Genomic DNA, 286,863 nt, shown 5'->3' on the forward strand with positions numbered 1-286,863 from the left:
CCGGGCTCAGGTCCGGTAACCTGGTTCGCCAGTTTACCGGCTGAAAATCTGCCGTTACCATCTTTTAGTCAAAACGGTGTAAAGCTAATCCCTGTGGCGCTGGTCCCTGTAGGAGATGGAGTAATTAAAATAAAAAACTCTCGATTGATCCAGGAGCAGCTGAAGGCAGCCACCAGCCACTATCTTGAGATTTCGGAGGTGCGACCATTTGGCAAGAGAGGAATTCTATGCAAATCGGCTCACTTGGATTGCGTTGCTGATTTGCTGCAGTGCACCTCTTTCGCCTCACTACCGGTGAAGGTATTCATTCCAGAGCAGCTAGCCTGCGTAAAAGGAATTATACGCGGTGTGGATCCTTCCGCTACACCAGGGGAAATTCTTGCAGACTTTCATGACGCCGGTGTTGGCATCCTTTCAGTTTACCGCTGCAGCAGAGAGGCTGGAGGCTCTCGAACACCAACGGAGTCGGTTATTGCCACATTTGCAGGGTACTCTTGTCCGTCCGAGATCAAAGTTTGGCCTATTGTGTACCGTGTAGACCCACTGCAGCCCCGTCCTTTACAGTGTAAGAATTGCTGGCGGTTCGGTCACAGTGCCAAATCTTGCAAGTCCGCAACGCGCTGTCGCGTTTGTGGCGGTGATCATGCACACGATATTTGCACTTCTGAGTCGCTTAGCTGCTGTCTTTGCCACTCTGATCACACAGCTGACGACCCCACCTGCCCCAAGCGTGCCGATGAGCAGAACGTCTTGGACATTATTCAGCGTGACAGGTGCTCGCGCGCTGATGCATACGCCCGCCTTGACAGACGGCAGTGCTCATACGCAAGTATTGCCCGCACGTCCACTGCTGATGTGGAGGCAGCCTTAACTAAGTCCGTTGTTGCTGCGGTGGAGAAGGCTGTTGCTGGCGTACTTGACCGCATGATCAGTACGTTCAGTGACGCCTTGTCCCAGGTCATTTCCGCGCAGGCTGCTTCATCGGCTTTAAGTAACCTCAACTCGTCTACCTGTCCTTCCTCCTCTGCCACTGCTGCTATTCAGCCCACCACCCCTTCTACCTCCACGTCCGTGGATGTAAATGACTTTGACCACGTCCCCCTCTCTAACGCTTGTGAGTCAGATGTTGAAATGACTACTCCATCTCAGAAGCGTCGTGCTTCCTCTTCTCCATCGAAATCTGACCATCATGGTAAGACTAAGAAAAGTTCGCCTGGAATTTCAAAGAAAACAGATGTGTTGAAAGAGGCTGTTGCGGCTACGTTTTTAAAGCAATAATCATGGCGGGAATATCTGTTCTGCAGTGGAATTGTCGCTCTATATCATCTTCTTTCCCCGATTTACAGCAGCTTATACTAAAACATAGTCCAGACATTATTTTAATACAGGAGTCGTGGCTCAATCCTAATCGCCCATTTGCAATTAAAAATTTCTCCGTTTTTAGAAATGATCGCCCAAACGGCAGGGGTGGGGGCTTACTAACATTGATTTCAACGAAACTGTATCATCGAGCTAAAGTGTCTCACAAAATTATGAGACCTGATTGTGAGATACTTGCCGTTGAAATCATTATTCCGCAGTGCGCCCCTGTTACGGTGGCAAATATCTACTTCCCCGCAGGAGTCCGTAGGACGGATGAGCTCGATGCGTTACTGCGCATCAGCAGACGAGTAGTTCTAGCTGGGGACTTCAATTCTCATCATGTAATTTGGGGTTTCAGATCAGACTTTAGCGGGAAATTACTTTGGTCTTGGATGTCAGCAAACGGCGTGTGCTGTTACAATAGTCGCGCCATAACTTACATGAGGGCTAATTCTCGATCAGCTATTGATTTAACGCTAGCAGTTAATGGTACAGCGGTATCTTCGTGGTGTACAGTTGACTGCGGTACGTCCAGTGACCACGCCCCAATCACTTTCACTATTGCGTGCAGTCCAGTCAGGGCGACTGGTTCGCCACAAAAATTTATAAATACTTCACTGTTCAAGAACCTCCTAGGTGAGGCCCTCTCGTCTGTTTCCCCCTCCGATAAATCTGACGGGGGCCCTCTGGTATTAAATTCAGTGTTAGACGCCTCTCGGCGAGCAGTCTTTACAGTCCGGTCAGGCGTTGTAAATAAGACTCCTTCCAGTTGGTGGAATGACGACTGCGAAAAAGCCTATCGACGAAGGAAAGCTGCATGGAAGAGTCTAACGCACAACCAGTGCCCAAAGAACTGGATAAATTACAAATTCTTTGCAGCCTCTTTTAAAAGAACAATATCTAAGGCTAAGGATGAGTACAATGCCAGCCTGAACACCTATCTGTCTAATCCTGTCAACCGGAAGTCTCTTTATAGGTTCATGGAACGTACTCATGTGCTGCCTTCTTCTCACATCTCTCAGTCCACAGTATTGCCACCTCGGGACGAAAAAGATATACTAGAGTCCATAGCTCAAGGCCTTGCTGTGCGTTTTCGAGCTCGCACTACCTTTCCATCATCTCCGTTTCACTTGGGTGGAGACTTCACTAAGGTTACTGTATCGGATTTAGCGTCCGTAGTTAATTGCCTGCAATCTGCTGCCCCTGGGATTGACGGAGTAACTGTTGGCATGCTTAAAATCCTAATGCAAGATTTTGCCCCGTACCTCTTGCAGATTGTGAACTGGTCTTTGGAAAAAGCCTGGATTCCACAAAATTGGAAAACAGCGAAAATTATTCTACTGCTGAAAGAGCAGGGGAAGGGTTTTGATCTCGACAATATTCGGCCGATTGCTCTCACATCAAATTTGGTTAAGCTTGTAGAGCGGGTAGTCTTCAGCCGCCTCACGAGTCATATTCTGAGTCTTCAAGGTTTTAGCGAGGCTCAGATTGGCTTTCGCCGGGGGTGTTCGATTTGGACCGCGCACATAGACTTGGAGAGTCGTATTAAGGTTGCTATGAGGCAAAATGAGGTATCAGCTCTGGTTACTTTAGATATTGCAAAGGCTTACGACAGCGTTGAACACAGCATTTTGCTTCATAAACTGGCTAATGTACAACCTCCTTTGTACCTATTTGCGTGGATAGGAGAGTTCTTAAAGAATAGAGCGTTCTTTTGTTCTAAGGGTACGTTAACTTCTACAACATACGCCCAGTCTAGAGGTGTCCCACAAGGCTCCGTTCTTTCACCGTTATTGTTTAACATACTAATGCGTGATATCCCTATTCACCCTGCCGTCAAAGTTTATGTGTATGCGGATGATATTGCTTTTTTCGCTTCTGCCAAAGACATTCATATCCTGTACCAATTACTGCAAGAGTATTTAAATGCTCTGGAAGTTTGGCTAGACAGCATAAAGTTAACTTTAAATGTGAACAAGTGTGCCGTCCTTGTTTTCCCACAAGCAACCCCTCTTTACATCTCTCTGTCGTATCACTCTATCCTCATCCCGCAAGTTGATTCAACAAAATACTTGGGTATAATATATGACCCGCATTTAGACTGGCGGCCACACATTTGAAGCATTGCGCTTAAGGGTGAGCGAGCCCTCGGCCGGTTGGTGAGGATCAGCAACAAAAAATTCGGTATGCGACGAGACACTCTCCTACTTCTTTATAAGACCTATGTACGGCCAATCCTTGAATTCGGCTCCGTTCTCTTTTCTGGGTGCCCAAAGTACAAGCGTGAACCCCTGTTTGTTATGGAGCGACGCGCTCTGCGCCTTTGCTTAGGTCTGCCTAAATCAGTAGCTAATGCTGTGTTGTACTTGGAGGCGCGGATACCTGATCTCAATTCCCGGTTTGAGCTTATCACTGTGCGGACATTTTTAAGGTCTTTGGAGCCTGTTCCTGGATTGGCTAACCCTATATTTACAACGAACCCAACTCTCTTCTTTGGTACTCCCTGGCCTCGGTATAAGCTCCCTCAGGTGGTGTTCACTAACTCCCTGCTGTCAAATATTTCTGTATCAGTGAGATCTTTAGTACTGGTCAACCACAGGCGGGCTGACACGGCGGTCTTCTTTGACAACACCCTCCCAAGGAATGCTAAGAACCTGCCCGCCAATATGTTAAATGGGCTCATAGAGGAGTACCTAGACAATTTTCCTAACCATATTGCCGTCTATACAGATGCCTCCCAGCAAAATGAAAAGGCCGCTATTGGTATTTACTCAAGGGCTCTTGATTGGAGCTACTCATTTCGGGCCCCTGACTATACCCCTATTTTTGTAGCTGAGTTTCTGGCCATTGAGTTGGCCTTAATAAGGATTCCCTGCAGTATCACTCGGGTTATTATACTCTCAGACAACCTTTCTGTTTTGGCAGCGCTCGAAACCTCGAGTGATACTCCTATGAGCCGTTCCCTTCAATTTTTTATTCCTCCACATGTTTCAGAAGTTCGCTTTCACTGGGTCCCTGGGCACTGTGGCATTGTTTCTAATGAGAGGGCTGATTTTTTAGCAAAGTCTGCCCTTGATGGTCCTATTGTCCCTTTCGTCCCAAATACTATTTTCTTGACTCTAGCACGCTTTCAGCGATTCCAGCGTTTCCACACCTTGCGCCATGAGCCTCTCCTCGCTGCAGCGGATTTTCAACACCTGGCATTTCCTTGGAGTGTGCGGATGTGCAGTTCGAGGCAATGTGAGGTGTCCATGACCCTTTTGCGCTGCAGGATACCGCGGCTAAATCTTTAATTATGCCGGTCGGGGCTTTCGATATCCAACCTTTGTGAGGCTTGTGGCGAAATTGAGTCTATAGAACATTTTTTCCTCTCCTGCCGGCGGCTCGCTGCTCTCCGTAGAATTTGCTTGGAGATCCCCCTCGCTCGGCTTGGGCTTCCTCTATCTATTCCGATTCTCTTATCCTTCGGGGCAAGCGCCAAGGGATATGCCCTGAAACCAGTGTTCGATTCTATTCACAATTACATAATTTCATCTGGTAGATTCCTCTGCTAGAATGTTCACAACTTTTCTTTCTCAGTATTTTTTGTATTGTACAAATTCTAGCTCTGTGTCCCAAATTTTAGATTTAATTATACTCCATTCCCTGTACATGAGTGCGTTTGTATCCGCTATGCACCCTGGCCAATCCCCCGCCGTGGGTATGTGCCATTCAGCCCGAGGACATCATCATCATCATCATCATCATCAATTACGCTGTGTGTACTATCGCGATGGAAAGAAACACGAACAACGCGACGCCTACGCTCTACGAGGTTCGAATTTCTTTCATGGCGCTTTTACCTGGGTGGTAAGAAAAAGACCTTAGAGGTCTCCTAGAATGCATCACGGAAGAATCTAGCGTATTTCTGCTACCACCGCATTTATTTCCATTGTCCCTGCACAATACAAGAGATTGACATAACGTGCTCGAAAAGCTGCCCTTACATGGCAATGCACAGCAAAAAACGATCTTTCATCGCGCGGACAGAGCGCTCAATCATGTCCTGCGGAATGCTTGTCAAGGCCAATGTAATTCTATGCTTCAGGTCATCAAGGTTTCCAGAAATTTATTTATTTCCAGAAATTCTGGCGGCTGCCTGGACTAAAAGCTGTAGGTATACAGCTTGACGAGGGCTGCATCGTATAAACCTTTTTTCTCCACGTATCCCCATAGAAAAAACGTCCAGGGGAGACAAGTCTGGTGGCCACGGAGGCCAAGCAGTCGGTCCAACGCGTCCTTGAATTATCCCGCACCATACATTTGCGGACCACCGAACCTGATATCTTTGTCCTCGTACCCAGTGTGGGTTGGCGGCCGACCAATAATGGCCGTTGTGCAGATTTACCGTGGAATCTCTAAAGAAATGCGCTTCATCGGTCCACATCACGTTGTCTAAAAATTCAGGGCTCTCCTCGCATTAGGCACCAGTTACAGAAATCGAGCCGGCGCTGAAAATCAGACCCTCCCAGTGCTTGGTGCAGGCATACCTTGTACGGATACATGTTATGCTTTTTGAGAACTCTCCAAACAGAAGAGAAACTGCATCCGAATGCATCACCGATTTCTCTCACGCTGGCCTATTGGTTGACGTCCACATAGGCCAAGACGCCAGTTTAAAACTCTTCGCTCAAAACTGAGCCACTTCTTTGACGTTGAGGGTGCACCGACCCTGTTCTCGCAAAACGACTGAAGACTCTTGTGAAAGTGCAGCGAGAGGGCACACGGCAACTGGGATGCGCATCTTCGTACAACCGTGCCGCTAAAGTCGCATTCTTCTGCGCGCGCACGTACGCGGTAGCAATGCCAGCCATTTCAGTGGTCGAAAAGTGGCCTTCAACAGTTGCGGCCCTGTCAGCGCTCAACTGACGCGAAACAGTCTGCTTACAAGGTGACCACTCCAAGACATTCCTAAGCTGTCTTCGCTGCTTTCATTCCTGTTTTATCTGAATACTTGGCATCGCTTTATGCTGCGCTGCCTGTGCTGTCGGCGTTTCTAGGTTATCACTCTCGCCATGCATCAGCAAAGCATATGCTCGCCGCGGGTGCCGTCGGAACACCTTATCACTTTACATCGGCGCAGCGACAACAGACGCACGCATTGTCACGGTGTTCCAGCCTGGGCGGGACAATGCAGACCACGTGACAAAGTGACGCGTTTTGACTGACGTTTGGCCCTGCCGCCGGCGCGCGGTTTTCGAATGGTGCCAGAAATGGCCCAAAAAAGGTGAGCCACAGCGGCGAGGGTAATCGCGTTTTCGAAATACTAGAAGCCATACAGTTATTCCGAACGGCCGGCTACAAATTACTAATTGCAAACGGGCGCCTATCAGCAACAGTTAAACAGTTATCAGAATTTAATTCAAAATTTTACTAGTTAACATGATTAGACTGTTTTTCGACGCCCGCCAACAGTGATATTACTATGCCGCAAAAAACTTCCCTTTACCTCAAAACCCTATTTTTTTTTTTTAAATTACTGATCACCTTTCATGAAACACCTGGTATATGCATCTCCAATAAGGCATCCACATCAAACTTACCTGGCTAACGCCCTTGAAGTTTTTCTAAATCGCGTTGTAAGATTTGTTCCCCCTGACTACTCTTTCAATACCTGTGTAACAGCATTGAAATTTCAGTCCGAACTTATGAACCCTAGCCTTTTCTTGTTTCATAAGGTATTTCACAGCTCGCTCAATCATCCCTCATACATAGCAAAGTCCTCACGCATATCCTACAGCACTGCGCGTACATTTCATATTGCGCGACCACTCACTAGAACCGCTACGTTTTGCTGGGTCATTTTTCCCCCGAACAGCTATCGACTGAAACGGCCCTCCTCACGTTATTGATGCCATCACATGCCCATCAACGTTTGCAACGACCTGACCTCTCATTTTCAGAAATTGTAATCATCACCTATAATATGTATAATCCCACCCCGTAATACCCTGAAAGGGGTCTTTATTGTAATGAAACGAAACGATTAGTGCGGTTCGCGTCAGCCGGAGCGTAAAAGCAGCAACACCGGTCATGAGCTGGTTCCCGGATTCGAACTCGGCTGCGGCGTCCACGTTTCGATGGAGAACAAAGGGAAGGGAAAGCTTTATTTTACTCTAGTGCTTTTTCCTGCGGTTTGGGGGCATCTTCAGAGACGTTCTCTCCTTGGTTCTATACCCAGGAGCCTTCTCTGTCGAAGTCGTCCACTTCTAATCAATGGTCGGTTGCCCTTAGTTCAGGGCTCCGCTGGTCACCGCCGCCCGTTGAGCTCGCTGTACCAGACCTAGTTGGTCTTCACAGCGGTCTTCTCCATTGCTCCGCACTCGGGTTCTGTATTTTGGGGACCACGTCCATGCTTTGGCAGGCCCATGTGATGTGATACAGAGTGGGTTTTTCGTCGCACAAGGGACATTTGTCCGCGTATATCGAGGGTGTATTTTGTTTAGTATATGCAAGTTTGGATAAGAGCCTCTCTGTAATTGTCTCCTAGCGACAGCTTTCTCTGCTGAGAGATTTGTGCGGCGGGGGATATCGCATTCTTCTGCCTCAATAGTTTCTAGTATGGCCGACTATTCCTTGAGTGCTGGCGCGAGTTCCGCGGTCTCGTCGGATGCTCGGAGAGTAATGTTTATTGAGGTTTAACGTCCCAAAGCGGCTCAGGCTATGAGGGACGCCGTAGAGAAGGGCTCCGGAAATTTCGACCGCCAGGGGTTCTGTAACGTGCACTGACATCGCACAGTACACGGGCCTCTAGAATTTCGCCTCCAAAGAAATTCGACCTCCGCGGCCGGGATCGAACCCGCGTCTTTCGCGTCAGCGGAGAGTAATGTATCCTAGAGCTATCCTGTCGGCCTCTTGGTTCCCTGCCACCCCCGTGTGCCCTGGTACCCACACAATTTGGAGTGTGGTCTAGCCGTTTTCTTTCTCGTGGTTTTTAATTCTGTCGCTCGCTTCGAGGGGTATATGGAGCGCGTGACGGCCTATCCTGCCATTCATGTGATTTTGGCAGGCTATTTGAGAGTCCGTGAGTATTGTTAGCGACCGCCCGGTTCTATAGCCCTCCGCCACCGCTAGAGCAATAGCTACTTCCTCGGCCTCTGCTGCTGTGCAGTCTTTTCGCGTAGAGACGAATCGCCCACAGCCGCCACTGCGATTTTGGTGTCTCCTCCTCTCCAAGACACGTCTGCATACACGGCAGTGTCTTGCAGAGCATATGTCTTTTCAATGAATTCGGCCCTCGCTTCTCTTCTGCCTCGGTGGAGGTTGGGGTCCATGTTCCTTGGTATTGGCGCTAACTTGGGGGACTTTGCAAATCTCGTCGGTGATCGTTTCCGTCCTTGTCATTCCTAGCATCTGCTCGCGGTATCCAAGCCTCTGTAGGAGCGCTCTTTCAGCCGTCTGCAACAGCCTGAGTTTTTGCGAGTCAAGCTGCACCTCTCGTAGCTCCTCAAAGGTGTTATGCAATCCCAGAGCCATGAGTTTTTCAGTAGACGCGTTGCACGGTAGTCGGAGCGCTGTCTTACCGTATTTACTCGCATAATGCTCGCACTCGCGTAATGCTCGCACCCCCCACATTGGCTATCAAAAATTGGGAAAAATTTTTTCCCCGCATAATCATCGCACCCCCAAAATTACTGCCGCGAGCCGTCTGCTTCTCGTAGCGGTCGCCATCTATTGACCGCGGCTACAACTACCGTATTCACTCGATTTTAAGCACCCCCTTTTTTTCACGATCGCGATGCCCGAAGTGAGAGGGGTTGCTTAGATTCGAAAAATCTAAACTAACCTCCCCAACCCGGGCCCCTTTTTTCGCGGCGAAATCTCGATGAAACGGGCGCTAGAAAAAACATTTTATTTAGGAAACATTCAAAAGAAAAATAGCTGCAGACAGTTCTGTGCCCCCATCTGTCTTGTAGTGTCGGAACGCAGCAACACAAAAAGCGCCGTGGACGCCGCTGTCCTCGCTTCGGCGAGCGCGGCCTCGCCCGCTTATCTCGCCCGCATTTGTTGCTGCTACGCGCGTCTTATCTTTTCTCTTTATCTTTCCTCTGATCTCTTAACTCTCCTCTATCTGCACTTGGCAGTGGTGGTGGCTCGGCTCGAGCCAGTAGGCAGGCCCGTGCAATTTCCTTTTCATCCTTCTCTCAGTCACAACAACGCGCAGGCCGCGCCTCCTCGGGACTCCGACTGCACAGGCTCGACGAAAAAGAGAGCAAGTGCACTTGGCGGCCTCGGCAACGCTCTCTTCCGCGCAAAAAAGCGGGTGCTTAGATTCGCATGCAGTTTTTTTTTCTTTCAGGAATTTTTTCCCGAAAATAGGGGGGGTGCTTAGATTCGGGGGGGGGGGGGGGGGGGGGGGGGGCTTAGAATCGCGAAAATACGAAAATACCATGGTTGGGTGCGTTTGCTACTAGGCGGCGGTACTGTGCTATCATTAAAGCCCCTCGATAATTTGAAAGTAGCGTCTTTCTGTGAACTATGCCGCCGCGCCGCGCACCCTCGCCGATCCTCCTCTCTCACCTCTCCCATCGGCGCTTTTCTCAACGGTGATTGGCTCCGCGGGCGTTCTCCGGGAGAAGCGCGCGGAAAGTTCGCTCTTTTTGTGTTTTCATTTTTCGTCGGCGCCATTTTTTGGCCAGCCGCCGCTGCTACGACGCAATGCAAGCGCATTGCGCGCTTGCACTTCGCGTTATTCGCGCTCTTTTAGTGCAGCGCTACGCCGAGTTGCTGCGCATTTCAGTGCACAAGCCGGCGTGAAAAAGCCTTTGTTCTTTCCGCGATTCCGAGCGGCAAGAAAGACAGCATTAGAAGAAAAAAGCGGCTGCACAACATCGCCCGCAAGAACTTTACCCCGACGAAGACTGCCCACCCCTGCGAGCAACTGTGCATTTCTTCCAAGCGACTGTGTATACTGAAACTGCATGCATGCGCATCACAAAGCCAACAACCTCACTTAATTCACTGATCATTTTGCGTTGTTATGCGTGTTATTGTTGTCACTTCATGGTTCCGCTCAACGTGTTATAATAAGCAAAAGTGTTGGTATGCGTGCAGCGGTATCCGCGGTGCGGTAAATTTTTCGAACCTCTGGTAATGGTGCACATTGCAGTAATGCGGCGCATGTCCCGAGCGAGATTTAACCTAGATTTTTTTTTTTATGAATGCAACTTGTCTAACGATCTACGCTTATTTGTTGTTTTGCTGAACCGTTACGCTTCTACCAGGTGAGATTATCAATGCCACATTCTCGGAAAAGACCTCATATTGCATTCACATAAATAATTCATTTTTTAATAATTTCAGCACTTTCCATTGTTGCCTGAATGTACTCAAGTATTGTAAATATCCAATGCATGCCATTCTTGTATATTCATTGCTACAGTTTGTGATCATTTGCTTTAGTTGAGCACGGTCGCGTAGCCTTTTGTTGAATTCATCATCCGCTCAAAAACTATAGGCCTACATCTGAGCTGTTTCATTTCCCTAAGTATGTTTTTGTTTTCTGTGTTTTGTTTTGAGGACTGCATCCAACGGGTGACAGATGTCCACAGCTGGCTTATTCGTGTTCTTTAGGTATATTTTTGGCGTAAAACTACACGACTCATCTGTAATAAACATTGCATCTGAAAAGCTGTGTGTCATATTGTGACTGTATTTATACTCACGACTTATATTAGTCAGGCACGACCCCATAACTTTCTCTTGGGTTTTGTCACGGTCGTTGCTATCAGTTTTTTTCTTTCCTAACGTAACATCTCTTTAAGCGGATTTAAAAAGGAATAGAATGTGGGCGGAAAATGCCCAAGTGTGCTAAACTTTGGGAGTGGTCTACCTAAATTTGGAAGCCAACACTGAGTTTCCCATAGTCAAATTAGGTTGGACCCCAATGTTGGTCATGGACGACGTCAAATTTATGGGTTCTGGAGAGACAAATTTTGGGGTTAGCCCACCTAATTTTGGAGCTCACCATTGAATTGGTCATATTAAAATTAGGCTTGACACCAATTTTGATGAAATTCGGACAATGTCAAATTTCGGTGGTTGAGAGGGCCAAATTTTGGGGTGCGGACACTTTCCTTGGATGACGGAAAATCGGTGCGCGGATATTTGGCTCTCGGCTTCGGCTCGACATCACTTCAAGGTCGCCGACAGCGGGAGATGAAGGCTTTCATGCTTAATAGAAAAAAGTTCATATTCGTTTTTAAGCCACCGCGAAAATTCTCTACTACAAAAACGATTAAAGGCTCATTCACACTTGCGAGTCGCAAAGGGCGTGCGACTCGCAGTCGCTTGCGACCAAGCAGCAGCAAGACAGCACCGTTGTTCACACTTGCAAGCGCGACCAGCGGGTCGCTTTCTCGTTAGATTCTCGTTTGAAGCGAAAACTCTCGGGAATGACGTTGTTCGCGCGCTTTCGAGAGTTTCGTCTGCTGTGGCCGCGCCTCCTGTACTCGCGCTCGATAGTCTAAACTGCTATTCGCAATGTAATACAACTACCCGAGCGAAGATTAGGTTGTCGTGACGGTTTTGATGTGCACCGAGGTCGTACAAGCGTCACGATGACAGAGGCGCGCTTCTCTGTAGGGCCGGCCTACCAGCCTGCAGTATGCCGGCCGCCGCGGCGTCACAAAAATGCGCCAATATTGCTTGTTCGCGTTCATACCAAGCCCTTGGGTACAGGAATGTAAGAAATGAATCATTTTTGAAGATCGCTGGCCAGTACCGAGTTGCTGGTAGAAGGGATAACAGCGACAAAAGCAAATTTCTTCCCAGAGCCGCTTTGCTGCTGCTGCTCTATGCGGCTCGACTGTTGTCTGCTAGCTCCGCTGCTGAAGGCGTCGCGGAAGTCGAGCATGTCTTGATATTATTATGATACAAGGTCCACAATAAAGTGGTGACGAAAGCAGCATCTTAATTACTAGCGCTGGCCAGGATCCGAAGCGCCCTCAGATGCGACATCGATATGAAACCGGCTAGGCTTAGCGACGACTACGGCAGCCCGCTGGGAGCAGCGCAGGTCGTCGCCCGGCGCGCCAGCGAGCGGTGTCGTTGCCGGAAGCTTGGCTCGCTCGCTGATTGGTTCAGAGGTTTGCGACTCGCAGTCGCGAGGCTGAAAAATCGAGCACCGAGCGACTGGCCCGCGACTGTCGCTTTTCGACCAGGGCGACCGTTTGCGACTGTCGCTTTTCGACCAAAACAGTCGCGCGACCTCTGCGACTCGCAAGTGTGAACGGGCCTTAAGCCGTTGCATGTGCACTGCCCGGTGCCAAACTCAGACTGAACCTTAATCAAACATTTTAGGACGGCCATAGAAGCAAATGCCACAGCTTGTTCCCAGCAACCATCCCACTTCTGAAACTCCACTCGTGAACAACTTCATAAACTGTACTTACGCGATAATTAGTTCGAAGTGAATCTACATTTAACTAAACATTGGTATGCTGAAAATATTCAGGAATGTTCAAATATATTGTAAATATTATGCTTCATATACTATGCCGTGTTGAGACAGACGGTATTGAAAAGTAAAAAAAAGGATGTGAGATGTATGCAGCAAGTGGTTTTGTTCGTGCCGCAAGCGCTCGTAATTGGCACTTTCATGGCGCGTACGAGACGCTAATTTATGTGGCTCGTGGTAGTCACGCGTGTCGCATGTCTTTCTCGCGTTTTTATTTAATAACAGAGCGTGGAAAAAGCGCGAACTTAAGAGCGCGCGCATGTGTCAGCCAACTGCCCGGACGGCGAGCGAGCGATGGCCAAAAAAGCGTGCCGTGTGCAGCGCGCGCAGCCGGCGGGCGAGGATATTCGAGGAGGAAAACGCCGGAGTGGAGGAGAGTGTCGCTACTTTCAAATTATCGAGGGGCTTTAATCATCCGCTGCCACCGCCGCTACCGCACTCACCACCGCTACGCCGTTTTGCGAAGGTGTCTCCAGCTCTCCTGTGTCTCGTAGGCCTCGTTTGCCATGTTTGCGTGTGGCACCGTGCTCTTTGTGCCGCTTCGCCATGGGACGCTACGGAAGCTACACAGCTGCTTTTAAGCTAAAAGCTATTGAGTATGCGTTGGAACATGGCAACCGCGCCGCCAGCAGAGTGACGGGAGGTTGCGCGCGGCAAATAAAGTGCTTTAGCAGCTTGAGCTTACGTTCACCTTGTACTTTCATAACGAAGGTAAGTTCCGCTTGAAAGTAATGTTTTAGTTATATTTACAATAGCGGACCTGACAATCCCGATCTCGCACCCATTCATCTTTTCATTTAACACTCCGAAACATTTGCTTGAAAATTTTCCCCGCATAATTATCGCACCCCCAAACTTCGCGTTGATTTTCAGGGAAAAAAAGTGCGAGGATTACGCGAGTAAATACGGTATACGCTGTGCATATCAGGGCATCCGCTTGTAGTATTTCGCTTTTGTTGAGGCAATGGTAGGGTAGGCTGCAGGTGATTCGGCTAACTACCAAGTTTCTGACTAGTTTTACTGTGTCCTCTTTGCCATGTCGGGTGATCATGCGTGCGACTTGTAGCGTTGTTGCTTTGAGCAGGGTGAAAGAGTACTACGCTGGTTGGATTGAACCCAGCTTCTTATTGTTGTCCTTTCAGGTATGGGCGTCCCTTCCGGATAGACCTCGAGTTTCAGGTCCTCGTTGGTTGGGACGGTCCGGTTTTGAATGCCTCTCCAGACTCGCAGCTGTTCCGATTTCTAGGTCGAGCATGCGAGTCCTCTTTCTCCGAGGTATTGCTCTACACAGGAGGCCGCTTCCTGTAGCCTTTCTTCCTTCTCTCCGAGGCAGCCCGTGACCGTCACCCTGCCACTCTATGCTGCAAGACATGTTTCCAACTGCCAACATCACCACATTCCTGCTGTGCACCAGCCATTACTAAATGTCGTGTTAAATTGCTGTAACCTAAAATCTCAAACCAGTAGCACCTAAATAATACAGAACTGGCTGTACAGTTCAGGAACGAACAAAGGTTTGACAGTTGGCAACATTTTCTGGACATTGCAAGATGAGACAGAACAGGTATATCATTTTGTGCCTTCATAAAAATCGTGCATACTGGCAATAATGTGGACATCAGGTCTGTGCACCCTGCATGTCAAAGAAGCTGTTGCATCACTTGTATATCATACCGAAATATCTGCTGAAGCCTAGAGAACTGAGTAGCTGACCTAGCTACCACATGCCAAAACCCTTTGTCTTCAGGCTACCTCCGTCCATTTACTCTAAAGAAAATTGCCTCACTCACCCAATGACGCAACTAGCCTGGCATCAAGAAGAAAAGAAAGGAATCAAAGTTCTGTACATCCTCGGCATAAGCAAAATCTTGTTGCGCACATTTCAATCATTCAACGTGGATGTTGCACATTTCTACCCACAAGCTGAGATAAGCCAAATGTGGAAGACACGACATCAAAGGAGAAGCTTCCAGATGTCATATACAGTATCTCATGCACATACTGTGTGCACATTTAGATTGGTGCAGCATGCAATTAGGTAAGTTTGAAGCAGCACTGGAATGATGTCATCAAACAACTCAAGAATCTTGGTGAAGGATTGGACTTGCATGCCTCACCATACAGTAAGTGCATAATCATCTACAATTGTGTGAAAAAAATGCAGAATAGTTTGCTGAAGTACAAGTACATAGTATTTTATAAATACTTTTGGCATACACTAAAAAAAAAGTCAACCATATAGGCAATCTCCCACTGTATTTACATTTCTAAACGTGTGACGTGCATAGAAACAAAACCATGTAAAAATGGATGCACAAATACTATTACAGAATTCTACACTTGATATGACTATAGAAATTGTGTTTGTATGCAAACAAGAGTATACATATTGCAATAAAAATGTGAAGCTACATATCAGTATTGACTTTGAGCAAACAAAAATCGCACAAAAATGTCTAAGGAGAACACAAGTGTCAAATCAGCAAGTAATCAAATCAGAAAAAATTGAAAACCAGTACGAAATGGAAAATTTTATATAACTTTGCAGCGAAAAGTGCCCATGAGACTGACGGAAAACTGAAAATAGAAAAGCAAAGAATTAGTAAAAGAGGAAATGTGATTACATTAAATGTATGCACAAAGCATGTTCAATATGCCCAATTTTTTTTTTCCTTCTCAACAGAGTCATCCAATGTGCTGGACTGTTCAAAAGGTCTTCCTAAGCTTCATCCATTACTTGAAAGCTGTCATTATCATCATCGAAAGCATCTTCTGGCAGCTCAGGCACAAAAGCGGTCTCATCAGTCAAGACCTGGATGATGGTGGCAAGCAATTCTTGTTGGCTCTTAGATACGGTCCCTGCCTTAAGACCAGGGGCAGCAATCTTCTTTTCGAGGATGCGGTCAAACTCTTGTCTCAAATCCTGCGCATTTAAACGAAGGAGAAAAAAAAAACGGAAGAAAAAGTAAAAAAAGCAAGTAAGTGATACCATAGTGAAACATGGCAGCATTAACATTAGAAAGCATAAGGTGTACAAGTTTAGCGTAAAAAATATTCAGTAGCAATAAGAAGTAAGTAGGCCTGGATTAGTGTAACACAAAAGAAAGGTATGCCTTTCCCTGGGATTAAAATATTACGGTCGCTGCGGGGTGCTGCGGGGTGTCGTGGTCATTTATCTTGTTTTCTGATGTTTGTCGTGAATACCCCCTGACAAAGCAAATGCACTGAAGCTAGCCAGCTTGAAACTGTAAAATTTATTTTTGCGAACTGCTCATTCACGTCCTTATATGAGACCTGGACTAGGACATCACCATTACAATAGAAGCGACTATAATGAGACTAGCTGGCGTGGCGACATCAGAAAGAAATACTGCCTGGCATCACCTCAAAGACAAGAAAATATAAGACAGCCGTACAAGTAATAGCAAGCAAGCCATGCACGGCTATGGATTTCAAGATTTGTATGTTCATCCAAACACCATGTGCCCTTTTATTTCACAATATTAGTTCCGGAGTTTACTTTCGGCAAGTCATGGCTTCCTAAGAATATCCCAGATCATCATTAAGACAAACTATCACTTTAAAGACAATGAACTTGGTGTTCAAGCAATGAATTATAACCTCTGTTGATAAGACCTGATTAGGAACACCAAGCATGAAAGCATCTAACCCAACAGAATGAAAGGAACTGGTCGAGCTACCAAAGTGGTCAGGAGGAAACTAGGCATAGGCAAAAATCAGATGTATGCACTAAGAAGCAATCAGGGCAATGTCTTTACCAATGCAGATAAGATAGTTAATATGGCCGAGAAGTTCTACACAGATCTATGCAGTAGCTGAAGTAATCAGGGCGATACAAAGAAAAGCAGTAGTACAGATAAATTAGCTATTTCAAGTGTAGCAAAGCCTTACAGGCAAAGAGGGAAAGCAGCTGGTGAGTATAAGGTAACTGCAGATCCGTTAAGGATGGTAGAAAAATTATGCTAGAAAAACTGGCCACTACGTATATGCAATGCCTCATGACCTTCAGAGTACTGGTATCTTGGAAGAATGCTAACACTATCTTAATCCATAAAGAAAGAAAAGTCAAGGACCTGAAAAATTGCAGACCAATCAACTCTCTGTTCATTGCCTAAAAAATGTTTTCCAGGGAGACTCTCAGTTATACTTTGTTATGCAACTGCCTACAAAGACAGCCTCGTGCATAATGTAACAAACTAACATATTGCAAAGTGAATGCCCCTAAATCTTAGAACACACCTGAATGAGTTCTGCCAGATTGTCATCACAGTGGAAGGTGATCCAATTGTCAAGCGTGATGGTGTCTCCACTATGCCTGAAAAAGCCTCCAAACAGCAGCAAGGCAATGGGGTAGATGGGGGTGACGTCGTGCAGGAATGTCTGTGGAAGAGGGGAAAAAAAAAAAAACGGCAGCAGTAATTACACCTGGGGTTCTCGGTTTTTGCTACCTTTCTGACTTTGAGTCTCCTGCAGTGCCAACTGATGCACTGAATCATGGAAAAGAAAATAAGCATCAAAAGCCTCAACGTTGTACGAATTCTTCGCACCTGCGAGGCTGTTTCTGCTCGATGTTGTATTGCAGTATCCTAGCAAAACTAATGCAAAATTTTTAACAAGAATCATGACTGAAAAAGGAAATAATTGTTACATTGTGAATATGGCTAAATTTAGGGCTGTTGTGATGATGTTCAACTGTTTTTACACATCAATACATACTTAACAGTTTAGTTAGTTTATGGGGGTTTAACGTCCCAAAGCAACTCAGGCTATGAGGGACGCCGTAGTGAAGGGCAGTAAAACCTGCAGAATGACCAGAACTTATTAGAGTTCATACACAGCAAAAACGTCATTGACTCAGATTTTAAGGGGGTGGAAAAAAACTGAAAATTATCTGAATGTCGAATTTTTAAACGGTACCCCCAAAATACTGCCAGAAACCATTTGTCACACCACAGAAAATTTATCTGGTTAAAAAAGTAGGCTGTCTTTGAGATAAGAACTGCAAGACAACAAAGGTTTTTTGCGGTCCGCTCAAATGAAACATTTACTGCGTGCGAACTACCAGGAGTGTCAAAGCAGAACTGCGCTATAGTGCCTCCTCCATAGTGCGATGCTTTAGCGGTGTGGATGTGAGAAGGCTCCACGGCACAAACAGCACGTGACCAGCATGCAATTTCAGCGCACTGGGAGCCTGAAAGCATCGTGTAGACGGAAGTGAGGGAAATGTGCATCGGTGTGGGATGGCGAAATGTCATTTAAGAAGAAAGTTTGGTTTGGTTTATGGGGTTTAACGTCCCAAAGCGACTAAGGCTATGAGAGACGCCGTAGTGGAGGGCTCCGGAAATTTCGACCACCTAGATCAGCGAAGAGCCAGTTAGCATCCGAAATGGGCCGCAGGCTCAAGTGGTTGGCTTACGCAAGATTGATGGCTGCCAGTGTGCACAAAGCTCCAAAAAGCGAAACTGAAACTATGTGGCTGGACTAGTTTACTGTCAAGTGACAGCAGCCCTCAATCACCGTCGTACCTGCCGTTGCATACACATCACAAAGGAGCAGCGGGCAACAATTAAACTTGAAATTCAGGCTTCAGAAGAGATATATGAATGAATAAACTGGTGCAAGCCCAGCACCCCCTAAACTAAAGCGTCTAAAGAAATAGGCTAATATGGGAGTTGGCCAGGAGCACACTGGCAGTCCGAATTGTCTAAATTTCTAAATTAAACGAAGGCAAATTAATAAGGTTTTAGTGTACTGAAAAAAAAAAATCAAATAGAGCCTTTCCGCAAAGTGTACATACACGATAAAAGACACTTAACTTCACTTCACTTTATTACCTTAAAGACCCCACTTTGGGAGTATTACATATTACATTACATATTACATTACATATTACATTATTACATATTACATTATTGGGGGTATTACACTTTGGGAGTATTACACAACAAAACACTTTTTTTCAAAAACCTGCTAACACAAGGTACACAGCAGCAGCACATCATGAGTAGCATCAAGGTTTTCTTACCTTTGTAGACCGAATTTTTGTGTAATAAGCAAACCACTGGGTGTCAAAGTTTGATCCAAAGATATTTACAGACTTTGGATGCAAGTCTGCCCTTTTGTCAGTCTTTGTAGAGCACCTCACAAGCCTGCAAAAAAGATCAAACGACGAAAACAATCAAGCTGCAGATTCCAATTAGAGTAGGTTAGTGCAAGTTTGTGAAAGGATGGGTAACTGCACATACAGCTCATGAGGCTTGCTGTCTTCAAGTAGGTACAATCAGCAGAAAATGGCTCAAAGCTACTTTGTCTTAACTATGAGAGGTGTGAAACTAAATTGAACCAGAAGACATGAACTTCAATTTGATGCCTTACAGCATGGCCTGCTTATGAAATGAAATAGAAACTTGTAGAGATGATGGAGCAACAGTGGCTGCCAAAGGCTACCTGGCAAGAATTAAAACACACAAAAAGTTTCTGCAAGGGTCTGCTAGGAACCCTTAAAGATCAGCTCAAGCCAAAATCTCAATGGTCACAATACAGTAGCTATCAATGTCGTCTCCACTTGAACGCTGCATTAAAAAACAGTTTGCGGTTTCGTTCTGGACAAGTGAACAATCTACAATGGGACAACTGCAGCTCAAGAAAAACAGTACAACATATTCTGTTTGAATGCCCAGCGTATGCCGATCAGCGTGCATATCATGAACACTGTATTGTTAGCTGCTCACCCAAGTGCCTCTAAGCGTCAGGTCCCTTAGCCTGCTTTGCGTAGCAAAGATGTGCAATCAACTTTTTATTTGTCTATTTAGACGACGCTGGTCTACTTGACAAACAATAATATTTACATAAATCTCATCATACTGCAATCCTCATGCATTGAACTTTGTCATCCCCTTTTTAGGACACTGCACATCACTATTTAATATGTTGCAGCAGTACTTGCAGATTGCACCTCAGCCCAAATTCAATGCCATTTTAGTTTTGTTTTCGCTTCTTTTACTTTTTTTGCGCCTATCTCATTCAGACTTTCTACCCCCAATTGCCTTCCCCATGCAGAGTACCATGTCAACAAATTTTTCATGCTGGATAAAATCTCTTCTTTTCAATAAAGGGTCTCTCTCTCTCAAAGGAAAAATACAAAGTGGAGAAAAAGGGGGTAAAGAAGTTAGGCTACCTTGTGCTTCTCGTAAAGTGGCCCTTGGCCACATTTGGGTAAAGGCCAGCGCAGATGACAGCCTGCAGAACTCTCCGGTTATCTGCACAAACACAAGAGCAGAATCCTCAGTCTCTACTGACACCCCACCTGTATAAAAAAACAAGCGAAGCAATTATCAAACCTGAGTTGCGGTTCAGCTTTTGGGCCTTGATGTTCTGCGTATCTGTGAAGTTCAGCTCCTCCAGGTATTGGGCAAACTGTTGCCGCATGTTAGCAAGCATCTGGAAGAAGACTCGTTCTGATCAGTCTGTGGCGACTCAAATGTACACGCACACACACACAAAAAGAATTAGCAGATGCACTCAAAGAAGCTAATTTTGAACCACTCACAGCCTGCGCACCCAGTCCTATACACACCTGATTTCCCAAAAGTGATCAATGACTGACGGATTTTTTCTCGCCAGCACAACAATGCAGCTCACGAAGGATGTCATAGTGAAGGGCGCCAGATCAATTTTAAACACCTGGGCTTGCTTGCACGAAGCAAATAAGACTAGTTCCCAGTATAATCACATTCACGGTCTAAGCCCTCTCTTGGTTTTGAGGAAAAGAAAGGGGCATATTTGCTCACTTTGTCTGTGGCCACCTTAACCCCAGAGTGAAAAAAAAACAAACACAAATGCTAGCTGAACACTGAAGCTTCTAATCCCCAGTCCCTTTTTTTTTTTGTCCATTTTTTTTCTCACAGTTAAGTGGAGGGGTCCACCCACAAAGGGGGTCCACCCACAAAGTGAACCAATTATGCACCTTTCCTCAAAACAAAGAGAGGGTTTAGACCCCAAACAAGATTACACTGGGAACTAAAAAGTCTTATTTGCTTCATGCAAGCGGGCCCTGGTGTTCGTTAACATTCCCAGAAACCTGAGAATATGGCCGCCTTTGCATCTCGTTTTCAGTGAAGGAGAGTTGCTACAGCCGCGATTTAAGCCAATGGTCTTGGCCTCATCATCTGAACACCAGTCATGCCTTGGTAATACATGGACACTTTGGTTCTCACACAAAACTGTCCATAAAGTGAGCTTTGTACTAACAACAAATTGCCCAGAAAACTAATAAAACGCTCAGAAAAACACTATCATTAAAGCCGGCTTTTATGCGTAGTGGTGAGCAGTGAATTGGAAAAGCAGAGCCTTTGGAACTAGAGCACAATCATTTTCCATGATCTTTAAAATAGTTTGGTGCAGTAGTGGTCCATGAGACATGTGATGTGCGATGGCGTCTTATGGTGTGACTACACGTCCCCTGCTACAGCTGTTCACGTCCCACGATACGTTATTATACACATCTGTATTCAGTCAGCTCACAGCTTCTGAATGTGGTTTTCAATGAAGCTCAAGCTGCAGAGGGTTTTATTTGCAGCCATTCAAGCAATACAACAAATCGCAAAAAGCGTCAACCAGGCACCTTGGAACTGTAAAGCATGAATCCATGGAACAAAAAGGTTAGCACTCAGGCAATTGCACTTTCGCACTCCCCTTCACTGGCAGCATGAACTGAAAATACAAGGAAGGTAATACATGGTTGGGGCACTCTATAGTTCATTCGCTTTGCTGTCCATATTAGCAAGACAAAAATACATAGGCCCCAAGGGCTCCATGCCTTTGGACCCTGACCGTTGTCCAGAGGATAATGAGTTGTAAACTCACTGCCAAAGTTTGATCCCAGAAAAACTCTCTAAAATTAAAATTAACCATCTTAATGGGGGTCGTATTAACGAGGCACGAATCTACAGCTGCCAAGTACCACAGCAGGTCTCTTAAAAGCTCCGGATGGAAAAAGAAGGATGGCCCCGAGTACGAGCGCAGTGACAAGTGGGTTAAAATTAGAGCCTTCATTAGCCTACATGCGAACAACATGTATTTACATTCAGTGTACTCCTCGAGAGGAAGTTTTCATAGCAGAAGTCATTGCCCTGGTGTACTGCGACTGCATCCTCCCATTCCTGCAATGAAAAAAGGATAGGAAAAATGAATACACATACTCACAGCCCAATTACACACAACAATACTCATGCATGGGTAAGTACGGACTGTCACTGAAGCAAAGCGATATCCTTACCGCAAAAACATTGGCCAGCATCATGTGGTCACTCTTGGTGTCTCCAGCAAATTTCTTCTTCACTTCATCTACCAGCCTCTCTTTTCCCTGGAAAAGTGAGGTGGGTAAGGAAAAGACAAAGAAAGTAAAAATGGCAGTGATGCAAATGAGAGAGAATGTCCCATGAAGTGTTCCCTGCAGCCACTTAGTGTAGTACTAATTTCTGATGATGAATTTTTGATGGCACAAATGCATCTGAGGCCAAAGAGCGCCATGACACAAGGCGTTTTCGTCTACTCAAAGTGGAGTCAAAGACTCATTTCCCAAGCAATTCACCCTAAAGAAGCCAAGCTCCAGACCAGGGGAAAGCTGATTCTTGTTGCATCACCGGTGGGTACCTCACAGCGCTGGGAATCGAACCCCGCACCTCTCACATGAAAGGTACATACTCAAACCACTAGGCCACCACTATGGTGTTTGTGTAGCATTTTCTATTGTAGCAAACAGTGCAGTATACATCCCAACCTTGTAGGAAGCCTTTCCAAGCCGTGTTATGCAGTTTGCCAAAAGCTTATCACCAAGTAGAAATGACACAGTGCAATTAGCATGCTAATTAAGTCAGTGTCAAGAGAACTCCGCAGACTGAAGAACAGAAAGAAGCACCACAACATGTGACAGATGACAAGGTGACCTGAACACGTGAAAAATAAACCGATGCTGCTAACCTCCAGAGAGCTGTAAAAATTGCACACCACACTAATGGGATAATGTGAGTGCCGTAATGACTTCAGTGTAATGCAATGACAATGCCACTCTACCTCACAGCACGCTTTAAAGTTCATGACCTTTATACAAATGCTCGTTTTAAGCAAGCTCTGGCACACTACACAGACTCTTGCTTTTTGTTTGCGAAGGCCCACAATGCACCATGTTCGCATCTACCACATTTACTCGTGTAATGAACCCACTTTTTTTCCAGAGAAGTTGGCATCAATTTGTGCAGAGGGTTCATTACTCAGGGGGAAAAAAAGTTGAGTTTTTTGTAAGAGTCCAAATTTTATATTAAACCAAGAAGAGTGTGGTGAGGGGCCATTTGGTATGACATTATAAAAAACAATAACTGTGCAAAAAGGACGGGACAAGAGAGAAGAGGCACACCGGACGAGAGCTCGTCCCAAGGCGAGGCTCATCAGCTCAAAAATAGTACTACCGAGGAGCGTAATTGTCTGCTAATTTTTTTACCGAGAGGTTAAAAAAGTAAATTCTCAACGATAAAAATACATGACAGTAAATACGGTACTATAATGCCGCTAACAAATGACTAATAGTTACCCACTTTTAAGCAGACGTTATTTGATTTCCCCTGCTGCAGAAGCTTGCAAGAGAGTTTCTGCACAGTGCTCAATTTGCTCAAGCTTGTGGGGACGCACTCGCACCTCCGTGGTTCGCTTTCCCGCAATGTACCCCAGCTGTGCCCCGCAGCGCACTCTTCTCAGTTGTGTTTAACTAACAGGGGAGGGCGCTCGCGTTGCAGCGACACCAGCGCCACGGATGGCGTTTTGCTGCACGCGCGTGGGGGAAAATCTGCTCTCTTCTCCTTGGGACCGGGAAGCGAGCGGACGTGTCGCTCGCAGCTTCGCTCTTCGGCGGCGGGCGACCTCGTGTGGAAACATCTTCCCCTCAGCTCGTCCCGTCCGGTCTCGGAGCTTCCCTTTGCCCTAGCGTGGGCAAACGTTCGCTCGTAGCCGTGCTGGTGAGTCGGACATCCTCGATTCCTCAGTGTATTTTGTTGCTAGCTGGCGTTATTGTTGTTATAGCAATAAATGCCTTGTTTGTGTCAGCCAGTGTGTCGTTCCTTTGTTCCCGCAGAGCAAGGCCCGCCGTGGTCGGCGTGTGCTCGGTAGCGCTCGCAACCACGGGGTGGGGTCCGCGCGGTTTTGAACTATGTCAGCCACGGTTAAAAGGGGAGAACATATTTATCTCCCCCAATTTCAACCCCACAAGCTACTATAAGAATTGAATATTATATTAACTTCCTCCAGCAAGTTCCCATCCCCACTGGACCCTAATGACGGGCAGCAACTACTAATATTACACAGTAAGCAGGAACAATTGGTAACATAAAACTGACTTGCTAATAGGAATGCATACAACGGTACTTCTTCAGAAAGATGGAAATTTTATGTCAGTTAAATGACTGTGGTGATAGGTCGAGCAATGCCTTTCTCAGTTTACATTTTTTCGTTGGACAGCAAGTCAGCGAGCAGAAACTTGAACTGACCAGTGGCACCATGAAGGCATCCTTGAAGCTCAGACTTGCAGCCACTGTGAGGATGGGGTCAAGGCAGGAGAAGATGGATGCCATTATTATCATCTTGCCCGTCTGGGGCTCCAAGGGAAGCTTGGCCAGGTGGTAGCCCAAGGGAGTGAGGGTCTCATCCTCATTCAGAGCTTTCTGGAAAGGAGACATCAGTCATTAGTGATGCATGCACTCAATGGCCGTAGACACATGGGACTTTGTACTGATAAAATTAACAATTTTCTATGGTCGACCCTCTTTCTAGTCATATTTACAGAGTCTGGCATGAATGTCAGACCCAGCTCACTAGCAGACATTGCTGCTTACCATAGCATCTTTAAAGGGACACTGAGGAGAAATTGAAGTTGGCTTGTATCGACTGAATACCAGCTCCTGATTACAAAAACACCACTCATACTGACAACAAAGCTCTTGTAACGTAGAAAAGAGCAAGAACCAAAATACAGGTATCGCCGCCTCAGGCCAAACTCGCAAGTACAAGCGTGATGACGTCATAGGACAAAGCAGTGTTGCTAGAACCAATGGTTCTAGCAACTCTAGGACTCGAGAAGCCACAAATCACTGAGGCACAGACAACGCATGAGCAAATCTCCTTGACGTCGCCAGATGGCGCCACGTGTCCGGCAGCTACGTGTGCCTGAAGCATCGGGACCAATCAGCGTCTTCACCGGCTCCCGGTATTCCGCTAGCGGTAACAAGGTACACGGTATTCTAAAGGTGTCTATTTGCGAGAACTTCGTTGACGACTTCGAGAACGAGATCCATCGTAACGCTGGCAAAACGGCAGTGCAAACGTATGCGAAGCGACTGTAGCGACGACCGCAATAGCCGATAGATGCCTTCAACGTGCGGCCGGCGGTAGCTTTCTTTTCGGCTGCTGCTAGGCCGCACTGCTGGCCGCCAGAAATCACGGAGTCTGCGTCACGTCATGTTCACGTCATGTTTCACGTCACTTAGTCCTGTGTCGTCATAGGAGAATCCCAAGTTTGAATTAGAGCGGCGGGAAAAACTTTTTCAACTTCGAATCCAAATTTCTTAGAAATAAATGCATCTTTCGCAGCCGGCCAAGTGACAACAAAGCCATGACATGCCGAACTATCGGATTTTGCTATTAAAAAAAAATATTAATAGTGCTCTCCTCACTGTCCCTTTAAGGCACCTGTTTTAGGAGAGGTGCTGAATGCTACCTTCGTTGAGAAAGCAATAACTAAATACAGAAGACAGAATTCTGATGAAAAACTTGCAAATATTGTGATGGCCACTCTGTAATAGCTTCCTGCAAAATGTGTGTTAGTTCAAATCTGTTTACGAATTTCTTGTAACGCTGCATCACTTACCTTTCTTCTAGCTTCTAGCTCTTTTCCCAGTGCACTTGCTTAAGAATAGTACTAACCTTAACACTTGGTTTCCTCACATTTAACCAAACCAAACCATTATTTCTACTCGCATGACCTCATTTTACATGTTGCTACCATCATGGCAAAAAAAAACTGAAGACAAGCAAGCATGTGTACTTGCCAGAGAAATTAAAAACTGGAGAGAAAGATGCAAGGCCTCTGATGATGGTGGATTAATTGCCTTTTGAAGAAAAGCTTCAGCACTGCCCAGCTTCAATATCTGGAAAATAATGAAAAGGCAGGCAGAACTTCAATCATCACTGCATTTTTCTCTGGTATTACACAAACAGAGGACCTAAATTTTTAAATATATAACCAAAATGCAAGTGTGAATCTGTACCTATGCTTATGTTTCTGAGTAACGTGAAGATTGAATAAAAAGCAAAAAGCAAAAGCAAAGCTAGAATATTCTCTAAAGAATCTTTTTTCTACACCCAAATGTGTAGAATATAAACAAGAAAAGACACAGGTAAAATTTCAAAAGGTTCACATGACTTAAATCTGTCCTTTATTCGTCCATAGTGAATATGTGTGCACCTCGTACAGAATTGCTAACCACTTCAACTTTTTTCATAAAATTGGGGCATCAAGCAGCTCTCTGTGCCCGACACGTGGTGTACACGAAGGCCTTGAACACTTGGTTTGCTGCCGCCAGAGTTTCATTACCCACCACAAGGCTTTGCCAAGTACTTTGAGACTCCGCCAGGACGGTGCCTTGTGTCTGGAGCATATCCTTCAACTCTGGTGTGATGTGGCTTTGGCTGAGCATGGGACAAAGGCCCTACTAACTTTTCTTAGGGACATGGGTTTGATAGACACCCTCTGAAGATGCTGTGTGTTCGTTAGTATGCGAGTGTTGTACATACTTGATTTCACTTTTTTTTTCCTTCCCTTTTCCCTCTTCTTTCACCCTCATCTGGAATAGCATGCCAGGTTAATTACCAGGCGCACCTCTCCTGTAACCAGTAAAATGTCTCTCTCTCAGCTGAGCAGGTCTCCTGTATACATACAAGCATTTTTATTGTGGTCACTGAGCCTTACACAAAATAGCTTGCGGCACTTTGCTCCCAAAAAAATGTAGCACCGATCAGGCTTTCATTCGAATGGTAATTTATATCAAAAACAGACCACTGCCTTAAGTCAAAACAAAGCTCAAGTCTTGATGTACCTATTGAACTCTCCAGCTACCCACCATGGTCACAGATGTTTCCCGGTACGAAACAGTCAAGAACTTATCCCAATTATCTTTCTCTGTACCTTCAGACAAAATCTACGCCAATGAAGCTGGCTATCGGTTACAGTATGTACTACACTGGGCAGAAGTGGCGTCGTTTCCTTATGCAAATGCACTTGTCCAATCCAGAAATTTTAGACAAGCACCGAAATAACACCTCATTAGGACAGACTGTTCCCCTTCAGTCTTGCAATGGAAACCGCTTCGAAACAAGCGGCGCTCGATTAATGCTTTTTCACAAATTTCGCGGTTCACGCCATAGCCTCCGAGGTCCGATGAGAAATACGCTTACGCATTTAACACCACTGGGCCTTTTCGATTATTCCGCCTCTGGCTGCCAGAGCGCGGCGCCAGGCACTCGATTTTCTCTGGCTGCTCCGCGCACTTCCGGTGGCTGCCCAGAACGCGTTCGTTTTTCTCTGACTGGACGGTTTCAGGCTGCCAGCGGGCAGCCAGACTTGCCGGGACGATTTCGGGCTGGCAACATCGTCTGCTAGTTGCCACGGCTCTCCACTGTGGCAGCTAGCAGATGACAAAATGGAGGGAGGCGCATTCGCGACAGCTCAGGAGTGGTGCTAACAGTGCGCATGGGGAGCCTGCGCTGCCCAGGTGGCACTGCAGTTATTCCACTATTCGACTAAAAACTGCTGCCGTCAGTCGCTTGGGCCGCTACGAACGCGAGGGCACATTCTGAACGATTGGAAGCTCGCGTTTGGTTGATAACAGTTTGCCTCGCTTCTGTAGGCATAACCCAGATAACTGACACGCACCAAGTGTGGCTTCGACAGAGCGCAGAAGCTCGCGCCAATAAGCTCAGGAAGGTGGCGTGGAATAGCGCTACGAGTGCCCCAAAAACTGCTTGCTCCTCTCGCTATGCTGTGTGTTACGGCGCTGCAATCGACACTGCAAACTTCAGCGCAGGTTCCCCATAAGCGGCGTTCGCGTTCGTATCTCTGCTGTTTCCTAACATTTGCATGTCACGTGGTGTCCCGAATCGTGGGTCGCAAATCCTTGTTTCGAAAGGTTATACATATCTCATTTAGAATTACACTCCAATATGTGTATAGTTTAAATAATCCTAATGCTTCATCTTTCCATATATTCTACAACCATGTAATAAGATCTTGGTGTTTCATTGAATATACATTACGATTACTTGTAGAGCGCAACTGTCTAAAATTTCTCTATCGCACACCCTCCTTCCAGCAGTTTAGCCACTGCCTCTTGTTATTTACTGTTCAGGGGACAGAATGCAGGCATATATGAAGGCAAAATTGAAAGGCAACTTTGCATGATTTGCCCGCAAAAATTTATTTCATGAACATCACACATATGGACATCATTTTGTGTGCCCATGTTATTTGCAACATTAAGCAGACTGTACAGCTGACAGGCAGCAGCAAAAGTTCTCAGTAGGCGCCAGCAGATCCCACTTCAGAACCAGAATTTCCCAGAAGGGACAAAAGATGGGCCCACCACAAAATCAGTTGATGCCCTACTAGGACCATATACACACTAAAAGAAAACCTATTCCTTCTGGGACAAATAAAGCGGCAGAAACCAGCAAATTCCCATTAGCAAATCAACACCTGAGATATTGTGATGAGGTAAAACCATATCCAATTTGATATGAAGTAAGAAACGATGGACACAATTATTGTTTAATTAAAGTGCTGTTATAATTAACAATACATCATTCTTCACTGCATCGTCTATCTGCAATGTGCATAATAAATATTTTATAGTAAAAAAACTGAGAAATTGCAAATAGAAAAGTACAGAAATGAAAAGGACAATAAAAACTCTTGGCAGAAAACATAAGACCACTCCACTGTATTTAAAGAAAAGATAGAAAGGCCACAAGTCACTCGTTATGCCAACTGAGTTGCTTCAGTTATAGTCCCAACAGACAACATATAACATAATTGTTGGAACATGAAAACAAACAATTTAATTTCTTTGCTTTCATTATACATCGTACGTACCAACGATTTCAGTATCTTTCTGTAATTAAGACTATAAATTTTGAAGCAATGCATGGGCATGATGAATGACTTGCAGCCTCAATTCTATCTTTAAATGTACTGGAGTGACGGAAGCTCAAACTGCATAAAACTCAAGCAACGAAAAAATAAATGAAGACAGGTGGGAGACTGCACGGTTAAAGGCTCTGAACCACGCTGACGCGCAAAGTTGCAGCCAAAACAGCACTCTCTTCCTCGTCGTCGGCAGGCTCGGTTGGCGACACGTTGGTTCCGCTGTCCACCTCTTCAAGGATTTCCATAGCGTCGCCGCACCTCCTCGTTTTGTTGTGCAGCAAGCTGCCAGCACGATGTGCACTGCCTGGCTTATCCTGGCGACGTCGATGAACAGGAGCCGTTGAAATCGCACCTTCAGCAGACCGAAAGTTTTCCTCCACAACAACCCGCTGCCGACTGTGTGCATTATTGAATGCCTTCATCCAAGGCTTTCGATTACAATAACTTTCTTCCGACTCAAGAGGGTCGAGCAAAGCGGACGTGGCATCAATCGATCGCCCCGATGACGTTCAGCAGCCCTCGTCCGCGACGGTCGAGCTGGCACAAGGCTGTCTTGTTGCGCTGTCGCTCGTCTGTATCCAGCCACCATATTTCTCTCACTTATTGAAAACAATAAATCCAGGATCCGACAGATTGCAGCGTGCACCCTCGACTCGCTCACATTGAATTTGTCGGCAATCTGGTACATCGTCATTTGCGTTCCGATTTTCTTCTGGGTAGATATCTGGCGCCGCCTTCGACATCCTTCCGGACAGAAAGCCGACGCCTCACATTATCCATTCAAGTCTGCGCACAACTTTCTTGAAATGCAAAACAGTTTCCTGAATTCGAATTCCAGGTATGTGGCCATGCCTTGCTTCCACATAGAGTGGAACCCTGTCACGGGCCGCCAGGAGAAGCACGACAAAGTCGTCATCTTCGCTGTCAACGAGCTCACTCCGGCCAACAGCATTGGTTGGTGAGCGCGGCAAGCGCAGCTACCTCTCCGCTAGACATGATGAAAGTGATCAGGTGTGGACGCGCGAGCCGGCTCCTCAAACTCAAATCCTATCTCGCGGTTTCCGGTGGCTGCCAGTTCACGTGACCATGACGCGACTTCCTGCGAGCGCGGTAAATCGTAGAGGCCTACTATTTAACATTACGGGTCTGGTTCTCCTTTTCTTACGCATTCATTCATACAAATGAAATGCATAACAACAGTTTGCTTGGAAACCTTAACGCAACAGTACACTGCGAGCTCGCATAATAATGATGATGATCATGACCAAACGCTGGCGCCACCGAGCGGGTGCTGCAGGCAAGCTCGACATTCCAAAATGGCTCCTCCGGTGAAAGGCGAACTCTCCGACGCCGAGAAAGAACTCTACAAGGCGATCCAGGCCGGCGATGTGTCCGAGGCCCGAACCCTACTTAACCGCGTGCGTATCGACTGCCTGGACGAGCACGGGATGACGCCCCTGCAGCACGCTGCCTACCGCGGCAACTACGACCTCTGCAAGCTGTTCCTCGAGTGCGGCGCCGATGTCAACTCGCACTACCACGACTCCGGCTACACGGCGCTCATGTTCGCCGGCCTTGCCGGCCGCGCCGACGTCGTGAGCCTGCTGCTCGAACACGGCGCCTCGACCACCACCATCAACTCAGTGGGTCGCACAGCGGCGCAGATGGCCGCGTTCGTGAGCAACCACGACGTGGTGGCCATCATCAATAACTTTCTGCCGCGCGAGGAGCTGGAATACTACGCCCGGCCCCAGGGACTCGACAAGGAGCCCAAGCTGCCGGCGTCGCTGGTGTCCCCGCTCTACCAGCTCATCGTGCGCACCAACATCCACCCGGTGTACGTCGCCCTGTACCTGCAGGAGAAGCGCGAGTTGCTCGACCAGTCGGCTAAGGTGGAGCGCGTGCTGAACCTGCTCTGCGAGAAGCAGATGAAGGCTCCGGAGCCCAACGAGATGCTGGCGCTCAAGTTCCACCACCTGGCCTTCCTCCTGAGGACCTGCTGCAAGTTCCTGCGCGACCGCGCGGCCCCCGCGACCAGCGGCAGCGACTCCGCGGAGGGCAAGGCTGCCAAGAAGACCTCGGGCCTGCTCGAGCCTCTCGTCAAGACGTGGCTGCGCGGCCGCGACGAGGACGACTTCCCCGTGCTGTTGGAGAAACTGCTGCGCCAGTCCGTGCGCGAGTTCCCCTATCACGAGTGCACCATCCTTCAGCAGCTGGTGCACACGCTGTCCGGCGTAGAGGTGTGTGCGCGATTAGATCATTCGTCGCAAAAGCCCGTCTGCGTTGCTCGCGTGGCGTTACGGTAGCGCTGTTTTGACGCCGTATTTTTTTCTGGGCCGCTCCTGAAACTAGGCTCGCGATTCTACCAGCACACTCATAGTGCATCGCTTTCAATTGGTCAGCTTTTTGTGAGCAGTGCCAACATTGCTGCTATCTTTTCCGATATTCATGAGACTGACGAGTCTCCACAGTTTTTCTTTTCTCAGTGATTCCCTGAAGGCACTTACACAAAACAGCAGCAGCAAGCTTTCTATCAAATGCCTTAAGTTTATTGTACCATGGGTGCTGCACTGCGAAAGGTGTGTCATTAGGTGTTTGCTAATGGCTGACGCATGTGCACAGCACCTCCAAAGCACAGCGTAGTTCTGTGTGCTAAGTAATGTGGTCCCCTCTCCCTTGCACACTTTGTCGCAGGTTGGCAACGAGCCCAGCGCCATCTCCATCCTAGACGAGGCTGTGCGCGGCCAGAAGGGCTATGACCAGGGGGCCTCGTGCACCACCTGTGGCGAGCCCCAGGCCGACAAGCGCTGCTCAGCCTGCAAGTCTGTGCAGTACTGCGGAGCCGCCTGCCAAAAGCTGCACTGGTTCACACACAAGCGTCACTGCGCCCGCCTGGCCGCCGAACACCAGAGAGCCCTCGAAGAAAAGGCAGCCCAGGAGGAATGCGAACGGCGTGCAAAGGAAGAAGAGGCGACGACCACAACAGAACAGGCAACTGAGGAATCGTCGAAAGAGCCAGCCGGCAATGGCTCAGCCGAAACCCAGCCAGCCAGCAATTGTGCCAGTGCTGTGCCCATAAAGACTACTTGAGCAGTCAATGACAGTACGGGCATGGATGTTTTCATGTCTTTTTTTTTTCTTGAAAATGAGAAAGAGCAGTCCTGCTATGGTATGCAGTGTGGTCCACGAAGGCACCCTCGAAATGCATTTGCTTGTAGTAGGCTTGTTAAGCACATCATGTTCAGCCTGTACGCTGTGTACCATTGTGTTCACCTCATTCAAGAATGCTATATAGCAAACAAGTGTGACAAATCACCAAGTCAGCAGTAGCTCCTGCATACAAATGCTGCGCACAGATTATGCTGTGATGTATACACTGAGCTTCTAACCTCCCCTCAGACGTGCAAGAGACAGAGATTAGTTGCAAGCAGTGTGTTTTTCTATGCCACCACCAGCACTGAGGACTTTCTAAGATGCCCTGGTCAAGCCCTGCTACATTTCGGAGTTTAAAGACACTACTTAAGTCCTTATACACAACATATGCTATTCTGCACAATGTACACACGCATGCACAGCGCTGAATTCCTGGTAAAGATGTGCAAGACAAATGCGCAGGAAAGTAAGGCTGATCAATTCAGTTAAGACCAGTTCTAGTCATATGTTTCAAACTCTGTCAAGGTCAACACTCACAATGTACACATTTTCAAACTTTCAGAATGCACCAGTTGTCTATGGAGAGTCCCAGAAAATCAGTACGGTTTGGTGCGTGTGCACAGCAGGCCCAAGTTCTGGACCTGTGCAGTGGTTGCACACCATACCACTTATGTATTCTTGGTCTTGTATAAGCGTGACATTGTATCTCCATTATTACCCATCCCCACTTGAGGGGGGGTGGGGGCAATGTTTTCAGTGTGCAAGTTAATGTTATTTAAACTAAAGTTGATAAAAATGCTCGCTTAAATAAAGCCATTTGAGGTGTTGCTTGAGTACTGAGCTTGAGATGCTCACAACATGTCTATGTTCATAGCCCACGACGGTGGCACAGACAAGTATGAAGCTTCAGTGGGCACTGGAGCTGCACTACACCCGCCATCCCTTAAACAGCAGTGGAATGGGAAAAGCAGCGGCGCTCTGACAAAGGGAAAGAGAGCCGTGCGTCAGAAATGCACATCTTTTGCAACAGTTCTTGCTGTATGAAGCCATTCTGTACAGAAAGCCTTCAGCAGGTACAACTGCCCCCTTGACAAGTGAAACATCAGGCCTCACCTTGATCTTAAGAATAAGTGTCTCCAGTCTAGTCCGCAGCATCTCTGGCAGCTGGTATGCATCCAGCTGAGAATCCCTCCAAGAAGTGTACAGGCGGTAGCAAACACCTGGTTGCACTCTGGTAAGGCGAATCATGAAACGATTGTTCACCTAACACAATCTCCATAGGTCCCGAATAAGAAAGACTGAAATGTGGGTATGTGTACAACTAAATCACCATCTTTAAAAAATTATGAAACACCCTATTTCTACAAACAAAAAATACATATGCGAGATTTCCTTTTCTGTTGCTGCTATGTAGTACAACCTCAATGCACATGTGAACAGGATTGTATGGTAGCTTTAAACTGAAGGACTGAAAGGTTGACATGATAGGTGTACTGCATTGGTATTCCTATGCCTACTTTCTGAACCCTGCATCACTCCATACCCTTGGTACAGCCCTAATAACAGGCCTACCCACAGTACCTACTGAGCACAAAAGTTCTTAGGTTCAAACCCAGCTGTGCTGGCCACAATTAACAGTGAAGGCAAAATGCCTGTGTGCTCACATTTCAGTGCATGTTAAAGGTGCACTGAAGAGGAATCTGAACTCGTCTTTTTGCCGCGGGAACTCAATCTGCACGTTCCGAGCATTCTTAGAAACTTCGATTTATTGCCCTGTGTGGCTGATTTTCCTAATTAAATCGAATTAACGTCCGGCTCCCGCCTTTTCTTTTTAATTCTTCCTCGTACAGTGGGCGGAGTCGACCAACGCGCGGAGTGCCTTTCAGCCAGTCCCGTGGCGGCTTGCCGCTCTGCCATCGGCGTAGTAATACGTAGTAGTCCGTAGAAGCAAATAGTCTGCGTGTATTTTTATTTCTGTGGGCTTATTTAGCGGCTATATTATCTGCAAATGAAACTATTTATTCATGGAAACCTAAAAAACAAAACAAAGCGAAAGCAAAGCCTCCACGGAGCTGGCTGCAAGGCACTCCACGCGTTGGTCGACTCCGCCCACCGAACGCGGGAGAATTAAAAAAAAAAAGGTGGGAGCCGGACGTTAATTCGATTTAATTAGGAAAATCAGCCACACAGGGCAATAAATCGAAGTTTCTAAGAATGCAAGGAACGTGTAGATCGAGTTCCCGCGGCAAAAAGACGAGTTCAGATTCCTCTTCAGTGCACCTTTAAAGAACCTCGTGTGGTTCTGAAGCCTTCAGCTAAAGCAGCATGCCTCAGGGGGATTGGGCACAGAATTGCTTTAGCATATAAAAATCTATCGACCGAAATCAAATCAAACAACTGTGCAGAATGGATCAGCATGGGTGCACACCTTCCTGCTCTTCCCTTGCGTTGCTGAGCATTTGCCTTGGACACCCACTCGGCATCCAGGGTGGCCAGGTTGCTTTCCACATCAAAGTTGGACATCTTGATCTTGCCACAGTCAATCACATACACGACATCGTTGATGGTTATACTGGAATGGCAGATGTGGGCAAGGCATCACAGACACAGCCATTTGTGTGCTTTCCAAAGACGACGTGGTAAATAAGGTTCAGACAAACAATGGCAATGCAACAAGATTGAGAGATTGTGCTATATTAATTTCCGTAGTTTAAGATAAAGTGAAACACGCAACATACATGCAAGAAAGATCCCACTGTTGTACTCTTGCAACACACTTGAGGAAAAAATTGATCACATTACCGTTAAATAATGGAATACGCAGCATGCAAAGAGGAACAGTTGATGCATTACACAGAAAAGAAAAAATTGCTGCCGATCATGCACGAAATCACACAAGCAATTTGTTCAATGCAGTAAATAATTTACACCAGCAACAAAGCAAGAGAAGGTTCAGCTGGTAGTCCTGTTTTTGTTTGCCCTGTCTATTTTAGTATTAGGTTCATCCTGAGTAACACAGCGACAGCAGCGTAATAACCCTATATACTTCACAACAGCATTACCTTGTCTCAGCAATGTTCGTAGCCAGGACTATTTTGCGGATCCCGGGAGGAGGTTTGTTGAACACCTGTCTCTGGTTGACGGTTGGCATCATGGAGTGCAAGGGTATGATCAGTGATGAACCTGATAAAAGAGGCATGTGTTACATCACCTGCAAAGAATGCCACACGGAAGTCCTTCACCTTTCAGACTTGTATCGGAAGTCAAACGCTTGTTCAGTTCACTGATCTGCTCCCAGCCAGGAAGGAAAACTAGTATGGCGCCTTCCTGAAGGAAAGATAAAAAAAAAAGTAATTCACTACCGCTAGCGAGTCAGATATGAAAGCACAGTGGCCACAAGTACACAACGGTTGTTAAAAGGAAGCTTCACATGAAAATCCTAAAAGTTCATTTAGCGAGGCAGAGCACCACAGGAAACAAATTATACGCCCAAATGGAACAATGTAAATGGCATTGAAAGCATAAAAGGATTCTAACTTCTTGGAGTTAAATAACATCATAAGTTTTCATTTACAAAGAGCTGTCTATGCACATATCAGATAAAATGTATTCATCAAAACGTCTCATTTCGTGCATCCTCATTATTTTAGTGCCCTGCGTCACAGTTCTTCAAAGTTGCCTAGAGGGAAAAGTGACGCCACCATGTATGCAAGTTTAGAGGCAACAAATTTTTTTTAGCGTATTTCTACTTTGGAATAACACGCAGACATTAGTAAACATGAATCACTGCATGAAATTCACCTACGCTCAGTAAGTAAGTTACATTACTGAATTTCTTCTCCCATGCGGTTTCAGTTTCAGTAGCTGAACGATGGTTGCAACTTCACAAGCAAGTATGAGATCACATGAGGCCCGCAAAAAACAGCAATACAATAGCGGGTGTCATTCCAGATTGTGCAGCAGTTTAGTGTAAGAGTTTGTGTGAATTAAAATGACAAAGCAGCGATTATATTGGAGCTTTTGTAGGTCTCGCACTCCACAGATATGTCGGTGCCGCATGTAGGCTGGCTCCCCCAGTTTCCAATGGCCATTTTTGCAGAAAGTTGACACAGCTTCAGTGAGTGCGACAAAGCTTCAATGCATTCTCTCATTTTTTCATGCTATGGTCTAGGGCAGGGGTTCTCAAACTGGGTTCCACGGAACACAGGGGTTCCGCAGGCTGTCTTCTTGTGTTCCGCGAGAACCCTCACCGGCCCTGACCCGGCAGCTGATATGAGACTGGCTCTGAGTACCACCCATCACATTAGTATTTGTATTAATCTGTGCAATAAACATTTAACCTTTCCAAAAATGCACTCGACAACATTGCTGGTAAGTGAAAGCGGGGGGGGGGGGGGGGGGGGGGGTTTCTGGAACTTATTGAAGGCTTTTGGGGCTCTTGAGAACCCCTGATCTAGAGTGTTCAAAAAATACATGATTATAAAAATGCATATGGTGCCATTCAACATTTTTTATGTGCTAGAAGTATTCAAAATATTTGCTTCGAAATTATTTGAAGAAATCACTATTCGCTTTGAGCCAAGAAACCACTAGTCGCACATGCCTCCATTTTTTTTTTCATATTTAACAAATTTAGCATGAGTAAATGTTTGATACTCGGCATGTATAAAAATTAGAAAAACATTCCTTTGAGATCTGCCTCAGAAAAAGTTGCACTGTTACAACTGATTCCGTGCTTTCAGCCCAACATTAGCCAAGCCAAATAAGAAACCTCATCTTCCCAGCATGCTCTTGGTGGACGAAGTGCAGCACTGCCAGTTTACTCTCTAGGTATGCATGAAAAACTATGCCCTGTACCAATAACACTGAAGCACTGCATTGCGGTTGTGGGCCTCTTGATGTATTCTTATGAGACAGCTTTGATTAGCAGTGGCACTGTTCTGAAAACAAATTTCAAGCTTCCCAACATGCAGTGTAATTGCACGCAGATGTATCCTCTGCTCACTGCACCAAGCCTGCAGGCATCCAAAAATAGTGCACAGCAATTTACCACAGTTCGAAACCTCGCTACTTCACTTCACATATAGGTGCCCGTAACACTGGTGCCATTTTATTTGGTTTCAGAATGGTCAGCACTATCCTCAGTGAAGAGTTGGAAGTCATCCAAGCCTTTTCACAGAATATGTGGACACCAGAATAGTGGAAAGAAACGAGTAAAAAATTATTATTGTAATGCCCAGTTAACGGTGACTGCCTCGTTGCACATATGCAGTTTTGTACAGTTTACACCTTGGAAACTGATGCGCACTGAACGTAGTAAATTTTGGTCCAGAAACTTGACGTTGAGAGTTATGCTACCAAGAGCAGAGTGGCCCAAGACATGCATGCTACCAAAGTGGTTTCTCCAGCAGAGCAAAATGGCGCTCAGATTGAGAAATACACGATCTAATAATATTAATGCAACTATGCTATCAAAAAATACTGAGCATAAAATGAATATACAGAACGATTCATGATTCATGAGCACACTGCACACATATGTACAATATACTACGTCAACACAAATGCGAAAAAAATTATCTGCCCAGAAGACTCTAAAGCTTTCCAGGCCCCTGCACAGAAATTTTTTAAAAAAGAAACACACCGACAACACGGACGTGTGGTGTACTTACCGGTTTTGTTGCGCAGATGTGTGCAATGAGTGCGTGCACTAAATCCAAGTCTATACGCAGCTCATTCCACTCAGCCAAAGTATCCAAGGTCATGCTGGAGTACCTGAGAAAGGAAGGAAAAGAAGACAGTGGCAAAAAAGCATGGTAAAGGACTCTCCATATAAATACCAAAAAAGTGTCACCTTGAGGATACAAAATTTGGTAAAGTGGACGACAGCCTCCGCAAGGAGCTGATACAGAAAGTTATTGCAAGAGGGTGCACATGAACACCTTGGCCACTGTTACACAAATGGTGCATTCACCACTCCTTTATCATTTTTTTTTTTAAATTGTCTGCTCTAGCAAAGTTACGCAAATCATCCAATAGCCTCCAAGTGATGATACAAACGATTTCAGTACACTCACACACAGAGCAAACATCAAAGCTCTTGCACTGGTTCCACAGGAAAAGTAATGAAACAAGAACGGTGTGTTTGGCACCTAAGCAATAATTTTCTCCTCTGTCTCTTACAGTCCTGTGTTGATCCTGAGATCCACATTGGCTACCACTACAGTCGAATGCAGCTTAAAAATGTACCACAGATGCTCCTCAAAGGACGCCTTCCAGCCAATGGCGATGACAGATTTTCATGACACTGCAGTTAATCCGATTAAGCCGTGGTTAATCCCCTTCCATCTGCCACCCCCTGCGATTGCATGCTAGCAGGTCCAAGGGGATTAACCGTGATGTAATGAGAATCAGTTGACGCTATTGGCTGGAGGGCATCCTTTGAGGGGTATTAGTCGCTTCATTCTTGACCTGTATCCAGCAATTTTGTTGCACTGAAAACTTACTGTCAGCGAAAGAGGTGGAGCCGACAGCATAAGACAAAGGGTATTTGACCCTCCTTCCCGGCTCCTTGAAGGTGTGAGAGGCAGAACACAAACACAGGTAACAAATCACAAAAGAAGAAAAAGCACTGCGAGCAAATCATTAAATGGCTCCCATTTACAAAAGACAGAAGAGCACTGGACACAGGGATCCCCGCCAGGACTGCACACTCACTTTCCTTCAAGACTGCGTACAAACGGCAAGCTGTCTCCAACCATGTACAGAACATCTCTCCTGTCTTTCCTTCGAATCCCGCTGCTAAAGGCGCTGTTTCCTTGGTACCTGCCAGTGTGGTAAAAACATGATTCAGCATAGCGCTTTTTTTTTTATCGCCAAACTACAACAAACCACCCTTCACGTTTTGTGTGAAACAATTTGTACTTTTCACTTCGGGGATCATTTACCTCATTCTCATGCAAGGGTGGCTTCAATCACAAGACCAGCGTGCCATTCCTATGCGCTAAAACATGCCTGCAGACTACCTGAAGGAAATGCGGTCAAGGTCCACACCTACACATAAAAGTCCCAGGGCAGTCACAAAAATATCTGTGTCAGGCAATACACATGCACCAACTAGCCCGCCAAACCTTTCTAGTGAGACAATCACATCTAGGTAAGCTGCCTAATTGAAATTATCCATACCTGCAAGTGAGACTGCCAAAAATTAAAAAGAACTCGCTACAGGTAAATTGCATTAAATAGAAATTGTATTTTATTCCAACTTACAGTACGTTTTAACTGACACTTAGGAACTGTCAATGTCGCAGGTATTAGGAGAGCACCAATCAGATTGCTGCGTACATTTTAAAAAATTCTCAGACCCCCTCGAACTCAAATTATCAAGGCGCTCCACTGTACACACAGCAAGACCACTTGATCATACTAGCAACTTTATTGGGTCTACTGATGAAACAGGAAGCAGTGTTGTCTTTCACATTCATTATTTATGGCTTATGATAATGATTTTATTTTGGTGGTATAACGGCAACTTGGCCAAAGAGCACTGTGGCACGTGATGTTTTCACCTATTCAAGGTGAAGTCAAAGACCCAGTCTCCAAGCATTTCGCCCGTGAGAAGCCAAGCTTCAGGCCATGGGAGAACTTGTACCCACTGGAAACCAGGAGCACTGGGGACTGAACCCCACACCTCCCGCATATGAGGCAGGTTCTCAAGCTACAAGGTCACTGCTGCAGCGAGCTATGTTTTTGATAACAGTAGCATGTACTATCGGGGACAGAAGCCTCCAGGACGCCTAGTGGTAACTGAAGGTAACAACTGGAGTCAACAATGGTCGAGGTGAAAGTTGGACCCGTGTGCTGTCATGTGCGGTACTCATTTGAAGTAATCACTGCCCTAAACCCAAACGCGCCTAGTATGCTACATGTAGGAAACCTCTTTTATATGCTGCACCAGTACAAATTTATTCTGTAATAGCTTGAGCCCACTGGCTTGAGCCCACTAGCTTGAACCCACTAGCTTGAACCCACTAGCTTGAACCCACTAGAATAGATAGGTTCATGAGGCTCTAACATTTTCCTGTGCAAGGGTTGTGTTGTGTGCATTCAGGTTTGTGCACTGCAGGTTCAGAAAGATCTGCCAGTCTTCTCAAGATGCCATTTTCAGATTCGACCCCATCGACTGCATTACGCTTCTGCAAGAAAATTGTAATAAATTGTAATAAATAATAAAATAAGTAATTTTTCCGCACTGTCATTAGAAAGCAACCGCTCGTGGTCAGGAACGTGATTTTAAAGTGAACGCAGTAAAACCTTGATAATACGAACTTGGATAATTCGAAATCCCAGATAATTCAAAGGATTTCTGCAGTCCCATCATTTTTAATATAATTTGATTGGATAGTAATTCAAAGCAGCGGCGTATACCAGTCCGGTTAATCATTGGCCGCAAACCGATGGAACGACAGCCTCACGAGGCACCGCTACAGAACGATGCCAATTAGTAATGCCAATGCTCAATAGGCGAACCGCCTCAGCCCCAATACTCTCAGCGCAAAAACTAATGTCGTACGGCTTGCAGACTTCTGATGCATGCTGAAATCATTAAATGACGTACCTTGTCTGTTCAAGAACATCCTCAAGATAGTGCACTTCTACAGGAAAAGCAATGCCTGGTATTTCTAACCGTGGGCAGTCACCTAGAGACACAGAACAGACAGCAGATGTGACGCACGCAGAAGAAAAATGAACAAGCAACAAGACACAAAAGTTCCCTAATACTATTAAAGCATGAAAAAATTAATGCAGCGGAAAAATATGGCAGCACAACATGCTCTGTTTTAAACACAGTGCTTTCATAATAAAAAAACCGGATTACCACAGGAGCTGCACTTCACTTTGATGAAAAATGTGTTTACAAAGAGCACACAAAAACGCACTATCGCACTTTTAATAAAGCTCACCTCCAAGCTCACACAAGCTTCTATTCACAAGAGGCGTGCGCCCTGCTATTTAAGTCAGCGAAATGAATCCTACCTATCATGACTACTGCACTCATCATTTGTGTTCTCTACATTGATGCTGTCCACCACTGAAATAACCCACACACAAAAGCGGTCCCTTCCCCAATTCCTCAAAGTTTTACAAATCAATGTTTTTTTTTATCTAGAAAACAAAACCTAAAATAAAAGTGTGTATGTGTGTACGTGTAAATAGGGGGGGCGTTGTGTAGAGACAAAAGAACAAAGAAGCTGACCATCCTTCCACCCAGAGGGCAGCAAAAAGGTAATAGCGAGCACACCTGTGTTCACACATGACCCACCCACGTCACCTGTAGGCCTGAGCACCAAAGCAACAATGCCATTAACTAACAAGTGCAGATAAGGCACTATGGCTAAGGATGCCCAGGAAAGAAAACCATGGCACGCAAGCTGAAAAGCCCAACTTGACTTATGACTGGTAATAGCAGCAATGAGGTTTTTCAAATCTTATAGAATTACACTTTGGAAATAAAGGAAATAGTCCTTGTTCACATAAGCTATAATTTTTAAAACCGTTTTTTTCACTGGTCTCAGCAACCTATGAAAAGCCCATTGGAGCACAATAATTAAGTGATAAAGTGTCAGAGAGCCCCTGTAAAACAGGCTTGGTGCAGTGGTGCAGTAAGAAACAAAGTTCATAGAGGGTTCTGATGCCTGTTTTGGTGAAAATTTCATTGTCAAGCTCAAAGACCGCCCAATGTGAAAGCTAAAAGCATTTAAAAATCAAAATCGGAAACAAAGAAAGATGCAGCTACTTACCAAAGTAACTAGTGAAGAGCTCTGCATTGATTGTGGCACTCATGAGTATCACATGAAGGTCAGGCCTGACAGCCAGCAGGTCCTTCAGGATGACGGTGAGAAAGTCGGTCTGCAGGTCTCGTTCGTGAACCTCGTCCAGAATCACGTGAGAGGCACTGAGAATGTACCTGGGCAGGGGTTTCACCAAGTTGAAGCTACAGCGCTCTACGATAGCCAATGACTGAAGCACTGTTAGATGTCGTGACTCACGGATCACTCTGAAGCTGCTGCAACAGGATTCCTGTGGTACAGAAGAGAATGGAGCCACGGTCTCGAGGTGCTCTGCTAAAGAAGAGAAAGAGAACAGAACACACATGTTAAAAAAGCATGCAATCAGCTACAAATGCCAGTGACAACTTCTACTCCGTCTACTCCTACCATATCTTCTCTTGTATTCACTAGGTCCATATATCAATCCACTACCACAATGATCTCAGTACAACGATGCCGCAGTAAAACCTCATTATTATGACTACTGTAAATTTGCAAATTTGAATAACTGAGACTGTTGCCCAAGTCCTAAGTCTATGTAAGTCTATGAAATTATAAGCTCTGTTATTCGAACACCCTGGGGCACTTGGGAAACTTCGCAATATTGAGGAATTCGCTATATGGAAGCTTATTACATCCAGGTTTAACTATTAGTTTAGTGCCACTGAATGTTGTTCTCACAGGTATTTGTCCAATACCAAGGGGCTTCAAAAAGCTCCATTGTGAATGAGCCCACAGAAGCCAGCATTAACCGTAAATAATAACAACAAGATGTTCCCCCAGTTATCTCCTTCCCTGGGCGAAGGCAACGCATTAGGAAGCCTATTGGGATTTGCGTGTTCAGTCTGCTATATATACTCACAAAAATTCTGTGGATTTTAGTGGTAGGTGCATGGTTAATTGCGTCATTCACCACTGACATCACAGTGAGGCTGGTTTAAGCGACCAGCTGGCAGAATGTTCGAGAGTTGCCGAGTAATTTTCGTTTACACGATTAGTACTCCATAGCTATGGCTGCAAAAATGCAGCAACAGACATTTCAGAAGACAAAACGACAGCCATGTCAGGGCAAAGCTGCTCAAGATTACCATTCCAGGCGGATGTGATAACCGGCCGACTGTCCACATCGCTCCCCTCGTTCGGCTGCCACCCGTTCCGCCACCTCAGATCAGAAAATTTGCAGCCATTACAAAAGCAGACAATAAAAAATGAGAGGAACTGCGACTATACCTTGCAATAATAAGAGTCTAACCAAAAGCTTAAAGGTCATCAAATAGCTAGTGTCCGTCCCTTACATACTCGCACAACTTGTGAATCATGTGCACAGTTATCACGCTTATAAACAGGGCATTTGCAAAACATATTTGATGGAATCAAAATACCCCAAATGATCACACAGTGTCTGTACATTGGTAAAAAGAACAAATCAAAGGTGCCTGTCAGTGATGCAATGTTCCACAAGTGCTTCATCAGCGAGTATGTGCAGCATTCACTCGTGGTTAATTGAAATGAGATGAATTGCCAAAAAAAAAATGATTTTCTTTAAAAGGGTAGTTTTTTTTCTAAATGGAATTAATCAATCACGTGCAAAGAAGAGTTTATGGTGAAGCGGGACGCACTGCTTGTAAGGAGAATTTCGTGTGGTGATCCAGGTTTACTAATATCACAAGCATCATACCAAAGTAAAAACACTACAATACATTTGGCGTCCCTACCCACATAACTACAGATATGCTATTATATGATGCTGTAAATTAATTATGCAGAATTAAAACAAGAATGTTTAGAAGATTTACAATTATTACGGAAACAAAGAACGATTAGTACAAATTGTTTTTAAATATTAAATTGTTTGAATATTCAGAACAAAATAGTGCTGCCGCTGGTCACCTGACGCAAGAAACACTTCTTGCTCCATTTAAAAGCATTTCTGTCCCTATTCATTGAGCTCTTTTTTATAACCTGTGCAATATGCAGCTTAAAATTTTGATTTAAATGTTGCACATCAAATAAACCATGAAGTCTGCATTTTTTAAAATGTAACCTCTCTGCCATGAAAATCATGCAATAAAAGCTAAATTCAAGCAATCTGGCATAAGCATCTGATTTAAAGGTCTCAAGTTTGGTGGCGTCTTCAGGCAGCGGTCGTCATATAAGTGCATTAAGGTGACATAGCTACAATCACCCACTTGTACATTCCAAGGCTTTATTAAGGAAGCAATTACATTAATTACTGGACGAATATTTCAAACAGTTAAGACTAATGCCACAACACTGCCATAGTTCAATCCATATAAATTGCCCATTTTTATCATACTGGCTCCACTTAGGCAGAAAAACACAACAGTGTGTATATTTAGAAGCTCCTTCATGTGACCAGCTAAGAAGCATTAATAAGATGTGCTTGTAAAATTATACTGAAAACGAAGGCTTCTGCTACTCACAGATATTGCGCTAATTCGGCGAGGCTGAGTGCAAATCACTTTGCAGAGAGAACCTTTGCCACTCTCAATGTAGGAGTCCAATATGAATTGTGGGACCTTGACAAACAACAAGACAATTATGAGTAAACAACAGGCTCAACATCAACACTGTACAATAAGCTACCAGAAGGGAAAAATATATGAAAATACAAAAGCACTGCAAGCCATACAAACACAGTGAACAAATTTACTTGAAGAGGGATGCCTCTTTTGTCTAAGCAAGGGAGTTTAGTTCAATGTTTGCAAACAAATTTTGCAGAATTATAAGAAAACTTTAAAAGACTGGCGACCCTGAATTTCACTCATTCTCATAATGCTAAGCCTGGACACAGGAAATCAAAAAACAAAGCAACTTACCTGAGTAGTTTTACCAGATCCAGTTTCCCCACTGATCACCACAACCTGGTTCCTTTCGATAAGTTCAACTATTTGCTAAAAGCCAAAACAGAAGAAATATAAAACAAAACGAGTCAGTTAAAGCGGTCATATTGTGTGAATACTAGTACGTTTTGCCAAGACAGTACACTTAAATTTAATGAAGCAAGAAAACAGTACTGCTGTCCAAGTAACATATACTAGAGAGAATTTATGGAAAAAATGAAAGAAGCTTCATACAAAATGATGACATGCAGCAAACATCAACCACAAGTGTGTTACATTAGTCAAATTAACTACCACCAGCAGCACAGCAGCATGTCTGATGCCTTACTCAAGTTCTACTACATTTACAACACAACTAAACAGCGAAAACAAGTATGTACATTGAGCAAATGGGCATATTCATGCTCTTCAGTGGCAATGCAGCAAATAAAGAGGATTATTAAAGTATGACTTCATCACTAAAAAAATGCCTGAGGCACAAACTCCTCACGAAAATCTAAGATTAGGTACAGGGGGTGAGTACTCCCAACAAATGAGAAGTTTTCAAAGGGAAAACTATATTGGCCAGCATTTCATTATAAACATTCATGACACACAATGTGCAAATAAGACCCTACCCCAGAGGCCTCCCCAAGACCCATACAACTGGACCTATTACTTGTGGCATACACCCTCAAAAGTAGAACACGTTGTGCTAACCGGATCTGTTGCAGCATAATCAACTGCAGCTATCGAAACAAGAATCCTGAACACATGAACAATTTCATGCCACCACTGTGCAAATCTAACTAACATAGCTGTCTGCCTTTACGTGTGTTTGAGCCGCCGCAGTGGATCAGTGGTTATGGTGCTCGGCTGCTGACTTGAAGGACGTGGGTTCAATCCCGGGCACGGCGGTCGCATTTTGATGGAGGTGAAATGCTAGAGACCCATGTACTATGCGATATCAGTGCACGTTAAAGAACCACAGGTGGTCAAAATTTCCGAAGTCCTCCACTACACCATCTCTCATAACCTGAGTCGCTTTGACACAAAACCCCGTAAACCAACCAACCTTTATGTGTGTTTGGATAAAGGCAGGTGTTTGTTCATGCATTAAATAACTTTACATTTCCTGCTTGAGTCATCTCCATATTTCAGGGAGACCGGCTCAGCACAGTTTGGTTAGTCGACCAAACAGCAAGCAGGACACAGTCATAAAATAACTGCAGCAAGACTAACTGACCATCAACTTGGCACCACCTGGGAGTCTTCAAAAGAGGATTCTACACGAGTTTTCACCTCTGGTTTCAAGCCAAATGTTTGAGGAAGAATCCAACAACAAAGTCTAAATGCATTTCATACCTAAGCATTCAGTGGCGCTGAGAATTCCATGCTTAATTGCACCTTCTCTAAATTCCAGACACATACCTGTCTCATTGTGTAGGCAGGCAGCTGCTTTCTAAACTCTAGCATCCTTTGGTATTCTTCGGACTGTGCCATCTCTTTGAGACCTTGACAGAGGCTGTCATCTATTGAAGCATTGCGAACAAATCTCTGTGTTGAGCCAGCACCGCTCCGGTTTGAGGATGTTGATTGAGAGGTACTTGAAAGGTAGTCCACCACAACTGCATTGATTGAATCCAGGCGTTCATGGCTCGAGCCTTCTTCTGATCGAATCTTGCTTATGATACGCTGCAGAGCTTGTTGGCTTCGTGGATCAATTGAAATGGCAACTTTCTGCAACATTACAAAACATATGCACTTATGCAACATGTGCATATCAATCCTCCAAATGCCACTCATATCTACCTTTCTCAACAATACATAACTTAATGCTACAAGAGCATTACTGCTGGGAAAGATAGAAAACTCTATAAGACTGGGGTGCTGTACAACACCTTTGCGTATACTGTCATCGTGAGATAAATTGAAGTGCCCTCCCATCGACACAAAGCTGTTCCTATGTCACGGCCATGCTGTCGAGCTCAAATGTAAATAGGTGCATACTCAATGTGCATGGGAGCTACTTCTTCGCAATCATAGTATGCAATGCTTCATGTTACAGGTTGCAAATTTACCATGCAAGCTGTCAACACAACCAACAAAACTATGAAATACATGTAGAAAAATTCACAAAGTGTTAACGGGACATTTTAGTGTCCTGTGTTGCCTTGAATGCAGAACAAGGTGCGAAATAAAGATGCCTCTCTCTCGTTCATCTGTTCCCAATGGGTGGTTTAGGCTTTAAGCTCTGACGTACAGAGGTGAGCCCACTTGTTGAGCACTCGAGCAGAGTGTAAATGCTGCTTTAAATATGCATGACAGAGTTTCAACACTTCCTTATTTCATGGAGCTGTAGTTTTTAGTGGGACGAAGTGTGAAAACAAATTTGCCCATTTACCTGGTGAGCATCAGCCCACTCCCTTCGTGCACGGTTTTTACGTGCATAGTAAAGACCAATTTCCTTCCCCCGCAGACCTGGTGGAGGGCCTGAGCCCCTGCGTCCACCCCGTCCACCTCGACCATGTCCACCTGGATAAAAAGACAAAAGACAAGGTGCATTCGAGATACAATGCTGAGTGTCAGGTGCAGACAGGTACAGGCACCTCCCAGAAGTGCTTCAGTAGCTTAATTACCTCTGTCCCAGCCATCTGATCCTCTGCCCCATCCTCGGCCACCGCCTCGGCGTCCTCTGTGCCTTTCGTTCGAATACATGTAGGAACTGCAAAAAAGGAACAGCCAAACCGCGTCAGACAGGCAATGCTTTAAGTAGGTATGTGTAGGTGAACATGGTCAACTGGTGCATGGTGAACTGCAATTTCTGCGGAAATGCGAACGCTGATTAGAAAGAAGGATAGCTGCAGCGCTGCTGGAGATTGTGGGTGTTTAAAACGCTCCCTGGTAATTAATAGGGCTCCGAGATCAGTAGAAGCATTAAGGAAAGAAATGTCAGGGCAGCGTCAGCAAAGCACTAGGGGTACTTTTTTTTTTTTTTCACAGTAAGCTTTAGACTATCACTTTCAGCTGCATAGGGAAGAAGGGGGCAATCTTTGAGGGCAGAACAGTAACTGCAGAATGGAGTTTGGTCACCTTAACGAATGGGAACTTTACTTTGAGTTCAAGCAGCAATTGAAGTGCTTCCATTATTTTTTCGCTTGCACGGGAAGTGACGATATCTCGTACTGCATACGAAAGTTCTGCAGTGACAACACGGGAAAAGAGGGTACCCGGCAGTGATTACGAAAAGTTCTGCACTGAGGATCTTTTTAAAGCCAGAAAATTACTAGGAGCGTTCGTTCTTAAAGTACACGAGTCTGCACAAAGCCCTCGGCGTGTGCATTACCATCCCTTGTTCTCAGAAAAGCGGCTCACAGTTTAGCACGAGTTTTTCGCTAACAGGACTTCGAAAAACGCTGTATTCAGCAAAGTTCGCGATGCGAACAACTCAAGGAGCAGCACTATCGACTGCGGCTGCACAGAGTTCTGGCTTTGGTACGCACTCTGTGGAATTTTGCTCACCTCAGAGAAGTGCTGAGGTAAATTTTCAATGCAACGTTCTTGCCGACGCTCCCATAGTTCCGGCAGTTCGTAAACAAAATGAGCACGACGCTTGTGAACGAATTTGTATGAATGAACGCTGGCAGTGAAACAAAAACCAGCGCATGCAGGCGGGAAGAGTGAAAGGCCATGCCGTATATTCGTAGCTCACCGGCAACATTTCAATTTACCGTACAACTTTGTAATTGCAAATATTTTATCGTACAAATATAATTATAATGGACTTATATTTGACAATTTTAAGTTTGGTGTTTGCAAATAAGCGTTTTAGTATCCATAAAAGCTTTAGTAGTTGCACTGAATTTAGCGACAAGAGGAAAGGTTAAAGCGGGTACACTGGTTAACCTTCAATGCTTTTGGACTTTTGGTTTTGTTTTCCTCTGTCATTGTTTATGTCTGTAGCCCAATGAGCCGAGAAAGCATGTTCGGAACGCGCTGATGCCACTGACGCGAGTTCGATCGAAGCAATGAACGCCGATCTGCTTACGCCTTACGGCCGCCCCATAACGTCGTAAATATCTTTCGTATGTTCTGATGTATACCTTCGCTTCTTGCGTGCTGCGAAGCAGTGAAACCTGCGCTTCTTTCAATGTAACCCGAAGCAAAATCAGCTGATCGTTTCGAGCCGGTCGACAGTTTTAACTCGCCGGGTTGCGATGCAGGTGTTTAATGGTAGTGGCATTCGTTTTCGCATTTTTTTTTTGTTGTTGTTTCTAATGCAGCGCGATTATTTTTCGCACTTTCATTCTACTATGTAGGCGATTTTCTATGAATAGTTTTTACCAGCCAGCTTTGCTTTTCATATAAAGTTAAACTGTATTTTAAGTTTCTCCTCATTCTGAATGCCTTCTCATTTAGTGAAGATAACACCGAATCTCTCTGCTCAAAAGAGATCGAAAAGTGTTTATATTAGGAGTTCAGATAAGGGAACAAAAGCATTAGTTCGGATAAAGCGGAGGTTCGAATTAAGCGATCTCGAATTAACAAGACAGGAAGTATTCACGAGAAGCCAAAAAAAAATGTTCATGGCTTTAAAAAATATATATTGAACTTTGCATCTTTATTGCTAGTCTTTATATATGCTGTTCTGTTTCATGTTGTAAAACAGAACAGCTAGGCTGTCTAATGGGCCCTTTTGTTGTATTTTTCATCATATCTCTCGGAGTAGCACTTCTTTGTGCTTTTAGCAAGTCAAGTCCCAATCAGCAGGTTCGTCATCTTCAAGAAAGGGAAAAAAGCTAGCCACTAAATTACATGTCTCAGTAGGGAATGAGGAGCTGTGAGCTTATATTCACTTTTATTATATTCATTTTTCCTGGCCTCATCACGCTTACATACCTGGTGGATTTCATGACACCTTTTCTATTTAGAGAATATAAGGTTCTTTGCTCCTAGAAATCTGGCAGAATTGGACATCATTTCTTTTGTCTGTCAGGTCATGAACTACCAGAAACCAGCAGCTTGGCCCTATAGGGCCAATAAATTGGTTAATGTGAGGACAGGCTAGGAGAGTTTCACGCATGTTTAAATTTACACTGTGGGGAATTAAAATTCTCTGAAATTTTAACGATTACATAGGGGAAGCCCTTTTGCAAAAAAAGGTAATGAAGCAGAACTTTTTGCAGGTCTAGTTGGTCCATTCTGACATAAGTGAAACAGCGCAAAAGAAGAAGCCCAAAGGCGAAACGAAGAAGGAACAGGAAAGAGCGCTGACAGGAAAGAGAAGGGACAGGAAAGAGAAGCCCTTCGGGCTTCTTCTTTCGCGCTGTTTCACTTATGTTTATTATGCAAGTGTGATTGTTACACATTCAAATAAATGGTGTAGGTATTCCTGATATTTGTTGGGTTTCTTCATACCCAAAAGACCTGCCTCAGAGCTTTCTTCGCAATAAGCGCTGTTTTTTTTTTTTTTATGGTAAAGAAAGCGTTCAGTTACTTTGGACCCCCTCCAAATAACTAAAACTTTTTTTTTTCACTTCAGGAAATAGAATCATGAAATGTAAGATTGTTGCTGGCCATTCCAGAGCGCCAACAGCTAATCTCAGTGACTCAGTGGGTGTACAGAGACTTTGCCAATTCTCAAGGCTGCTTACTGTTAGACTGTATGCCTTGTGTAAGTGTCTGGTGTGAAATTTCGAAAGCTGATTGCTCATGGGAACAGCTTTCAATTGCTAGTTCATGAGGGCTGATAAATTTGTGAATAGTTTTTCTATTCAATGGCATTGTGCACTTGAGCTGTGTTTAATTGCATTGATGTCCCAAGGTATATTTCGTCAAAGGTTATCGCGTCAATTATTGCTTTGACTTGTTTCTGCCCCTTTTGCTGCTGTACTGAATCGGAAAATGTGCACTTTTTTCTAGCACAAATCATTGCGTATCATTTAGGGCAGATGCAAGACACTAAGAGGAATGAGTCTGAACTAAAATGAGGACATGGCCTAATACGCCACCATGACTGGTGTTACGGATACACCGACATCTCAAACGGAGGTATCAGATGCGGCTGATAGAAGCAGAAGCACCTCCGACAACTCATCTAGGTAGGTCTGCACATATTTAGGTGCCAGTTTTCCTTTGCAGGCAGGCAGGCAAGCAAGAAGATAGCATATCGGATAATTCTCATGTATATGTGGATTCCATGTTTTCATTCCATGGCATTATGGTTTACCCTAGTAATGTCTTCTCTTCAGTGCACTTTAATGTTTTTCAGCAAATCAGGGATGTTGTGCCAGTGTTTTTTTTTTATCTTGCAGCTTTGCTGAGACAGGCGCTAAGTTTATAAAAAATCAAATAATCTGTATGAGCTTGGTTATGGCAGTTTCCTGATGATACTAATATTATAAGGCAAGAGAGTAGTACAGAACAAAAACAAAAAGAGTAGACCTGCGAATAATGCATTTGCACCCAGTTTCCCTGTGCTTTTTTTTCCATGTTGCCTTGATTATGCTTTCCTGATCAGTCCTGGGGCCAAGGGTTCTTCACCTCTGGTGTCAGATTCTGTGTATCCGCGTATCACTTCAATCAGTGTTACATTTCTTGAGATGAACATACATTCTACAGAAACGTGACACTTCTTGCTGTATTGTGACATTTCTTCACGTCTTGCGACTTCTTTCGTGGAAACAAAGATATCTAGCTGCGCATCAACTTACATATGCATCAGTGACTCCAACATGGCTCTGACCACCTGGATTTGATTTCACCTAGAGAGTCGCTTTTGTTACGGATGTCTGTATCTGACCACTCTGAAGCCTTGCTTATGGCGACAGTGCAGGCATGTCCATGCGTAAAAGATATTTTTCTGTAGTGCCTAAGGCACTGTTTTCCTCCCGTAAAATATGTTTATTCCAGTTGCAGTGCTCTGTTCCATTTGTTTTTTTTAACCTGCTTTGCAGGAGCAGTGTATTTAAAGAAGAGTGCCAGAATGAATACAACGAAGTCCAAAGGTCTGAAGTGTCTGACCCTTACAATGACCTTGAGTCATCTGACCCCGAAGATGTTCAGGCCCCGATGACACGGGAGTCCCCTTCCCCTTGCTCGCAGGGAAGGAAACGGTGTTCAGGTTGGCATTGATGCATTGTTTGCATGCGCTTTATGTCTTTTTCTCTTTGCAATTGCTGTGCTGAATTCACACCTAGCGGTGGGCAGTTTTTTTATGCCAGAGATTTGTACTTTGCTGCCTCGGCTTTGTTGTTGCAGCTTTCAGCAATTAACGGGACTTTGGTACTTTCCAGCTAAGCAAAGGAAAAGTAGGAGTCGACACAAGAAACGTTTTGCTCCGTCAGTGATGGAGCCCTGTCACGAGCCATCGTCCCCACGTAGGTTAACTTTGTAACTTTACAACATGCTAATGGGTGCTTAATTAAGCGTAACTTTATGTTTGAGCTTGTGTGATAAGAAGGCAATCAATGTTCTTTTCTTTCTCTTCTTTTTTTTCTTTTTGAGTAATAGTGCATCCATGTGAAGTACCTGTAGCCATAAGGTCTCCAAAAGGTAAGAGGCCAGTGTTTAAAACGCAGTGTGAAGCGCAGGAAAAAGTAACAATGCAGCAGACGCAGCATGCATTGACCTTAACCTGAATGCCTGTAAAAAAAAAAAAACTGAATAAACGTGTTATTAATAGCAGTAAAACCACCAGCAAGGAACCGTAAAGCTAAATGTACAGACAGAAAATATGATTACTTTGAAGCTGGTGAGGCCTGGCTAACATGCATTTGCATGGCTGTAATGGAAGGCAAAACCTGCTGTCCGCTGTGTATATGTTGAGCAAAACCTGCTCAAACCTGAACTGTTGGGCATCATGGTGAGAAAGGGAATAAAATTCAGCTGGGAAGTTGTAGAGAGAAAAAAAAAAGCAGAACTTGCAGAAATGTGGATGCATACCTCCACATTTGAATCATCCTTGGGCAGAGCAAGCTGGCGGGCTGGTCGGTTTTGCATTGATTTTGAGCAGCTCTGCAGTGTACAGGTTATGATTGAGCCACACCTCCAGTTTAGCAGATTAGAGCACGGGGGTCAAAACTGCAGTCTCTGGAGCCTAATGCATCAAGCGTCCACAGACTGAAGATGATTCTCTAAGGGTTTACACGTGCCTAGCCTTTTCTAAGCAAATATGTAAGCCTAGGCATGGTTTTGTTCGGCTTCAGGAGGCTTTAAGAGTCCCTGAACAACTTTCTGTAACAGCTGGTTGAGAGCAGGTAGGCAGATGGTTTTTTGACACTCAAAAAGTGAACAAGAACAAGAACAAGTGAACAAGTGTTGAAGCATTGACAAGCACCCTGGGGCTTTCCCCTACCCTGTTTTCAATAATAGCTGTCATTTGTCACCAAGGCTTTCCCCTTCCGTTTTACTCATGCCTTGGAAGCTAGAAGGGTTTGCCTATTGATGCTAATAGTATTTTGCTGAGCACTATGTGGCTGCACTCTGACAATAATATTTGAATGTTGCATGAAATAATGCTGCACTTGGCTTTTTAAACAGTTGTGTTGAACTTGTCTGCCACGATTGTCACAACACATTTCTTGTAGTAGTAGTGTGACGGAGCAAAAATGTGCACGTAGGAACTGTGAAGCTGCAAGTTTCATACACATGGGTTGGCCATTCTCTGTCTGTCTCTCTCTGTAGCTTATGTACGGCCGCTCATCACTGCAGCAATGCCTACAGCACCCATGGACTCTCCTTCGGAAAAATGGCTTTTGCACTACAAGAGGCTCAAGAAAGCAAACTTCACTTGTACTTTGCTTCTAGGACACAACGATACTGTGCGCTCTGTAGCAGTGGACCAGAACCTCGTCGTGTCTGCAAGGTGAAGCTCTTGCGTGTCCTTATCTGATTAAGTCACATTTTTTTCTGTAAAGTCTGAGTGCACTTTCTTTTTTCTTATCCTTCTTGTACTTTGAATGTCATACAAGTTTATATCACATTGCAGTAGCAGTACCTCATAGATTTATTACTGGAAAACTTGTCTTTGCTTGTTTAAGAAATTGCAGTGCACAACACATACTATTTGGGTAAAAAAAAAAAGAGCGCATCATTGCAGTACACGTACTCTGCCCTTCGCTTATATTGAGCAACATCTGAGACCAAGGGAATAGTAGATTTGGGTTCTGCGAATGGACAATATAAAGATGAAAGGCTGTGTAAATGTGGTGCTTCAGATTTAAAGGGATACTTTAAAGGGATACTGGAAACAAGTCAACGTTGGCCTGTATCGATAATTACCGCATTTAATGACAAAGGTGCTACTTTCACTGAAAGCCGAGCTTTTTCTAGACAAAACAGTTCCTAAAATAAAATCCTGGTGTCACTAACAAACTGTGGTGCATCAAGGTATTTTTTTTGTGCATGGATTACTGAGGCTAGTTTACAGTGTCATTCACTTTGAAACGGTGATCATGAAGTCTTTTGGGGTTTTGTCGTCATGAGTTTAAATCAAGTGGCAGAAAAATTTGTAAATACAGTTTTCTCAACAATAAATGCATATTTTGCTGCCAGCCAAAAGCCAGGATAACCGGAAAGAGCCGTGGATCTTTAGTGAGTACAAAGATTTTATGGAGTCGTCCTCAATATCCCTTTAAAATCTTGGCAGCATTACATGAACATCCAACTAGTGTTGCCATTCTGACAATCACCTGATGTAAAAACCTCACTGTCAAGTTACATAATAGCATATAAAACTTACCCCCCCCCCCCCCCCCCAAAAAAAAAAAACAGCGCACGAAGTGCACAAAGAGCCAACAGACTGAGTAGCTAATGAAAACTGCACGTCATATTTAGCGATTGTTGTCTACATGCTTGTTTCACATAATTTTTGGTTCTGTTAACTGACAGGACCGTTTTGTTCTAGTAAACTAGAGCACCTCTCCATTCAAACCTCGCTTTCTTGTGTGTTAGGCAGAGAGCTTACAGTGGCTACCCCTTTCAGTGATGACACCACACTGCGAGTGTGGAGCGTGCAGGCTGGTAGAGAGCTGTGCAGTCTACGTGGCCACATCTCGTCCGTCAATGCCGTCCTGCTGCTGTCCTCGGAACAGACAGAGGCAGTGTGCTTTCGCATGGGGTGTACCTCGACATACCGGCTTGCTGTCAGCGGTTCCTCTGATGCCTGCCTCAATGTCTGGCTTGCTCTCGAAGGTACGTTTTCGCAAGGTGCCCACAGCTTGAGGATTTCAGAAATCCAAATGATTATGAAATCCTTCTTCACTAAATAGGAGTATATTATAACTATACTGCAAATATTGATGTTGGCCCTGAGCTTCACAACACACAGTTAACAAAAGCATTATGTAGAGAGCACCGGGCTTGTCCTGAAATGCACCTGTTATGCTGTGGAAGATAGAAAGTTATACATTTCACTTTAGCTGCTGGGTTTCAGAAACAGCACCTGTTTGCGAGTGTAGCCGCATGAAGTTAGTAGTTGCACAGGTATGAGCTTTGTATCTTGAATCCAGCAGCTGATGCATTATGTGCACATATCTTTTCTGGTCAGATGTACCTACTAACACCAACTTAGAAAAAATGGTCATGTGGTATCATTGTATAGGCTGGTAAAAAGCATGAAGTTCACTCATGCCCTTAACCTTTAAATAGATAGCACTTAATTTACACTTCAGTTTTAATATTTTGGACAAAGATGGTACAAGTGAGAGCACTGTGCAAAGCACAGTTCACCCTCCAGAATTGAATTTATTTTTACCTTTGCATCGAACTAAAAGTACAGTAAAGTTTTGCATTTCGCCTTGCTTTGGTCTGTACCTAGTTAATTGTAATGAAATAATGGCAGTTTCTAGTTCTGTAGGGACATGAAACAGACACAGATCAACACTTCTGTATGGTTATATGCATACTTGTGGCAGTGGTACACGTTTGATAAACGTGCACATTTTTACACCAAGTTTGTTCAGTGATTTCAGTGCATTTATTTATTGGTTTTACAGGGAGGCTACTGAGGTCTATGTACACCTACAATGCTATTACAGCTCTCGGAGCAATTACCGAAGACTGCCACATCATAGTTGGCACTGGTTAGTGACATATCACCCCCCCCCCCCTTGCCTTATGTTTCTGTTTCTCTCAATTTCGAAATTTTAATCTTTGTGGTCTATTTATGAGGATTGAATGAGCTCTTTTTGTTTTCTAGAAGGAGGCAAACTCGAAGTATGGGACTTGGCAAAAGGAGCTCCACTCAGCTCTGTCATTGGTCACGATGGTGTGATTGTGTCCATATGGGTGCGTACTGCGTGCATGTGAGGGGTCTGGAAAAAGAGACATGAGCCAACCTGTTTGCAGCAAAGCTGCCAGAAACAAAAATTGAACATGCAAGACCGCAATTTTATAGTGTTGGGCCAGCCAGCATTTATAATATTGGAACAAGTTACAATGCATGGACTGGGAAGGCCTCTAGAATTTCGCCTCCACCGAAATGCAACCGCCGCAGCCAGGATCGAACCCTCGTCTTTTGGGTCAGCAGCCGAGCACCGTAACCACTAAACCACCGTGGCGGGCTGAAGCCCTGCTATAGTAGAATTGAAAAACTGAGTAGAGATGATTGAAAATACTGGTCGGAAAAATGGCATTAAAAGAACAATGAGGACAACTCCATTAAATTATTTTTCTTAGTAAAAACTGATTCTCTGGCTCTTCCTGGGTAGGTTAATGTTCAACTGGCAGCAAAAAACTCATTTATAGGTGAGAGAATTGAATTTTAAAATTTCCCTCTAACTCAATTTAAACTCGTGACATTCACACCGAGAAGGGCTGGTTGTCTTCATTTTAAAGTGAATGGTGCTGTAGCATAGCCTCTGTGATCCGCAAGAAAATGCTTTGTCAATGCATCTTAGATTACTTGCAGAATAGCCCAGGGATGGTGGCGGCCCTTGTGTTTAATTTTTTTTAATTCTTCTACCTTATAAAAGCTCCATTTCTGATGAGAGTGGCCTCAATGTCGTTAGAATTATGCAGTCTGTCGATGCTGACCAACTTCAATCTGTCCTCAGTGTTCCTTTATAGGGCGATGGGGGAGGGAATCATCGGGTCCAAAAAATCATGAAAAATTGGGTTTTTTGGAAACAATATTATAAAAATCTATAGCCCATCTTCTACCTACCTATAAAATTCATTTGTCAGATCAAATTTTAGCTGCAGTTCCAACTTATAATTCCAGTTTATAATTCCAATTCGTACCTCATCTCTGTTCATTTTCCCTCATTTTCTCAAAACACAAATTTTTTTACTGTTTGCAAGATTACAAGGAGGATATCTTGGCACCTACAACAAATAGAGCAATAATTTTTGTTGCAACATGCTGCTAAATGAATAAAGCAGGCAATGTTTGGAGCCAGGGACTCTGGAACAGGTGGGGGGCAGTCCCCCCCCACCCCAACATTTCCCTAGGGGGAGATGCCCCCCCCCCCCCCACCATGTAAGTTTCAATGAACCCAACCTGTACTTGTACAGAAGCTAGTATTTTTGTGTTCTTTTGTTTTTTCAGGTTTCAGTTATCGTGTTCACGTTTCATTTGATGCTGATGATAAACTTATAAAGTTGCTCATTTCATTTTAAGTTTTATATGCATTAAACAAATATACCTTTAAACAGTGTGCAATAAAAAATTAACAAAGAAAGATTGAATAAAAATTTTAAATAAAAAGGTTCAATTAAAGAATAAATAACAAAATAAACATGAGGTCTTGCCTGCCTCTCCACTCAAAAAAATGTTTTGAGATGTCTGTTTGGAGGAGATTTCTGTTTACGGTCACAAATTCTTTTGTGCTCTTTGATTGAGACAGCTTTTTAACAATTCCTATGAACACTGAACTTCAACACAATGTAAAATAACTACTGTTGGCTTAATATGAAAAGTGTTTCCAACATTGTATTCCTTGTGCCTTATTTTATCAAGCAGCTTCAGAAGCCTGCAGCATGACTCCTGTTCAATTTAGGACATATATCTGTAGGCAGATGTCTGATCAGTGGCCTCCTTGGGTTGTATGTGCCCTGATAAGAATCCATCGGAAGAGTGCATGACGCAGGCTCCGTGCTATTTCATTTGCACAAGACTTTTAATTGTTCGTGGTGTTGCAATGTTTGATCTTGCTTACCAGGTTGACAGGACTGACACTGTGTTCACATCCTCCTCCGACGGTAGCTTGAAGGTGTGGCAGTGGCTCTCGAACGAGCTTTGTGCTGTGCAAGTGCATGACGCCCTCACACAAGAGGGCTGTCAGCTCAACTGTCTGGCAGTGGATGGCTCCAAGATTTTTGTGGGCCGGGACAGCGCATACGTCAAAGTCATCGACTGGGCAACAGGTAGGTGCACTGCTGGCACTTTCGCCTCATCAATAAACATTGTACTCTTTTACAATATATACTAGCCAGTAGATTTTGGAAAGTTGCTCTTCTTTGCTTGCTATGTAATGCTGCCCGAAATGACCTGAAAGGGAAGAATTGCCATTGCAGGTCTTTATAAAAACAAAATATTAGGCACAGAGTTCTCTCAGTCTGAAGAGAAAATTTAAAGGAACTAATATGAACTTTTCAGCAATTCTCCAAATGTATGAATACTCCAGTCCATCGGAATTGTGTTGAAAATGCACCGTGATGTGGCTTCAGACATGCAAACCATGAATTATTTAATGTGCATTCTATCATTACTAAAAATAAGCTCAGGAATCATATGGACTGCATAGGAATGCCGGCACTGGTTTAAGCCATGGTCTGCATACAGTGATGTATCACATTTTCTGCACCGTCAGGAAGGATTGACTACCTCAAGAACCACCCGCACGACCTTGGGTCAACCAAAGCAGTCTTTGTCAAGGACAGCCTCCTGCTCTCGTCGTCCTTTGATAAATACACTGGCAACAGTATGGTGAACAGTAAGCAACCTTCGAGTTTTGTATATACGTTACTAAAGTATTCTGTGCCATAACCTGTTATAGTTTTGGTTGATGAGCACATCAGTATCAAAACTCTTAAACTATTCATGCAAGATTTTCTTGTTGCTACATTCACCTATGCTGAAGTAAGGCATGATGTTGGGCTAGTCGGTTAATAGCGATTGCCAAAAAAACTGCGCGAAGACGACGAGACAAGAAGGTGCACAAGGACTCACACACAAAGCGCAGAACTTCCAACTGACTATTTTGTGAAAACAAGGCGCTTATGAAGGCTATCAACATGACAATCAAGGTACACACGCAAAAACAAAACACAAAAACGCGCAGGGCACCTACAGTATCAATAGTTTCACAGAGTGATTAGGACTGATGGAGTGCTTAGGAATGTGCCCATCTAAGAATTCGATCTCTTTCCTTGATAGAGATAAGGAAGGCGAGCTGAAACAGTTTTCACCCTTTTTGGAGATGAAGTAAGGAAGCCTCAATAACTTCTCTTTCGGTTTTTGTTTTTGCCTTCTGAAGAAATTGTTTTCTCCAGTTTTTTGTTTTTTGCCTGTGTATCTTGATTGTCATGTTGATAGCCTTTATAAGTGCCCTGTTTTCACAAAATAAAGTCAGTTGGAAGTTTTGCGCTTTGTGTGCGCATCTTTGTGCCCCTTCTTGTCACGTCGTCTTTGCGCAGTTTTTTTGGCAATCACCTCTGCTGACTTCGTGGGTTATATTATGCAAACTTCTTTTTTCTGCTTTTTGAGATGCCTACAGCAAGCTTACCCACACAGCTTGTGAGCTGAAGGCAAAAGTCAACTTCTCGACAGCCTTGGGCCATTGGGGTGTGTGGGATTGTGCATTGAGCAGCGCCATATAGATCATTGAGCAACTGTGCGAGCATTGTGTTAAACTTGTGGCATTCTTCAAGTGAAATAAGACTACCAAGCACTAACTGATGCTGGATTGCAACAGCCATTGTTGATATAAATGAAGTTACATTGGAAGCATACTAGGCGTGTTTCAGAATAAACTGATATGTATGTAAATTGCCAAAAACGATAAAGTGAACGTTTATTATACTGTGTGTCGGCAGGAGGACCAGCCTTTTTCAAGTGAAAAAGGCCAGTCCTTCAGCCAAAATGTGGTGCAATAAACGTTGTGTTTTTCATTTTTGGGTGATTTATTTGTATACTTAATAACCGGCTGCCAAGAAAGCATCTTTGATATATCTATGCTTGATATTATAATATAACTCATAAAGATGAAATGAACTTGCTAGAGCCCATGAATTTTGTAAAGTGCATACACCTGGACACAAAAGTTTCTATGTCATGAAAATAAGTAATAAATTAATCTCTCTGCAGCCTGAAATTCTCTGTGGCATGCACGCACGCACACACATCTCTCTCTCTCTCTCTCTTAGTCCAAAAGTTTGGGTTCAAAACATATTTACCTCCTTGTGGCACCAATAGTCTGGAACCTTTCGCATCTGGGTGTACAATAGCATATGCGCTTTATGACTTGATGTGTGGTGCTTTAATGACATTGTTTCTTGACCTCCCCTTTCTCCTGGTGAGCAGTGCGAACCCTTCCCGGTGGTGCCTATGTTGGAACGCTGAAGTGCAGTGGGCAGGGCAGGGTGAACGCCCTGGCATCGGACATCGTGGAGCAGAATGTTCTCAGAATCGTCACAGGAGGGGCAGGTCTCGCTGTGTGGGACTGGGCTCCTCAGGAGAACCACGGGCAAGTACAAGAAATGCTCCAGCACCCATTGCTGCACGCCATTTCTTCGCTGCTTTTTTTTTTGTTAGGGGCTAGATTCTGTACATCTTGCACACTATTTCTTTGTGCAGACGAGCTTTTATCTATAGGACAAAAACACCTTGACACAGTGCTGCTTGTTGCCACTGCACTGGCAGAGTGACATAATCACCAGGCTAAGAAATATATCAACGACAAATCCTGCCTTTTTAATACATTTGCTACTGCATCACATCAAACTCAAGTGGGCTCGTGGAACTTTCTCCACTCAGCTGCTATGCTCCAAAAGGTCCCTCAAGTGTTGCCAATACTAAAGCAAAAAGACCTACAGAAATTAACAAATGCAAATGAAAGTCACTGCGCTTGCATAGTTCAGAATGCTTGTTGCGAAAACGTAGGATATCATCAAGTGACAGAATTAACCACTGCTGATAAATAACGAAGTGCCTTTCGTATAAGCTGCAGAAATTTAGTATGTCATGGTTTCCAAGGAAGTGCTGTCCGCAGCCCATACCACAGCCATGTTTTTTGGTTGTGGTGGTGTTCAGACGCTTGGGTATTTGCAGTGTGTGGCTCCTAATTATTTAACAAGACCATGCATGCACTTGTATAGCTTTGTTTTCTCACTTCCCAACAGTTCCATCCCCTTTTCTTCATTTGTTTCATTGTTTTTTTGTTTGTTTTTTTCTTTCATTTTCTCTTGTCTGTGCCTGAACGCTGGCGCAGTGCCCTTGTGAAGCAAGCATTTCTTTTCATTAATTCTGCCTTCGATTAAAGATGCTTCCATTCCCACAGCATCCACACTTCCCTCGTGCTGCACATCTTTTCATTGTTCCCACTTTTTATTCCACTGTGTTACACTTTCCGACAGCAGATGCAACACGTGATCTTCAGATAATGGCAAGCACAAGCAGAAAGCTTGGACTCCTGCTCACTTTAAGCTTGTCATGGCACACCTTCAACAGTGCAGCATTAATTAGGGTGGTAATCAGTGAGCCGTTCTTGAAAAGGAGTGCAGAGCACAGCTTGTGCCTGAAAAGACAACTCTGTGCACTGAGTGAACACCACTAACGAAAGCATTTGTGTGTTACTCTCTTGCAGTGAAAACCCGGTGTTGTTCCTCGAGACTCTGGCCGAATGTGCTCAGGGGGATGTAGATGAACAGAACAAAGGCAGCAGCCCCGAGAAACAACTACAGCTCTATCAAGAGAACAATGCCAGTGCTGAGGAAGCAGCGAGCTGGTGCACACTAATGTGATCTTTATCTTAGCTTCAACCACAGAGCTCACCGTTGCGCACTTGTTATAGGTCTACTCCCTATTTGCACAGCACAGGTGCTGAAACCAAATTAGTTGTATGCACAAGTGCTCAGCAGATTTTGTGTGCATTTTGCAAGTGGGCTGTAGATCTGTAGTGCAACCTTTTGGCTCAACTTTTCCTGCCAGATCAAAGAGCAGCATTTATAGAATCACCTGCCGAGTGATCAAGTCATTAGGCTCTCTTTAATCTCATCCCGGATGCATTTTTACACCCATTTTTACCCTATGTTTTCATTCGTGCAGCTGCATGTACATGGCATTTTTGAAAATTAAATGCAACTAAGCACACTGTCACTTCCTGGATTCTTTCATTTTAACACTTCTCTGTCCTCTTGCATCTAATGTAACATGGAATTCTTTTTGCGCCAAAACTAAATATACTGCAATTCTTCTTCGCTTACAGCGAACGTGTCTTACCAACTTCTTGATCTGTACAAGTACATCCAATTCAGCACATGGGATCGCAGCAGTGAAAGAAATTTTAAGTTGCAAAAAAAAAAGTGTTTTGCTTCGTTGTTTTCCTATACCCCTCCCTTCCCTATTATCAAGAGTTTTTGTTCAGCAAAACTTAATGTAACTCAACGCAACAGCCACGGATATCGTGTCAAGTAGCAAGGTAAAGAGTGCCTGCCATCCTGGTTGACTTGCACACTACGTGTGCCTCTGCCTTTTCCCAAATGACCATGCCTAACTTAGGCCCTCTCAGCTGTCGATTCAATTTCTCCAACTGTGGTCCTCTGGAGGCGCGTGATGCAGAGGACTGCCTGCAAGAATCTTTCATCTTTGATGTCTTAACGTGATAAAAAACAAAAGTTGGTTATAAATTCCCTACAGCTGCAGCCTACAGAAACTGTCATGCAAGGACAAAAAGAATAACGCCAAGCAAGGTGCAGTGCGTTTGCTTTTCTCATGTGTACAATGTGGCAGAAAGTCAAAAGATCGTTGTTTCCATGCTTTATCAGTACCACTCATGGCCACAAAATTTCCTAAAGAACACACATGAACAGAATCATAACAGTCGGACTGTGCTCCATTTATTTTCTCTGAAAGAAAGTGTGCAAATTTTATCAAAAGTAAGCAGGGAACACTGCTTGCTTCTGCCGTATAGTGGAGCTCTTATGACCACTCTAAATACCAAAAGCTCTCGAAAATTGAGGACAAGGGTTCTCCCTACCTTATGCAGATTTGAAGCTTAAGGGTTTCCACAAGTGCTCCTCTACACGGCGAAGAAGCAAATCCTGTTGCCTGGTAACTTTAGGCAAGGACAGTACATGCAGAAATGACAGTTTGTAATTGCATTCGTATTTGCCCCCATGTAACACGACCATGATTGCAATGAGAAGGCAGACTTTGTCGGCATGAAAAAAGGAAAACGCACACAAAGGCAACGCGAGGAATGAGGCCTCAGTATACTGAAAATTAAGTAAACTTTACGAGCAAAAGTACCCCAAAACAATCTTTCCTGTATGGCAGTTTCTACCACCATTACTGTGCGAGGGCTTCATGTGCCCCTTTTTTTCATGCGAGCCGTGCAACAGATTCTCAGATCAGACCAATACGAAGATAAGCTCAGTCCCTCTGCATCCTCACCGTGTCAATATATGCGCTAATGTCAAAACGAAGTTTTTCCCACATGAACTGTATGGTAAGCCACCTCTTCCGAACATTGGTGATCATTCTTGACACCACTTAAATGGGCTGTCGAAAAATAGCGACAGCACACGACATCAGTGTCGCCAGAAAGTGAGTCTGACACTTTACTTAAGAAAGCAGCGAGCGCCTTTTTGCTTGCAACCGCAATGGAAAGGTTTCTGTGCACCCGGAGCAAAATTAGTGAGCTACACCAGCGGTATTGCAAACTTTGAGGGCGTCTGTCGAACTTCATTAGAACAAAGCAAATGCCTTTACGTCTCTCGTGTTCTATCGCACTTTCGTCGTGACAAAGGTGCATCAATTACGGTAAGAAGGTTCTCGCTGTGCTGCCGCCCCTCCGATATGTAACATGCAGTGCCGGTCACCTTAGTTGAATACTAGCGGCGCGGTGCTTAGCTGGTCAACCTGACAGACACTGCAGCTTTTTTTCTCTTTTCCAGTTTGCTGAATTTAGGAGCCAACCTATACAACGCACCAATCAATATGAGAGTAAAGGCATACAGCCATAAGGCACAGTGCATCTTTGTCTCTGCAAAATATTGAATTATCGAACAAAGGGTGGCTTTTCACTTCTGTTTTCGGTAACGAAAACACTCGTTACATTAGTATAAATATGGCAGTTCTGTATTCCTAGCATGCTAACATACTGGGATTAACTTTGCTCGTACACAGGGCATGAGGGAAGCATAAGTGTGCAGGCAGAGTAGCATATAAATGCAATGTCAGCGACAACAGATTAAGGGATAGAGTCATGAGTAAGGTATACTCCATTATCACATTTTTGGCCATAGCTCAAAGTGATCTCCAAATTTTTTTTATTTTACAGTTTATACAGTGTTGTTGGGAAAGCCTTTGGTGAACTTCTCTTGGCCACTTCTCCATCTATAATAAAAAAGATGGGAAGTGACAATGCATAAGTCACTTCATTCAACCTAGACAGTATGCAAGCAAAAATGAAGCTTCGCAGTTTCATGCAAAAGGTATCTTTGCTATTTTCCCACACCATAAGCAAGCTAAAAATTACTAATTCCAACACTAAATTTGCAAAGAAAAAACATTTTACATTGCATACTCTATGCATGCTTTGGTTCTGCATGGCAACAGCTCGACTACTACTAGGAAATGCAATGTATGAACATGATACCACTGAATGTCAGTGACAAACACTTTTCTGCAGAACACTGAAACCATTTGAAAAAAAGAACCTCACCTGTTTCAAGTCAAGCAGGTCAGTCTTTAAAGCCCAGGCGTTTTCGCAGCCACTCTCATCTTCTACTCTGATGGGGTACCCTGGGCAAGGCAGCAGAAATGACTGACAGGTTCCTTAGTTCCCGCTTTCATGAGAAGCTAGCATGAATGTACACATGTATACACACTACTCTTAGTTTAATTGCTAGCATGTGTGCACACTAATTCTGTGCATAGGTGGCATTCTGTCATGGGTTAAAATTTAATATTATGGTGCTATTACATATTATAGATACTCTGATATTACTGTAGTTTGTAAAAGCCTCCACACTCTGTGCACAATTTCCAACACTCCATGCTATGGAGAACCACACTGAAAAGCCATATAAACATCCTAACTGGCCACTTTCATTAGGAAGCAAGCCAAATTCGAGAAACCAAGTCACTGGCTTCAGGCACGTTTCAGTTAATTTGGCTAAAAAAATCACTATACACAGTCATGCAAAGGGGCTCGTGTTGATTCACTACAAACAAAATGCCAAGAGATATTAGATTTCTCTCAGTTTTAGTTACGAGAGAAAGAACAGGCACTGTAGGACACTCAGTTATTGCTGTGCACAGCATGGAAAACAGGAAAAGCATTGAAATGGCTGCTGGATGACACCACTCGCCCAAATGCAGCATGGTGATAAGACTGGGTGGATTCGGACAACTCCTACGCTAAGTAAGAGACATTTTAATTTTTCAGCTCATATTATCCAGTATCCTTCAACTGAACACATTCGTAACATGAATAAAGTGCCAGAAACACAAGAATAAACTGATATCATAGAGAAAGAGCTAAATTTTGATTCTGTTTTGTCAACCAGATTCTGTGTGTCAGCACCCAATGGTGCCACAAACAAAATTTGCTTTAAGCCTTGCTAGAGGAACTGTTAGCTAAAAATTTTCTGTGTGCCTCCGCTCCTCTCGTGCTGAGTGGGTCTACGTAAGCGGAATGGACCAATGAAACATTCTGCTAAAACTGTCTTATGAAGCTGCACTTGCAGCAGAAAGTCTTTTTGAGCTGCACAATTCTGAAGTCAAGGTTCATGTGCTTCAGCACATCAAATGACTTCACAGGTTCTTAAAAACACTCGATCCAAAAGAGATGGCCAGATCCCGGCCGCGGCGGCCATATTTTGATGCAGGCAAAATACAAAAACGCCTGTGTGCTATGCAATGTCAGCGAACATTTAAGAACCAAAGGTTGTCTAAACTAATACAGATCCCTGCAACACGGCGTCCATCATGGCCCAGGTGTCAAGTTTAGGAAGTTAAACCCCACAATTCACAATTAAATTTTCTTGGCATATTAGGTATTTATGTAAAAAATTCCACATTAAAAGGCAGCAATAATCGCATGATCAATGGCAAGGCATGTAGTAAATTTTTGTATTCTGAGCATACTGCCCTCTAGCACATGGGTATGTGCCGTTGAAAGTGAAGATACAGTGCAGGTTGCACCAAAGTATCACAAGGGACTATTAACGAATGTGCACCACCAGCGACAAACGAAACCTAGCCAGAAAAGTTAGATAGGAGAACAAGCGCAAAAATATTACCGTATATTGTCGCGCATAAGTCTAAGTTTTTTTTTTTAAATGTCCTTCCAAAGTTGGGGGGTAGACTTATAAGCGGAGTCTACGTATATGCGGAATTCCCTCCAAAAGTCATCGTGCGGGTGAGAAAGGATTTTTTAATGATGAAATGGTCCTCGAATGGTATCGTCTCGTGTGGTGCAGGCATTCAGGGGTACTGCTGAAGCCCCGTAGCATGCTCATTCTGGACTCTTTCCGCGGCCACATAACCGACCGTGTGAAAAAAGCGGTAGTGGATGCGGGATGCGACCTGGTCATCATTCCGGGCGAATTGACACCTATTCTTCAGCTACTGGATGTGGCGCTGAACAAGCCATTCAAAAACCGCATTGGTGCATTCTACAAGCGGCTCCAGCAAGAAAACCGAAAGGGCGGCTGAAGCGAGCTTCTTTGGGCGAAGTGGCGAAATGGGTCCACGATGCCTGGTACGGACTACCAACAGACATAGTCTCTGCGGCTTTTTCCATGTGCGGCATCTCGGTACCGCTTCCAACGACCAGCGGCAGCAGTGGCTCATAAGATGATGATCGCGACTGTGTCCTCACAAGCGACGACGCGTCAGAGATGTCTCATGAACGAATAAATGTTTCTTTATGACTCGGCCTTCTGAAAAACTTTTTCGGCGAGCTAGGACCACAGGCTGTGGCAGCATCGACCTAAATTCGGAGTCTAACTTTCTTTTCCCCAAAGAGGGTCGCGAGTTGGGGGGTCGACTTATAATTGGCAATATACGGTAGTTCCTAGAGAGGAAATACAGGCAGGGTTCGCTGATCCTTTCAGAGAGCAGTCACCACATCTTCGCAATAAAAATCAGCTGCGCAAGTATTCAGTCCCTCTCAACTGAGACCTTCTCATTTTGATGTTTGCGTTTCCGTTGTCTTGCTTGCGTTTGATGCTGACAGTACACAGTACGACAAATTCATGCAAGCAGTAACAGAAGGTAAACTGAGAGTAATGGATTAAGCAGAATAAACTGCCTGCATGCACCACAGAACAATCGAGACAGTGGCCACAAGCCCCAGCAATGTGACACGCACAGTTTGCCCTTGGACGCCTTCTTGCCTGGCTTGTCCATGTGGCTCTCATCTCGACCATCAGCGCCCATCTGGTCATCCACGTCTTGTGACTGCACCTTCAGGTTCTTCTTTATGTTCGCCACCTAAATAATAATTCGAGCGAGACATCAGCTTGCTTCGTGTCATGCGGCACACAAGAAATAATAAAACAATGATACAAGGCAGTTTGCCATGATAGACTATGCAGCTGTTAGTAAAAACAGAAAGGTGGAAATAAAGCATTCCCGCAGGGTGTTCACATATTCTACAAGCTACCCAGAAGGGTTCTTCAAGTGTCAGCTTGAACTGCTCGGAGCATGTGGATACAAATGAAGGCCGTTCAAGGGAACAGTAAACGCCTACAGTGGAAGGCAATGTGCCATATAGGGGCCAGCTTACAGAAAGTTGAGATACTCCTTCAAATGTGCTAGTTAGATGCAAAAATTGTGTAGTACTTCATTTGCCAAGCTGTAAATCAAATCCTGCGATATTGCCAACTGCATACATACAGTACAATGCACAACAGTGCTACAGTAAACTTTGTAAAGCTAAACTCCCATAAAGGCAAAGAGTTTAGGGACCACTGTTCAGCTCCGTGCTCGCACAATGCCAGAAAAAAAAAAGCCTATCTGGTGCATGACGGCTATGAAAGAGTCATTACCAAACTTTAGGCATATTTCTTGAGTGAAAAAAAGGACTCCCAACGACAACGAAATTGCCAACAGAATGTATGACCACACATGCTGTGTAAGATCTGCGAGATTATTTTTCCTCCAGAAAACTCAACAGACATTGCCTTATGCAGTCCTCTTCAAATACACTTGTTTCATTCTAAATTTACTAAAAAGTGGCTGTATACTCCTGTCCTTTTCTTTTAATCTGAACTTTTGGAAGGCTGAATGGATACACACAATCCAGTCATGCCTCTGTTCTGCATTTGTAAGGACACCACTCAACATATTGCTACATACCTGTCCACACATCCCTTTAAACCTCAAATAATCTTAAAAATGCCCTATAGTTAGAAATGCTTAGAAACAAGACAGACTGCATCCTTTAATTGAAAAAATCTCTACTTTCAACATGACTACAAATAACCGGGACTGAGATGAGAAAATGTCAAAAGCTCACTGAATTTATTTTTTATGATGTTAGCAACGATATAAAAAAAAAAAGTAATGCAATAAGAAAGAGCATGCACAGAACACGTCACCTCATTGTCTATGTGCTGCTTCATTTTCATGTGTGAATCCTTCATGGCATTAGCACGGGCAATCTGGCACTCAATGCTGTTGAGTACCGTCTCACAACTTGTGCACCTGAAGCGACAACAAAGCAAACACATCAAAGAATACATCAGAAAATCATGACAAAATTTCCGATCTCACGAGCATTCACTGCAGAGTAGACAGTTCATAATCTAAATTTCCCAGGGCTGCAGGTTTTGTGCACGCCGGAAAGCCATGCAGAAATGAAACTCTAACCCTCACAAGCTTGCTTCTCATTAATAAAAAAACACTTAGATGCACCTCATGATGAAATCAATGCCAGTCCACTGTTCTGAATACAGTGTTTTCCTCAAATCATACGCAACGTTGTCTTATAACAGTGAGTTTACCTCTTCAAGGGGTGAGCTTGTACTATTGTCACGAAAAGTAGATGGACCCCAGAAGCAGATTCAAAATTATTTCTAAGCATGGTAGACCACGCTTGTTGTTCTCAGCATCTCTTGCACAGCTGTCTAGCGTACAGCTCTCCTCAAATAAAAAGTGGAAGCGCCTTTCATAGTTCATTTACTTTTCAGGCCAACAGCATTTCTACTAAACCACGGCTGTCAGAGGTAAGGAAAGGAAGCAATTGAACAGTATATGCTGGCAAAATGTTGCTAGCCACCACCTGGCAATGACTTGTCTTGAATAGTCATGATTTGCCCCATGTTTCAGTGGTACTCTTCATGCTGAAGTGTCAAGTGTGTCAAGTATAACCACATTATTATCTAGCAGGCCATGAATGTTCATACTAATTAATACCTAGCGCCACTTCGCTGCGCTGGCACTTCCGCTGAATACTGTACGGCTGCCAAAAGTTCAACCTGACCAAAACTGCAGACAGAATCAAGTACTATCTTCCAAACATATAGAACACAGAGATCTTCAAAAATTTTAAAATTTGCTTTAATTTCACAGCTATCCTTAATGATCCTCACTCTGAAGGAGAGCAAAATGCTTAAGAGTTTTCATTTTCTTTTTTTTTTTTTAAGGGGGGACACTGGTCCTTGAGACCAAAAAATGACCAAAAAATCGATTTTCAAAAAATGAGATTTGTGGAATCTGCAGCTATTATTTTCCAACCGTACCCATTTTTTCCCTTAAGAAACCAGCATTTTGACCATAATATTAAATTCAGATCATCGTGTGGGCTGAATTTATGCTGGAGCAGACAATTTAATGGCATGAAAATTTTGGACATCTGGCTGTCTTAGTATGTCAATATCTCAACATCTAGGACAGATAGACATGTCATATTGTTTGCTAAGGGAAGCTGAAGGCACAGTGTATGCAATAATCGAAGCAGATTTGTTAAATCACACTTCAAAAATTTATAATTTCGCAAAGTTTATCGATGCATTACATTCACACCTTGAACGTTGATATTCCAAGTGCTGTAAAATTACTAATGAGGGTAATAAGTAAAAATGGTTTTGGTTATTGCACTCTTTAATCACCATACTATGTAGCCATGGATTAAAAATAATTTTTTATTGAGCAGTTTTTTTTGCACCGAGGTACTAATTAATGGCTAATTAAAATTAATTATCTTGCGAACCGACTAATTTATGTGAAAGGTAATTTCATTGCTAAAATCAGTATAAAAAATTAAGCAAGGTGGTACAGTTTCATTAGGATTGGACTAAAAGTAAGGAAAATAGGTCTAAGACCAGTGTCCCCCCTTAAGATAGCACATGAAGTACTGCTTCAAAGGGCAGTTTCCAGAAACAGTGACAGCAATACGTGCAAATTGCCAAAACTACAGGTGATGGTTATGCCAGATCCTACAGGTGAATGCCATGGTGTCAGCTGCAATGCGCGCAGACCTTGCAAAGAAAAACCAAGAACGACACTCAAGACTGGCTCTCAGGAATAAAATAGACAAGCAATAGTTTTTAAAAGAACACCAAAAAGCTACTGACACCCAACGGCTGCAGTTTGGTCTAGATGACAAAGCGCATTTAGAGGTTTACAGCGCGAGAGAAACGACAAATGGGAGTGAGGAACAAAGGAAAGTGCTTGCCCATGTTTCTCATTCTTATTGGTTGTTTCTACCGTGCTGTGGTGCAGCTCTATGAAGCGACGTCAAAGCAAAGGCAAATGCGTGAAGTACTGTGTCAGGATCCCTCACCATTCCTGGAGCACCTTGATTATGGTGCTGATGTCTTCCGGACGGATGTCCCGGCCAATGGTGTAGTCTACTTCCAGCTGATTGTTCTTCTGGTCCAACTTCCCTCGCACCACATCAGCGTATATCACCTCAATGATCAGATCTTCCAATTCTCGTAGGTTCTTCATGTCAAGCTCTTTTAGCAAGGTAGAGTATGGAATGCACTAGATGGCAGGAAAACAGGGAAAAAAAAGGAAAGAAATATTGGATGCACAAGGATTTTTTTTTTTTTGACATGACACCACTTTTGGCACAGTGCTACAAACGCATTCCTAGGTGGCTGTAGTCGAAATTTTTGGAAGCCACGTGAAGAAAAAGATGCATTTTGCACATTTTTAACAAGCACAGCATACACACTGTCAGAAGGAACGATACAGACATTACATTAAGACTTTACCACACATACTACCGATGGAGCTTTTCCGTATTAAAAAAAGGCCTTTTAGAGTGCAGATCTTCAACCCACACCTGCGTTCTCCATGTTATTCGGCATCGGTGGCTACCCAGCCTGAGACAGGTGCCACCTGCCACAACAGCGAGAGAGGAGGAATGGACAACCGGGAGGTAGCTGCCACGGGAAGATCCCGGAGGGCGGCTAGCAGTGTAACACGGCCCCTACCATCAGTGGCAGCTGCTGTGTGAAGAGGTGTGCTCAAATTTCACTTTACTATCGTAATCGTCTGTCAATTGTCTTCTCAAAGGATTGCCAACAGAAGTGATGAAACCAGGCACCACTATGGTTTTATTTATATGTGCATGTACGTACTTCCCACAAATTGCCAATAGCGAATCCATCTAAGGACAGTTTTCAGGCTGATTAAACGGCAGGCAATTTGCTCAAAAGTGCAACACTTTTCAAACAGGGTTACCTGATACACCGGATGACATCTACCAACTTCCATGGCAATTGGGGATAAACGACAAGCTCGGAGATCGACCAGTTCCTGTCACTGACACTAGGAAGTCAATAGCACATCAAAGGCCTGTGAGCTTGCATGATAAGCCACTCTGTTTGCCTGGCTGCCCATGGGCACCACAAAGTATTCATTGCCCTTCGCAATCAACACTGCCTCGAGCTTCTGCTGCATTACTGTAGCAAAACTGCCGTCACATATGCCCCCACATTATCTGCCGCGAGTCGGGCGCTGAAATGCAGTAGAAAATACAGCTTACCTTTGTTTTTGTTGCTAACGAAACAATGGTGAGATGCCTCAATTTCGTAATCATAGCTGGTGTTAGTGGTGGGAATTGAGCCTTGTTTTCTGCGTGAAGGAAACAAATAGCTTACTTGCATAAAAAAAGCACAGGACACTGGAAAGCTACAGGCACACAAAAAAATATGAAAAAGCAAAAATTCAAAACTTGGTTTTAAAGGAAAAAAAAATGGGGGTCGGGCACTAAAGGTGTAGCCTACCGGCTATGGAAAACAAGCTACTGCTATGCATAAGCACACAGGTCCTGAATACAATGTCTTTTCACAACAGCCACACAAGAAAGACAAGTTTTACTACATCTACTCTCGCTCTGTCTCTGACAAGTGACTGCAGACATGAGATAGCAACACACCAAAAAGACTAACTGCCTCAACATTACAGTCCACAGGCTACAGTGACTACTAGGCTTTGGTTGAACTTTATTCATTCAGCAAACCTGCACTCCTTCATATAATTTTGTTGTTTTTGTGTCCTGAAGAAATATTCAATGTATTAAACAAAGCCCAAAGCCCCTCAGCTCAATAGACCAACATAATTTTCAGCCATAAGGGCCAGTCACCATTTTGGTGATGACCAGTGTTGTCGGTAACGCGTTACAAGGAACGGCGTTACCGGTAACGCGTTACTTTTTGCGGTAACTTAGTAACGTACTCGTTACCATTTCGGAACTGTAACGGGTAACATACTTACGTTAACATTTTTCGGTAACGTGAGGTGTCACGTTACTAGTTACTTTTTATTTCAATTGTTCCCCTCCGCCTCTTTTTCAAAAAAATAAACGCCGAAAATGATGTTGCAAATAAACAAAATCTACCGGTGTTCTCGACGACCCTTGTTGCGGCTCGCATGCATGCCAAAAAGCAGCAGCTCTTGACGACGCACTCAACTAAAAAAAAAAGCACGAACACGCACTGACACGCTTATCTTCACCCCCAAACCACTCACACACACAACTCTCTAAAGAGTGGACGCATGCCGAGCCACCAATGGATCATTTGTAGAAATATGTAAGTCAGTTTCTGCGTAAGCTTGTTTTCCAACCAAAACGTCTCGTCTCCAGGCGACACTCTCGCATTCTTTGTGGAAGCAGTTCCCTATTCTGAGTAAACTCAGGAATGTCGCCAGTTTACTTCAAGATGGCCCCAAGAGAGTCGTCGAAAGAGTACAATGGTACAGCACAGAAAAGGGGATTGCAGTCAACCGGCTTTTTCTATCTGCAACTGCGGCTACGTTTCCGGTTATTGAGTTCCTAAGCGAGCAAAGCTGAACTTGAACACCTTGACGTAAACACTCGCATTTTTGCGATAAATATGCAGGTTGAAGTAAAAAAAATTGTTTATGTGCGCAAATATATTTTTTCCGGAACTATGACATTTAAGCATTTCTTTATTGCTACACAATTTCTGCGTAATTTCGTAAGCAGAAGCACACTAGAATTGCTGTAAATTTGTTGAGTTCAGCTTTGTTTTCTTTGTGAAGTTTGAATTATATGAATTATGAGCTTGATAAAATTATTATCTTGAGTTCTTACAGCGAAGGCGCACTGATTAAAATTTATGGCCATGGAGTAATGGCAAAGTAACGTGCGATACTTTTTTTCGGTAACGGTAACGCTAGCACGTTACCTTTGTTTGTAGGTAACGTAGGGCGGTAACGCGTTTTTTTTTTTGTAGTGTAACGAGTAACATATTTAGTTACTTTTTTTCGGTAACGCCTACAACATTGGTGATGACACATATGGAACTACCACCTGGAACCGCTGTCAGTTCCCGATTCTTAACAAAGCAAGAGAACAGGCGCAGCTAAACTGATCTCACGCCAAACAATCCTGTGTACAATTCCTGTACTAGGTAGCAGCACTGAGCAGAACAAGCAATGCAGCGCCAGACCAAACTATTCTGAAAAGGCCGCATGCATTTGTTCCGAATGAAACATGAAAATAAGTAGTCAACAGCTGAAAGAAAAGGAAGGCTTTCTCTCACCATGGTATGTTGCATAGGTCCCGAATGCAAACAAGTTGAGAAGGTTTAGGTAGCTGCTGTGGGGACCATTTGCCAGCTGAAAAGAACATGGAAACAGTTCTTAACATGAAGCCTACTTGCTAATGTGAGAAGAAAGAACACCCACTGCATGGCCCACATGGATAACACTGCCAATGGCCAACAGAAGAGTATGGTAGTTTTTTGGTTACAACAGACTGTATATACACGAAAGGGTTAGTTAAGGCTATGAAGTTTCAGGTGTATCATAAGTATGAGCTGAACCAACACTTTCTGCAAAGTACATGAGACCCACCCAAATTTAAAAGAGAAAATGCCAACGACAGGGAAGTTCCTGAGATTTGCTTTACCATGTGGCTCCACCTGTCAGGCAAAGGAGGAGCCGACACAAACAGCACATGACTCAGTGGCTGCGCAAGTTGCATGTTGATGCCAGCAGGTGGCGCCACATTCAAAACTCTCCACTTGGTTCCTTTTACACATGGGAGTTGCAGTATACAGCAGTTTCTGAATGATTCCACACAATCCAGACAGCTGCAGGTGTTAAATTGCTTCTCAAGCAAAACAGACCAAGATATGTTATTTCGTGCCCAATATCTGAGCAAATAGGGAGCAAATGTGCACAGAAGAATTTTTGAAAATCTTCCAGCCAAAGCTGAAAGACCCTGTATGTGCACAGAAATCGTGATGGCATCAGTGCAGAGTGCTGGCTCTAACGTTAGCTGAAGATAACCATGAAAGGAGGGGTTTGTGAAGGCAGTGATGCAGCATATGACAAGACTCACAGATTAATGACAACATAAATGCAAGGTTCCACTGTTTTGGAAGATGTACTTAACGTAAGATATTGGTATTCCATGCTTCTCGGCATTCTTCCTCTTTATCTTACTCTTTTGTGCGTAACACTGCACAGCAGGGCAACAAAACAAAACACATTACCTAAATAACAACAATCTCATGTTTGCCATGTTTGCCATTATGTGCAAGCACATATTCCAAATGCTGTGCGACACGTGTGCAAAGCATCTACAGGTATGAGTAAGACAGCGGGTATTAATTTAGATTTCTGGATGCTTCTAGAGATTTAAAAGTTCAAATATTTCAGCCCCGTCATTCATCTTTTGCAATACTGTTCAGGTCACTGCATTTATTCACCCAAGGACTGCCACAAGCAGCAAAAGGATGGAGATTTTTCCCCTGAATGGGAAATGTGTGCTTACACATCACAGCAATACATGAACGCAGATGGCAGAAACCTCATCATTCGGCTCACCTCCTGAATGTTTGGCATGTCGAGTAGCTCGCCAAACACATGAACGCCAGGGGCTTCTGTGACCTGCTTGATAAGTTCGGCGGCTGCGGCACCTTTCGCCGTCTTGGCCAAGAGAAGGTACTGCTCCAGCTGAGAGGACTGCATCACCGTGGTGGCTGTCTTGTTCTCAGCCATGGTTACCAGATCTCACTACCCTGCGGGGTGCAATCAAGCCGCTTCGTGTCGAACAGAAACATAGCTTGCAGGCTTCTCAGTAACGTGCGCCGTCACCGCACACCATGTTTAGTAAAGCAGCACAACATAACTTGCCAGCAAAGTTCAGTACTGCCGGCACACAGAGGCTCGAACACGTGGAAAGTTCGGAAGGTCTGATCTGTCACATGCCGCCAGTGCATCATCGAAGGATTGGACCGACAAGACGGATACCTCAACCCGGTCCCGATATTTCTCAGCAAAAGGAACCGACATGCACAACTACGCAAGCACAAAAAGCAAAGCCGCCACGAGAACTGGGAACGAAAAATTGAAAACCTCATGCCACGGTCCTTCTCCAGAACCACAAACACAAACCTGCTGAGCACAAGTTCCTCGCGAACGGACTTAAACAAGACAGTTTGCACATGCTCCGCGAGCTTCCTCAAGGTGAATACGGGTTACAATTTATCTAACGTAATCAAATCACTTGTAAACAAAGTAAAATAAACGAAAAATGCCTATCTAATTGCGACAAATTGGTAAATTTTCTGGAGAGTGCTCGACACGGTACGAACACGCATTGGGACAGCCACGATGGCGCAGGCATACCCCCAATAAGAGCACTTGCAAAGAACAAGTATACTTACAATAAATATGTTTCAATAAGAAAAGTTAGCGCTGCAAAAACAGCTTAAAAAGACTCAATGCACTCTTCAAGTACACTGCTTCTAGTCTATTCAACCCAGAAAAACAGAACGAACGGAACCGGCCACCGAAAGTCAATCCTAACGAGTTTCGTAATTCGAAAATAAATATTTGTGAAATAAAACGAGTATTTAGTCTAAAATAAGCTACGAGGTATTAAGTTAAAAATTTATAAAGCAATTTTGAGTTTTTAGATACACAAGTAACATGACTTTTACGATATGATGCTGCTACTGCACTGCGTCGATACGAGGCCGTACTCAGAAACGTTTCTTCCGTAGCTATGGAAACGTAAAATGGCAGCGCTAGGTGTCGGGCGCGCCTTGCCTGGAAGATAATTGGTCTAATTAATTGCAACAGCTGAGCGGAAGAGCGTAGCCTGTTCGCAGTACCCGCGGAAATTCGCGTTACGTGCTGAGATTGATGCGTCGTATGCGACCTGACACGATGCCAGTGACCGGCTTCGTCGCTTGATAATATGAACCTGAGGACGAAACGCCGGATAACTCTCTGTACAGCGTGCTGCTTTTTTCTCATCGCTGGCATTGAATACGGTGAGTGGACAGATACGGACTCTGCCGTCGCCTCCTTTGGCACAACGCAAGCGACTGTTCGTTTGTCATTTACTTTTCGCAGCTCTGTTATTTCCTTCACTATGCAAGTATGTCACGCATCGCTTCAAGCCACCCGACTACGTGATCGCGGTGGTGATCTCAGCCTGCAGCCTCACGGGGCTCTTCGTCAGCCCTTTCGTCGGCTTGTGGGCAGATGCAACGCGCAATGTACGCTCGGTTCTACTGGTTGCCAATTTGGGAGAGATCGCCGGAAACCTGCTATACTTTACTGGCATCTCTCCGTGGCTTCTCCTGGTTGCCCGGCTGCTATCAGGTGGGGACTCTCGGCCAGTGTACGCACTGATGCGCGCATCGGAATGTGCAAACAAACAGATGCGTGCGAAAATTTAAACGCCCCAGTGAGTCATATATAATCAAGCTGAAAGGCGACTCAAAGAGCGTGCATCACGCTCCGGTTGGGAAACCAGCGCGCGTTCGCTAAGGTGCTCTTCGTGACGACAAGGAAATGCCAAGCCCGTGTCTTTATTTAGAAACACCGCGCGCGAACGCTTTGCGGAAGCTGACGCGCTATCGCCGGTTTTAAAATCGCTTCGCCGATTTTTGATAGCGCTTCCTAGACGTACGACATCTCCTTTTGTTTGTCTGGATGCTCCGTCCGGGAAGGAAGTCAGTTGCGCGGAGTAGAAGCCACCGCTTTGGCATGTACTAAATTAGCGTAACTACAGGAGCAAAAAACGGCATGCATCATTGCTACTTTCAACTGATTTATTTTTAACCACTGTGTCTGTCTGCGGTTGCGCTATCTTATTGACAAACCAAGCAGTACCAGTTAGCCCACCAACTAGTTTTGCTGATGCAGCTGCACTTTGTTTAGAGCGTTATTGTTTGGGCTCAAAAGAATACAACCATTTCATCGACTGCATCGAAGCGTCTGTTGTCAATGTAAACTTTGATTGAAACTGTTGTAATGTTTTCCGGCATTTTACCAAGCGTTTAAAGAGGGCTGCGTGCTTTTACTGCAAAGAACTCTAGCCTGGGCCAGTTGGTTTAGCATATGCTTCTAACTAAACTAGCATGATAACAGTACAGAGGAAGCACACATATACATAGCAGGAATAATGTTTGAATGGGTAGCTGCTGAACCCTTGTTTCTTCACGCTGATTAAGTTCAATGCACACTTTCAATTGTCTGTGGTGCCTGTGTTTTGTGTAAATATATTCAGTTGTGGAGAGGTTTGATGAACATTTGGATTTAATGGCTAAGCCATCACCTGCAGTGCTTTTCGGTATTTTTTGTTTGAGAAAAATCAGTTTAGGTTTTGCTTTCTTTATGTGATCATAGTTTCACTACCTCTGAGCTTTAGTGAAAATGAACAATTTTAGCTACCTACTGGCTTTGTTTAAGAAGTGCAGACACATAGAAAAATGGCTTTAAAATGCTTTTCATACAGCACTGAAACATTGCCATGAAGTAACTGACAATCAACAACTTAATTAGTCATAGGTAGAGTGATTTTCGTCAATCATAGAATTAGGGGAAACCTTACATCACATCCTTCATGCATGCCTTGTTGTGGAGAATGCTAGAGATATAAATTTATGTGGATAGTCTCCAGAGACTATACAGTTTAAAATTTTAATTTTAGTGTTCAGTGGTGTATTTACTTCATGTCTATCATCTCCTTTTAGTTTGTACATGAAATGCTCATTTGAATATGTACAGCTATATTAGTATGCTACATATTTCTTTAATTTGTCTACTCGTAGTTTTTATTATTTTTTGATGTCGGCTGTACAACACTAATTTTTAAGCTTTTACGTTCTGTGTTTACTATCTTTTGTTCATTTTCTTCTCGCTTTCTCTTAAAGGTCTTGGCACAGGAACTGCCGCTGTCATACTAGCTGATGTAGCCCGCTCGTCAGTTGAGAAAGACCGGACGGCAATGTTTGCATTGCTAGCAGGTTTCCGCGAACTTGGCATTGTTGTCGGGTCATCATTCAATGTTACCTTGCGAAAAATGGATCTCAGCGCTGCTCCAAAAGTTGGAGAACACCCACTGGACGGCTACTCCTTTTCCACAGTATGTGTCCTCTGTGCAGGTTTTTTCTTCGAATTTGCACAAATAACTACCGTGTCTTTTGTTATTGTTGCTGATAACAATAATTAAATAAAAACACTAGTAGAGTGCATGAGAACATGTGTGAAGCATAATTATTGGGGAATCGAAGGTAGAACCAAATGACCACAGCAAAGAACGCTACAGACAATGCATGGGAGATACATGCAAAAAACAGTATACAGAAAGCTGAGACTACACGACATAAGTGCAGTGTTGAGAAAATGATAAGTAAACAATAAAGGAAACGACAGAAGAGGCACAATCAATGAAGATAACATAATGGGACATGCAAAGTAAAAATACTGCTTCACAGTGTTATCACCATGCTTGATAATTGTGCACAATGCTGGTAGAGCAATTATAAATATACCCGCACAAGTGGAGTACAGATTAGGTGCTATCTATTTGCAACATTGGACAGTGACTGTTGCAAAAAGGCACTTGTTGCAAAGAGCATTTGTGGCCCTTCTTTTAGACTGCAGCAATAGCCTTGTGGTTGAGCATCTGCCTTGCGTGCTGGAGGTTCTGGGTTCAATCCCCACTGCCTCCAGGTACCCACTGGTTTTTCAATGGGTACAATCTATTCCTCCAGCCTGGTGCTCGGCTTTTTAGGGGTAAAATGCTTGGGAAAATGGCCAGTAGACCACTTCACTTCACCTTGATGGATCATTGATCCTCGAGTGACTGAAATCTTTATCCAACATGCTTTCAGCTGCTTGTACAGCAGCCAAGTTACAGTGCCAGGCAGGGAAATTGAATAATGCCTGAACTCATTAAGTATATGTTATAAAAAACTGTGCAAATTAAAATAGATGGGAAGTGGAAAACAAAGTAATCAGGACAGAATCTGTACCTGCCAGGTGGGCTAGAGTAAACAGAATGCAATTGTGTGGTCTGTCCATGCTGGTATCCAGGGTTCAGAAACTTTGGGTGTTAAGCGTCACAAAAATGTGGCGGTGAAGCGTTTTAGCACAGCCACAGTATGCTCCTCTTTAAATTTCCCAAGCTCAAGAACAAGTGCACTTTGATCTTGGGCCCATGTTTTATTACTTCTAACATCACTCATACAATCAAAAGTGAATGTTAGTATGCATGCATATGAACTATTTATTTCTTCCAGTGTAAAGCTAAAACCTAATTACCATTTAGCAACCAACAGCATTGCTTTAACGTAAATTACATATGGCACCCGTAATGTATGTGACTGTACACGTAATATGCCACAGTGGTGGCTCACTGGTCATGGCGCTCGGCTGCAGACCCAAAAGACGTGGGTTCAGTCCCAGCCGTGGCAGTTGAATTTCAATGGAGGCGAAATTTTAGAGGCCTGTGTACTGTGCTATGTCAGTGCACGTTAAAGAACCCCAGGTGGTCGAAATTTCCGGAGCCCTTCACTACGGCGTCCCTCATAACCTGAGTTGCTTTGGGACATTAAACCCTCTATAAACCCTATACCCATAATACATAGTATGTGTGAGAATACCTTGGCTCTTAGAACAAGTTTACTCGGAGAATGACCTGGTCATTTCAGTTAGACTTGCGTGAAAAATATTCAGTGGCTGTTTAGTGGTAAACATGTTATGTTTGTTTACATTGTTATATTGTTTTTTAGCTAACTCATTTATAATTACTTAATTGGGTTCAGGTTCAGTGGTTTCTAGTGTATTTTTTATGATGTTTATGTGAATAGTGTTGGAAAAAACAGTCGTGACTCCATGAGTGAAATTTCCATAAACAGTAGTTAGTGCTACCTCCCAGGCCACTTCCGATTGACACGAAGGGTTTTAGCATGAAAAGTTGACACTCCTCTTACACAAGGTTAGAGCCTAACGAGAACTTTAGAGGCGGCTCTATCATTTTTGTTTCATGATGTTTTTGTTTCAAGCATCATGCCTTGCTCATGAGTGACGTAACCTAAAACGTGGATTTTGCACTGTCGAATGTTGTTCAAGTTTGTCTCTTGTATTGTTCTCTAACTCTATGACTGCCGGGAGTTGCAGCTAGTGCAATTTTGTGCTTTGTCAAGATGGCCCATAATGCCATCTTTTGAACTCCTTACAGCTTCTTATGGCTTCCCTCTGGCTGGCGATGGAGGCCGGATTCTTTTGGGCATACTTCAATTTGGCCGAGCTTTGCCATCAGCAAAGGCTCGAAGACACTCTGCAATGCAGCTACCTGGAAGCCAGCATGGGCAACGTCTCAGAGTGCGCTCCACCACCCAGCCCCCTTCCACCACGATCTGACCAAGTCGACAGCATCAGCTATGCAGGAGAGGTGACAGCGCCGCACCGCCACACGCACCCCATGCTGCAGGTAGGCACCATTCTTGTTTATCACAGTGCCACGTACAGTGAAAAAAAAAAAAAACAGCTCGCGAAACGGACGCAAGAGCAGCAACTTGAGCTGCAATGCAGACGCTACCATCCCATCCACGCTCCCTCCCAACGCTCGAGTGCAAAGTGCCAGAATTATGTCACCGGAAACTCTGTGTTTACAAAAACACGTACCCTGTTTAGCCCTCGCCTGTAGGTGTCACCGGACTTCAAGCCCTCTGGTGGGCCCAAACGCTGTCACAAACCGAACGCGCGAAAACGAAACCACGCTGTTAGATTCTCCAGCGCACCAGCTGCACTGTAAGCGGTGCAGTCGTGCAGGCTGGCTTGATACCGATGTTTTTGTCGTAAGCTTTTTAACGCGAGAGTGTTAAGGAGCTTGTGAGGTGGAAAAGCCGGCGTCGTCGTCGGCGTCGCCAAGGCTTCCGCGGCTCCGTCGTGTCGTTCGTCCCTGAAAAATCCCAGGTGCACCAGCAGTTGAGACATTGTGCAGCAGCTCCGTCAACGCGCGGAGCCGGCACCCCCACACCCCCTCCCCGCATGCGGCTGCCAATAGTGGCTGCCTATAAGCGGAGAACCGGTACCTCCTCTCCCACTCCTCGCGCACGGTTGCCGATAAGCGGCGGGCAGCCCGAAAACGCTATCGCGTTATACTCTTAAGGGTGGAACTTAAAGGTGCACTGAAGAGGAATCTGAACTTGTCTTTTTGCCGCGGGAACTCGATCTACACGTTCCGAGCTTTCTTAGGAACTTCGATTTATTGCCCTGTGTGGCCGATTTCCGTAATTAAATCGAATTAACGTCCGGCTCCCGCCTTTTTTTAATTCTCCTGCGTACGGTGGGCGGAGTCGACCAACGCGTGGAGCGCCTTTCACCCAGTCCCGTGGCAGCTTGCCACTCTGCCATCGGCGGAGTAATACGTAGTAGTCCGTAGTAGCAAATAGTCCGTGCATATTTTTATTTCTGCGGGCTTATTTTGCAGCTATATTATATGCTAATGAAACTATTTATTCATGGAAACCTAAAAAACAAAATAAAGCGAAAGCAAAGCCTCCACGGAGCTGGCTGAAAGGCACTTCACGCATTGGTCGACTCCGCCCACCGTACGCGTATAATTCAAAAAGTAAAGGCGGGAGCCGGACGTTAATTCGATTTAATTAGGGAAATCGGCCACAGAGGGCAATAAGTTGCAGTTTCTAAGAATGCTAGGAACGTGTAGATCGAGTTCCCGCGGCAAAAAGACAAGTTCAGAATTCTCTTCAGTGCACCTTTAAGTGTCCTCCATGTTTTTTTATCCGGCCCTCCGTGGCCTAAAATTCGCAGTTCCTAGATTCTAGTTGGCGAAAATGGAAAACAATGAAGGTGTTCGCGCAAATATCCGCGGCAGCCCATGCGGGCCGCAACTTTGCCCGTTCCGCTATCCTCCACAAGTCGGCTGCTTCCATGCACGGCGCATCTATTATCGTAGCTCTGTCTAAAACGAGAGGATTGCTGCCAGTCAGGTTCATAGCTAGCTGTCGACTGGCACGATGCAGTGACATGCCACGTGGTGCTGCACTTACTTTCCGACCCGTGTCCCTAAACCAGCTTGCTGGTAGCAAGGGTATCAGCAAGGAGCTTGTGTCTGCACTGGAGAGCTTGGAAAGCACTGTAATAGGGTCTAGCTTAAATAAGCACACGCGCTTAAAGGACTTACACTGTCTGACTTTGCATTTTCGACTGTAACACTGAAAGTCTACTTACTTCGAACCTCGGATACAACAGACTCAATCCTCGTGACCATCATAAATGGGCTCAACTGTATATATTTTTCATATGAGATGCACTTGGGAAGTTCTATGCTTATATGTAAACATCCTTCGAAGCATTCCTCTTATACAGTGTTTTCATATTACAGCCCCCTCTCATGGGCTCTTTGAACAGCGACCTGGCGAAGATGCACCGCAGCCCCTTGAACTTGTCCATGGACGAGGGTGATCTGTTCAGTGATGTCATGATCGAAACTGCCGAGAGGTTCATCCTGAGTTCAGAGTCGGCTCACCCAAATGCTGTTTTGAGGGGAGCCTTCAATGCCCCTCCCAGCATCAGCGACTTTGAGCAGTCTGCCACTCATTCGGCCTCTGAGAATGCCCGGTCAGAATCTGTTGTGCCTGAGACGCAAGTTCTGCACAGGTACTGCTCAGGTGCGTTGCAGTGACGTTGCTTATGACATTTGTTGCTATTGTTGAGCTGGCTGTTGAACTGGATCGTTGATTTTGAATGCAACTGACATTTGATCAGTCATGCTTTTATAAGGTTATGAAGGCTAGCTCATTTTTCATTAAATAGGTGCTGATTTGTTGAACATAAGATGTGATGGTTGTGCACACGTTTCACTTTATCTCCTCTTAGGTATTGTCTGAGCAGGATATTAGGCAAGCTGCATGCAGCTTTTGTGGTTATGGAAAAAAGAGTATACCTAACAATATATTAATTAAAGGGAATTCTTTGTTTTTGTTTTAAAAGGAAAGTGGAACAGTGTAAACAAGTTACCGTCTTGTCTTCTTTCTTCCTCTCTCTACTTTTCCCCTAGAGTATATCAGAGAAGACACAGTTGTGTTGTTGGCCATAGCCTTTCTAGTAACCTACAGTCAAACAGCCCTGCAGGTAACAAATGCTACTCTTATTCAAATTCAGTGCTGTTGTGTCAGAGTATTGCTTGGGTTTATCTCTTGTGGAACGCTGTAGTGTAGGCCTTCTTAGTACGTCCTTTGTGGATATACCCTGCTATGAAATTTGTAGATTCAATTTCGCCTTCTTTTCAGTTCGCCCTTTATCCTATTGCAAATCATGTGTACGGCTACACGGAGGATAAAAGCATTGCCATCTCCATTGTATGTGGTGTTGAGGTAAGTGAGCAGTTTGTACTGCTGTATGCTATGAAATAATGTTCCGTACTAATTAGAATTAACCCTTTGAAGGTTTTTGCCGTATATGTACGGCGGCGGTTTTCTGTCCCGCAAGGTCTTTGCCGTACGGGTACGGTTTCGATCTTCCATTTGAAATTTTGCGCCAAAAGAACAATGCGTGCTCACTGGGGGGTGCTGCCACCTCTTAGGACTTACAAGAAGTGTTTGAATTTTGTGCTGCCTTCTTACGGAGATAAGCAGGACTTATGTCTAGCTTAAGCGCGGCGGCACAGACTGCAGCAACACCCCTTTTGTAGTTTTGGTTTCGCCGCGTGATCGCAACGGAGTCGCGCGAAATTTGAGTTTTCTTTTTGTCAGCACTTTCTTGCAGGGGCTGCCGAAGTTGATTTTTATCTTTATTGGCGCTGCTCTTAGCTTGCTTATCACCGTTGCTCGCGAGGTATTCTCGCCCTCTGTGGCAACGCGCCTGCGCGGTTTCAATTCCGCCGCGGGATCGCAACGGAGTCGCGCGAAACGTGTTTTCTCTTTGTGGGCACTGTTTTGCAGAGGCGGCGAAAGTTGATTTCTATCTTTATTGGTGCTGCTCTTAGCTTGCTTATCACCGTTGCTATTCTATTCTATTAAACATTTTCCAGTTGTGAGTGATGCTGTCACCAAAGTACTGTTCCTAATTTTTTTTTACTATTTATTCTTGATTATATACATTTTGTAGATTCAAGATCCGCAATAAAGTAATTTGACCACCTGGGAAAGTTTTCTTCAAAATAATTCGACCCTCAAAGGGTTAATCAAGCAGTAGCTGTAGTGAAGCTAGTGAAGGTTATCAGGCTGAAAAGCCTAGCTTACAGATTTTTGCCTTGAGGCTTGACGATTAGGTTTTGTCAAGCTTAGGAGGGCAGAAATTTTGTGCTAGGAAGCAGGTAAGCATTCACAAAAAGTCGCAGCCTGTTTTGTATAATGTCTCTCTATTTTGCTGACATGGTCACAGATGCTCACCATAATTATTATTTGAAGTTCAAGGAAGTGTTAGCTGATCATTGCTATTGACGCATGACACTAATTTTTCCTCTTGCTATGTTACTTGGCCTTACTTTTCTCTCCCTTTCTTGCAGGTCCTCCTGGTGCTTGCTGGAGTGCACTTCCTGAGCAGACAGCTCTCGGACCGATTGCTGCTCTTAGTTGGTCTAGTCTTCACCTGCGCGGGGACTTTCCTTTGGCTTGGTTTTAGTTTTATCCCCAAGTCAGGTGAGCCATGCCCTCTCTGTTCTTAGCAAATTTTTGCTTATTGGCATAGCATTAGACAAAAAGTGGTGGAAATAATTGTTTCTGTCTGAAAAAGGCTTGCAGCAGGTTAAGTCTGTCTCCTCATACTGCCAGGTTGTAAGCGTACCACTTGCGCTAAGCTGTGAAGTATTACCTTTACATATGCGTCGGGCAAAACCGAACTTGAGGTAGTGCTGTGATCTAATTTTGTGCCATACTTGCATGAATGTACCGCAAATATTTTCCCCGGATTATCTGCTTGAGAACACACCCCATGTTATGTTCAGAACCAAGGTATGAATGCAGCACGAAATTTTTATTTTTTTTTTGCTACTATTCAAGGAAGCCCAACTATACTAGGATTGGGAACTGCGAAGAGAAGCCAGCTTTCAATGACCTTTGACCATTGAGAAGGGAAGGCTCTTAAAGAGTGATATCTGGTGATATGTAGCAGAGAAGACTGCACAGAACAGCAGCTGGAACAGGAAGAAGTGGAGCTGTGGCTTCACTGCGATGACAGGGTCCCTCACTGTGGGGGAGGGCATGTGCATTAACCTGTGGGAGGCTTTGACATGCTAGATAGTCTCACGCATGCTTCTTGAGTGTTGCCCTTCAGACAACGTTCAAGACAGCACCATGTTCGGGCACACAGAGCTTGGCTTTGATTGCCCTGAACAGTTTGAGCTTGCATTATAACCGTAACATGTTTTTTTTTTTTTTTTTTCCTATAGGTTAACATCTCCCTTGTGTTGTACTTATAGTCGCCTTTCTTCCTTTCTTCTCTCACTCCCTCCTTTATTCCTTCCCTTATGGTGTGTTTCGGATGTCCACTGAGATGTGAGACAGTTACAGTGCCATTTCCTTTCCTCGAAAACCAATTTCCAAAGAGGAGCCAAGTCAAGGGGTTCCCTGAGGCTAAAAAATTATAGATCAATGCGACTGATGTGGCAAAGTATGCAAGTATGCTTTAGTATTAGTGTTCCCCCAGACGGAGCAGCCGCTGCCACTGACAGGTTCGACCATGAGAGCAGGTGGCATGGTCCGGACCGCCAATCACAGTGGGGGTACAGCGTGTGACATGTTGTACCCTCACTCTGCCCTCCTGATCCACTCCAGCAATCACAGTGTAACACGCCGTACCCCTCTCCACACGTCACCTCCAACCCTTTCTAAGTCGTCCCTCTCTCCACTTTGCCACCTGCCTAGCCGAAGCTTCAGACAGATTTTTCCGACATGGGGGTTCTAATGCAAAAGCATTGAAGGCTGCAGTCTGCTGTACATCATTTTATGTGGCACAGTCATGAACCTACCACAAGTGGCCGCGAGCATTTCTGCTTTATGTAACAGCACTTCCACTTTGCACTATTGCTACATGGTAGTTGTCTGTGCAACCAAGGGCTTTTAACAGGAACCAAAGATACAGGTTTTATATTGCAGCCAGCCCTCATTGCAAGCCATAGCACAATTCTGATTACTTTCAGTGAGACGAAATCCTCCTTGCTGTCCTCTTTACAGTGGAGTCCAATTCACTGCCTTTATTTGTGCTTGGAACTGCTGTCGCCCTGTTCGGGATGCCGATGTTGACAGTGTGCACAAGTTCTCTCATATCTAAGGTCACCAACAGCAAGCATCAAGGTTAGCATATCCACTTTACCCTTGTTTCTTTCTTTTGCTTCTGGCTATTGAAATATTTTGTATTTTTGCTGTTGCATCATAGAAAATGGCTATATAGAGCTGCTATACATGAAGGTAAGTATGTACTGCGATTTCTTTAGACTTGAGATGAAAATACCTGATTAACAGAAGCCACTGTGTTTATGTAAGGAATGAGAAGATATGGTTGTCGAAATCGCTACTTTTTTTTTTATGCTGAGCATGCTACGTCTCATCAAGAGCTTGCTTGTTTCAAAGCCCATGCTCTGTTTTCAGACGTTGCGGAAGGAATGCGAAAAGATGTGAGCGGTGCCACCATACATCATAACCAAAGTTGCTGCTTGTTGTGTGGTTCATGAGCTGCCCTTGCCTGCCTGGTATCCTACATACTTGCACTGCAGATAGGGTTGTTGCTCTTTGTCAGTTCTGTGTGTCACATTGTTGCATTCTGCACCCCCCCCCCCCCCCCCCCCCCATGCTTTCTCAGGAATGCAGCTCTTTCCATTCTCACAACTTAATCATGAAATTGCATGGATTTATGGCACTCTTGTGTCAGATATCAAATAGAGTCGGGTAGTGAACTGTGAGAAACCATCAACAGTAGAATTTCAGTGGTACAAATCACAGAGGGTTGCGAAAAACACTTGTACCATCCGGAATTCCTGTCATCCATAATGAATTAAATTTCACACGTAGAAGCACAGGAAATGCTATCACGCAGATCTGTTTATGGCTGACGGAATTTATTTTTCGGCCATGTGCCACTGCTCACTACTTGCAGTGGCCAGTCATGTGGTATGCGCCATGAGTAAAGAGCTGCAGTGCACGGTCTGCAGACTGGTGAACCTGTAGCCATGCTATATACAACACTGTAATATCTTCATGCTACTATATTGTTTCATTCCGGAATGATTGTTTTTCAGAAATGTCACTGAGTGTTTGAGCAACAAGCGAGTTTCTCAACTGCACAAGTCTCAGTTTCTTTCCTTTTTTGAAAGGGTGAAAGGGGGCATGGTTTATTTATAGATTTTGACATAAGGCTAAAAAGTCATGGCTGATGTTATATCTGCTGCATAACACAGTGCTCATATGCCATTGTTTTGTGCTGCATTGCATACAATCCTCTATATCCCCCCTCCCCCCTTTTTTTTTCTCTCTTTTTTGCAGCTGTAATGCTGTCACTCTACATGGGTGTGATGCAGCTGGGCTCCACGTTAGGACCCCTGTGGGCTGAGGGTTCCCTGGAGCACAGGAGCTTGCTCTTTGGTGTTCCCTGTGGGCTGTCAATCCTGTTTACGGTACGTGCGTCCACTGCCAGTCTTATGCACATTGACGACGGTCATACTTATATTGACGTATAGCAAAATTAATTACAAGTGCCACTAAGATTGAACACTGTTTAGAAAACTGCCGCACATTGGAGCATCCATCTCGTATGCAAGGTGGATGCTCCAACCTCGTAGGTGTTAAAAAAAATATACTATGGTGCAAACTCAGTGCAGAACTTAAGATGAACTTCTGTGGCATGTTGACAAATTTCGTGATGAATTTCATGCCATTTTACAAAAAGCAGATGAAGCACATTTATTAGGCAGAAGGCCGAACAAGCTATATATAAGGCAGGTACGTCCCAACAACTGTGGCCGACAAATAACATTTAGGAGCAACCTTCCCCGAGAGGTTATCTGCAGTATAAATGATGGACACTGCTTCCACCTTACAATATGCCACAAGTGCACACTTTTTGTCTTATCTTCTTAGACTTACCCGTTGCCTGTGCATGCATTTGGGCTGGAGTTTTGTTTGCTGAGTAAAGTGAAGTGTAGCTTTATGTGGTAGCAGAGCTGCCAGTACCTCGCTACACTTTTATAACTTTCATGTCTTTCTGCCTGCACCGCCATACACAACTAGTAACATCATCAGGCTGTGAGTTATTTGCTGTTCTATCAAACAAATAATGTACCAGACTACAAAATTTAAAAAGTATGCGCTAGGGACAAAGGTAAAAGCATTAGTGCTTGTTGTGATTTAGCTTGGATGGAAACGAAGCAAGAACAACTGTTAAGCATTCTGGCCCAATGGCTAGAAAGATAGAGTGAAGTGTAGAACTGCATTATATATGTCATCCCTTGCGCCGCGGTGGCTCAGCGGTTATGGTGCTCGGCTGCTGACCCAAAAGACGCGGGTTCGATCCCGGCCGCGGCGGCTAGAATTTCTTTAGAGGAGAAATTCTAGAGGCCCGTGTACTGTGCGATGTCAGTGCACGTTAAAGAACCCCAGGTGGTCGAAATTTCCAGAGCCCTCCACTACGGCGTCTCTCATAGCCTTAGTCGCTTTGGGACGTTAAACCCCATAAACCAAAAACCTAAACCAAAGCATTGAGACGCTAAAATATGCTTCTGTAGTACCTTTGTCTTCTTCTCAGTGCTAAAATTAGAACATTGTCAGTGGGCTCTTGAAGCCACCTTTGGCATGTCTTGTGTGTTTCCTGAATCCGGTAGCGTTAGTGGCTGTTAACGAGGAGCACATTTCAGATGTCAGCTTTACGTTAGTAAGATCCTCTTTAGGTGACCAGTCTGCAGTTAAGCTAGCACATGGTTGGATGGCAGGATTGCGAGTGGTTTGTGTTGCTAATGGGAATAAATTGCAACTTGTGGACAAGTGTGTGAACATGATGAGTGTGATGCAGCGTGTGAGCCAGTTTGTGTTAGGTTTGTTGTGTTTTTTTTTTCTACGTCGGATTTGGAGTATCGTGTCTCTTCATTCACAGGTACTGTTCCTTGCATCGTTTCCGCAACTCGGTCGGCAGTGCACAACGAACGAGAATGGCGCAGAAGTGGAAGAGGTAGATGGCTCATCAGAAACTGGACTAACCACTGCTGCCAGTGATGCCCACTAACACCCGCTCGTTGGCTACTGCTCTCTATGTGTGCTACACAAGCTGAACTCACATGCTTGAACCTGCGTGCAGATCTGTGCCAATTATTTTTTTCATGTTCTGTTTTTTTTACAGGACAATGAACAGATACCTCTTTTGAGGCAAAGACGCTAAAGGCTTTCATGGTTTTTTAACTAGCATGGTCGTCACAGAATCTTTATATATATATATATATATAAATATACACACACATATTTTTCGAAATAAATTTATACACTGATTCTACTTGGAGCATGTCTGACTTTAGCCAATGCCTCCTTGACATCAGTGCCAGCCAAATCAGCCGGTTCCAGCAAATCAGTCCCCCCTCCCCACTGCCTTTTTTTCCCCTCTCCCATTCACTAGCCTTCATGTCTGCTTGGCATGTGTAGTGAAAGGAGAGAGCACCCTAAACTAGCTATGCACCATGGGAAACAAGTGAACATATTTTGCTGTCTCTCTCTTCGCAAGACGTGAGCACTTTATAGAGGAGCATTCAGCATACATACCAGTGGCTCACACTGTGGTGTAAGCTACTGCTCCACATAAGTGCCGCCGCACTGTGATGAGGTAACGAAATTGGGCATCCAAATGTGTCCTGTTGCAAAGCGAGTGATGTGGCTGGCATCGAAATAGAAGAGGCGTTACTTCAGCATTTTGGTATAGCTGACAGAGAATTGAGAGCACAAGCTCGTGTTTGTCATACAGATGCCAAAGTCTAGTGACCTTGGTACTTACAGTGTAAATACGAAGTTCTGTACTGGCTGCCTGTTATAAAGTAACTGAAGGAGGTGCTATTTTGCATGGTGAAACATATTAGGGCATGCAGTGTGTGTGTGTGTGTAATGCAGTGTGTTCATTCGTCTAACATTGTGCTTGCATTCCTGAAACAATAGCTACCACTCTTGTGTCCTGGTATACACTACCATTGGGGCTGTGTCTTGACCAAGAAGCGTAGAGAGCATCATGAATACTTTAGAGTGTTTAATGTCATGGACCTCGGGTAATGTATCGATGCTCCTTGTAGCTTCTTAATGTTTACATAAAATAGTTTCTGACATTAGGTGCTTATGCGTGTGCTCAAGATGTGAACCTTGTGTCTTATGCATTAGAATATGTGTATAGCAACGTTGTGAAGGCACCATAAGCTACTTATGTCCAACCACTGAAGTAACCATGCTTTCAAAGGCCATGGCACTGGGTTCATGCTACACAGTAGAGTCTAGAGTCTAGTCTTAACTCCCACGTGCTTGCTTTGAAGGAACTGTAGATAAGTATTCCAGTAAATAAGCAATGACCACTAGCAGGCCGATGGTTGAGGTTATTACTTTGCTGACATCTATTAACTTGTACACAATAACTCATAGTTCTAATTGATAATCCAAGCTCATAATTGGTCCTGTCAAAATGGGCAAGAAATCTTATTACTTTGAATGCTTCAAGGTGTAAAATAGTTTATGCACATAAGACTGGGCACCTGAAAACTGTCTCAGTGCATTATTAGCTGCCATGTAATAATGCCAGGCGAGCGGATCCAGGACATGACCAAACAAAAATTGCAGCATATAAAGTGCGCAGATCATGCACTCATCAGTTGTCAAATGTGATTAGGCCTACCATGGGGCAGCGCGCACAGTTAGACTAATTCCAAACACACTGCAGCTGGGAGCATGCTAGGAATGCTGCATGCAGTACTCAAAACAAGAAGACAGTCATGTGAAAGACTGAAGGGGGCACCAGTCAACATGCACTAGAGGAAAGTGCTCCATCAATGTCGGCCTTTGTCTTCAAGCTGTGGTGTTGAGAGAGAACCAGTCTTGAAGATGGTGATACTTGGTAAGCTCTGAAAAAGTTAAACTCCAGTTATCAGTACTGGCTTCACAATGAAGAAGTCAGGGCTAGGAAGCATTTCATTGCAAGCATGCATTCGCTGCTCTGAAACGGAGCACGATTTTTCTTTGCCCAGTCTTGCTTTCTGTGTGTTTTGCTGTCAAGAGATTTCCACCTGCTCTTACAATAATACATGCATGTAAGCTTCCATGAGAGGTGGGTATGTGGCTACTACTACCTTGAGCCGCCAAAAAGCAGGAAATATCAGTCCTGTCAAGTTAGGTTTGGTTTAACGTCCCGAAGCGACTCAGGCTATGAGGGACGCCATAGTGGCGAGCTCCAGATAATTTCGACCACCTGGGGTTCTTTAACCTGAACTGACATTGCACAGTATTCGGGCCTCAAGCATTTCACTTCCATTGAAATGCGACCGCCACGGCCGAGATACAACCCACATCTTCCGGGTCAGCAGCCGAGCACTATAACCACTGAGCCACCACAGCGTCTTCCTGTCAAGTTAAAATAGAGCTTCAATTATTGAAATGAACTGGCATTCAAATCAGCCGGCTTCCATGGACATGACCACTCTTTTAGTCCATTGTCTTCATCTTGTCATGCACAGTTGGACATGCTGGCGTGAACGGAGAGGATGCAAGAACAAGGGACAACTCTTTGGTGTGCCTGCACAGTCAGCTTTGAGCTTTATTTGTGAACTCAAAGAGGGGTGAAATGGCTGCCTTGAATGCAACGAATCACAGTATTTGTCACCGTTTTGTTTCAAGTCAATGGCCAACAACATTTTCAGGTTTACAGATGAAAAGCAAGAACATAGATAATCCAAATCAACACACCGGTGGCAGCATTTTGCTCTTCTGTCACAGTACCATTCGTCTGTGCAGCTATCTGCACATTGCAAGCTGGAGCTGCTTGCATTTGACGTTTCAAAGATGAGAAATGCCAGTTGCCTGCAATAGGCAACTGAAGATGTTTTGTTTTACAGCTCTCTGTTCTTTTTCTGTGCACCAGTACCACAAATTAAGATTGTTGCATAAGAATGCACAGACAAGACTGAACCTGAAAACAGGTGTACAGACATTTACATATAGTAACCATCATGTCCAACATGTTGCCACCCCCAGATACGAAAACAAAGACACACCATGAGAAGTTTTCAGAAGAAGGGAGGATCACACATCACTGAGTGAAAATGTCTTTGAAGCTATGTGCGTTCTTCTTTTCTTGCATTTCTGGCATTCATTGTCTTGTGGTGCGTGGTTTCAATGACTGCGTTAACACCGACTAGCACAAGCTGCCACATGAGTCAAAGAACACAGCCATGAGCGGAGACTGAAACAATGCCCGCAATACACTGTGCCCCGCTAGGAACATTGCTAACTACAATGGCATTCTGTTTTCATTTCGAGAAGGCAACAAGGAAAAAGAAGTCGCGCTTACTTAATGCTCATCAAGCAATAGCAGTTTTGGGTGGCTAAAGGCATGCTTGGCTCAGACTTTGCACGGCATGCTCTTGCTTTTTTAAGACACAATTGAAAAAATACAATTGAAGAAGTACTATAGATGCCAAATTCTGGTGGCATGTTTTTTTTTTCTTTGCAATGATGCTGAAGACACTACTTTGCATGAATCATCACGTGGTATTCATCTATGACCACTAAATAATTTACAATCACAATTTTCTGTCTGTTTCGGTTTCAGCTGCTAAACGATGACTGATGTGAAAGTGTGCTTATAGGTCATATGAGGCATGAAAAAATCGCAATGTAATCACTGCTTCCACATTAGTTGTCATTCCAGCTCTTGAGGCGGGCTGGCTTTAGCATTGTAGTGAATTAAAACGATGAAGCAGTGATTATGTCAGTTTTTTTTTTTTCATGTCTTGCGTGACCTATGTTGAAACCGAAACAGCACAAGGAAGAAATTTGATGATAAATTATTTAGCAGTCATAAGACAATACCATATGGTTATCCATGTATAATAATGTCTTACGCATCATTTACAAAGAAGAAAACACACTAAAACGTTAGGTGTCTATACTCCTTTAAGAATATTTGTAGGGGTCCTTCAATGCAGATCTTCAACCTTCTCAATGCGAAAACAAGAATACATTGGAAGGTATGTCTCGGGGCAACCTTCAGCTGGAAACAAGCCGGTACCTATCAACTAAAAGCACGATTCATTAACATAAAAAATGTGCAGTGCTGTGGAAAATATTTTACAAAAACTATACAAACATGTGCAAGTGTATAAAGGACACAATGAGCGGCCTCGCTAGATGAAACAAGCTAGAACTGTAGGCTGCTTTTTGCCACTACTTTTACAGGATCTGGACAATAAACAGACTTACTACAGTACTGAGCCACTCATTTCTAGCAGTTCACTCAAATTTTTTGACATTACTAACTCACACAGGTGCAGTGATACCACTGTAGACAGCTCTGTACAAGGCAATGTTTAGAGGAAGCACTGTGCTAAAAGATGGCCACACATTCCTGCTAAAGAAAAAATTGCTGTGTGCGCCTTGTGGCACTAAGTGAACTTCCTTTTGACATGGTTTATAATTTAGCTGGATAGTTTTTGTTGTCTCAAAGAGTAAACAAGAGTTTAAACACAGCATCAGTTGTTACATAGTGAAGTTCCCACAGACTTTGACCTTAGTACAATTTGTCAAAAAGTAAACCCCGAGCAAATGAGCCTTATTAAGCATAAAAAACCAGAAAAATTGTGCAAGTTTTTAAAAAAGACATGTAAAAGAAAAATGACTAGCTGCAATATACAGGTAATGCGCCCATAGTAACAGCAATGGTAGAAATGATCATTTCCAGCTGGGCTGAACATTTGAACTTTTGTATTTCCAAAAGCTGACAACCTTAAGCCAGAAACCTCTTTCTAATTACCATGCTCACAGCAGACAGGCTAGTATGCCTGTATGAGCGTAGAAACGTAAGCACACACAAAAAAAAAAGGTTTAGTCATTGAACAAATGACCCTTGGTCAGACTACTCAAAACTAAAGAGAGTCGGAGTATATAAAGCCAAAAATTGTGCAAGCTATGCAAAACGGCAGGCACTTCCCCAAATATGTGCACTGCAGAGTTCCATGCTTTTTTTTTTCCAATTCCTCCAGAGTACAGTACTATAATGTTGTGGCACTTTGTGCTCTGCAAGCAGTGTTCATAGCATTAGTCCACATTTAAGGCTGCATATCTGCTTGAAGAGAAACGGAATGTCCTTAAACTTAAGCTCATTTGTAGGCAGCTTATATTGAAAGCATTTTATGCAGCTTCAACAGCATGTTGTGTGGCCCAAGAAGTAGCCTTCATTATAGTAACTTACGGCAACATTGTGACAAAAGCCCACTAAATACAAGAACAGAATTTTCGACTAACGCCAAAGAAAAATAGGGATTTGTCTTTCAGAATGCTTTTGATTCTGTGTCTCAGTTTGAACGCATTTTTGAGCTAATAAAATATAGCTAATGGTACTATTCTATATTCTAGTTATGCCACTGTGCCTTTCTCTCCTATCACACCATTCACAAGAACCTCAGCCACTCATAGAGCTGGGAAGTACTGGCCTATTATCAATTATAAAAAACATCTCTGCAGGCAATAACTGTAGGCTTATATAACTCAGTGTGGGTTTCCCTGCACTAAAACTTCCCGTACTATCATTAGTTTAAGGCAGCAGTAGGCGTACTTACCAATCACACCAGTGGAAATGTCCTTCTATTAATACGTGCCTTTCACGCTTATTTAGATCAGTTCCACAAGGAAAAACAATCCCTACTCCTATAAATGAAGCAGTTGCACACCTCAAGCTGTCACTTGCACAGCTTGTTGCTTATAGATATTTAAATAAAAGGATAAATTTCACTCCATTCCTAAAGGAATATTATTCATTACCTAGTGTTTTTGATTTGAAATATTCTTAAGAGCTGCTAAGCAGTCACATGTGGTGGCAGCAGTGCTGATGACCTGCCATTGTGAAACCATCAGACACTCTTTTTTGGGAGCAAGTTTACAGTAGAATTGCTGCACAAATGCAGCAGCATTATGCACATGGCATGCACATACTACATGAATGTTTTGTGGCCACAGCTTTCGACATGTGCTCCATGATGCTTTCACGTGAACGGGGTGACTACTCACCACCTCTCTCTTTCTTCTCTAACAATATCTCAATTCCTTTCCTTTCTCTAACAATATCTCAATGTTTAGCCTAGCGCATGCTCATCATAGTTGCATGTCAAAGAACAACTGCATGTCTGGAAACCCTGCCACACAAATGAGTGTTGTTTCAGCCAAATAGGAGTTGGTATCCTATGCATCAAGTGCTGCCACCTATACGCCACCCAACCCTATTGCCACAAGTCTTCTCTTGCGCCCAAGGTATATCTAGAAATTTCCTTCAAAACGCACAATGGTCTTGCTGCGGTTTGCACGATGGCAAAAAAAATTGGGCACTCGAGTCTTGCTCACTTATAAAGTGGTTTATCCGTTTGTGTTTGCATCCCATAATGCAGCCTGCAACTTAGTATACTTCCGTCTGGGCTTATAAAGTCCGGCACCTATACAATTCTCAGGGCACTGCATGTTTTTCTCACCACTTTTGATGCTCGATGCAGGCTAGGCATCACATCACATTTAAGCACTGTTTCAAGTCTATGCGGAAGAAGCTCCTTAAAGAGTCGTAGTTCTCTGAAAGAAAGCGTGCAGAAGGAGAAAGTGGAATTTCATGGTCATTGTCATCAATGAAATCGTTCACATGTCCCAGTTCTTGGGTTTCACTCCTCTGCAGGTTCTTTTCCTTGCAACAGGAAATATTTTTCAGTTTGTCTCTCCGCTTTCATCTTTGCTGTGCAGAAGCTACCACAAGTCAATTGAGATTATGTTAAGCTAAGCCGGTTGCACACTTTAAATGTTTGGATTTGTTAAACTAAAATATATCGTTTTTTTTTTCCATATTGTATAAGGTGAGGCAAATTTCAAAGTGCCAAAGCATTCACAAGTGCACTGTACACTCACTAAAAGAAGCAATAAAGATAAAGAAAAGTTAATTAACGCACATAACAGCTGCACATAACAGCAGCTGCTTAGCTATGCTAAACTGCAGGTCAGTGCATTACTCTGCATATCTCAAATCTATCATTTAGCCGGCAAGCCTTAATAGAAGAAAAACCCTGAACATGATCAGCACACCGAGTTCACAACAGGCTGTGCTCTCCACAAGAGGAGTGACAAGATAGTGCATGTGTATAACTATATAATAGCATTGATTCGAAACCACTGCTTAAGCGACAGTGTGAGAGAAACAACCAGTAGGACACCAAGGGCCAGAGTGTGTCATGCTACAGTCTGTAGTAGTAGTACACGGATAACAAAAAAGCGTATCGTATATACACATAACACATTTACATACAGACAAAAAATAGGTTATGTACACTGAACAGTATACACGAGTGATCCATGCTGGAGCAAAAACAGCAATAAGAGATAAGCTGCAGCATGGCTGATGGAGAAAAAAAAGAGACAAGAGGAAAGAAAGTGCTTTCCAAAGCGCAAGAGCTGCTTTAAATACACGTCTCTCTCTAAACATGCTTTCCTCACACACCGTCAAGTACACCTGCGCTTCGATTGCACGCCTGCTTACAACGCCCGGAAACTGGAAAGATTTTTCTCACTTGATGAAGTAATTTCTGCACTTAACAGTTCCTGTGTAGCGACAACTGGCCACAGCGCTCATAGAAGCACTCGTACAAGCGAAGCACACTTGCATAGACACCTCTCTCACATACCTGTTTCATGAAGCTGCAGACTTCACATTTACATAGGTCTTCCAAGCACATGAACGACACAGAGAGAGAGAGAGAGAGAAATAAAAAAAGAAGGAACCAGTGATACTACGCTTCTGGTCAGTCTTGACACTGGGCCATGAATAAGTTGCGCAGAAAGGAGACGGGAAAACGTGCGCCGTTACACATATGTACAGAAAGCTCTGAAGCTAATAATCATCACAGCGTGCCTTTCTTGTCTCCTTTTTTTTTCCTTCATAAGTCGATTTTGTGTAGAAAACTCGTCAAACCCGATAGCCCTTGCTTCAATCATTATAACTACATACACTAAAGCTACATCAGCCAGCCAGCTTTTACAAAGTGGCCACCTTTTCTCTACAATAAAAACACTTCAAAGAGTGTGAACAATTCATGTAAATAAACCTCGCAGGGCAGCATGCCTCATTCTTTAAACAGGGGTAAAATAGTCATTTTATACATTCATATAAATAGTAGAACTATATGATATGGAAAACTCAGATCCCTATAAATATATCTATGTAGTACACAGGAATGAAAGAGTGCAACATAAAAATAACAGCAACAGAAATAACAATCTTTTTCTTCACACACCTGTCCTATGTATACAAAACAGAGCACCACAAGGAACCTACTTAAATGAACATCAGTAAATACATGCTCCTAAAGCAGGCACGTGTTTCACAACACTGCACCTCACGTGCAGTTACTCCTGCGTAACTAAGGGCCCCTCCAAGACGACACTCTCAGGGGTTCAAGCAGTAAGCACTTCTCGGGGAGCTAGTGAAACACTATTCTTTCACTAGTTAGTCCAACCGGAAGGCTTTCACGAGTAATTTTGCTTCACCAAGTTGAGTTTACGAGCAGCTGCAACGTAAAAGCTGTTTTTCTGCATGTGCACCCTAAGCATCAACAGAGCTAGTATTTTCCCAAAGCAAAATGCTGCAAGCACAGACTTTACTGAGGTTCATTTAAGTGAAGCACCGTTGTAGTCCACACAACCTTTTTTTTTTTTTTTGCTCCATTCTCATCACACCTTTGGTAAGTGTGTCGCCAAACTTAAAAACACCATATCAAGAGGATAAAATGAGCAATAAAAGATAGGAAACAGAGGCAAAATAAATGAGCAGTAGACAGGGAAGTGTGTAGTGCTCATGCCAAAGCCACTAGAAACCAAGAGGGGGGCACTGTGCGTGCTTCAAGAACTAAGGTGCACTCTCTCTCTCGGCTCCCCCCGATTATTGCAAGCTGTCATGTGAGCTCCTCTCGAGAGAAACCGAGAGCCACTGCTGCTGCTAGCAAGGGCAGGCAGGCGCTCGATCGCTTCTTACAGGCCGAGGTCTACATTCTGTTTTCGCGCCAATTTTGATCTGAAGAAGAAAAAGAGAAGGGGGAAAGGAAAAAAAACAAAACATAAAATGAGACTTTAGTTTTCTATGCGCTCTTTTTTTTCTGATTCACTTGACAAGTGCACTCGCTTCACAAATGGTGCACATAACCTTGCATGGTTTCCTTTTGTTTCTTCTTTTTCTCAGTCATGCAGAAGCATGATGCCATGCTTCCATGCTTATAAGAAGGTAAACTGCAAGCGCCAAGATGCACCGAAATATTTTAAACTGCACTGATTGTTCTTTTCTCTTGGAACACGTGATACGGGTTTCAGTCTGCTTGACAAGTTGTACACTCTAATGCTTCCAGAGGTGCCTACGAGAACGGCACAATGTTTTCAGAAACCATGCCGCATAGCTTCTCAATTAGGAAAAAGAATGAAGTAGCACACACAACAGCTAAAGCGAGAAGCCACAACCGGAAAATAGATATTTAGTAGAGGCCTCTGTCTGATCTTACAACAATACGCTCCTTTATTGCTATTAACTATACCTGATTTTCAGTGGCTCCACATAGTGCTAAAGCACACAAGACTGAATATTTATTTCATACCACGAACAGTTCAGCAAAGCACAAGATACTGAGGTTTATGCTAGGAACTGGAAAAAAACCATTGCAAACAAAGTAATTAATTAGTAACATGCTGCACAATGCCTCAGCTATGGCCTCAGACTCCATATTTGAGTATTAACTTCCCTGAACGGTACTGGCACAACTGTCTTATTAACAGCCAACACAAAGTGTACCATTGCCATGTGGCATGTTCATGCTTTCTAAAGCAAGGTCGCCACTTTTTTTTTGCAGCAGAGGTACATGTAATATGTCTGCAGGCTTCAAAGGTCCTAGAGGAGCAGATGAGCGGTGCTGTTCCTCGAGCACATCATTCTCTCAAAAAGAGCAAAGATCACACTCTGGCACGCAGCGCTTAGTGGTAACATCTCACGAACAGCTGTCCACACACGACGACCACATTGGGTGTGCCGGAAGCGGTGCATACCTGATCTGCCCTGCTAGTAGAGGGTTGATAGCGTACAACCACTCGTGAATCTCTTTCTCCCCCAGTGTCTGCAGCAAGAAACCACGGCTTTTGGTCACCACAGAAAATGTGTTGGGAACCTGCAATTCAAGAGGCATCTGTGTCAAAGGTCGTGTGACTGCCAACTATTATGACAATGCAGAAAGGTCGAGATAAATGTGAAACGCTTATAGACAGCTCCCTAATGGCCTTGAGAATCGAATTGCAAAAGGCAGAAACAAATTTTACAATGGAGCACAAAAAATTTGTCTAATCCCAGCGTGATCCTTCTACAGAACATTCCGAGTGGTAGAGCTAAACAAACAAGTAGCTTCTGTGTAAGATACTCAGCCCAGTCACACAGAAATGCAGGTGCAGGACCTCTAACAGGAACGTACCAATGACATCATTATTGTGCAGCTAAGTTTATTTTTTGTAGTGTCACTACATTACCCCCTGTGAGAATTTTCTGAACTCTGTCAGATGGCACTAAGCTGCTAACCACAAACAATGTACCATTTGGTTCAACTCTCCACTAGACGGAAAAGCATTTGTTTGCACTGTCCATAGCTGTAGTCACCACGCTGCATTGGTATGGGCAGCGAAGATGTAAAGCATATGTACCACTATATCAGACAGCTGCAATGCTAGATTCCTCACTTGGAAGAAAAGACACTGAGCCGCATACCTTCAGCATGGCCTGCTGTTCCTCGTTGTATTCCACCTGGGCTGTGGCCAGGTTGATGAGCTCCCTCTCAATATAGTCCTTCTCATCCCGGTAGATGAAGACGTAGGGGCGACGGATGACCTAAAGAAATGAAAACATTGTGAAACTCTTGGTAAACACTGCAGCGATACAGCAGGGATGGGTAGGTTCACCTCATCAGCAGCTGCTCATATGACGGTGCTATTACCTGAAATTGGAAGCAATACTGCACAGCAAAGCAGGCGAACATTTTTTGTCCTCATGTGTAATGGCCGATTAGTGCAGCCCAAAACTTGTCTACAAATTTGGGGCCTTGTTATGCAAAGACGTAAGTAAATAATACAAACATTCGAGATCACTAGGGTAACCCGCATTGGAGTAATGCAAAAAAGCATTGACGCCTCCTCGGCACTCTCGCCTCTCTTTGATTCTCTTTGCCCCTCACCGCCTCTCTTTGCTTTTCCTTGCCCCTCTTTGCCTCTCTTACACTTTTCTATAATCATTAATTATTGATTGGATTTCGATTAACTGCGCATTTTCCCTCATTGCATCTCAGTATTCATTTCGGGTTTTTCAAATTTACTGTCACATGTTGGCTCCGCCCACACTTCCAGTCACGAGGTCCCACACTTCGGGCGTTTTCAAATTTAGTGCCAGGCGTTGCCCTAGCTCCGCCCACTTTTTGGACATTTTTGGCTCTAATTAATTAACTACTCATCCAATTTCGAAAATTCTTTTTTGTGCAGCATCCTCATATCATCCTCTTTCAATTACAACACTTGTTTGACGCTACTCTCTTCTGAGTTCCTTACAACTGCTGCCGGCACATTTTGCGGTCACGACCCCGCGAACATAGCCTAGTTATGCTTTCACATTAATAAGCGGACCTGAATGATGAAGCCACAAGAGGTGATTGTGCACACAACATAGAAACTACATAAGGGTGCAGTGAAATTGAGAGTAATAAGGTGCGTAGTGCTAATGTATTGAAAAAAATTTACAGGGCAATGGCACCACAGTTTTGCATTGCTTTTTTTTTTTTAGGAACCAGTGGTGGGGAAAGGCTAGTACATCCTCTCTCATGCTAGCAACACTTATTGACGAGTCAGTAAATGACACACTGCACAGAGTGTACAAGCACATTACTCAATCATTCGGAACAATCCAAGAGTTTGCTTTTGAAGCAACCTCTCCGCTGCAAAACGTTTTCACATATGACAGAGATGAAAAAACAGGAGGCTTGTTTTCCTAAGCAGGAAGCTAAAGGAATAAAATAAAAGGCAACACACTAAGTTCTTTAGCCACCTTGAGTGTGTGAGTAAAGATGTTGAATTGTGTGGCGGTATCTTAAGTCTTCGGACACCAAAAAAAAAAAGGCCAGTCCTTCACGGATCTGAATGATAGCAGGGGCTCCGCAGCACAGCACAAGGCTTTTCAAATCATGGGCAAAGTAATTTCGAAGCGTTTAAGGGCACTTTACATAATCTGCAGTAGCAAATTCAAGAAACAGTGTGCTCTTGAGTCTTGGCAACTGAAACCTAGAACTAGCATACTACTTTGAACGAAATGAACATTTTTTTTGAGACAATGGCCACAACCACAAGGATTGAGAGGATGCAAGAGCCTCGCGGAGTAAGCTTACCAGCCATCGCTTGACCCAGTTCCCAGAGCGGTCGTCCAGGAGGTTGAGGTAGCCCTTACGGGACACGATGGGGCTGGCACGAACCTCTTCCACTTCAGCCACGAAGCAGGGGTTGCCCCCAGCGAAGCTTGGTGGATGCGAGGCAGGCTTCAGGCCCGCTGGTGGTGCCAGGCTGCTTGGCAGGCCTCGCGCTTCCGCCGTTTCGGGCACAGATGCACAGGGCTTCTCTGGTGAGAGCAGGCTGCAAGCACAAGGAATGTTTTGCTATGGTACACAGATGTGGCTGGCAAGACACCACCACAGTGTATCCATCCTCCAACAGAAACATGTTTGCAGAAGTTTAGGTTGCTTACACTAAACATCAGAACAGAATCTATGATTGCTAAGACTGTCTCATTTAGATCTGTCTCAAAACTGTTTTTCTGCTGTCTGTCACAGGTAAGGTGCATTTTTTTATTTACAGGGTCAGAGTGAACCAAGGAAGCAAAGAATGAATGAACAGATTCAAGACTCCTCTTTCTTAAACGGTGAGTTAGGTGTCCCACCTAGATTTTAATCCTGCGTGGTGTAAAATTTACTTCAGGAGAGCACGCTGCCGAGCTAATTGGTGCTGCATGATGTGAATAAGACAGCGCGAAAACCAGACGAGGGACGAACGAGAAGACACATAAGACATTCACTAGCGCTGGCAAAAGTCTTATGCGTTTTCTCTTCCGTCCCTCATCTAGTTTTTTCACTGACTTCTTCACATCATGAAAAATTAATGCTACTCATGAAGTGGCACAAAGAGACTAACGTGGCACAAAAAAACAGACAACCAAACACAAAGAAGTGAGTATGTCATGCTAGCAAAGTACATGCAAATGTGCTTTGCTTGATGCATCTGTTTTGTGTATGAACTTTATAACAGGTTGTATATTACACTTGTATGGCTGCCCAGTTAAAGTCCTAGCCCAACATGCTCGCTAATCACTTAGCACAAGCTGCTTTCTTTTTCCATGAAAAACAACATCCTTCTGTCAACATTTAATTAACAATATTAGCACTATAATGAGAGCTGTATGAACTGCCACTGAACTTACTCCTGTGAAGAGCTGGATGTCATGCTTGAACTCAGTGATGATGCATCTCCCTCTTCAACAGGTGTCATCGCTGTGTTCTGCTGCTTCCGTTCCAATGGCAGCACAAGCAGGGAAAAGTAAATAGACATTGTTAGGTCCTCTGTATTTTAATAAACCACAAGGGTGGTTTTTTTTTAGTAGCCTGAAGAAAATAAAGGCACGAAAAGTTTTGCAAATGCACACTCCTCCAAGTCTTTGCTCCAATCACACAATATACCTATCTCAGAAGAAATCAATGGTCAAGACACACCCATGCACGGCTGCGCCAGGGGTACTACAATACCTGAATTTGTCAGGCCTCCCAAATTTTGTTGATCAGTACATGAGTAGCTAAATTTCTGCAGCATGCAGCATTTACAGAAGAGCATTCATTTAGGCCACTTGGTACATAAATACTGGACTTGAACATCAGCCGACAAAAAACACATACAAGAGAGAGAGAAGGAGCAAAGGAAGAAGTCTAGACTTACAACTGCGTTGGACTTAAACTTAATTGTAAGTCCAGCCTTCAATCATGCTATCCAAACTAGCATTCCTTATCATGGAGTAAGTCCAGCCTTCAATCATGCTATCCAAACTAGCATTCCTTATCATGGACTCACTCTCACAAAGTGGAGATGTATCAGGTATCCAGTAACAGCCAACGTGGCCAAGTTCGAACAAGCATGGTTTCAGATGCACAGAAGGTACAGCTCAAACTTTGGCAGCATACCTTGGTAGAGCCTGGGCCCGTGGGCGGTGGCTTGCTGGGTATGTGGCTCAAGATGAGGCCAACGGTGCGAGTGGCCAGCTCGCGCTCGTGAGGCGTCATCTCCCAGGGTGCATACACACTCTCGTCCACCACCGCACCACGAGTCGGAGTCGCAGCTATCGAGGCCACTGCCGTGGGCGAGGTCAGCTGTGGGGCACTGGCGGCGGCAGCCACGGCGGCCGCAGCCTGCTGGGTGCTGGTGTTGGGTCCCCTGGCGGCGGCACGGGCCACCAGGTTGCATGCCTCTTTCTCCCACTTGCAGATGTCCTGGTGCTGGGGCGGCCCGCCGCCCGAGTCGAGACCCAGCTTCTCTCTGAGCAGCAACAGGTGGCGCACCTTCTCCACCTGCAGTTGAGAAGACATTTGCAATGTTTCTGCCTTCTGTGCACATCCACAGCTTTGCCCACCACCAAGCCTCAAATCAACTTCCTCTTTCCTGTAGTTCAGCAGCGAAAGACCGAACGGGTGATGCTAAAGATGGCTTCTCTTAAATTATTTCACTCATAACTAGACCATGGTTACAGTGTCTCTCTGGGTTTGACTGAGTTAATAATATTAGGCTTACAAAGCAGACATGTTGCAGGTAGCTTTGTGCGCAGCTTTGCATTCATCAGTGCTTAACCTGGCATATCAAACCTGCATCATCAAAGTGTTGAGATAGCGGACAGCACTGTGTTTTTGAGCTCTCTGCTGTAAGCACCAAGCTTGCTTTGCCATGTCTCATATGACGTGGCTCATCTGCCACCTCCTTGGTTGTTTGAGCAACTTGACGTGCTAGCTCGGCCTACCAGTTCTTCTGTACAGCTTCCCCCTGTTTTGCTAACTGGTATTTTATATACATCATGGCACTTGCGGATTTTTACACATGGGCATATGTATACATACACGCACATATGCTTGCATGCACTGCAAAATGGGCACGCATTTACTGAATCGATGGAAATATATAACAGAGATCAGAGATGTCTAAAACCAGAAATTAAGAAAGTCCCAGACCAGTACTGATCGCATGCAGACCAAGTCCCCAAACAACTGAGCGAAAGACTCCTCCAGAATGACTGACCTCTTCGAGACGTGTGAGCTTCTCCAGTTCCCACTGGTGGTCAAATATGAGAGAGTCCCCACGCGGCTGCCAGCCATGCAGGTTCTCTTCTCCTCGCACGTACGTTGATGACGTGTCCAGCACCCGGCGCTGCCGACGCTGCACCCCTGCAGTCACAGAGGAAGCAGGCACAACAGAGACTGTCAGGCCAGTCATTTCATCAGGACAAAAAAAAAACAACAGCACTGCATCATGTTTCATTCATAAAAAGCCATGCAGTCCTCACACTTGTTAACAACAAACAGGAAGAGTATGTTTCAAGCAGTATCTGCCATGCACTCTCCTGCCAATCACCAGGGTTATCGGCAACACTATAAGCATGTTCTTCAAGTTCTGGGAACATTTCATTTGGAATTTAGAGGAAAATGCACTTCGTGTTGCACCAGTTAAATCATTTCCCCTTGGTGACTATCAAATAAAGGACTGCTAACATTTTCTCCTTTACGCGAATGTTCTATGCACACGTAGGGGTGCCCTGCAGGCCAGTATTTTGCAGGTGTAAAAAAAATCAGCAAGCCAAAATAAACTCGCCAAAGCAGAAGCAACACTGTGTTTTGTGGCAACAAACGAGCAATTCAAATGTTCGTGCACTACTTTGCTTCAGCTTTACAGTCGCTTTGGTTCCGCACAAATTTCTAATCTAACCTGTACTCGAACCACAACCACACCTCCGCAGGCATTTTTGGAATTCCAAAGCATTTCAATCTTTACCATAGCACAGGACCAACATAACATTCCAATAATACATGCGACAGTATGATTGGCATGCATGCCCTGCACTGTGTGGCAGCAGGACGAGAAGCAGAAAATAAAAACGAAGCTGCATGCAGCAAGCCTGCACACAACTAAGAGAACAAAAAGGTGACTCCTACCCGGGCTACCTGAATCTGCCGCTCTCTTGAGGATCATCTCATAGATGCCAGTCACGTGGTTGGCATCAGCATTCTTGTAGGCACCAGTGAACAGGTGGCGCAGGGATCTTGCGTTCGGAGACAACCTGCACCCACATTCGCCCAGAAATAGCACAACCATTAACGTAAGCACAGCACGCTTTAAAGAGATGCTAACAGAAACTCTCCAAGCAGAGATACCCATGTTCCTTTAGCCCTGTCCGCAAATACAATGCTCTCTTTCTCTTGAGGACTTACCTTGGTGCCAGTCTCGCATCCCGTCCATAGATGATAAGACACAAGTCCTTTGTTATGATTGCAGGCTGCGCAGAGTTTTCCATCTGTGGCAAAACAACACAAATCAGGCACAAAAAAACTTCTAAGTCAAGATACATCTAAGTCAAGATACATCAAGATACAAGAGCACTGCGTGATTTCACATTACATTAGGAAGTAGCCAACAGGCATCAGAGCCATGAAACTCAAGTTAGACGTGTGTGATGGTACCATACATGTGTAGATTGCATTAGAATGCTAAATAAGCTGTGCAAGTCACTGTTACTGCAGCAGCACTCACCTCCAAGTAAGCAGAGATCGTCATGTAGACTCGTTCGCCATACGGAGTGACTCTGTTCAGCAAATGAGAGCTGTGCAGTGAAGAGTCCCATGCTGCTTCGAAGTGATAGAATGTCCTGCAAGGTGGAGATTGCACGTGCATGCATTTCAGGTGCCAATCACCAGTGCCAGATAATAAGCAGTGTTATCGCAACTTGAAACAGTGCAGACTAACTGCCTTAGATAACTGAAAAACACCAGAATGCTAGCCAGGGTGAGCCCAGCACCAAGACACACGGCGTACCTGTCGTCACCAGCCATCTCCAAGTAACTCCCCGGGAAGATGCCCAGAGACAGCACAGAGGAGTCGTTGTCCTCTTCCTCGCACTCTGGAGTGCTTCTGACACGACCTGCAGCAGCCATGACAGCAGTTAGCAAGTACTCCTAATAACGTCACTGCTGAAAATTTCCATGAAACACAAACCTGCCACGCTCAGTTTTCATTTTCACAGCACCTAAGAAATAGTAAGTGATAACCCTTTGCCATTAAACAAAAAGAACTTTATGCCACAAATGTGACAATAATTGAAGTTACTGCTATGTATATCCCTCACATAATAAGCATTCTTTCTTGAATGCTTTTCTGCATACATTCAAGAACCGCCCATGGCAACTCAGTGATTTTAGCATTTGGTTAATGATACAAAGGTTGTGAGATTCAGTCTCAGCCACAGTGGCCGCATTTCGATGGAAGCGAAATGCAAAAATGCCCGTATGCTGTGAGATGTCAGCGCAAGTTAAAGAACGCCAGATGGCCTAAAGTATAATGCAGCCCTCCACTACGGCATCCCACATAGTCTATCTGTCGCTTCAGAACATCAAATTCCACAATTTACAGTTTTACGATGTACGCATTCAAGCTGATGACATGCTGTGAAAGTAACCAAATGTAGTCATACTGTGCTAGCTGGTAACAAAATTATGAGCTGTAAGGACATGTTTTTGGCTGTGCAGATTGGTTTGATATGCTAACACTTCACAGCTGTGTCTACACTGCAAATATGAGAATAAGCGGAACACAGTTCTCACCAACAACCACCTCTCGGACATCCTTCCAGCAGACATTGGGCGTTTGCTCGTGGACCAGCGTCAGGCGTATGCGCCTCTGAATCCCCTGGTGGAGAGAGAACGTCCCTCTACAAGGAGCATCATCGCTGTGGTCGACCACGGCTGGGGTGTACCTGCCAAAGAGGGCAGACAACATACGTGCAGCATTGGGCCTCATGTGCAAGGAAGCACCAGTCAAGCAAAGACATCAAGACAGTAACTCGAATAACATGAAAGCCCAAGAATATGGAGAAAAAAAAAAAAAGAACAGCCAGGCTTCACTGGTCATCTTCCACTGAAGTTGTCTTGCGCTGCCAAAATATGCCAAATAATTGAGCCAGAACCTCACTGTGTGCTCCCATGGATCCCCAGTAGGCGCGCACTAATTTTTCAGCTGAGCATTATGCGTGACATACCGTCATGTAGCACGGTCATGCATTGGACATGGTTTTCCCTTTAGATCTCCAGCCTTGGTGGCTCAGTGGTTATGGTGCTCGGCTACTGACCCGAAAGACGCAGGCTCAATCCCAGCCGCAATGGCCACACTTCGATTAAGGCGAAATGCTAGAGACCAATGTACTGTGTGATGTCAGTGCATATTAAAGAACCCCAGGTGGTCAAAATTATATGGAGTCCACCACTATGGCATTCCTCACAGCCTGAGTCATTTTGTGACATTAAAGCTCATAAAAACCACAAACCAAATCCTTTAGATCTATTGTCACTATACTTCAAAGTCAGCATACAATGCTCCACCTCTGATTTTTCTTACTCCTTGCCCAACAAGTACTATCGAGAATAAAAGTTGAGTAATTTCACTAAATGCGCTTAAAAATTTCACCCTTTCTTGACTTAATGTATTGAGAAAAAAAAATGTTTCTGGGATAGTAACTTTATCCAAGCCCTCCACTTTAGATAACTTTCATTTAAAATCAAACAATGAACTGGTAAACAATCGGAAGATTTCATCAGACAGGCTTTCGAAAAGCTGCTGAGTTTCTGTCTATACAGTGGGAAATTTTGTCATCTATCGCCTGAACTGCACTCGAGTTCAGTTATCTACAGCAAGAGCTAGCTCTAGCCAACAATCTGATTAGAACATTAATGGTACCCAACACTACTTACTCGCCATTTGGAGTCAGCTCACAGATTTCAAACCACACCAGGACGTCGTGCTTTGCATAAATATGGTTTGTGCTGCAAATACAGAGATAGCATATTATCGGTATAGTGTAGAACAGTGTCCGCAGACAGAAAGGAGAAGGAACAAGAGGCTTACCTTGGGCACTGCAGTATGTCAAACTTTGGAGACCGCACAGGCTGCGAAATGGGCAGTGTTCTTGGAAACATGCGTCGAGGGGGCTGCCGCACACTGCTGCTGAAAAAAGTGGTTTGGTTCTGTACTTTCCAGCATGTCATGCTCAGAGGAATGAGCGGCTCATAATTAGGGCCCGGAAATTTAGGCACTAAAGAACCCCGAAATAGGTAGGCATCTAGGCTATAAAAAATATCGAAATAGGTGCTATAAAACAAAAATAGGCTCTTTGAATAACACTCTTTATTAATATGTACAAGATTTGTAAGTCAAGCACGGAGCGTATGCAGTCCTCAACTGAAGCAATAAAGCGCATTCTCAGGCTTTCGAACTTGAAGCTCCTTCGGTTTTCGCTAAGCATAGCTTTGTACTTTAAAAGGCTACTTTTGACATCACATGAAGTTAGTGGCGCGAACCTAAAACATGAGAGTTGATAAAGTCTTACGCCTTCAGGTGATGTGGCCGTATCGTCTCCGCGTAGAAAGTCTCTGATTTGGGAAATTATTTCTAGGCATCTATTTTTTTCTGCCAATTGTTGCATCTTCGTAGAAGCAGTAGCATCCTTTCCTTCCAGTTCCCGAAGTGCTGCTGGTACTTCTGCCAGTATACCTTCAACTATTCATCTATTGAGAGTCCAGCCTTTTCCAACTTTGTCATCCTTTCCGTCAATTTTGAGAAGTTTGCACTAATGTATGTCAGGTCTCTTTCCAAACTCGTTGCTTGCTACACTTCAAGATAAACAGTTCGTTACACTGCGTTCAAGTTACAATTCGAGAAAAACGTTCGGCGAGACCCGCGCCTTTTGTGCGTGCATCGGCGCGCGCCTTTCAGCATACATAGACAAATGTCTAAAAATTGAAAAACGGCACCAAGGACCAAAGTGCCGGATTTAGGCATTTATAGGCAAAAAATCCGGTTAAATAGGTAGTATTTCCTAAAAAATGGCAAGAAGGCAGGCAAGTGCAAAAATCCCCCGTTTAGGCATTTATAGGCATGTTTAGGCAAATGCCTAAATTTCCGGGCCCTACTCATAATACAGATTAGGCAGCAAAAAGTAACGGCACACCTCCTCGTTCATAAAAGCATTTAAAATCTTTTCTTGAGAAATCGCGAAACATGAGGCTTAGAAAAATGTCTAGAATTGTGCCCATGGTTCCCAAGTTTTTACCTGGACATACACTTGCGGGAATGATTTGAGCCTTCCGGTTGCTGAAAGGCTATGAAAACTATACATAAGAAACTGTTGGTGTCGTGAACTATACATTTTTATATGAGTAGCATGATTAAACTAGATCTAAACCTGACAACTTTAACAGGATACCTGCTCTGCCCTTGCATTAAAACACAAGCATTCATACACTGTCACAACCAAAAAATGAACAGCTGCTAAACAGGTAAAGCAATGGTTTTCTTAGACATGAACATGTAAAGGGCCTTTTTGCACCAGTGAAGATGATTGCAGATGGCTGGGCTGGGGTAATCAAAAGTTTTATGGCAGCAAAAGGCTATGTTACGCAACTGATAGCAGCTACGAATCGGACTGGCTTACTGGCAAGCATGGAACGAAACAATAAAGAAATGTTACATAAACAAGCTCATTTGCTGGTTCATCCATATGGCTACATAATCACAATGAACTGTTTAAAAGACTACTTTCGAAATGCAAATCCCTGAAGGCACATGGTTACTTGTGCATTGAACATGACTGCACACAGAAGGCTGCACAAAGAGACGTAGGATGCCTACTGTTGCTGGCAGGCGTCCCTGGAGTCCCTGTGCAATGGGTGCTGCTGGTAGTGGCCAAACACCTCAAAGACGATGGGCCGACACCGCAAGTAGTTCACAAAGGAGCGGGTCACAGTCACCGTGATCTGTGCAAAGAACCGGTATACAACAGAAATCAGAGACTGACAACAGTGATGCATGGGACACATATGCAGCAATACAAACTTTCTTCTATATGAGCAGTCAAAATCGGGAGCTCAAAAATTTTCTAGGAAACAAAAGTGATGCAATCCTACACCTTAAGATTCATACTGGAGTTACTTCAGTGCTTATCATCAAGCATGGTATGTCATCAGGGACTATGCACAAGTTTGCAGCAAACTAAACGAGTTCTGAGATTGAGCCCATAAAACTGACATTTTACACATATGGGCTACTGTGTACAAATACATGGGTGGCAAATGAATGCAGGTGTTCCTCACATATTCTGCAACCTGGTATCATGGTTTCAGCAAATGCTCTTGATGCTCTTGCAGAAGGTCAGACGGGTACTTACATTCTGGACATGGAAGAACCCAGGTGGAGGCCCCTTCACAGTGTTCTTGAGAGGCTCTGTTGAGAAAGCCTCATCATGGCGGTGGAGAAAGCTGAAAAAGAAATACTTAGTTTAAAAAATGAACTGACTCAGAAAAGCCAGTGTCTACAGAGCTATGATGACAGTCAGTACTAAAGGGGAACAAGAGAGTTTTTACAAGATGCAGCCATATCACCGTTATCTGCACAACAACACTCCCACAGATAGGTTGCCATCACACCACGGTTGAAAACGGCAAGCGAGCAGCCCAGAAAAAATGGCTGCGTACTTGAACTGGGAGAAGATGTCGGCGTACTCCTTGGAGATCCCAATGGCCTGCAGCACAGTCACCCTGAACGTGAACTCCTTGCCGATCTGCAAATGCTCAGGCAGCTTCTCCTCATCCTGGGACAGGGCAACAATGTTGTTGTTCTCCCCATCTTGCTTGTAGGCTTCAAGCCGGCTCTGCTCCTCTGCACAGGCAAAAATACAAAAGCAAGAGTATGAGCATGCGGTCGCAAGACAAATATGGAGTAAAAATTTCCAAGTATAAAAATTACCACATTCATTCCATTATGTAAAAGAAATACTTTGGTTGTATCAGAAATTTTAAGACTGACTGCTACTACACAGTATGCATTGGCAGCCACAATGGCATGTTCTATCAATTTTTCTCATCAATACATATATAAATGCTTTTATACTCAATGTCATGCAGTAAAATATGTAGTGAAATGTCCAGGTAAAAAATTACCTTTCTTCCTTTAATGTCAAAGGAATCCTTAGGTAGTATTAAAGAAATGTCAGGTTTGAAACTGCACGCATATATTTCATGCATATATTTCAAGGGCATGCATATACTATTAAAAAGAATATAAAAGCTATAAAGGAACTGAAGTACCTTCGCGCTTAAATGTCAAGAACAAAAATAATATGATACCTTGCTGCAGTGGACTTTGCTGCTGCTGCTCTTCCCCTTCCACAATGCGTTCCTCACAGCACGGTGCCTTCTCAGCACACGCAGATGCACCTTCAGTGCAGTGGTCCTGTAAGTAGTACATGCATTACCTTGCGTTATGACATTACATACATTGTTGCTTGATCTCTTTTCACAGTCACATGGTAACTTTATGCTATCATGATAACTTCCACATCAGTGACACTGCCAGCTATTCCAGCCAATAACAAAACACCACAGTTTGCGAGAGTTGTGAATGACACATTTCTTTCAGATATAATATCAGCATAGCATCACGCAGAGCAAGGCACACAAAAGAGCTAACATTGGTTGGAGAATAAGAGGCATAAGCTCTTGCGTGTACTCTAAATATAAGCCTCCATTGATAACACTTTGTTTTTGATACAATAAAAGGTCCTTCAGCGCTGGCCAACATAATGGCTGGAATTATCGCGTTAGTTTGCTTTAGTGAAACTATCCCATGAACTTATTTCCTTTGGTCCTATAAACAACAGGTTTACAACTTAGGTTATGCACTTACCTTTTTCGCGGTTTCAAACAGTTCATCATTGAAGCTGATCCTTGCTGACTGACGAACTCCTGTGCTGCAGTCTGTACTCTCTTCGTCATCTAAAGAAGGCACAAAGTACTTTCATAAAAATGTGACGCATGATGCAGTGACCAACTACTCCTTCATCTAGTAAGTCAACAGGCCATTACTCCTCAGTAGTTATGACAATTTACAGTGCTGATGGAATCAATACACTCATTTCAAGTATTGCATAACCGCATTTTGTGAATGGCTCTGTACAGTAAAATAAGAACACCTAAAATGCATCTGCATCAAGCAACTGATAGCGGATATTTAATCCTTCAGTATTACACTGCAAGATAAATTATTGTAAACAAAACTGCGTTTTAATGCAGCTTCCCTTGAAGGATATCATACTAAATCAGTAACAAATTAAAAACTAAAATAGAAAGCAAACAAATAACCTGTGATCAAAGGAGCACCAACATTAGAACCTTCTGTACAAGAACTTGGTCAAAATATTTTCTGACGCAATAATGTTGATGCTTAGACTTTTTTAGCCTACAACTAAGACTTCATCGACTAAGACTCAATGAAGTGGCAGACATGTTACTGCAAATGTGAGTTATGCACGGTACTCAGCCACTTCAATGGTATACCTTACACTGAGAAAAAGTGCAACATGTCTGGTGTAAAGCTTGACTTACCGATGACAGCTTGCACAGCAACACGCAGGTAGCCCTTCACATCACCCTTTTCATTGACAATGGCCACCTTTTGCACCAGTGGCACTGGGTACAGCAGGTTGCTGAGGTATACAAAGGCCCTGCAAAGAAGAGAAATATAGTTCTTAATTATTTCTGGTAGTTTAATACTTAAGATAAGCTTTGTTGCTGCCCCTTTACGTCACAAAGGATAAATGCAGAGTCAAATGCGACGCCAATTCATTCCCAAAGCTTCAGGCATCTTCAGCCAAGGGCATTAAGCGGGGAACTAAAAACTGTACCGCATCAATACTTGCCCTGAAGTAGCAGCGCTGCTAGTGTTTATAAGGCTGGCACGTACCTGCCAATGAGCCTGAACCACGGGAATCGGTCGTAGAATGGATCTCCGCCCGTAATGCTGCTCTCCACATTGTAGTCGGGGGATGTAGGGGACAGTTCAGCCTCGTTGTGATACATCTCGCGCATCAGCTCCAGGCGTTGCCTGAAATTCAAAGGGGCAACACTTTAGGCCAACAGTGATCCCACCTACATGATGTTCAAACACACCAGAATTGAATTTTTCCTTTAGATACAAGTAGCAGCTGTGGCTTACAAGAAAACAATTGCACATCTTGTCATGCGAAGCCTGACAATGGATCATTAGCTCTGATGCTGTGTCACAATTCATGTGGATCATTTTTTATAAGCAGCACTGACAATGCAGTAAAATGAACAACCTTTCCAAATACTTGCACTAAAATCAGAAAAGAGACAAGCATCATAAACATGATTAAAGGTTACAGTTATTAAAATATTCATTTTATAACCACTTCAAAGAGTAGCAACAGTGGAGTGCAGTTGCAGAAAAGGGCCCACAACATGAGGATGCAAATAAAAGGAGTCACAACACACAAAAGTGCAAAAAAAAAATACAACCCATGCCAAAACACACTGAAGGCATGAGTTACACCAATGCACAGCTGACGTCAGCTGTGCATCTTCGAACAGCAAACACAACTGTTTGCAGGCCACTGCCAAAAACACACAGTATGAGCATTCAGCAATAACAAATTTTTAAACGAAATGAATTTAAGGGTAATTAATACAATGAGTGCCACACAATGTGAATGACGAATAATACACAAAATAAACAGGAAATGATGGGCATATCCACAAAATATACAGGGTAAAATGCTAAGGTTATGAATCTTCTCACTGAATATTCAATACCAAAACAATTCCTGACAACTGCGATCATCTGATGGCAGTATCATTTTCGGAAAAAAGAAACACCATGGACTGCTTTAGTGGTCACATAATAGTGGTCACGAACATAACGCGATGGTATAAGATTTTAACTGCCATCTCGAATTCAATTACTTCCAAGACTCCACATCAGACATGCACACAGGATTTAAGCAATACAGTTATTATTGCATGAAACTCTCGTGGGGCACTGTGTCTCACAGTTATAAGGTTATGAGTTCTGAAGCTTGAAAGAAGTAGCACACTAAGACTGTTTCAGACATAACTGTTTGCTAAAAAATTATTTTGAAGCACATGCACATAGTAGCATACAATTTAATTAAAGGTCATTTACTTGTGTCAAATTCATTTCAAGCAATTATAGTTAGCCTTCCCTTCTGATTCAGAACCACCATTTCCACTGCCTTCAACATTACTACTAAATGGTAAAATGAAGAAAAGATACCCATGAATATATTCAAGCATCAGCCTCTTATGTGACCACTGGTGACGAGTTCTGATGTGCATTTATTTTCTAATGAAAAAAACAAAACTTACTGTTGAAAACCATGCCACAAAACTGAAGCGAATATGACAAATTGGGTACAATAGACCTCAGTGAAGGTGATCAATGGAAACCATGATGAAGACGATGCTGATAAAGGTGATGAAAGGACAAGTGCGAAGAAACAAGAATGAAGCAAATGCCTTTTCCACCATTCCTGTGAGTGACCAAAACATGCATAAACACTCGGCATAGATGATATGCACGAAGCATCACGTTCATTAGCACTCTTCTTTTGTTCCAAGTTCCGCGCTCTGCCTTCTGCAGCAGATGTAGCCCAAGACGCATAGTAAGAACTCACTGTACAAATATTTCCTTCACAGTCTCATCTCATACAGTGGGCACAAAGTTCACTGACTCTTGAATGACTAAGAGATAGGCATGTGCTTTAATGACAAAACAACTGCATGTGCTTAGTATTACACATAAAATACTGATTTGCATTACTTTAACTGCTTTCGTGCCTCTTTAAAGCTACATAACAAGCAAAATATTATTGGGAAATAAGACATGATTTATATGCATCAAGGTTTTGTCAGAGCCTGTCAGTATAGACAAACATATGCCATGAACAATAATAGCAAAATCTGTGGTGGAACTCTATGTGCGAAAATCCAATAGCGTGAAACAAGAGCTATCTAGCTGGCATTCTTTCCTTCACGATTCAGGCTTGTGTAGCAGCTAGACGTGAGGTTACATTTGACGCTGCTCAACAGCTAGGAGAACTAGGATGGATGTAACTTATCCCACGTTGATGAATAACATTTGTAATGAAAGCAATGTGAGGCGTATGGCATTTTTGCGCACTAAAAGCTGATGCATTAACACTGCCAGCACTGGACTGCACTGCAGTCAAGACGAATTCGAACTGCGATGAACACGACACGGCTAGCAGAACAGTGCACATTCCCGTTGCCACTGGCAGAAGCATAGCAGCTTGCTTGCATCACAACAAGCGAGAAGCGGAGATGAAGCAAGGTGCCCAGACAGCCAGAAAAAGCTGCACACTGGCAGACGCAGAAAAGAGTGGACGAGAAGCAAAATAGAAGACACTCGCCAAGCACGAAGTAGCTCAGCTGCTGCAGCAGTCATAAAGTAAGGGATCGGGGAAAGGGGCTGAAGCACAGAGAGGTGGCGGAATGCGTGGCAATAGCAGCGAGCGTGTAATGACCTTGTCTTGGAAGGGATGAGGCTGGACAGGCCCAGGGTAGCTGACGTGCTCAAGCACTGCAGGGGGTCCTCCCGAGATTCGGGGCTCGCAGGGGACCAGGGATCCTCATTGTACACATTGCGCATAAGCTCCAGGCGACGTCTACAGGTGGGGGGGTGAAGGGGGAGAGGCAGAAGGGGCAGCGAGGAGTGCTGGTCAGCTGTCGCGCTCCCAGCCGTCACACACTGCCCCGTGCTTCCCTGCTGCCATTTAGCGGTGCCCCAGGTTTGGTTGACTGCATAGGCCTCATGACCTTCTTACCTCACCACTACATCATCGTCTCTCTTTTATAGCCAAACTGCCTATTCTATGGATTTCCAAAACAAAAAAAAAAACATACTAGGCGTGCCCTCGTCACTATAAAATAAGTATTGCCAATGTAAAACCACCATACAATTAATATTTTTCCCATTTGCTGAAACAAGCCTTCAGTCCCAATCTAGGGAAGGTTCAAGTATGAGACCAAAGAAAACAGGTGACAGAGGCATTGATTTAAACTGCATTGCTGGGCTATTACTCAGATTTCTATGCCAATAGTAAGCACCTAAAGCTAGCTTTCCAATTTCTTCCGATACCTACATCCTAAATTTAACACCCCTGCTCCTCAATGATCAGGTTTTCTTGAGGAAAGCCACATTAAATGTTACATGAATACAAAGTTTGGTGGTCACTTGTAAAAGAATTTATTACAATGCTAAAGCAAAACTGTCATTTACTGCTGTGAAACATCTGCATAAAACTTCAGGAAGTGAAGCAATTATGGAGCTTTAGGTGAATTCAAGTGGCGATGTTGATATTGTAAGCTACTGTAAGCTACCCGTAGTATCGCATGTGTTTTTTTTTCCCTGCAATTCAGTCTACTATGTCTTGTCTGTGTCCGGACACATAGCACTACAGGTTAAGTTATCAGCACTGCAGCAAAGCCAACCAAGCATGGGGCACCATATATTGTGGGACAAGCAACATATTCATACTAAAACCCCAACTGTAGACAGAGCGCCTTGAACATTGCATAGCAAATGTGACTTTCATTCAGAAGTATATGTGCAATAGCATTTGTGCAAGCCAGACTTGTCCAGCCATTGCGAAAAAATCTTGTAACGAAGAATGGTCCACTCAATATGATACTATAGTTATTCTGAAGCAATTGTCACTTGCTTCAGAGCACGTCTTCACATTTCAAGCAAATACAAATCACAAAAACCTCGAAAAATATTTTTTTTTTGATCTGACAAAGTATGTTAAAGAGGCTGGACTAAAGCCAGAGCGGTTTGATTTACTTCATCTCAATAAACTATTAAAATAGCTGAACAAAAAATAGCCGGTACATTGTAGAAATCAACGCGCCACCAACAAAAACACAGTATGTGGCTACTTTGTCTACAATTGAGGTGGAGTCTAGACAACAAGTTTACATGCAATACGTTACCAGATCTAAAATGCATGCATAACTTCTATCTCCCAAAGTACACGCTCACACAGCAAGAAAGTTTAAGACACTACTGACATTTAACAAAGTGAAGAATAGATTCAGTAGAATGCATAAAGACCACATCAGGTATTCAAGAACCAACAACACAGCCCAACTAAAATGAGGCCCCAAAACTTTGTCCCAATGGCAAATAAGAAAGAACAGAAAGATGAAACAGAAAATATTTCTTGACATGAAACTTGTAATGTTATAACACAAAACATACAATTAGGGGTATAATCAGACAATCTATGTACATGCATTTGATGAAAATTCATGCATACGTGAGAGTTCATCTATAGACATACTGCTAAATAATGCAAGGCACTTAAAAAATATTCCATTTTAAAAAAAACCTCTGAACACTGATAAAATTTCATGCAGGCTGCACAAGTGTAGATGTTATCCCGAATTTAACACTCAACTGACACATACCATTCAGCCATTTGCCCCTTAAAATGTAATTGACTGAAGTGCTGTTAATTATGGTACAATGCATACAGTGATGCACTCATTCAATGTAACAAAGCAAAGTGTAGTCAAAAGGCATGTTTACAAATTTGAGATATAACTTTTCTTTTCCTGCGATAAACTTTTCTTTTTTAACTTCTCCTGTGTCATTCATACGCCACAGTTTAAAATAAACAAGTATTCTGGAAATATGAGCACAAGAGAATAAAGAGTGCAGATACCAAAACGATCCTGGTAAAGAGATACCATCCCAAAATTAACACTGTGTAAAGCCATTCACCTGATCCAAGCCATTTATGACAGTAGTGAAAAGTAAAATGGCTCATTCTTGCTCTTTTTGACTGTCACAGTTGTGTATACTGCTGCAAAAAAGCTGACTGGATGACTATCGTCATCAAATATGAATCTCTATTTAATAAATAAACATAATGTACTTAAACATAACAATTAACTTGCAGTTACAGTTTGCAAGCAAGAGAGCAGAAAGCAACCTAGTTTTTCTTATGTAAATACAAACTAATATATTACAAAGAATAAGCACAATAGCTTTTTTGTAACCCAAGATATATACCATGTATCTTACAGAGCAGAGAATACTTCCAAATGATGAAAAACAATGTGTGTAGCGAAAAAAATGAGTGTGCAGACAGAGGGAAATGGAAAACAAAGGATATAAGTAAACGACGCAAGGTGTACTACATATGCAGATGCAAAGAAGTTGTATAGAACAAAAAAGGTCATCACACTCTCAACAGCATCGGGAGGTGTAGATTTGGATTGCATATGGGAAAGAAAGAAACTTGAGGTTCTTAACTGCATTCTTAAAGAAGAAAATGCCAAAGCATTTAGTCTAGTATTCTCTAATGTCTAATGAGTGCCTAATGCCTGTCTTGTGATTTTCACACCAAAACTCTGGTTGGAACCAGTTCCACTGCTCTTGTATGGTATGCATGAGTTATCACCTTCTAGAATGTTGGAGTACCTTCCATTGGATCATCATATACGATTATACTAATCCGATCCACTAATCCACCTTGATCCTTTTTCTGGGATGCACCTAGGCCCAAATTTTGGGGGTCCTTAGTAATATTTGGGGGTCCTTACATTTCCAACTTTGGCGGCGCCCTATGATTGGTCCACTGGGGGTTACATGGTGTTGATAGACATCATGAACCTCTCAATTGCATTCATAGATAGTTAGGAGTCGTCATGCCCCTACTGGCACAGTAGTGCAGCCACTACCCCGGCAGGTCGCTGCTTCAAGCACAACTACCTATGGGGCTTGTGAGCCCCAGGTTGCTCTTCCTGAGCTCTTATAAGTGTCATGCACAAAGCCACAGTGGGCAGGTGGTGGGCAGTCTCCTCACAGTCTGGTAGGCAGTTTGCCACCTTGCATGGGTTGAGCAATTTGTGATGACGTCACAATTTCACCTGACCTCTCTCAACCAATCAGGAAATTTCGCGGGGAATTTCAAATTTCGCAGTACTCTGACTGGTCAACCGGGGCCACGTGACTCTGATGACATCATCAGAGAATTAACCAATCAGAGAATTTCATCATGGAGAAGCCAAAAATTTTTGCGAGACGACAGCATCATTGCTACTGCATTAAAAAAGAGCAAAAGGAACATTCCTGGAAAGCTTTGGTCTCTTCTCTTCCCCATCTTCCTAATTTTGAGCATGGCCCCGTTTTTGAGCAAGATCTTAATAATGTCAGTTTCACAAAAGCTGGCGCTCACAGTACGAAGTGCAGCCTGACTGGCTGACACAAGCAGATATGGTCACGTAACCTTTGCTGTGAATCATGTAAGGCATGTGCACACTAAAAGCAGGTGGATAGCACACCTGCCTGGAAAAATGACTGTCTAGTGCAACTGATAGCAAGAAGCAAATAGCAGCCTTCCTTTTTTTCTTGATTGACAAGTTCTAAAAGATTCCCTGACACATATGCACCCTAGTCAATTTCAGCACTGATTAAGCACATTAGTTGCCTCTGTAATAGTCCAAGAGGTGCAGATGAAACAAACATGCTGTGACGGGTGAAAAAAAAAAGAGAAGAGAAGTGCAACTACGTACAGCACTCTCAAAATACTTGAACTCCAGTTTTCACCTGTGCATAACTGTGTTAATTTGGATAAATATAACTGGAAAATTTTTCACTGTGCATTATTCTGCTACATTTCACATTACGCTTTCATGAAAGGCAATCAATGAGTTAATTAATCAATGAGCTCGCCAAAGAGTTAATATATCTGACTACTGCAATTTGATCTCTATAAGTCACTTAAAAAATAAAAATTGTAGAACTGTGCTACACGCACATGTTTTCATACAATATGCTAATCTTCAATCCATGTGCTAAGAGTCAAAGCCATCTCTTCACCACTGATATTCATTCAAAATTGGGCAATGCCTCTAATGTGTTTTCTGCATGATACCTACAGTGTGCTGAACACTGTGCATCATGGCTGCATCAAGCTGGGCGCATGGTGCCTGCACTAACCCAAGCTGTCATGTGTTTCTCAAAAGGGCATTGCTTTCCCACAACTTTCCATATGACTGTCTCACCAGACATCTAGACCATTCGCCTACAGTGCAGGATTCAAGCACGCTTGAAGCTTTTGCAGCACAATGTACAACAAAGGCAACAGCAAGAGTCGATACGACGTGCACATGTACTCCTGCATGTGCCCATACACACCTGAGCTTGGCCAGCGTCCAGTGGTGGGTGGCGCCATTCTTGGTGTCTTGCACTTCGACGGCCACCAGGGTTCGGGGAAAAGGCCGATCCTGGTCGAAATACTCCTCCGGTTCGTCACGAGGTATCAGGTCAGGTGGAAGCGGTGAGTACAATGTGTCCGTCACAAGGACAAACTGGAACTGCACCTGCACACATCAAGGCGGCACAGAAAGAGGGAGCGAATGTTACACTGCTCAAACAGAACAACATACTGCCGTAGCTGAAAACATTTATGATATGACTTAAACTATGCAAAAAACATGAAATCATGAACTGTTACTATGAAAAAAAAAGGAAAAGACCTGGAGAAAGACTGGACACAGAGCCAGCCTCAGTAAAGACGCTAGTCTTCTTGGTGTTTAGTGCCATTTGGCAGATATACAGAATTTCAAACTTTGAAGTCACTACTAAACAACAGGAAAAAAACTCCGTTGAAAGCCAAGTCACAGAGGGTGCATTAAAAGTGCGCTGTTGACAGCGCCCATCTCGGATGCTGCTTCTTAGTGCAGAGCTTTCGAGGAAGTCTGCTGAGTACCATTATAGCCATTCAAGCCTCCACAATCGAACAGTAGTAAACAAACGTACTGTTAAGGGTCACTGAAAATTTTTAATCATTCATCATGTTAAAACAAAGACCTCAGGTCAAAACTAGCACAAGCTCAACTGTATGTTAGTTGCATTATCACAAGCAAAAAAAAGTTACTCCAAAAAGTAGTTTCAATTGCATCACCCTTACTCAAACGGCATGTATGCATTGCTCAGTACCTGAGTTTGACTTGCCAATAAAAGTGAGGCTTCTGTTATCTTAGTGCTAACTGCTACGCTGCCTTTGCCATGAAAAAATGGCTTTTAAACTATGTATTAAAATATCTGCTTGATTATCAAAGGTAAAGTGTAGTGCCCAGCCACGCATATTCTATACTGCACATGAAAGAAAAAATTAACCACTTCCTCTCAAGGCAACATTATATGCCCAAAGTTCCAGTGCAGCCATAAAACAGCTATCCTTGAAGACATGTTCCTCACGGATGCTACGACAGCCGATGGATTACCTTCTTCTTGAGTTCCACACTGATGGCGTTGGCCTCCTTGAGGAAGATGGCATTGCCCCAAAGGTCGTCTCTGAGAGAAGTGAATTGGTGGTATTTCCACTTCTGGAAGGCCCACGCTGCCACCTGATACTCGTGGTCGGTCCATGGCTGGTCAACTGCATCGGTAGGCCAAAGAACAAGTACGAGTCAAAACTGAGAGACTGCTGTTATCATTCCTGCTTGCCCTGCCACACGGCACTGCAACATGTTGAATGACACTCATTACTCAGGTAGATCGTACATTGCTGTACAACTTGTAAGACACCACAATAAAGATTGCACTGGGTGCCAGCCACAGCAATATATATGGCAAAGCAAAAAATACACAGGGCCCCTCATTCTGGTTTTTCTTGATTCTTGCACACTGAGAGAGAGACAGAGACACTTTAATGAATAATGGAGAGGTCTGCCTGGTTATGGCCCTGGCATGCTACTCCAGATGAGGGTGAAAGAAGAGGGTGAAAAAGAGAGAGAGAGAAAAAGGTGACATCAAGCATACTCAACACTCACACACTCACAAACAAACATGATTATCAAAGTATGTCCACTAAACCCGTGTCCCTTAGATGACTATCAAAGTATGTCCACTAAACCTGTGTCCCTTAGAAAAACTAAGAGTGCAGCCCCCGTGCACCTGGAGCATGTTCTTGGATTCTGCACACTGAGTAAGTTTCATAATTACTGGGTTAAACTTGATTAATAGTCAGAAAATCGTCACGCTCGTCAAGCTGCCCAAGGGCAGCTTTTTTCTACGATTCCTCCATCTGTAGTGTTAGATGGGAAATAAACTTTGAAACTTTGAAACTTTGAAAATACCTTTGAAATATGTGTTGTGCTACTGCAAACAGCTTTTATATCTTAGAGCTTTTATGGCCCCTTGTTGATTTGAAGCATTTTATGTCTCAATCAGAATGAGTGTCATGGTTAATTTTCTTTTTCATTAAAAAAATAGCCCACTCAAATAGCAGCACATTTTCGCCTCCCAAATTTGAAAAACATAAAAACTGAAAAAGAAGTAGTGCTAAATATACAGTGCTGCTATCCTATAGGCCTCATAACCTAAGCAACCAATGTAGTGGAACACCTGGCTGTGTTACATTACACTGGCTGTTAGGCCTGAGATTTATGCATTAGAGATGTGATACTTTATCTGGAAAGCACCACAATAAAGAAACGTGAATCACGTATCTCACAGCATTTCCCGCTAGGGCAATGCAAGCCTTAATTCTTTAAATGTCTTAGGAGACACCATCTCGAATATTTAAAGCCCCAAAGTTTGCCTATGGCTCAGCATTATTATAAAAGCCAAAACAAGAACAAAAAAAAAAGACAACTTACACACAGCATCATCTTCAACGGTGTTTGCTTCATCTGCAGTGCAGACGCTGTACATGCTGGAGATCATGGATTGTTCCTCCACTTGTCGCTGCAAGCTCTCAATGCGTGCCTCGTATGTCTGCAACAGGTACAGGTAATTGAGAAAAATTGCACCATTTGCAATCCTACTGTTCTAAGAGCTTTTAGAAAGGCCACCACGGTTCGAACCAAAAACACAAACATCCACTCCGGTATTGAACACAAATGACCAAACACTGACCTTTCTTTCCTGTTCGAATTGCTGGTCAGCTTCTTCCTTTTCTTTCTTGAACTGCTCCTCCAGGGCTACAAGCCTAAAGATAAGAAGGGGATAAAAATGTTCAGCAAAAAAGAAAGATTGCACAACATGTGCATGACAGGCATGAGCAAGGTCGGTACAATACGCACTTTTTTTCCATTTCTTGTTTCAAGTCGATGCCTTGTTTTTCCAGTAGCTCATGCTGTGCAAAAGACCAGTCCACAGGCTCTCCACCTGCAAAGTAATAAGGCACTCGTAATAAGACGCAGAGATCTGATAGGGAGGCAACAGAGTGTGCAACCTGTCTTTTATAGATATTACGTAAGGCAACGCAATGTATTTGCAATACATAAAGTAGTCAGCATCACAACAATTTTGAAGCTGTTAAAGTTGCAGTGAAGAGGAATCTGAACTCGTCTTTCTGCCGCGGGAACTCGATCTACATGTTCTGGGCATTCTTAGAAACTTCGATTTATTGCCCTGTGTGGCCTATTTTCCTAATTAAACCAAATTAACGCCCAGCTCCCGCCTTTCTTTTTTAATTCTCCCCGTACGGTGGACGGAGTTGACCAACGTGTGGAGTGCCTTTCAGCCAGCTCCGTGAAGGCTTGCCACTTTGCCATCGGCAGAGTAATACGTAGTAATCTGTAGTAGCAAATAGTCCGCGCGTATTTTTATTTCTGCAGGCTTATTTTGCGGCTATATTATCTGCAAATGAAACTATTTATTCACGGAAACCTAGAAAACAAAATAAAGCGAAAGCAAAACCTCCACGAAGCTGGCTGAAAAGCACTCCACGTGTTGGTCGACTCCGCCCACCGCAAGGGGAGAACATGACCATGACACTGACCAATAAGAACTGACACCACTACTCGACCGGCGGACAACTGATTGGTTCTTGATCGATTAACTTTTGTTTGCATCATAATGTGCTAGCATGTACTGGTCTGTTTGGTTTTAAACGTATTGAAATCAAATATATTATAATGAAATATTATTGTATACCTCTTCAGGAAGTGTAAACACTGAATTTGCTGTTTGTATAAGTTTCATGTTCATATTCATTTTGATATTTGTTGTGTGTGTAACCCTTTAGGAAACGTAAGCACTGCATTTGATCTGGGTACAAGCTTCATGTTCATACTATTCATTTTTATTGTGCTATGAGGTCCACTGCATGATGCTGCCTGTAGGCCCCCATGGCCCAGTCAAGCTGTCTGTGACAGCTTTTTGCCTGGCAGATCCCCAACTTGTAGGTTGGAAATAAAGTGGATTTGGATTTGGAAAAAAAAAAAGGCGGGAGCCGGATGTTAATCCGATTTAATTAGGGAAATCAGCCACACAGGGCAATAAGTCGAAGTTTCTAAGAATGCTTGGAATGTGCAGATCGAGTTCCCGTGGCAAAAAGACAAGTTCAGATTCCTCTTTACTGCACCTTCAATGATAGGCAGCCTCAAGTTTTCAGCAATGACTGCTTGCCTTTTTGAAGTGATGTAAACTATGCTGACCTAGAATAATGCTCAAATTTCTGTTTCTGTAAAGGCTTACAAAGGAGAATAGCAATGCCAGTTCCATATAGCATTTAAAATCTGCAAGCATACAGCTCCAAAAGCGCAGTGGATAAATTGAAGATACAAAAAGTCGTACAGGACAGGTGGTCGGCTGAAAACAACAGAGCGTGCAAGAAATGCCAAGAACTGAAAAAAGCAGTTTTTACCATTTGAATAGACCGAGTCGTCCATCTTCATGCCCAACGATAGCATCTCAAGGCGATCACTCTCATCTGACTGGGACTCTACAACAATGACATAAAGATCTGATAAGCCCGGCCATACATCTACTATTTAAAAGCATCTATCACATAGCAACACACCAGCAAAGAGCTTCAAAATTTAAAAAAAAAAACGCATTTGTGTGGCAATTCCATTTGCACAGCACAAGTCAAATGCAAGCGTCAATTTGAACATATTTTCCTTTTTTACCTAATCATAGTTTCTTTATCATAGCACACAAGTTGAACACCACATTAATTTCCAATTCACAGTAACGAGATAAAAAAAGCAAAAAAAAGTAACTTTAACTTGTTCTTCAACTTACTTTCAGGCATTTCGACAGGTGATTTCCGCTCTCTGCTCTCTCGTGCTGTAGAATAACAAGAGAAGCACAAAAACACATCATCACCAAAAGGAAATAGCAAAAAGAGCAATACAGCAAGGAATAATTTTCTAAAAGTGGTACCTTGCTCAGGATGCTGGAATCTGAAGACATGAGACTTCCCCAATATCACTCGAGACCCTGTTTTCAGTTGAATCGAGTCAACAATCTCTCGCCCGTTGACATAAACAAGGGCCCCCTGGCATGGGTACAGGGTGACTGCGCCTGCAAAGTTGTATTTAATAAGAAGACATCATTTATTTTTGTTTGTCAACAAATGTGTAAATGCTACCTGAATTTTGAAATATTCTAGACTTGCATAACAGGTTTGCATGAAAGACGTGAACAGAAGTGTAGAAACAAAATGAAGGAAAACACTAGTACTATATTCTTTACTCATTTATATATTGCTTACTTGCTAATATTACTAGTCCTACAATTCCATCAGGAAAAAAAAAAACAATGGAAGTATTTTAGAAAACAAATGAAACCACTTTAAACCACATGGTAATGAATTGGTTTCTTATGGTTTCCAGTGATTTCCTGAATACTTTAAAGGATCTGTTTGGCTCAGAATGAGCTACCAAAAAGTAATGACAAAAAGAAAGCAGAAATGTGAAGCACAGCTCAACTGCAGTCGAGCACACTTTTGACAAGGTAATTAAATGAACGCCACTGTACCTTCGTGATTTTCAAACCAGCAATGCTCGTTCAGAATCTGTGAGCCACTCAGTTTGATGTCCTGGGCAACATTTGCATCCGGTCTTCCCACTCTGATGAAAACACCAAAGTGACAACAGTAAACAAATACGACATACAGCAACAGATCTCGCATTAAAACCTTCCTGCGCTAGATAAACACACATTTGTGAAGCACTGCAATCAAGTGAACTGAAAAACTGCAAAATCAGAGCTATACGTGCACACACCATGTGCCTTAATCTGTGGCATTATGCGCAATGCTTGAGATTACACATATTCAAACATTACCTACGGTGAATACATTTACAAAAACTACAGCGAATACATCTGCACACTTTGCTAAACATAACACTTTCCTCACCTTGTTATACCATCCTTAATGTAGTACAGGAGGCATTCAGACATCAGTGGATCCTCATTAAGGTTCACTAAGTGAGGAGTCTGCGGAAAAAAAAAACAGAGTATAGTTGCATTACCAATCTTAATACTAGATAACAAAACCTTGGCAGGCTAATGGTGTGCACAGTGAGAGAATGAGTGATGGTGCAAGTGTACAGGAAACCGAAGTTTGCATTTCTCAGGTTTACAGATAAATAAAACATGCCTATATACAAACAAAACCAAACACATCACATTAAGAGTCTTTAAACACAGCACCTCACAAATTGGTGATTAATAAACACGAACCATTATCAGGTTCAAGTAATATTGTTACACTCTGCATGCAATCAATCACATAACATGAGATAAAACGTCAGTAGCAGGAAAATCTTACCTTCTTAGGTGAAAACACGCCTACAGTGTCACCATCTTCCCGCAGGGCTACACCCATCTCAGCTAGAACCGCTTCCCTATCACACAGAAAAAAAAAAAAAAACTCCACATTAAAAAAAATCTTCAGCATGATGAGTTTGGCTTCACATGCACCGTTCACTGTGAATGACATAAGCAGGCTATCTGACAAAGCTGAAAGACAAAATTTATCATAATGTTAAAACCCTTCCATGAAACAGCGTTTTTTGTTAGATGCTTTAACGCATGCACTTTCTTCATCGGATCTGTGAAGGCGAGCCCACAAGTACACTTGCACAAAGTGGCTTTGTGAAGGAAAGGAGCTACATAATTTTTTCTGTTTTGAAACTGGAAACCTGCAATATTGATTCACCTCTTTCACAATGCTTATAAAGTGGGCAGTGACGTGGATAGCCAAAGTGAGGGCTCACCTTTGTAGCCGAATGGCCTCCGTCTTTTTCAGCTTTTCCTCCCAGGTCTCATTGAGCTCAGCAATGAGCTTCTCTGACTCTTGGAGCTGCTCTATTGCATTCTCCGAGGCCGCAGAGACAGACAGGTGCGGTTTCCGCTTGCCAGTCTCCACATTCATGTTGTCATCAGCTGCCAAGCCAGAGCAGACAAAACGTGGTTAAGGGCATAAATACCAACCTCCTACACTAGTCTAATAAATGACAGACCACCATTCTTACCCGTTCAATAAGAGAAAAAAATGACTCATGCAAGTGGTCAGTCACGCTTACTAAACAAATGGCAGAGGCAATACATAGCTGCATTCTCTACAGGCTAACAACTCACATAAAACTACTGCATACACCATAACTGTCATAGTCTATCTAAAAGCAGCACTGATGAATAGTATCTAGTCACTGCGTTGAGTGGCATGACATCATAGTATAGCAACTGTGCAATGACACAAAACATTTAGGCTAAAGCATTAAGGGTAATAAGTGAAAACTAGACAAACCTTAAATAAGTAACAAAAAGCAATGTAAAAGCAAGTTTACCATCAACGTCGATTCCTTCAGCCAGGAGCAGGTTTTTGAGACGAGAGATCTCATCCTTGAGCTCCCTGATAAGTCGAGCGTTGGCATCCTCATTGATGACAGCCTTGCACACAATCTGCTTCGCTCTGTCGGCATACCTGTGCATTAGCAGAATAAAGAAGATGGTTAAGCAAAAACCTGGGTTCGTTCCCAGCAGAGTATGATTGACAAGACACCTCAGACATCCAAGCAAGGCCAAATCCAAAACAGAACTCACCATGTTTATTTGCAGGTAAAAGCAACAATTACATAAGGCTGCACCTTGTAGCTACGTTAGCGTTAAATTTTAGCCACAAACACTTGAGTCACCAACAGCTGACGGATTAAAAAAAGTACCCATCAGAAAAGATCAAGAGTATACAGTATGACAATACTAGTTATTTTATAAGCAGATTTTATTCTAAAACAAAACAGCTAAGCTGTTAATATGGGAGCCTGTTAATGTGGTAGCCTGAGAAGGTGATGTCAGAGAAGCAGTACCAATCAGGCCCCAGTCATATTAGCTAAGGCAAAAAGCCGCTAGTCAAAAAGACCAACGCAAGACGAAATTCTTGGAGCGGCAATTAAAGGGTGCGGCATTGATGTAATTACCTCAGAGTGCTCAATGTCTCCTCATAGTTGATGTCAGCTGGGCTGATGGCAGCAATCATGGCTGTTTTGGAGTTTCCGCCTGGAACATGGAAATTCCTACATGCTCAAGCCACCTTCAATTGTTCCAGCGAAGGACATTCTGTAGAGTACATTTCCTTGTTTACATACCTAAATTCTCCCTTAGGAGCCAGGTCAAAACAGAATCCCGATAGGGGATGAAGTCACCTTTCCGTTTCTTCTTGGTTGCCTACGAAATGAAAGGAGGACATTTAGTGAGGTAGTCACAGTTAGCCACTTTCGAAGCACAAAAATTTCAGTGTCTGGCCATTCCTTTCTTTAGGTCTCAAGACTTTAGCACACGTTGCACATGCAGAAACAAAAATGTGCAAAATTAAGCAGAAAGTGGGAGACATATAACAATGACATGGTCATACTTACCGCCTAGTTCACACGAGATGCATGAGAAAAGGAAAAATATGCGAATATTAAAGCTTGCTTGGAATAAATAGACAAAAGTGTTCTGGGCAGGTTAGACAAACTCAGAAAAGAAAGTGTTTAAAAAACAGCATCCACTAGTAAAGGATAAGGAAAGTTTAAAGCCTTCCTACAACACAATGTTGCATATATAAAAGAAGGGCTCATCTTTGCAAATACTAAAGCTGCAGCAGGTTTCTGTGTAGTGCCTTTATGGTAAGCTACATTATGACTACATAGAGCAGTTAATATTATAAAATCAAAATCCACACTTCTTCACCCAGGCTTGTAGACAGCTTACAAAATTGAGGGGACATTATCACTTTTTGCTATTCCAACCAAATTGACATCCTTACCATTCTTGAATTAAAAGCCCACGAAAGATTTGCACATAAATGCTTGAATACCTTTTCTCCTATAAAAGCCACATACAACAGGCTAGAGAAGTTTAAAGACAGATAGAAGAGGGCCTGAATTGATGACACGGGGAAGTCTCTCAACAGACCTTTCAACATCAAAGGTGACGTCAACAGATTAACAGCACGCAGTCTCTGATATGACAGTGTTGTCAACAAGAGCATAAACATTTTGAATACAGGGTACAGCCCCATGTCAAACGAATGTGTGTGTGACATGCAATGGCGAAAAAAGGGTGAGAAATGCATTGCAGTTTTATACTATAAAGTATTATGCCCAAGCAAGAACTTGTTCCCTCATCATTTATTGCATCTGAGTGTCCCTGTAACTTGGACCAGTAAAATTTTGAGGAAAGAAAAGAAAGAAGAAAAAGTGACAATAGCCTAAACTGCATAGAATCAAAGTTAAAACACTAAGCTATGAGGGTTTTCTCAAATTTGCAACATCATAAAAATTATCAGTGAAAGCATGCATGTAAGCTTTGATATGAACAATAAAGTGAAAACTGTACAAGACATTTACAAGAAAAAAAGAAAGCCCACCATCCCAGCAAACGATCTAGTTTACCACAGTTTCACTACATAATCGAAATCTACAAACTATGCCCATATCATTTGGGGTCCAACCATTTCAGCACTTTTATTTGAAAAACAGTATCGAAAAAATTCACGGATGAAGAATAAAATATACAACTTGTTTCTAGAGACACAGCCACAAAAGACAGCAGGAAATAAAATGGAGGGCCTAGCATACCACTTCAGCAAGTGCCGAGATGACCTTGCCCAGAGTGGTAAGTGATTTGTTGATGTTGGCTCCTTCTTTCAGACGAGTGCCCTGGGCCCCCGTGGAATCAGCACGCTCGCTGCCTGCTAGATCCACCAAACTGATCTTGCTCACCTGTGGGAAAGCATGACAAGAAAGCTTGCATTGCTACCATGAATAACTGGATCTGTTGTTTAAGTACCAACTGTTGCACTGCTTTTTGGAGACATGTACCGGCATTTCTTGCTGGCGAACTATACTCACTGGGTTTCTTTCATATCTGACACGAGGCTGACATTTGGCAGTGCACTGAAGATTTAAGTGTTTTTTATACAAAATAATGACAAACGAAAGAAAAAAATTTGCAGCACAAATAGCAGTAGTGGCCTAATAGCGACAAGGCATCTCATCATTCTTTTATCTTGCAGGGTTCTGCTTTTCGTTAGGTCTGCCAAAGACAGCAGCATACTTTAATTTATTGTGCACAGAACATGCAAGTGCAGCCATGAAATGTTATACTGAGTGAAATCAACTCCAAAGTGGTACGTGAAATTTGAGCATAAGCAAACCGGCCAGAAGGAGCATTTACTACCACCTTTAATGCGGGGCGACAGGGAACTGAACTCATCATGAATGCCATTCCTTACACCAGCAGGCTCAGCAATGCTGTCATTGCACCCCTAGCATAGGCTTCTTGTTGCCAGTGATAATAATGTACAGGTGCCGTCAAAAGTAAATCGAAGGCGAAAAAAATAATCATTGCCCGCTCAATTCATGCATCCTTGAATACATATGTGCAGACTAATTGTGATTGTGCAAATTGCACTGCGCACCAACAAATATGAACCATTAAGCTTTACATTCAAAGAAATTAAATTTTTTTGACAAAGTCGCCTTCCATTTACTTTCGACGGCGACTATACAAGAGTAAACAAGGCAATGATTGGTGCCAAGATCCAGACATCAATACTGAACCAGTTCACAGTCGAGTAAGCATCTTCACAATCAGATCACAGCACTGATCAGCTCAGAACGGTATTCTTTTCTTTTCGGCTAATTAATCTGAGAGAGAAATTCAATAAAATAACAAATTCACTGCCCAAGGTCAAGTCATGAACTGGGAAAGATGGCAAGAATGCATCTTGTTCTCACGGCACAAAAAAAAAAAGCAAAGAAGACCAAAGGAGTCCCTCTACCACCTAAAAGTGCCTGTTTGCTAAGTCCAAGAGATATTCTGTTAGGCTCAGAGCAGGTTTCACACAAGAGACTGTAGAAACCATTAAGTACTGTGCTTCAGCATAATAAACTTGAGATCTTGATGTTAACACACTTGATGCCGGACTTCCCCACTTACACGTTCTGTGGCAAGTCCCGTGTCCTTGTCAGTTTTCCTTTGAGTGAAGATGATGGTGAAAACCGCATGCGAGCGGCTGCTTGTCTCATTCATGTTCGTGGCTGCAACAGTCCTGCATTTGATTTTAAAACCATACATTTCATCAGTAAAGTGCTCTTAATCACGTCATACACAGGCAAAAGTACAGAAAATAAAAAAGTCTTTGGATCACACTCCTAGTTGACCACGAAGGGCACTTCAGATTTATGCTACCCACAGTACTTTTCACTGCTAGATGACTAAAGTGTGTTAGAGAATGAAATAAACTTTCAGGAAGAAAAGAAGAAAGACTGCATTACGTTCAAACATGAAAACCCTCTACTAGTGTTGCCACTGAAGTAGGATATACAATCTCATGTTTTGACATAAGTGGTTGCTCAGTCTATAATGCATCGAAAACTGTGTGAGTACCTGGCCTTGTTGCCTTCATCCATGAGAGAATGAATGTCCTGGTAGGAGGTGACAGCCAACTTGGACAGGTCTTCCACGTAGGGGCCGAGCAGTGGGTGTTCGCGCACTCGCAGATTGTTTTTAGTTTTTGGGTTCAATAGGTCACGCACCCGCTCACAGTATATCTCCATATAGCTCACCTGTAAGTCACAAAGAGGGCGCGACAAAAAATGTGTAGCCTGCACGGTGACTTTCCACACTTTTTCAAGGCTGCAGATAACCAAGTTTAGCATTGCTACATACCTCTAAGCTTTTGCTGTGTAAACCATCTGCTCATTGGAGAGCAACAAATGCACTCAATGAAAACTATTTTTTCATGCACAAAATTATCTTACTAGGTGATGTCATGTTTTGAGCACCCAGGATGAAAAATTACAAGATATCAGCCCAGCTCATGACATAAAAATCCTGTGCTTGTCTTGCCGAATACAAGAACCACAATCAATTTTAGACTGAGCCTAAATCATCATGGTGCATAATATTCCCAATGAAGAAGAGTTACCATGAATCGCAAAATGAATTCATACCCATATGCTGCAAGAAACAGCTACGGTACTTGCTTCATAAATATGTGTACCAGAGTACGATCTGACCCTGTCATTTCAGTTAAGCCAAAGACAAACGCAACTCACACTTGTTTAAGTAGCATGGCTTTGCTTCTTAGCAGCTGCAGGTCCTGATTATTTGAAATTATGCTTTTGAAGACTACAGACCTCATTTCAGTTCATTTTACATAATCAGTGATCACCAGTATAGGTCATTATGTTGCAGCAAGACATTCAGAAAAAAAAGGATTCTACGATGTTAAAGGAATCAACAGAGTTTGAAGGAGTTTGAATTTTTTTGGCATAATGGAAAGCTTCGGGTCCGAATAGCCTCATTGCAAATAACATTGAAGAATTTGTAAATGAGCAGACGCTCAATTTAACCAGAGTGCTACTTGACCTAGGTCTAAATAATTTGCTCTGCAGAAAAAGAATTTCTTGTTTAACCAGCAATGTCATGCTTTAGACTATGAGCATAAGACAACAGCTTTTAATTTTTATCGTAAGCTCATACCGTGTATTTGTCAGTTATCACTGAACTACAAACATCATAACCATACAAACCCGTATGAATGCCCATACAAGCCCGTACAAACGACATCATAACTCAAAACCAATACTTTTCAGTATATTGAAGCACTTCATCAAGTCTTTAACGCTTTAAGCATATTTGACAACTTCAAGCCTAAGTTTCTTACTGGAGTAAGAATGTCTTGGTAAAAAAAATAAAAAAGAATGAAATCCATATATAATAAGAAATAAAATGGCTAAATAAATATGTTTGTGTATGTTGAATAACTTGCACGCTCTTATTCTTAGCAGACAGACTTCCGTAAACTGAATTCCACATTTTCAAAGAAATCAAACCAACCACTCAGAAGGCTTTTAAAACGCAAGAGAGCAGAGATTAAAAAAAAAGAGCTGAGGGAACACAAAGAAGATGACCCCCTTTTAAAAAGCTGCGCAACAGACCAGATGCCAGGCTGCAAATGACACTTCCGCAATGGGCGCGCGGCCAAGACGCTGTTTGGGCAAGTTGCCAGAACAGAGGCTGGGATGCTCACAGGCAAACTGTCGATTTGCCTACCACATCAATTTCTTGCGCCTTTCTTTTCTTGCTGTTGTCCTGATTTCAACAATCCCACCATTTATTCTGCATTCCAGATTTACACTGCTGAGGTGAAATTAAACATAGACTGATGACTCTCATGCTATTAGAAGTCTACTTTCCATGAAAATTAATCTCTGACTCTTAAATTATTAAAATAGAAAAAAAAGCTGCGTTAATGCTTCAGTCTTTGAACTAAAAATCATATATCTTATAACCGATGCTTCCTCTGAACAACATAAAAAGAACAGCATGGTGTGTAGCTTAACTAAGAACAGTGCACATCAAGCATTACCACAGATACAACCAAGAAAATGTCTCTATACATGTTCATGCGATGAGTAAATATTGAAAGTAGCTTTTAGATTACTTGTGGACAACCTGTGGGTGTAACCAAAACTGCATACACACATCTCTCTGATAATTACATGCTTCCTTTTCAGTACTGACCCCAACACAGTGCACTTATTATGCTTGTAAGCCCACAGCATCTTTTCTCTTCTTTTCATGATAGCACAACTCTCTGTCCCATAATCCTCACAAAACATGTCCATCTGACAAGACTCATTCCATGTAAGGTGTTTGCAGATGTTTCCACATATTACATCACACAAAAATCGACAGCCAACTGGGCAAACACAAGCTAGCTGAATCTGTTTTACCACGTGGTTTCACCAAACAGCACCGCTTTTGCAAAACAGCGCATCACTACAGCCTGCGAGTCGCATATCGCCTTCGACTGCGGCACAATATAAACCCTCAAAATGTGCATCTCGCAAGCAACAACACGCATTTCAACTCAAATCCCTGAAGCAATTAAACCAAACTATGTTAATTCTCCACCAAAAGGATTCGGCAGTGAAACTGATCAGCAGCATATATTTTTCTTTTTTCTTTGATTACTGCCTGTGTAGTTTACAAATGGTGTGCATGTCAAATATCGCCAGTTCGAGTATCAGCTTTTGACACATAAAAGAATTACTATCCCTGTTTTTTGCTTTATTTGTAAACAAGGGCATTTATCATTCATTCTTTCCTTAAAATACCATGAAATGAGATCATTCCGACCCCACTGTAGCTCAAAAGCGGAAGCCTCACTAATCTGTAACGAGCACAAGGGGCACGGCACCTGTACCCAAATATAGCAACCACATGTGAAGCCACCCTCTTACCTCAACGGAGTAGAGCATGTCCTCAGAGACGTCCTCCTTGATTTTGCGAAAGAGATCTTTGCAGATGTGGGGGATGATGCCTTCCTGCCCTTCTTCCTGGCGCCCCATCATGGTGTAGCTCTTTCCCGCACCCGTCTGCCCGTAGGCAAAGATGCATACGTTGTACCTGCCCATGCAAAAAATGCAAGTTGCAGCCCTGTTGTTGTGTCTGAAGGTACGTAAAGATGAAACATCATGACAAGCAGTCCCCATTTAAAGTTTCAGTCCAGCTGCCCTCATATGTTTATGTCAGTTCGGTCTTAGAAATGCAATAGAATAAGAAAATCAATTGCACGGAGGCACACCTATGTAAGGAAGAGATAACACACTAAACAGCACATCAGAAAAGTTATCCACACTCTATAGTTTGTTTTGGTTTATTGGGGTTTAACGTCCCAAAGCGACTGAGGCTATGAGAGGCGCCGTAGTGAAGGGCTCCGGAAATTTCGACCACCTGGGGTTCTTTAGCGTGCACTGACATCGCACAGCACATGGGCCTCTAGAATTTTGCCTTCAAGAAATTCAGCCGCCGCAGCCGGGATCGAACCCGCGTCTTTCGGGTTATCGGGTCTCGGTTTCTTATCCACACTCTATGTTTTAGCGATATACTTAAAGGATGTTTATAAAACCATAACACTTTAGCACTTTGAAGCTTCGCCAAAATATGAAGGCAGAAAAGTGCGCATGAAATTCAAAAACTAAACACATCATTTCTTGTTGGGCTCACAAACAAAGAAACGTAGGAAGAGCACAATGAGCAAGTATTACAATGGCCTTGTTAAAAGCTGGCTGTGCGCACTAAATGTTTTTTAAAGTATATTATGACAAATTTCACAGAACGCTCATCATATGCGCGCGTAAAGCTAACAAGACTTATTCTTACCCTTCGAAGGCATGCAGGAGCATTTCTTCTCCTATGTCATCGTAGACCTGGTCCTGGGAAGCGAAGTGAATGTCTGTGGGCTGAAAAACAAAAGCAAGAAAAAAGCAACATCAGAAAGGAAGAAAAAAAAATATTTCATTACTTACACAAACTGTACAACTGTCAACTACACATTCTGTAGTATGCTGTGAGGTACACCGTCATGCAGGTGCATCATTTCATCTTTTCTCAGAATTTTGAGCAATATTTTATCAAGAATCAGTGATGTCTCGATTAGTACTATACACTGCAAGTGCAAGGAGCAGAAGAGGTAATCGATGGTACAAAATAATGCTTAGTCAAACAAAATTTCCCACATGGCTATGTGGTTTTATCAAGATATCTGCGATATATGTGAGAAGCTTAAATTCACGAAAGCATGAACAGTGCTATGAGAAATAAACGGACAAGCACAGACTGAATGAAGGTACATGAGTGCACATTATATTCGTGAACTTGGTGCATGCTTTACTGTTTGCTATTTTAATTCACACAACATACGCTCATGTCAAAGAAATTTTTCATGGCTTTGGTTGCATATATGCCACAGCAGTTTCCGGTGCAGAGAAAGGTAGCGAACATACTCACATCGTGAGACCAATAGGAATAGTCATAGTTGAAGCTTTTTGCAGCCTCTTTGCAATTAGGTGGTGCCTTGGGATTTGTGATCACTGCAAGACATATGGGCACATTAGTTACATATGGCATATATAATATTAGACATATGGGCATATAATGACAGACGTGTTAAAATCATCTTTTCACATGCAGTAGCTTCCATATGGCAACTTATCAATAAAAGATGCTAGCTCACTGACCACTGCAACGTAAATAACTATAAATAAGCCAACACAAATGGAGTGTTACAAGCACTAAATGTTACAGTCTTCTCTGTGAGATGGCACTGTAACAACAGAAGAATTGCAGCTGCTTCAACCTTAGATATTAATAATGCATGATCATTTTATGCCAAAGGCCAAAGTAACCAAGAAACCATGTACAAGAGTGTACTATCGCGCTCAATATGAGTTGCAACGCGCGGTCATCGACCGGGGATCGTTCTGTGGTGTGCCTCCTCCAAACGGTCGCTCGGAATTCTGGGAGAAACTTTTTCCAGAGCGGGGGTGCTGTTGTTTCCTGGAACAGCAGTTTCTCCCAGAATTCCGAGCGATTGTTTGGAGGAGGCACACCACAGAACGAGCCCCGGTCGATGACCGCGCGTTGCAACTCATATTGAGCGCGATAGTACATTGTTGGGCAAGTCGGTCATACATCGTTAAGCCCGTGCTCTTTGCGTAAATGTTTCTGCTGCGCAGTCCCTTGCTTAAATAACCCTCCAACACAACACCTCAGACAGTAAGCTAAATGTGGTCCTCACAACTAGAAAAAATTAGCTTGGCACTGACTCTGACTGAAAATGGCGACATTCTTGTACTGATCAGGTTTGGTTTGGTTTATGGGGTTTAACGTCCCAAAGCGGCTAAGGCTATGAGAGACGCCGTAGTGGAGGGCTCCGGAAATTTCGACCACCTGGGGTTCTTTAACGTGCACTGACATCGCACACTACACGGGCCTCTAGAATTTCTCCTCCAAAGAAATTCAACCGCCGCGGCCGGGATTGAACCCGCGTCTTTCGGGTCAGCAGCCGAGCACCATAACCACTGAGCCACCGCGGCGGTGCTCTTGTGCTGATCACCTAGACCAGGGCAGTGTGAGGCAAGTATAAGGGGACCCCAACTAGAGGCTGACCCAACTACACTCAATGATTATGCGACTGCTTAGCGCAAACAGCAGCACACCTGTTGTGTTTCCAGTCATGGATATGACGCATTTGCAGTCCCTGCTTGTCTCGCGGTTGTTGAAGGGCCGCACCCTCACTGCCACCTTCACAGACGACATGGCCACCTCCGCTCAAGGGCAACAAGAGTGAGGAGGTGGAGAACAGGGACCGAGGAGCTTTGCCTGCGGGCAAAAATTGGAGAAACAAAGCAGGCCATGTTATATCAGTAAATAGCTTGGTAAAAATTACCCACAAATAGCGCGCATTTAGTGTTGTAAGTACAAGATAAAAATTCACCAAAAAAGGGTGCATTTAGTGTTGTAAGTACAAGTCACTCCAATATGAAAGGGAACACGTGAGCAAACAACCAATGACTACACTCAGTAAGTATGAGTGAAGAGCACATTTTCTTCATTTGTTCTAGATAGTTTTCCTCCGGATGAATAATACACTCAAGGCATTTTCAATTGCACTGCAGAAATAAGAATCAAATTCATTCTGGTGTGCCGACAGCCTGTTCCCTTTTATAACGCAGTAAAACTGTACAGACTTGTGGCTTTAGTCACTGCTCAGACGTGCGACTGTTATCAGAAAAAAGTCTTGTTGCTTTTAAGATGCGATCGACTTCTCAGGCACAAATTGGTTTCAAGACAAAGAACTCTCTTGTATAATGCATTCTAGCATCACAGCGAGTGGCTGGCTAATATTTTAAGGCTGGACTTTCAGTTTTTTTTTAAATAGAGTGCACTGTTTTCAGTGTTTTTTTTTTTCAGAAATTTGGTGAATATACTCTTCTACGTGCAAATTTTCATTTTCTTCTTGAGTGAAATATATGCAAGAGTGATGCACAGTTCATCTTGGTCTTTTTTTTTATTACAGCAGCTCATATAGAAGTATTTACTACATAAATGATCTTATTAAGAGGTATCTTTGCAGAACTAAAGAAGTAGTACAATTGAAACAAAAAGTAAAAATGCTAAAGTTATATAAAATGGCTGTGAGACAAAAACATAAGTGGAAGTTTAGTTCTAAGAACTTTGTTGTCGTATTCTGGTTACACTCTGCATTAAACGAGAGGACTGTGCTCTATATTGTCCGCGTGCTCAGGCAGCGATGGAACTGCTGCTTAACTGCTGCTTAACTGCTGAGGAAGCCAGAACATGACACTTATGTGCCGCTTATGCATGATTTCACATTGACAGTTGCTTGTTACGGTTTAAGAAGTTTTCAGTGCCCTTATATACAGCGGAAAAACCTACTTAGACTAATGACGGCCCTTAGCCGAGGATAAGTCTGAGCAGATGGCGCTATGCTAGCCGACAGCGCTCAGCTAGGTGGTGGAGCCTTCTGATTTGCAACGTCATTTCTGAGTTCATAGAAGAATATCTCATATCCCACAATCACGTTACTAATTTCCAAAGATATCTTTGTCTAACCGCATTCCTGGTTCCAGCATTTTCTTAATTTTCGGCTGTGACTTACTGCAACTGGTACTACCAATAATGGTAATAGCCAGTTAGTTGTGGCATGCATGCCAAAAAATACTGACCTTTTTTGGTTCAAACCAAATTCTAAAAAATGAATTCAGCATACTTATACCGGTGTTTTTCAGTTTAAACCAAAATATCCAAATCATATTTATATTCAAGCGGCACAACTTCTTACACCACCATTGTCTAGACTAATAAAGCAGCTCGACATCTACTTGACTAAGACAAAGGATTATTATATGAATAAGGTTTATTCACACACTCATTGCAAATATTTCTCCAGAAAAATTAGCCAGCAGATGTCAACAAATGAGGCTTGCAATCATTTTTGGAGTAGAGTATCAAATCAGTCACTATACAGGAGACCCTGTTATACTGTATAACACAAACTATAGCTATAAACCACTAATAAAGATTTAAGCAAAATATTATTCTTTGAGTAAGAAAAGCATTTTACATATCCTGTATAAATCACCCCACTGCATATAACCTAGAACATCATGAGCAAAACTGCATGAGCAACATTAGGCCTTGAAGCATTCTGAATTACCTTCAGAAAAAAATAGTCCTAACACAGTGTGCCACGAAATAAAGGAGGTTAATATTGGCCAGGACGAGTGAAGGGCTTCATTTTCTTGTTCGACGGATTCCGTGACAGGTGTGACCAATATTGTTACAAAGAAAATTAATTAATGTGCTACCTTTTTTATTTTGTCATAATTAAATGCCACTTTTTTCATTCCTTTCTACCACTCCCTAAATTGACTTGACAAGGTAATAAAATTACGAGGCAACCAGGGCAACCCCCAGTGAAACAGCAAAGAGTAAAATAACAGTAAAATGACATTTTGTACTTGTTAAAAATCCTTCAGCTGAAAGGTTCATAAGAGCAAAGCATTGAGTGTGTCGGTAAACCAGCCTACTTTCTTCCATAAGTCCTCTGCCAAGATCAAGAAATGATGAGCCCAAGTAAAGCAGTGCTTCTAATATTCCATCTATACTGAGAGCTAAGCATGAATTTGGAAGAGTGTGTACTGCTGTCATATCCCTCAGCACCACCCATTTCATATCCACTGGAAATAAGAAGTCAAAAGGAATAGCACCTTGTAGGTTGCTCAGTTCCTTCGTTCTGTTATTAATCCACAGCTACTTTTGCAGTGAGCACGTATTATTAATCTTCAGAAGTTTCATTGCATGGCTATCATACACATGCCACAATCATATATAGCGTCTGATATAGAACACGTGTGGTATAATAAATTTTTCTCTGCTCAGTGTTACTATTACTACTGGAAGCCGCATAATCACTGATATATGCTCGTGCCCAACCACCCACTTTTGTGTTCTTAATGCCAACGACAACTTAATTATTTCTTTACTCCTTCAAATTATAAGTGTTACGCTAGTTCGGTTTGGTTTATGGGGGCTTAACGTCCCAAGGCGACTCAGCTATGAGGGACGCCGTAGTGAAGGGCTCCGGAAATTTCGACCACCTGGGGTTCTTTAACGTTCACTGACATCGCACAGTACACGGGCCTCTAGAATTTCGCCTCCATCGAAATTCAGCCGCCGCGACCGGGAAGGAACCCGCGTCTTTCGGGCCAGCAGCCGAGTGCCGTAACCACTGAGCCACCGCGGCGGGTCCGTTATGTTACGCTAGTTAAAACACCAACAACACCGATAGACAACCACTGCGCTGCGTAGCAGTTATCTCTCACAAAGCTGTTTCTCTAGGCATTATCTGCACATATGTTATTGCAATGTGTGGTCAAAAGGATTAAAGCTGATAACTGCTAATGCAGTGACATGGAGGTGATGCAAAAATGAATTCTATTTTGTGTTTAATGTTATTAAAGAAGTAAACTCGTTTTCTACAATTTAAAAGAACAAATAACACCAATAAACTGCATCGAGTACCCTGGTCTGGGCAGCTCTGGTCAATAATGAGTCACACACCTGCCTGCAGTGCACTCATCAAGGGCGGTGGCGAAAACATAAACCATTATCTTTCGTTTAGCCTCGTACGAACACGCAGACAAGGCGTAAGAGCCAATATGCGCTCGCCAGCTGTCACGCGAAAGTCAGTTTTTGTGGCCTTGACACGGCATTTGGAAACCCGACGGACAACTACAGGCCACCCGGCCAATTACGAAAACGCCCACCAAAAAGCACCAATATTTATACCGGCTAACAGCACGAGAACGAGCTTTGCGTGAAACTGACAAATAAACCTCAAATTAAAAAGCTAGGAGAAAAATAAAAACTAAATACAACCACCGTATGGAACTAACACCAAAAGTCCCCGATGTATGCATGCTGCAGAAAATGCAGCTATCTTTTAAGCCTAAACCATCGTCTGCCACTTCGTCTGCATCACAGGTTCTGACAGATAACGAAGATCTTCTCAAAACAAGCATCTAAGGCCCATTTCGCAATCCAACCCGAATCCCGGCGCCGAATGAGTCATGCGGCGCGACGGTATACAACAACCCGAACCGTTATGCGCCCCCTGAGAAGCCATTTTTTCTGCATAGGTTGTGAGCGCCGCAGTGAAGGCCGCCATCTTTGAAACAAACACAAGCAAACAAGGCCGCGTGGGCCGGCGGGATGCCGATATAAACAAGCATCCGAAAGAGTTTCAATACGGCTCGAAAACCTGCACGATGTAGGCTTTCGAAAAAGAAAGTGATACCTCGTCGAAATACGGACGTATCCGAGACGAAATGGAAGATTAACGCTCGCGTAACATGCGGCGTCGAAACCGACCGGGAATTCAAGGACAGAATTCGGTGCGGAGCGAGGGAATAGAGCCCGATTATAAAACACGGGACAAAGGCAACGTTACGCGACAAACGAAACGCAGCTGGCGGCGTCAAATCGGCTTCAGTTCGCCTACGCTCATACGTAACAGTCGGATTGCAGCGACGCGATTTGCGCAAGCAAGATCGGTCGTGAAATGTCAGAACGGATGGTATAACGAAGAACAGCTTCGGATGAGAAGACGACTTCGTGCTCTTTACTGTGGACTGCTGGTAGGCAACCCATATGTCTCGTATTATGCGCAGTGGATTACGAGGAGCGGTGTACCTTGTACACGAATTTCGACTTTTAGGATTCCTATCACGCCTATAATTTTCGTATGCGCGAGTACATACAGGAAAGTGTGACTGAGGGTCGACCTGCGAGTGACCTAGCTCTCCATAAAACTGCACACGCCAGCGTATAGAAACAAACGAAGTTATTACGTCCCCAACCAGCTGCTGCGATCACGGGCATATACACAGGCCACACATCGTGAAAAAATGATTCATCGCCCTGCCCCCTGCGCACGCATATCAATTAGACTAATTACGGGCATCCAGAAGGCTGCCCGAAGCGTAGGCGTAACAGCCGTGTATTCCAAGACAACGCGGATGGCCGTACGACAGGGTACTCGGAAAATATCGAGCGAATCCGTTTGGCGAGAATTTTGCTCAGTTTTTTCCGTGCTCACCACTCTGCTACGAACTAGGTTTCGAGGCACGAAAGGAGGAGACCAGGAAAAAAAAAAAAAAACGCTGCCGCCGCTAAGCCTAAAACCCGCAGCGACGCGTCTGTCGATCGTTCTAACAGACGGCGCCTGACGTATACGGCTCACAATTTCCAGCTCTTGGCTCCCTAAATCAGTGAAATGCCTCAGCGAAGTTAAGTGGGGAACAGGAAGGAAATTCAGTTTCGGAAACTGGTCGGTCCGCGTGAGAAGGAAAGAACCCCGGCACAGGTGCGAGGAGAAAAACAAAGAAAAACGGTCAAAGCCGGACGTTCATGAAAAATCGGCACAGACCTGCGTCGGAGCGACGGCGGTGTCAGGGACGACCGCTACAGCGGATCACAGTGGAAGACGACATCGTGGCAGCAACGAGGGCATCCTTTCGGGGCGCGTGAACGTGCTGGATGATCGCAATTCGACGGGCGTGTGCGGGGCGCGGGGACAGCCGCCGGCGGTGCAGCGGCAGTGCAGAGAAGAGGGTCAAATCCGAATCATCCTTTCGGGCGGGGAGCGAAAAAAATAAAGGCGGCGAGTGCGTGCCCACGACGAGGAGCGGCGCCTCGGCCACAGATGGCGGCCCGGGAGTCAACAGCGGCCTGGCTCGGCGATCCCCAATATGTCTGGCGACCTCTCCCTCTCCTCTCGCCCCTCCTCCCCGAAAAAGGGAAGCGAGTGTCCCCTTTTCCCCAAAAAGAGGGAGACAGGAGCAACGCATTTCCCTAACCGCCGTCCCCTTTTCCATTCCCCTCGCCTATTCCTAACAGCCCCTTCCACCTCCCTCTCCCCATATCAAAGGAGCGACGCAGTGCAGAGGAGAGACGGGAGCCGGGAGAAGAGAGAGCGTTTCATAAGCGCGAGGGTCCGAACGGAGTGGCTGTACCGCGATTCCGGAAAGGGTTCGCCGCACCAGCATGAGTGGATTCACGGAGAAGGTGAAAACCTTCGTTTTCAGACTCCTTGGCGACTCTTACCTAGCGGGGAGAGTACGGTCATTTGTTCTGCACTAAATGTTTTCCCTATAAACAGTTAGGAAAGACCCACGCAGGGCTTAGGCTAACGCTGTGACGTAGTTGGTAAGTCAATATGTTATGTCGTAAGGTGGAACGCCTGCATGTGTACCGGCGTTATGGAATTAGTCTGTTGTCAAACGGTGAAACCAAGTGTTCTGAGCGGCTAAAATGCGTAAATATTATTTTAAAATATATGCCAAATCTCCAAAGCCGCAAGGTTCAGGCGGCGGACACCTGTTACATTACGCAGCGCTTCCCCTCTCGAAACTATCTCCTGGGTTAGGTGCGATAGATATATTTTAGACCAACTGCTGCCACAGTAGGTTTCTACTGAAAACATTTAAATTCTGGACAAAGAAAGGCGGTTAAGATGAAGAAACCTTAGCCGACCGCGCGGATATGTACGCCATCTAGCGACATGATGGAGCTCCTGCAAATGCCATGAGTATAGCCATTTTCAGACTGAGTTTCGACTCAGGCAGCGTAATATAAAGCTAGCAAAATATCACGAGACAAACTTCCTGTTTGCAGAAAGGCTGGAATATCTCAGTTAGGCTCTGCGCACTGAATTTTCCCCTTATAGCATCAAACGCAGCCCTCGGAAGATTGCCGTAGTTAACAAGAAACTGACAATGACAATAATGACAAGTTGACAATAATTACATTCGAATCTTAAGTTACCCAGGAAGCGAATACCGAATGGACGCTTGTCGTTCAGCATTCAGCGCTGAACATAGACAAGATGGCAAGGCGTCCACTCCATAGCAGGCTGCTCACATAGCGGAAAAGCAACGGAGCGCTTGCACAAGCGAACACTGGGTGGCGCGGTGGCGGCACAATAGGGGAAACAAAAAATAAACAAACGGCGTCGGGAGAAGGGAGAGCGAGCCGTGACGCCATCCGCAGCCTGACGTCACCGGAAGACGTCGGCGAGCGGAAGACGGAGAACGAGCGTCCAATGAGGTTGGCGCAGACGGATCAATAAACGTCGCGGGCTGTGTTCGGCGGCTGGTAATGCCCGCCTTGATTCGCATAGACCGGCGAAGAGGAGATGCTACGCCACGGCGGACATACATATTAAATAAGGGCGCGCCTTACTCGCTCGTGTGTCTCTAAGCAATCCGGATTCCTTCTGACCGGTCCTTGTGCACGTGCGTGAGGGCGTTACTATACCTGGAGGAAGGAACAGAACACTGTGGACGAGTTGGGATTAACCGGTTGTGCTACAAGATGTGAGAAAGAGGGTGGAGGGGTGGGGGGGTGGGGGGGAGTTATGGGATTATCTGTTTACGGGGCTAAACAGGCACTCCGGTAAAAGAGGAGACGTTGCCCCCGTTGCGTCACACAGTGAGGGTGAAAGGAGCATTACCGAATGGTACTAATGAGGCCAAGTTCTAGGTCGGAGACGAAGTCTCTAATTATAGGCTGCTCTCAGACTTACTACGCTGCAGTGCATACAGATGTGCAACGACGATGACACCGACGACGACGCGAAACCGAAGGAACTATAGGTTAAGGCACCTAGCGCCGTAAAGCACCGCTATCGGCGCCTCTTCCTGCCACTGTTTTCGTGTCTGACGGGGAAAACGAAAAAAAAAACACACAAATCAGAGGACGCAGAAAAACAGCTGACGCGTAACGTCGGAAGATAAATCATATGCTTGCGAGTCTTCGTTTTGCGCTGCCCTGAACATAGGCCATGTGATAGATACCGGTACGTAGCGTCTGGACATCTTTGCAGATCAAGCAACGTCGCCGGAACATCTCTAGCCCACCGAACTTACTACCGTAAGCCTCGCCTTTAAAAAGTGCGAACAGCTCATTAGACTCGGCTTGCCTTGCGGGCATGGCCGCTAGGAAGCGTTAATAAGCTTCCGCTCTCGGTGAGCGTCAAGGTGCTGGAAACACGAAGCGCTACGCCAGTTTTTAATTTACACGCGTGTAGAGTGACTTTTCCGCCGTGGCTGGGAACTCATCCTGAAACTTATTCCACGGAACGTACCTTTTCACGGAAGAAATGAACGCCTGCAGCCACTCGAGGCTTACGCCCTCTGCGGCTAGGGAGTCAAGGACGCACTCGCTTGTCTCGTTCGCTCGGCCGTCAAATAAAGCTCGTTAACCATCTCGTTCTTCCGTTTATGAAGGATAGAATAAAAATAAATACTGCAACATGCGCTTGTCCGTTTAGCCAGTCTCTCAGACAGAAAAAGAAGAACTTAACGTCCAGTTCTGCCGTACTTCTTGTCCCCAACAAGCAGTAAATTACAAGTCACGGCAAGGACGAGAACTTCACACAAATGCAGCATATCGAACACACAAGCACGCAGAGAAGCCCAGAAATTCGACGCCGAACCGACATGCCAATAGCCAACGAGAAAACACAGGCCTGCTCGAGCGTACGCGGAAGAGTCATGCTTAGAGACCCACAAAACTCCCACACACACCGTTCACGCCGCTTCGTCCCATCAATCTGAAGTCCCGCATCCACTAAACTAATAAAAATATTAAAAAACGAACGACCCACTTTTTCTGCCCTTCCACCCCACTTCCGATGTAAAATGAACCGTTCCGCCGTTATGTACGGGCGGTGCAATATCGACGCCTTCCGGCCATAAAGGCACGGTGCCTAAGGCTTGCTTGCATGCTTGTTGCGGACGCAAACTTACCGCATGAAAGCCAGAAAACCAAACAGTGCCACCAAGATGAAATGTACACCGGCAGCTGGCAATAAATACAAAAGCAGGAACGTGGAGAGTTCGGGGCTATGAGGAATAAACCAAGGCGACGCGACCAGGCCAGAACTGGGCCAGCCGTTCCCAGCGCCCCACTTTCGTCGATCTCCTGCCGCGAGGCTCGCGCTGAACAGCGATCCACTAAAACTCCCTCATCTCCGCAGCTTGTTCTGCCTCCGGCATGCCATTAACATGGCGTCCTCGCGCACTTTCGCGCTCCGCTCAACATCTTCCCCTGCAAAACTCCTCGCGTTTCCGCTTTCCCTCCAGCGGTTTTGTGAGCTCGTTAGTAACAGGTCATGGCCTATCGCTTGTTTATTTTTTTTTCTTTCATTCAACGTTCAGTCGTTATCACCACAGAAATGTGCGTATAATGTCACGCGACCCAACTAATCCATTCTTTCGACTAAGACAGCACGCATTCCCCAATTTATTTATTCTTAATGCCCTTAAACACGCGGAACGCTATTCTGACGAAGCGATATCCACTTACGTAACAGCCTTTTTCGGGGGAAACAGGGTGGAAAGCAAATGATCGAAAGGTGCCCTGGAACGAATCTTAATGCGAAGTTATGCAACAGCGTCCAGTAGCACGTTGCTCAACGGAACTCGACAATTAAACGCCTCGGCGTCACGTACAAGGAACGCCCATCTGGCAGCGGTGCGAGTCACAGTACAATAGTAAAAGCGCGAACGCAACGTGTCCCAGCTAAACGCAGCCCGCTCAAAGGGTACCAGTCGACCCCACCGCTTAACTGGTTCGCGCGTCACAGCTCTTCCCGCCTAAAGAGAAAAATAAATAGAGGCACAGGAGCAAGTAAAAATAAGGGCGGGGGGTGCCGTCGATACTAAAGATCAGAGGCTGGGGCTGAGGGGCGTCTTAGTTGCGACACGCGTCGTCAGGGCTCCGCCGAAGCTGCTTCTCCCACGCTACCAGTCACTGCCAGGCAAAGCCCGCTTTACAGGAGCCGCTTAATGTGCGCAACGACCGCGTGAAACTGCGGGCGTTGACACCGCGACCGTGCAGCGGGGTGCTGGCGACGGGATGTATATGCCTCGAAAAAGAACAAGATAGGGACCAAAAGCAATTATTCACGCGAGTGCGCCGCCCCTTGTAGCCAACGCAGGCTCGTAGCAGCGGATGGCAACACTTTCTCGGCCGTTGGAGACGGTGGCCCCGTCGGCTGGACTTGCGGCATTAGATTTTTTTTTTTTTTGCCCCAGCTACGAAACTTTCCGCAGATCCCGCATTTGGAAACGCTAATTGGGTTCAGACTTCTATGCCTATGGATCACGACGTCGCCTGCTGGCCAATAAAAAAACTAATGCACTAATGCGAAACGTGGACATGTACAATGCTTGCTTTCTCCGAAAAAGTTTGCAAACATATACTGTCGGCTTCTAGAGCAAAGTTTCATCATTTTTACAATTAAATTGGCATGGTGCAGTGCAGCTTCGAAGTCACTCAAAATGCCTCTGTGTACAGTGGGCGTGCCAAGAACCCCCGCTCTCAAGCCCGGTCCACATGGGGGTACCGTCACATCCAGCACGCAGTACCATTAAAAGCCATCTATTTTCCAACAAAAGGTGGCACAATTGCATTACAAAAATTGACGTTTAGGTAAGACACAGATAGCGTGCAAGCAACAGCCAGCCACTCAGCAGTTCACTTCAGCGCGAGACGCTTCTTCTCCATCTAGCTGGGCTCCCTTGCTGTTACTGGAGCTTCTGCACAAGAAGCGCTATATTATCGTCAGGCCCCAGGCAAATTATAAAGCACAATTGTATATAATGAAAATTTTGAAAAAAAGCACCACTTCTGCAGCCCCAGTGTTAATGGAAATCAGTATGCTCCGCGTAATCGACTTTTCAAGAACTCCACCAAAAGGGGGGGGGGGGGCGCTTTGAGCAGTTTTGCAATTTGTTGTTTTGTTTAAATCATCTTTCTGCTCCCGGCGGCCAAATAATTCCCAAGTTCCTCGCGCTTTACCATTTTATTATGCCAAAATATGCCAAATATCAGCCAAATATATGTGACTAAATATGCATGATAAGACGTTGTTGAACGTTTCTTAAGACACAGAGATCCATAGCCCGCAGCATGGAGAAAACTGACACCAAGGAAAAACATGGAGAAACATGGAGAACATGCAACATGGAGAAAACGGACCCGGCTTAGAGCGCACTGAGCAGAACGCAGACGCGAGAATGACCACACATAGCTCAATAACCACCGAAGCTGCCGCCTCTGTTGTGATATGTCAGGGAGCGATGCAGTCCTAAAACTCGATCATCGCTCGATGTAAGACGACCTCGATTTGAAATCGTGGAGGCTATAGTATACGTCTAACATAGCCATCACTGACGCGAAAGTAGCGACAAGCGTACAGCAGGAGTCTTACGGCCCTCAGTAGCACTCAGCTGAGAAATGAAGGCATAAGTCCTTGGCAGGATTTCCCATTTACCGTGTCTGAACCGGCGACTATTCGCCTCGGCCTTCGACGACGGCGTGGGCGCACGACGGGCGCCCAGACAGTGGCCGCTTAAAATGAAGATGAAGGCCGGGAGCAAGGAGTAGAGAGTCCCGCCGAACAAAGCACCGTAAAGCCAGCCCGCGAGAAAATCCAGGCCACGCGGGCCTATCGGGACACGGCGGTCGGCGCTGCCACTGCCTGGCTGCCTTCGATTATGGCCTTGGCCCGGCCTTGCCGCCGTGCCGGTGTCGGCGAGGAGCGCCCTACGGGAGGCCGAACTTCAATAAAATAAAATAAATATATATATTTAAATGTTCGAAACTGCAATATTCGTGGAAGGGAGGCGATGGATCGAGCGTCTGCGTGCATGCGTGTGCGTGTGAGAGAGAGAGAGAGAGAGAGCAAATGAATGAATGAATGAATGCGTGCGCGTGCGTGCGTGTGTTTAAACGCCTTTATTAGCCCTAATATAAATGTTCGAGACTGTAATATTCAAGGAGGAAAGGCGATGAAACGTGTGTACGCATGCGCGTGAGAGAGAGAGAATGAATGAATGTTTTCTGCCACTACCCTCCAACCTATATGTACCCCCCCCCCCCCCCCCTATGTAATGCCATCGGGCCTTTAAGGAACAAATAAATGAAATGAATGAATGAATGAATGAATGTGTGCGCGCTCGTGTGTGTTTGGATGCTTTGATTAGCCCACTAAGAAAATGAAACGACGCATGCAAGCCGAATCAGAACGCTCGTTTTCATAACTTTCCTTTCACTTACACCAAGCGAGCGAATGCTGACTTCAGACGCAAACCCTGGCGTATTTTGTTCTGCGAGTGAATGATGAGCAGGAAATCATGTTAAGGGAGTAAGTCGCTCCTAGCACACCGCTCACAAGAAACAACGGTAGTGGTGGTGATAATAATACAGGAAGAATATTTATACATCAATTTCTGGAGCGCCAACCGTCAAAGCACTTCAGTGTCAAGATCCTAATAACCGTAATGACCGCTTTCGCGAGCTTGCAGCGGAACTTCCGCGACATTCCGCAGAGCAGGCTTTCCGACGCTTCAAACGAAATAGAATTTCTGCGCAGTAAAGTGCCATTACGGCAAAAGCGTCCCCGTCGCTCGAAACACGCAGTACGGTACACACAAAAGAAGCTTGTTTATAGCGAGCGCGTTTCGGGATGTTCCGCTCTCAAGCCGCGCATGCGCACAGCAGTAAAGAAGAACCCCCCCCCCCCTTTCCCTCTATCCTTACCCTCCCTCATCCAAGCGCGCGTGACAAAAGCCTGTAAACAAACGCCACTGCCATTGCCGCGTCTGTTTCCGTTTTGCTGTTTCCGGAATTCGCCACAATTTCGTCGTCGGAAAAATTCTTTCGCGCGCACGGCTTTCTTCTATTTTTTTATTTATCTGCAACTGACGTCTATGTTTATCTGCAAGTTTCATTTGGAGATGAAAGGACACTGCGGATGCCTCAAGAAGAGGCAAACAATTGAAGAAAGCGTTCGAAAGGGAGAATTCTCTGTGCCCGACATTAGGAATGACAAAAGAATGACCCCGGTTCACAAAAGCTTCCAAAAGAAGGGAATACAAACAGCGCAGAGTCGAAGGAGCTGCAGGTGGCGCTCTCTGCTCGATGTGATTGGTCGGCTGACGACAACACAGGACCTCGTGATTGGCCACTGCACAACACGTACCGGCTAATCGCGAATAGTTCTAACGAGCGTAGTGAACTGAGTCATCTGATCACTAAGCGGAAGCCGGCAGGAGCTTCCATAAGGCTGAAACTGTTTTTTTGCTAAGACAGAGTGAACCCGGAATTGTGCGGAAGTATAACGCGTCCGCCTCATCGCAGTAATTTTAACATAGAGCGAACGCAAACAAAGGCACGAGGCGTCAGATGAAATATCCGCGAGAGACGGGGGGTGGCGGGGGGGAGAGGGGGGAACGGTTAGAGCCCAGGGAGCCATTGAATGAACGTTTCCGAAATGGGCCGCGAAAGGTCATGAATCACTTTTAGGCAACAGGCGCGAGCGGAGAGAAAGAAAGGGATTGATGGATCGCCGCCCTTTGTACAGCTGAAGCAATGTAAAAAATTAATAAACAGCCCAGTTCAGCGAACGCACAAAGAGAGCAAAGTGTGCGTGGGCGTTCAACGCTCGAATGCAGTGAAAAGTTAGGGAAAGCATCGATTGGAGACTTTCAACTTGTTTTAGAACGAAAATGCGATGTAGAGATAAGTAAATATTGATCCTCGTTGTACTATTGCGGTGAAGAAAGCACGCAGACCGCTCAGCCTGCGTATGCGTGGGTTTAGCGCTGAATAAAGTTTCGCGATTTCGAGTGAGCTCAGCGTGCACAATGAACGGGTTAGCACATCGATCCGGTGTAAGTTCGATTCTCGAAGCACCAACAGCGCTCACTGAAAATACCCGACGATAGAAAGATAAGAGCAACGACAACAACTAAAAAACATGGTCGTTGCAATTGGGAATTTTCTTTCTTTGCCAACAAAGACTATATTGGCCGTGTTTTCGGGAATGCGTTGCTGCCTTCCACCACAACGTGCGCTCATGAGAGCGTTAGATATATATATATATATATATATATATATATATATATATATATATATATATATATATATATATATATATATATATATATATATATATATATATATATATATATATATATATAGCCTCAGGAGGCGATGTAACCCACGATGATTGTTTTCCTCCGAGACAGAAGCCACGGCTTGACCTCGACTTACGACCCAAAGTCTATAATTGTCCCTTGCGCCCGCGCGCACGCCCTGATGATCGATCACGGCTCGGTGTCAACGCACGCCGAGGTGCGAGTTGAAGCCGGCAGGAGAAGAGCCACGCAAGGGACGCGCCATCCGTATGGCGAAAGTTAACAGCGAGCACGCGGATAAACAAACAGGCCCGTCAAAACAAGAACCACACGTGACAAGCGAGAAGTTGAACGCTCCGCGCTAAAAAAAAAAAGGAACGTCAACAGGCATATGGTGCGCTAGCATGAAAGCCTACCTTACCTCTAGAACAACACGACGAGGCGGACTCTAAATGTGTTGCCAGCCCGCGTTTCCTTTTTAAAGCGAGCGATGTTTTCGTAGCAAAACCGACACGAAAAGTATACATACACTGTTCCGCGTGATATATATGTAGACGTGCAGCCATCCCGCCATTTCTCTCTCTCTCCTTCTGTTTTGGTCGGAGAAAAACGCTGCTTTTCCATTCGTTACTCGAACCCGCTGCTACGTTCCCCACCCCCGTCAGTCCACTATAGAGCCTGCGACCATATACGTATATATACGGCCATTGCGCACGGGTACAACGACCTTGGTCTTTATTATGCACGAACGCTGCGGAATACATCAACTTTTGTGAACAATCGATCCGTCTTTGGTAACGTAGACGGGCGAGCCCAAATTCAGCCGCTTTTGTGACCAAATAGATTTCTTTTAACAGTGAGCAGTATATGCCTGCTTGATGAAATTGTAACTCACACTATACGACACTGAACTACCGCGCGCTGTAGATGTAAACAGTTAAGGAATTAGCGCGGCGCTCTCAGGAACTGCCCCCTGGTCACAAACGCGACCAGCGTGGATATTCGAAGTCAACAGAGAAGACCAGAAAATAAAGTTCGAATAGAAGTGTTCTTTCCTTTAACCAGCCCTGGAATATAGAGAGCCCTGCCTCCACTTACTGTTGCTTTATAAGTTACTCTTGTTTTCTTTGTTGATTAATTATTCGTTATATATTACTTTTTTTTACGCACAAAAGCTTCACAGTGGGCTGTGAAGCAAGTGCTGGTGGAAATAATCCAACTACGCTCGAGCAGCTGGCATTACACGAGCATTTTGGCATTTCACCTCTACCGAAATGCGGCCGCGCCGCAAACGGGTTCGAACCCGCCACCACGTGCTCAGTAACGGAAAGCCACAGTCATTCAGCCACCACAGCGGGCCCAGCCTTCCTCGTCTGCTGGTATACAAAACATCTCCGCAACGCAGTGACTTTTTGCCAGCCATAGCGAGACACAGTACGCTTACACAGCTACCCAAACGAAGTGACGATCCTCACCACACCATATCTTATGAAAATACGTGTGCAGCATTTCAAATTTAGCCTTCCTGGTGCAGTCAAACATCGGGCTGTGGCGGTAGCGTTTCGACTGGTGGATTTAAGCGAGGCAGCTTACAAAGCATGCTCAACAGCCCAGAATGCACGTGCGCTCAGTCAAATCGTACAGTGAAAAGGTGTACAAAACATGCTATCGTGTATTGTGCGACATGAGAATAGAGAACAAAAATCATCTCCGTGTACGTAAGCCTACGAAGGAGTATATACAGATACTAAATTTTTTGCTTGCGTGTTTTCTTCTTTCAAATGATGCGAAAGACGTTGGCCTATATGGGTCACCCCGTGGTATTCGCCTATGGCCCCTAAATAATTTATAACTAAATTTCTTCTTGATACTGTTTCGGTTTCATCAGCCGAACGACGACTGCGACGTGTAGTTGGCGTTTAGGTTACGTGAGGTATGAAATTGCTGATACACCGTTTATTGTCATTCCAGCTCTTAAAGCAAGTATGGCTGTTGTAGTGAATTAAAACTACGTATCAGCGATTATATTCTAGTTTTTTTTTCGTGGCTCGCGTGACTTAAATACCGACTAGCCGTCGCTGACATCATTCAGTTGACGACACCCAGCCTGCCCCTCAAACCCGGCTATCCCCCCTCACCCCAACCCAACCCGGGAGGACTGGGAGGCGACCCTGCTCGGTTGCCACGACCTACAGGCCCAGCAAGCCTTAGTAGGGCGCGCCCGGGCGGCGGCCACCGCCACTGATGTCCCAAACTAGGGATCTCCCCCCAGAGCTTGTAAGGATCAGTCCCTTACGGGTTGATTCAAACATACCTCCGGTCCCTTCTTAATAAATGTTTTCACCACCACCACCACACCGACACACGAATACTGCGTGTGAACCATGTATTATAATGGCTAACACACACACACACACACACACACACACACACACACACACACACACACACACACACACACACACACACACACACACACACACACACACACACACACACACACACACACACACACACACACACACACACACACACACACACACACACACACACACACACACACACACACACACACACACACACACACACACACACACACACACACACACACACACACACACACACACACACACACACACACACACACACACACACACACACACACACACACACACACACACACACACACACACACACACACACACACACACACACACACACACACACACACACACACACACACACACACACACACACACACACACACACACACACACACACACACACACACACACACACACACACACACACACACACACACACACACACACACACACACACACACACACACACACACACACACACACACACACACACACACACACACACACACACACACACACACACACACACACACACACACACACACACACACACACACACACACCAAAGCCAAAGAGAAAGAGCCAAAGAAAGCACCGGAGTAACCACACGCAGGAACGACAACAACGACATTCAGGAAACGCGGACGACGCACGGAAAGACAACAACGGTCGCCTGCCTTTTTTATATAAACAATACGGATAAGCGCGCAGCAGAGCGTAAACAGCACCAACAACACACACACACACCTCAAAGAAGCTACAGCACCACAACGGCGGGGAAATGCTTTCACGCCGCTGCGAAGGAGAATGAGAACGACAAACAGGAGGGGGTGGGGGAAGCTTATTGGAACAGCGCTGTGCATACAACTAGCGCCCTCTGCCTGCAGCACCGATCTCCCGCCAAAGGTCGGTGCGTCGCGTTTGTTCAGCGACGGCAGACAAAACACACCAGGCGGCGCAGCGTGCTCTTGCGCAAAAGGCGCCGCTGACGTCGTCCTCCGAGCGAGCCGCCCGAACGCCCACGATGTGCGCGCGTGAATCGCTCGCCGCGGAGGCAATCGTCTCCGTAAAGGGACGTCAAACGGGGAGCCAATAACCGCGGCTGTTGTGTACTGCTCGCCCCCCCCCCGTGCCTGAACGCGGGGCGCGTCCAGAGAGCCGATATAACGGAGGGACGATGGAGAGATACCAAAGAGCTGTCTCTGGCGATAATGGGCCACGGAAACGGTGTATAGAAGAGAAAGAGGGAAAACGACCAGGCGAACCCAGCAAAGAAGTTTTACAGCTTCGCGTGACCCAAGTAAAAGGAAAGTTCGTATTCCAGAGTTAATTTGCGACCGAAATGGCGAAACTGTTTTTGCTCTTCGCTTCAAGACTTACTGACGTAGTACACAAGACGTCAGAAAATTACCAAACGAGACCGAGACCATTCAGATTTACCAAACGAGACCGAGACCGTTCAGATCAAATAAGGAAATTAATATGTGCGCGTAATTTGTATAATTTCTGAAATTATTTGGGGGAATGAGCTCACTTTCGACGTTTACTCCCTGACATAAGGTCTAACCTCACTGACCTCACCATCATAAAATGCTCAATTCGTGATTATGTGGTGCGCTTCGAGACCTTAACTTATTTTTAGTATTAAGATGGGCACGAAGAACTATTACAGATCGGGCAATATATTCAATAAGTGTTCCATTTATGAAGAGCAATTGTCCCTTATATGAGTGAAGACATGCCATATAAGATTCCGGGAGTTTTCATAAACTCCCCATAAACGGAAGAAGAGCTAAATAGAAGAGCACAAATATGACCATATATAGGAGTATTTTGCTTAATATAAGGTTCCTCCTTCCCATATCTCGCCGTATCTTCGGTAACATATGGCTATATATAGCAGTATATGGCGACGTGTAAGCTCTTCCCAGGGCCATATCTGTTCGTATTTCTGCTCGTTTATAGCCATATATGACCGTATAAAACAGCCGTATATAAATTATACCTGGACCATACCTGTAACTTCTGTAAGAAACTACCAAATTAAATAACAAAACAACGCTAACAGTACTGGACAGATTTAACATAGCGCGATCAGTGATCCGCTACTGCGGTCCGCTTCCGCGCGGTTCCATCTGCGCATGCGCAGTTCGAGCCTCGTGGTAGAGCCCACGCACATATGGCGCCTCGCAGAAGCAAAATAAATGCGCAGACCACCATTAGAGCTCACCTAATAGGCGCTCCCTGACCTCTCGCACGCAAAATCCAACCGATAAATTATTCAGGCAAATCCAATAGTACGATATTGTAAAGAATAACCACAGGCTTTTGCATACTTAACATGCATACATGATTGTGTTTGTACCGCAGAAAAAGAAAAGGCGTGGTCGACAGCCCTTTGCTGGTCCTACCCATAAATAAGAACACCTGAGGGTTGTACGAAGTGCAGCCTTTTGTACTGTCCAGTTTCGATAATAAAGTGGGCTGCAAGAACAGCTAGATTAAAGTGAAAGAGAACAAAGAAAATAAGCCTGACTGAGCACCACTTTTCAAGTGGCGGTCTCAGCGAACGGACAACGCCCTCCGAATCATATCGCTGGGGTCCAATCAATAGAATTTTAGTGCTTATTAAGAACTTCAGATTCCATTTGCTTGGATTCTTTTGTGTGCGCGATTCTTTTTTCCTGTACCTGCTATTTTTGTGCAATATTTCGTAGCGAGTGCGCAACGGCTTACGCAGAACGCACGCGGTCATAAAGTCATCGATCGGCTTTTCGCAGGTACAGTGTCTGCGAGCTCGGTTCAAACACGAACCTTTCCCTGGAAGGTTGCTCGCTATTTAAAGAAAATTGGTTCAATGACTTCGGCACGCTGCGTGTGCCGTAACGTAAAGGTTTATTCACTCTGTTCCCACTTCGCCTATCTTCGCGGTCGAAAGGTATTTGTTGACGCATTTTATATAACTTTAGCTTCTCGAAAGTGAGGATACTTCGCTGGAACTACTAAAGCGTTTTATGTAACCCTACCTGCTTAAGAAGTGCACTCGCCTGCCGTGTTTCTATAAATAACTAGAGAAAGAGCTTCTCACCCCTCCTCGTTCACTCAACTCGCCCTCTCAAACTGTAAGCGAGTTTGTGTTTAAATCTCAAAAAGGCTCAAAAGATGTTTAAGGCTCAAAAAAGCAGGCGTAGGTAAATACAGGATGCCACAGCACCTGTCGGATATTTGTGCGGATATGGAGGCCTACAGTGTTATTTTTAATTCTCCCGTTTAAATGAAGTCTAAATTACTGTAGCGAACGGCTTCATAAGAAGAGCACTAAACGATTTTCTGCTAGCATGGTGTAATTTCTTCTAAAAATTAGAGTTCGGCATCACGTGACCATTTCCACAGCATTTTGCGTGTTTTGATTAAATTTCTTTTCTAAGAACGCGTTATTAATAGTATGTATTTCTCGCGCTATCGGCCGGTGACGTCATTCGGGATGGCACGGTATCCCCGCTAAAGCAAAACGTTCTCTCTCAGCGTTATCCCTGAAGTGAAGTCGAGAGATTTGGATGAGTTCGGTTTCTTTTCTCGGTACAAAGAGTAAACGAGACTAACTGACAAGACTATCGCCCCGACCTTGTTTTTTGTACATATTAAAAAGACAAAAAAAAATGGAGGGGACACTTAGACTCCGCCTTAAGGGCATGACGCGATATCTTCAACGGGTTAATGCCCACATGTACAGAATTCGTCATTCTGTACTTAGCATTCATAGATCCCTGCATGGAAGTCCTCATACCACTCCTGGCGCAGTGGTGCAGCGGTTAAGCGAGACGCCACTGCGCCAGGAGTGGTAGGTGCTGCCTCAGGCGGGAATTGCGCGAACCAGGTTGCTCTTAGCAACCGCTCACGACCAATAATTAATTTAACTGCCGTCTGCCGCGATGCGCAGTTTGTTCACAATCCGGTGGGCAGGCTGTGATGAAGGCACAAGGGTATTTGGCATACGGGGCCCACCTGCCTCCTATAGGTTGCTTTTCTGGGGATTTTCGTGGATTTTTCGCTCACGGTCCACGACGGCGACGCTGGATTTTCTGCGATACGAGCACCTTAACGCTATCGCGTTAGATGTGACAATAAATGGAGTGAGCTATATGTGTTATTGACTTTTGTGTAATCTAAGGCCTAACGTCCTTTCGACAGAGGACTTCGACTTCAGCATTGTTCGCAAGCAAGCAGTGAAGCACGCGGGAAGCAGACGCTCCGAAATAAGAAACCTAACGCAAATCTGATCCCATTGCCTTTGCCGTCAGACAGCCTCAAGAGACACGTCGTGACATTAATTCGCCGAAATCACACACACACTCGACAGACATCGCATATCGTACGCTACAAATTGTAGGTCACCCCGGCGCACCAAAATGTTTACACAGACGTGGCTACCTTCGCCCCTCCCAACGACAGAAAAATCAATAAAAAGTACGCACAATGCACAGCCGCCCATTCTATAACCACACAGGCACTCTCATACAACCACCTCCTCCTCAGACCCTACCAGATGGAGCGAGTGGACCACTCAACCAGAGCCTACACAACCACTCTTGTGACTACTCTTGGAACGTGAAATCCATCATGTTCTGCAGAAAGAGAAGGTTCAATTCGTAGTACAGACGCCCGCATTGTTCTGATATATTTTTCTGTCACTTATCTTCCTATGGATGCGTTCATTTATTAATATAGGGATATATTGTTTGTAGCACTTGATTTTTCTCTTTACATTGCCCTTTTCATTATTCATGTGTTTACCCTAACTCCATCCATGGCCCGTCACCCGCTTACGTATTGCCTTCAGACTTTTACGGAAACGATAAATTAATTCAGTGAACGAGAAAAATCTTTCTACTCAGTTCCCACTTCGGACCACCCCTGCCTTCCTCCTAGAACACCGGGCGTGACAGGAAAGAAAATAAGGCCATCAAGCAAATGCGAAACCACCTGCTAAACTATCTTTCAACTCTCGATCTACCCTAGAGGACGTTAAAACGTACACGAACCGATCTAGGCTGGCTGGTTCATTAATCAACGAGCGCAAACAGACACACGCACTAAGTGCGACAAGCCCAGTGTGCCGAAGCACCATCATCAACAATACACCGAGCAAACGTTCGCGAAAACGTTCCTATTTTTTTCTTTTCCTCAATAAATTCAGGTCCATATGTTACGCGTATCGAACACACAGCTGCTGCGCACTACACTCGAGGATTTTTTTCCGGAAAACAACAAAGTGTATTGCCTCGAAACTCTTCGCTCCCCTGTCCATGGAGCGTAAGAGGACAATAGGGGAAGAGTATAAGGCGAGCAAATAAACGGGGGCAGGGGAGGAAGAGAGGGTTAACATTTTTACCGAGTGCGGTTCTTCGAACGAAGAAGGATCATAGTCGGGGCGGGTTGGGACAGAGAGGATGGGGAGGAGGAGGAGGAGGGGAGAGAGAGAGATGAGATTCCTCGAATGAAAGGAAGGGTAGAGCGGGAGCGATGTGGGAGAGGGCCAAGAAGGAAAAAGAAGTTCCAAGGGAATCGAAGGCCTGAGCCAGTGCATGCCCTTTAGGGCGGCGACGCCTACGCGAATCTTAGCGCCTCGGACGAGCGGAGAACGGCGGACGAAGCAGAGCGCAGCAGCGAGCGCTTTCCTTTTTTCGCCTTAACGGTCCGTCGACGCATCTGTCATGGGGGCAGCCCTGCGCTATAAGCCTCAGTGACGCCGCGCAGCGGTAAGGAAGCTGGCCGCGTGCAAAGGCACGTCCGTCCGTCCTCCTTCCTCCCTTCAGCGCTGCGTACGCACCACACGCGCGCGCGCAATATGATGACGCAACAGCTGCGCCATCCCTTTCTTGGATGAATCTGTGTTTCGTGATGTCCACGAATTACGAAGCATGCGGTAGCAAATGAAGCTACTTTTGAAGTTTTCTGTGATGACTGACCTTCTGGGAAGTAGCAGTAGTAGTAAGTGATTTTATTACATGATAAATGGAAGGAAAAAGATTGTTGCTAGCCCCGGCACCTGCCATCACTGCTGGAAGCACCTGAGCTGGGGCAGCGGAAATAAAGGGATAGCAGGCAGTGTGTAGAAATGAAATGAAAGAGGTGAGGGGATAGTAGAAAGGACAGGGGAGAGGTACACTGGGCGGTAAATCTATTTACATATTAACATATTAACATATATACAGGTCGCACGCGGCAGGTAACATTTATGAGACACAGATGGAGAATTTCCGACATAATGAAGGTTAAACTCGCTTAATCTCGCCAACAACTTAAGGCTGATCCCACGGTAGTTCAGTGTTTAGGGCGCTTAGCCATACTGAGCAGGAGGACTCGGGTTCGATATCGACAGCGTGCCGATGGAGGCGAAACGAAAATGCGACCGTGTGCTGCATGATGTCAGTGCACGTTAAAGAACCCCAGGTGGTCTAAATTAATTCGGTGTCCTTCGTTACGGCGGCCTTCATAGCCGATGAGCCGTTCTGGGACATTAAACCCTACACTATAAAATCCCCCCCCCCCTTGTTTTCCTTAAAACCTTCGCCCCACACCGCAACACCACCGTGTAGCCAAGAAATAGCAGGCTTAAAAAGGACAGCCTGCTCTCTGATTAGTGCAATCTGCGACAGGGTAGCTGACCGCCGCGGAATATGCGCAAATAATACACAAACACCATCGAAATTCGATGGAGGCGAAATTATAGACGGTCGGGTACTGTGCGATGTAGTGCACGTTAAAGAACGCCAGGTGGTCGAAATTTCCCGAGCCCCTTCACTACAGCGTCCCTCATAGCCCCAGTCGCTTTGGGACGTTAAACCACCATAAACAAAACACCACTCATCGAGAACCAAACAAGACGTCAGCACTGTTCACACGCCGCATTCACTTTCGCCGTTCACATGAGCACGAAAATAATGCATTCATCAGCATACTAAGCGCTTTCCGAGAGGACCAAGAAAAGGTGGCGCATGGTAGTCCTGCAAATCAAATACGAACAGAAACCCCGGTGTACTCCCATACTTTCCTGTATTTTCTTCCCTCTTCTTCAGACACTCGATCACAACCCGCTACGGTGGTCGAGTGGCTGCGACATTAGGCAATTGTTCGCGGGATCGAAGGTCGCGGAATCGAATGCCACCATTTATAAGGAGGCGAAATGCACAGAACACACACCCTGCGCTATGCTGGCCGAAATCACTCCGGGGCCCTCCAGTACGGCGCCCCTCAAATCCCAGATGATCCTTTGGGACGTTAATCCCGCCATACCGTATCGTACCATATCATAACATACAACAGACACCAGATTCACTTGAACCTCCGCTACTATAGCAGTGCACGCAACTAACGGGATGAAAGCCTCTCTCAAACGCGCCAGAAAATTGCGAGGACGGGCCATGACGGGGCCCGCCTGGGGGTGATTATATTACATAGGCACCCAAGACTACATAATAATATCACGCTGCCGGCGCCTTATCTCATGCTGCGCAAGCCGAAATGAAATTTAGAACGCGTTATGCGTGGGCGTCAAGTGCATAGTGTTTTATTGGATTTGTATCGAGCAACAATTTTCGGCTAAGCGCGCCACATTCCTACAGCGACGAAACTGGTAGCTACGCAGAAATCGGCGCCATATACACTGACGTGAGATAAGACGCTTCAGCTGAAAAAACAATCTTTCGAGTTTTTATCCCCGCCGCCGTTCAACCATTGTGCAATATACTACAAGCCAATATGGCGAAAAAAGGTTTTGTCCCGGCCCCATAGCTATAGAGTTTTTTTTTTTTTTTTTTATCGCGTCACCGTCGGCAGCGACGTCGCGGAGAAAGGACGCCCTCCTAGCACGGTCAAATCTTGATGAACCAACATTTACTTCGACAAGGGGGCCTTTGCCCTGCAGTGAGCGTAGTCTGGCTGATGATAACAAAGCTGCATCATGACAGCGATGTCGATTATAGAACTGCGCTCATTCCTCTCCAGCCATTTAGTTCTATACTACTATACATAAAACGCCATTAGTGGGCTTTTCCTCCAGCGACGTAGCATTGACTAGGTGAGAGGGAAAGTTTTCGAGGAGCTGAGGGAAGTTTTCGATCACTGACAGCTATAATAAAAAAGGCGGCATTCGAGAAATCCTTGCCAGGTTTGGTTTATGGAGGTTTAACGTCCCAAAGCGACTCAGGCTATGAGGGACGTCGCAGTGAAGGGCTCCGAAAAGCCGTAGTGAAGGGCTCCGGAAATTTCGACCACATCGCGCATTATACACAGACCTCCATCGAAATTCGATCGCCGAGGCCGGGATCGAACCCCCGTCTTCCGTGTCAGCATCCGAGCGCCATAACTACCGAGCCACCGCGGCGGATAAAAGTTTCACGCACTCGGCAGGATCCTGCCGGCGGCGGATATAATAGCGGGGGAAGGCGGGCGGAAATAGCAACGCGGCATGAAACGCAAGCGTTGCAACCGGCGTCGCATAGAACGCACAGTAGCGTTCTACAGAACGCGTGCACAGACCGCCATGCGCGGATGCAGCAGATACCATGTTGTACAACGTTATTAATGCGAAAGCATTATATGTTCCATTAGCACAACAGCCAAGGCCCACCGTCCGTCTTCTATGACACGAAATTCGGAGGATATCAGAACATCTTTTGACGCTTCGGTCGCGCGTATATCGTGGCCAACGCATCTGTGCCTGACCACCATGCATTGCTTGGGCATGTGGATCAAGATTTTCCCCTGCCAGCGTCCGGCCCGCCGCGGTGGTTTAGTAGTTAGGGTGCTCGGCTATTTAGCCGGAGTTGCCGAGTTCGGAGCCGGCCGCAGAGGCCGAGTTTCAATGGAGGCGAAACAAAAGGCGCACGTGTGCTGTACGATGTCAGTGCACGTTGTCATTGCGACTGAAAGAAGGATGAAAAGGAAATTGCACGGTTCTGCCAACTGGCTCGAGCCGAGCCACAATCGCTGCCACGTGCAGACAGAGGAGTTGAAAGACATGGGAGGAAAGAGTGAAAGAACAGATGCGCGTCGCAACAACCGCGTCCGCCGAAGCGACACCCCTCTCTTGAGTGCACGTTAAAGATCCACTTCAAAGATCCCCAGATTAAACACTCCGGAGCCCTCCACTACGGCACTTCTTTCTTCCTTATCTCATTCCCTCCTTTATCCCTTCCCTTAGGGCGCTGTTCAGGTGAGACAATTACGAGACGTGAGGCAATTACTGCCCCAATTCCTATCCTCAAAAACCGATTTCCAGCGTCCGACCCAGCGTCCGACTCCAGGTGGCCCCACAGTGCAATCAAGCTGTATATGTTCATCTGTACCTGCTGCAATTGTACTACATACAATGCTAGACGTAAGCAGTCTTATCTACCAATTTTTTATTATTTGCACCGCGCAACAATTCTCGGCTACGAGCGCCACATACCTATCGTGACGAAATGAGAAGTTGCGCAGAAATGCCCGTCATATAAGGGTGGCTTGAGATACCACGTGTGGCGAAATCAGACGACTCATGTCTGGATATCCAGCGGCAGTTCATCCATTACAGAATATACGCGCCACTATGTCGAAAAAGGTCTTTCGTACCGGCCTCATCGCAAAACAAGCATACCGTCGACGTCGTCAGCTATGCAGCGACGACGCGAAGAACAGACATACAACCTGCACAAAACTTGACGAACAAACTTTAATCTTATTCGATAACGCATAACATATTAGTGACGTTAAGGCGGCATATATCGCATCTAACGCAGCATCAAACAATCATTCAAGAATACAACACAGAGCCCCTCTCAGTCAATGTAGTACACTGTATGAGCCTGCTACGTGCGACTGGCACAGAGGGCGACGTTGCCGCTGCCATGGAACTCCCCGAAGGTATCATCGAGTCCAGGGTGCTGTCTTTCAAGTGCAGATGGAACAATATGCCGCGCCGTTCGACTTCTGTGCCCACGTAGCGACGGGCAGTAAAGGACATGCTTCACCCCCGCACCGGACTTGTATCACCGCTGTCCGTTGGCAGCAGAGTCGACGGCTATGCAGGATCGAACAACGGACAGCAGCCACGACGCATCCCGAAGGATCGCTCAAGCAAACGCTGCATCTCACCAGGGGCCGAGGTCTAGCCGTTGCGGCGGGACTGATCGCCCTAGCAGACGGGCAGCGGCAGCGTATGCGCGGCCTCGCTGTCCATGGAACTCGGCGGAGCCCTGGTGCGTTGAATGGCTTCCACATTGCCGAAACAACGGACGGCAGCCACCAAGGAATGGCCGCGTCGCACCTCGAAGGGTTGACGGCGTCGGACCGGACTCTGGAGAGACGCTGCCTCCATAGCCAGCGTCAAAGAGGTCACTGCCGTCCAACCCGCCGCAGTCGCTGCATTTTAAGTAGCAGCCGAAGCTGAGGTAACGCACATCAGCAAGGGCTGAGTCTTCGCCGTCACCAGGGGACAGGTCGCCTTTGCAGACGGGCAGCGGTCGCACATGCCAGGCCTCGCTGTCCATGGTAGCAGCCGTTGTGGAACACCGTCGCCTCTTGCTGCGTTGCATCGCTTCTACGTCGCCGAAACAACGGACGGCAGCCACCAAGGAACAGCCGCGTCGCACCTCGAAGGGTTGACGGCGTCGGACCGGACTCTGGAGAGACGCTGCCTCCATAGCCAGCGTCAAAGAGGTCACTGCCGTCCAACCCGCCGCAGTCGCTGCATTTTAAGTAGCAGCCGAAGCTGAGGTAACGTACATCAGCACGAGCTGAGTCCTCGCCGTCACCAGGGGACAGGTCGCTTTTGCAGACGGGCAGCGGTCGCGCATGCCAAGCCTCGCTGTCCATGCCAGAAGCCGTTGTGGAACACCGTCGCCCCTTGCTGCGTTGCATCGCTTCTACGTGGCCTGTTCTGTCTGCAGCTTGCGTCACAAACCCACGTGGCACGCGCTGGGTGTTTCTCAACTCCGCGTGGAGACTAACGTGTCCTGGAATGGTTCTGCTACCTCTTTGTTGGGACCCGCATAGAGGTCGATTTCTTCTTCTCAAGGCAGCCTTCGCTACCCAGGTGGCGCTGCGATTGTTATATCGCGTAAGGTGATTGTATGGTCGCCAGGACGCTGGCATCGAGGTCTGTCGCTAAACGGGACTGCCGCCGACAGCAACTAGGGTCGCGACAAAAGCTATACTGCTATAGAAAGCGCGCACAGCATCGTAACAGGCCGGCGACTTGACTAGACCACACTCCGAACTAAGGCAAAAAAAAAATGCTAAGGCTTAGCTTTGGTTAAGCCTGGGTAATTGAGAAAGCAATATTCCCTTGGCTACGCTATGTGTTTCGCTTATGGGTGGTGCACATTGCTAATGTCCGTGTGTACCCAAGAAATTAAAGGCCATATTTAGACGTTTCCAAACTTTTATTCATTCTCAGATTATTTTTTTTATAGCGAAGTCTAGCTGCGGCGCGCTGAAGAGCCGACTTGGTGCCCCAGCGTCCGAAGTCTTCCATAGCTATTCCGAAGAACCGGCGAGCAGGCGCTACTTTTCTCTACATCCGATAGCGATCACCGCAGCAAGGCCTGCAAGCTCTTGCAACTTGTATGACGTCAATCGCTTGCCGCCGTTCGCAGGTGGTAGACCGGCCGCGAAGTTCTAGCAGCGGCGCCCTGAAGAGCCGACTTGGTATCCCATCTCTCGCTCTGGTATGACGTCAGTAGTCACATTACCGACCGCCAACTGTCGTTCGGCCGCGAAGTCTAGCTGCGGCGCGCTGAAGAGCCGACTTGGTGCCCCATCTCTCGCTCTGGTATGACGTCAGTAGTCACATGACCGACCTCCGACCGTGAAGGGTAGGCTGCGGTACCGCGAAGAGGCGACACCTGGCGTAGTATTGCTTTCGCAATAAAAGGGCGCTCGGCTCGGCGTTCGTCGTTTTGCGTGCCGCACATGACTTCCCGAGCATTCTGTGCTCGTTCTAGTACTCGCTCCCGTATTTTTCAATTATATCGCACTACATGGGCTTGCCAAAAGCAAACAGCAGCGGCAAACATAACGAATCCCAACAAAGAGGAGTGGGAGCCTCCGCTGCACAGCCCTGAAAGTCGATCAGCTGCAGATGGTCGAGAGAGTCGCTTAGTTCAATACAGTCAAGGTCACCGTGTCTGGAGATTTCACCTTCATTTGACCTTCAGATAAAGCAAATGACAGGAAAGGCGCATAACTGACCCCCTGGGAAAGTGGACACCTCAGTCGCACTTTAAGCTGCGAAACCGAAGAGCGAGAGCTTCGAAAGCAAAGGAAAGGCGCAGAACTGGCTCCCAGCGACAGTGGACACCTCTGTCATGCTTTAAGCTACGTGGCGGTAGTGACAGATTGGCGCTGCATGCGTTGACATTGACAACGCTGTGGTAGAAACGCGTTCATTGTGTTCATTGGCGTTGGCGTTGAAGTTTTACACTGCGATGAGTTGAATGTATGTACGCATAAACAGGCTCCCTGGATCAGTGGACGCCTGAATCGCGCTTTGAGGTACTTTGGGCGGTGAGAGAGATGTGGCCTGCATTCGTTAGCGCTGGCAACGTTGTTGAAGACACGTGACACTGCAGGAATAGGCCGCAGTTTTCACTGGGCGAGCAAATACGCGATCAGGTTGGCAGGGCGGGCGCTCTGCCTATCGTGTCCGGAACGCACACAACGTTACAGACGCCAAGCCGCACGCACGATACACCACTGCTTTCGCTTCTCTAACCAGGTCTCTCTCTCTCTCTCTCTCTCTCTCTCTCTCTCACACACACACGCACGCGCGCCGCTGGCATTTATCGTAATGTGACTATATAGTAATCCCTTCGCATTAAAAAGACCCAGAATATCTCATCTTCGGGGATCACCACAACCACTCCTTGAAGGAAGGGGATAGAAGGAGTGAAAGAGGAAAGATCAGCCGCACAGGATGGATCATTTCGACCACTGAGGTGACATGCACAGACACAGACACCGCTTCTGCGCAAGGTCGTATTGAGCGTTACGCCTCCATTTAAACGCGGCCGGAGCGGCCAGGATTTCTTCCCGCGTTCTCGGGCACAGCAACCAAACGCCGCAACCAATAAACTGCCACAGTTGTTCCATGCATGGAGGTGAGGTGGAAACTATATTCATTTGTACCAAGCATCAATTTAGGGCTCAGGGCATCATATTCCTGCGGCTATCTAATTGGCAATTGCGGGGAAATCCACGTTATACGCGCTCATAGTGGGTGCACGCACCAACGTTCAGACACTAAATAATATACAAGCCAATACCCGAAAAAAGCTCTCGGGCCCCTTTCAGGCAATGCGTAAGATAGAACGTGCAAGTAAACGTTATAAACAAATATTTACTACGTCAGGGAATGATATACATTTCACGGAAATCAAGACAGAATACAAAAAATTCGCACCATTCCCTCAACTCCTCGTCTCCCCAAAACTACACGCACAGCGCTATGTACGCGCTGATCAAAGGATCGAGTATTCTACCGCCAGCGGCATTGTCCACCGAGGGTTCGCAGAGTCCAGCGACAGCCATTAGTCCCATGTGTTATGCAGCACGGTCAGTTGGTGCCAAACCAGCTCTGAGGAACCGGGCACATCACGCCACACAGTTTCTCGACGCACTCTGTCGAGCAGCAAAGCACTCGGAGACAACGATCACTTCGTCATCGGTGGCCCACCGTCGATGGCCTGGGAGGACCGCAGGACGGACAGATCACACCAAGGAGCGCCCACGTCGCACCACAAAAGGTCATCGGTTGCGAGCCTGTGACGCTGTCACCATGGCCACCGTCGAACCAGTCGTCGCTGTTGACGCTGCTGTCGGAAGTCAGTGCAGCATTGCGCTGTACTACCTCAGGAGAGGATGGGGTCTTACCATCAGCAGCGGACTGGTCGGCGGCGGCGTCCTCCTGCGTTGCATCCCTTCCACATCGCCGAAGCCACGGACAGCACCCACCAAGGCACGGCCACGTCGGTGACGGACGAAGTGCGCGTTCAGGTAACGCTGAACCTCAGCAGGGGCCGAGGTCTCGCCGTCGCCACGGAACTAAACGCCCTGGTAGACTGGTAGCGGCCGCGTAGGCGAGACCTCGCTGTATATGGTCGTGGAACACCGTCGCCTCTTGCTGCGTTGCTTCGCTTCCACGTCGCCGAAACCACGGACGGCAGCAACCAAGGAACGGCCGCGTCGCACCTCGAAAGGTTGACGACGTCGGACCGGAGTCTGGAGAGACGCTGCCTCCATAGCCGGCGTCAAAGAGGTCACTGCCGTCCAACCCGCCGTAGTCGTTGCCTTTTAAGTAGCAGGCGAAGCTGAGGGAAAGGTGTACTTCAGCACGAGCTGAGTCCTCGCCGTCACCAGGGGACAGGTCGCTTTCGCACACGGGCAGCGGTCGCTCATGCAACGCCTCGCTGTCCATGGTAGCAGCCGTTGTGGAGCACCGTCGCCCCTTGCTGCGTTGCATCGCTTCTACGTCGCCTGTTCTGCCTGCTAGCGTCACAAACCCACGTGGCGTGCGCTGGGTACTTTTCACCTCCGCGTGGAGACTGACGTGGCTTGGAATGATTGGGGAAAGGCTCTATCTACTGCTGCCCCTTTGTTAAGGTTCGCGTGGATATCGTTTTCCTCGCACTACAGAGTTCTAGACGGGGGTACTTCGCACTCACGGCAGCCTGCGCTACCCAGGAGGCGCTGCGATTTTAAGGCGAAAGCCTTTAATGGCTCCTTCTCCCGTACGTCCGGCGTTACATCCAAGTCCTGGGGTGACTCTTAGACGAACGCAGCTAACGTCATCAAACGGATTATGGGTGTCCACCGAGATATGTGAGACAGTTACTGCGTAAGTTGCTTTCCTCAAACACAATCTTCACATTCTTCATTACGGCCCCTCTTTCTCCCTTCCTCTATGGTGCTGTTCGGGTGTCCACCGAGATGGCAGAGAATTATTGCCTCATTGCCTTTCCTCAAAAATGCGTTGCGTTCAAAGGTGTTTCCAACGGGCAAGGCATCGCGCCGAGCGGGCGATGGCTTTCCCTGGACTCCCTGGCAGCGTTGCAACACGCTGGCGTGTTGCACTCCTAAAGGCGAAAGCTTAGGCGTCAGTAATTAATAATTAGTCATTAATTAGTAATTACCTATTACTTATCAATTAGTCAGTGATCAGGTGTGACGTCATCCAGTGGTGACGTCACCAGTGCCATAGAGGCAGGCAAAGTGGTACGGAAAACGCTTTCGCCTCCACGCACTTTAGACAGTCAAAGTGCCCCCTGAATTTTAAGGCGGAAGCCTTTAATGCCTCATCGTTGTAAGCAGGAGCTGTTGACAGAAATGTCACGCTATTCAATTGGTCGAAATGGTCGTGACGTCACAGTGCGCGGATTTCAAACAGGGCAAATTGTACTTTGGCTAGTAACCATGCAACCAATTAAAGGGATCGTATAGTGATGCTCTAAGTGGGACTGAGTTCACTGCTTAATTAACCAACTGGCCTAATTAAGCTTTCTAGTCAGACCAGGTAAATAAATAAAACCGAGAAGAAATTTGGTCGTGTTCGGTTATCGAACCAGGGTCTCCAGTGTGCGAGACGAGCACGGTAACCACTCCGCCATGCCAGCTCGATGGTTTGGAATGAACAAAGGCGCGTCTAGTGAATACGGTGTCTTCACTCACTCCAATTTTCCTCCCTTCCCTTAAGCGAGGTTCAGGTGTCCGCCGAGATATGCGAGACAGATACATTTCCTTTCCTCAAAAAGCAATTTACTGACAAGCAAGACGTAGAGCCGAACGGGCGATGGCGTTCTCTGGACTCCCAGGCAGCGTTGCAAGACGCTATCGCGTTCCACACTCAGAAGCGAAGCTTAACATCGTAGCCACACATCGGTGACACTAGCAGCAACACAGCGCTTAAAGCTTTCGCCTCTCCGCGCTTTAGGTCAACAAAGCGCCCCCCTGAATTTTTGCCCGGTGTAGTGTGTAGGGCGGTGACTCAATGGTCGCCAGGACGCAGGCATCGAGGTCTGTCGCTAGACGAAAACTACCGCCAACAACTACTCTGGTGGCGTCAAACGCTACTGGAAAGCGCGAACAGCGCTGCAGAAGGCTGACGATTTGACTACGCCGCAGTCTGAAAAGGGCGCTGGGATGAGCGTTCGTGGTTTTGGTGCACCTCACGCGACCTCGTCACACGGACGCAGGACGCACATGACTACGAGCATTCTGTGCACGTTCTAGCGATCACTCCTGTAATTTGCGATTTGTCACAGAATGGGTAGCGGCCGCAAGTGTTGCACGATCCGCGGGCGAATTACGAGTGCCTACCACCCGACTTTAGGACGACGCCGCTCTGTACTGCAAGCGAAGAAAGGTCGAATGCAGTGCATAGCGATGTAGGAGGAGCAGTGGCTCCTGCCCGTGTATCATTCAGTGAGCGTCCGCGATTCCGTACGCGCATGTGTATATAGGCTGAGCTGCTGAAGGGAACAGAAAAGGAAACGAAGCCCGATTTCTCTTTTAAAAGCAGTCTCTCTCATCTGTTTACGAACCGGACGCGAGCATAAAAAAAAATCAAACGTCGTGAAAAAACTCTCGCATTTAAAATATTTTTAGGGAAGGGCGTAGTAACCGAGTCTCACAGTGGACATTGCGATCGAGACCTCAGGGCCGCCGCGGTGGCTCAGTGGTTTATGGGGGTTTAACGTCCCAAAGCTACTCAGGCTATGAGGGACGCCGTAGTGAAGGGCTCCGGAAATTTAGACCACCTGGGGTTCTTTAACGTGCACTGACATCGCACAGTGGTTATGACACTCGGCTACTGACCCGAAAGACGCGGGTTCGATCCCGGCCGGGGCGGTCGAATTTTGATGGAGGCCAAATTCTCGAGGCCCGTGTACTGTGCGATGCCAGTCCACGTTAAAGAACCTCAGATGGTCGAAATTACCGGAGCCCTCCACTACGGCGTCCCTCATAGCCTGAGTCGCTTTGGGACGTTGAACCCCAATAAACCAATAAACCAAAACGAGTCGTGAGGGAACGTATGGAGGAGAGAACGCGGGCCTCCAGAGTTTCACCTCCATCGAAATTCTACAGCCGCGGCCGAGATCGAACCCACGTCTTTCGGGTCAGCAGCCGAGCACCGTAACCACTGAGCCACCGCACACCCAGCCACCGTTCAGACATTAAATAATATAAAATCCAATACACGAAAAAGGCTCTCGGGCCCCTTTCAAGCAATGTATGCCAACACAATGAAAGTAAACGTTATAAACCATCATTTATCAATAATCTTGGTACATTTCAAGGAAATCAAGATGAAAGAATACAAAAGAAGATAATTCGCAACATCGCTTCCTCAACTCCTCGTCTCCGCAAAGATAATGTACGAACTCAGCGTCAACGAATCGAGTAGTATACCGGCTACGGCAGTCCCCCGAGAGTGTGAAGAATTCAGCGACAGGGTATTAGTCCCATGTGTCAAGCCAGACGGTCCGTGGGTGCCAAACCAGCCCCGAGGAACCGGGCACATATACGACGCAGTTTTTGGGACGCACTCTGTCGAGCAGGAACGCACTCGGACACGACGATCTCTTCGTCATCTTTAGACGTCGTCGATGGCCTCGCGGAACCGAATGCCGGCCGGTAGCCGCCAAGGAGTGGCCACGTCGCACCTCCAATGGTCGTCGGTTCGAGCCCGAGTCGCGAGCCACTGCCGAAATTGCCAGCGTCGAAGAGGTCACTGCCGTCCAACCAGCCGTCGCTGTTGCCGCTTTCGTCGAAGCTGGAGCTGAGGCAACGCTGCGCCGCAGCAAGGGTTGGTGCCTCGCTGTGACCACGGGCTGGTCGCCCCGGAGTATGGGAAACGACCACGATTGAGGGACCTCGCTGTCCGCAGTAGCAACCATCGTGGAACACTGCCAACACTGCCGCATCTTGCTGCGTCCCGTCACCTACACGTCGACTGTTCCATCTGCGGCCACGTGGCGCGCGCTGGGTGCTTTGCACCTCCGCTGCATAGGCGGCGCTGCGATTGTTCTGTCTGCCTCGGTACAGCTTCCTTTGGTAGGGTGGTGAGATATCAGCCATTTTGAATCACGGGGTCATTAGCCAAATAAAATGTTTCTCCGGAACTCAGCATCTCCGCGACCTTGAAACATGGGACCTTTGAATACTGCTTCCACACATCAAACCCTTATTTCAGAATCAAGTTTAGCACCTTTCTGTCTATTGTAGGGGTCGGCGCAACCCCTGTGATTCCATCTTTCAGTCGGACAACGGGTGTCTCCATCCTACCAAAAGAAGCAGTATCGACTAGTCCTGCCGCGTAGTAGTTTAGTATTAAAAAAGATTCAGAGGGCACATGCCGTGAAGGAGAAAGCATTAGTGTGTCATCGTGAGCGTTAGACCTCGACGCAGGTTGTGCATAGAGAAATGAAACGAAGACGCGCCTCCGAACGCCGATTCAACAAAGGCACGAGTGAAACACTCGGACACTCGGTTAATAATACCTCTCGCGAGTAACCTTTTACTTCTGACTGCCTTTATGTTGATCATTCAGGTGTTTTGTAGTGTTTGTCTGTTTTCTTTCTTTCTTTTTTTGAAGTTTGGTGTGATCTTTGGCTGTTGTTATATTGCCCACTCTGCTTGGCCCTCGGGCTGCAGTATTTTGTAAATAAATAAATAGCCTCCAACCTCAGAGACATATGCTATATGGTGGTGGTGGATAACCACTAAGCCACCGCGGCGGCTAGGTGTGTGTGTGTGTGTGCGTGTGTGTGTTCACATGTAAGCTACAGCCATTCGCACTTAAATACAACCGAGTTGTAACCTAAAGTGAAACAAATTTACGAGCACATATGGAGACAACGTGAGCGAAGAGATTAAAAACAAAGGCACAGTGATCTCGCAAAGCAAGGCCAGGGGTCCTGAAACTGAGGTAGAATTTCTAGCTGGAATCAGGGAGGAAAAGGCGTGGGGGTACATAATGCTCGGAAATGAGAACCGATGGTCTACTGGAGGGACGCCAACTTAAGGGAAACGTAAAGAGAGCAGAGAACCACATGGAGTGAAGAGCTTGGGAAATTGCTCGGGACAGTGAGGCCGTGGCTGTAGAAAGACAGCGCCAGTTGGAAGTCATTGGCAGAGGTCCCGGTGTGGACTTGACTGGGGCCACAAGGGTTATGACGATGATAAACGAATTCACAAAAATATCCTGTGGCATCAAAGCGCACAATGACTCGCTTTACTATAGTAGCGCAGCCTATAATCTTTGAGGCCTTAGCAAGAAAACAAAATGACCGCTGATTAACTCATTTGCCCCTCGGCTAGCGAGTCTTAACGCAACTAAGCAGCGGCTTAGAGCCAAATTGCCTACGGCGACTAAGAAAACAACTGAAAAGCGAAGTCCACTTCCCCGCGGTATATAACCCCGTGCGATGCAAAACACTCGGAAACGAAAAAAGAAAACAAAAAATTTATTCTGTTCTGTAACCGCGCTAATCTCACGCTGGGAATCTGAGAGCCTTACGACGAATGTCTAACCTTTACGTAATGCAACAGAGCGAAGGTCTTTGAGGAAGCAGAGCTCTTTATTTCTTCTGAGCATACCCAAGGGCGTCCGCAGAATTTTTTGCAGGGGGGGGGCCCATTGGTTGTTGGCGCCGGAAGGGGGGGGGGGGGGGCATGTTCGTAGCAAAAGGCACTATTTGCGGAGTAAATTTATTTATTTATATATAAATAAAAAATAAGTGAAATACACACATGAAAGAAAAATTACAAACAGCAAACTAAAGCGTGGCTAGGAGAGATACATTGGAGTTTATTAACGAAGAAACAATTAAAATTAATAAAAATGCAAAAAGATACTGTCACTTCGTGGAGAAGAGTGCTCAGTCTTGCTGCATACGGGTTCTCGACTCACCCGGATTGATGACCAGCACACAGCACAATATGTTCTCAAACACGCAACTACAGTCACTCAGTCAGTATTCCATGAACAGCAACTGTAGGCGCCTCGGATTTTTCTGGGCGAATTGCGTGATTACACGGGTGATAAATTCATTTCTGTGCTTCATTACACGTTCTCGGTGCACACTCATCACACACATTGATTGGAAAAACGGTTGAACGCGTAAGTTGAAAACAAAAGATGACTATATATACAACGAAAACTTGTTTACAAGATAAATGCACGCTCGCAACTTCATACACCTCGCTCCATCTTGCTCGCGCATCCGCACAGTCGAGCGACCGCACACACACTGCTCGCCGCTCGTCGTTTTCTCGTCCGCTGTCTTGGTTGTTCTCAGCTTCGTTGACAACCGGCTAATAAAAACACCGAAGCACGAACACAGAGGCGCGCGCACGTGCAAGGGCTTACTAGCCGCTATATCCCCGAATGCGCACTTTGGGGGTGAAAGGAACGCCGCGCGACTTCCGAGGGGAAGGGACACTCGCCACTCCGGTCGGAAAATTTGTTTTTGTGTTTTTTATGGGGTTCAGAGCCCCAAAACGACTCAGGCTATGAGGGACGGAGTAGTACAGAGTTCCGGATAATGTCGACCACCTGGGTGTCTTTACCATGCGCTGACATCGCACAGTACATGGGCGCTATTGTGATTTGAGGCCCAGCCAGAGGTGACAGGCGAACCAGGCAGGCGCCATCGGGCTGCGTTGACCAAAGGCGCTGGTTTTCGGAGAAGACGCAAGGAACGCTGGTGTGGGGGCGCCTCTGGAGACTGCGTCGCCGTGAACAAAAGCAACTGCTAATCCCCTTTGCCGAAGATTCTGAAAGCGGCGCCTCTACCGAACTGCGCTCTCCCGTGGATCGCAGGAGACAGTGAGCGGCGGCGGCGCCAACTCATCGCCCGCTTGGCCCTGAACAGCCCGACAAAGCGGGGGTGGACACGGCTGATTTGTCCTTCCCTCCGTGTCGCTATCTCTCTAGAGATCAAAGAAACAGACACCCATCTCAAGACGGCTCGAAACACATGCTCGCCGGTGCCGCTCCTTCAGCGGAGCTAACGATGGCGTGGTTTGAAAACGGGCGAACGGCGCGCGCCCGGACGCGGCATTTCGCAGATGTGACCCAAAGCGTGGAAGCGGGGCTGCTTTTACCCTTTTGGCTGAGCGCACCACCGCCCCTGGCGTGCGGCCATCACTCACGGTTCGAGTGAGTGATTTTCCAGGGGGGTGCAGCCGCCCCCCCTTGCCCCCCCCTCCGGACGCCCATGAGCATACCCTCAACGAGCAGCCTCACCGGCCACTCCCAGCTCCACTGTATCGAAGAACTGCAGAACACGCAGGGCTCTCGTAGTTAACAGCGTTTATAAGAGTTCCGGAACTTGAATTGCAAAAAAAAAGAGAAAAGAAGGAACGAAAGAAATAGAAGATGAAAGAGGGACAGAGACATGAAATAACAAAGAAAGTAAAACAAATGGCCCAGAAGCAAGCTCTCTCGAATCCAGAGGTCAACTATGGGTATGGGTCTCACTACCGCACTGTATCAGACGCTGCCGGCCATAAGTCAATGACATTTCCATGCAGTCAAAAATGGCGGGCCAGACAAACTTTGCTCGATGTGATTTGGAGTCACTGTCCTAGTAACAATGCTTTGAGCTGAACCTGGGCGCTGGGGAGAGAATTAGAAGAGCGAACGGCTGCAACGAAGGCTGGCTTGCAGATGGCGTTTGCCTGACGTCCGCTGAAAGCTCTTTTCTTTCTCCATACTTCGATGGGCGTCGACATGGTCTTCCGGCTCTACGGAACTTTGGCCACCTGCATCTAGCGCACTTAACAGAGTCGGAGCAGGCCAGCCCACCTGTCGAATGCAAGCGGACATCTAAGCAGGCATGCATCAGGGAGTATACCGATTCCTCTAGTCCCCGTGCATTCCGGGCGTGTCCGAACGACACGTCAGTGCAGCAGGAGACTCGATCAATACACGTCCCGACTCGGGTACCGGGTAGAAACAGACCGAACCTGTGAACACGCCGATGTAGTCGGCTTTCGCTCGGCCCCAACAAAATAAACGTTAAATAATGCGTAAGTTTTTTCAAGCCCGCTTTCCAATAGGCCCAACTCTCCGATGACGCAACGCATAATACATGTGCGACCAGCGTGACGCAACAGCAAAGGCAGCGTAATACCGGCGCAACCCGCTTCGCCGCAGTATATATAGTGCTCTGTTCGGTCCAGGCTCTCTCGATTTCCTGGAGCGGCGCGACGGGGGCTGACGCTTTAAAAGAAGCGGGTGCCAACTCGGATTGAACGCCCACGGACGACTATATACCATGCGGCTTTCGCACACACACACACAAAAAAAAATGAAAAGAAAACATAGACGTACAACGAAGAGAGCTTGAAGAGCGACTGGTGTTACGTAAATGAAGGGAGCGGGAAGCGAGAATTGAATGAAGATATACAATGTCGCTTTAGCTCGTGTCCTGTTATCATTATTATGCAGCGCTATCTCGTGTCGCCATACTTCCCGCCTCTGGGTGACACTTTACCTTAAAGGGACTATGAAACAAATTAATTGAGATTACGTAAAGATAGGCAATCCATCACTCGTCACCCCAGCGAAAGAATTTTCGAGCTAGCATGAATAACAACGAAGTTATAGACGATTAAAAATCACGCTCCTCCTCTCCCCCCTCAACTCATACGCGCGGAGCACCAAGAAAAAATAAAGAAAACAGCTCCGGGACTGGGCTCCGCCCATGAATACGTCATTCGCTGACGTTCGGTTTACGGCTTCCGGTTGTCGCACTCCCGAGGAGCAGCGTGCGTCGGCAGCGTCTCTCCGGTCTCGGCGCTTTCTTTACTCCCGAACTCCCGGCAGAAAGAGGTGGAAGAGGTAAATTGGAAACATATGCGTGAAGGCAATGCCCTGGCCCGCGCTTGTCCGAGGGGGTCGCGCGGCTCCTCGAGCAGACGATTTTCACCGCTACCGGAAGTGTGCCCGTGACGCCGTAGCTGCCGCGGCTCGAGCGAATGACAGCGTGTGGTGGCCTACCGACGTCATGGGACTAGTGACGTCTGTTTTCCCGGTTTTGGTTTCAAAATCGCTCCCTACGAAGACACCAATCGGCCCGCGAATTTTAAAAAACGCGATTTTTAAAAAGCCATAATAAATTGCCGGCTCAGTTCCGAAGACTCATACTTGGTGTCAGTGCTTCTGAGCATAACTTCTAACATTTACAAGCGTCTTTTAATTCTTTTCATGGTCCCTTTAACTGACTGCACAGCCGACAGCATGTCCTGTACCAAGAACTCAATGCATGTTAAAGCGCTCTCATGGGCTCGTCAATCTACCATGCACGGCCTTTGTCAAAAGTAAAGAGCACAAAGGGTTTGCTTCTAATCCTTTACGGTGGGGCGCTTGTAAAATATGAAAATTTGTTTTTGAAGAAAGGAGAGGGCGCAGTAACTGCCACACTTCTTGCGCCTCAATCTTCAACCGCACCTTGAGACGAAGGAATGAAGGAGGGAATGAAAGAAAGAAAAAAGAAAGAGGTGCCGTAGTGGAGGACTCCGGAATAATTTCCTGGGGATCTTTAACGTGAGCGCCTTTTGCGGAAGTCGATCCTAACTTGTGGAGGGGTGATGACCTGTGTTCTTTCCACGCTCAAAAGATTTGGAAGAGCGGTGATGCATAACAGGTCAGGCAGCATGGCCCAGAATGAAACCCCTTGGGCTCTGCTGTACGTCACCACATCTGGGAGTAATGAGGTGGTGGAGTTTGGAGTAAAGTGAACACCGCCGCGGCTCCGCTTCGGCTGCCGCCAGGAGGTATACGCATATGTCGCTGATGCACAAAGACAGAGAAGGCACTGATGTACAGAGGAAAGCAGGCTTGTCTAGAGCGCTGAAGCTGCCTGCTACGAAACAAATTGATCGAAATCATGCACTGAGTTTCAGAAAAAATGCCTGAACTCAAACGCAGCCCCCCAAACATACGAGCGATAGAAGCCAAAGAGAGAGATAGAGGAAGTATTTATTTTGTCAAAATAAGCTAAGAGTTCTGTGCTTTTCTTGGCCTTGCAAGGTGGCGGGGAGCCCTTGAGCCTCGGCGACCTTCTTGGCTCGCTCCACTGCCCGGAGTTGAATCTCCGGGTTGGAGCCACGGTTGGAGCTGAGCAGCACGGCTACAACTGCTCGGAGCTGCATTAGGTCACGGGGTGCGGTCCTCTGGAGAGTTCCATATGATGTGATCAAGTGCGGCTCTAATGCGGCACTTCGCGCATAGAGGGATGTACTAGTACACTACTAGTACTAGTAGATGTACCGGTAGATGTACACTACTGGGGCAAGGAAATGAATTGGTCTGTAGGCAGTGTTATCCAAGCCTGTATTACTTATCCCTTGTATGTGGCGCGCGTTCGGACATTAATCGTAGACGAAACTTGATTTAAAGGATTGAGATCATCGTTAGTTCTTTCGTGGCCACTACTTTTTATCTGCCTTCTCTCACATGAACGGCAAGCGAAACCAAATCCCCAATCCAGAAAAAAAAAATGGGCCGGCCGAACGCATCCCTTTCACCATCATCCCTCTCGAGGCTCGTCGCAAATGACCAGCGCAGAGACCTTCCAAGGCCGAACGCATCCAGGGCGCGACGATGAGAGGAGACGGGGAAGGATGATGGGGCTGAAGGGCGTGAGAGGCGCTGCGTCCCCATACAGGCGCGCTCTCTGTCCCAATACTTCCAAGCAGTGAAGCGGAAGATACGAATGCGAGGCGACGGCTTCCTAGACTTGCATGGCAGGCCAACGAGCGTGTGAGAACGACGAATGCGGAAGCCATCACTTCGCGCGCGTTGCTCTAACTCCCCTGCGAACAACTTGTATGCATGCGCACCGAAATACAAAGAGAATGAGTAGAGGAAGCTCTCGAGCGAAGAAGGGGGCAGGGGAAAGAGGGTAGGGGGGGGGGGAGGGGGGGGGTGCATCTTACACAGTGTGCGGAAAGCCAGTGGTGCACCCCACCCCATATTCCCCTTCCGCACACCCAGCTCTCTCCTTCCTGATGTGGAAGGCCTTGTTGAAGTCGACGGTCGCATTCATCAAATCAGCGGCAGAATCCAAAGCTCGCCGCAGTGGTGCGAAGATTCGAATACCGATGAGCAGCTCAGAGACTGAAACGCTGTACGGGAGAGCAAGACCTTCTTCTGTCCAGTATAGCTGCTCCTCAACTGTTCACACTTGGCAGCACAGTCCTGTGTATTTGTGTTCTCTCTCCTACCCCGTCGGTTTGATTCTTTCTTTTTCAGTGCCAAAGCACTACTTCACACGGTTACAACAACAACAAAAATTATGTGAAGCCTCGGAGTAACATGGGTAAGCTCGGGTAAGTTCGGAGTGGCATCGCGTCAGCTGTAGCCAACGAAGGGGGGGGGGGGGGGGGGGGGGGTGACCTTGAGGGTGACCTTGGCCAAACGAAGCATAGCAACAGCCGACGCAGAAGTAAAATAAATATTGCCGCGACTGGGTATCGAACCCGTGGCGGCGCGAACAGATCAGCTTCGCTGGCCACTGCATGAGAGCACTGTGATATCGCAGCAGCCGATCACGCCTCTTGTTTAAACTGCAACACACTCTCACGCTGTGCACTGCGCGTCGTCGCCTTCACCATCTTCCATCTGCAGCGCGAACACATCAGATCAGCTTAAACTCGATCAGAGCTTAACCTGAGTCTTAATATCGTCGCCAGACGTGCCGTCGACCCAGCAAAGCAAAACAATGAGCCAATCAGGCTGAACACAAGCTTTCGCATGTCTGCTCGGTTTAGCTGCGTTAAAGCCATGCCAATTTTTCTATCTTCTGCGCTAGCTCAAAACTCACGATAGCCAACTAGCCAGCCAGCCAATCACGACCCGACCAATCACGATGCATACGAACAGCTTTGCGAGTTTGCTCTAGCATGCGGGTCGGGGCCACCACGTACAGTCTTTGCCAAAAGTAACCGGGCTGCATGGTTTGCTTCTCATTCGTATAGTAGAGCCATCACGGCTTCCTTAAAGAAAAAAAAGTTATTTGAAAGTGAGGACAAAGGTTCTCCTTACCATACAGAGATTCAGAGCTTGAGGGCTGGCTTAATAGCTTTAATATACGACGTATAAGCAAACCGGGTAGCCTGGTTACTTTTAGCAAAGACTGTACGTATAGATTCCTCCGTAGATTCCGGCGCGCTGCACAGACTATACGAAGAAATGATATACGATAATATATGTGCGGCATGCACGAAAGGGGATGGCGCCAAAAAGGCGGCCGCAATCCCGGTGAAGAGGGCATAAACATAAACTACGCGAAGAGGAGGAGTATAGAACGAGAGTCCGGAGAAGTGCCAAGGGGTTTTATACTATACGACCCTCAGCATGATCAGCGACTCCCGACGCTCCATCGACGCAAAGCGGGTCTCCCCTCTTTTATACATCAATTTGTTTTTACGCGCTTGAGGCGAAAAATCCCCGCTTCGACGGATGAGAAATGAGGAACCGCGGCGGCGAGCTTAACTGCCCCACTGGGGAAACCGTCGCCAACACTGGCCAATGGCAATTTCAGACCCTGTCGCTCGAGGGGATGCGGATCGCGCAGAACTGTATGAAATCCCTTGTTCGCCTGCCTGCTAGCCTGAAGGGGTCGGTGTAATTTTCTTTTTTAACCAGCAACCCACGTTACGAACTCAGGACGGAATTCTAGTAACAGGCTGAACTAAACTAAACGAGAGGCGACGCGAGAGCGAAATCGCGAAGATCGCAAGTCACGAGGCAACAACGGCATTACGGCCGATACAGAGAGAGGGAAGAGGGCTAGCAATTACACTGAAATCGCTTTCGGCGGAACGCCCATCGGAATATATATTACTATCGAAGTGCCCCGAGTCCACATCACGTCCCGCACGTCAGTTGCAACAGCAGCATAGCGTATATTGAAGGGAGCTCAATTCGCACTCTGCCAAATTCGAAAAAAATTTCGGCACCTTCCGAGTCAGATTCGCCTCAAGATTTGGCTGCGTATGCGCTTTCTATTTTGCCTTTTCGCGTTTAGGTAATTAACGAGGCAGAAGCTCTGTAACAATTTCCATTTCGCCTATACAACACCACAGACGTCGATATAGCGCACTGAAGTATCTCCCCACACAAACAGCGTATATGGAGGCCGCGCGCATGATATGATTGTGTTCGGCCTTGCAACGAGTGTGAACTGCACTCGGGACAGCGGACGAGCAACTCGTTCGGCCGACTGATTGAATGCGCATAGATATGTAGCAGTTGATTTGCTCATTTTGCGCCAGATTTAGCACAAACTCAGTGCGTTAAACTCAAACGACGATCGACAGCATTATTTGTTGTTAGAGCGATGGATAGCGACTGCAACACTACGACAAGGGTCAGATAGTGGCACGCAGCTCAAGTCCTCATGCCTGTAAATTCTGGTCTCTCTCGACAGACATCCACTTCGCTTCGCCATATCTGCGGCACATCTAGTGTAGATGGCGCTGGCGTAGAGGACTCGCAAGAACCAGCATAGTGCTCACCATCAAAAGGTGGCGATCGTAACTGGTGAAGTCTCAAATTCCGCAAAAAAAAAAAAAGAAAAAGGAATAAACGCGGTACTCTGTTGTCTTATCACTCAGCCTGTCTCTGTTACACAAAAGGGGAACAATAGCAAGCGCTGTCATGACTCACAAGGCATGGAGGGCGCCTGTTCTTTTGCTGCCGCACGTAATATATGTATTGGGTAATATGCAGAATAACGAGCACTGCACACGAAGAATATATTGCCTAAAAATTGCGGAACTGATGCAAAAAGCAGTGTCGACTAAATGCGAGCACTGACAACTAATGCATGGCTGCAATCTCACCATACTTGAACACGATGCAGCGCAGACACTCGCTATACATGGTACATACCTGTACCCTGCATAATATGCCGCTCTGCACGGCATGCGTATATACACCCCATCCGGCCAATATATGTTGGACCTTCTATTATTCTATTTAATGCATTTTCCCCCGTATTGCGGCATTAATCCTCCAAATTACTTGCGCAACAGGAACTGGACAAAGAGGCGAGGTACGACAATCACATAAGCTTGTGATCCTCGTATACCTCGTCTCTTTGCCCACTAATTACCCCGCCTACGCGTATAATTTTTTTTTCTTTTCTGAGCATGCGCAGCACCAACTGGCCCAACAAAAACATTTTACTTAATCATTAATCCTTCGCAGGTATAACAAGCGCGCACAAAGCAGCTTCCCTCCCCGCCCCCACTTTTTTTATGTTCGCTTTTTTTTGCAGAATTTCCTCTCAGTATAACGCTTCTCTGCGTTTTTCGTGTTATCACATGCACGCCCCGTACTACGTAACTGACCTTTTCCACGAAGACCCGTCTCGTTATGCAGGCAGTGCGCGGTACAAGCTTGTATAACGCCTACGTATGTGGTTCTTTCTTGCTGCATTTAAGAGTCGGTGACTTGCGTAAGCAGTTGAGCGCGCCTCGGGTCCTTTCCTGATTTCGTTGTATAGCGACAGCACCAACATCCACGAAACTCTAAGCCCCCTTCCTCTCCGCTCCTTCATACTGCATTTCCCGCGTTTATTTATTTATTTAATGTTCACGCGGGAATTACAGGGAACTTAGAGGAGCCAAAACAAGGGCTAAGATCGAGGCAATAAAATGAGAAGAAAAAAAGAAAAAAAAAGAAGGAGAGACCAGCGCAAGCGCGCCGCAAAGCCAGGATGGCAACGAAAGATTGCTCGCTAATTAGGGCTTACCGAAATTACCTCCGTCAACAAAGCGGGCAGAGAGAACGGCCCGCACACACGCGGTAGGTAGAACGCCACAACAGCGAGCTATATATGAGGCAGCGAAGAACAATAAGGAAAAGAAGGGAAAAGGAGTAAGGATACAGGGAACGGGATATCCCATCGCCAAGACAAACAGCCGGCGAGCGCAGCGGGCTTGCGTATGCATACGTATCCATTACAAGCGCCGCGCGAGCGAGCCCTTGGCTTTCAGTGCCTCGGCTAGAGCTGTACTTAATTAACCTTCACCTTCCGGCGAACGCGAATGTACAGACACACACATACATAGACGGCGGCTTTCCCCCCTGATCGCCGACCGTTCCGCTTTCGAGACCGCCCGCCGCGAAAGGAAAATGAACTGCACGTCTGTGCGTGCACATAATCTACGACGTCGTCGGCGCGCGCACTGCGTACATGTAGTTTGGGTCCATAGGTCTTTGGCGAGCGTAATATCCTGGAAGGGATAAAGTGGGCTTATGGACACGGCAAGCTTATATGAGAAAAGGGAGACCACGCGGGAGCGAAGGGATAAACTTGTCCCGCGCGTTGAAATGGAGAAAAATCGAAGAAAAACGCAGGCACGTTCCACGCTACATAAGCCGCGCGTATTCTCGGAATATTGTGGCCTGAAATGTAATCCCGGCTGGACTGTGGTTAGAGAGAGAGATAGAAGGAAGCTTCAAAGTGAGGAAGGGAAGACGGAGGCTGTGTCTCGGTCCTGCTACACTCACACTGGAGGAGAAAGGAGAGGGAACGGCGCGGAAAAGGGCGATAATGAATATATAATGAAGATTGGAGGCGATGATGTCGTAACGCAAAGAGCTGCGTATACCGTGTATACGGTGTCTAAGACATAATTAATGCACACACGCACGAAAGAACCTCCCACACGCCCTCATCAACTCTCTCTTCAGAGACGAAGGTCCGGCCTTACCCGTGGTGTCTCAGGCGTAACACAAACGTACACATCACACAGAGTGTATACATAGGCGTCCTTTTGCGCTCGGCAGCGAAGAAACGTGAAGCATGTGCTGTAGGTTTTAAGTATGCGAGAAACGTTAAACAGCTGTCCTTTGATTTTGATGCGAGCTTTAAACGGAATAAGCCGAATGTATAGTCCGCACTCGATGGCCTCAGTAGGTGATCCAAAACAAAGCGGTTGTAATTGGTTTCAGAAATTAAAATAAACAAAAAAAACTTGAAATCAGCACTGCTAAAACTTCTAGAAACAGGTTACGTGGTAACAGCGATGACGATGGTGGTGCGGCAGTGTTGATCACGACGACCATGACGCAATGGGCGGCGGCGGCGAAGTCCGAAAAGGACCAGGTCCTCAACGGTGTCATTGTCGAAAGAAAAGAAAAAAAAAAGAAACAGGGAGCAGCCACGCCGGAACCATGCGTCAGTGCTTCTCAAAATCAGCCTCATTCGACGCGGACATCTCCGTCCTGCCAGCGTCATCGTCCTCAGGCCAACTAACTCCATTAGATGGAGCAAATCGCCAGTGAAGGAAAAGGCGGTTTCCGCGCGACTGAACGACGACCGCTCGGCAGAATCGATTTTACGGGCCCATTTCCCTCCTGCACTCACTGAGATTATTCTTGACAAGGGATTTTCGCGCACAATGTATATACGTACCTCCTTTTCACGGAGTGCCGTATACAGCGATATAAACGGCCAGAAATAGAAAGAAAGAAAGAAAGAAAGAAAGAAAGAAAGAAAGAAAGAAAGAAAGAAAGAAAGAAAGAAAGAAAGAAAGAAAGAAAGAAAGAAAGAAAGAAAGAAAGAAAGAAAGAAAGAAAGAAAGAAAGAAAGAAAGAAAGAAAGAAAGAAAGAAAGAAAGAACTTTCCATCGTTGTCCCGCTATAGTCGCATATATCGTCAGCTGCCGCCGACGGCCCCCGGCCGTGAGTTGTGCAGCGCGCACGCCCAGTCAATCGTCCGCCGATAGACGCAGGGAGCCCTTTTGCGAAAAGGGCTGTGTACTATATATATCGAGACAGAACACGCACACTTGAGCCCGCAACTGCCAGGGACTCTCTCCATATAGGATGCTTCGCCCGCGCCGAAGCAAAATAAAAGTCAAGAACAGCTCCAGAGAGAAAAAGCGTCCCGCCGAACGTATACGACATAAACACGGCTCCCCATCCGCCCTCCTACTAGCGTTCTTCGCCCACGGAAGAAACGCATTCAGGCCCAACGCATTCCTTTCTATATTTTTTATGGCGGGGGCGAGGGGGAGAGATATTTATTTTGCTCTGCTTTTAGCGTTTTAGCGAGCCGAAACCAAGAGACAGACTGAGGGGGAAAAAAAATACCGGTGGCGAACGGAATTCGCTGCTCTCCGCTCGCGCATCGGCGATCGAACGGACGAAGCCGCCATGAACAGCGGAGGGGGGGCCCATGAACGGCACGCGTAAGCACAGGCCCTGATGGTGGCTCTTTCCCGGATGATGGGCGCGCGCATACCTCGCTTAAAAGGTTTTTAAAGGGCGGTTCGTGTGTTTATTTTTTTCCTTTGAAAGGCGGGACAGTCAGGCCGGCTGGTAGAGAATACACAATACAGTGCATATAGTATACAGAGTCGAACTTCGTTATAGCGAAATAATGGATACAACGAAGGAATGACGATGCCCCTTCTGAAGCTTGGCCAACACGGGCTATAACGAAGTAATCGTCGGGCGCCTTCAACTTCTTTACAGCGAGGTTCAGCCTTAGTATATCCCCCTGCTTCGGCGTGCACGTCGCACAGATCTGCTAATATATGGACACGAAATTGAGCAAAAAAAAAAAAAACAACACGGGAGAGACACGGGCGCACGAAGAAGGAACAAGAAGATGCGACGGCCACACGCTATAGGAAAAGCTACAACGACGCCTGACGTCGCTTCCAGGCCGCCTATTCCGCCTTCTTGAGGAAGGAGGAAATAGGCGTTGCACGTGACCAACGAAGGAAGGAGAGAAAGGCGCAGGAAGAAAGAAAACGCACCAGGAACACGCGTTCGCTTTTTTCTTTCCTGCTTGGGCAAAACAGCAGCAGCAACGGCGACAACAAAGACGCGAGCGTTACTACAGAGGCTCCCAACATTGAAGGTACAAAAGCAGCAGGAAAACAAACGCCGACAAGTGGCGACAAGGGCAGAAGGGCTAAAAGTGCGCATCCATATATGCACGGCTCAGCGCGTTTTTCGGGCTCGACGGCAGGACACCAGGGTATGTGCGCTCGACGAAGTATACGTGTAATGGCTGCGCGTCACGGGTTGAGGCCGTTATATAGTTTCGCTCTTTCGTTTTCTACTTCCCTCTCTTTCTTTTTATTTTACCGTCTGAGAACACCCGTCCTTTCAATGCAGCTCTAGGTATACTGCTTTTGCCTTCAAAAACTAAACAAAGTAATAAAATAAAAACAGCTTTTGTCTTCAAGCAATGAACTTTTCTGTGGGGAAAACGACGTTGGCCTACTTTTGCGGATGAAGCAAGTTAAACAAACACACTGCGCCAATAGGACTGCTCCCTCAAACGGCTCTCCATAAATCCACCCCCCCCCCCCTACTCCAGTACACAGGATATATACTAACCATGTATTTGGTGCTTTTTTTGTTGTTGTTACTTTCTATGGAAGTTTAACGCAAGGATATAAACTAACAGCTGTAGATCACCTCTCCAAAGTGTCGTTTTCAGGCAAAACCAGCCTCTGCTTGATTTTTGCATCCCGAGCTAATTTCTTGAAAGTCGGGTTAAAACCGATCTATACCCGAAAAATGCGCCTCCTAGACAACACCGTTTTCCACCGCAAATAACCTGCAGGCACCGCACAAAATCAACGAGTATCATGTGCTCATTCCAAAAGGATGTTTTCAGTTAAATGATGAATTAAACACTTCTTGAACGCTTCTTGTGACGCGGCTTAACTTAAGGGTAGGCTAGAAAAGTACGCAAGAGGCAAGAGTAGAAGCAAGAGGCCAAAACACGGGCACTGTTGTATCAAGCGCTACGCAGGCTAACGACATGCTGCTGCGTGGCTCTTGAGCGCTTATAACTGTCGATCTGATTTTGAATGAATGTTTTCGCAATGCACAAATGCAGGGAGGTTTTGCACGGATGCGCAGCGCTGCGCAGCAGACGGTAATGTACACAATAAAATGATTGCAATAGGTAAAAAAGACGGAAATATCTCATTTGACAGTGAACCTTCCGGTCCTATAATGTTCATGAAAATAATTCGCAAAAGAAAAATTTAACGTACGACTTCAGGTTGCAAGTACAGAACACATCAAACAAGCGCTATTGTGTCTTTCTGCGAAAAATGACTCGTAAAAAACTGAAGTATGGATATTTTGGCTCAATAACCCGAGTTTTATCCGAATAAAAGCTCAAATAATGTCGCCCAGTTTTTACCACGACCATCCTCGAATTTTGACAAAAATAATAATAAAACGCGAGAACGAAGGCCCAGTGCATACTGTACAAGCCTAATGATTCTGAGCTAGTAAAAATGAACTTCCGTAGCAAACAGCCAAACAGACACCGGCCACTCAGCGAAGCGGGGTGCTCGGATCAATTGCGTAAGGACGCCGTGCAGTCGGGGAGAAAGTTGTTGCTGTTGTTGTTGTTCACCTCTTCATCACCATCTTCACCATCGACAGAGCTGAGTGACGTACAGTCTTTGTCAAAAGTTTAGAGCCCAGGGGGCTTGCTTCTAAGCCTCGCAGTGGGACTCCTGTAACATTCGTGGTAGTCCCACCCATTGGAAGAGGCAGGACCAGAAATATTCTTAGCTTCAGCAAATTTGGAGTGCTAGAGATGCATTACGAACCAGACAATGTGCTTCAGAAGCAAACCCCCTGGGCTCCAAACTTTTGACAAAGGCTGTGCATTAACCCCATTGCAAAGAAAGGATCAATGCCAGCGATTTCTAGTCATCGCTGCCCAATTATATCCCGGCAGCATGACGGTAGCAAAGCAGCTGACCGAAAAATAACAACAGAATGCTTTCGTTACGGAATAAACTGAATAAGCATGATTAATTGGAGGGATATGGGAAAAGCCTTTGTCCTGCAGTGGTAGTAGTTAGGCTGATGATGATGATAATGACAAAAATTGCAGGCCGAGGTGTTCCCTTTGTTTCTTCACTCGATCGTAAATATGCCAATTATTTGTATACAACTGAAGCATATTAAAACTTTCCTCACTTCAACTTTTTTTTTCACAGACGTAAGCAAGTATATATTGATCGCATTTGTAAGCATAACACGCCGTGGTGGCTCAGTGGCTACTGAGCTGGAGGATCCAGGTTCAATCCTGCACTCAGCGACCCCGTTTCGATGGAGGCGAAACGCAAAAATATGCCCGAGTGCTGTGCGACGTCAGCGCACGTTAAAGAACCCAAGGTGGCCTATATTAAACCGGAGCCCTTCTCCACTACGGCGTCCATGTATCGGTTGGTTGGTTTATGGGGTTTAACGTCCCAAAGCGACTAAGGCTATGAGAGACGCCGTAGTGGAGGGCTCCGGAAATTTCGACCACCTGGGGTTCTTTTACGTGCACGGACATTGCACAGTACACGGGCCTCTAGAATTTCCCCTCCAAAGAAATTCAACCGCCGCGGCCGGAATCGAACCCGCGTCTTTCGGGTCAGTAGCCGAGCACCATAACCACTGAGCCACCGCGGCGGCTAAATTATAGTTGTTTCCATGTATCGCTTGTGTCGCTTTTTGTAAGCATCATTATTGGTGCTGGTTCTTAATTTGAGCTTATTAATAGTACTTTAAAAAATTGGAGGCTTATCAAGGTTAAGTCCAGTGGATGCGAAGCATGTCCTTAGCGTTTAGAGGCATCTTGACCGCATACACGCCCGGCGCAAAGACGCTGGCGCGGTTGCGGGCACAGAGACTGACGCGACGGCGGGCGCGCGCCGCCTCATCCCTGGCGTGACGTCACATATCACGTGATGCAGCGATGGTGGCGCCGCCGCCGCGTCGCGCGCGACGGCGCGAACCGAAGCGTGGAGGCCTCCGCCGGGCGACGTCCGACGGCGCGATATGAGGCCCCATCTGCAGCCGGTGTGACGTCATCACGTGACGCCACATCATGTGATCTCACTTCAAGGTCAATGGTGGCCACCGCCGGGAGGCGACCGACGGCGCGATATCAGGCCCCATCTGCAGCCGGTGTGACGTCATCACGTGACGTCATGTCACGTGACCTACTTGAAGGTCATTTGAAGGTCAATGGTGGCCACCGCCGGGCGTCGCGCGAAGGCCCGAAACCTACGTTAATATGCTTCGCATAATAATACGAACTATGGTTCCTTTAATGTTACTCGTGCATTCACTTGTGTTCTCCTTTCTTCTGTGGACCCAGGAAACCCTCAAGGTGTTTCTTGGCAGCTTTCTCGCCCAGAGACGCTCCAACGAGTAGTTAAAATAAAGTACCTGTAGGTGACCTAGGAAGCACACATACGTTATATTGGGCCCTAGAAAGAAAGCACAATAAAGAGAAGAGTTGAAATCTGGGTTAGTTGGTACACACTTAAGAAAAAGCAGCCAAAAAGACGGGGACAAAGGAGAAACGAGGCACACACAACGACTGGACTATCAACTGTGCTTTATTGAAAACTGCTTTATTTATTTGTCCCCGCCTTTTTGGCTGGTTTTTCTTAAACAATAAAGAGTGCCCTGCCCGCACCGCCACTAGCAAGCAGACAACGAAAAAAAAAAAGAAAAAAGAGGCTCAACAAAACCTACTCGATAACGCGGTGCTTGAGACGTCCTGACAAGTAGCTCCTAATGTCGATGACAAGCGAAGGCAATCAGCGTCAGTGGCGGCGGCGATACGGACGATGCTCTGATTCTTTTTGGCATCGCGCCGACTTCTCAGCAAACCGAAACCAAGTTTTCTCCTTTAAGTGGAAAGAGCAATCATTTCCGCCAGAATGTCGCGATTAATGACGTCAGATCCGACCAAGTGGCCCCATTTTGTAAACAACGGCTCGATAAACATTACCTCTGCGTGTCAACGTGCAGCGCACTGACACGCAGAGGTAATTTCGTCCAATTTGAAGAGCCGAATCTCGGCTGTCACGTGAGGTCGGCTCTGGCATGCCCGGAAGGACAGCGTAAAAGAAAAACGGTTTTAAGAGAGCAATTGACCCATCATATATCCTGTTCTCTCTCTCTCTCTTGTCTATCATCTGAAGCGGGTGACTGCCGCATCGAAGAGCGTCGCCATGTTTTCACGCTGTCAGTGGAAGGCGCACAAAGCCCGCTAAGCTAGCCGCAACTTGCGCAATAGCCTTCTGCGCATGCGCACTCTGGATACGCTATTCCGTAAGCCATATCTGTAAGCCATATCTGCAAGCCACATCTAGTAAGCCATATCTACTACAGGCGAGTAAGCAGCTTTGTGAGACCTTCAAGACTGAAGAAAACACTTTTTTTTGAGCAAAAACACTATTGGGCTTACAAGCTGGAAAATGCGGGTGTGTGGTGAAGCCTCTGAAGTTAGTCACGTGATGCGGGAAATGGCGAGAAATAAACGAGACTTTGAATGAGGGTGACCCTCTGCCAACCTGGAGAAAGACATTGCAGCGATTGGGTTTCGAAGCCACAGCGGCGCGAACGGACCAGCTTCGCTGGGCACTGCAAGAGAGCGCTACGCTGTTGCCGCAGTTTTTTTTTTTCTTTATTGCACGGAAGTACACCCAGCCTGGAAGACTTCAAGCCCGACTTAACCAGGTCGCATTACGCAACCATACACAATCACACCAGCATCCAGCTCTCGCTTTGCCTGCACATCGAAATTCCGGGCGACACGCACATGCATCGCGGAAAGGGAGCCGGGCAGGAGGTCGACACTGCGCAGCATATACCCCCCGCACCATAGCACACTACTCTCTGAACAGAGACTTCGATGAACAGAGACTTCGATGAACGTGGTGGTTCTGCTTGGCGATCTGTCATGCGGCTCTTCCAGAGGTTAAACAATCCCATGAGCACTAAGAGATCACACGGAACCTTGGAACCTCCCATTGTAGCAAAAATATTATAGTATAGAGCGTAATCTCAATGTCCTTTTTGACAGTCCGTTCAAAGAATGCCCCCCCCCCCCCCCCCCCCCCCCAAAAAAAAAAAAAACGGCATCACGGCGAAACACAAAGCAATGATCAATAATTTCTGGATGCTGACACGCGCGATAGTTCACAGACCATGGCACAAAATTCCCTTTCTCACGAAGCCATGTTTTGAGAGGCGCAACACACCCTTGCGCTGTGCACTGCACGTCATCTTCAGCAACTTCCCTCTGTGCACAAGTCACGAAAGGAAAGGAAACGCGCTTTCAATCGCGCTTTCAGGTACGTGGTGTTGGTGTCCACCTGCAAAAACCTGCTTTCGCAGAATATTTCGTGGTTAGCAATGCTAAACAGCCACAATTTTTTTCCTCTTATGTACACTTTTTTTCATCTGGGCAGATTCGATGAAAAAGTTCCCTCTCCGCGGGATCCACGTTTGCGCTGAAGTGGGTGTTTACTGAGCCACTTTCTGGCTAAATATTGACTCTATTTCGACGAAGCCTCCCACACAAACACAACGGAGCGAGCCTATAACTTAGTAAGCCGAACAAGTTCCCACCATACCTCCAAGTTCGTCTTGAACGAAGTTTACGCCTTAAACGTGGAGCCACGCTGACTATATAAGCTTTAAGTGCGCACAAGGAAGGTTCGAGGCAGCTATTCGCCCTGTCCATCGCTTCCCTAGTTCATCGGTTACCCTCGCATGAGAGGGTTAAAACAAACACCAGAACCCGAACGGCGCGCGTTGGAGGAGAATGCGAAACTATGTGAGCGTGCGCGCTGTAGGTCCTCGAAGGCTACCTGCTTGACCCGCCACTTTTTTTTTTTTTCATTCAAGAGATGGCGCATTATGGGATAGCATGCACGTCACCGAACGAATAAAGTAAGAGGCTAAGGTTAGGTGAAGACCAGCTGAATTCGCCAAGCTGCTGGACGAGGCCGGGAAACTAAAAATAAAAAAAAGATGGTTTGCTTTATTGGAGCGACTCAGGCTATGAGGGACGCCGTAGTGAAGGGTTCCAGAAATTTCGACCACCTGGGGTTCTTTAACGTGCACTGACATCACACAGTACACGGGCCTCTAGAATTTAAATTGAACAAAAGGGATAAATAAAAGCAAACAAACAAGCGAACGAATAAAAGCAGTAGCAGACCCGACACGAGCGCTGAGGTGCTCATTCCTTCACTTTTGCTCGCCCAATATGCTGCCGCTCAGCGTTTCAAAACTAGCGACTGGGTCTGTATGCTCCCGCTGTTTCGGATCCGCTAACTTCGAACGGTGCAGAGGCGTAGGGACAACGCCAGAGTTTTCGGGGGGGGGGGGGGGGCAATAAAAGCCAGGAACAAAATGAAAAAAAGGTTGAAATTTCAGCCAAAGAACACGTGTGCATATAGAAGGATGATCCTTACCATGGGTGCTAAAAGGGGGGCGAGGGTGTTGAATAGAATTACCGCATAATGCCCTGCGTTGTCGTGCTTTTTTCCGAATCCACTTCCTTTTTTTTTCTTTTTTTTTACGTGTCTTGTAGTCCGCCAAACCATTAGTGAACGCTACAGGTGCGGCTCCAACGACAATGCAGTACAGTGGGTTTTACACATAATGGCCCTAGAACAAAAGAACATTTCAAGGACGCATGTAGACGCTCTATTAGATTACAGCCACACGTGCCAATATTGGGTATCGCAAACCTTCAATACTCCTTTAGGTGTTGTTTGGTTTGGTTTGGTTTGGTTTATGGGGTTTAACGTCCCAAAGCGACTAAGGCTACGAGAGACGCCGCAGTGAAGGGCTCCGGAAATTTCGACCACCTGGGGTTCTTTAACCCGTGTGAATAGGCGGTAAAGATCGTCATGTTCAATGATCGGCTTTCTTCTCCCAGTCGGGACTACAAATCGGCGACGCTGCCTCATCGGCACACAAACAGCGCTGCTATAGGCCAACAGATCCTCAACCGACAAGCGTAAACACGCCCAGAAAATCCGTTTCCAAATCACTACTAAAGCAGCAATAACAAAAGACCCCCTCACTGACTACAGTATACCGATATAGCAGTTCGATCCACGAACGGCCCAGTAATCCCGGCAAAATTCGCGCTCTATTTCCCCCGACTCTCGTGCCAACTTAGACGGCGGCCGCGCTGATACCACGCATATAATCGCCGCTACGTCCGCCGGCGCGCATTCCGCGACGGATAATCCTCCGCGAAATCCGCTTTCCCGGCGGCGGAACAGCCGCGGGACGACGCCACGGATTACGAGGAGGCGCGTCGCTTGTGTGCGTACCACAGACGCGACACACACACGACGACGACGGGTAACCGCGGCGCTGCTTGTTGTCGCGTGTGCCCAAGCTCCAGGCGCGCACGGTAGGCGACAGTCCGCAGACATTATGGATGGAGGAGGATGTATACGTGTGCCTCGAGTAGCCCTTTCTCAACCCCCCCCCCCCTCCTCCTCCTATGAATCCTTGGTTTCTGGCCCACCCCTTACATTTTCCCCGCTTTACTTCCCGCCGGCTGGCACGAACGTTAGTGCGCTATTGTTCGACCCCCGAGTCACGCGCGGGCAATAAATCAGGACGCCATGACGACGACGACGGAACATAGCTGCTAGATACGCGATAGAACGACGCAGCGCGGTCCAGCGCTGCAGCTGGCGAGGAAAGAACGAACACAAAAAAAAGGCAGTCGGTGTAAAGAACGATGCGTGTTCGCGCTCACGCTTCTGTGAAACGCAACTGCTCTTCGTAAATCCGTAGGTTTCTTGTAAGGCGATTCGGCTATACCTTTCCCAGCGCGCCCCGTTTTATGAGCTTCTCCAGTTATACCTAGGCGAAAGGCGTCAAAGTACGCCGTGTTTCAGCAGTGCACAGAAGCTCAGATATTAGGAGAACAGAACCACGCTGCAGCGCAGCGAAGAAGACAAATGACCGTGTGTATAAGCGTCGTGCAACAGCAATAGTAACAAGAGGACGCGCAGCGCGTCAACTGCAGTGTGGGATATATAAGCCAGCTGCGACGTATACGTTTGTGGCGTTCGACACGTTTCGCCACAGGTCGTTTGTCACGGACGTTACACTCCTTCGCGCTGACTGCCCAACAAGAAAACGGCGAGTCCCTGTCACGCTCGGCGACGGTGTTTGGCAACTCGCGTGGCTTTTACAAAACGGCCACGGGGCAACGTACTCGTCAACTTCGCTGGAACCCAAGTGTTTACTGCAACCGCCGAACTGACGAACGACTCGAAAAACGTGCGGCCCGTACAAAACGTTTCAACGTACGACGCGCTACTAAGTTTAAGAACACACGCACATGCCTAAAGATCCGATATCCGCGGCGCTGTGCTACTGGCGCACGTTTAGCTTGCTCCGATGCGCTTCACTGATTTCCTAACCAGAAAATAAATACAGCTAAAATCGTCCTGAACTCAGCGCCATAACGGCAAGGCGATAAAAAAAAAAATCTGTTTAAATTGCATGGATTCATGCCATAGCGGCGCAAAATGAAGAGACGAAAAACGAAGAAACAACACAGGCGGCGCTGACAAACACAAGTTCAGCGCCTGCGTTTGTGCGCGTTCGTTCACTGTGTCTGCTGCCAAGAATGGCCATAAGACATGATCAGCTAGCTAGCCTGCATCACGGTTACCGAACACCGAAAAAATGGAATATTGGTCCCAGCCAAAAGGTCCAACTGAATTCTTCTCCACCTACAAAGGTTTGAGAAAGATTAGCTTTTCTCATAATCCGTTATGACTGCAGTCCCGCAAGCATCAAATGCAGACATTCTCCTCTAAATTCGATGCCTCCAGGACCTCTACAGCAGCACATTGCAGGATTTGCCCACACAGAGCTGCTTAGTTATAACATGGCGGAACATAGACAACACACGGCGCGAAGCGACGTTCACAAGCGCTAAGGTCCCAAAACAGCGTTATCTTCTAACTGTATAGGAGGTTACACAGAACACGCGCGGTCAAAGCGCGCGAGCGAGCAACGTCGTGGTCCGCGCCAATGCTTCCCACCGAACAACGTCTTTTACCTTTCGAAAGTCGACCTCAGGCGCGAACATTCAGTCGTGTCGGGGATGACGGCACTTCGTGCAGGTGACCGACGGGTGACCGCGAGGACCTCCGGGACGAAGTAAAGAATGAAGAAGGATCGACATCTGAGCTAGTTGGTAATGCATCACGAAAAATTCAGCGCACTCACGACGAACAACAAGGTAGACAAGACAACACAGGCGCTTACTCTCAACTGGGCGTTTTTACGAAAACGCAGAATATAAATTTTTTTGGAGGAGAAATTCTAGACACCCGTGTACTGTGCGATGTCAGTGCACGTAAAAGAACCCCAAGTGGTCGAAATTTCCGGAGCCCTCCAGTACGGCGTCTCTCATAGCCTTAGTCGCTTTGGGACGTTTAACCCCATAAACCAAACCAGAATATAAATAGAAAGAAAGACCATGCAGGACCACTCCTGCATGAGCATGAGAGAGAGAAATGGACGGAAAGGCAGGGAGGTTAACCAGGCGATGCCCAGTAGGCTGAGTTGTGTGAATGGAACTTATCGATGCGGTCGTCCTTTGTGGTCTTTTTGGTTACAGTTTTGTCTACGGCCTGGGTGCTCAAGCGTGTGGATCTCAAAATTTTAATGAGAGCTTCGATGGTGTCCCTTTCCGACGAAGGCAGAAGCCAGCATGAGTTTTTATCTCTAGATGCACCTTCTTGATTACCTTCTATGTGCCTGCGTGAATGCTTGTTTTGTTGCTGGTCTTTTTCTTTCTCTCTATATTCTGCGTTTTTGTAATAAACACCCAGCTGCGAGTAAGCGCCTGTGTTGTCTTGTCTACCTTGTCGTGAGTGCGCTAAACGTTTTCGTGAAGATTTTTTTTGCAAACAGCGACGCGGTTCGCGGCCTGGCAGAAAGGTGAACGACGAGGTCAACGTCCTGCTCTTGGGTAAGACTCGCGTGAGCGGTGCGAGGCAAGAGAGAGATAGGAAAAGAAAGAATAAATGTAACGTCGCAAAGCACCATTATCCCTTTTTCACCGAAGGTTTCCCTTTTCCAAAAGAAACCGCCTTAGAGCTTGCCTGAGGACGCCCGCGGTCTAGCGCCCGTCTCTCACCTGGATCCTTTTCTCCCGAAGCAGAATACAAAGGTGGAGGCTCAAAGACGCTGCGCTACAACACTTTGCAGACAGAGAGAAGGAACGACAGGTTAGCCGGGCAGTGACCTGTTGGATACCCTAAAGCCCCTCTATGCGTTTTCCGCCCGCAAGATCAACACCCCAAGTCTAGGGGGCGTTGGCATGATGGGTGCTAAAGAGAGAAGGGAGAGAGACAGAGCTGAGTTGTGAGAATGGAACTTATCGATGCGGTCATCCTTTGTCGTCTTTGTGGTCACAGTTTTGTCTCCGGCCTGTTGTTCAAGCCTGTGGACCTCAAAACTTCAATGAGAGTCTCGATGGTGGCCAGCGCGGTCCAACAATCCTGGCTTTCTTTTGGGAGAACCTAATGCGAACATTGGTGAGAAAACGATGGGAATGAACACATGCAGGGCCGCGAAGAAGTCTGCCTAATTCTTGTACCGTGGTCCCGTATTCTCCCTCTTCACCCGCATGTGGCACGTTAACTTACGCATTCGTTAGCGCTGACGGCGTAATATCGGCCTTCGTCCGAGCTTGTTTGGCGCCGCCACACGTTACCAGCTCGACCAAACCCACACACCTACACGTTCACTCTCGTCTTCCGTGACCGTGCGTCGTCGCGATCGCTCCCGCGTCAAGCACACCAGAGAGGCTGCCAAACCCGAGACTGCTCGTGCAGCTCTGATTTGTTACCACGCTCTTAAAATGGTTAAATTCAACGCACAACGGACGGGCAACAAGAGAGCGAACGCGTTACTGAACTTCAGCTAGAAGTCTATACAACCACCAAAGGACACAAACGTCTTTGCGTAACTGGAACTGCCGCAGAACGCCATTTTTTCTTTATCTTCTGCTGCGAACAGCTAACTGCTTCGTCAGCGCCACATGTGCCCTATTCCGCCCTGCTCATCTTATCGCACAGCGTCACGGCCAAGCACAGTTCCTTTCCTTTCCTTCTCGTTTTCTTTGACTGGCTATAAAAACCAAAGCCATGAAATAAACCTCGTTCTTTTTGCTCCAGCCACCCGTCTCGTTTCGTTCAAGCGGGCTCCGCCGCCGACCCGTTGGCAGGCGTCCGCCAGCCGCCGGCCCGTTGTACCTAACATCTTCCTACCTGTTTGTTCATAATTCTACGGAGTACAGTACTAATAAAGGAGGGTCTTCATTTTCCTGTTTAATAACAACCAGCATTTACAAGAGGACGAGGCATACGAAGTAGCGGGACTCTAGCGTGGCTGTATCTGCATAATGTCTTGCGTTCTCGGTTCCAAATATTTTTTTTTAAATAAAGAGAAACAGAAGAGAGAATAATAGAAGAGTAAAGAGAAGGAGGATAAAGAGTCCACCCGCGCGCTCTGCTAGTTCCATTCAGTCGCCTGCCTAATACCCACCTCCATCTCACTGTCCATCCTCCCCTTAGGAAAGCGAAAAAAAAAATCAAACAAAAAGCTTTTTGCTTTGAGGTCTACACAACGTTGAAACTCTGCGAAGCTCCATTCCAAGCCCACGCATGCAGCACCAGAAAAAAAAAGCCCGCCTGCGCAGCTGCCCACAAGTGGGGGGAAAAAAAAATGAAACAAGAAAATTGAGCCCGAACTTTTCGAAATGAAACACGCATCTCGGGTACCATGGTCGGAAAGTGAGGGTAGGAAAGCCGTCGCATCGTTCAGTCACACGGTCGCCATAAAAAGCTCCTCCTTATCTTAATCCGTCAACTAGGTCAGAGATCTCGCCGTTCGCCCGCATATAACGGCTGCAGATTCAAAGGTTTCCTGCGCAAGTTATTTCTTTGCATTTTTTTCTGGGAAATGGCTTCGGCGTTCACATACGTAAACTCGGATTTGCTAAACAGAACCGGCAGCGCCTGCCGCTGAGGCACTGAACCATCTGTTTCACAGCTGAAAGAACTATACACACATACCACAGCCGTAGCGCCGTGAACGCATACACTCGCGCTCATTATGAACTGAACACACCGGCGGCAGCCATACTGGGGGTTTACATGAGCCCGAGAAAAGTCGGTTGTGTTGCGTTGGGTTTAATGGCACATAAGCTGCTAAGGCTATCATGCGCCAAGCTCAAGGTAAAGGATAATTTTTTTTTCTGCAGATTTTTGCTAACATACGAAAAAACAGTGATCCAGGGGGCCTAAAAAATTAGTTTGTTCTACCTAGTAATGTGAGAGGAAGGAAATTTTAAAAATGGCTACTATAGTAAAAAGCTTTAAAAAGGGCCGGGCAACCTCAGCAGCGGTCCTTAGCTAGGCAAGGATCCCGAGGCTCCCAACCAATCAAATAAAGACCTCAGCACTCTCCTCAAGAATGATAAGATGGCTGAAGTGCATCATACACTAACGCGGAGCAGTGTATCAAAACTTAGTTTATCAAGAACACATGCTTCTTTAAAAAACCTTGGAAGACAAGACGTGCTAACAAGACAAAAGTCGGGTCGAGTAGGCTGCTGTCAGGCTCATGACTCGCAGCCCCTCCGCAAATGACACTTAATCCTCTTCCACGCTTGGGGAAAGCATTTTCGCATTTTCTACGGGGAAGAACAGAAGCGGGTGCCGCTTTTCTAAGCGTGCAGTCGCGCCTCGCAGGGCGCACCGCGAGAGGTGGGGCCATCGCGGTGGCTAAGCGGTTACGACGCTCGGCTGCTGACCCGAAGGACGTGGGTTCGATCCCGGCCGCGGCGGTCGAATTACGATGGAGGAGAAATGCTAGAGGCCCGTGTACTGTTCGATGTCAGTGCACTTTATAAAACCTCAGGTGGTCGGAACTTCCGGAGCCCTCCACTACGGCGTCCCTCACAACCTGAGTCGCTCTGGAACGTTAAACCCCATAAACTAAACTAACAAGCTACAGCACGTTATACGCGTTGCGCATACGAGGTCTGTTAGAAAAGTATCCGACCTTTGGCCGAAGAAAAAAAACTGGCATAACTGGAGCGTTGGAAACCTAATAACCTTCAAAGTAGTCTCCTTGGGGCTCCATATACATCTCCCAGCGGTGCTGCCATTGTTGGAAGTATTCCGAAAAGGCCCTTTTCGGAATGAAATTTAGCTCTGCTGTCGTTGCAGCCATAATGTCCTTTCTTTTCTGAAATCGCGGTCCTTTCAATGGCCTCTTGATTTTAGGAAACAGCCAGAAGTCGTAGGGGGACATATCAGGAGAGTAAGGAGCCTGTTGAACTACAGGAGTCTGGTTTTTCGCCAGAAAAGTCTGAATTAAATGCGAGGAATGTGCAGGAGCAATGCCGCGAGGGATGCGCCAATTTCTTGTTGACCTCAATTCCGGTCTCTTGGGCCGCACAGCACCAACTAGGCGATGGAGGACATCCCTGTAGTACTCTTTAGTCATTCTTTGATCCTGTGGGGTGCGTACTCGTGGTGTGCCACACAGAGGGAGTCAAAAAAGAAGTCAGCATCACTTTGACATTGCTGCGCACTTGGCGGGCCTTCTTTTGTCTCGGTGACGTGGAATGCGCCCTCTGTGACGACTGGGATTTGGTTTCCGGGTCGTACCCCGGAAACCAATCACTAGTGATTACGGCGTCGGTGAAGTCAGGGTAACTGTTTGTGGAATTCAGCATCTCCTGTGAGACTTCAACACGAAGCTGCTTTTTCTCCACCGTCAGCAGCTTCGGCACGAATTTCGCCGCAACTCTCTCCATGGCCAAATCTTCGGTGATAATGGAATGTGCAGAAAAATTGCTGATGTCCACCTCTTCCGCAATTTCTCGGATAGTCACACAATAGTCCCGCATCACCACAGCGTCACTTCGGCAATTACCTGGTAATTTAGGCATGTTGATGGCCGACCGGAGCGTGGCTCTCTCTCCACAGATGTGCGGCCGTCTTTAAACCAGTTGCACCACTGCTTAATCTGTGTGCTGCTCATAGCATCATCACCGAAAGCCGTCTGAACATTTCGAATGGTTTCCACTTGGGTATCGCCAAGTTTCTGGCAAAATTTGAGGTAGTCGCGCTGCTCCTCTCGCTCCGCCATTTTCCTAGCAACAAAAAACCGACGAGAGCACTGCGCACTGCCTCACTCAAACGCTGCTTCCCAGCGACTGACGCTATCGGCAGGCGGGAAAAATTCGTGCATGCGCACGAGGGTTCAAGGTCGGCTGCTGTAAGCGCGCTTGTTTCATATCCATCAGGTGTTCGCAAAAAAAAAAAAATAAAGTCGGATACTTTTCTAACAGACCTCGTATAAATTCGCTCACTTGCGCTGGAGCACGGCACAGGCCGGGTGCCGTTTTTACCGAAAGACTGTTTACCGACACTCGCGCGCATTTTTTTAATCACGCGCGAGCATCGGTAAATATTAAGAGGTAGAACAACTCTTCCATATCGCCCGCGTACCTGATTAGCATTCTATCACAAGTGATGTGTTTGTAAACACGCGGGTGAATGACCGTGTTTAGCCATGAGACTGGAGGCTAACTGCACCATGCAATCGGCGAAATGGCGCTCACGCAACACCACCAGAACAATGATGGCAGCGCCGTTGTTATCAGGCCTTATCAGGCCTTATCAGGCGCGCACGCCTAATCGATAGCGCGGCCGCTTCCAGTGCACCAGTTTCCTTCACTCCGCTCGCTGGAATCAACGTTGAGTCACGGGATAAACAGAAAGCCAGTTACGCTTTTTTTCTGTGTGACGCATAGGTTAAACAAAAACACGTGCAATCACACTTTCGAGGACAGTACCAGAACAGAACGTGAGAAGCGCATTTTCTACTAAAGCACCTGGGTGAGATGCCTCACATTGCTCCCATCGCAGGCACTGATCAAACTGGGCAGAAGTGGAGTTCAAAGGAGTTTTGTGGCCACGCCGCACACTTGGCGCTGTGCTGATATTAAGTGTCAAAGTTTGTGGAACTACGGTTTGGTTTACACGGCTGGTTATTATAATGGAGGCGTACCTCCGAGATGCGCCAATTTCACACAACTTGGGGTGTCATCGAAGCCGGTTAAAACGGTTCAAACCGGCTAGTCCGCGGATTAAATCCACCTTCTATCGTGGGGCGTTTCAATCCACGCCACAATCCCACTTTTTTTCGAAAATGACCAGCAAATGAAAAAGAAAGTTCATCGTCAAAGTGTTATATACGGAAGCCACTGTAGAATATAATAAATAAATTGAAGTTACAGTTGCGTGCAGACAACCCCTACATTATACAGGGGAAGAAATGCCGCAGAAGCAGCCTGAAAAAGCACACAGACTGCCATGAAACAAAGCCATGGCTTGGTCCATTTCAGGAGCTGACTTAGAGGGGAGGGGGGGGAGAACAGGACCCCTCGCCCTCTTTTTAAGCAGTGACCAATAAATCTGCCCATCGTCCATTTAGAGCGATTACAAAGGCAACACTCAAACCGCCGGAGACAACGAAACAACCGGAAGTCGGGAAACACCACCTTGCAAGCAAACAAAAGGAAATAGAAGAATGACCAGGTTCTGCACACCCAGACGTAGTACGCGGAAACGACCCGGAACGAAGCGGCGTCTTCACAATAGTTGCGATGAGAACAGGAAAAGGCAGCAAAAAACAATGCTCGGGCAACGTTATACGGTGTTCGTACGCGCAAGTTTGCGAAATGCGCAACGGCGTAGCGTCTCACTGCACGGCATGCATTGCATCAGGGCTCTCTGGCAGACCGCCAGAAAGGTCTCCCGAATGAGCACCAAGCACAGCTGCAAGCACAGCTGGGAAACAGGGCGCAGCCTACAAGTGGCTTCAGGGAATACGCGACAACTAGTAGTTCACCTCCGGCTCGTCTAAGTGATGGACTAATCAGCATAATTGAATAATTAGGCATTGTAGTGATTAACAACCTTTTCCTACACTGTCATTCAAAAGCACCCGGCGCGCCGAAAGCTCGTGGCATCCGCAGTACGTAATACTGCTAGTAATAAATGGAAGTGTTAAAACGGAAATACATGAAAAAAGCAACCGAAGTAGAGCACAGGCAGGCAGCGACATCACGCACATATATTTGTACCCTTACGCAATCCGCGCGCAAATAATCGTTCCGCTAAGACTGGCTTTCCATCATGAAAGCGGTACTCAGCATAGGTGAGTCACCATGGTAACGTAGACTCACGATGACGAAGGTTTCGATCGAGTTTAGTTGCTAGACAAGCACTGAAATGAACAAGAAAACACCTCGCCATTAGCAACCGCGCCTCATTTAAAGCCGAACATTCTGGTGTGTCGACGGCAAACAGCGTTAACGCTAAGAACACAGAGAGTTTCCACGTCTCGCTGACAGGTGTGTCGCGGCGACGATCAGCTGACGACGAACAGTCCATTCATACCTTTACGCCGCGGCCTCTAGCAGGATGAGAGCCTCAGGCGGATTGGCCACGCTGCTCGATGACTTTACGAAAGTGACTTCGACCACCCACAGTGTGAACACGAAGCCGCGCACATCGCGATCAGTGAAAATGTCACGAAACTTGATTTACACAAGTGTTCTTCACATTGCAAACAACGCCATTTTCTTTTTGCGTGCACAGTGTTGGTGGATGACCAAACCGGTAAACCGCTGCAAGTCAAAAACAGCGCAATACTCGCATGGTGCGGCTTACTTTCGCGAACCAATATCGCATGAGGGGTTTGTCGTTTTTTTTTTTTCTCGGCATTGCATGTTGTTCAACTGATTAATACTCTGATTTATGAATAATTGAAGATGGTAAATTAAGCGCTATTTAAGCCATAGCTTCGAAGGCTCCGAGACACATCATTTGAAAGAAACGCGTATTTTGCAAGAAGTGTCCGCTTCACATGTGAGCACGGCACAACAGTACAAAGTCACATATGCAGAAACACGACTCTTTTTAGCGAGCCGATCTAGCAATACAGAATTAAACTAAAATTAGCTAATAAAGACAGATTAGTCCCCTAAGCGACAAAAAATAAAAACAGTGCGAGGTGGAGGACCTGCCATCGACAAGCTGTGATGATCCAGTCCTTCAGCGGCACAGACCACACCCTCGTCCTAAGCCTTTATCTTCGCATCACCAGATGCGGCATCTGGCGGCGGAGGACATCTTCGCGTTGTCGGCGCAACCGAAGGCCGCGGAGAACTCGAGCATGTTGGTGACGGCGACGTTGCAGAGTAGCTCACCGAGCGTGTGCCGTCCGAAGCGCAGGTCCAGCACCTCACCCAGCTTGCCGACGCTGTGGCAGTGCGCGTAGCAGAAGCTGGCGAACAGCAGCTGGTCTCCAGATAGGGCGGTGACGTCGCGCAGCGTCTCCCGACGGCCGCTCTCCAGCTCGTGCGCCTTGTGTGCGAAGAAGGCGAGCCGCAGACCAGAGCTGACGGACACAACGCTACGCAGCAGCTTGCGGGCCGCGGCCGAGTCATTCACATAGCGCGACAACTGGCCCATGAAGCAGCGCTCGCGCATCTCGAACTTCCTGCGTACAGTACAGGCACCGTTATCTGAACACCTGTGGGCGGAAAAAGGAACGTTCATTATCTCCACGTATCATTCAAGGCGCCCGTAGGTACTGTGGGCTGCCACATCTGTAAATTTCGCTGATTTCGCTTGTAAAATAAAAAGAAATGCTGGATAGTTTCTTTTTTAACCTTGCGGCGAAACCTAAATTGCACAAGGCTGTTTTTTATGCTTAGGTTGCCCTTTTTAGAAGACCTTCCAGACTGTTCATGAAGGAGCAGCAGAGAGCCGTTACGCCACTTCCCACACAGCGGAGTTGACCCACCGTTCAGTCTCAGTGGACCACCATCGGTTGGGCTCTCCGACGGCGTCGACCAAGGAACCGGCGCGGTCGAAGGCGAGTGTCAGCTCCCTGCCCACAATGGCGCCCAGGGCGCCGAAGTTGACCGCAGGCGGTGCGCCGTGGCTGTACACGGGCCGCGCGAGCACGTCCACGTGAAGACGCAGCTCGTTGGTCGCCGGCTCGTAGGCGACTTCGAAGCGCAGAAGGTCCTCCTCGTCGCCCTCAGCGCCGCCGCCCGACGCCAGGGAGCCGTTGGCGGTCCGCGGAGGATCTACTCCGGGACCCAGGGCGTGCCTGCCACAAGGACGTCGGCATAACTCAAGGTAAATAGTGAGTAGTCATTTGGAACACGGTTCTGACCAGCCCGAAGAAGGAGAGTCCTTGATGACAGATCCAAGCATAACGCTGAGGTGCGCAAAGCGGCGCGCCATTCGATTATTAGGGTTCAAAAATGCATTTGTCATTTCATTAGTCTTCTCTCATAATAACCAGTTGTACACAAAAACAAGAGCAAACATTTATTCACTGAAAAGGAGAATTTGTTTAAAATTGCTATCCTGTGAAGAAAGGTTGAGATGAGGATCGAAGTGAAACAGAGAATACAGAAGGTTTATTTCAATATTTTTTTTTTTTTACAGAAATGGCGTAAACGGATGAGCGGCTGGACGGATATCTCGCTTAAGCATACCTACTTACATGCTCCTTTCAGTACAAATTTTGCACTAACTGAAATTAAACGGATATATTCTGTACTAACTGAAATTAAACGCTATGTATGCATACACTACATACATAAAAAGCACTATTTTAAAAGCACTATTTTTAAACTAAAAGCTCAAAGCAAGGGATGCTCGCGGCCGAAATGAGCTGCCCCCCCCACCCCCCAAAAAAAAAAAAAACGGGGGGGGGGGGGGGAGGGCGGAGGGGCGGGAGAGCATTCTCAGAGGACATGAACTGGAAGGCGCTGACAGCCATGAAGAACTGCATCTACATTTTTCCAGATTACTGTAGTTGATTTTGACCTGTTATCTCGAAGTAATTGAGCGATGCAGTGAGCGGCGGGCATTCGTTGTTCGACGACTGACAAGCGAGTTTGTTGCTTACGGAGCTGCCCTGCTGTTTAGTTCTTTTACGGGCGCAAGTCAGCCCAAATAAAGAGCTTCGTTTGAAAGTCTTGTTGCTATCTTCCTGACCACTGGACTGCCGTCACTACAACGTGAAAATATATTTATGTATACGTATACTGCTGTACTACGCGTTTACTCCGGCTACACCTTTGCACGCGATGCGTGCGTGCGTGTGTACCTGAAGGCGAGCCAGTTGTCGAGGAAGGAGGGCGTCAGGTCCGGCAGGCGCGCGTAGCGCTCGTACTCGGGCGTGCGACCGTCGAACACGAAGAACTTGGGCAGCTGTTCGCGCAGGGCCTCGAGCTTGGTGAAGGCCCGCACGCGGGTCTCGGGGTCCATCCAAGCAGCCTGGCGCAGGTGGTCTTCGAGCGTGTTGCGCACGCGCTTCACCACGCCCAGTACCTCGAATACCGCGTCCGGAGACAGCAGCACCTGCAGCAGTGGCACGACCCTCAGGCTTGCAGATGGACTGAAAGGCGCAACAAACCGCGTTTTGTTCTTTGGGCGCGTCTGGATCAATGCAGCGTGCTGTGCAGCGTCTTTGTCACCTGCGTCTTTGTTAATAATACGTTCAAGCTGTCTCTCTAAAATCGGAAGCCTCAGGCTGTGGCCCTCCGTGACCCATGAGTACCGGACACAAATTTCCACAAGAGAACACATGTATTAGTAATAGTAGGTGGCTTTAACAGTATGCGAACAGAAATATACACGGATCTGCCGTTTGGCATCATCTGGGACACATTTACCGCCATCAGCCAACAACATAACTCCAAGGCTTCGCGAAAGCTTCGCGAAGGCTACCATGAGTACGCCTTTTCACGACCTTCGGAACATCTGGTTTTGAACTGCGGGGATGGCTTGAGGGACAACACTTTTCAATTCTACGAGCAGGTGTTCGTAGCTGCTCCTACAGTCCTATGTCAACTATGGCAGCGGCCTTCCACGACTTGGTGATAAGGCATGGAGGAAGGAAAGCATAGGAGAGGCCCTCGCTATCCGCGCTGCATGGCAAAAAGTGTGCCGGAAGTCACGTGTTTTCGCAAGGACTACTGGGAGTCTTTGGCCGATGGCACAGCCAATAGTAACGGTGGGCGCTGCGGCGTCGTCTGCGTCACCGTCGTCTGCGCACGCGTAAGCGCGCTGAGGCGGCGGCCAACAAGCGAGGAGGTGCCCTCACGTCCTGCCTCAAAAAATGTGCAGAAATGGCCTCTGCTAAATTTTTTCTTTCCTCCACGTGATAAGGGGAGTGCCTCCGGTTTGCAACGCCACCTATACAGCCGCGCATGCGCACCTTGGTGAGGAATCCCTGCCACTGCGGGCGCATGAGCCTCTGGGCCAGTGCTCGGCAATGCGTGTGCACGTCCAGCGCCCAGCACTGTCCGCGGGGCCACAGGAACCGGGTCTGGCGCAGAGAGCGGAACTCGTGCGACGTCTGGCAGCCCAGCGTCATCACCAGCCGCCATCCCACGTACCACGAGGAGCGGCCGTTGGCCACGTTCTCCAGCAGCACGGTCAGCAGGGACTGCGGTGGTGAACGAGAACCGTCAGCCAAGGGGAGAGAACCGAGTAGAGGACGAGGTGGAAAGAAAAATAGCGAACAGAAATGTCTCTTTTCAGTAAACTTTTTTTTTTCATGATTCTCACGCAATAAAACGGCACAAAAGATGAAAAGGGCGTACTGATGTCCTTAGGTCTATAGCTTGTCCTGCTTAGTCGAAAGCTGCAACTTTGTCCTGCAGTTTTTTTGCTGAGATGAGTACGAAAACGTGGTCTTCTTTCTAAGCTAAGTCATCCAAAGCTGTTCCGCTGAATGTAGTTCTACTATGCGTAACCGAAAAATCAAACAGTTTAGACAGACAAGACCAGTAGTTCATTCACAGCAACGAATACAGCGTATCAGTTTTGATGTCCTTGTTTCGAGAACAGAAAGTGAACTAACACATACAGCTGGTTTTGACTTAACAGGTAGGCGCAGCTGACCGCAGCACATGGCTTATTGGAGGGATATAAGAGAGGCCCTTGCCCTACAGTGGACGTAGTTAGGCTAATGTGATGATGATGAACCAGCAGATCTTACGCCTAGAGGTAAACAACGCACGTTTACGCCCAAGTTTTGCGTAGTAAAGGCACAGTCAAATATCGCAACCTCGAACTTTTACAGCGAAAGGTTTGGTTAACTATATAGCCCTGCAATCAGCAGTGGCAGCCGTCGGTTGCGCATACCTCCGCTCTCGCCGTAACCTCCCAAGCCACTAGGCCACCCGTCGCCCCCCACCCTCTCTCTCTTTTAACTTGCACTCAGCCTCCCTTAAAAGTGGACAGGGAGATTTCCTTCTCTTTACTCTGCACCTTCCCACAGTGGCAGATGGTGGCCATTTAATGAAATTAATTTAAATCAAACTCGCGCATTATAGCTCTTACGGCTGACGCTGTAGATTCCACGGTAGAATGCAGAGGTTAAGGCTATATGGCTAAACCAAAGCTATCACAGGTTTCGCAGTAAAAATGCTAAGTAAAAGGAACGCGAACACCGTCGACGCAGAAGTAAAAATCTCCACGCACTGGAGCAGCACTCACGTTGAAGTAGCGCGGGCTCTGCACCTGCACCGAGTCCAGGCCACGGATGGCTCTTCCCATGGGGTGGTACTTGGCGAAGGGCCGCAGCCACATTTGGTACGTGGTACCCGGCAGCACGGACAAGATGCGCGTCCAGGGCACCGCGAGCCGCGTGTCGTCCGCGGGCTGGCGCGCCAGCAGGCTGTCCACGCTCACCACAGTGTCCACCAGGTCTACGTAGTTCGCCTCGCCGCCCAGGAGCGTCGCCATGGTCGCTATCAAGGACTGGTAGGCGCGCCGAAAGCGCGCCTGCAGCACCGTCCTGCACATCATAAAGGCAGCCGGTATCGATGGATGAACATCTCAATGTTTCAGTGGACACTGCATGGTTGCCACTTTTAGTGGACTCAAAGACAAGGAGTTAATTGGAGAGATATGGAAGAGGCCTTTGCCCTGCAGTGGGTGTAGTCAGGCCGATGATGATGATGATGAAAGGCAAGGGTTCAGCTCCTGAGCGATGGTCGGTTTACTTTTCTATTGTGTCCAAAAGTAAGGAACCTTGTAGGGGCTCGTTCATTACAGCATGCTTTTGCGAGGATCGCTGATTAACATAATTTACGTCATCTGCCTCTCGAATCGAGCCCCATTGAACTAGGCCTAACGTAGACAATTCCCAGAAGCCTCTTGGTCATGCCCCCATGTTAGGGGCACGCTGTCCTGACGGCAACCATCCCCGATTATGCCACGTCTTTTACCTATACTTCCATTATGACACCAGCGTGTGCTGCCCTTTTCACGCTTCGTTAAACGTGTGTCCAGCGACCGTTGTACATCCACTGGGAATATGTATATGCGCAGTTCCCCGTACGCATCTCCGGATTTGCTTTGTCTTTCCTTGAGCCTCGAGCCGGTTCTCACTTACGTGTCCGGAACGACGGGCTGCAGCACCACGAAGGGGCGGCCCGTGCGCTCGTCGGGCGGCGCGAAGCGGTAGCGGAAGGCTATGGCCAGGTTCCAGCGTATGTCCAGCTCGAGCAGGTGGTCGAAGAACTCGGGCCGGTCGGGCGCGTGCGGCTCGGGCCAGCGGTGGTTGTGCAGCCGGAAGAAGGCGCGCAGGTCGTGCAGGCTGTTGCCTCCGCGCGACAGGCTTCCCACGCAGGAGCGGTACAGCCCCACAAGCTTGTCGATCTGCGACTGGTTCCGCCGCGGGATGGACGACGTCTCCAGCGCCAGCATGAGCCGCCTGCGCACCTCGCGTTCTGCCTCCGTCAGCACGCTCACCTGCGGGAGTTGAAAGGAGGCGAGCTTCTTTACCGTGCAGGGTTGCGTGCGGTGAAGATCGCTTTGACGAACATTCGAGCAAAGCACAGAAGCCAATGTGGTTCGCATCGAAAGGAAAACGTCGCAACCAGGTTTATTTTATTAAAAATACATGAAGCTACTTTAACATTATCATTTCAGAATAATAACGAGGAAGATGTAAAGAGTGAGGCGACAGAGGCGTGAATAGTTTGGACATTATTTTCCAAGTTCTGTTCACAAGATCGACGAGTAAACTGCCGAAGGACAGCAACTATCGCTGATGGGTACGGCACTAATCAGAGCGGTGCTTGGATCATTAATTAAGTCATAGACATAACCTCACTACGTTAAACACTGAGTATTGAATTATATAATTGTCTACAACCCCCATATGACCCCCGACAATAAACACACGGTCTATCGTACATACAAACCAAACGAGAGCAATTATTCGTGCCTGTAGTCATTTAAGCACTGGCGCAACTCAGTTCTAAATCGGCCATGATGCTGTAAATGTGTATCAGATTTCTTCGCATTCATGCCGCGATGAACATTGTACAAATTATGCTCCGACATTGATAGCGAGTTCCAGTCATATTTAATATTTACGAAGGAAAAGGCTTCGCCGCCTCGCCTTCCAACGTTGGATAATGTGCGAACGCTTACTTTTCATTTTTTAAAGTTTATTTCGGGTTTTTATTTGAAGAAAGGTTGCTTAAGTCGAGACCCAAACGGCAGGTTTACGTCTACCTGGCTTCAAGTTCCAGTTTAATTCCGTACTGTGCCAGACAGAGGACAATGACTGTTCGGCTGCTCTCCCATCGCCACCTTCTGCTCGCTCATCAATTACAACAAAGAGGATAAACCGCGAGGCGCCGTCATTGCCTGCGAGAACTAGAGTCACTATAGTGACTCTAGTGAGAGCGCACAGCGAGCGCCTCCTAGCGGCACTGACGAGCGATGTGGCGCATGCAGTGAGGGCGGAGTGCGTACTTGGTACTTGTCTTCCCGCAGCGGGTGCCTGCGCTTCCAGCCCTCGCAGACGTACTCGTAGAAGTTGGCACAGGGCGAAGTCTCGTGGCTCAGCGACAGCAACAGCATGCGCGACACCTGGTTGCACGACGGCGAAGCGCACGGTTGCTCCTGCGCTCCCCAACACGAAACGATCGAGCTGTAGTACACAATGGCCGAGAACTGCCATCCAGGGTAACCATGACTTGCATGCCACCAGTTTAGCATTAGCTTACACTCTTTCTATCGAATTCGACTCTCGTTAATTCAAGCTCGCCTATTTCGAGCTACCGGTCCCCATCAAGTCGAGTTATCGGGTGTTTTGTTTCTAAGTGGCGTGACGCTGTTGACAGCCCGCCACAGCTACTTGGAGAACACAAGAGGCATTTATCAATAACAATTCGGGGCTGTTGGCCAAAAACGAAATTCGTTTGCAATATAACACTGTACTCCACAAACTTCACAAGTCCCGATACAGTCTTCGAGATTTTTTCCGTCTTCTCGTAAATGCTGTCTCGTAATCTTGCAGATGCCGCAAATTTTGGAGAATCTGCATCCGCGTTTATCGCGGCTGCAGATTCTCCAAAATTTGCCTAAACTTTCAATTAAAAGTTTCGAGCTGGAGCTCAGGCCGGAGGACAGCAGAGGCCAAAAGCTTCGGCCTCTTAACAAAATCCGCACGCAGGAACACCTTCGCTCGACTTCAGTTTCGCGCTGTATGTGTACGTGACGATCAAACCAAGCGCTTGTGACGCTGACTTGTAAAGTGGGCCTTTCCGCGGGACTCGCGAAGCCAAACCGACATCTGTAGCACAAAGATTGCGTCGTTTTGTATGTTTTCGTTTTCATTTGTTCCATGACATGTCACTTTCAGTATGTTGCCGAAAACTATATATAGACAATAATTCACTGATGCATGTTCAGGGAGGAAAAAAATGAATACTATAAAAATAAAACTAAGGTGCTATATCTGTCGCATTACCTCCCAGGCCAACGCATTCATGGCCGAAGTTGTAATAGCGGCTGCGCTAACCGGATCTATCGAGAGTAATGGCAGAATACCTCTTCTCTGCCGTCGTTCCCAGGTTCGGCGGTTGACAAAACAACCTTCGCGTCGTCGTAAAGCCCCATATCACTCTTACCAATGCGTCCGAAGTCTTTTGTGACAGGTTGTAGCAAGTAACGATAGCAGGTGTTCGAGACAGGTGCGCACTACTCGCCTGTACGGTGGGCGCCTGCTCGACGCCATGCGGCTCGACGTCGCCGGCGGCCGAGGCGAACCGCGAAGCACTGCGGTATCCTGCCCGCGCCACGAACACCAGTGTCAGCAGCACCACCATCACGGCGCCCGCCATGCAGGCCCCGTACACGGCGCGCTCGTTGACCCGTCGCAGAGACGTCTGGCTCCAGCTGGAAAACCGCTCTGCAGTGGTGCGCGCATGCTGGAGGTGAGTGCGTAGTCACGGCCGACCATCCGTGCACCGGTATGGTATTCTATCCCAATCCTATATCCTACACCATATGCCATTTCCTTACATTTACTTTTATCCTTTTCTCTTATCTAAAAAAAATGGCTGTGGCTTAGCTTGGTTAAGCCCGGTAATTGCGAAAGCAATATCCGTAGCTACGCCATGGTTCAGCTGGTAGTGTAGCTGGTGGTGGTGCTTGTGGTTAGACTTGTGGTGATGCATCGGTTATACAATCCAATCCAATCAAATATGCTAATATGGTAGCTACCGGCCTCGCTACGCGACGGGCTGAAAGTGCAACTAGTATTGCTTTCGCAATAAAAAACTAGCATAGGTTTAGCGCTTGTTAAACATAGCGATACGAGCGAAAGCTCTGTTAAGCCCGGTTACGCATGGCTTAACGCCGGAGTCGGTCCGGCGTGCGCCTCATCCATGGCGACAGCGACCGAGCGGCAGAGCAGCAGCTATTGTACCACCGCTAGTCACGTGGTACAGCAGCGGCGAGACTCCGAACGAGCGCAGCTGCAGCACCTCTCCACAGCGAGTCATATGGTATGACGTCACTTGTCACACCACCACTCCGCCGGCTCAAGGTCAAACGCGCACCAAACTTGACCTTGAGAGTTGTAGTGAAGAGTAGAGCTTTCGCTCTAAAAGTTTGCAGAGTATGCCTGGATTACCCTGCTGCGTCCTCTTACCCTTTCACTCCCTTCATCACTGCCACTGCCCCTCAAGACCATTCGCACCGAAGTACCCTTGCTCCCATGCGTCTATTCGTGGACCTTCACGGAATTGCTTATCGAGTGAGGAAAGGTGCGGTATATCTATCTCTCTCGGCTCACACATGAACCACCCTGGGGGAAGGGATGAAGGGAATGAAAGAAGGAAGAGAAAAAGAAGCCCAGCATTTGGAGGCCGCGGCCGGGAATGGACTCGCGTTGTCGAGTCAGCCGAACGCACTAACCGCTGAGCCACTGCGGCAGGTAGGAACCTAAAGGGAATACAACGCGCGTTTATGCGAAGCGAGGCAGTTACCGCGCCTTTCCTTTCTCCATAACCTTTCCTTCCCCATGCCTATGTTCTGATGTTACACGAATGTACTGCACTGTATCTGGCACGCCGTAGGACCCGCCGAGGCAGTCAAGTGGTTCGGCATATTTAGCCCCTACGCGCGAGGAGTGAAGCCCTGGCCGTGACGGCAAAAGGAAATCAGTGTGCTGCGCAGTGTCAGTGCACGTTAAACCCCAGGGCGGTCTATATATTATTAATCCGGAGCCCTCCACTACGGCGCCCGTCCTGTGTTTTTCGTGTTCCTTCTGTCCTCGTTCCGTAGCGCTGTTGTGAATCTGTCCACTACGGCGCGAGCCCTTTCTCTCTCCCTTCCCAGACGAAGATGGAGACGCGCCACAGTTTCGGCACGGGATGTCCATTTCAACTACTATAGTTCACTGTAATTTCAACTAAAGTGACATTTTCTAGCTGGCAGTGCAAGATTCCACGCGGAATTACTCTGGAAGCAAAAATCGTTCTAACTGGGTAATAAATTTATGGTTCAATAATCCAGTTCAATTATCCAGACGAAAATGGGTTTTTTTTTTGGTAAATTGGTATATTGGTTTTTCAGGAAAGGCAACGGCGCAGTATCTGTCTAACATGTCTTGGCGGACACCTGAACCGCGCCGTAAGATAAGGGAGGAAGGTAGGAGTGAAAGAAGAAAGAGAAAGAGGTGCCGTAGTGGAGGTCTTCGGAATAATTTCAACCGCCTGGGTATCTTTAACGTGCCCACGGACGCACAGGGCGCCCGTGTGCTGTGCGATGTCAGTGCACCTGAGTTATTTCACTAGCTCCCTCTTCTTCTAACCCTGAACTCATGGCGCGGTTGGAGTCTCCAGCGTAAACACAGCTGCGGCGCACCTTTCCTTTCCTCATAACTAATTTTCTTTCTTTTACAGACAGAGCCGGAGTACCGGGGTTCGAACCCGACCGTGCGTTTCGATGGAAGCGAAACTCAATAGGCACCCGGCCGTGTGCTGTGCGATGTCAGTGCACGTTAAAAATCCGCATGTGGTCGAAATAATTCCGAAGCCCTCAATTATGACATCTCCTTTTTCCTTCTTCGGCGCGGTTCGGGTGTCCACCGAGATATGCGAGACAGTTACTGCGCCATTTCCTTAGCTCACAAAACCGCTAGCTTTTAAGCCGCGTGCTTACTCTCGCTTCGGCGAGCGCGGCTTCGGCCGCTTATCTGTTTTTTTGAGCAGCGTCCGCTCCGGCGGACGCAGTTGTTGCTGCGACGCGCGTCTCTTCTTTCCTGTTTCTCTTTGCTCTGATCTTTTAACTCTCCTCTGTCTGCACGATGACAGCGGTGGTGGCTCGGCTGGAGCCAGTAGCAGGCCCGTGCAATTTCCTTTTCATCCTTCTCTCAGTCACAACAACACACAACAACCGCGTGCTTACTTCGCGCCGAGCTGGCGTAGCCGGCCAGCTGCGTGGAAGCCCTGCGCGACGAGCTGATCACCGAGTCCACCACGCGTTCTCGGTGCTCACGGAACGACCACGAGTACGGCTGCAGCTCGCACTGCTCAGCAGGCTGCGGAGACGAAGGCTGCTGGGGCTCAGGATGCTCCTCCTCCCGTTCATCTGCTGACCGCTGCGGCTGGGGCGATCGCTGCTGTTGCTCGGCAGGCAGCCGATGCTGCTCGGGCAATCGCTGCTGTCGCTCTGGAGACCCCTCCTGCTGTTCTGACCGTCGCTGAGGCGATCGCATCTGCTGCTCCGGCGATCGCGGGTGCCGCTCTGGCGAACGCTGCTGCTCTGGCGATCTTTGTCGCTCCTGCAGCTGGAACGGTCGCGGCTGCCGCTCGGGCGATCGCTGCCGTTCCTGCATGATTCGTACACGTCGAGGACGGAGGTATGGAACCAGAGGCTGCGACGGACGTGCGCTCGTGCGATATATCTTCTTCCTTTGTCTCGTGTTTGTTCGCACGAGCAATGCGCGCGAGCTACTTCAGCATGCATGGTTGCTTCTCGCGTTGTATTCCGGCGTCTATAGCCAATTCAATGTCACGTATAACACCGCCCTTCGTGTACAACCTCCCAATCAACAGACAACGATCATCAGACTCAGCTCAACAAAATCTATATAACTCCTCATCGGTGATACTTTAGGAAATTTCAAAATTCACCGTGTTGTCCGGGCCCGACTGTCCTGAAGCTTGCCAGCGCGGAACATGTGTTCGTGCACTGCACATTCGTACTTTCCTCCTCCATTGTTCCAAACCCCATCTCTAGCTGATAGGAGTGGTTCACCAGCTGCAGTGGACCTCCAGATACCGCTTGGTGCAATACATCCTGCGTATTTTAGGCATAGCAACCACTAATTGTTTGGTATGCAAGTGAAGTTTACTCCCTTTCCTTTGGTTTAGTTCCAGTTTACTCACTATACGATATCCTGTTTGTGGTGACGCGCTGCCATCAACTCTCCCTCTGTTCCGTGGCACATTTTATTTTAAAGAAATAAATTGCCACTTTAAATTTGCGGGGCGCCGCGTTTCATTCGCGTTTTGGAGCCAGCTAATTGCCAAAGCCACCTAGACACGCTGGCTAAGCAAAGCATGTTGTTGACATGTTGCATTACTTGGTTGTTTTCTATCAAGCTATAGTATTGCCAAAAAATTGTGATAATTACCCAACAAACGCAAAACCTCCTCAGAAACTCCAAAAAAGGATGGAATGTCCCAGTCCCAGTGCAGCATTTATCAAACGTTTCCAGACCATAGAGGCAAGACATAGAAACACAAGAAAAAAGGCAGTGCTCCCACCAAAGGTCTAGAAACGTTCTTTCGAGAGTTTTAAGCAGCAACAAAAAAGAATTAATGCATTGTGGTCCCAGAAAGGTAACTGGGTATAACGTTTTCGGGACCAATGGTTTTCAACAAGAAATAAAAATTGACAGCTCGCTCTCTTTTCTCTCTCCCTCACGCCAGAAGCTGCGTGGAGAGAAGGTTTTGCTCTTACACTCGCCGTTTTGAGAGATGAAACAGCAGTTTCATTCGAACAGCCGAAGGAAACGGTAAACCCCGCATCTCTCTCGGCGCATGCGTTTCTCGCACGTGGCCGTCGGCTCCATGCTGCAGGCAGGCGGCTGCGGTCTGCATTTTCATCGCGCCGCCGCTGCCCCCGTCTTCTAGCGTTTTCCCAGCTTCCGCCCAACTTCAACATTGTGTGGTGGTCCCTCCAGGCGTCTCCGACTTTCGGCACTCCTCACTGCGCCGCTGTCTACCACAAGTGCAGTAATGGCCTCCCGTCGCTCGCCCGGCTTCCTCGCTGGACGGACGCCATTTTGCGCGCGCTTATTCGCGCTGCCCGAGACGTTCGAGCACAAGCCCCAGCGCGCGGCAGTTCTTGCTCTCGTCACTGCGCCAACTGGGCTGTCGTGGACTTCGTAGCTACGGATTCACGGAAGTTTTCCCGCGCACCTCGGCGTGCCCACACCATTCCTTTTTGGAGCTGATGCCGCGGCGGCGCATCGCAAGTCCTTTGCGCAGCTCCACGGCCCTACTGATGCCGCTGTTCGAGGCGGCGTTCGCGGCAGCGGAGTTCGTGGCAATAGGTGACTCCTCGCACGCACCCTGCATTCCTCAGCGCCTCCGACGACTGCAGCACGTTGGTGGTGGCAGCGTGGCCGTCTACTACGGTCTGAGGCGGGAAGGACCTTCGGAGACCCACCACTCTCTGCGAGTGCCTATGGATTAGCCTGCTCTACCTACTTCGCCACCGCGCAGCCATCCTGCCGCAGCGGTATAGTTTGTGCAGTGTTCGCGTGGTTATATTGACTCTCTCCCACTGGATTAATCGTGCCTTGATCTCGACTCCCAAGCTGGACTGTGCCGCATGCGCGGTCTGCCGCACCATGCATGGATGCAGCGCGCCACCGCACGTACCTGAGCACGTTCACCTTCCCGCCTGGCTCCAAGCAGTCTTATCCCCACGCTTAGTCACAAGAAAATAAAACTCCCAGGATCGTTACGAGGGTGTAACGCGTATGTTTGAGCGCTCGCTGCGCTGTGAGAAGGCGCAGGACAGAAGCCTGAGTTTAATTTATGGTTTCAGCTGTTTCAGCCTTGTATTTAATCCCTGGGTTTCCGTAGGCAACGTCGTCAAGGTATGTTGGTTTATTTTAATTAATTTATTTATTTATTTATTTAAGCATACTGCAGGCCCTTTTCGCACTTTTTTTATTTTCGCCTAGTAGAACTAATATTTTTTTTCTGTTTTGATAACACGTCGCTAACGTCGCTGAAGCTTGCTCCGAGTCTCTAAGCGTGAAGGGGGTTTCAACTTGAAGAAAATCCGTGACCTGAAACTGCGTGTCTGCAGCGTACGCCCATCTCGTCTTTTCTTTTGTCACCCAAGTGGCTCTTTACATACGTTTGCTTTTGCGCGTGCATATCTGCTTTTGTAGCCCTTAGAATGCTCGTTTAAGGTGCATCAACTTTCAGCCTGTATTCTGTTTTACTTGCTTCATATTGCAGATTTCTCAGGGCTGGAGAAAAATGTGGCCATAATTATATGTATGGCGCCGTAGTGTATGTACACTGTTTATTAAATGGTGCATACGTTTGCGTCTGCTGTTTGTATTCATTCAGATTTGCACCGTTGAACGTAAGTTTTGTTCGGCACGGACTTTCAATTCGGTCTGTATTGTTTTTCTTTGACTGAAACATGAATGCATTTTGATTGTGGTGGTGTATGGTGCGGTCGCCGGCATGGACGACAGGATGCAATTCGTGCTAAGAGCACAGCTAGTAAACTGAAATTACTTCTGTATGGCGCTGCTATTTGCTCTTATATGGGCCAAATCGGGTGACTTTTTGAGTTCATATTTCCTTTGTGTGAAAAATGCTTGGACATTTCACGTAAACGGATAAGTGCAGAACGGCCGAGCCAGCACGCAGACGAGTGGAAAGGTGGATTACACCACCTGTAACGTAAGTATGCACCTTAAATTTGGCACATATGTGTGCTTGGATGCCTGCAGGCTGCATGAAAAAGGAGGAATAATTTTATTGAACCAGAGCCGAGAAATCGAGCATTAACCTTTTGGGGCTTTCCATGGGACGCACAACTTTTTGGACATTGCTAGTTGTGGGGACGTTTTTTAGATGTGTTCGGGAAAAATGAGCACCTCCTGGGGAGATTCCAGATGTCCCGATGGGTCATTTTTGGGAGATTTTGAGGAGGTTTTGTGTTTGTTGGTTAGGCTTAGGTCATGTGAGCGGCTGTGTTCCTCCGACTTCCACTAGACTTGTCATGCCTTGTGTTGAAAATAGCAGCCATTTACGTTCTGTTCTTACTTGTGCTTTGAGCTTAATTCGCGCATCTGAAGCTAACGAAGCCGCCCGACAGCACAGGGTGGAACCACACATTGGGTCAGGCCAGGACGTCAACAGACTGCTTTCACGTTTACATGGAGCCGATAATAACGAGTCGAGTAGCCATCACAGCAAACACAAGCAACTGCGCTTCATTTTAACTTGCAGTTTTGCAAACTACACGGAACTTCCGGGGTTGCTTCCGGGCTTGCAAAACTGCCTACCAAGCATATCAGCAACAGAAATCTGCTGGGTGGGTGCAGTGTTGTAAATTTTTACAATTATATCGTTTTTATGATATCTAAAGTATAAAATGTTGGCTAAAAATTCATTATGGTCTGGAAATCAACCCCAGAACCAATGTTGAATTTTGAAGTTTCCAATGCGGCGCAATGTCGGCAAATCTGACCTCGGGTCTTCAGCTGCCGGTCCGGCCGTACAGCCTACTCGAACCTAAGTTCAATAATCCTGCACTACAGTCTCGAATCTTCAAGCAGAAAACTTTATCGATAGACGCAGGTTTGTTCCCGGCCGTGGCGGTCACATTTCAATGGACGCAAAATGTGAGAGACCCATGCACTGCGCAATGTCAGTGCAGGTTAAAGAACCCCAGCTGGTCCAAATTATCCTGAGTTCTCCATTACGGCGTACCTCAATGGTAGCCAGAGTCGCTTGGGGACATAAAACCCCACATAAACATAAATAAAACTTTATGCTATACTCATGTTACCAAGACCATGCCGGCGGCAGTACGAAACAGGGCACATGGGCACTGCAGCCATACTACACGGGTTTCCATGTGTCTTCACTCTTCAGAGATCCTCACCGTGGCATAATACTTACACTTGCCATGTTCACATTGGCGGCTGCTCTGTCCTCAAAGGGAGGGCAGTGCTAGATAACCGCAGGCCTGACGCACCAAAAGCTTCCGCATACAAAATGCCAGGCCTCAACTCATTCGCAATACAGTTAGACCAACAAGCACTCGTTGCTTCCGCTCCTCAGAGGCGAACATCTAGCAAGATGGAGTACAGTTACAAATTTAGGCAATAAATGGATCTAGTTACATGAAAACTCAAGGGTGAATCCACACATGTTCACGGAGGTGAGAACTAGAGAACAACTACATTAAAAAACTTTCCTTTATTCTCGCAAAAAGCATTGAATCTCGTTACATTAAATAAATGTGGTGGAGGGATGTAGCTCGCAAGAGTGCAATGTTAAAACATGACCAGCCTATGCAGTTCAACATGTCACTACAGCCTTTCTTTAAGCATTTACTTTAAGAAAATGCAACAGCAAGTGCTTTCTGATGGTGTTTCAGAAGCGCAATGCTAATTGCAGTGCCAAGAGGTATAAATAATTATGTAGGAACACAAATTACCCAGCACAAAATACAAATCTAAAATGCATTGCTACTGTTTTACAAAAACCTAGTAAAACATTTCACAACATGGTGGATGCCTGTTTGTATGCTAATATATAATTACGTGTCAACATTAGCAAAAGAGTAGGCTGAAGAACACATTTCTAGATGCCTACTTCTAGCACAATGCTCAAAGGCAAGCTTACACACGACAAGTTCGCTTGGCAACACGGAAAACCTTGTATAAAAATAGAGCAGGGCAAGTAGGTATAAGTCACTACAATGTTAGGATATAATGCGGCCATTTCACCTTGTTTTTACAAAACTTCACTAGCACTTGGATTTCACATTTGGAAAGCAAGCTCTACATAGTTTATAAGGACACAGCATTCACTGTAATCAGCACAAATGCCACAGCCAGATATTAACTTGCCTTTTACAAGACCTACGCAAGATGTTAACACTTCTGAGTAGCATTTATTTTGCTACAAACAAACAAAACAACACGGAAAGTCCCCTGCTGTGTTCCCTCCAGGTTAAACATACTTTCTGTGGCTCGCGAGATGACAACCACAGCTGATCACACAGTCAACAAAGCAACACTTGAGACCACTCAATTCAGTGGAAAACCACCCTGTGCAACTATGAGCACGACAGTTGTTTTTTTTTCTGCAGCCCAATGTGGCTACTTTCGACACATGGTGGCATCGATTTGAGTCACAGTGGGTGATATCATCATGATCTTGCGCCTGTACATGGGGTCCTTCTCGACGGGGTTGTTGTGTAAGTAAACGGTGGCCAGCTTGGGGAAGTTTCCCAGCACTTGAACTTCTTCAAAGCTTTCGATCTCATTATCGTTGAACTGGATAAAAAAAAAAAGTGATTGTGGAATAAGTGACAAGAGAAGCAATTAAAATAAAACATCATGCAAACAAAAGAAAAACAAAGAGTAGAGAAATTAAGACCTCACACAGCTGTTCTCCTATCTGTATAAACTTTTAGGCCAAACATTAGGCACGCACAGTTCACAATGCAACAGCCACAGCCACACCCACACATTGAAGACATACTATACCACATTTTGGGGGCAGACTTTTCTGAAAAAGAATATGAACGCAAACAAATTTTTTGACTGTGGCTTATGAATGCGACCACAGAAAGACGGAAAAATTGAAAAAGGAGGATTTTGTCCGTGAAACATTTAACCGCAGCTGCATTTTGCAATGACAGAATTTGCAGTATATGACAAAATTTGCTGTAGCAGTATTTCAAATTTCTGAAATCTACAATAACCAGTAGCAGATTGAACTTGGCAGCATACAAGATTTTTTTTTGATAATGAAACCTTGATGTGAATCTATGGCTCTAGCAATCTATGTGCAATCAGAGACAGAATAATATGAACCATGGTGCAGTGTTCAAACTATCTAATGTGTTACCTTGTGAAAAATAATAGGTGTTCAATTCTTATGCATGCAAATGCGCTTGCATGGTAGTGCATAAAGGCAGCAGAACTTTCTATTTTTATAGCAAAATGCAAGGAAAGGGCAGAAACGTCAAGCGTGGTCAGCAGTATCCTGTTTTGCGACAGTACAAGCGATGGCCTAGTAGCAACAGCTGCCAGCTAGCAAAACCTTGCTGGCAGCATTTCTGCACAGTGGTGAACACTGTAATCAGAACCTAAGGCAGAAATCTGGTGTGGTGCTCACATCCTTTATGGGACCAGAAATACTCACGTAGCCCTCATATGTACCTGGCCTGCTACAGGTAATAAAGCTCCGTACTAAGGGCACGATGAGATGGCGTGAATGGGGCTACTGCCCATATATGCAGAATGGGCCATTTTTCACTTTATATATATTTATAAACGGCTGGGAATCTTCATACCACTCCTGGCCACTGCCCCAGCAGGTGGGGCTTGCGAGACTCGGGCTGCTCTTCCCAAGAAACCTCTTACGACCAATCCTTATCTTGAAAACGTAGCAGCACGAAAAAACGAGGACAAAATACACAGGTACGACGGGACATATGCAGCATATGTCCTGTCGTACCTGTGTCTATTTTGTCCTCGTTTTTTCGTGCTGCTACATTTTCAAGATGGATCAATACCAACTGGCCCAAACTTCGGTGCTTTTGACCAATCCTTAATTTAACTGCCACCTGCTATGGTGGGCAGGTTGTGATGGTGTCAAAAGGTCACGTGACCTAGGTGACAGGTGGCCCAGCTGCTTTATTGCTCTTAATGTTGCTGCCATCGCCAAATTTTCTGTAGAACAGGAGCCTTAACGTTGATGATGACAGATTTTTATAGAGCAAGGGCATATGTGGTTAAAGAGCGCCATGACAAGGTCTTCTACTCAAGGTGGGGCCAGGGACCCATTTCCCCAGTCATTTCACCCTAACTAAGCCGAGCACCAGACCTGGGGAAAGCTTGTGCCCAATGTATCCCCAGTGCCGCCGGGTACCCACTGGTGATACAATGGGCTCAAGCCTTCCCCTGGTGTTTCCGCTGCTGCCTTAACGTTATTAAATTAAAAAGCCTCATTGGAAAAAAATGTTGGCGGTCATAAAATTCGCACATTGGCTGGAGAGAAGCAACACCACCAGGCCGGACATGGCGTCAGCAGACCGGAAATGATGCCACTTCCAGTGAAGGCATCAACAGCCTCTCATGCTATTGCATTGCTAACACAAGATAATTAGGTGTCCCTGTAAATTTTTTTTCAACTGTGACCATCCAACGATAAAAGCACATTAGGAATGTGTGATTCAGCTCTGGCCGCTCACACATGCTTAATGTTGTCATTGCCTTACAGAATACCTTTGTATAAGTAGCAGGTAGTTTTATCGTATTGATATTGCCTGGCAATCTGTTGCCGATCACGCTAGCGTCAATACGGGCCCACCTGACAACCTTGGCTTAAAGACAAATTACACTGTTTTGCTACACACATATCCTATACGACTGAGCAGTCTGAAACATATGGCAGCAGATGGTGTCCCCATCATCACCGTTAAGAATTGTTTCATTAAAAACGCAGAGCTGCAGTTGGCCATTCATGACTGTTTCGGCTGAGAACAAGCTGCAATGGTGGTCATTTTTTTATGCTTATGAACTTTACTTGTCTATAGTCAATTCATTGTTGGTCCTGAATCAATACCGCACAAAGACAAAACAAAATTCGAAAGGTACTTCAGCAAAAATTAGAAAAAGATGCATAAGAAGCTTGTTTCTGTACCCAAAACTCTTCAATGTTGACAAGGTGCTTGATGTTGGTGAGATGCTTGATCCTGTTTGCAGCTAGGTCTAACGTTTCCAGTTTCACCTGCGTGCAAAGGTGGGAAAGGCAAATTCAGCACAAAGGAAAAGCTCACACTGCTCCCTCCCACAAAAAAAAGAACAGTGGTGAGCAACCAGCGCTTAGTGTAGATCGCTCCTTGAGTTGTATGCTAGCCAAAGTAAACCAGCGAGAGTATGATTCAATCTCAAGTGAAGGCCATTCCTTCCATGGTTACCATGTATATCTGCCTGCTTGCTCTTTCACGAAAGAAACTGGAAATGAGCCCGGCATGTCCCCTGGACAACAGCGCCATAATATTTGAGCTGGCACTTACCACTGCATTATATGCATCTCTCTACACCTTCCTTCGCTCCCCAAGAAAGAAAATGAGGCTGAGGAAGAGAAGGAAGGCAAATAAAACAGCAATAGAACTAAATTCTATTTGTCCTACTAGGCTAGGCACCTCACAACCTGTTGCTGCTCTTAAAGGTTCACTGAAGAGGATTCTGAACTTGTCTTTTTGCCTCGGGAACTCGATCCACACGTTCCTAGCATTCTTAGAAACTGCAACTTATTGCCCTGTATGGCCGATTTCCCTAATTAAATCGAATTAACATCCGGCTCCCGCCCTTTCTTTTTTAATTCTGCCTCGTACGATGGGCGGAGTCGACCAACGCGTGAAGTTCCTTTCAGCCAGCTCCGTGGAGGCTTTGCTTTCGCTTTATTTTGTTTTTTAGGTTTCCATGAATGAATAGTTTCATTTGCAGATAATATAGCCACAAAATAAGCCCGCAGAAATAAAAATACGCGCGGACTATTTCCTACTACGGACTACTACGTATTACTCCGCCGATGGCAGAGCGGCAAGCCGTCACGGGACTGGGTGAAAGGCACTCCACGCGTTGGTCGACTCCGCCCACCGTACGAGGCAGAATTAAAAAAAAAGGGCGGGAGCCGGACGTTAATTCGATTTAATTAGGAAAATTGGCCACACATGGCAATAAGTCGCAGTTTCTAAGAATGCTAGGAACGTGTAGATCGAGTTCCCACGGCAAAAAGACAAGTTCAGATTCCTCTTCAGTGCACCTTAACGAAAGCATGCACTTAGGCTCGAAGAAAAAAATTGCAATGGTGCTCCCTGAACTTAGGAAGAAAAGCACGCTGTACGACAAAACCAAGATAATACTAGCCTAACCAAATTTGTTGCTAGTTTAAGCATGGCTCATGTTCACTTTGTTTGCATGACAAACCCCAGTAAATAACGGTACACTCACATTGTTTTCGAGGTTCTCGATCTTCTCGATGCCATTGTGAGACATGTACAAGTGGCAGAGGTTCCTGTTCTCCTGTAGACCCTCAAGCTTCACTATTCGATTACTCTAATAAAAGACAAAAAGAGAACATCTTCATATCAGGACAACTTTAAGGGCTACAATAAAATAAATGCGTTCCTGTGAAGCGAGAGAAGAAAAAAGCCACTTATTATCACAAATAACAAAAAAGTACCAAAAAAATGCAGCGCATACTAATATTTTTTCGGGGCTGAAATATCAGGCGTCAGGAAGGGGCACCCATCTCCATATGCACCATGCTGGCTTCCTCTTGTGCTGTGCGCATGACTAGTGAAATGCACATTCATTCCACGGAAGTCAAAAGAGCCGCGTGTCCTCCAACTGATGCAGACCACTGTGCTGGTTTGACACCACATTCATACCTTGGTTCATTATATAAAGCAATGTGCGTTTTGAAGCATTATTTGATGTCTCCTGCAGCAATTCACAAATTCTTTGTTCTCTATTTGCAGAATTAAAACTTTTCCACAGAAGAAAGCTAGGGGCCTTGTCCACCATCAGCCATAGTGACTAAAGATCGAGATGATTATGCAGCACCTTGTAAGTTTTTTTTGTGAACTATAAATTTTGATTGATTGATTAGTTGAAAGTAGAAGTTTGGTTTGGTTTGGTTTATTGGGGTTTAATGTCCCAAAATGACTCAGGCTATGAGGGACGCCGTAGTGAAGGGCTCCAGAAATTTCGACCACCTGGGGTTCTTTAACGTGCACTGACATCGCACAGTGCACGGGCCTCTAGAATTTCGCCTCCATCGAAATACAGCCGCCGCAGCCGGGATCGAACCCGCGTCTTACGGGTCAGCAGCCGAGTGCTGTAACCACTGAGCCACCGCAGTGGGGCTGAAAGTAGAAGTAAGCCTGCCTTTAAGGCAAGCTGGGCATATTGAAGCAGCTGTTTTTAAGTGGGCCATTTTGCATAGCGTTTAATTTTTTTTTCCCCATGTGTTGTTTTGCACCAAAGGTTGAAAGGTTCACGGAAAAAAATGGCATAAAATATGGCTTCACAGCCTTGTTATGCTGGGGCAGGATCATCGTTAGTGGAGACTCCGCCTTCACAGTAATCTTCTGGGACTTGTGGACAGGGACTGACACATTGCGGTGAAGTTTCTTGGGAACAGCTCTAAAATACACACAAGTGGAACACTTCAGTAACGAAGGGTACCTGAATACTGAGGAGTTCTAGCTGTTTCAGGGGCTCCAGGTTTTCCAGCTTAGAGATCCTGTTCTTTCCCAAGAACAGGCTTTTAAGGTTTACCAAGGAGCCCAAGTTTTCAACAACCTGAAAATAAGATCAAGCAAGCAAGAGCATAAGAAACTGGTCAAATAGTGTGTGGTTTTACACCCTCGCAGGTTTTCATAAAGGCATGTTTTAAAACAAAGAACTTGTGCCAACTGAACTATTAAAATCATAATTAAAGACAGCAAGAAAAGCGGAAATCAAGCAAGGCAGCAAAATTTTAAATGAGCTATTCAACACACTGAAGGAATTAACAAATTTCAACTACAATTCATCAATTAAAAATAAATGCAATTTGCTGCATAGCAGTGAGAGAAGACCAGACTACTGTATTTCTAAATATGTGCACATGTTCAGAATAGGACACAGGCCAAAAGCTAAAAAAAAACCAACTTGTAAATGCCTGTGGCCTTTATAAAAAAAAACATGAAAAAAACAAAAAAAACATGCATGCAGTGGAGGCAAGTTGTACACGAGCACACTGTAATAAGGGAGTAATTACTCACAGACATCCACCCGAGCACAGCCAAGCGGCTACAACGGAAAGCTATACAGTTTTCTCAGAAACTTCGTAGTGAAAGAAATATTTGACCTGGTCCGGGGTTCGAACCCAGGACCACTGCTTTTTTCTTTTACTACGAAGTAGTCAGACATCCACCAAAGTAGACATTCACCCGAGTGCAGCCAAATGGCTGCGCTCGGGTGGATGTCTGACTAATTACTCCCTTATTACAAATATACTCCACCTTGGGGGATTCCCTAAACATTTGACCAACAAGAGTACACTGGTGGCCAATAATGAGCAAGAAAACCAAAAAAGATCCTCGTACATAGTAGATAAAACGTGAGAAATTTTGAACTACTTAGAAAACACATTAGGGGCAAACAAAATACATTTTAAGTGTCGCACACTGGTGAAGCGATGATAGCAGGAACAGCAAAAGGATGCACATACATACTGCAGTATGTATGTGCATAGGTTATAAAAGTTTGTTTACAAACCACAATTTGAAATCATGTTTTAGGAAGTTACACATGTTAAGTCGGCTAGATTCGTACCTGTTAAGAATATCAGATATGAGGAAATTAAATGTTTGTTTATCGTAATTTGTTCTAGTGCGCGGAAGTGACAATTTCTCATCGGATCATGTTTGCACATACTTTTCCTTCAGCTTTTAACAATGCGATATTAAACAAAAACATACGAATTAATTGTAAAGAAAATTTTAGGTAGTATAATAGACGATACTTGAGAAAAACATTTGTGCAAATTACTTCACATTTGGTAAACAAATTAGATGTATGGGCGGTGAAACTAGCATCTGCGATAAGCCTGATAGGTTTCTTTTGAGAAATTACAATTTTCTGAAGATTCGTTTTAGATGTGGTGGCCCAAACTAGGTCGCAGTAATTAATTGGAATATGGCACGATAAATTAATGGATTTAGAAAATGGAAATTCAGTACGGTAGCAAGCAAGAAGGCCAATGGAAAGCGCTTTTTTCATAACGAAAGGTGTTCCATGCATGGTCGAGCTCATACAGGCATCATTACTACGCCCAGTGATTTGAAACTGTCCATTATTTCTATTTTGTAGTGCCCAAGTAGGAGATCTTGGTTTGAGTTAATTTTAAGGTTTTTGGGTCTGAAAAAAATGGCTTTTGGTTTAGTGTTAATAATAGGCAGCCCATTAGAACAGGACCATGGATGCAATGTTTTAAAACAGTGTTGGCACAATTTAGTAACTCATCTGCTGAGGGACATGTTAGAAAAATACTACTCTCGTCTGCGTACAAAAAGAATTTCTCATTGCTGTCAATGTTCATAAGGTCATTTATGCACACATTAAAGAGAAAACGACCTAGAAGGCTACCCTGAGGCCTGAAGACTGGATCCATGTTCATTACAGAAGACAGCTTGTTGTCAATTAGTGAGATCAGAACGTAGAAGATTGAGACAAATACCTAAACATCATATGTTTCTATTTCAGCCAGCAAAACATCAGGAATAAGAAAGTCAAATGCCTTGCTGAAGTCAACAAAGATGCCGAGAGTTAGATATTTGCATTCAAAATATTTCAAGATAAATTCTTTTTGTGACAGAAGAGCAGATTCAGTAGAGTGTCCCTTTAGAAACCCAAACTGTGAATCAGTTAACAAGCTGTGTTTAGTAAAAAGGTGTCTATTCTTTTTAGTATTATCTTCTTATATACCTATACAATATATAAAATAATGCTCAACAATGACTATACAACAGTAAGTGCTAAACCACTTATGAACAAAAGAATTGTAAGCATTGAGCAGGCATCATAGACATGCAGAGTACCAGATACAGACAAAGAGTGAACAGGCATCAGACAACACAGCTGTCATAATCAGGACAAAAAATGATGATTCACAGTTTCTGTCGTTGCACAGTTTTGAACAAAACAAACATTTTTGAACAAAACTAACATAAGTGACCTTACAGGCTAGCTTGCTGAATAAGCATACTGGTACATAGTAATTCAAGAATAAACAGCATCAAATTGGCCCAATGTTTGGGGAATCTCCCAATATTGAATAGATTCGTAAGAAGGTAGTAGTATCTCAAGCATTTACTGAAGCGCAGCCATACAGCTACAAAGGAAAGCTATACAACTTCTACAGAAACTTTGTAGACAAAGAAAAATTTATCCCGGTTCGGGGTTCGAACTTCGAGCCACTGCTTCTCCGGAGCAGTCACTCTACATGCTAAGCTAAGCAGGACAGCTAGCATATGGTAGGGCAAGAGCGAATTCAGCAACTCAAAAGGGGAACAGTGTCAGCCCAATGTTTAGAGAAATTCCCCAAGGTGGAGCAGATCTATAGCTTTTACAGAAACTTCCCGGACCAGGACAAATATTACAGCTACGAAGTTTCTGTGAAAGCCGTATGGTTATGCTTCAGTTGATGCTAATGAGTACAGGTAATTAAAGGTGCACTGAAGAGGAATCTTAACTCGTCTTTTTGCCGCGGGAACTCGATCTACACGTTCTGAGCATTCTTAGAAACTTCAATTCATGGCCCTGTGTGGCCAATTTCCCTAATTAAATCGAATTACCATCCGGCTCCCGCCTTTTTTTCTAATTCTCTCCTGTACGGTGGGCGGAGTCGACCAACGCGTGGAGTGCCTTTCAGCCAGCTCCGTGGAGGCTTTGCTTTCACTTTATTTTGTTTTTTAGGTTTGCGTGAACAAATAGTTTCATTCGCAGATAATATAGCCGCAAAATAAGCCCGCAGAAATAAAAATACACGCGGACTATTTGCTTCTACGGACTACTACGTATTACTCCGCCGATGGCAGAGCAGCAAGCCGCCACGGGACTGGGTGAAAGGCACTCCACGCGTTGGTCGACTCCGCCCACCGTACGGGGGAGAATTAAAAAAAGAAAGGCGGGAGCCGGACATCCATTCGATTTAATTAGAGAAATCGACCACACAGGGCAATAAATCGAAGTTTCTAAGAATGCTCGGAACGTGCAGATTGAGTTGCCGCGGCAAAAAGACGAGTTCAGATTTCTCTTCACTGCACTTTTAATGCCTTATTACCAATCTACTCTACCTTGGGGGGGGGCTCCCCTAAACAATGGACCAACATCATTTTCACTTTTTGTTGTTCACAATTAGCTCTCACCCTACCATACACTAGCAGTCCTGGTTAGCTCCGTTGGTAGAGAAACTGCCTTGGGCAGGCGGTGGTCCCAGGTTTGTACCATGGACCAAGACAAATTTTTCTTCAACTAAGAAGTCACTGTAAAATATGTAAAGCTTTCCTCTGCAGCAGTATGGCTGTGCTTGGGTGGATGCTAATGAGTAACTGCTCCATCATTATCATCAAATGAATGGGTGCTAACGAGAGATGAAACAAAGAGAGGAACTAGAAGCATGCTGAGCCCACCTTTATTCGGTTGCTGCCCAGTTCCAGCATTTCGAGCTGTACCAGCTGGTCAAGGTTCTCAATCTTGGTGATTCGGTTGTTCACCAGGAACAGCTTTTTTAGCTTCACCAACTTGTCGAGGTTTTCAATGCGTGTTAACCGGTTGAACGAGATGTCCAGGATTCTTGTCACGCAGTGCAAAAAAAGTGGAAATGAACAGCAAGAAAGAAATAGAGAAACAAAAGGAAAGCAACTAGTGTTCAAGCAATGAATTTAAACAATGAGCCCAATTTAATGTGAACGTCCTGCCTGAGGGTTCGGAGCAAGTTGCCTGGAGGCAATTGAAAATGCATGCCTTCATGAATCCCTATATATATATTCCCTTATGCTGTACCCCATGGTACATCAATACCGCTGTATTTTGTGTAATTATTCTAAAGCCAATTTAAACCTCATACTACACGAGTGCCCTAAGGGCTTACCCCCTAAGGGGTCCCAACTCTCAAGGCAAAATCAGTGGGAGACCGCGCTGCTCAGCTCAGAATTGGAGACACAACTCTGGATAGTGAGCTGGGCCCTAGAGGTCGCCCGAAAGCACGGACTTCCCGCAATCTGACGCCACTGTGAGGGCCCGCACAGGATAATTTAAGATGACCCAAAGCCCCTCACCCTTGTCTTTATGACAATAAAATTGTAACACCACCAGCATGCTTTTCAGCCACAATGCGGAGGCAAAAAGGAACAAGACACTGCACTTTTCAAGAGATCAAGAATGCGGGACTCACTCAAGATTGACCAAGGCATCCAGGTTCTCTATCTTGGTGATCTGGTTGTCGTAGAATTCCAATTCTTTCAGCGTAACCAACATGTGAACATTTTCAATCTTCTTTAACAAGTTGTTTCTAAAGATTAAAATCTACAGAGAGAAGCAAGGCAATGTATTTGACATGTTGATCCAACTAAGGCAGCATTTGTAAGTGAAAGTGGTTTACTCTTGCTTTATTAACTACTAGTCTTCTGTTAAATCAGGCGGAATGGAAAAGCATGCCTCAAGAAAAAGGTGATCCCTGATTACGGTCATTGTGCAAAAACACACTAACAAATGGTTTTATATGCATGGGAAATCAGCAAGAAAAGTGACGACAGCAAGCTAACACAAAAATTACCAGTCAGCATGCGAACTATTGTGCACCATTCTACTGACCTCTATTCGCCGCAGGTTTTCCAAGTTTGACAATTTGCCAAGACGGCAATGGGTGAAATCAAGGTCCTGCAAAAGAAAACAGACGCTAAGCATTCTACCATCTACACAAGAAATGAATTGACACTCTTCTTCATAAATAATAATAGGTTGCAACAGGAAAAAAAAAAAGGAAAAGGTTACTCCATAGTAGGCGACTACTGCCAGCCCCTGATAACTGCTCCTCTGCGACAATTCTGCGTACACACTAAGCACCCCTGACAAAGGCATCCTCAGACTCACCAAGGTATCAGGTTCGTAATCATCATAGGATATTTCAGTAACTTCGGGTCCTTTCGACTTTTGCTGGTCTAGAAAAAAAATTGCAGAGAGAACTAATTATGCAAAATTTACTGAAGAGAGAACAGTGTGCACAGTTATACTTCAGCACTAGAAGTTTTGAAAAAACTCCACAGGACTTACCTTTTTGGTCGGTGTTGGCTGGAATAGAGGAAAACATTAAGTCAAAAGAGAGTTCAGTTTGACACTCGGCAAGGCTAGTTATTAGAACAGCCAAGTGTAAACCAAAGATAGATATATATAAAAAAAAACTACCGGAAAATTCTTCCAAAATAGTTGCTTGTAAAGGACACAATAGCATTTGTAGCTCTTATAAAGGAACCCAAAATGAAACAGCAAACTAAACTAGGCAAGACACTATGACAGACGGACAGATTATTCCTCACGAACCCTATAAATATTTTTGCGTTGATGAGAAAATCACAAATGAAATTCCTGATATCTTCACAAATTCACAGTACCCTGAACACTGAGAAGGTTACATACTTTTTATGACATGTGTTAGCCAGAGCTATCACACAGTGTCACAGAGCGAACGCCATTGGCAGCTCGTGGTACTGAACCCACTGTATACAAGAGCTACATATGGGCTGAGTTCACTGACTACTAAGTGAGAGACTCAGCACTAGTGTTTGTGTCTTGCCTTTCTGTCCATTGTTTGGTCTGCGTTGTCTCAATTATGAGACTCTTCACATTCTTGGCTGTGATTGCCGCACTGCTTTTTCTTATATTTCAATGGCTGACGTAGAAATTGGGTTGCATGAAAAAGCGAAGAAACCAATTGTGGCTGGTAAAGAATTCACGTCAAAAGGCACAGTTGCGGAAACCCGCGAGAAGTGTCGCCACACGTTCTTCGCTTTTATGCAGTTTTCTGCGTTATCAAAGCCCTGTTTGTGGTAAAAATGACACATCATCTATCATGTGATGCCAAGCTATCAATCTAGCTTGACTTCCTAGTCCCAAGACTTGAGCCCCACAGGAAGATTACTCATGTGTGTGCTCGAGACCTACAGTTACCTATACCATTATCTTGACTATCAGTGCATCATGATAAGGTTTAACGTCAGTGACATATATTCCACGATCTTAGGTGTACTAAAAATTTAAAACAAATTTGTAAATATATTAAAAGAAACTACTGCAGTGGTGACAATGTCTTCAGGGTAACTAACATATTGGCTGAAACGGACAACAATGAACATTACATTTTTTTTATAGTTTTATATGTTAGCTGAGGCACCAACCACTAGCAAACGAAAAGTAGGTTTGGTTTGCATGACATAGTATATCCCAGCAATAAAAGTCAGAATACAAGGGCCAGGTTTGCTAATGAACCATTACACACTGATCACGCATCACACTAAACATCAGAACTGGTAATACACATACACATCAGAAGTACCAGAGATGCCTTCCAGAATTACCTAGACTGATAACACTACAAGGGCACTGCCATTAAATTTACCCATGTGGGATTTTGGGACTGCAAGAAGAGTGAAAAACGAAATGTCCTGGCCCGTAGCACAGTGAAAACAGCAATAAAACTCGAATCCACAGGAACCTAGCATCAATAGCTATGCTTACGTCCCACAGGTATAAAGCAGACCGCAAGTGGTTTCCTCTCAGATGAGGAAAATAAAATATTCTTGGTTCCAACACAATACGAGGACAAACGAAGAAATGCAACAAGTGCGTGTGACCATATGTGCTAGTCATCCCCATGCTGATGCTTTTTTTTTACAAGATCCATGCATAAAACAAGCACAAGCACTGCAGGCAGCATGCACGTAGCTGTGCCCTTAGCCAGGTGTTCCTTTGGGTACATCCCTTTTCAGGGGAATAAAAGGAAAACAGTAGGATGACAGCACCAATACATGAACAGCAAAAAATTCGGGTAAGACCACTTCCTGTGAAGCTGTATACAAGATGAAAAATAATAAGTTCTCCATGCTCCATGTTATCATCTGTTCGCAAAAGGATATCGTACAACACAGCTTGTTCGGTGAATTGGTTACTGTATGCCATTGTTACAGCGTGGCAGACAACTGTGTTGTGTCCTTCCGTGTTCTGTCTGTTGCGCTGTAACCATTGAATATGGTATTTTGCATTTGACAGCATTTCTTTAGTCAGGCTTGAGCTCCACTGTAGTTACATGTACCATTAATAGAAAACAGTATATATGAGGCCTCTTACTAGTTAAAAAACATTTTTAAGTGCCCAGTGCTTCTGATGTCATGATTTTTTTTTTTTTTTTGCCAACATTAAACAGATGGTCAAATCCGCACACATTACTTTTTTGAAACACCACATTTCAATTAAACTACAACCATAAGTTTGTTCAGCTAGGAGGAGCTTATATAAACTGGAAGTTCCGCAAAAGACTGCTAAAATGAGCCCTCCATGAAATGAGATTGGGATTTCTAAATCCTAAATGGATGCATTCCATGCACAGCTTTAACGACACTGTTCAGTGAAGAACTGATCCAAGTCAGTGATCCAAGTCACTGTCACTGATCCAAGTTACTGAAGGATCTAGCCTCACGGTTTATCAACTTTGCCTTGGTGAGTAAAAATGGTCACAGTGCAAAGACTCTTTAAATGCCAGGCTTAACCATCAGGCCCAGCCAACAGAAAGATGAACGCACAGTACCAGACACTTTAGCACTGGACTACACCTACATAACTATGCAAGAAAATATTAAGAAAATATTCGTACCTAAAATGAACACTTTGCCATCACATCACATCAGCTAATGCCGCCATAAGCACGGTTTGCAAGAGCACTGAGCATCGACTTCGAAGATGCCGTCATAAAGCCTGCAATACACTACACCCCCATTCTAGCCCTTCGATGCAGGCGACAACAAGATAACATAGCTGAGTTCACTTCACATTTATACTTCCACAAGGTAAAAGCCGCTATGCCTCACTCCATACCAAGAGAAGGTGGGAGAACCAAAGAGGGGCTGCGGACTGCCTTTGCATCCCCTTCAACGTTCTGGCCAGGCCTCGACTGTGCTGCCACCTCAACTTTTGCTGCAAGCCAAAAGCATAAGCACATTTTGCTGTCACAGGAGACCAAAAGCAGGATGACTGTCAACCAGAGCAGACTCTGAGCAAAGCGCAGCAGGTATGAAGTACACCTCATGTATAGCAGCACTCAATGCGAGCTACAGCCATTTGCAGGGTGGCGGAAGCTCGATTTACGAGCCACTACATCCGTACAGGTGTTAGGCAAAAATGAATCTAGCTGAAAACATAAAGGGGAGCAGGGTACAATACTCTAGCCTGTTTGGAGCTGCATGTCACAGTGAACTATGTTGCTATGAAGCACAATTTACAATGCGGTCAGTGTCATTGCACTGTGGGTCATACGATGCACTAATGCAATGCTGCCTAGCCAGACTGAAATGCGACACTGCTGCACGTTATTTCTCTGCTGTGTCTGGCGACACTGGTATGCAGCTCGCCAGCAGTCACCTTTCTGTTAAGATATGAATCCCACTATTAGGTCACCATAACTGTAAATGAAAACGGGAAAGGCATGTGGTATACGGCGCGGTTTAATGTCCCGAAGCGACACATGGGCTTTGAGGGGTGACTTAGTGAAGTGCTCCAGATTAATTTGACCATCTGGGGTGCTTTTAACGTGCACTCACATCAAACAGCACACATGACGGTCTCGCGTGTCGCCTCCATCGAAAGAAGGCTGCCGCGGCCAGGGTCGAACCTGTGACCTTGGGATCAGCAGCCACACGTCAAAGCCACTGAGCCAGTGTGGTGGGCGAAAAATAACAAAACGAAACAAAAAAAAACAAACAAACAAGAAAGATCCTTCTCTGCTCATAGAAAGCATTTGTATTTGAGTTCATGACATTACAGCTGCTAATGAATACAAGCAATGAAGCCTGAAGTCAAGCCAGGAACATTATTTGTAAGCTCCAGATATATGAATGCTCTGACATTTATTGCAAAGGCAGACAAGCAGCACATGCAAATGTTTTAGGAGTCATGCTACGCCATTACGCTTTTGGAGGGCACAAGCACCTAAAGAGTTTTAAAACTGTGCTTTGAAGATCTTGATTCTTGTACTGCAATTAAAACATACTATTCAAGGATATAAAACTTCATTGATGGCATCAAAAATGCAGCAGAAAAAGTGCAGAGGATTCCTAATCTGCGAGCTTCCTTGTATAAATGTAGCCTGGTAACTTACAGTTAATGATTACATGCCAGCAAATGTGAGAAATCGTAAAGAAAGGTGACAGAAGTTGCAAGAAAAAAAAATTTATTTTGCACTCTGACTGTTACTATCGTCCGATAATAACTCAAGTCTACAGTGAAGCTCTGTCCACATTCAGGACTGCCGAGTCTTCGTGACAAAAAGTAGACTGTTGTTAAAGTTTCTCTTGTTACCCAGACAAGAAACCTATCCTAAGACGAAGTAATAAGCTCAAGAATTTTGATGGCTATGGCTAGCTTGATAGAGTCAAGCATTAAAAACCTATAATTTTGCTCAATGTTGCAATTGGTCAGTGGAGTAATACAGGGTGCCATGAAAAGAGGCCAGTGTTATCAATTGCTGTTATTTTTTAATTCGTATCCTACTATTGAGGAGACCAACCCAACAGGAGGTATTTACATGACATCACGGGCACCATTATGTGGTACAGAGCAAAGCTTTGGCAGTACAAGCCGGAGTAGGTGGCGATAAGCCTATTAGATATGCCGGCAGCCTTTCTCTCTGCTACAAGGCAAGAGGTACCCGTGACCCCAAATTTTTCTTGAGTTACAAGATGCAAAGACCAATTAAAGCAGTAAAATATTCCAGCGAACAATTTTTTTCCCCCTCAAAACAACTTTTGATATTTGACGCTAACTAACCTTGGAGCACCAGAGTGCGGTCATGTGGTTTCAGCAGCCACTTTCATCAAAAAGGACCGCTCACAATCCTCCATGACATTCTGTGTTGATTGAAAATTAGAATTACTTGTTTAACTAGCAATGCTGTTCTTGATCCTACCGTTACAATGCAAACCTTTTTGCTTGCACCAGAATTTAATCATGTGTTCTGGTCACTTGTGGGCAGCTTTTATGTGCAAGAAGCCATGGGCCAATTCACACAAACTAACAACAAAACCTCTTGCAATCTCGGCGTAGCCACAGTGTATTGTCATAGCATGAAGTGAAACTCGATCAACACCTGTTTTAAACCGCTCCATGGAACACAAACTTTATAAAAGCAGTTACAGTATGGGTGTAAAAATAAAAAAAACCTGTGAACATGCAAAGATGCACTTAAAAAACCTGCGTGGCAACCAACCAGGCACCAGTGAAACAAAAAGCCAATTCACAAGCAACAATCGAGCTTGCATGCATACTTATATAACCCTACAAGCCCCCACAGAGAAAGCAAAAGGGAATAGGAAACTGGCAGAGACGTAAGTAGTTACTGCTATGGATTAACATACCACTGTTCACAGAACCATCAGGCTGAGTAGTGTGAGGAGCTTCCTGGGCTCCTCTGGCTTCTGCACCCTGTTGTGCTGTGAAAAAGATGGCATTAAAAGAAAACACAAAAGTCACTATCTCTGCAGCCTCTTGTAGTAGGAAATTCACAGCATTTTCGAGAACGGACTATTTCACTTCTTTTGAGAGTAATATAACTGGACACTTTGTAAAAAATGCGCCTTAGACGAACAGGGCAAGTTGACAGCACCCCTTTAAGAGTCAAAAGGTGCAGCTCACTGCTCTTTTACGCCATTGAAACCGGATAAATTAATACAACGGCGCAAGCCGAGTTCGCCGGTTTTACGACTGGGAGCTGAACGTCGCAGTTATATGCCTGCGGTTAATTCAAGAGCCGAGAGTGGTTTAAAGGTTGGCGTGCTCTCGGACCTGCAGCCACGCGCGTCTGACTGCTTTGTACGAATATAAAAGCATACTAGAACGTTAACTACTCACAAGATATAACTACTTTAGCATGAGATGAAGCCCCTTGGAGAACCACAACATGTCATCAAGACTACGGATTCCGCAGTGGCGTTGAAAAATTCATTTAAACGTATGCAGAACCTCCGCGCTTACTTTTTGGTGCCTGATCCCTGCAGGCTTTCGACGCATCCTGGGTTCCTGGCTTCACATCCTCCGTCTTAACCACAGGAGTTACTGTAAACAATGCGGTGAGTTAACGACACCTCCATGAGCTCTGGAAAACGCTAAGCTTAACACAGGATTCGAGCGCGAACGACGGAGACATGAGGGTAAGCGTAGGTAAGGCTGTTACAGGTCGTAAGCAGCACTCAATTTGCGCAAAGGTTTCGCACGGCTAAAAGTGGCACCTCAAGTACGTAGCATACGCGATTCCGCAGGGTGTAACACTGTATGTTGCGTCAAAAATGCGCGATTCGTACAGAAAGGTGACACCCCGTACCACATAGCACGCAATCGGATCCTTTGAGCGACAGCGCTTGTGGTGTAGATGGCAAATACATCAATACAATATCTCGTCAACCCCCGCACCGGTGGCCAAGACTTTGTATCAACAATGCAATCTCTACGAATAAAAGCAGGAAAGGAAAAAGGAAATACTTGCCTGCGCTATTCCCAGTACTGCTCATCTTTGGAAACTGGCACCGGAAAGTGGCGAGTGTTGCGGCCTCTGGCGATGACGCCATGAAAGTATCGGTTTAGTGTTTGCGGGTTTGCGAACACTTGCTGGCTAGTTTTGACCAAGTCTTGGTTTTAACGCCATAAAAGTATCTGGTCTAAATGCTTGGTTTGCATAATGTTAACAGTACACAAACCTTAATCTTTTTTTTTTAATGATAAAGTAACAAACAAAACAATGCGGGCACCACTAGTTCTGCTTTCGTTTTCAAATGCGTCGTACACGGATGTTACGTTCGTATTATGTTCAGGCTCGCGTTAATAAAATCGATTGCCTTTCCGCCACCATGCGATTGTTTTCAGTTTGAGAGATGATAAAGATGGAAAGATGGTAAAGAGATGGAAAATTTGAACCAGCACCTTTTCAAGTCGCAACTTATTGTTGGGGCTTAGCTACCGTCATAAATAAATACTTTTTTTTTTATTGGTAACTATATCACTGCACAAACACTTCTAGAGACCATAATTTGCAGCACATAAACTTCATTTGTCAATATACACAGTCACACGCAACAAAATAATTTGTTGCCACACAGCAGGAGGCTCCTTTATTTAAAACTCTCCAGTTAATCACAAGACTAACAGCAAGAACTTGAGGATATGTTAAATAGCCCAAAGCCAAATACACGGCCTCACAAAATTGTTCTTGAGCGTAAAAAAACAGCGGACCTCGCCTATAACTTTGAAGTAACTATCAATTGTCTTTAAACTTTTTCTTGTATGCACATTTCAAATAGTGCTACAAAGTAATGATTAGCACACCTGTTACCATTACAGGCATGAAATTCGGCAGAAAAATTTGGGAAAGGTATGAAATTCGTATGAAACCAGCACACAGTAACCTAGTGTGTGCGAATCTGCAAAAACACCGTATATACTTGTTGTCGGAAAGGTCTTAGGGATGTTACACCACTCAACCAGCGGGTCAGGGAAGGAATGCTGCTACAATTCTTTTGATAGAAGCCCTGCACATGGGACAGTTCCCAGTGACCATATCTGAGCAGTCTGTGCACAAACAAACATGGCCACACTCCAGGATCATCACCTCCACAGGGTTTGTGCGGCAGATGACACAGGACGGGTGCTCTGAAGTCGACTCCCGGTTGAGTTTTCGCCGCTGCTTCCTCGCTTCTTCACGACGTAGAGAGTCCTTCCTTCTCTGGGCTTGCGCCTGTTTCGCCTTCCACCACGTGAACACCAAGTAGCAGGAGAGGCCCACAGCTGTGCACCCAAGCACCAGGCTAACAACACGCAGCACTCCGAGTTCAGAGCGTAGCTTTGACACAAGCGCAGGGTGGCTGAGCTGCGTGAGGTAATAGCAGACACCGTCGGTCGGGGGAACCAGCTTGACTGTACCATCTTCCGCGACAGTTAGGGTGCCAAATGCTGTCAGCGCAGAGCCTTCTTCAAGAAGGAACTCCTGCTCTTCGATGCCCTTGGTCTGTTCTCCACGCAGCCAGCCAAAAAAGACTCCGCTGAGACCTTCTCGATTTGGGATGAAGTTTTCGTAAACACAGTTTACTGGCACATTTTCGCACTCCAAGGGGTCCACCACTTCCACCATCACGTTGCTGTGCCGTGACACCAGGCCAAATGGCACAAAGTTGAGGATGCGCTGTATCTCCCGCTGGGTCTGTGACCTTGAAAGGAAGCTTCATTTCAGTCACATGAACACAGAAAGAACTTTAGCATCACATGTACACAAGGGTGCCCTCAATGTCTAGTTACCCACTTTATTGGCGCTTTTTTCTTAATTAAATAAGAATTGAGAAAAAAATTCAATCAAGTAATTAACATCACTGATTCATCATATTAATGGCAGAGGAAGGAAACATGAGACTCCTAGCAGAAAATTCATGAGAAAAATGAAAAGGCACAAAATGTGACAATGATGACACCTCTAACATGCAGTGACAAGGTGTAGAAAAAAAAAGCACAAGGGAAGTGTCTATACTGCCAGAATACTGCAGAGGACTAGTAGGTAGGTCAGTGGGGGAGTGGTCCGCAGATCGGTAGGGATTCATGGACACTCACCAAGTATTGTACGGTAACAGAGCTAGATAGCAAACAATTATACATTACACAATGAATTTTTTTCCCTCTTACATCAAGGTTATAATTTCCGTCTTGCCTAGTTTAATCTAACTTGTTTAGGAACTGCTGTCCTGACCAGCATAACATGACTGCAGTTGCCAGAATGCAGAATCTCAATATTAGTGATCAGTGATCAGCCAAGGAAACTTTATGGCTAAATAATCTGGCAAACAGTGCCATTAAGCAATGACAGTATCTGCAAAAAAGCAAGGCAGTGTTAACTGTGACTGGACTGAATTTTACATTAAGTATGATACAGTATGTACAAATTTCAATAGTTTTTGTTTCTGCTTGAAAAATAATATCTAACACCCGCAGCACTACCCTTAACAAGTGCACTTCCAAATATATTTTTCACAGCAAAATGGGTCACCTGCCAGAGATGCAGAGAGCCTACAATGTGAAATACTGCAGCTTGGGCTCGTTGGTTCACTATTCTATACATGAAGAACAGTGCACAAGACCGAACACATGCAGATGATAAGCAGGAAACGGCAAGTGCGTATTTGCCTGCCTTTTTGAAGAAATACAGACACCACACTTTTGGTTTGCATGTTTTTTTCTTTGTAATGATGCACAAGACTTTAGCATCCATGAATCACCATATGGTATTCACCTAAGACTACTAAGTAATTTATGATTCCATTTCTTCTCTTACCCAGTCTAGTTCTGGTTTCAGCAGCAGAGCGATGGCTACGATGTCAAAGGTGTGTGTAGGTTACGTGAGGCATGAAACAAAGTAAGACATAACTACTAATTTATGGTTTCAATTCACCACAGTGCTAAAGTTAGCCTTCCTCAGGAGCTGGATTCACGAGTGAAGAAGCAGCAGTTATATTGCAGTTTTATTCATGCCTCACATGACCTTTGGCGTCACAGCCATCGCTAGGCTGTTGAAATTGAAACCAAAACAGGTGAGAGAAGAAATTCAATTAGAAATTGTTTAGCAGTACTAGGTGAATACAACATGGTGATCCATGTCTTACACATCATTACAAAGGGGGAACATGCAACCGGAATTCAGTGTGTATTCTCCTTTAATATATTTGTATTTATCTTTGTGTGCTGTTCTTCATGACGCTAATGGTGAAGCCTCTGCAAATGGTGAAGCCTCCTGGTAGAACCAAATATTTCATGGGGCATAATGCTACATCAGCAGATGAAAAAATGACTTCGAATTTTACCTGCTGACAGCATGGTTAGGCGAAACACAAGAGGCGCCCGTAGGTTAAAAATCCCCAGGTGGTCGAAATTATTCTCCCCAGGTGGTCGAAATTATTCTCCCCAGGTGGTCGAAATTATTCCGGAGACCTCCTCTACAGCACCTCTTTCTGTCTTTCTTCTTTTACTCCTACCTTCCTCCCTTCCCTTACAGCTCAGGTGTCCACTGATATATGTGAGACAGATGCTGCGCCATTTCCTTTCCTCAAAAACCAATTTAACAATTTACCAGCATGGTTATAGGTATCACATGTGAGTTACCAATTATATGCGGGCAGGCACTCATGGCAGCCTAAAATGGAAGTAGAATGCCAAGCTTGGCCTATATTTAGACTTGTGTCCCTTTTGAAAACGCTTGTTTTGAAAACGTCTCTTTAGGCAACCTCCGATTGGTGAAAGGGACGTTTTCGAAACAAGTTAGGAATAAGGGCCCTGATAAACACGTCAGCTTTCCCTAGAAACCCAGGACATTCTGTTCTGAATGCGTGCCAACGCTTGCTAGCTCATGCTAGACATTTCATCTTCTTCTCAGTGCTTCTCAACATGTTTAGTGGTGCTACAAATACACTGCCGCCCACAAACTTAACACGAATGCTTGAGCACATAGCTTCGACTGACATTAGCGCCCCAAAGCCTAGGCCGCTGGATCTGAAACCATGTTGCACAATGCGTATGCAGCGGCTGATGATGATGGACACCCTGCAGCCACCGAAGAATAGTCTTAGACCCAGCAGCCAATGCTCCACGGAGATAATTTCAGTCCAAGCCATACGCTTGAGCATCCGTAGGTACTGAGGACTAATTGAAGGTGCCCTGTATCGACAGACCGTGAAATTCTAATGCTGAAGAGACCGCTCCCACTGATACGAACCTTTTAAACTTAATGCAGTTGTCACCATCACCCGCCGATTTTGCAAGTAAACTGCGTGTGTTGACACTAAACATCTGACGTAGATCCCGGAGGCTACATTACACGGTCACTGAGAATCCTTCTCGGTGTGGACGTCACAAGTTTGAACCAAGTAGCAGCAAAATTTTAAAGTTCAATTTTTTCAGCCATAAATATATATATATATATTTTTTTTGCTGGAAAAATATTAAAATACCCAGTATGAGCTAAAAATCAATTTTTACTGAGACCAATCATTGATTGGAGTTGTCCTCTCAGCGTCCCTTTTAAGCAGGGACGCGGGTTTAAGAGGTCAAATGTTTTCTTTTTCCATGTAGAGCAATGAAATTTGCCGCATGCTTATTGGAAAGTCCACAGAATGCTTAAATACAAAGTTTCAATGAAAAATCTTAAGTGGTTTTGGTATTATAAATTTTTATATGCTTCAATGTTATACCGAACTTGCAGAAAGCCTAGCATGACAACAAAACGGCATAGGAGTCTTCAGTCACTTTTAAGTTTTACCCAAAGGAATGGCCGACGCAGTGATATTCTCCAAATACTTTTAGCTGCTTGATTTTTTCTACACAGAATGCTATATCCATGCTTGCATGATGCACTCATCATTGTCGCATCAAATTAGTTAGGGAATAAACAAAAAGACAAGTAAGTAATTCAGAAATGTAGGTGCATCACTGAATAAAAAAGTTATCAAGGAACACAATGCAACAAACCGCAAGAAAATCCATGAAGCCATTGTTGTGCTACATTTTCTGCAAGCAGGGCAGTCAGGTCAAAAAACATTTCAGATAAGTGGCATTTTCACGGAGATTTCAGCCAGTTTTGTGCTACTTACGGTCATGAAACATGTCAAAAGTCACTTCTGGGCTGTTTTTTGGGAACATATTTCACGATATAATTTAAAAAGCCTTATAAATACGAACTCTGGTGTTTTCTGATATTCAATTATTTTTTTTTTTTTTAGATTTTCATGATTTGAAAGCAACGTACCGTGTTAAGTTTGCAGACGGCGGTAAATATCAAAACATGCGTGCAAAAATTTGGCCATGCTTAAACATTCAGATATTTGTCTCCTGTACATTTTTGTCCGCCGGTAATGACATATACCCCAAAACAGCGGCTTTGAATCTGCAATACTGGGACCAGTAACAACAAAACGCTTGAAGTATGCAACTTTTATCCCACAATCTTTTGCTGCCTGGGCAATACAGCGTTATCACGTGTGCATACTTACCAGAAGCGGGACACAGGGCTCCACTGGATCTTGTGCTCCGTGAGGCAGCACTCCTGGATGACAGCCTTGGCATGGCGCATGTGCCTGCTCTTAATGGTGTCGCCCAAGGCCTTGACATGGCCCCTGATGACAGCGTGCACGGCAGTGCCGTCGGGATATTCTTCACGCAATTTGGATGCCAGGTGATGATCGATGTCAAATTGACGAGCTGTCTGTAAAGGCGAAACGAAGGCAAGGAATTATTCTCGCAGATGTGCCTCAAGGCTGGCGGTGGTACCAAAAGCGAAACGAACGCTTATTAAGCACGAAGGCCAGCGGTGAACAGCTGTCCACGTCGTTTGAGCAAGTTTTCCAACTGATCAAGCTGCAGCGTATACTGTCACAAGATGACGGAACAACGTTTAAGAACGACACACACGACCAGTATTCTTTCTTCTTTCTGCAAGGAAGTTGCTGTAGCTAGGCTCTCACTTAGGTTATATGAAATTAGTCGAGATATTTTCAGATTTAACAAGTGCAATACAGGAAATATGCTTAGCCGTATATGTAACCTGGAGTGTCCTCATTACGTTGTTTCCCGAAACATTTGGCTAACAATACATCATTCAATTTGCTGTTGCAGAGGTTCATGGTTTGGTCACTTCTCATTAAAAGCTATAGCTGCATGGCAAGCGAAGACTCATCAAGACATGCACAGTGAAAAACAAAAACTCTCTCACCTGGACTGCCTCGAAGTTGGTCACTCTAGATCGGTACGCCTTGTAGATCACACTAAGTGTGACGAGGTTGACACCTAAGCAAACATTTTCTAGCGTGAGGTACTGGGTAAGCCAGTCAACGGGCATGATGTCGCTGAGTATTTATGAGCAAATAGAACCAATTATAACCTCCTCATACCCAATGCACGAAAGACCGAATCAAAGGAAACCAGGAAAAACACAAAAATAACAAAAAAAACTTTCACTTCTCAACGTTACTTGACAACGCGATTCACGGACGCCAGATTTGGCAGGACTTTACAAGTAATATTGCTGGTTTCTTGTGGACAATGAGTGCAAAAATAATAATCAGGGTAAATAAATACAGCAAATCAAAAGAGATCTTCAGTTGTTACAGTGATTACTTCTGCAATGTTAAAAACAAAACAAAAAGTGCATTTGTGCGTGTGTTCGCGCGTGCGCGGGGTTTGGGCTTTGCTCTAGGCATAGAGTTTCTTACTATAATAGTAAGAAACTCTGGGTGCGTTCCAATTCTCTAGACGTCCGACAAGACGTCTAGCGTGAGAAGCGTTTGCGGGACGGCAGGCTGGAAACGCTGATTGGTCGATGGGATGCGCTTCTCCGTGACGTTTTTTGACTTCGCCCTCGTTCTCAACCGGACGTGGCGTCAGCGCGCCTTTCTCGACCTCTCCCTAGAGCGCCTGGGGAATCGCTAGGTGCACCCGCCGCGCCGCGCGTGCGTGGTGAGCGGGCATGCCGCATTCGTTTCGTGATCCTCGGCGCGCTCGTTTCGAGGCGTGTGCAGCTATGGCGTTCGTGCGTGGTGCGCTCGGCGGCGACAGCCAGCTGAAATTTCTGTTCAGTTTTTGCTTGCGGCTTTCGCCGTTTCCCCAGGAGCACGTGGCTAGTGTCGTGCTCGTATTTAAAGTTTTTGCCGCGGCACTACAAGGATCCGCATCAGGCGCGCTTTGAGGACCGCCGTTTGACAGCTACGCTGACGCGCTTGTCGGGGGTGCGCATTCTCAACCCTGAGGTAAGGACTGAACTACATTGTCGCAAGTTTTCTCGTGCATTGAGGACTCACCAAATTGCGGTGCTTGTAACGAAACTTTTTTTTTTTTTTTTTTGCAGCGTCGTTCCCTGGATATGCTTCTCGGAAGCCGATGTCATTGTTCGCCGCGGACGCTGGGCCTACTGCTCGCCGCCACGCCGCTGTAGGTTGACGTTGAAGAGCTGCTCCAAACGGCCCTTTTCAGGGCCGCTTCATTGCTTCCTGGAAGATTGCGGGCATCAATCTCGCGGCCGTGTTCCCTCTCTTTGTCGAAATCGGCGCCAGACATCAGAACCCGCGCTAGGCCTCGTTGCAGGGTTAAACGAGTGCAGTGTGGCTTTAGAGAAGTTATGACTTGCGCTTAGTCTATCTATCATTCATTCAGTGCAGTGTGCCTTTGCTTCTTTAGCGACTTCTCACGCCTTGTCGAAATCGGATTTAAAGCTCACGCCACGCCTCGTTGAATGGGTTAACCGAGTGCAGCGCCTAGCTTTGTTTTTGTGTTCTAACCTGTAAGCAGTGCACCTTTCTTCGCTCCTTACTTTTGTTCTTTTCAGTCGTTTCCTGAATCCGTCGAAAGAGCCAGGCTTGCCGGATGGTTGTTCGCCGTGAATGGAACCACGAGGCGATCGCATCTGCATACACAGCACGACTTTGTTCCCTCGTGTTTTTTTTTACCAAGGATTGCTTCGACAGCTCGTGCAAAACGAGGACTGCGCACGCCGTGTCGTCGCTGCTTAGTGAAGAGGCACAAAACGGATGTCGTCCTTACTAAAGGCCCTTCTCGGGGCCACCTCAGTGTTTCCTGGCAGACCACGCGCTTTCCGCCCTGTGCACATGTTCCCCTCATTTCCAATCATTTGTAAGTTGCATATCAATGAATTAATAAATCAGTCAATGCACTTTATTTACCAGAAAAATCTCGCTGGTCACCCTGGGCTAAAAGCTGTGCACACAGCTTGACAAGGCCCAGGGGACCATTAGATGACAGTTTTGAACGTAGGAAAAACAAGTTGGTACTTTAAAAGAACATGGAAAGTACACCAAACAATATAAGAGATAAACATTACAATCGCGCATTACAGTAAAGAAAAAGAAAACACTTTGACAGCAGACATACAGTATCAATTTACACTATAATACATACAAAAATCACGACATTCAGCATTATGGCACGAAATATAAGAACAGCACATAAAGCAAAAAAGAATGCAAGTTACAATAGTACAGATAGATTAGCTGTTTACATTTGCATATGCATAAAATTAGTCCTCGTCTCCTTGGGCCTCCTTCAAATCCTGCAGAAGGCTTGAATTTGCAACTGCTAATATCAAAGAAGATTTAGAAGAACTTCAGTTTGGGATACACGGTGCATAGTACTTGAGAAAACAAACAATAGCGCCTACAATGACACACACAGAAGAATAACTATGCAGCACAAGCGCTATCCTGCGCTCTACAGTATGGAACTGTGACTGAAAAATGAACCTTCACGTCAGTGAAATATGAGCCTTTAGGCTGTCTACAAATTGTTATTACAGAAAGAAAGAAATATTAGTGAATGTTGTGTGAGAGGCTTGCATATTACTCTGTTTATTTATTTATTTACCCCTCAAGGCCAGTGGCATTACACAGATGTTAGGGTGGGCTTGTCTAAAAGGAAAGTAAAATAATAGAGCCCGGCCCGCACCGCTTAGAGCACAACGGGCTAGTGGCATTACACAGGGGGAATGGTAAATATACTAAAACTGAGAGAAAAATACAGTTGATTACATGAACATTAAACAGCGCCTGAATATACAATGTTAGCTAGTGCTACGCGGAACTGCTCGTAATTTTCAGTGCCGGCAACTTCTGCGGTAAGGTGGTTCCAGTCGCATGAGGTTCGCGGCAGGAATGACTGCGAGCAGCATTTTCTGTTGCATGACATACTTCCAACTTTGTGATCATGATCAATGCGGCGGGATACAGAAATTGTACGGGGGATGAGGTGATCACGAAGAGCGGGATGATGGTACAGCTTGTGGAACAGGGTGATACGAAACACTTTTCTACGCGATGTCAGTTATGGGAGGCAGATATTAGACTTCATAGCTGTGCGGTTGTAGTTAACAAGGATTAAACGCACAGAGTTATTTTGCACCAGCTCAAGATCATTAATGAAGTCATGAGCAGGGTGCCATACACGTGTTGCATGCTCGAGTTTTTATCGTATTAGTGTTTGATAAAGCAGTAGTTTCAAATTGGAAGGAACGTTAAAGAAGTTGCGACGTAAGTAGCAAAGCATGCGATTAGCATTTTCAATTATGTTCTCGGTATGAAGAGACCAGTTAAGATAATAAGTAATGTGGACGCCGATGCACTTATATGATGAGGCTGATTCCAAGGAAATGTTATCGATGTAGTAGTGAGGTGGGACGGAAGTTTTTCTAGATACACGCATGACTTTGCATTTGTTCATATATAGCTGCATTCACCATTCTTCGCACTGAAGTCAGTGGCGGTCTCGTCAAGTAGTCGCCTGCTTTGTACGTTCACCTTGTTAGCAGCTGTCTTATTTCACACAATTCCACGTTCTACACGTTGATAGGTATCGTGTTCCTGCCTTGGCGGTAGTGGTTTATTTTTAAAAAAAAAAAGGAAGCAAAAGAGTGTTGCCGGCTGCGGCAATTGCTATCTAATATCTTAAGCACCCGAGCTGCAGCCGGCGGAAACGACAGGGAAAGGGAGAGGATAGTAAGGAGAAGTATAGAGGGGAGCGACAGCAAGAAAGGACAGGGGAGAGCTTTGTACACTATTTACAAAATACAAAAGTAATCAAGTTCCCGCCACCGTTGTCTTGCCATGCCGCCGGCGCGGCGGCGACGGCGGTGCCATTTACCTGCGGTTGCGGTGGCCAACAACCTCGTCGGCGGGAGGGGGGGGGGGAGCCACCCATTCATGTCTTTATCCCACCAGGGACACAGCGACGCAAGCGAGGGGACCATCCCTTTCTGGCTTGACAAGGAGCGCCGACCAGCCGCCTTGGGGACTGAGGGCAGAACAAATTAAGCCACTTCCCAGAACTGATAAATGAAGGCCGCTAACCCCACTGGTGAAATGTCCGGGCAGGTGCTTTGACCTTAGTGGACATGTCGTGGCAATTATCTCAGACGTCGACTCGTTTCGCCTGGTATCGAAATGAATATTGCTCGCGTAAGCGTTAACATTCAAAGATTGAGTAATGGTATAACGTCTATACCTTTCGCCATTTATTTTTCAATAACAAAGCGCAAAAAAATTTTTGTGCAAATAAAATGAAAAATCGTTGTTTCTATTTTTTCTTTTTTATATACAGCAGTCTGTCCGCTCCCCCTAAAACCACTCTCTGTGACCGCCACTGACTGAAGTAATGTAAGGTTGTTAGTGTTGGTTATTTCTCTAAAAATGACGCAAACATCAGCGAATAGGTGAATATGAGAATCCATAAGAGAGCGGGGATCATTAATGTTAGATCAGGAACAGTAGCTAGGGTCCAAGAACTGAACCTTGTGGAACTCCGGAAGACACCTCTGTAAAACAGGTGTTATAACCGTAAGCAATAACTAATTGTGAGCGATTAAGTAGACATTCAATCCATTTCAATAAGTTACAGTCAATATTAAGATGTTTTAGTTTGTGAGCCAAAAGGTTGTGACATACATCGTCGAAAGCCTTTGAAAAATTCAGAAATATACAGCCAGTTAGTGATGATAGGTCTAGAATACAGTGCAATGCATGTGTAAACTATATTAACTGTGTTTCGCAAGAGTAAAGTTTTCGAAAACAATGTTGCGCTGACATAAAAAGTTGTTCAATGAAAGGAAGTTAACAAGGTTGGTGAATATTATATGTTTGAACATTTTGGGTCAAGTATTGGTAAGGGATATGGGACGATAATTAATAGGGGATGCTTTGCTGCCGGATTTGTAGACTGTAACCACCTTTCCGATCTTCCACTCAGTAGCAGCGTTGACTGGTCAATGCTGGAAAAGTTTGGTTAGTATAATGGGCGAATAAGCTGCAGTGCTTTTTAAGTAACGCAGTCATAACCCGGAGCGGAATGAACACTGAGTCCATCAATAAGCTTATTCACACCAGTAGGAGCAACAGTTATAGGTGGCATGAAAACATAGTTGAAGTGGTGAGTTGTAGGCATATGTATACATCAGATATGGGTGTAAAGTTGTCAGTGATTACGCGGTTAAGAATCGTGACGCGAACGTCGGAAGGGATGAGGTCGCCTAACGGGTCAGATAACGCAAAACTATCGTCGGTGGAAGGATTAATGACCCGCCAGAATTTTTGACATTGGTGGTTACATGTGAGTGGAAGTGCTTTTAGCGCTTTTGAGCGCCTGAACATACATGTTGGAAGCCGCTGAATACGAAGTCCGATCGCTCACTAGTTGGCGAGAACTTTGCGATGCGGTAGAGGCTTTCTTTTTGTTAGATAAACGTTTAATGTGATTATTACACTAGGGAGCTATTGAGTGGGTGGTAGCAGTGCGTTCAGGAGTGTATTGTTCTGTGAGTTGGGTGATTATAGCTGTGAACATGCTCCAGTTGGTTTGAATGCTGCGGACACCAAAGCTATGGGAAAGCATCGATAAAAAAAATAGTTCATTATTTATCGCCTGAAAATTTGCTCCATTGTAGTCTCGTATTATTATTTTTTTTCTTTTTGTTAGTGTTCGGAGTGGCTAGATTAATGTCATAGTGCATTAGCAAGTGGTCGCTGATGCCTGGCAGGTATGTAATAGGTGAGACTATGTCAGATCGATTTGTCAGGATTAAATCTAGCGTATTAGCCGCGTTGGCTGTTATAGTCCCTTGTGAGCACAAATGCACTAACGAGAATACTGAGCGCACATCTAAAAATTCGCGACTTCGAGACGAGAACGGGGACATTAAAGGGGAGTTGGTATCCCATGTTATCTTCGAAAAAATTAGATCGGCAAATAAAACAATACTGAAATAGATCATGGTGCTTTGCTTTTAAGTGTTTCCATAAAAAAGTATGGCAACAGATAAGGAAAGGCTGAGGTGATCGTGATCGAGGAGGTTAGACTGAATTATAGTGCAACAGCTTGAAGCAGGTCTTCACGTCATTCATATATACTTTTGCATCTGAGCCTTGTATTTATTGCTGTATTTTGTGTTACAACTTGTATTTAACATTTTTCAATTTTGCTAAACCTGTTCTTTTTTGCATATATTATGTATTCGCCCCTCCTGCTTGGGCCTACTGTAGGCCTGCAGTATGTTCTAAATAAAATAAAAATAAAAAGAACATTGCAGGAGCCCGGACAAAGCAAAATTACACAAATTACGTTTGAATAGAGATTATGGCAGGAAAGTGGATGAAATATAGCTAAAAGAAGAATTGTGAACCGAAGCAAAGTATGTAATGAGCCAGAAATATGCATATCAAAGAAGACACTGCACTGAGAAAATGGACAGCATGAAATAAATGAGCAGCACAAGTGCAGCGTACAGGCCTTTATCAAAGAATTTATTTTTTGTTTATTTACCACGTCCTGGTAGTGTTAGCTCCATAAAGCATTATCAAAATTATCACAATTTTCAGTTTTATTTGCTTAGGAGAACGTTAGAGCATTAAGAACTTGGCTCATAAATGCACCTCAAATATTGCCATAAATCATCGTACTCTTCGTCCTGGGCCACAAGAGCTGGGGCTTCATGAGATAATTATTACGGTGCATTAACGAAAATTTCAACATGCCGTCAGCATGCAAAGATTTTATACTGGCGCTGAAAAAACCGCATTTTTTAAATTTTCGCTGGCAGGAGGGAGTAACTTTCTTGACTGCGCTGCTTTCTTCCTAAGCAAATGAAAGACGTGTATGCCGAGCAAAAACAATTCGAAAATATGTAGCGTAAGATATAACACTAATGCACTGTGAAGCTTGATGCCTTATTGGTCCAGTAGAGTGGAGAGCTGGGCGAGTTAATTGGTTCACGATTGTAGAAAGAAAACCAGCGCAAAAGACGGGGACACAGAACTCGGAACACAGAATACAGGAACACAGAACACAGCGTCGTCCTGTGTTCCTGTTGTGCGTCTCCGTCCTTTGCCCTTGTTTTTTTTTTCCTTAATTGGCCATGCACTTGTGGCAATTTAAGTGCACTTCCTGTGAATTTTGCACAAAAGTAGTGTATTTTTGCATTCACCTTTTTTACACGCTGAGTTGTTTTATCTTTTGGTCACTTCAGAAGGGATGAGTTAGTATAGAAGTAATTTACTTGGAGAATACAAGGAAATATATCTTGCGATGAATTTTCTCATATTTTAATTCTGCCTGATGGGAATGCATTACGCGCCATACGGTGTTACTCACAACCAAACGCCCAAGGCTCTAAGTTGGGCAAAGCATGTATCATATATGTGGAAGTGCGAATATGGCTGTGGTGCGCTGGGCGTCTTGCATGCACAGCAGGAAGTGATTTGTGTCTAGACCATCCAGGAGGGCATGTACAAGGACGGGAAGATAGTACAAACGCTAAAAAAAAAAAAGCTAGCTGGGGCTAGAAACGCATTTTTCGTTCTAGCAAGTACCAACGTTGGGGCAAAGCAATCAGTTTTGGGCGCCTTGTAAGAAGAAAGGATGGTTCTGGGAAGCGGAGGCAGGGCTGCGTACGGCGCACGCGAGGTCGCGGGGTCACGGAGTAGCGCTGCAGCAGCACATCGGGAAAAGGTTAAATTCTTCCACTCGCCACTCGCAGCGCACCGCAGAGCCGGCAGCCTTCTCTCTTGTCCGCCTACCCGGCAGGTTCCGGCCGGGGAGACGGACAATAGTCGCGGGCGAGAGCGAAGGAGGGGGGGGGGGGGGGGGGGGGGCACCACATGAAAAGCATTAGAAGAATGTCACTGGCGCGTCCACTACGGCTCAGCTTGTACTATTCTGGCGCAGTGCTGCGTTTCGCCGTAATCGCTTGTCAGCAAAGTGAACACAGCACCGTGCCTTCCCGTGAATAGTACAAGCAGGGACGTCGCGGCCACATCGGCATTCGCAGTATAGCGCCGCCCTGTCGCTTATTTGCTCGCTTATCCTCTAACAAGTCAAAAAGTCTTCCTGTTGTGGCACGCCATCCATGGCTTACGACACCACGTCTGTCATTCCCCTTCATACTTCAAGCGTTTCTCTTGCTATGGAAGTATTAGCCGTTGCGGCCACCAATTCAAGCAGCGAGAAAAATTTCAGCGCCGCAGGATTCGTAATGAAAGAGCGCCGCTCTTGTTTCGATCAAGCCATCATCAATGAACAACTTGCATATTTAGAGTGATAAATCTATACCTTTATGCGTTGTGTCTTGTGTATAATCCCAAACTGTGATCTGGAATGCGAGGTCAAAATTTGAATGTCATTGAAATAAACTCATTTTCCTGAAATTCTCTTTTTGTGTCGTCGCCGCTTTGCAGGTCGGGCCGAGCACGAGCGTGCTCAGGGTCCTTCAGTGTCGGGCCGGGCTTCCTGTCGGTAGGTTAAGTCCCGGGCCGGGCGCGGGTTGGTTCGATATTGCGGCCCGTGCACAGCTCTATTCAGAAACCTAATCACATTTCCTTTTGTGAAAAAAGAGCTATGTGCAGAGTTTAAATGGTGCAAGTATGAAGCTACAATGAAGTCAATTACCAAACACATCGAAACATCAGTTGTGATGCCTAAAAAAAAGATGTACTGCAACATATAAATACTCAAGTCTCGATAAGCAGGAATACTGAAGGGGAATAAAAACAGTTTTCTTTTGTTCGGGCTCACGCACCTGCTACAAACATATTCTTTATACATAGCAATAAAACTTGAAATAACTGTTTAAGAAGCCTTTTGGTCAAAGTATAGCTAAGTATGACTGAAAGGAGTCCGCAAGAAATGCACGGAAGCAGGCATGCAGTGTGACAGCGCAGCGCGACAGGTGCGCTTTTTAATCTCGCGCGCGCACTGAAGAACATGGGTTTATGGTTTATTGGGGTTTTAACGTCGCAAAACGAGTCAGGCTATGAGGGACGCTGTAGTGAAAGGGGTTCGGAAATTTCGACCACCTGGGGTTCTTTAACGTGCACTGACATCGCACAGTACACGGGCCTCTAGAATTTAGCCTCCATCGAAATTCGACCACCCCGACCGGGATCGAACCCGCGTCTTTCGGATCAGCGGCCGAGCGCCATAGCCACTGAGCCACCGCGGCGGGTCGAAAGACATGACGGGGACACGCCGAGGAGGCAACGCTGCAGTGCACGCTGCCTCCTCGCCTCTCGGCTCCTCGCGAGCAGCCCCGTCCGCTGACGAGCGGTGGCGGGGGAAAATCTAGGGAAAACATGCCTGTCCCCAACCGGACATGACGTCATTAAATATCACGTGACCTATGACGTCACGCGTATGACGTCATATTTTTTTGACCAATCAGCGTTTCCAGCCTGCCGTCCCGCAAACGCTTGTCTAGCGTGACGTCTAGGAAGCAGTCTACATGTCTATATATTGGAACGTGTCTAGTTCACGCGCCGCCTTGCGGAATATAAACTGAACTAACATTTGCGAATAGTTGCACTCCTATGTTCTTAAAAATTCTTAATAAAACAAGTTAAAAACGCGCTGTTAGTAGTTTGCTATTTCTTATTTTATTTTTTTTTCTGCAATAATGGTGCGTTCATTGCTACCGCTGCAGCAGACGATCTCACCTGCATAGCAGACGATCTCACCCGCACGATTTCCTCTCGCGCGATTCACAAATATAATCGTAGGTCCACAAAGATGGCTTTATTTGCCGCCAGTTCCTATAAAAATCAACTTAACGGAATGACTGACACTTGAAAGATGGTGCGTCTCCGGGCTCCAGTGCCCGCCAAGAGCACGGCTAGCTCACTCAGCCCTGACTGCACCAACTGCTCCGCCATCTTTAGACAGGAAGTTAGCCTGCATCGATGTGGACTTCGGCGAAGCAGTCTTCTTGGACGGCTTCGTGAAAATTGGAACGCGTCTTAAAATGGCGGCTGTCCGGCAAGACGTCTAAGTCATAGAGTTTCTTACTACTACCTAGAGGGAAAGCTGGCGGCGCTGCACTTCAGCCAACATGGACGCTCAAAGCATCATGGGGCGGTGAGCTACTTGTTGCGGCACAGTCATAGTTTTTTGGGAACACAGAGTGGCAGTACTAAGGCGTTTCATTCCGAAAACGTAGTTCGTGTGTGCGCAGACGACTTTCGCGCGAACGCAGTGTGCAAAAGCCATAGTAGTGAAAACGCGACGACACACGACGCCAATAAAAGGTTTTACTCTTCCGAAATGCCATTAAAAAACCTCTAAAAGTATCTAAACAACAACATTTTTTTTGAAAACATATTTACTTTTAAAAGTGCGCCTGTTAATTACGAAATATTAGTTTTTTTAGTGTTCATCACTTGGCCAATAGGAAAGCTAGTCATGTCTTATTTTAGGCAAACTTTGCACTTAAATGCTTTTCTGCTCGTTTGTTGCAATCATTAGACAAGATATTGAATGTTAGGACGTTTGCAGCTATCAAACAGCTTTATTTTTTTATTATTTTTTGGCCAAAAGTTACAGTTCCGCAACAAGTAGCTCACCGCCCCATGATGCTTTGAGCGCCCATGGTGGCTGAGGTGGTCACGTGGGGTCTCCATGCAAACTCCCATAGACGGCTTGCCAGCTTTCCCTCTAGGTAATAGTAAGAAACTCTATGGTCTAAGTAGACGTCTACTCGGGAGTATTGGAACGCACCCTCTATGGCTCTAGGGGCTTTCAGAAGAAGGGCGAAATGCATGAATTTGCGCGTTATGTCATTCTTCAAAGGTTTTCATGCAAGGATTGACAAGAGTAAGTCTTCCAGACTTCCACTTAAAGGCCTACTGAAACGAAATTTTGCAAACCGTGAAAATGTTTTTTCATAGTACACCCGGATTATGTTACCCACAAAACATTACGTTCCAGTTTCAAGCAGTTAGGGTGCCAACGGGTACCAACGGTACGCAAAAATCAGAGTTTTCAATAGCGGAACTGGAAAAACGGGCGCCATTGCAGCCCGCTGCAAGTGACGCATGTTTTGAGCATGTTTTGAGACTGGAGACCGAGCAGGTTCTGAACGTCTGCTCGTTGAGGCTCGTGCAAAGCGCTGGTACCGGTAGCGTGTGGAGCACTTCGCTCAATAAATACTGGCTATATATGAAAAAAAAAACATATTAAATCATGTAACACACATCTTAAATCGGATGAAACGCACCAGAAAAAGTTTTAAGCGTGTTTTATTTGCTGTAGTAGACAAGAAAACTCCTCGCTCAACCTCAGCGAAGATGATCGCGCCGCAGTGCTAGTGAGCGTTGTTTGCATCATGGTTGTTTGCCTCGCAGTATTCGGTTAGAGCCTGTGCAAATTTTGGACATCTCGAATGAAGGCGGCATATTCAAATGGAGGCCAAGTAGAAAAAAAATTCTTGTATTATCAAATCGGCTTTTTTGAGCGGGCACACTCGTGCCAACAGCACATATGCGCTCTTATGTGCGTGCAATATGGTTATTTTCTTGATAAAAAAAAACTGCCTTCTTCTTTCCCTTCTCATTTTTCTCCCCCGTCGAAAGGTATTCCTGCCTGTGTATAGGAATTTGGAACAGGTGCCGTGAACATGAGGTAAATCAATAAAAACAGCTGGATGTCAAAAAAGGGAGGCTGTGTAACGCGAAAGAATATGCCAGAAGCAAAACTTAGTGTTTAGTTTTTACATATGACTTCCCCAACTTATTATATATATATATATATATATATATATATATATATATATATATATATATGTGTGTGTGTGTGTGTGTGTGTGTCATAAATATATATATATATGTGTCATAAATCTTCAGTTGGAAGTAAGCGCTCGTGTTGCCCAAGTCTTTCTCTGTGTCTTTTTGCGCTTGTACGTGTCTGTATCTGCAGTCGACTGAGTAATAATGCAGATCTTTCTTTGAAAATATTATCTTTCAAATAATATGCATTCAGAGGGTCTTGGAGACTCTCCTCGGATGGTAATGCTGAAGCTTCCTGTAATCGACCTCAAGTATGAACGGCGTGAGGCAGTGGTCATGATCATGCTTGAGAGGCGTCCAATGGCACGATTGTACAGGCGTTGGCTATATATTTATTGTATTTGTATTGTTCATGTTACTGAACTCAGTGCTTGAAGCCAGTACTTACCCTGGCCTGAGCTCCCTTGGCAATGTCAGTTGCAAATGCATTCTACACACAAACAGCCCTCTTTTCGTCACTTAATTGCACACAAGTAGAAAACTGAGGACATGCACACCATTGCAACACTATGTTAACAGCGTTTTTGGCGCATTTAATTCGATGAAAACTTCGAAAAAATACAGGAAAAAAAAAACAGTTTCCGTGGTAGTTGCTCATGAGCACAAACATCCACATCCTTCGAATTTTCTTACAGTTCGGTATCTGTAAGAAGAGGGAAAGAAGCAGTCGGTTAGCTCACAGTAGTACACAGGAGAGACCAAGTTGAGAGAACAACTTTTAAAATCGTTTATTTATTTGATCCCTGGTTATTTCTAAGTCATGACCGCACAAGGACATCATGGAACCCGCCGCGGTAGCTCAGTGGTTATGCATGATGATCGGTTGCTGACCCGAAAGACGGGGGTTCGATTCCGGCCGCGGCGGTCTCATTTCGATGGAGGCGAAATGCTAGAGGCCGGTGCACTGCGCAATGTCAGTGCATGCGCATGCGCAAAGAACCCCAGGTGGTTGAAATTGTCGGAGCCCTCCACTACGGCGTTCCTCATAGTCTGAGCCGCTTCGGGTCGTTAAACCCCATAAACCGTAATCCCAACAAGGACATCAGCGTGTAGGGCTCCAGTTTAATTTCGCCCATCTTGGGTTCTTTAAAGGGGCCCTGCAACGTAAAAAAGTCTATGGTTTTTATTTTTACAGGGGACATTGTGACGCTTGAATGTCAAACAAATAGCCTGAATCGTAATATATACTCTATTATTCTGCTCTAGAAATGCCCTCTTCGGTCTGACGGTGTCGAGCAGTGGGAAGCCATTCTGCACAGCGAGGACCCCGACCAGCAACTAGTACTGGTTCGCAGGGCCCATGCTTCGGCGCAGGCATATGGGCTGCCAGAATCGACGGGCCACCCAAAACTCCTTTAATTGCAATTCTTCCAATAAAGTTTTAAATCAATTAATCAATCGCCTCCATCGAAATGGGGCCGCCGCGGCGGGGTTCGATTCTGCGAATTCGGATCCCTCCACTACGGCGCCTTTTTCTCTCTTCTTTCACTCTTTCCTTCATCCCTCCCCTCACGGTGCGGTTCGGGAGTCCACCGAGAAGTCACCGAGTCTTTCCATTCCTCAAAACCAATTTTCTTTTTTCTCGGCGTTCAGTCTTCCGTCCCTGATATTTCCGCAAAAGGTATCACGATCCCTATCAGCAGAACGAATGACATCCGCAGCTGAATTTATGAAACTTAGGAACGCACCTAGTGAGGGATATTACAAGAGTGCAGCCGGCTCCATGCGCGTACAACCACCATCGGAGACTATTCCCACACTCTATTACGGCCGCCATTTATGTGTCTGTTCGCATCCTACTAATTGCCGCACCCTGTTTGTAACCTGTGTAGCACGACACAAAGCAGCGCAAACTTCACAAGGACACAGTGCTGTGTCTCCTCTTCCATTTCTGTGTCCTTGTCAAGTTTGCGCAGTTCTGAGTCGTGATGAACAACCAACTAGATCGAGATGTGTTATTCAAGTACTGCGTAGTACTTTAGAGCTCTTTCATTCGCCTTCACTAGCTCTCTGTATGTAAATCAAACGAACAAACAAGACCATAAATAAGTTAGCAAATAAACAAACAAATAACTGCAATGGCTCGAGCACAGAAGAGATTCAATACGCGGCCACGCACACATATCGTCGTCCCGGGTGAGCAGAATGGCGGCTGCCGCCACGAAGGCGAAAAAGGCGAACGACAGGGCGATGACGGGGGCAGCGGTGTCCATGGCTCCGTGGACAGTGCTGCGCAGGATGGGAGGAAGTTCGTTCACATACCGATTCATCTGTTACCCGTCGTTTTGAGTGCCCCGGTGTTGTAGAGTAAAACTGCTCTTTTTTTTTCTATGTCCACGACTATGTAAAGCTTAACCTCGGCCCGAGACCCCCCTCAACTGCTCCACACTGGAGACCCAAAGGGCTCTAGTAAAGCGGGCGCGAGACGGGGCCTCGTCGTGCGGTGTCCCGGACTAGGGATACCGACCATGCAGCAGGGTTTTTTGTCCCTCAAACTCTCTTTGATTATTAAAGTTTTTCACCACCTACAGCTTGAGGATCCATCTGAGTTACTTCTTTGTAGACAAACCGTCGCGCAATGGGCTGACCGAGCACCTAAATATTTCGGACGCGTTGTTAAATATAAGGTATTGCAAGGGCGGCTTTGAAAAAGCTGTTTTAAAGTGTTGCCAGTCACGCGCCAGTCCTTCCTGTCACGATATCATCATCATCATTTATTAACTCTTAAGGGTCCCGTGGGGACATTACAAAAGGTGTGTGTAGGGGAGGGGGATACAAGTGTCCAAAGGTCATACATAAGAAAAGGCAAAAAAAAGAGAGAAAAAAAAGAAGGAAAACTAGGCAAAGCAATTCAGTAAACAAATTATAAAGTCAATCAAAGACAATGTGAAAAAGAATCAAAATAGTAAGCACATTATTATAGACAATCAAAAACAATGTGAAAAAGAAGCATACAGTAATACACACCACAGTAATAAAACGTGTCCAATAAAGTTTTGCAGTTCATCGCAGCTGATAAAGGGAAAGTTTTATTTTTCTTGGAAATGGTCGATGAGTAGCTGTCTAAAGTTGGAAGGATTAGTCTCAACGAGAATGTTTTCGGGTAAGTTATACCAAAATTCGATCGCGCAAGGAAGAAACGATTATGTATGCTGAAATGAATTATATAAGCGGCGAGATGATCGTACCGGAGTGCGCAGAAGATTTTCGCGAAGTGCTGGAAAGTTAAAGTACAGGCAGAAAACTGAAATTTTTCGGCGAAGCGCTAATGATTTGAGACCTAGAGATGACTTCATGACAGTAACACTGAGCCGAGCTTTGTACTGCGAGGTGATGAAACGTGCTGCCCGGTTCTGGATGGCCTCAAGTGAGTTAATCAAGTAGGCCTGGTGAGGTTCCATATTGTTGAGGAGTATTCTATATAGCCTACTAATTTTCATTGAGCAAGGTGTGTTGCTGGGCGAGTTGGTTGGGGTACATCTTGAGAAAAAAAAAAACAACGCTTGCAGACAAAGGACCAGAACGAGAAGGACACACAACTGCGCTGTTTGTGTCCTTCTCGTTCTGGTCCTTTGTCTGCAAGCGCTGTTTTTTTCTCAAGATGTAATTTCCATTGATAGGGATTTTACCAATTTTACGTACCCCGCCATTACGCACCAAAAGTACATGCGCGCCATCTTATGCCGTTTAGGAACAATCGCTGGAGTGGGACACGCGTTTCTGCCTTCACGGAGTTCGCAAAAGGCGACCCGCAACGATGCGTCAGTAAATGCATAATGCCGAAGCAGCACTTACTGCACCACCTCCGCGGGGACCGGCACAACCTTTCTTTCTTTGGGCGGCTTGGACGCGGGCTGCTCCACTGAGGTTTGCTCCTGCTGCGCTAAGCCTTGCCGCATCACGGTCACTTGCACCGGCGGAAACATGCCCGGCAGCGCTGCGGGGAGAGGAAATGGCGAAAACGTCAGGCGCTCTACATACAGACCGAAGATTGCCCGGCTCGCCCCTCTGCTTCAAGTTAGAGTTTTAGTGGTGTGTATTCATATAGAGCTGTCGTTACCGCCACCATCAGGCGCAAGCTATGCACTAGTACTGTGGCGATGCGCAGACAGTAGAATGTTTTTATTTTCATTAGCATTACCGGTACAGAGCCTGTAAACAAGTACGCTTGGAAGTGCTCCCTAACTACCGATGGTAGCGGTAATGGTGGTGATATAAGGTAACGCTACGCTAAAACTTTGGTGTGTCAGAAAAGCGTGCAGTCGTCTCTTGAATACGTGCAACTCGCAAGACTTTGCTGGCGATACGTTGTTCTTTTCACGGGGACGCCTCACTGCGCATGCGTTGATGACGGCCATGGACAAGGAATTGAACTTCTTGTTTTTTGACCGTTATATAGAAGTAGTTTACTGCGATATCTGCATGAGAGAAAGTTAGAAGGCCAAAGCATCTTTTAACTTTTAATAACTAGTAACCAGCGCCTGCATGATGCCAAGGAATACTGTACGCATGAGGACAGGTTACGATGAGTCAGGACCGCGGAAGAACAACAGCGGTTGTCATTGAAATAATTTTCGAATTTTACACTGAGCACCTAAGTTTGCAGCAGTACCTGTTCAGGTATTGCTTTCTTGACAACAACAAGGCTGAACACTTTCTGACGGTATATGCACATGGTGCCTGGACAAACTGCATACACTTGAACAACGAAGGTTTACTGGAGGAAACCGACGCATTGAATCGGTTAGCGGAACGCCACCGCTCCTATAGGCAATGGTTGTGCGCAGTGCAACCGAAAGCTCGAATGTTCTCCCGCTGTTCAAAGAGGGCGCTATATGTGCAGGCCAGATTCATAACTGGTATATGGGACACTCTCGAAGTAGGCCACTCCCAAGAGTATTCCATCTTTGTGTGTGTAATACAGACTTTTGACATGCCAAGTAACAACGCATGCTGCTTATCTATGGCTGCCAGGAACAGCGGCCAATATATTCTTTGAACACGATAAAAATAATTTTGCTTTTCTTGAAAGGTGCGAAAGAGTGGAAAACAGGCTTACGTGATCTGACGTGGAAAATGCGACCTGCTCTCATCATTATCCCGCCGATCCCAGCGGGCTGTTCAGACCCATCCACGGGGAGGGACGGACCGCCTTCGAGAGGCTCGTCATCTAAGCCCAGGTAGTGCTGCTCCAGGAGTTCGCGAGACGGCGCCTCCGTGATATGCTGCTCTGACGGAAGCTCCACGAGGGCCGTGCATGGTGACGTGCTTCGGCTGAGCAGCGCGGTCTCTGCAAAGACGAGGTCTGGCGGAGAACCAGCAAGACGCCGACACAGTTCACTCTCTGAAGAACCCCTGAACGTCCTATCTTTATCGCATTTTTCCGACTGCTCCCGTAATAACTCGCTCGGTGCACCATGCGGTCCTTTCCTGACCTCTCCTGACGAAACGGGCAGAAAAGTGGAGGAACTTCCATCCTCGCGAATGTTAAACTTGTCGCCGGTAGACTGCTCGAAGTCGATAAGGTCTTCTCGTGGTTCAGACGGTAGGTGCACAGCGGAAATTGTCGGTCTCAACTCATCCGGACCCAACACAGGATACAAGTCCCCCGACCTTTCCGCGTCGTCGTCATCTGTACTAACGTCCGCTTCAAGAAGCGCTGCCGTAGGCACACCACTGACGTCTTCGGGACTGGTGCCCTTGCGCACCGCGTCGGCGTACTCGCTGGTACCGGTTGGGCGAGCTTGGCAAGGAAGACTTTCCCCGAACAGTGGCTGAAAGCCACGTGAATCTGACATGGTCGCAGGACGTTCACTAGCGCTTTCCTCCGATCCGGGCACCACTAAGTGGTCAGACTCTTCGAGAAAGATGCCTCCGGTTGTGGCGTCTCTGCCATCTTGCGTTACGGCCGCTACACTCGCTGCCTCTTCGCTCTTTCTGGTCATGTCACCGTGACGATCTAAATCGGCTGTCTTGATGGTTTGTGTGCTGCCGCTATCGGGAGTCAAGGATTGCGAACGGTCCTGAGAGCCCCTTTGGCGGTCTTTAGGTGTCGGTTCTCCGGGAACGGTAGAACGCCCGGCGGCGGCGCCTTCTTCTGGCAGCACGGTGGCTCCTGCCAGCCCCGTGGTTGGAGCTGAAGTTCTGCGATGATGCGCTTCTGCTTCGCCATGGCTCAAGGCAAGGTGCCCAGTGTGCTCTTCGCCAGCAGCAGCTGGTACCGTGTAGGCTGCTCTCGGAGCACCAACACCGGAGCTTCTTCGGCGCTCTTCGTCTTGTGTACTTGTCTCTGTCCAAGACGAACTGACAAGCGGTCGCTTTAAAGACTCTTCGAAGAGAAAGCCAGGCTCCCTACCTTCTGTGGAAACCGGGCTGCTAGCCGATGGTCTCAGACGCTCCTCACCGAAGGTCTCCTGAGTATCAACTGTTTTCTCAGGAACAGTAGTCGCTGCTCGCGGTTCCTCCGTGGAAATGTCAGCCGCGGATGCTAAGCCGGGTTGATTACAACTAGTTGTTGAAGAAAGTGCGCGGTCAACCGCTGCAGAGCTTGGCTCTTCATGAGAAGCTCTCACGCCATCTGGCGTCTCTGACTTATGTGGCTGCCCGGAGAGCTTCAGATCATCACCGACTTGTGCTTGTCCCAGCACCTCTGAGGCCTGTGGTTTTTTCGCCATCTCCGGTATTTGTTGACGACCTAACTTTTCCAGATCGTCCGTCTTGCCATCGGTTTCCCGTGTTCCCTTTAGAACGTCCGTCGCGCATGTCTGCACTGGCAACTGTGTCTGCTCCGCTCCTTGAAGAGCCATGGCTGTTGATTGTGCGACGGATACCGGCTTTTCATCGGGATGCGATACAGAGGCTGACACATCAGATTCGGTGGTAGTCTTTCCATGCTCTTGAACAATGTTCACTTCGGAGGAGATAGTCGCTGAATAGCCGGTCTGGCGACTTTCATCTGGGCCTTTCTCTGTTAGAGGGATCAGTGAGTAAGAACGCGTAACAGATTGCTGAAACCTTTGTTCAACCAGTACATTAGGACGCACAGCTGTTGATTCGCTTAATCTAGTCGTCTCAGTAACTTGGTCACCCAGAATTTTATGCGGCGCAGTAGCCAAATGTGCTATCGCAGCTGGGTCTACGAAAGGCCCTTGAGCCAGAGGGTACATGCTTTCATACGCGTTAGTTGCCGTTCCAAGAGCACTGGACGTCGCTACTGGCGCTCGAGCAGTTCCAACGTCGGCATACGCTGCAGCGCTTTCGTGCGCCTTTGGCTTAGGTGCTGCAGCCTCAGATATGCTAAAGCTCGTGGTTGACCGCTCCAGCCTCTCATCGATTGGCGCCAGAGCAGGCTGAGCGGTAGACGCTACTCCTCTCCAATCTAGCACGCTAGGTGTCTTTTGCAGTTGCCCGCCACTTGCCACCTTGGTCGACGAAGTTCCTGCCGGGGAGCGGCGATTAGCCGCGTGCTCGGTGCGGCCTTCGGTTGACACCTTGGGGGATGCAGCACCAGACGCTGTCGGACTATGGGAGGAACGCTTGTGGCGCTGTTCGCCTTTAGGGAAAGCAGTGGCGGTGGATTGCGCTGTGGAGGGATGTTCTTTCGTTGATGCTCCGCCAGGCGCCGTTCGTTTCGTCGAGGAAGATTTGTGGTGCTCTCCATCAACCGATTTAGGCGAACGTTGCCCGGGCAGAGCGGATATCGCAGCCTCGGGTTTAGCTCTCTTGTCGTGCGCCCCCTTCAGGGATACGGCGCCATCTTGAGTAGTGCTTTTCACAGAGGGTTCTCGAGGCTGTTCCACGGAAGATGCTATTGCACGGAGGTTACCAGGCACGGATGGGATTCCTGATGTAAAAGTTTGGGTGTGACTTTGTGATCTTCGAGAATGGGTCTCCGTAACAGTTTCGGTTACTCTCCTCACGCTCTGTACCCCATGGAATTTTGTGCCGATCTGGCTGTGACTGATCGAATGGGGTTTCTGAGGCTGTTGAGCTGAAGGCATTGGAATTACAACTCCTGTTCCTGCCATCGTTGTCTGCTGCGGTTGTTCTGACGAGGGTACCCCGCCAGGATGCATACCAGAGGGAGTACTCCACCAGGCTGGCTCCGGTATCTCACCAAAGGCGGCTTGGGCTTCTTGAGCGATGTCCCAGTCATCTTGAAGTGAAAACTTTCGAGCGGGAAGGGGGGCATGACTTGCAGCCTTCTCGGGCCCATGTGGCCCTTTCTGTGAAGTGTGGCCATCCAAGGGCGGTGGCGCAGCAGGGACGTCAGTTCCTAACATAGCTGAAACTCCAAATACTTGCTCTCGGTTGACCTCTTGTCCTGGAAGCAGGTCTTTTGAACTCGCTGAAGAACGCCCTCCTTCTTGACTGCTTCCGCAATGTTTCCCCTTTTTACCGGTTTGTTCCTTCGGCATGTGAAAGTTGGCACTGCTGGCTGACGTCGCCTCCTCTGCTTCCTTGGTGGGCGCCGCGAATGCTTTGAACAAGTCAGCCATCTTTCCAGGAATGTTCTGTAGAGAGGCAGCCGCTTCGCGATCCGAAACTGTTGGTGAAATGGGGACGGCAGGAAAAACGTCGGTACTCCAGTCTTTGCGTGAGTCCATGGATGCCCCCGACGGGACGTCCACGGCGCTCCTGGTCACCTCAGTGACGCCATCCTTGCTGCTTACTCCATCCAGTAGTGAAGAAACTCCTCCTCCAGCGTTCCATCCGGGCATTCCGGTGTCCAAGGACGTGCTGGCGTTTACAGGCACTGCTGGCTGCGATCTGCTGTCCCTGAGCGCGCCATCCAGCCCACCGCGGGATTCCGTAGTACCTATATCGACACGGCTTGAAGTTTCGTGTGGTTTTGCCTTTATCAAAGAACCACTGTCCTCACGACTGGGGGCCGCGACACCGAGCGCAACGTCCGATCCTTGCGTTTCCTGTCCCGGTGCGGGCACCTTCGAGGAGGCGCTGCGGAACTCCTTGTCCGAGTGTGAATTGAACGAGGCATCCAGCGACTGGTACTGATGGACGTCGGAGTAGTCCGATGTGTCTGAGGTAACCTCAGGTGGATAGTCGGGAGGCCTGGACGAAGCGTGACCCGGCATGGTCGCTGCTGCTGCAGACGCGTCAGGCTGCCGACCTGAAATGCTGTTTCGCTGAGTTTCCATGATCACCGACTTGTTGGTGCTGAATATGCTTTTGGCTGTGCTCCGGTTTTCGGATGTGTGGGTCCTCTGCAGTTGGACCGGCAGCGACCTCTTGGCAGCTGCAGCTTCCATGTCAGAGGACGGATCATTCTCCAGCCACGAGGTGCGAATCTCCTTGGGCAGGCTCAGAGTTAAGCTACTCTCGGACGGCTCGTGCGAGCTTCTGAAGCTGCTCCCCTTGGGCATGGTCCCCGCGTCCGTGGTGGACTCCTGGCTCTTGAGCTTACCGGCGGCTAGCATCTCGTTGCTGAAGATGGACGTGGGGACGGACTCCTCCTCTTCGTCGACGACGCTATTGGACGACTGCACCATGGACTCGGAGGAGCGCACCCGGTTGTGCGTGGCGCGCCTGATGGTACCCGACGGGGTGTTCCGGCTCTCAATTTGCCTGACGTGCACCATATTGGTGGTGGTCGCCTGCTTCTTGCGCTGCCTCGTCGAGGTTGACAGCTTCTTCATGGTGATCGCTGTTGCCTCAGCCTAGCGCGATAGAAGTTTGAAAGCCTCTACTCAGGCTCGGCAATTTTCTTCTGGAACGGAGATGCACTTCTTGATTTAGAAAGCTCACTCTTGGCTTGCGCGCATTCCGTACAAAATGGTGAGGAGGGCTGCTGCGTAACCTGCGTAGAGAAAACATGTACGGAGGAATGTGACTGTGTTCAATATTTCAGTACAGCGCATTCTAGGAACAAAACTGCTAATATTTAAGCGCGTTAGTTATCCTTTCAAACCTGTCAACCACGAACTTTGTGACAGTTGCCCTCAAGTCGATATCCTGTGTTCTCTCTCTTACACAATCGTAGTATTTGCACAACACTGGTCCCAAGTTCATGCGCTTTGTGCCTCGTTTGAACGTGCTTAGTGCCTCGTATGAGCAACTGTAAAGCCAAAAACGAAGATACACGCATGACATGTGAATTCGTAAAAATTGCACGGTATGAAGACGTACGCGCCCTACGTCTCTACGACAAAATCAGCGCCTGTTTAACAGCTCTGTTTCTTACATGCAGACCTAGCGAGCGCATACTGGGGTCCTTCGAGGTAATTTGGAGGGGAGACCTCCCCTCCTGTTTCGGTGTCCCTGTTGAAGGAGTTTCAGCGCCAAGATATCTCCTTCATAACTTTTTGGCGGCACTGCCCTGCAGTATGATGGACTCGATTCCGCATCAACACTCATAAAGAAAGTAGCAAAAGAAGCCAACAGTACTTCAAAACAACAGTACTTGAAATTTGGTATAGCGAAAATACTATCTCAGCATGAAGCAACACGGTGTGCACAACGCTAACGTAACCACTCAAGAGCTGCGAAACCTCGAAGCTGGTCCGTTGTACCTCTTCCCAAATGCAAAGGCTTTTTCTGTGCAGTGCGGAACAAACGGAGGCTACAGAGGGCAAAGCGAAAGCGAAAACAACACCGCGCCACAGTCATGGGTTCCCAACGTTTGTCAGCTCCATCGCATGTTGGGCGTTCTCGTGCCGCGGTCGCTGGCAATACGTCACGACTACAGACGTGTCATCGAGCACAGTAATGCGCATACTAACAGAGAGAAAAGTGACGTTGATAACATTAAGATTTCTTTCGGCAAGAAAGCTTATCAGCTAGTTCCTTCACTCGTCTCGTTCATGGACTAGTTACAACGCAAAATGGCACAGTGACATGCGAGTCAAAGCGTGACAGGTGCCATAACGTCTGTGCTCGTTTTGTGTTGCACGAAATATAACTTTCTATGAAAGCATGCAGATGCAGTGTGTTGGACATAGGCGGCAGTTCTCACCTGGCTGAGGCGAAGCAGTCACGACTCGTCGTTGGGCACGGGGTTCACGGGAGGCCCGCGGAATGGGACCGCTAGGCGGCGCGGCCCGCCCGGGTGCGCGCGGGGCGTCCACCGGGAGGACGGCGCGGCTCAGGCGGGCGGTTCAAGCCACCAGGCGCAGAGGCGCTGCCAGGTCGCCATTACGGCGGCAGCGCCTCTTCTTTTTTTCTTCGCCGTCCAAGTAATGTGCGGAGCAGCGGCATCGACATCAGCTGTGGGTCATGCATAGTGTGGTGGCGGGAAGGGAAAACTTTATTTTCACTAATGGTTTTTTTCTGCGGTTTGGGGGCATCTTCAGAGACGTCTTGGTTCTACCCCCAGGAGCCTTCTCTGTCGAAGTCGTCCGCCTCTAATCAGTGGTCGGTTGCCTTCAGTCCAGGGCTCCGCTGGCCTCTGCCGCCCCTTGAGCTCGCTGTACCAGACCTTGTTGGTCTTCACAGCGGTCGCTGGACAGCAGAGTCTCCCACTGCTCCGCACTCGGAAGCCTTTGCAGTGTGGGCCAAGATGGTTCGAAATGTGATTAGTTGGCCAACCACCGCTCCTAGGAGTGAAGGTAAAGGATAGCCAAAATCGTATTAGTTGCACTGCAGGAACTGTGGTGCCGCAGCCCAGTTTTAACAGGCCCATGGTGTACGAAGCGCTGATGTGAAACGGATACGGGATATTCCTGGCGCTTAAAGACGAAAGAGTGGGATCACTTCTGTGTCGTCTTTCCATCTGCTTCTTTGCCGGCAGGCGAACACTTACATATTAAATCTACAGCAGCACAAAATGCCTGAATGTAGCAATATTTTCGCGTTTTTGTGGCACGGCTTTTTTTATCTGTCTACGCATGTGAGTCGCTTTTTTTCTTTTTTTTTCTTTGCGCGAATTGAACGCGTTCAGCTGGTGGTGCTCCCACGTGTGTGTCTCCTCTTAACCTTGTCCCGTCCAGCTTTTGACACTCTTATGTGAAAGCTGATGAAACCCAACACACCTTAGGAATGGACTAATACTTTTGCTAGCTATCTTGCTGCTGTTGTATATATAATGTTTGGTTTGGCAAGATCACTACACCTGACTGCTGATAATGTGGTTGAAGGCCCATGAGCCGGAGGTAAGTGGGCTGTGTGTCGTTAGGCTCTTTGCGGGAGTTGAGCAGATAGTGCCTTGGTGTTTTGTAGCGTGATCTTTCCTTTTCCTTTCTACACCGCAGCTTTCTGAACGGGTGGTGCTCATTCCCATCCGGAAATTAAAAGCGTACACCTTATCCCCGTCACCACCATCGCACCCATGTGAAACCACTCCGCTGTGTCAACGTGTGTCAGCTGGCTGCTAGAAGCCATTAGAGGAGGCACCTGTGGTTGGGTATACGACGTGGCACTTTGAAGACCGGTCACCAGTTCCTCGGCGATAAAGCAAACACGTGGTGACGCTGCGGAGTTTTGCCCCTGTAGGCACTTCAGCGATGGAAACTTGGCACTGAACACTCGAGTAATCACGTGCTAGTCAAACCACTCCGAAACAAAAATTGCTCTAATGTAAGAGGTTTGTGCTTTTGTTCAGCAAATGGGGTATGATCCTGCATCGCTGCGTTGCTGGCGTCCAGGCAATGAACGGCAGTCGACACGAACGGATCTTAAAGAAAAATTCTCGCCGAGAACTTACTTTATCCTTCGAAAAAGACAGACGTCGATGTTTAGAATGAGGACTTGACAATACATTAACACTTCTCACTTCATTTCCAATATACGAGAGCTCCTCCTGAGTATATGTTGTTCCTTTTTAATTGCTGTTCATGCACTGAAATAAGCTGATACCGAATAAAGAACAATCTATAAAGGCAGCGGCTACAAGCACGTCATCGATTTTGTTCTTTATTTCATTTCTACGCTTGCTCTAAGATTTTCAACATTGGTGGTTATTGGCTGTGAGTATCATCCCGGGTACGAGCGGCTGCTGATTTTAATGAGCCCCCTTTCTCGTAAATCCATGGGTATACGCTTCGAAATGGCCGCCCTAAATGGAGTTGGCGACGCTGTGACCGTTGCATCGCTTTGGCTCGGACTATAGCCTACTTTTCGTCGACAACGAGGACGATGACCACGGGCTGAAGCGAATCAGCAAATTTCTATCTACACAGGTCTTGTTTGGCGCTATCTCCCATCTATGCATTTTGCCGTGAACCTGGATTTATCAATCATTTTTGGTTCTATTGTCGCCGCTTCACCTCTTTGACAAGAAGATTGCTGGAGGAGCTCTTGCTGCATCTTGGCCTTAGTTTGAGCAGCCCACTCTTTCTGTCATTCTGCGCCACCACACTTGGGTCCAGCCTCAGATCTGTCTGTACCGCTGATCAAAATTTCTTGCTGAAACCTCATCGACTGCCTTGCCAAATCTTACAATATTTTCTTTTCAATGCATCAGTACATTTTGACTCAATCAATTATTCCTTTCTTTCTTCTTTTTCATCCAAACTCTTATCCCTTTTCAGTCCATCCCCTACTTGAGGTAGAATCCACCGGCGTCCCTCTCCTGCGTGCGTTTCTTTTGCCTTTATTATGTAGTACAAGTGTATGGCGGCCTCTTCCTCCCGATTATTGGCCGATCCCCCAGTGTGGGTATGTGCCATCTTTCAAAGGCTAACAACAAGTTACCTGTTAATAGTTGTGTAGGTAACAATGCATCAAACCAGCATCCTCACAGAGACGATAAGCGACGACGGTGTGAGTCAACAACAGAAAATAGATTGCTGCGGATACCTTCTCAAAACTGCTTTTTTCTGGACGCTGAGAAAAAAAAAACACGAAATCGACACAAACGCGCTCCTATTGCCCTAGCTGGCGTGGAGGAAGAAGCTTCTTGTCGCGCGCGGCCGGGAGCGTGGAAGCCGTTTGGCCGCACGTTCGGAGGCCGAGCATTGCTGCCCGCCCAGTGTCCGACACGCCGGAACCGCCGCCGATTTGGACGCCTTCCCTTCGCATGGTAAGCGCGAAACGACCGACTCGTCGCCAAGAGCGCGGCCCGTCTTCGCGAAACCCTAGCCCAGCCGTCGTCGTTGTACTCTAACCCTTCGCTGCTGGCAACGGCCGCGGCAGCCGTAGGCGTAATGGTCTCGTCGGTGAGCTGACCGTACAGTAGCCGAAATATGCTTGGGCATCGCTGACTGTTTTCTCAAGCTAGTTCGTTCAGACGCCGCCATTGACTACCGGCGGGTGCCGGAGCGACTGCTTGCCATGCAAGACAAGGCTGGTCCCGGCAGTAGCCTGCTGCAACCTCAACCACAACTTCCAAGTTTTAGGTGGCGTCGGTATAAACTTTTACATCGGACGAGGGAGGTATTGAAACACCTCCTCTCTGGGCTGCTGCATTCCGCTGCCGCTTCCACCATGCACCACAGTCCAGCGATCAATATGGCGACGCACAGGGAGCCCTTATTTGTAATGTCTATAGCTGACAAGCTGTACTCCCTAGCTCATGTGACCGCCGGAAGTAACGCGAATGGTGCGCAGAGCTTCAAATTTCTGATCAATCATCGCGCCGGGTTTGCAATGTGAAACTTTATGAGAGTTTTCATAATAGGCTTAATTAACCAAAGTGCTCTTGGTTCACCTATTTGGGTCACATGCATCTTATTTGGGTAACAGTCTAGTTTTGGGTCACGCTTCGATTTTACATTGTGATACATTCTTGAGGGTAATCAGTGCACGAAGAACGCGGACAAAAGAACACGCAGGGAAGACGGCACAGAACTGCTTTCTTCGTGAGCTGCTTATCCGCCAGAATGAATTAGCAGTAACTAGCCCAGATTGCCGTTCTGCTACAGTTTGCTAGATGAGGAATGCGGTTCTTGCTTGAGGAGTGCGTGCCATGTCCAGCGGCCCGCCAAAGCTTCTAACTTACAGTGAAAGTTTATGGTATTTAGCAGCCTTGTCCGTATTGTAATGCCGCTCCAGGAGGGGTTGCACTGTCCAGAAGGTACTTTTACTGGGGTAAACGACATCTGCGTCGTAGTATGTCGTGACAAAGATCCCATGTTCGCCTGGTCTCTGGCGAGAATGTTACCATGGGCCACATGGGCCATATGAGCCGAAGAGTGAATTGGATAAGAGCGGCCGCTCCTGAGAACGGGCGTGTCTTCTTGGAGGGGGGTCATGCAATTTTGAGCTTCTGCTATACCATGTGGGTAGGACGATGGGTACCAGCTATAAAAAAACGTGTAATCGATGGCTATATCATCCAGAGGAAATTCGCAGGGGTTGCTGTCGGGATGGGGGCCGCGCAGGTATTTCTGTATCATTTTCTGCCGCGAAGGACGGTGAAGATTCTAACAGTTTTTCTCGTAATAAGCGAAGCGGGGGCTGCCTGGTGCTTGGTGTTTTCCGTTAGGGCAAAATACGACTTTCAGACCCTTGCTTCCGCGCGAAACATTGCAGTCGTGGCTATACCACATCACACCTACATGAATGTGCCTTCTGCGACCATGTAACACGCCCCTATCTCAACCACGTGACTACAGACTGCGCGTCCTCGAGAGCGCCCACTCACAGCTCCCTCTTGACAGCCTCAAAATTCAGGCCCGCCAGAGCAACATTGTATTCAAATAGCGGGTGAACTGTCGAGTTTTTCAGTTACCACTTACGACGCATACACCGTAAAGAACATATTTCCATCTGAGTTTTTCCTATCAAGCAGAAAATACACTGAAAGCCGACGCTACACTTGCCCATGCTTTGTACTCTTTTCGTTGAGGTATGATAAGGCTAGAAAATTATTTCAGGCGCTGTAATTTTTTTCTTACCTCGTTTCTAATTAAGAAAGTAGAGAACAAATAGCGCGTGTCACGCAGATTATAGGACGCGCTGCGTCCGTATCAGGAGTTTTGTATCGAAACGAGTAAAATCCATGTTGACAGATACCGAGAAAAATTCGCAATATTTTAATCAGCTGCAACGCATTGGAAGCTTTAACGTGATATACTTTAAAATGCTAGTTATTTAGCCCATTTATTTTGAAAGTTCAATTACAGCTCAACCTCACCTAATTTCGGTGTCTGGATTTGGCTCATTTCACAGAAAAAAAAATCTCCACCTATAAACTTCTGCGTGACCGAACCGCCACTGTCCACCATCAGATTTAGTGCGTTTCGTTGACGCTTCACATATTGCGGTCACCTTGCCTTGGAGTTCATACAATGGTGGAAATGACATACACTCGCCAACAGATTCTTCGCAAGGAAACATGACGTTTCGTGGCCCGTACAGGTCCCTTCATCACATAGAGCGCTGCGTGGAACGGCAGTGGCTTATATATACGGTTAAAATTGCGTAGTGAGCGATTATAGATTTCTGGCAGAATGCCACGTGTTCTGTTAAGAACATGCTTTGTGCTATGTATATGAAATGATTCCAAAAGGAGGCGCGATGATATGTTCTTCTCTGTGGTAACGATAGATGCTTCGTCCCAATCAATGGGGTGTCCTGTTGATGCGTTGTGTTCGGCCAAAGCATTAGATGCAGAGCGGCCGTTCAGAGCGGAGTTCATACAAGTCGTAGTTTCTCAGCGCATGTAAACAGTGCACATTGTTCTACCACGAGAGCACACACATAACTCCGTTATATCGTTCTTTACAAGGAACGCACTTAACTTGAGCACGTTTTGTGAGGCCTTTTTATTTTGCAGGTCATTATTCTATTTTTAATGATTTAACATTTTAAAGAGCCTGAAGGACCTGTAAGATCAGAAAAACTGCGGCTGTTCGAATGTACAGCCTCGTGATCCAAAAGGCTCAAATTTTTCGTAATTTCATTTCTGGAAGCAGCATAATTGCCGATTAAAACTGTACTTTTGCTTCGCCCCTCATCGCGCACAAAGCCCCCCCCCCCCCCCCCCCCGCCGCCCTCCCCCACCGGAAGAGGTCGGCAGTGAGCGTATACTGGCTTGGTGACGTCAGAACCGGTAATTCCTCACTTCCGCCAGCCGTGCTAGCTCCTGTGAGTCCACCGTGCATCCCAGCCCATGATCAGCTGCGAATGGCTCTTTTTAAGGTGATTGGGGACGTCAGAACCGGTAATTCCTCACTTCCGCCAGCCGTGCTAGCTCCTGTGAGTCCGCCGTGCATCCCAGCCCATGATCAGCTGCGAATGGCTCTTTTTAAGGCGAACGCCTTCAATGCCTCATCGTTGTCGACAGAAGGTTGTCACCAGAGGTGTCACGCTTTTCGGTTGGTCGAAATGGTTACGACGTCAGAGTGCGCGGATTCGCAGTAATGAGGTCACCCACAGATGCCTGACGCCCCCTTTTGGAGCAGACAACTAAAAAATAGTTGTCGTCTGCTCCTACAGGGGGCGTAAGGCGTCCGTGGGTGACCACATTACATACCTCATTACTGCGAACAGAGCCATGGATACAACAGAACTCATCGGAGCAGAGAGAGGGTCGTGCTAAAGAAGCAGTCAAAGTCAGCAGTCAAAGTGCGTAGTTGTAATGTGTAGTCAAAGTGTGTAGTCGCCCCGCCGCGGTGGCTCAATGGTTACGGCGCTCGGCTGCTAACCAATACACTCGTCTCACAAAGACAGGGTCGGGTCGCCGCCTTTTAGCCCGACTACACATCCAGCACACTCAATTCACAGAGGAGAGATGCCGCCTTCCCGTACACTGGAGACGCGCCCTCCACGTGCGGCCTCTCCCCACCAATATGTCCAAAGAGGATCATAATGGCAGGCGCCTGGCGCGGGCGGAAGCCTTGGACCGCCATTTTCGGAGCAAACCAGGAGTCTTCTACGTGGACGCGTCCGGCCCGGACTCTAGGGGATGGTACACGGCCGCGGTCGTCCACGAGGGTAAAACAGTAGACGCCCTTACTTTCAAGGCCCAGTCAGCAATTCACGCAGAAGAGGTTGCCATCGCTTTGGCAGCCTCTGACACCTCCTCCAAATACATAATCACCGACTCACGAGGGGCTTGTCGAAACGTCACGCAAGGGTGGGTTACTCCCCTAGCTTATCGTATTTACCAAAATTGTAGCCGAGACTCGGATCCCGCGCACCGATCTATCGTTTGGGCTCCAGGTCACCAAGGCGTCCACGGAAATGAGGCAGCCGACGCCGCCGCCCGCGCGCTCTCTCTCCGGGCATTTCCCACGGGACCCGACGCCGACCAGGACTTCCATTTCAATCCGATTTACACTTTTAAGGAAATATGCGATTATTACAAATCCACGCACCAAACTCTTCCCACCCCATGCAAAGGGCTGGGGAAGGACAACGAGCGGGTACTCCTGCGCCTGCTCACCAACACGATGTTGTGCCCGGCAATTCTAAAGCATTTCGATCCTAAATTCGACGGGCGGTGCTCACACTGTGGGGAGGTGTCTGACACCTACCACATGGTGTGGGCCTGCCAGCAGAACCCATCCCTACCCCCTACCCCCTATCCCGAACCCCACCCGAGAGGACTGGGAGGCGACCCTGTCCGGTTGCTGCACCCTCGAGGCCCAAAGGGCCTTAACGCAGCGCGCCCGGGCTGCGGCAAACGCCAATGGTGTGCCTGACTAGGCCTCCCACCTAGTGGTTGTAAGGGCGTGACCCTTCAGGTCACGACCCCCAACACCTCTCTCTATGATTAATAAATGTTTTCACCACCACCACCCACACGAAAGACGCTTCGATCCCGGCCGCGGCGGCTGAATTTCGATGAAGGCGAAATTCCAGAGGTCCGTGTGCTGTGCGATGTCATTGCACGTTAAAGAACCCCTGGTGGTCGAAATTTCCGGAGCCCTTCACTACGGCGTCCCTCATAGCCTGAGTTGCTTCGGGACGTTAAACCCCAATAAACCAAACCAAACCAAAATGTGTAGTCAAGTAAAGCAATAGTACAGCACAAACAGGAAAGGCTTTCGCCTTGCAGCACTTTAGAGAGGCTAAGTGCCCCTTGAATTTTTTTTCTTGTTTCTGAGCCTTAGTTACCAAAGTTCGTTGGCAAAATGGTAGTAAAAGCGGTGCGAATCCGAGGGAAATGGCGGGCTCATTATGCCACCCTTCCGTGTAGACCTGCTGTACAAACACCGGCTCCCACGACAGTGTCTTTTTTCCGCTACTGACAGTGTGATAAGCTTGCAGCGAGATGGATTACAGCTTTTAGATGGGACATTTTCACTCCCTGAGGAACAACGGGGCTCTCATAAGTTAGGTGTTTATGACTATAAGCCTCTGCGACGCCCCATACATTACTTGTACTGCAGCCTTTTAAACTTACTATTCCGTCACATGAATCCCCAAATGAAAAAAAAAATTGTTTAAAAGTTGACTAGTAGGCGACCAACGACGCTCCTTTTCCACCTGTATCCGGTTGGTGAAACGCTTTTTGACCAAGCACTGTCGTTCTCGTTGCGAAGTCTGTGTGTCGCTTGTGTTTAGATCAGGCTTATTTCCAGCCTCTGTTCTAACGCAGAAGCTATACATACCAATCCAAAGCGCTTTGATTGTACCAGTTGCGAAATTGCACATAGAATTTTTTTATTGAAATCTTCGCCTAACCCAGCATTAGTGGCCTAGTTTGTTTTGCAGATTTTATATCGTGATTAAAACACAGCCTAAAACTTATGGCACTGTGTACTGATGAACTGAGATTATAATAGTCATGGACAGTGAGCTTGTATTGTACATGTCGTGTGTATCTCAAACGCAATGAATTGTTTTCATGGTTGGCACTTGCTTGCTTCCTACGCAGTTGCTCGAAATTAGTTCCGTCAGTTATACTAAATGATTTATTTTGACCTAGCGCCCACTGCAACATTTCTAGTAGGTCATCAGATTGTCTCATGGGTAAGATAAGTGGCGACTCGAAACTTTAGCTGAAATGGTTTTTTGACAATTCGAAATTATTCAAGGACTTGTATTTATGAAGCTTCTAGGGGAAGCATGCCAAGAAGTTTTGTGCTAGCATTTAAAATGGTGACGTAATCGGCGTTCAGAACAGCGACGACGTTCAGGCTTCTCCTCACTGCGTTGAAGGAATGCGGAGAAACTCATAACGGCATTATTGCTGCCGAAATTTCAGGCTTCCGCTGCCTTCGCCCAGATGCTGTCGTGCGTCGTCCGACGCTGCCAAAACCGCTTCGTGGGTTTTACCTTCAGTGACATCGGTTTTCATCCTGTAAGCAACCGTTTCTTCGCTGTAAACCTATCGCCGTCGTACATGACGTCATTACTGCGGCCCTGCACGAAGTTGTGCACTGCGGAGAAGCCTAACGCCTACACGACTTCTTTCGGTAATTTCGTCACCATTTCGAACGCTAGCGCAAAAAGACTTCGCAGTACTTGCTTGCAAGTTTCTCATATTCTACCTTATTAAACTCGTCGACTTCTAAAATAAATTTCTTGATTTGACATGCAGTGGTCAGGCATCAGGCACACCTGAGAATAGGAGGCGCGTCACAGGCGTACCAAGATGCCTGAAGAAGAGGACGATGACGACGCCAAGAAGGGCAAGAAGAAGGGAGGGTCCAAAGGGAAAAAGGGCTCTAAGGGCAAGAAAGGGTCCAAGGGAAAGAAAGGGTCCAAGGGCAAAAAGGGTTCCAAGGGAAAGAAAGGTTCAAAAGGCAAGAAAGGCTCCAAGGACAAGAAGGACTCAAAGAAGGGTTCCAAGAAGGGTTCGAAAAAGGGCTCCAAGAAAGGATCCGCGAAGGGGTCTCCGAAGGGATCCCCGAAGAAAGGATCCAAGTCTCCAAAGAAAGGAGCAGGATCGAAAGCTGGCTCTCCCGAGCGGGAGTCTTCACCCGCACCGGCAGCTCCAAAGTCGCCATCGCCTACGCAACCTCCGGCCGGACCTGTGCTGTCGGTCGACTGGTCCAGAAGGTGAGACTGGAACCTTATTTGACTCCATCACTCGCATTTTACCTCAGGAAATCACTGTACTAAGCGATTATTTATAAATAATTAGCTCAGTGATTTGCCAATTTGTCGCCCGTCTTAATCGGCAACTGTGGTCAGTCATCCATCGCAGCCCTCGATTCACTGCTAAAAACAGCGATGAGGGCATAGAAAGCAGGCAAGGGCGGGCGATAAAAAAGCGCTGAGTTTGTTTGTTAAGAAAGTCATTTCTGCTATAAAATAATTTTTCAATCAATAGACTAATCGGCTGACAGCTTTAGTGGCTTCCTCACTCACCTACTAACAATCAGAATCGATCTCGACTGATCGATCGATCGATCAATGAATGAATGAATGAATAAATGAATGAAATCAATCAATCAATCAATCAATCAATCAATCAATCAATCAATGGTTGACGCACAAAGCGCCCTTAATTGCATTCTGTAAATTTCAGTTAGTGGTACAAAGCGGATATTTTCCTTGAGGTCCGATCTTCGTTCATCCGCCTTGCTTGTGGGAGGTGCGGGGTTCGGTCCCCAGTGCCACCGGGCACCCAAAGGTTGTTTGCTGGGTACAAGCTTTCCCCTGGCCTGGTGTTCGGCTTCTTTAAGGTGAAATGCTTGGAAAAAGGGTATTTGATCCCAATTTGACGAAAACACCTTCTGCCATGGCGCTCTTTGGCCCCAGATGCCTCTGCGCCATATAAATTCACAATCATTATCATCATCAGACACTCGTTAAAGAAGTCACTGGAAGCAAATTTCACAGTGAATTATTGATGCCCATAGAGCTTCGCACCGCATTAATATCTTTCGTGCACAATGCATTATGCACATACCAGGAAATATAAAGGCCGCATTTCCTTCAGAAATGCTCCGAGCCTTCTTGCTGTCGCTACTAGTACTCGCCTTGTCCATCACTTCAAAAGCATTTCAAACATCATAGCTTTATTCAAAACCAATAGACTGTCGCGCTTTCTTGTTACCAGCGAAAAGAAGTCCAGCCAGCTGCTTTCAGGAAGGAAAACCGCTCCAAGTCAAGTTCTTCTTAAAGGCGTTTTGGTCCCCATGTATATTTTCTCAGGCAAAAAAAAAAATAGCTCTGAACAGAAGGTTTAATAAAAACGGAGGACGACGCGTGCAAGACGAGTTTCTCTGAAAGTTCTCAATGGCGAGCTTCTGAAACCTGAGGGAGTCGCCATAAAGTCGTGAAACGTATTGTTAGGTGTCTATAAAATTTGAATCGTAAAAGAAACTAAAAAAATATTTTGTGATGAGACACAGAGAGCGTGTACGGGCTTGTGCAGGAGAGTCGGCGCGAATGTACTGACCAGCAGCACTGCTAAATGCGCCCTCGCAAAGCTCTCTTCTCTTCGCATCTCGAGTTCCGCGTATACTTCAAAATGTATAGAAACAGAAAAAAAAAAAGCAATCTGAGAAATCTTCACACGCTGACACGCAAAGCGCCTCTTTTCTGCTGTTACTTAGGCGTGAAAGACTTTCCACAACGCACTAGCATGGATAGTGCTTCCAGCCAATTCAGATATTATTTATTCGTAGGTGTCAGTAACCTGAGCTGTCAGCAACTGAGCTCTCCTTATCTGTTCACGTTGATTCAGCGGAACTTCCGGTGAGGCTGAGCGCGGCAAACGCGCGCCTATTCGTACAGGAGGCGACCGTTTGAAGATGCATTCAGCCACCAGCAGGGTTTCTTCGGTGATGCCATGTCTCCTAGCCAGGAGCGGTTCCTCGTGAACGTGCAGTACTACGACAACGCCCCGCCCCCGCCCAGCTACTACGACTACGGGGCGGCTTCGCCCATGATGATGGGTGCACCGCAGGCCATGCAGATGCAGCCCGCCACGGTCATGATGGCGGCTCCCATGGCCGGAGACATGAGGCCCATGAGGAGTGGCACCGTCATCTCGTCCACCGAGCGCGAGTACTTCGAGGTGAGCAGGCTGCCTGTAGAACAGCACGCACCGATCCGATTTTCGCATGCGACAACTGGCTTGCAGCAGTTCAATCTATATGAAATTTGTGTGCAATGATTTTATTGCCGGGTCCACAAGCACCACTTCCAATTTTGGCGCTCTCCTCCACATCAGCCGTATGTGGTGAAGGAAATGGGTGCCGCCTTGCTATGTTGTATCCACACGGAGCCATCGATAACTTGGAGCGGCGCTTGAAGTTTCAAGGGCAACATTCAGCGTCGTGATGATGATGATGATGATGATAATGATGATGATGATGATGCATCGTCGTTATGCCCACTGTGCAGCTAGATCCCCCTGTGACATTGGCACACTACTGGCTGGAATGCATCCAACTAGATTCATGGCTTCGGGTTCTCCTCGATAGAGCGAGGCGTAGAGCGCCGCCACTTAAGTACTGTGGATGACTCAGTGTTTGCAAGAGGATCTTATAGAGAGTGAGAAAAACAGTTGCTCGGCTTTCCCTCTGGATTATTCGCGACGCCAACTTTCCCGACTTGTGGCTACGCTCAGTATCTTAGTTTGAGAGTGCTGGGCGGGGCAAGCATGGTTTCTCCTATCCGCCTCGCCTCAGCTCGTTGGTTTCGTTCATCGCGCTTTAGTATGGATGCGGTGTAAACGCGTTGTGCCCTTTCCGCTTTGAAAACTTTGTTACTTAGTACAGGCGGCGCTTAGAGGGGCAATCGGCGGAACTCTTCGCAAGACTAGCAGCGCCTGGGTGTTCGCTGGAAGCATTTAAATAATTTTCAGAAATAGCCTTCTTCATATATACTGATAATTTTTTCGCGATCGCAGCGATAGCATTGGCAGACGTCGTAGAACGTGCTAGATTAGTTGATTACTAGGATAAAACACTAAAATTTGCTAAATACCCTTCAAGGTTAGCAGTTAGGCGCTCGGTTACATTTAGACAATTGTAGTGCGCCGTCGGGTATCCAATACCTTATTACTACATTTGGAGAAGTGTAATTGCACTTGGCGCTATGGGGCCAGAAAATTAGACTGTCCAAACGCGTGGGACACACGCCCGGCAGCCGCAAAGCGAACGTAGCCGCATCTTCCTTCTTGCTCGGGCGGCCCGTCATATCCCACCACCTCAGCCACACGAAAAGAGTGAAAGTTGTGTGATGTGTCTGCTCCGAGCTACGTCGCTTCTTGGGCGTGGCTACACCTGCCCCGCACTGTAATGCTATTCGCACTGTAATGGGGCTTGTGGTGCGGCTCGTACAAGAAGTCGGTTGCTGATACTGAGAATTTGAAACAGCTACGGTACCGGACAATAGGGATCGTTGGTGCGGCACTGGAGAGGTTTGTAGGTCGAGCCACTAGGATGAATAACAAAAAGAAGATGCACAAAGCAGTCATGCGTCTTCTATACACTTCCTGCGGTTCGCCTTCACGGTGAGTAATTAGCCCGCAAAACGTGAGGTATCATTGAAAAGGTAGACGGCGTTATTAAGCTCTGCTTGGCAATTGAGGTTTTACGAAGCGAATATTATTCATCGGTGGTCAACGAACTTTTACAAAAACTGTAGCTCGGGCGCCCCCTGTAAAGCGTGTTTTGACTGTTTGGCACATGTGTACTGCAAAAAAGACTTTTCCACGTTTGCGCTGCTCAGTGGCTTTCCCAGCGATTGGTTCTAGTGGGGGCGGACGGACTTCCGTTATACCAAAAAAGAAAAAAAAATAGAAACAACGATTTTTTTTTATTTACACTCTATTTGCTCAACAATTTTTGTGCACTTTATTGTTCAAAAATCAATGGCGAACGATAAAATGTTATACCATAACTCGTGCTTTTAATGCTAACGGTTACGTGAGCATTCATATGTCATTCATATCTATTTATGATTTATATATGAATATTGCTCACGTAACCATTAATTTATATGATTCATATATATTTACTCTGCGATCGCAATTCGATCGAGGAAAAATTCTAGAGGCCCGTGTACTGTGCGATGCCAGCGCACGTTAAAGAATCCCAGGTGGGCGAAATTTCCGGAGCTCTTCGTTACGGCGTCCATCACTGCCCGAGTCGCTTTGGGGCGTTAAACCCCCATAAAACATACAAACAAAACACATATATTTATCTCACAATATTTCAACTTCAATGATAGTGCCAGTCATGAAGCGCAAACGTAACTGTGGGGGCACGACGGTATCACGATGCCTCGACAGTCACGTGCGAATTGCGCTCGTATAACTACCATCCTGTTGTATAACTAATACTGTTGTAAGACAGTATTAGCTTACAACCTGACTTATTAGCAGTAGGAAATTGGTGTGAAAAATGGCAAATGTCTTTAAATATTGCTAAGTGTAAGGTCATGCATTTTCATAGACGCTACATCTTAATACCACATAGCTACAATAAAGAGGCTTCCTGTCAGCACCTGTGCTCCGGCCTCTCGCTTCAAAAATATGCTTCTCGCACTTTATTCTCAGACTATAATCAGCGCAACGGATAGCAAGCGCTAAAAGAGGATTGAAGTCAAAATTTAACTGAAAGAATTGTTATGGCATAAGTACGCGACATCAGCTACTCTTCGTAGAGTTCCTCTAACTTTGTGAACTGGCGAACTACCCTTAATTGAGGGCCCATTTTGGAGGTCAAAATCGGGTTTAAGGCCATTTTCAAAGAAACCTATTCGGGGTGTGAGAATCGGGAAAAACCCCGATTTCACCGAAAAATGAAGCCCATCGCTGTACAGTACATTATAATATAAACTTGGGGGCACCAGTAATGCAAGAGTTCGGTAAAATAGTGGCACAGTAAAAAATAGAGGGAGTAATTACTCCCTTATTACAAATTTACTCCACCTTGGGGGATTCCTCTAAACATTTGACCAGTAAAAAATAGAATGCAACACACTGATTTCGTCCGCTTTAATTGTTCTGATAGGCATTACCTGCACAAATGTTATATCTGTTGTCACTACAGATCTTCCAAAATGCAAGGATAGAATTGAGAAAAAATTCACACTGGAATGGGAATGTCACCAGTCAGTGCAACTTCACTTCCATCTATCTCCCATCTATCTTAATAGTGAGGCTCTAACCAAGGTTAGCAAAGCCCATCTCAATTTGAATAGCTTCATTTCCATTACGCCCACAACTGTGACTCGCTAGTTATGACATTTTGCTACTCACGGGGCCGTTGTGGCCGCATTTTGACGGAGGCCAAATGCAAATACACCCATATGCTTTGAAATAGGTGCGCGTTAAGGAACCGAATCGGTCGAAACCCATTTAAAGCCTTCCTGCAAAGGCTTGTGGTCACAACGCTTCTCTCCGAAATAGCTCGCCGTTCCACCGCTCTCCCCACCCTGCAGGTCGAGGAGAGGCGTGAGAAGAAGAGGGGCTCCGTCGGAGCGGCTGGTGCCGGCGCTGCAGGAGGGGCCGCCCTCGGGATGGGGTCTTCGTCACAGGGCCTGGTGGCCAGCGGCAGTGCGGTGCCGGCAGCCGCGGGTCTCATCGGGGGCGCGGGCCTGGTGGGCGCCATGCCGCTGCTGGACGTCAGCGACCAGGAGCTCTCGTCCATCGAGAGGGACATGCGCAAGATGTATCACGACCGGTACCCCAGGTGCGTTCTCTGTCGGTCTTGTCTGGCGTGCGCCGAAACCAAATGCGCGAGCCGTTCACGTTAGCTGTGCTCCCTGATGTACAGTCTTTGTCAAAAGTAACCAGGCTACATGGTTTGCTTCTAGCTCGTACAGTGGAGCCCTTACAGCTTCCCTGAAGCTGAAATGGTCGTTAAAGCTAAGGACTGGGGGTCTTCTTACCTTCCCACATCTTTTGGTCTTTAGGAAAGTCACAAGGGCTTCACTATACAAGCCAGAAGCAAACCATGCAGCCTGGTTACTTTTGACAAAGACTGTACATATCTCAATTCAAAAGTGTTTCCAAAGCTCAATGCAAACTGTTTTTTTTTTCTTTTATCCTTAACCTAGAACACTTTCTCTCTTCTCTCTCTCCACAGTGAGGAGACGACGCTGACTTTGTTTCCAGAGCGATCCCTCATCATCATACTCGTCATTATCTTCATCTTTGTCGTCATCATCGTAGTCCTTGCAGTCACCGGAAGCGGAATCAGTGAGTTCCCCACGAATATTTACACTATACGGGCCTACTGGTAGCGACAGCTGGACTAATTGGTTTCGAGCATTTGCGCTGCACAATACAGGACGGGCGCTAAAACTAAAGGGTCTTTCTACAGTAACGTCCTGCGCATGCTCATGACTGCTTCGTCCTCCCTTCAAGGCAATTATTGCAAGACGTTCCCTGCAAAATGGCGGACTAATTCGCCTCGCACGGGCTCTTTCTTTGATGCACGGTTTCTTCTCTAACAATCATGGGACGGACTGCGAGGCAATAATTCGGTACAGCGCTCGCATCACCTCTTGTGCCCACGCACATTCGCACGTGGGCCCCGTACGCACCGGCCTCAAGCAAGAACACGCGGTCTGGTTCTCAAGCCTGACAACGCACTGCGTGACAGGCGTGTCCACAGATTGGTCACGCACATTTTTAGATAATAGACGAAGTCAGCACTGCTCTCAACTATTCGCTGAAGTAAGCCCAAGAGGCTATTGTGAAGGGCTTTATAATGGATACACCCCGTCGCATTCGTTTTCCGCAGGGCAGATCTGTAGTTGCGATTGGCGGCCACTAGAGGGGCGCGCTACCAGGAAAAGGCCTGTTCACTTGGCGCTTGTCCCGTTTCTCCAGGTTTATCCTCTTTTAAACCGTGTCTTCAAACGAGCTTACTGGTCTGTCGAGGCCCTTGCGAAGCATAATAGATTCTCGCTCATGATGCATTGGTCCTAACTTGATCCAGTCATGCTCTTGGTGTGTTCGTAGCGCCTGTCGTCTGGGCTTGGGCTTCGTCACATCGCGTGGCGACTGCTTCGGCATTTCTGCGGTGTAAGGCTTTGTTAAAGATGCTCAAGAAACGCTACGTCCGCAGCGGGGATGTAGTGGTGGAGGATTCACACCTCGACTGCGGGGAGCTCTGGATGCAGGAGCCTGCCTGCATGCATGCATGCACATGCACGTCACATGCATGTGATTGGGTTCTTAATAATTTTGGGCAGCTTGTTCCTTTAGGTAGACTCGTTAACTATGTGATACGCTTGGAAACGGGCGATTCACCGTACCATTGCTTGTGTGATCTCAGTAGCTAACATGACTTATAAAACGCAAAGTAAGGCAGCCGGTACTGAGTTGATTATTAGCGAAAAGAATCGAACGCTGTTTTTGTGCAGCCCCAGTAGTAACCTGCATGAGGAAAATGCATGCGTTCGCAGGCAAAATGAAACAAGCATTGCTGAGACATACGAGATCGAATGGAATTGTTAAATGGAGGGGGCGCCAAGCGGTTTATTTTCGCATAGCCTTTTTTCGTCCCTGTATCGTTTTTGTTGACCAGTGGATGCTCTTAGTGCATTAATATTGAGAACCAGACGCCCGTGCCATAAGAGCCCGAGATATTACCACCTGTTGTTTTATATCACTGCTAAAAGTCTTACTACGAAAACGCGAACCCCAACACTGTGCCGTTCATAGGCGCCGTGACGAGTTCACTTCCACTTCTCTTGCAGAACCAATCGGCCCCGGAGTGTCAACGGCAGTGGCGAGCATCTCGCCTGGGATCCCAGGCACAGTATCATTTCTAAATCTTACGGAAGCATGAGCCCTTTCACAGAGAAACAATAAACTCGGATTTGCTGAACCGCGACCAAGCTAGCCTGCGCTTGATGCCGCATCGTTCCGCGAACAAGCGGCTATATGCATGGTGCTTCGCGATACGTGGCGCGGCCGTGAACACCCGCCTGAAATCCGAGGTGGCTACTTGAACTCAAAATATACAGCATGCTGCAGTATCTCGCTAAGGGACATAAGACGCTTTTATCATTCATCAGGATCATGTTCTCTATTATGAACAGCCTTAAGTCGCTAAATACTGGATGCCTGTCGCGGAGCACCTCATAAACAAGGCTTTCCTATGTGTTCGTACAACTCTAAAATAATTCTTAGTTAACCTACACCAGTATTTTCTCATTGATTTATTCGCCATGTAAACGTTAATTTCATCTTCAGTTGACCCTTCAGACATTTTTTATTGATATTTGGGCTAGCTCTGCAGTCTGGCTTTACAAAACGCGCACATCGACTCGATGACCCGCAGAAGCCTGTGAAGCAGGGGTACCGAAAGTATGCAGGGATGAATGGTAGCCCTTCGATGCTGCCATTTATAGAGCCCGCTGTGGCATCACACGTTTTGGAGCCAACGCACAAGCATCTCGTCATAGCAGTCTGGCGACTCGCATTGGACCTCATCCTCCATATAGTTCAGGGAAAAGCAGAGCGTTACCGATAACCGTTTCAATAATTATTTAGCGTGCACTTCGCTTGCGGCCAGTGCTGGCGTTTCTATGGTCATAGAAATCAGAGAAAGGAAATAAACGAAAAACGGATGGCACAAAAAATCACTCATGAATACTGGAGCTGAAGACCCAGGTCGCAGGAATGACGCTTTTTGTTTTTCCTGGGACCTGTGTCGTAGGCCCAAGGTTTTTGGCGTCGACCCGTTAAAAAAAAAAAAAAAGAAGAGGCAGACGCTGCATGTGCTTAAATTGGATTCTGAATTCTTAGGCACCGTAGAACTAAGGTTTTTTTCTAAAGCATAGTTCTTGAAGTCACCTGAAGCAGTCATCAGAACGACCCTCGGGAACCTTGTTTCTTGTGACATGAGCTGTTCTTGAATAACGTGATTCTATAGCACTCAAAGCCGCAACGAACTGTCTTCAACATTCAGCGCACATTTCAAAGAGGCGTGCTCCATTATTGGAACTAGGTAGCACATAAACCGAAACGCAAAGCATCATTTCGTCGGCGTCAGGCCGGCGTCTCGTCACTGGGCGTTGGTTGGAAAAGGCGCCCAAGCACATGCGCGCGCAATCCCCCCTATCGTTCAGCGTCACACTCCGTTCCCAGACGGCGAGAGTTTTGACTTAAGCGTCCTAAAAACGCGTTTAACGGCCTGCAGCTAACAAAGTGCATTAACACATGAGGCATGCGTCGTCGATATTGGCCTGTGTCATGTCCTAACACCACGGATAACGAACACCAAGGCGAAGCGTTCTCCAAAAGCCACTGGAAATGGGCGGCATCTGACTGGTCTCCGCCTCCGAACCATCGCCGACGCCAGAGATCTGGATTCTCAGATGGTTCCATCTTGACGTGTCGCCTCGCTCCTGACATCGGCATCTTGCCTCCAACGACGCCGTAGGGTGCGAGACGCCGCCTCGACGTCAAAGAAACGGTGCTTTGTACTTCTTTATACATAAGCTGCCCGAATGTGTAATTATGTCGGTCTGTGAGTTAGACCATCACCCCCTGGAACTCAAGATGATGTTAGTTGGACGCGTTCATTCCGTACGACGAGGTGCACCAAGGTTTAGTGGACATGGTCGAAAGCGTCGCTTTGCTGCAAGTACTACTGCTTTGCTCGGGGGCAGTTTCCTGTGTGCAGGACTCCAGAAACTTGATCCCGGGTCCAGTGAGGGTACTAACGTCAACGCTTTTTTTTTTTTTTACTCCTTTACTCTGTGGTGACAAACGGGGTCCCACTTAGCTCCGCATCGATGCATGATAAATTCTTTGATGGTGCGTATTTGTCGGCAAAATTTCATGGTGCTGGCGCTCAGCCCATGCGAGAAGCTAACTACCTTTTTTTTTTGTTCGTTTCTTGTATCTGCTTTTTGGTTCATTGGTTCATATCCACGCGAAATCCAAAACTAAACCCCGCGTACTTACGCGTACAAAGGTTTACGACATATGAGGCCATCGTTTTTTTCGTCTATGTACAGCTCTCCAATATTTTAGGGATATCAGGGGAGCGTCGACCAGACGCTCATTCAACGTCGCATGTAGGACCGCAGTGACGAAGCGGATGACAGTACGCGCATGCGCACAGATAGCTTCCCACTTTCAGCGTCGTCTGCTCGGCTGTTCCGCTGATGTGACACAACCCCCGCCGCTCATCTGCTCGCGACGCGTGGACCATCTGGTCAAC

At 46.0% G+C, this 286,863-nt stretch overlaps 11 protein-coding genes across 32 annotated transcripts in view; 4 read left to right on the forward strand and 7 right to left on the reverse strand.

Moving 5' to 3' along the window:
• Positions 1–15,178: 15,178 nt before the first annotated feature.
• On the reverse strand, positions 15,179–48,647 carry LOC149364429 (ATP-dependent DNA/RNA helicase DHX36-like). The gene is made up of 25 exons (XM_089574348.1): positions 48,475–48,647; positions 47,592–47,677; positions 47,357–47,487; positions 46,384–46,692; positions 44,950–45,024; positions 44,554–44,649; positions 43,198–43,271; positions 42,329–42,403; positions 42,080–42,246; positions 40,897–40,978; positions 38,997–39,104; positions 37,952–38,054; positions 35,522–35,606; positions 35,342–35,462; positions 34,708–34,851; positions 33,393–33,510; positions 25,975–26,073; positions 24,418–24,591; positions 22,158–22,244; positions 21,964–22,041; positions 20,221–20,320; positions 20,058–20,139; positions 18,906–19,029; positions 17,120–17,260; positions 15,179–15,782 (listed from the first exon to the last, which is right to left on the reverse strand). Exons 1-25 carry the CDS (start codon positions 48,642–48,644, stop codon positions 15,579–15,581), a joined length of 3,033 nt encoding a protein of 1,010 aa, XP_089430474.1. The 5' UTR covers positions 48,645–48,647; the 3' UTR covers positions 15,179–15,578.
• LOC149364430 (ankyrin repeat and MYND domain-containing protein 2-like) lies at positions 30,405–32,238 on the forward strand. Its single transcript, XM_089574347.1, has 2 exons — positions 30,405–31,366; positions 31,821–32,238. The coding sequence occupies exons 1-2, from the start codon at positions 30,443–30,445 to the stop codon at positions 32,214–32,216; spliced, it is 1,320 nt and encodes a 439-aa protein (XP_089430473.1). The 5' UTR covers positions 30,405–30,442; the 3' UTR covers positions 32,217–32,238.
• A 215-nt stretch (positions 48,648–48,862) lies between the features above and the next one.
• LOC149364431 (uncharacterized) lies at positions 48,863–62,272 on the forward strand. Of its 6 annotated transcripts, none has more exons than XM_089574343.1 (13): positions 48,863–49,024; positions 50,904–51,053; positions 51,909–52,075; positions 52,248–52,331; positions 52,465–52,506; positions 53,638–53,818; positions 54,938–55,146; positions 55,950–56,036; positions 56,153–56,241; positions 58,116–58,320; positions 58,767–58,889; positions 60,479–60,641; positions 61,761–62,272. In XM_089574343.1, exons 2-13 carry the CDS (start codon positions 50,965–50,967, stop codon positions 61,915–61,917), a joined length of 1,596 nt encoding a protein of 531 aa, XP_089430469.1. In that variant the 5' UTR covers positions 48,863–49,024; positions 50,904–50,964; the 3' UTR covers positions 61,918–62,272. The 6 variants fall into 6 exon arrangements, with proteins under 6 accessions (XP_089430469.1, XP_089430467.1, XP_089430466.1 ...); XM_089574341.1 differs by having other exon boundaries at positions 48,864–49,037; positions 50,899–51,053; XM_089574340.1 differs by having other exon boundaries at positions 48,864–49,024; positions 50,899–51,053.
• A 2,115-nt stretch (positions 62,273–64,387) lies between these two features.
• CSN7 (COP9 signalosome subunit 7) lies at positions 64,388–76,424 on the reverse strand. Of its 2 annotated transcripts, none has more exons than XM_089574365.1 (9): positions 76,282–76,424; positions 75,440–75,633; positions 74,149–74,224; positions 72,126–72,214; positions 70,914–71,116; positions 68,728–68,833; positions 67,522–67,618; positions 64,842–64,921; positions 64,388–64,513 (listed from the first exon to the last, which is right to left on the reverse strand). In XM_089574365.1, the coding sequence occupies exons 2-9, from the start codon at positions 75,611–75,613 to the stop codon at positions 64,424–64,426; spliced, it is 915 nt and encodes a 304-aa protein (XP_089430491.1). In that variant the 5' UTR covers positions 75,614–75,633; positions 76,282–76,424; the 3' UTR covers positions 64,388–64,423. The 2 variants fall into 2 exon arrangements, with proteins under 2 accessions (XP_089430491.1, XP_089430492.1); XM_089574366.1 differs by having other exon boundaries at positions 64,424–64,513; positions 67,497–67,618.
• A 188-nt stretch (positions 76,425–76,612) lies between these two features.
• Positions 76,613–103,800, forward strand: LOC149364433 (uncharacterized). 3 transcript variants are annotated; one of them, XM_089574362.1, is made up of 13 exons: positions 76,614–76,893; positions 76,976–77,227; positions 78,784–78,995; positions 81,096–81,347; positions 83,265–83,550; positions 83,940–84,013; positions 84,172–84,255; positions 85,389–85,521; positions 87,055–87,174; positions 88,360–88,490; positions 89,963–90,037; positions 102,985–103,048; positions 103,665–103,800. In XM_089574362.1, the coding sequence occupies exons 1-13, from the start codon at positions 76,818–76,820 to the stop codon at positions 103,721–103,723; spliced, it is 1,818 nt and encodes a 605-aa protein (XP_089430488.1). In that variant the 5' UTR covers positions 76,614–76,817; the 3' UTR covers positions 103,724–103,800. The 3 variants fall into 3 exon arrangements, with proteins under 3 accessions (XP_089430490.1, XP_089430488.1, XP_089430489.1); XM_089574364.1 differs by lacking the exon at positions 76,976–77,227 and having other exon boundaries at positions 76,613–76,893; XM_089574363.1 differs by lacking the exons at positions 102,985–103,048; positions 103,665–103,800 and adding an exon at positions 90,206–90,353 and having other exon boundaries at positions 76,615–76,893.
• On the reverse strand, positions 96,156–204,082 carry unc-104 (kinesin family member unc-104). 13 transcript variants are annotated; one of them, XM_089574354.1, is made up of 45 exons: positions 204,061–204,082; positions 138,627–138,789; positions 137,416–137,498; positions 136,789–136,868; positions 135,867–136,032; positions 133,003–133,181; positions 132,553–132,664; positions 131,190–131,333; positions 129,714–129,792; positions 129,546–129,624; positions 128,916–129,052; positions 128,343–128,511; positions 127,895–127,970; positions 127,481–127,560; positions 127,099–127,190; positions 126,502–126,642; positions 126,361–126,405; positions 125,981–126,058; positions 124,413–124,497; positions 124,246–124,318; positions 123,987–124,104; positions 122,610–122,764; positions 121,519–121,703; positions 116,837–116,977; positions 114,217–114,357; positions 113,859–113,977; positions 113,161–113,249; positions 112,602–112,707; positions 111,951–112,134; positions 111,644–111,734; positions 111,109–111,233; positions 109,327–109,425; positions 109,173–109,244; positions 108,030–108,181; positions 107,245–107,350; positions 106,963–107,077; positions 106,644–106,726; positions 106,368–106,492; positions 105,457–105,602; positions 104,355–104,738; positions 103,604–103,686; positions 102,522–102,762; positions 100,862–100,981; positions 100,156–100,274; positions 96,156–99,139 (listed from the first exon to the last, which is right to left on the reverse strand). In XM_089574354.1, the coding sequence occupies exons 2-45, from the start codon at positions 138,724–138,726 to the stop codon at positions 99,097–99,099; spliced, it is 5,340 nt and encodes a 1,779-aa protein (XP_089430480.1). In that variant the 5' UTR covers positions 138,727–138,789; positions 204,061–204,082; the 3' UTR covers positions 96,156–99,096. The 13 variants fall into 13 exon arrangements, with proteins under 13 accessions (XP_089430480.1, XP_089430477.1, XP_089430484.1 ...); XM_089574351.1 differs by lacking the exon at positions 204,061–204,082 and adding an exon at positions 203,249–203,408; XM_089574358.1 differs by lacking the exon at positions 204,061–204,082 and adding an exon at positions 165,002–167,549 and having other exon boundaries at positions 106,377–106,492.
• Positions 203,585–215,030, reverse strand: LOC149364435 (neprilysin-1-like). The gene is made up of 9 exons (XM_089568698.1): positions 214,601–215,030; positions 211,894–212,096; positions 210,656–210,805; positions 209,283–209,641; positions 208,382–208,682; positions 207,096–207,326; positions 205,983–206,236; positions 204,660–204,971; positions 203,585–204,353 (listed from the first exon to the last, which is right to left on the reverse strand). Exons 1-9 carry the CDS (start codon positions 215,028–215,030, stop codon positions 203,951–203,953), a joined length of 2,643 nt encoding a protein of 880 aa, XP_089424824.1. The 3' UTR covers positions 203,585–203,950.
• A 4,617-nt stretch (positions 215,031–219,647) lies between these two features.
• Positions 219,648–237,857, reverse strand: LOC149364436 (uncharacterized). Of its 2 annotated transcripts, XM_089574367.1 has the most exons (13): positions 237,784–237,857; positions 237,276–237,356; positions 236,660–236,734; positions 234,126–234,224; positions 231,312–231,329; positions 231,132–231,199; positions 230,853–230,918; positions 230,434–230,564; positions 229,670–229,832; positions 225,678–225,794; positions 224,439–224,543; positions 223,123–223,209; positions 219,648–220,745 (listed from the first exon to the last, which is right to left on the reverse strand). In XM_089574367.1, exons 1-13 carry the CDS (start codon positions 237,806–237,808, stop codon positions 220,569–220,571), a joined length of 1,212 nt encoding a protein of 403 aa, XP_089430493.1. In that variant the 5' UTR covers positions 237,809–237,857; the 3' UTR covers positions 219,648–220,568. The 2 variants fall into 2 exon arrangements, with proteins under 2 accessions (XP_089430493.1, XP_089430494.1); XM_089574368.1 differs by lacking the exon at positions 234,126–234,224.
• Positions 237,858–238,375: 518 nt separating this feature from the next.
• On the reverse strand, positions 238,376–244,267 carry LOC149364437 (mitochondrial E3 ubiquitin protein ligase 1-like). The gene is made up of 3 exons (XM_089574370.1): positions 244,036–244,267; positions 243,317–243,528; positions 238,376–239,497 (listed from the first exon to the last, which is right to left on the reverse strand). The coding sequence occupies exons 1-3, from the start codon at positions 244,159–244,161 to the stop codon at positions 238,783–238,785; spliced, it is 1,053 nt and encodes a 350-aa protein (XP_089430496.1). The 5' UTR covers positions 244,162–244,267; the 3' UTR covers positions 238,376–238,782.
• Positions 244,268–256,466: 12,199 nt separating this feature from the next.
• On the reverse strand, positions 256,467–265,581 carry LOC149364438 (uncharacterized). The gene is made up of 4 exons (XM_089570113.1): positions 260,985–265,581; positions 259,721–259,862; positions 258,045–258,154; positions 256,467–256,568 (listed from the first exon to the last, which is right to left on the reverse strand). The coding sequence occupies exons 1-4, from the start codon at positions 265,579–265,581 to the stop codon at positions 256,555–256,557; spliced, it is 4,863 nt and encodes a 1,620-aa protein (XP_089426239.1). The 3' UTR covers positions 256,467–256,554.
• Positions 265,582–276,365: 10,784 nt separating this feature from the next.
• LOC149364439 (membrane metallo-endopeptidase-like 1) overlaps positions 276,366–286,863 on the forward strand; it is a 37,150-nt gene continuing 26,652 nt past the window's right edge. Inside the window, exons 1-5 of the mRNA XM_089570115.1 lie at positions 276,366–276,772; positions 278,459–278,741; positions 282,119–282,369; positions 282,766–282,878; positions 284,387–284,443. Coding sequence (XP_089426241.1) covers positions 276,366–276,772; positions 278,459–278,741; positions 282,119–282,369; positions 282,766–282,878; positions 284,387–284,443 — 1,111 coding nt within the window. The remainder of the gene's footprint in view (positions 276,773–278,458; positions 278,742–282,118; positions 282,370–282,765; positions 282,879–284,386; positions 284,444–286,863) is intronic.

Source organism: Amblyomma mixtum, chromosome 2 (assembly GCF_055824585.1).
Source record: "Amblyomma mixtum isolate Tamu chromosome 2, ASM5582458v1, whole genome shotgun sequence".
Taxonomy (NCBI): Eukaryota; Metazoa; Arthropoda; class Arachnida; order Ixodida; family Ixodidae; genus Amblyomma; species Amblyomma mixtum.

Bases quoted from the DNA above. Each gene is read 5' to 3' on its own strand.
- LOC149364437 (XM_089574370.1), bottom strand. From the start codon at position 244,161: ATGCCCGTTGACTGGCTTACCCAGTACCTCACGCTAGAAAATGTTTGC. The intron at 243,529-244,035 runs GTGAGAGAGTTT...TCGCCTTTACAG, and splicing joins CCAACTTCGAGGCAGTCCAG to ACAGCTCGTCAATTTGACAT. The intron at 239,498-243,316 runs GTAAGTATGCAC...CTTCCTTTCAAG, and splicing joins AGCCCTGTGTCCCGCTTCTG to GTCACAGACCCAGCGGGAGA.
- LOC149364435 (XM_089568698.1), bottom strand. From the start codon at position 215,030: ATGCAGGAACGGCAGCGATCGCCCGAGCGGCAGCCGCGACCGTTCCAG. The intron at 209,642-210,655 runs GTACGCACTCCG...CAACTCCCGCAG, and splicing joins TGCGGGAAGACAAGTACCAA to GTGAGCGTGCTGACGGAGGC. The intron at 206,237-207,095 runs GTGCGCATGCGC...CCACTGCTGCAG, and splicing joins GGCAGGGATTCCTCACCAAG to GTGCTGCTGTCTCCGGACGC.
- LOC149364438 (XM_089570113.1), bottom strand. From the start codon at position 265,581: ATGAAGAAGCTGTCAACCTCGACGAGGCAGCGCAAGAAGCAGGCGACC. The intron at 259,863-260,984 runs GTAAGCCTGTTT...CTCTCCCCGCAG, and splicing joins CATTTTCCACGTCAGATCAC to CGCTGCCGGGCATGTTTCCG. The intron at 258,155-259,720 runs GTAAGTGCTGCT...CATCCTGCGCAG, and splicing joins GTCCCCGCGGAGGTGGTGCA to CACTGTCCACGGAGCCATGG.
- LOC149364431 (XM_089574343.1), top strand. From the start codon at position 50,965: ATGACTGGTGTTACGGATACACCGACATCTCAAACGGAGGTATCAGAT. The intron at 52,076-52,247 runs GTTGGCATTGAT...GGTACTTTCCAG, and splicing joins GGGAAGGAAACGGTGTTCAG to CTAAGCAAAGGAAAAGTAGG. The intron at 52,507-53,637 runs GTAAGAGGCCAG...CTCTCTCTGTAG, and splicing joins AGCCATAAGGTCTCCAAAAG to CTTATGTACGGCCGCTCATC.
- LOC149364436 (XM_089574367.1), bottom strand. From the start codon at position 237,808: ATGAGCAGTACTGGGAATAGCGCAG. The intron at 230,919-231,131 runs GTGAGTCTGAGG...TTTCTTTTGCAG, and splicing joins ATTACGAACCTGATACCTTG to GACCTTGATTTCACCCATTG. The intron at 230,565-230,852 runs GTCAGTAGAATG...TTCTCTCTGTAG, and splicing joins AAAACCTGCGGCGAATAGAG to ATTTTAATCTTTAGAAACAA.
- LOC149364430 (XM_089574347.1), top strand. From the start codon at position 30,443: ATGGCTCCTCCGGTGAAAGGCGAACTCTCCGACGCCGAGAAAGAACTC. The intron at 31,367-31,820 runs GTGTGTGCGCGA...ACTTTGTCGCAG, and splicing joins ACACGCTGTCCGGCGTAGAG to GTTGGCAACGAGCCCAGCGC.
- LOC149364429 (XM_089574348.1), bottom strand. From the start codon at position 48,644: ATGGCCTTTCACTCTTCCCGCCTGCATGCGCTGGTTTTTGTTTCACTG. The intron at 26,074-33,392 runs GTGAGGCCTGAT...ATTATTTTCCAG, and splicing joins CACTTATTCTTAAGATCAAG to ATATTGAAGCTGGGCAGTGC. The intron at 22,245-24,417 runs GTCAGTTCAAGT...TCACTTTTCCAG, and splicing joins ATGCCTTCATGGTGCCACTG to GGAAAAGAGAGGCTGGTAGA.
- unc-104 (XM_089574354.1), bottom strand. From the start codon at position 138,726: ATGTCGTCTGTGAAGGTGGCAGTGAGGGTGCGGCCCTTCAACAACCGC. The intron at 128,512-128,915 runs GTAAACTTGCTT...CTGGCTTGGCAG, and splicing joins TGAAGGAATCGACGTTGATG to CTGATGACAACATGAATGTG. The intron at 106,727-106,962 runs GTGAGTGCTGCT...GTTTTGCCACAG, and splicing joins CGATCTCTGCTTACTTGGAG to ATGGAAAACTCTGCGCAGCC.
- CSN7 (XM_089574365.1), bottom strand. From the start codon at position 75,613: ATGGCTGAGAACAAGACAGCCACCACGGTGATGCAGTCCTCTCAGCTG. The intron at 67,619-68,727 runs GTGACGTGTTCT...ATTATTATTTAG, and splicing joins AGCAGCACATAGACAATGAG to GTGGCGAACATAAAGAAGAA. The intron at 64,922-67,521 runs GCAAGAAGGCGT...TGCCTTGCCCAG, and splicing joins GAGCCACATGGACAAGCCAG to GGTACCCCATCAGAGTAGAA.
- LOC149364433 (XM_089574362.1), top strand. From the start codon at position 76,818: ATGAACCTGAGGACGAAACGCCGGATAACTCTCTGTACAGCGTGCTGC. The intron at 81,348-83,264 runs GTAGGCACCATT...TTCATATTACAG, and splicing joins ACACGCACCCCATGCTGCAG to CCCCCTCTCATGGGCTCTTT. The intron at 84,014-84,171 runs GTAACAAATGCT...CCTTCTTTTCAG, and splicing joins ACAGTCAAACAGCCCTGCAG to TTCGCCCTTTATCCTATTGC.